The 288,358-nt window shown below is 36.8% G+C and overlaps 6 protein-coding genes and 1 pseudogene across 6 annotated transcripts in view; 3 read left to right on the top strand and 4 right to left on the bottom strand.

Moving 5' to 3' along the window:
* Positions 1–11,043, bottom strand: part of LOC108669508 (dystonin) — a 195,401-nt gene extending 184,358 nt beyond the window's left edge. The window contains exon 1 of the mRNA XM_047883232.1: positions 10,836–11,043. Coding sequence (XP_047739188.1) covers positions 10,836–11,028 — 193 coding nt within the window. The 5' untranslated portion in view covers positions 11,029–11,043. The remainder of the gene's footprint in view (positions 1–10,835) is intronic.
* Positions 11,044–35,434: 24,391 nt separating this feature from the next.
* On the bottom strand, positions 35,435–82,472 carry LOC108669507 (annotated as a pseudogene).
* Positions 82,473–116,941: 34,469 nt separating this feature from the next.
* LOC108669506 (gustatory receptor for sugar taste 64e-like) lies at positions 116,942–126,933 on the top strand. The gene is made up of 9 exons (XM_018156853.1): positions 116,942–117,022; positions 118,584–118,675; positions 119,054–119,422; positions 121,387–121,539; positions 123,767–123,972; positions 124,264–124,444; positions 125,815–125,970; positions 126,301–126,403; positions 126,859–126,933. Exons 1-9 carry the CDS (start codon positions 116,942–116,944, stop codon positions 126,931–126,933), a joined length of 1,416 nt encoding a protein of 471 aa, XP_018012342.1.
* Positions 126,934–132,751: 5,818 nt separating this feature from the next.
* LOC108669515 (RYamide receptor) lies at positions 132,752–140,996 on the bottom strand. Its single transcript, XM_018156863.2, has 7 exons — positions 139,864–140,996; positions 138,956–139,143; positions 138,160–138,270; positions 137,180–137,320; positions 136,720–136,815; positions 135,560–135,704; positions 132,752–133,750 (listed from the first exon to the last, which is right to left on the bottom strand). The coding sequence occupies exons 1-7, from the start codon at positions 140,321–140,323 to the stop codon at positions 133,455–133,457; spliced, it is 1,437 nt and encodes a 478-aa protein (XP_018012352.1). The 5' UTR covers positions 140,324–140,996; the 3' UTR covers positions 132,752–133,454.
* Positions 140,997–147,961: 6,965 nt separating this feature from the next.
* Positions 147,962–213,480, bottom strand: LOC108669505 (dynein axonemal heavy chain 7-like). The gene is made up of 77 exons (XM_047883230.1): positions 213,071–213,480; positions 212,726–212,858; positions 212,340–212,461; positions 211,233–211,434; positions 209,248–209,449; positions 208,840–209,006; positions 208,105–208,245; positions 207,837–207,965; positions 207,608–207,721; positions 207,178–207,326; positions 206,671–206,827; positions 206,113–206,259; positions 205,706–205,921; positions 205,319–205,522; positions 204,589–204,707; positions 203,928–204,057; positions 203,392–203,553; positions 203,021–203,157; positions 202,628–202,873; positions 201,970–202,168; positions 201,198–201,325; positions 200,875–200,878; positions 194,941–195,082; positions 193,352–193,488; positions 192,973–193,119; positions 192,475–192,558; positions 192,125–192,290; positions 191,445–191,532; positions 190,801–190,858; positions 190,352–190,429; positions 189,596–189,766; positions 188,579–188,736; positions 187,728–187,899; positions 186,919–187,266; positions 186,245–186,369; positions 184,357–184,450; positions 183,177–183,377; positions 181,754–181,877; positions 180,966–181,144; positions 180,712–180,837; positions 178,410–178,583; positions 177,885–178,097; positions 177,368–177,445; positions 176,707–176,801; positions 175,057–175,198; positions 174,653–174,766; positions 174,195–174,335; positions 172,864–173,022; positions 172,396–172,529; positions 171,893–171,988; positions 170,984–171,164; positions 170,479–170,706; positions 170,290–170,391; positions 169,880–170,006; positions 169,190–169,410; positions 168,779–168,899; positions 168,294–168,433; positions 167,681–167,769; positions 167,195–167,348; positions 166,505–166,638; positions 165,285–165,487; positions 164,565–164,650; positions 162,894–163,139; positions 160,553–160,750; positions 159,874–160,057; positions 157,705–157,850; positions 157,061–157,213; positions 156,722–156,873; positions 155,779–155,998; positions 155,355–155,511; positions 154,997–155,163; positions 154,170–154,413; positions 151,541–151,692; positions 150,804–150,941; positions 150,264–150,404; positions 149,368–149,511; positions 147,962–149,323 (listed from the first exon to the last, which is right to left on the bottom strand). Exons 1-77 carry the CDS (start codon positions 213,478–213,480, stop codon positions 149,117–149,119), a joined length of 11,997 nt encoding a protein of 3,998 aa, XP_047739186.1. The 3' UTR covers positions 147,962–149,116.
* A 5,443-nt stretch (positions 213,481–218,923) lies between these two features.
* Positions 218,924–252,395, top strand: LOC108669521 (myogenic-determination protein). The gene is made up of 4 exons (XM_018156872.2): positions 218,924–220,416; positions 223,994–224,185; positions 249,669–249,741; positions 250,468–252,395. Exons 1-4 carry the CDS (start codon positions 220,060–220,062, stop codon positions 251,052–251,054), a joined length of 1,209 nt encoding a protein of 402 aa, XP_018012361.1. The 5' UTR covers positions 218,924–220,059; the 3' UTR covers positions 251,055–252,395.
* Positions 252,396–286,949: 34,554 nt separating this feature from the next.
* Positions 286,950–288,358, top strand: part of LOC108669514 — a 7,966-nt gene continuing 6,557 nt past the window's right edge. Inside the window, exon 1 of the mRNA XM_018156862.2 lies at positions 286,950–287,057. Within this exon, the coding sequence (XP_018012351.2) occupies positions 286,950–287,057 (108 nt within the window). The remainder of the gene's footprint in view (positions 287,058–288,358) is intronic.

The following is a 288,358-nucleotide window of genomic DNA, read 5'->3' as shown; positions in this document are numbered from 1 at the left end:
TTTGTTTCATATAAGGAATTTAAATTGATGTAATTTTAAAAAATTTCACACAAGACTCCACTCGCCAAGCATAAGAGACACGGGAAGAAGCCAAAGCAGTGCTAGGGCTCCACACAGCCTCAAGGTGCAACAAATATAAGATAAGATAATGCAGTAACATTGCAGTTTTCACGTGATAATGCGCGGTAAAAAATTCACTTGGTTACTCAAAATCGACACGAACGCGCAACAGACAAAAGAAGTCCAGGGTTCTAACGTTTCCGCAATGAATAAGCTCTAAGACCCCCCATTAAATGCTTGGGAATAAATACATAATCAATACACGATAGAAATCAAGAGGAATGAAAAACGATTCAAAATTGTGCAACCGCGAAAAGGCAACCGGCACGTGGATCGACCACAGCGAGGTCGGTTTCAGTTATTGACCGCAACGAGCTGAACAAGCAAATAATTTCTAGCTAATTGGAGAGTAAACCTGAAGGTTTCTTCTCCAGCATCGGCTGCAAAGGATGAAATTCGCCGACAAATGTTAGTAACACACGCCACAGATGCAGGGATGGGCAAGGCAACCAATTTAGGCGCTGAAGAATCGGGTAGAAAACACAGAGGGAAATTACTAAGACGATGAAAGTATTACCAGTAGAACAGAATTGAAAGTAGACTCGGTTGCCTTACAACCGAATTATTATTATCTTATCTCTCAAGAAATAAAGCAAGTGTCCAGACAACAATTCATTCCTGAGACAGGACCGTCGCACTCGGACCTAAAATTTTGGAAAAAATCCTGCTCTGCAAACACAGCTGCGGCACGAGCCGCGGTCAGGAACGGCAAGTCATCGCTTGGCGCTATGAACAAGCCGAGAATTGCAAGTCAGATGATTTTAGCGTCTCAACGACGGCCAGGGCAACAGCTTCGACGACGTGGAGGAGCAAATCATGACGCATCTTGAATTGAAACGCTCAATGGAGTGTCATGTTTAGTCCTTAAAAGATCGACCCCGAGACGAGTATATTCTCTCATTATTATGAATATTTAAAAATTAAATACTTAGGGCAAAAAATAACACGAACATCCTGCCAGTCTTGCAACAAAGGTTGGTCAAGTTTTGTTCATATTGTAAAATAAATTACGTCTTTGGCATTCGTCCAAAAGGAGAAGTGCAATGGAAATATACTAACTAAAGAGTTGTGATTCAGGAACGAAAAATGGTTCTAGTTCTGGTGGCGGCAACTAGTGACGGAACGTCAAATTTCGACCTAAATTTATTAGTATGCATATTTTTCTGTGCTAGGGCGTACGATGAGTGGAACTAACGATGACCGTTGTAATGCATCACGAGGTGCATTGCAGAACGTCGTCATCGCTTCAATTATTGCGCTTTCAAAATATACAAGTGAATTGGGTTTTGAAGGTCCATACGCTTAGCCAAACATTGGCTGGCGGCAACATTAATTCTGATTCACCATGGCACAATTTCCAGTTAGATATAAAACGAAAATAAATTCTAAGCAGTCCGAACTGCAGGCGGTAGCTTGGACATAAAAACTTTCACCAAGAATTGGGAAATTGCATGACAATTCTGACGGGGATACTTTCAAAGCAAGTAAACTGTGTTCCCCTCTTTGGCAGTATAGGATCAGCGTTCGACGGCTCGGGCTGATGGCTTACCTACCTCCGGCCACCAAGAGGGCTTTAAAAGGGCATCACTACGGCAGGTATTAGCCGCTGATGGCATGGAGTGACACCTTGAAAGTGTAAGTCACATGGTGATAGAGGCCTCGATCGTGATGTTCGGTATCAGCACTCAACCTAAGAACGAATTACATGCGAGGCTTCAGCTATAGAGACTAAGTAGTTACCAAACATGCATTCAAGATTGGTCCCACCGCGAACATGGAGCTGCACTCTGGAAATTTGTTTGCACATAGCAAGCTCACATTGTACTTGTTCTCTTCGAAAGATTCGTTAAATCAACATGGTAGATGGTCTTAAGAAGTATTATTTCGAGCATATTATATTTGGACTGCATCTTAATACAACCATATAAAAATCTTCTAACCTTACCAAAATTATACATCTTGAAGACATTCAAGTCAAGATTACTAATATGTTGGTATTGTAAATATTTCAAGTAGAGCACAGAAAACCTTTAGATACAGTGTCATTGGTGAAGCTTGGGCCAGTTTAGCCTACGCATATGGCAATTTAAATTGCTAGAGCATTCTGCTGAATGTGGTAGCGGAACGAAAAGAAACTTAGCAGCACACTTGAGAGCTGAGACATTTAGGCGAGGCTAGCAGAGCGCAGTTCGTAACTGTATATCATAAACCGCAGCCAAGGCGTAAATATCAAGGTTAGCGTCACAGAACAAGAAGAAAGCAAGCACTTTATGGATGGACATTCAAGGTGTCAAGCAGTGCACACGTTTTCTCAGCAGTGTAATTTGCTCGATAGATTTATCGTCAGCTAAATTATTTGGCTGTCTTTTTTGAATCACATTCATACACTGCAAACAGATTTATTTTGAAGCTTACAGAAATCAAGTCGAAGTATTGGATGATCGTTTCCAAGACGTGAGATACATGAATATATTCAACCACGCAGCTAAGATGCAATATAAGTCAAGATTCACCTCAAAGTCGGGGACGAGTGGAAAATAACAGTTTAAATTTAATCCTGTACCGTATGTATTATAGAAAACACAACGATGAGCTCGGTCAAAATAAATGAGTTATCACTAAGGACAACTCATACCAACAAATTTTTTTAAATTTTTGATCGAAAAATATGCAACATTCCCGAGGCGTTACAACTATTGAAGGAGCTTTTTGTTCCATCTACCGATATCAAAACTCAAAAGTACGAAAAAATATTCCTGGATTCATTGACATAATAATAAGACCAAAAAATAAGGGAGTAAATTGAGTGTTCACCGAGTTTCTGTGATTTCATGCGCATGATTCGAAGCATTGATATAATTCTAGATTGTTGTGTGCCTCTTAGTTTCCACATTTAATTGTTCAGTGAGATACGGACAATATGCTAATGCCGACTATCTGCTCATTCATATGTAAAACTACACAACCACGAACCTGAATTCCTATCTCAGCGATGCAATTCCTATCAAATAGTACCTTTTTGCTTAAAATCAAATTCAGAATTTTGACAGTGGATTTTGCTACTACATGAATCAAAATCCTGCAGCCCAGTAAAAGTAAGAAAGTAACCAGGAAGCAGACAAGATTGAGGCCTTCCAGCTGACGGTCCCATCATGCACACTAATGATCTGTAATGCAGGTGTCGCAGAACGGCAGCGTGCATCGGTGTGAGGTAACACAGAGTCAACTGACGCGTAATTTCTGGCCTTAGCAACAAAATAAATGCTAATATCGCGAATCTATAAGCTAATCACCAACGGATTACCTCTTGCATTGTCGAGCGCAAGGGTATATGTGATGAATACTTTAGTCGATCCAAATACATCAGCTCACTGCCAGAGGTCAACTCCGGAGTGAGCCAGAGATTGCACAATAAAAATTATTGCAAAGTTTTTAATAATCAGTGACAAGAAAAAAAAATGTGTTAAATGTGTTAAAAAATCATCCTCAATGGAAATTTTTTCAACTTCTTGCATTTAATCTCACTTGGGGGATTACAAAAAGAATAATATTCTTAAATCTCCTATATAAATGGAGCCATTGGCGGTCTCAATAAGAGCCTGCAATGCCTGAGAACGACAAGAATGCAAGCAATGAAGGTGACAAGGCAGTATGCGAGAGGCACGAGCGAGAAAAGAAATCGGTTTTACTTTACTCTACGAGAAGCAAAGTGCAGCGCCAAGAGCCGACAATGCACGCTCACGATTTGGGAAAACCCAATGCTACACAATTAACAATTTCGAGATGTTCAAGCGATATTTTACTGATATTTTTGATCTGATAATTATGCACAATAAACACTCAACAAGTAATTGAATTTTATGCTTTGCGGTTTAACATCTCATATAGGTACGGTACTAATCTAGTGCATATCTAGTTGAACCATAAGTTCGATTCAGTTCGCTTTGACGCCATAAGGCGAAATGATTTTCAGGTTGATTGTCATAAACGCGATGATAAATTCTGAGTGCAAAACAATGATTCTTGTAGATATGAAATGTCCTCATGTAACTGGAACGTCAATAGTTTCAATTGGTTTAGTTAATCGTAAGGAATATCACCCAAGCAATATTAATGATTAAATTGTTAACAGTTGGAGTGAAGAGCTTCCCTGAACATATAACTACCGTGACCCATCCATCAGTCAGGGTACAGAGTACAGCCATAAGTTTGAAGGCAAATAAGCAGCAATGTAATTACATGTTATCTTTTCCATGACGCATAACTAATTGCGAACTTGAATGCTATCCTAAGATGAATTAAAAAAAAACAACAAAAAATGTTCGGTTCAAATTTTATACATTGATAATACAAATTTTATAGTGAAATTTGAATATTACTGCTGAAGATCTACGAGTGAATAAAACGGACCAATTAAGATCCATGAAACATAGAGTATAATTGTTATTTCCATTTGGAATCATAACCAACAATCTAAGGGCAGATGTGAATATTTTAGAAACGAGTTATTTAGGGTAATTTCGACAACACACCACAAAATGAACCTAGCCAAAAAATAAAATCGCTAAGAATTTCATTTTTTTTCTGCCAGAACCATATTATAAATTTCAAGATATCACTCTAAAATGATCACATTTTTTTAGGTAAATAACTTTTCGTGGAGGAAAGGTGCGTGATGAGGTGAAGCGGCTGACAACTGCGTGATGGATCCGTATCAGTGCTGCTCTTATCTTCGAGATAAGATGTCAAAGGATAAAATTTTATACTATTTTCAAGTTGCTATCGGGAGCAACTTCTGCGTACATTATTACATGCCCGAGCATAGAAATACGTGTTATAAATCGGAAATCGAACTTTCATATCTATTAAGATTTTATAACAATAATTTCAAATGACATTTCTATAACTCAGGAGAACAAAGCTTGGCGGTCGAGTTAAAATAAACTAGGATATATTGAACAAACATTTTAGCGTTTATTGAAAAAAAAATTGGGTACGTTTTAGGGCGATCGATGCATATTCACCAAAATTTTGTACAAGATTGCAGAAATTTTAGAGTATCTGTTACGAAAGTGTTGAGTATAATGGTTAGATATTCTCAAGAGAAGAATTTGATAGAAGCTGTCGTAAAATTTATGATAAGAACTCAAGATAAGGGTTTGAAGCAGAGCTCAGGAGCTGAAAAACTCTTATGATAAGCTGTAAAGAACAATGATATAGGTTCGTTAAAATGCGTTTAATTTTTGAAGCTTCTTTTTTTTAATATAATCAGATATGTGCATGTAAGTTAATAACAGATACGATAATAAAATTTTATGCATGAGAAGCGACTTTATAGGCGTAGGATCTATCGTTCTAGGATATCAATTGGTGCTTGCTTTGCTTTCTACCCTGACGCAACCAAAACGAAAGAATTTCGAGCATTAATTTCAAGAGTCAGCTTACGAAGTAACCTTAGATTAGAAGAACCGAAATCGTTCAGACACAAGAGGACCGGACATGTCGTAAAACCTCAAGTGATGTGCCATAATTTGAAGATAATGAACTACTTATCACTGCCAAACTTCGGTCGTATCTAAGTTGACATTCGCAAAAGATTATAAGTAAGACTGGACTTGTACAGGCGGGTGTCAACGCATGCACGATCTGGCACTCTTGCCAAGTGTCGGAGTGATTGTTGGCACAGAGGAAACGAACGCAAGCGAGTATTAATAGCAATGAAAAACCGAGTGTAAACTTCCGTTTCCTCTCTACAAATAATTAAAAAATGGATTGAGAGCATTTGACGATAAAAAGATTCAGATGCAGCTAATAGAACTGTTACAATTCGCTGGACATCGGTTTAAAAAAAATACAATACCATAGAAAACGGGCGACAATATAAAAAAGTTTGGCACGAGCTCGTCGCCGCCACACGTGATCATTAGCAGCAAAAAATTCTCACGAATTTAAGATGGTTGTGAAGTAAGACAACGGTGAAGAAATAACATAGAGGTTACGGATTATTGCACGCAACAATTCATTGTCTTCAATTTAGATTGATCGTGTGCAGTGTTAAATTGAAATTGTAGGTCCCTTACCAAAAAATTAAATTCTCTGAACAAACATAAGTTGTAAAAAATTTAAAGCATTAACCAGAAAAAAAGTCATAAAAAATGAACTCAATTCCATTTGAAAGTTAATAACAACAATAACAAGCGAAGAGAGAGCAAAGAAAGGATCTTTCCTGTCTCTCGTGTGCCACAAAAAAAAAAATAATCTTGATGACAGGAAAATTTGGCGAAAAATAACATTAGAGCTCTTTGAAGTTTAACGTACACGGCTTGATAATTGCAAATTGACCGAATTCCAAGTCATCGCCGAGAAATACAGAACGAGAAAAAATCTAAGTGTAACTTACCAAATTTGTTTATTCTATGCATGTCCGTGTACTCTTCGCCAGAAAAGGTTAGCTTCACTCGACTGTTCTTTCCGACGACAAAATTTCGGCTGTTATTTCTACCGTCCTCCGAAGAAATTCGGCGATTGAATTGTGTTACAGTAACTCTTCCAGGCCGAGTGTCAATATCCGCTGATAGCTTTCGAGAAGGAGCCTCGGTTTCATTTTTGTTTAGAGCATCTAGATCAGCGGACAGCTTTCGGAGGGCATTCATTTTTTCCTCTTTCCTTAAGACATCGACTTCAGCGGATAGCTTACGGCTTTCTTCATCTCTCTGCATGGTTTCGGAATCGAACGAGACTTTGCGGGGGTGCGAATGGACTTTAAAGTCTGATGAATGTTTTTTCATTGCTGATAGAAGAGCATGCGGTTTCTCATTCACTGCCTCCTCAACGAGCGGTGAGACTTCCATTGCAGTGCTATTCATAATTTTCTCGGAGGTAGCAAGGTCGGAATTATCAGGGGCTTTAGTGACAATAATTTTCCTCTGTCTTGAACCGGCAGCTACAGGAGCCGGAACTACCGGCGTTTCAAGGCCTCGATTCGTACAGAATTTTTCAAAAATGTCGTCGTCCGAAATATGCAACTCAGTTTTTAGAAGTGGGTCGTCGTGGTCTACAAGCAGATCAAATTCTGCTGAAATGTCTGAATATCTGATGCTGCCAGCACTAGAATATGATTGGGAAGAATCAGTGCGGACGCCAGTAGAACGAATCGTGTTAGTCGTTTCATTTTCATCGAAATTTGTATTAATCATGTCAACTCGTTCGGCTCCGCCCGGCATGGTCAAGATGTTTGAAGCTAATGCTTCATCATTCTGGACTGCGTCCTCTTCACTCACGGACTCGGTTTGCTGGAGTTGTTCCGTAAATTTATCTTCGCTGACCAAGATACTCCCGTCTTGTGAAACAGTAACGTGAAACGTCTCAGCTATGCAGTCCATTTCAGAAGCGAGTTTTTGATAACCGATTGAAGATAGAGAGTCAATAGCTTTGGTTGCGGAGTCAATACAGGATGAAATCTCAAGATTGGTTGAAGGTGTTTTTTCTTCAACTGAGCTGGTGATTTTTTTTGCTTCGGTAGACGCAGTTGGTTCGTGGGTGCCTATATGAACAGTTGTGCAGGTTTCGATATGATGTTTTGCTTTCTCATCGTTTAATGATGTGGTTACTTTCGATGCTTTTTCTTGTTTCGAGGACATTTCGTCACCCACCGTGATAAATGTGTCTGAAGATTCGAAAAATGTTGATAACTTCGCGTGGCTAGTAGAAGAGACACCATCCAACTGAGTGGACATTCCAGTGGCGCAGCATGTGTCTTTCATCTGATCGATTGTAACGTTTTTGTCGCTTGTATTGGAGCCACCGTTTTCTAAGTCCAGACACGGCGATTTGAAAATAGTTTTAGTTTCAACGGTCGGAGAATCGGATAATAATTTCCTGAAATCATCCTCCGACATCTCGAAATCAGAAATATCTAGTGAGTTCACTAGATCATCGAACACTCTAGATTCACGTGACTGATCACAAAGATTATCTGAAGTTTTGGCAAAATGCAAAGATTCATCGTCACTAGTCTTGTTATTGATGTCAGAGCAATTCTTCAATGATGCAGACGTCTCGATGTCGGGCGAGTAACTTGCTTCCAATTTGTTGCACGACGTCTCGTTTGCCTCAACTGCATTTTTGGATTCCAAGGAGCTCATGTTGCAGTCGGCTTCATTCTTGATTGCGGGATCTAGGCGTTCCATATGTACGGCACTAACTTCATCATTCTGAATTTTTGAAAATAATTTACTGAAATCATCTTCAGACGCATCTATGTCATTTTTACTCAGAGACTTCAACAACTCACCAAAAACTTCTGTTGCACGTGAACATTCAGTAGTATCCATCGAGCCTAATTGCTCATTTTTTTCTCCAATTTGGACACGTCGTGAGTTCGTTACTTTTTCCAGCTGTGTAAGGCTGGAAGTAGAAGATAGCTGGAATGTTGACTCAGTAGTCTTGCTCAAAGATTCGATTAGTTGATCAAAGTCCAGGGATTCTCGGGATTTTCCGTCACAAATTTTTGAGGATAATGCATCGTTCTTGGTTGTAGTGGCGTTAGAAGAGCCGCTTGCGGAGACCGTGACTGTTTTCTGAGTCTCTGACACGGAGTTTCCAAGGAACTGGGAAGGCAAAGTTTTTATTAATGAAGGTTTATCTTTCGACAAGGTAGTACCACTCGAGTGAATTGACGTAGATACCGAAGTTCGGTCGTTGGTTATTGAAAACGAGCCTCCAGATTCGAGAGAAGCTAATTTATGTACGAACTCGTCTTCTTTCACGGTAACATTACTCGAGTCTTGTGAAAATCTGAATTCTTGTTCCGTACTCGAGATGATTGTTTCGGAAACTACCGTTAGAACGCATGTGCTCACCTCTTCCGACTGCACTGACGTATAGGACGCAAACGATTCCGAGTTTGTTTGGTGGCTAGTTTTCGACTTGCCAGTCTTTTTGTCAATAACTCCAGCCTCGTAATGATCCGATAATTTCACAATTTCTGCGTCTAACTTTTCACATTCCTTTTCCATCATAGATGACGATGACTGCGACACAACCGACTGGTTGGACGAAATCTTCTGTGTACTGGTGGTCTCCGAGGTCCTTAGTTGGTCCCTATATGATGACTCACACGTACTTACTTCCTTCACTTGTAACTCGCTCGTTCTAATTGAAGTATGGTACGAGCAGCTTTCTTCGGCTGTGGGATAAATAATCTCGAGCACCTTGGCGTTTGGAGAGCTAAAAGAATTTTTGTCAACCTGTTCTTCGTTGCTTTTACAAATTCTCTCCGTTTCGTTGACCGACTGTATGGAACCCCTGGAACCACTCTCGAATAATTCAAATGCATCACCTTTAGGATCGTACTGGAAGTCCGCAAGAATTTGGCCCAAGTTGGTGGTCTCTGAAGAATACAAATCGAATCCTTCATCAGTCTTTGTTGTAAAATATGAGGCCTCATTCAAGGCTCTCTTGGAGTTTTTACCGTCAAGCTTACTTCCATGACAGTCATCAGAATCGGTGGTCTCTTGACTACCGTCGTCGGGTCGATCTTTCTGTTCTTTCAACGCACTCGATCCAACTGAACTCTCACCCGCACAGGAAGTTTCGAGATGAAAAACTTCGCACGTCTTCCCGAATAGATGACACCTATCGCATCTTCTGTTTGGAAACTCGGTAAGAAAATCGTCGAAAACACGGTACTCTTCATCAAGCTCGGCGTCATTCAAGAGCGAAGCAGGAGAAGAGGTTGACTTCTTTCTTCCCTTACTTCCTTCTGAATCCTCGTCCATGGCTCAAAACGACCAAGACCATCCAAAGAGCACAGTTCACCGCAATATATTGCACGTACTTCTCACCAGTAAACTCGCTGACGAAATGCAACGATCGGTAAGACAGCGAGCTTCCTTGTGATAAGATACCTAGATGATAAGCGAGATATCTCGAATCCAGATAAAGAGATACACGAATTTAATGCAGAAAGTCAATGTTTCAACATACAATTGGGAACCCAAGAAGGAAATGATTATTTGAAATTCTTCGCGTAAAATTCAACGCAGAGAAGGCAACTAATTACCTACTCTTTGAACATTGATATACCTACCTCGTAAATAATCAGTTCACACGTAGGTAAAATGATTATTGCAGCTACTGATAAATAATAATAATACATTATTTATAATGATAAATAATAAATAATGCACTCCATAAATCATGGCAATAATAATAAAAAAGAGTTCCTGAAAAACGGCCGAAATATTTGAAAAAGTATAATCGATCTTAAAATAAATTAAGGAAATATTCTCATTCGAGGAACAGCCAACAAAATCATAACAAGTAATCAGATCATATGAACCGCAGACTCAATTTAAAACATATTCAAACAATAAGAATACAAACATAAATAAAACAATACTTTTTATTTATGACATAAAAATATGCACGGAATAATTCTTATTCTTATCAAACAGACGAATACACAAATCTACAAAAAAAAAATAGAATACGCAATCCAAACCGGACCAAACGTTTATTCCGAGGGTAACACTGAATTATCATCAAAATTTGTGCAAATATTATTATGCAAGAATATAACCGCCAAAACGTGCTGAAAAAATAATATGAATACTTGTTTGGAATGAATAAGTATGAAAGTTATGAAAAACACACGTTAGTTCAAGCAGAGGCAAAGAAACATATGAGAGGAAATCACACGCCAAACGGCGTACCTATGAGATGGTAGATGTTGAGAGTGTAGACAATACCTTTGAATTTAGAGAGCGACTCTTCGTATCCTCCGTAGGTCTTGAAATCTGCTCCGGTAGTATGACCGTCGCGCATTATGTGGGTGCCACCGTTCTGCTGAGCTTCGTATGGATTTAGCCCCAAGCGGTCGCGATAAAACTGTTTAGACGAAGCCATAGTGATGATACAATCGCCTAGTTGCACGGAAGCAAATCAGATATTTGCTAACACTATGTTTCAAACAACAGTAATATCCGAGCCAGCAAGTTGGTTGTTACAACATAATTTGTCAACAGACCAGTCCCATGTTACTAGGAAATAATGTTTCGACACAGAATCAGTCAACTGGGACCTGTATTGACGATACTTCACATCGGTTTGAGGCTTACAAGCCTTCACACACCATGATGAGTCATCAGTAAACAATCAGATGCAAACTTTCAATTTCTAGAGCGCATAATGAGCTCGCGCATCGCACGCTTACACGAGGAGAGTCGCACGACAATGATTTGCGGCGGGAAATTGATGTTCCGCGAGATAATTTCAACAATTTGAAAAGCACACGTAAGTCATTGGTTTACCAAGCGACGCAAGTGTAGCAGTACAGCGGCAGCACCGGCACCACTAGAGTCTGGAGCAATAGATGTTACAGCTGAGACGGACCAGCAGAACTACTATACTCTGGACAATCCTACGCCAACCTACACTCTTGCCACCTACGTTAGTGCCCACCACACCTACACGGCATCCTCCACCTTGAGAACCACGAACCTATCAGCAACAACACTTCGTTGAGTCGGGGGGTAAGAAGCCCCAAGTTTAGGTGTACGTCGCACGACCCTCACAGCCGCACTAACCTCCGACCAAACCGCCGGCAGTCGGCACACTAGCAAGCGTCATGTTCAAGCCGCCGCCGTCACCGCTGCTGCTGGTTCTACTCGCCACCTGCCTCACACGCTACATGCGACGCCGCAACTCTCTCCTTCACTCTCTCTCTCTCTATTGCTCTCTCCATACCTACATTGTACAGTTTTATATTATGACCCCCAGCATAACGAAGGTTTTAGATATAGCTAAAGCGCAAAGCAAACTTCGTGATTTGACGAGCAGAGAAGACTTAATATTTGCATCCTAACACAACGGTTTGCCTAAAAATCACTTCGAAATTTACGATTCGGATGCGATTACACAATTTTAGAAATATTAAGTAGCACAAGGAATCTTTCAGTGCTCCATAACCTATACGTATGCACGTAAGATGCACGCGATTAAATTTCGGCTTCCATGGAGGGCATCACGCGGGTTAAATGCGTCGCTTACGTATATAGGCACTCCATTTATTAACAATAATACGTATTACGTACTCCATTTATTAAACAGTAAGAGTTCTGATCCACACTATGTAAAGATTGGTTAGCAGGGCGGATTTTTCTTCCCATGATCCGCATCCAGATCAGACTCCTGAGGACGGAGCAGCTTTCATCGGCTCTTGATCTCTTGTGTCGCTAGGCACGAGGCTGACGTCGCATCAACATCAATGCCCGCGGCCACGTTGGACCAACAACAACACCCGCGGCTACGTCGGACCAACAACAACACCCGCGGCCACGTTGGATGGCCACGTTGGATCAACAACAACACCCGCGGCCACGTCGGACCAACAACAACACCCGCGGCCACGTTGGATCAACAACAACACCCGCGGCCACGTCGGACCAACAACAACACCCGCGGCCACGTTGGACCAACAACAACACCCGCGGCCACGTTGGACCAACAACAACACCCGCGGCCACGTCGGACCAACACCAACACCCGTGGCCACGTCGGACCACCGCCAATGACCGCGGCTACGTCGGACCGACGCACCCGGCCCGGCTTGCCAAGCTCAAAATAATGCAAAAATAAACTGAAAAGTTCGGAAGGCAGTAATCTTGAACAAGAAGAATAAAAAATTGAAGTAAAAATTTCGGACGCTGTGAGAAAATAATAGACTCAAGAGATGCAATACCACAGTGAAAGAAGGGAAAATAGCAAGTTAAAACCGGAATTACTTTAGAAGCGAAAAAATTTGGATGAAGTAACGACAAATGATGAACCACGAGATAACCCTATAAGAATCTACGTAAGAAGTAGTTTTGAATGGAACGACCAGCAAATCGGAATACTATGTTCAAATATGTTCCATGCGGTTAATTTAATTCTTTCGACAGAATACTTGCTATGCAAATGCACTGTAATTAAAAACTCGTTGAATTCTTGATGGAGTCGAGAGCAGAGCTTAGACACCCTAATTTCCTAACCACCATTACCAACGCTACCTCAGCCAGAATTTCAAGTGAATCAATTACTTGGGTAATTAAGTTCATACAAACGAGGTAAATAGATTGGCTGATTTGATAAAAATCCGACTTTGGCTCAATCCGTCTTTGGTTCACTGTGGCTAGAGATAAATTTTACTTCAATTGCTGGCATATTCGAAGGACATCGAAAACGGAAGACAGGATAACCGGCAAACCACAAAATTTATTTCTTTATCTCTGCCCATTATTCATGATTATTTACATGCATTTAATTCCAAAAAATTCAGAGAACAACTGAAAGTTTACCGTGTTCAAAAAATCGACTACAAAAACTTGCGTATAATCAAAATTCATCAATATACAAAAACAAATGCACAAGTGAAGGAACACGAAGTTTAAACACTTTCACGAATATATAAACTTAGCTCATCAAAAAGACATTTCTGAGTAAATTTATCGAGGAATAAGAATTTAAGAAACGTACAAGCCGAAACGCCACGTCTCTTTCTTCCTAACTAAAAACACTGCATCAGACAACAAGCTTAATAAATTTGCATGGAGATATCTTCAGCTCCCGATACACTCATTCAACTTCCCCCACAGCACAACACTGGGTCAAGTGACCACGAAGAGACACCAAGGAGAACTGAAGAGTCACCGTTAAGAGGTACTCCCGCAAGGTAGATAAGAATGTTTTTCACTCGAGCATTTCCGTTCACATGCGGCACGCATCCTGCGCAGGAGGGCCAAGTACGCGGGAGGCAGGCAAATAGGTCGGCGGCCTTAGCTGCCCGTGCCACATTCTGATGTCTCTGAATCACGGCTGAGTCCTATTCGTCCGGAGATGTAATCATTGACTTGGGTAGTGAGCATTAGGCTTTCGACAATACGGAGAAATTATTCATCGAATCACACTTTTAGATTTATTTCGAGAAAATGATATCTAATAAATGAATAGATGCATAGATTGCATACAGTAAAGGTTAGTTAATGGATGTCTGTCCGAGCTGGGAATCTACTTAAGGTCCCGCCGTCTTGAAGAATGGCTTTAGTATCAGGGCCCATCATGAACTGCCTTCTAATGTGGGAAAGCTATTTCTCACTAATCGACTATGACTAATCCTGATGCGGATATCAATAGTTTTAAGCCATTCTCAACGAAAATTAATTACACGATTTATTCCACTTGTATCACTTCACGAACGCAATGCAATATTCACACATGCATCCCCCTGCAAGCACTTAATTGAACTGACCCGCATGCCCAAAGGCTCTCTTTCTTCGTGTTCAATCGTCAGAATTTTGTAATACTGAAATTCATGTGAAACTGGAGCCATGCACACTTGTTATGCTAAAATTCGTCGTTATGCTTTTTCAGAACCTAAATTTTAAATTAATTCTTCAGAGAAAGAAAAATCACAAGCGGTTAGGCGAGTAGGTATTAACGTAACATTCACATTAGCACATTTCGAGCTCAATTAAGCCTCGTGTTCATGACGAACGCATATTATTATTTGTGGCTTGGCCGAGTGCCTGAATTACAAGATCAATAAAAAGGTCTTACTAAGAGTTATTTTGTGTTTCAAGTTTTTTAGCTATAATTGAAATTTATATGGGTTTTTGCAGAATATAACAATTCGGACTCTTCAATGAACATTTAAAAAACATCAAATTGTACGAGCAAGACGTCACGCTAAAAAATTTCCAGGTGACGCAGTACCAAAATGGTTCCCTTATTTTTGATTTCAGTAATTTTTTTAAATAGCTATGGAAGAATCTAAGAACTTCATAAAAAATGGACATTGCCCATTTATACCGTACGATTCATTTTCGAATTTGTTATCCAGTTCATGAAAGTTATACCATTGGGAAACTCATAAAGAAATGAACTTCATTCCGTAAGCTGCCTCAATCGTTGGGGTTGGAGACTTTTTCACTTGCTGTAATATGAATGAGTACAATTGAAGGCCCCTCCACCCACCGTCACCTAGACTGATGCATGACTAAGACTTAGGAAACCATGACTCGATATAACATGTCTGGGCGCAACCACCATGCGTGTACGAATGTACTTAATACTTGTGCATAGACACGAGTACACCAGTCATATATGAAGTACGATATATTACTGCAATACTTCATCATCTATGAGGAAATCTTTTAATATAGTATCACTATTAATTTCCGCCCATTGACTATCAATTAGTTAAATTTAATTTTAGGCTGCATAAAACCTTTACCATTATTATTGGTTACGAAATATTCCCTTTAGATAGATGCCAAACTTGAGCCTTCTCTTTACTCCTAAGATGCTCAAGTATGACAAATTGCGAATAAATAAATTTAGAGAGAACATAATGAAGGTAACTTTACATGAAAGGTTTAGAGTCAAATTCACCCTTGACACGGGGAAAGGAGATTATTTCTAAAGGGGTCCAGACTTCGCTGCACGGAAGGAATTTCCAGGTAAGGCGCAGGAGTGACGCTGGAATGCGAGGCGCGGCGTCACAGACTCACGTCATTGATGACGTCGCGAGGGGAGGGCGTGTCGGAGCCTGGGAAATGACTCGAAATGATGACGTACAGTGAATGCGCCCATTTAGAAGCAACGTCGTAACGATGACGTACAGTAGAGAAATGAACGAAGCCTGGGAAATGACTCAAAATGATGACGTACAGTGAATGCGCCCATTTAAAAGCGACGTCGTAACGATGACGTACAGTAAAGAAGTAAACGAAGCCTGGGAAATGACTCAAAATGATGACGTACAGGACTCTGCGTATTTACGTCGGGACGTCGTAACGATGACGTAGAGTAAAAATATGAAAGGAGATGGGAAATGACAAAAAATGGTGACGCTCAGTGAATGCGCGCGTATGAATATGAGGTCATCAATATGAGGTAAAGTAAAAAAAATGAACAACGTGGATGCAAACAAATGACCGTGACATAGAACGAACGCGTAGGTACTCACAATTACGAAATAAAATGAATGATCGAAAGTCATCTTGAAAATCACAGATAAACACTCCTGCTTGATAATTAAATCAAAAGAGTCAATGAAAAAGGCGGTCATAACATTAAATTTCAAGTGCCGAAGAAATGTATACACGATAAAAGCACAGCCACAGAAACATACTCAACACAATGTATATTCGAAAAGTTATCATCACCGAAGTCGTGTTAGTAAGGGAACCTAGCAAAAGTTAACTTGAAGAGTAGTACGAGAAGTAATGCGAGAGCCAGCATATCATAGGTGCTCATTTGCGGTTTAAATGACGTAGAACAATATAAGTCATTATCATTTATCGCATTCGACAAATATTAGTTGAAGATAAGAAAAAAATTATTTCTTAATTTTAATTGACTTTTTCACATTAGAGAAATACGAACATTGTGAAGTCCTCCGGTACATATGCTAAAATAGAAACTAAAGACAGAATTATTTTATTTATTTATAAAAAGGTAGCAATAACAGAAGCAATATTTTTCTTGGCTTAGCTTGAAGGGATACAGGCCTGAGGCTCCGAGTACGTGTAGGAGGACTGCTACCATTATACAGCCTGAAAACTGGACAAGAATTTTGTACGGTGGTATAATAGATACGTGCAGGGAAATATGCCGATGCGCACACGGCAGTGGGCACGGGTACGCGAATGTAAACTTTCGCAGAAACTAACGGGAGAGGTTCAAATATGTAGTGGACATGCGATCCGACGTTGGAAGAAATACGCCTGTATTATATAGAAAATGGACACCTAGGTTCAAAAACATGCACAATGCACATTGCAGGTTTAAATCTGAAACACTTGCGTAGGAGGACACGTGTGGGCCGGTCCCTCACATGGCCATAGCAGCCGCCGCTCAACAGCTGGCCATGTGGGCATCGTAAGGAATGCTTGTGGTGGCGCTCAGACTGGAACACATCTGTGGTTCCCGCCCATGATCAGCTCTGACAGCCTAAACATAATACCCGCATGATTGTGCATGATATGCTATTCACATCTGCAATAGTACCAGCGTGAATGCTGGTTCGTTATTTATTTATATATAACATTTTAAGCTGTCCGTTTACAATATTAGTACAAACATTGGAATGTGTTCCAAATCGTCTATGTTCCAGGTGCGTTTATTAACAGGTGTTAATTTATTGCGTTGACAATGAATAATGCAGAGGTACAGACTTCGTATTTTTTATCATATTGCTAACTGCCCATAATTCCATTGAAGTTGTTGCCACCCGTTGTCCAAGTTTAAACTGCGCACAATCTCGACTATATTCTACGGACTTAATTTTACACGCTCATAAAAGGTAAATTATTTTCATGCAAGTTAAAAAAATTGAAGCAAATCAGTGCCACTCAATAAATATGTTTAAAAAATTGCTTACAATAAAATATTCAAAACCTGCTCAACGGTTACATTGATGGCAAAAAGTAACATCAGACATAAATTAACATTTATACGACGCAAAACATTTTAGGCATAAGCAGTTCGATTCTACACATAATAAAATTCCTAGCATGAAATACTTACGTTTTGTAATCAAGCATATATATGATGAAGATGCGTTTAAAAGTACAGGGAGGAAACACTTTTATAAATCTCACAAATTATCATCCAGTAATCAAATAAATACCATAAATTATTTTCCTTATTACTGTTGGTTAAAAAGGCTTTCTTTCATCGCCAAAAAATTGCATAACGAGGTGAAAAAATTATTCTTCACAAAGGTGTCTTCGTCCAGAAAAATAATGATTCTCACTCATTCAGAGTTATAATAAAAAAATTATTAGAGAAAAATGATCAACATTCGAATGAGCTGATTTAAAGAGAACAGAAGTTTACCACTACGTATATCAGAAAACTTGAAGAAGATTCACTCAAGCAGTCCTATACACTTTGATGGGCGAAATGTTACGTATTTTAAACACCTCGATTGACAATAATTTAAAAAAAAAGTTCCCTACTTGATAGGATATCCAAAGTTCATCTATAAATTCAGAATCGATTATTATCACTTTTTATGTTTTAAAATATTTGAAAGAGCTTTCAAACAGAATATATATAATAAAATAACGCGTAAGAAACTCCAATATCATTTCAATTCAATCATAAAATTGTTAACTCTGGGATATACATTAAGGACTAAGTGGTTCATCATTCAATTCCACGCCCTCAAGAGGCTAAAGCAGACACATTTTCTCCAACGGGCGTCTTTCCAACGCCGAGATCAACTTTCACTAAGCTGACATTCTTTTTTTCTTGTAAGATTATAAACCAGTTTTGAGATCTGCTCTATTCATTTCGACCCCCACGCGCAGGTAGTGGATTTCTAAGAGAGACGCATTTCTGTAAGATTATAGCAGGCTTATTCATAAAAAATCTGACGACAAATAATTAGTAATTAGGTAATTAGTTGAGTTTTATGAATCGAATGATGCATTCCGATGCGAATTATGTTACAGACGAAGAATTGTTTACTGAAAACTTATAAACTAACAGTAAAACAATAATTTTATCTGGATTAAAGCTCAATCATATACTAGCACTATTATAGGCATTTTGCTGGATAGATACTATGCGTTACACAACTTATTACAGAGTCGAAAAGAAGTTAAGGATATAAAAAGTGGAAAATAACCGAATTTAATTGAATAACTGAATACTGACAAGGTTGCTAGGAGATATGTTACACTCAACATATGTTACACTCAAGAGTGAAGAGTATAGACAGCTGGGGGAGGTCATACCGATCATCCTGTAGCAATCCAACCCTCAAGAGCAAGTAACCCGAATGACGAATTCTACACTTAAGAAGCTTCTCTAACCGCCAAAATTTCTAAGTCACCCGGAACGCGATTGTCCGCGTACGCGGATGCAAAAAAAATATTAATTAATCTACTCGGAGAATCAATGAATAATTTAATTTACAATTCTAGAGTTAGTCACATTTAACTATCAATATTATTTGATATTATATGCATACTATTGGAATGAAGGTGTTCTCTCTTTCTTTGGCTTCTTCATAAGATAAATTCAGAATTACTCCGTCTTTAGATTCTACCACCAATGAGGGCTCAACATTGAATTCCTTTCCACCGATCTTACGATTTTACTCAGGTTAAATGAAGAAATTGTTTAGATCTGCGTAAGGAGCGATAGCGACGCTTGTCTCACCTTTTGTGGAGACTTCAAAGTTTCTAAAAACACAGGCGAATCCTTATTTAGCTTCATGGTTCCTACACACTTCAGGGACGCACGCAGTAGATACGCAACTACCCACAACAAATACCAAGCGTGATTCATCCCCCACCGGATATTTATATTCGTAATTCTCGATTGGGTCAATAGGACTGCCTTGAATGGCTGATGCTGCTCCTCCTGATGCTGCCAGAATACACAAATATCATTTGGCCCAGAAGTAATCACATAGACGTGACTTTTGAAACTAGTCGCTATAGAATTTAGCACTTCAAATGCAGCGGTTTCAAGGCAGCCTACGAAGGGAAAAAAAATAATGATCGCATTCAAGGTTCATAATCAAGGTTAAATTAGATGATCATAATTGCCGCTTTCAACAGAGCCAGATGAAATTTTACTATTGCACAACAAAATTAACTGTAGAAACTAGTGCTAATATTATTTACATAAACAGTTCATTTGCGAAGCAATTCTATCTCAATAGAGCCATTAGTATAATTTCAAACAGAATTACATACAAGTTAAAATAAAGAATAGGTAGTAAACACCAGTTATACCAGTTATATTGTAGCCAATATGTTTTCAATACATCCCAGCCACCACAACACAAAGGCGCGTCGACGCTAAATCCGTTTGTGCAGATCTTATAAGAGTCACTCTGTGTGGGTAGATCGCAGCAGTACAAGAATGGTGTCATGCCTCGGTAATGACAGAGGGTAACTATAATAAGAGCATAACCCATGAGCAATACTGACACACACCCAAGGTGTGCACACATCCAAGACAAGCTTATTAGGGAAACGTGTTGCTTATATGGATGTCGACGGAAAAAAATAATAAAATGATTATTTACAAATGAAACATTATTTGCAGAATGAAACACTATTTGCATAATAAAACATTATTTGTAAAATGAAACATTATTTGGAAAATGAAGCAAATGTCGGGACAAATGTTGAAAGCTTTCGCTTTTTCCCTATAAGAAAAATTTATGAAAAATAATTAAGCGTGAACTAACATCAATGGATAGAGCATCATTGAAAATTATTATGAAACGAACATTAGTGAATTTCGAGTTTGAAATTCAAGCAGTCCTACAAATTTGGTCCACAATCAGCCAGGCGGCAGAAGTGGCTCAACCAACAGGACGGTTAATCCGTTCGCACTCAGATTGAGAAGTTGCTGTGATGCGCCGTGCAGAGTTATAATCAATTGTTCATCGACATTTGTGGGATGATCATAGCTCTAAGCAAGAATTTAAAAAGCCAAGTCAATATGGCAGCACAATTTATCCAGACGCATATCCACTGATATAGGACAAGTAAGGAGTCCGGCTAAAAGGTTCACTCGGGGGCGAATCAATTTACGTTGTTGACTTGGTACGAGTGTTCTGTATAAAGTTGCATCAATAAAGTAAACCTCTTATCGACGGTTGAGAGTCGGCGCCTTCTTATAAATGCGGCAAGTGATCCCGACGGCCGGAGCCTCAATTAGGCAGTTATTTACAATTGACTGTAATGGGCGGGGCAAATAGACCACAAATAAACCCGTATGCGTTGTTGAATGCCTCCGTGTACTTATGTTAATCGGCAGCTGCTTTATATCCATAAACTTTATATAGACCTATCATCCATGCATAAATCAAGTTGATTGAGTCGATCTAAAGCTGAAAGCTTATAAATTTATTAATCAGTAGGACATCGGTTATCATTTCAACAACGAAAATTGCATTCGGGATAATTCTGAAAACATGCGCAAAAATAACAATTCAAATAATGTCATGTTGAGGAGGACGTTTTTTGATAGACGTCCTGACATTTATGAGAGAAGAGGCTGACGCCTGTCTGGAGAATTACCATTAACTATGAAAAATACGACTAAAACATTGAGTTACCTATTCACTTGGTGCAATAAATGCCCGGCTTCTATTGAAATGCTATATTAAAAATGTTAACAGCTTTGATCTCAATAATAATCACTTCCCAGGCACCTGGCGTGCGCGCCTGCGCGTATGATCGCTGATAAGACGACAAAAATATATAATAATGAAATGTTTAGGATCGACAATTTTCATGATGAATTTATCGCGTAATAGCGATGGACACGATTCTTAGCCTAAAAAACACGAGCATTACTCTAGTGAATTATCTGATGCAAGGGCAGTTAGGAGGTTCGAAAAATAGTTGATCAATGAGGCTGGAAATAAAAAGTTATTATCTTTACAACTTATCTCATAATATCCGAGCAATGTGATCAGAGAAGCGTGTTAGAGTTAGCACAGCCGCACTCACAGCGATGGTTGATAGCGTACGTTTATTGACAGGCTGCTCATTTTCACCATATAAAGTATAAAGCGTTCAGCACGTTAGTGAGTAGCCATTATGGATCATCTGCAGAGTTCAAAATGGCTTAGCAAGAAATTTATAAAAACCCTATAGTTATTTTGGACAAAAATAACTCAGGCTGGTCTCGTTAACAATTTCAAAATTGAGCATGAATGACGAAAATCCCGCGACCAAAAACATAAATTTTCCTGAAATTGAAACTCTAAAAAATCTTACCTGATTTGTTATTTTACATCCCAAAGTAATTTTTCGCATTTTTTTACAACAAAGACTCGACTGTATAAAGCATTCGTTTCAAAACCTAAATTTTTCATATGACTAAACAAGTGTTGGTGCATCGCAATTCGTCAGGTTCGGCACATGCCCGGCTGGGGCGCTTGGCAGCGAAGGCAAACGCGTGTCCGACGCCGTGCAGGTCGCCGTCGTCTCATCACAGCGCCACTAAGCGCCGCCACTTGAGCCGAGTTATGCGCTCATAAATCTCAACATTCCGCAGTGTGACATTTGCGCATGTGTACCACGCGTGAGCCTCAAACTTGTTTAGTTTGAATAGAGTTACTCACACTACAAATTTATTCGTTATGGGATTCAACTTTAAAAGTGTGAAATTCTAAAATTAGACTAATGTTTGAGAAAGAAAACTTAAAAAAAAATCAAAAGATGCACTAGTGATATTATTACTTACTATCATAGATTTACTTTCTCAGTAGTATTTAAAAAAATTATACGAGAAAAAAATTAGAATTAACAAAACATCGCAAGTGAATCCAGAGAAGCCGGGATGGCACGAAACTATTTTGAAACATACTAATGAAAAAAATATACTTACAGTTTATTCAAAAGAAATATCATGGATAAGCTAATGAAAATATTCAGTTCCGAAGTTACACCAGCCGAACTGTCGATTTAAGAGGATAGCAGCTTCTGTAAACCAAAAGGAGTAATTCGATCGTAGGATGCATGATTACGTGAGTATTATTTTATTTATGTACACAAGGCGGAATAACACTTTCAAACTACAGTGTTATTCGGCTTGATAAACAATGAAAACGCAGATAAAATTGAAATTAATTTGCCTCTCAATGAATTGAAACATTGAAAGGAGGTTTGTTGGACTTTGGTGGAGTAATCATTTCAAATATTATGAAGCCTCTTAGAATTAATATGCAAGAAAAAGAAAGCGATTGCAAAGATTAGAGCAACGCGTGTCAGCAGCTGTTCATGAATTGTACGGTTGTACCTATTGTAACGTTGATGAAATGTTAGGTAAGTGCCGAATATAATCAATTTATTGTTTTTGTATGCAACGTCATGAAGATTATTCATTTCGTTGTTGGGGAACTTTATATGTTTTACGCCGTTACAGATCTACTGTTGCTCTGTCTCAAATGTGCTCAAATTTATTTACGTAATTTGCTTAGATCATTTTTGTCTGTAGTTCATGTTTATCATTCTTGAATATAACAGTTCCTCAAGAGTCACTAAATTAAACCTCGGCGTAACAGATCGTCACAAGGTTCAAGCAGCTCCTATCTCGATAGACAATTTTGGTTTGTCCGGAATCGTATTCTATTTAAATTATAGCACAATGATCGGATTAGTCTTAAGCATTTGAAAACCATGAGATTACTAAATTAATTTCAACAGCAGCAAGTGCCTCGAAACTATCGCCGGCGGCAGAATTATTAATTTTATGGAGTCACATGTCTTCAAGAAATAAGATTTGCTATAATGACTGGAATGACCTTCATAAATTATACTCAGCGCCACCTAAGATAAAAAATTGAAAAAATAACAGCATGGCTAGATTAACCAGTTACAACTTTTTTTGCTTAATGATTTTCGGCCAAACAACGCGGGAAAAAACTATAGGGCTTAACTTCAGACTATACATGAAGTGTTCATTGCGCTCCAAGTGCAGGGCTAGTACGTTACATTCTACAGATCTACACCATTCGTATGCGCTACGAATAAATACAGGTATGCGCACGTGGACTAATATAAAATATGCAAACATTAGATTAAATGTTCAATCTACGAAATTTGAGTTATTTCCTTCATTTTTGAACTGAATAAGTTTCGATAAGGACACGTGAAAAGACCATGACTGAAATTGCAAATAATTACTACATCGTTTAAGGATCACACGATCACCACTCGGGATTGCATTGAAATCATAAACAAGAGTAAAGTTTTATGTATAATGATACGATCCTCAAGAAAATATCATGAAAATATAAGCATTGATATTCAGGGGCTGCTCAAACAAACAACGTACATAAAAAAGCGCTGAGTGCGAACGGCGTGTCAGACAAATGTTCAATTGAGGAACATCAGTGTCACTTTGCGGTCGCTTTGCAGCCATTATGTCTCAGCGAAAATTCTCAGGACCGCACGTGCAGCCAAGCAAGTGAGAATGCAAGCAAGCAGTCAAGGCGATTCGGCGTAGACTGAACTTTTGGTGTAACGCTGAATGCTCGTGATAAAAGTTCGGGGTTATGCGCGTTAGTAAGAGAAAAGTTTTGACACAAACTTAGAATTTCGAGGTCATAGATCTCTGTGTTCACCGATAGCGTCACAATCCATACAACGTTTGACATGTGAACTTGAATATAAATTTATTGCAGTCTATGCTTGTGTCTTAAATGTTTGCAAAGAAGCTTAACATCATTATAAACTTAATTCCAAAGATTGTATTACGGGGATAGCTTCAAGGAATAAACCATATTTTATAAATGAAGAGAACACGCACAATGCGGGCAAGTTATATAAAGACTCAGAAGAACCTAAGATTTTCATTCTACAGCTAATCATTTTAAAACGCATCGTTCAAGATTCATTGCATTATTTTAAGTAAAAAACTATCAGTAAGTCTCTGAGAGACGCACGTACAAGAAAATATTTCGAGTTTTTATTACTGTTTTTCAGTTTTTATTATCGGAGCAAATACAATAACTGAAAATTTTATTCAACACGAAAAGTTGTAATGTTCAGAAAAAAACAATATGTGAGACTTCAACGCAGGTAAAGATCTCAGGCACAGATATACAATCTAGAGCCCCTAAGTTTAAAGGATCAGCAAATTGTACATTGCGTTCACCGTGAGGCGCTGGAAGAGAAGTAGCCACTTGATAGAATTAAGAGCAGCTATCTGTACCTGTCAGGACACCAACAATTTAAAACGCATCCTTCTCCCACCACCAACATCAATAAAAAACTAGATTAGCTTCACCTTTTCAGAAGCTATGAGCACGACAATAAATGATGGCTGAAGTGAAACTATGGCCTGCATGCTTCATAACTAAAGCAACAGATGTGTAGCTAACTCAATGTAGAAGCCCGGTCTTATTCACAATCACTAAATCAGACTGAAATGATTGATAAAATTATTCAAAATAAATTTAGATCATATTAAAAATACAAGATTACAAAATGAATATAAGTTCGCGTTTGATTGTTTTTTTAATGTTTTCATTCTAACAATAGATTAAATAGGACTTTTTATTTCAATTAAACTTTTAACTTCAATCAATGAAATGATCATAGCATGATCGACAACATAAATTTAGGTAAATGATTCATAGTTTTTGAACGTTTTTAATTTTACTGGATTCCTAACGAGATTTGCTCATTATTGTGCTTCAAACTATTTTCAATTTCAATCGACCAAAATTTCCCCAAAAGCAGTAGCGAATTTACAATTCATTTTATAGAACAACTTCAATGAAAACCAATCCAAATTCACATCCACCTTCTTCAAGACAAGTTACTCGTGCTGACAGATCGTAAAATGATCGTCAGAGGCCGAAAATAATTATTTTTCGAATTTACACACCCGTATTAACTTTAGGCTAATGACACGACTACAAGAGTAAATCAAATTAAAACAAACTTATAATAATCATAACAATAACTTGAATGATAGCAGATGAACTTAGGGACGCAAAATGTTTCATATAAAAAAATTGAAAGTGACTGAGCAAGCTTCAGATAATTTTCAATTTTCAAATACGACCTGCAGCAACACTTACGCCAGGCTTTGTTTGCAGAATATGATGGATGCTGCAAGAAGCTGTCTAGTTGCTGTCATATAGATAGTAGTAACTTGCTGTCAAAGATTAACTTAGAGTTGCGGGAATCGACATTGAAACAACTCTTCAAAAACTCCACTCATCAGCAATTAAGTTGAGCTGGTACAGATTGGATCTCTTAATAACGAAACTAAAATGAAGAGACGAAGCTGTCTTTAATTCATCTTTTACCAAGCCGAGTATGGCTCAATCATATGAGCGAGTCTTGCTTGTATATTAGGTGTCATAAGGGAAGACTATAGCACCGACAAATGGGCGCAGAATAGCATCAGCGAGCGAAGAGCTGTGTCAATAATCATACATACAATGATCATTTATCTGCTTGCGCAACTCTAATGATATTAAGTTATTATATTCGAATATCACGCCAGGATAAAAGCTATGTTGTATAAAAAAGACCAATGTCTTTCCGATAACTGTTTTTGATAGATTTCATACGTCAACCACAAATCTGTGGAGGTATAAACTGATCCTGAGAATCAATGAGCGCGTACACTTCTAACAAATTACATAGGTAAGTGCCTATACTTATTTCATAAATTTATCAAAAATAATACATATATCTCCACTACTTTGAGTTCCATTTTTTTCAGGAATATAGCGTTTCGAAGAATTAATAATCAATACAAATAATCCTACATTTGAATAATTGATCCTTGAAAATAGTAAGAACCAAACTTCTTAAATCGAGAGCAATTTCTTGCGACGTGAGCACAGGCAAACACATCTAACATCTAACATACCGGCTACAACAGCTTGGCAATGCCAATAAAATGGCTGCGAGATCTTCGTCTCAAATGAAAACAAGAGAGTTAACGTCTGACGAAAATGGAGAAATATGGCAACACCCAATAGTAAAGTTGATGGGAAAACTACTCTTACATCAAGTCAATAAATACTGTCGCGCCATGTTGTTAAAAAACACTACTTAAGTCAAAGGGAAAGCATCCATAGATATCATGTTAATATATAATGACAATAACTCAATTTTAGGCTTCAGGATTACAGAGAATAGACGCAAGATACATACCCAAAATTTCTCCCCATATTATAAAAATAATTTTACATTTGTATCTTATATCTCGAAGGAAAATATTAGAATTAATAAGACTGTTAGTGGATATATACATGAGTAAATAACAACCAGTAAGCAAAACTCGAAGAGACGAAAACAGTGACATGAATCATTGAATGCCAATGTATATAGAATATGCAGCAGCGAAGCTGCATGTGCATAAAGTTTTCATTGCCATAAGCGGCCAATAAGAGACTACACTGAGAAGTGCACAATAATTTGAACCTACAACGTGGCTGGCGAACAGGTTTGTGATAAAAATAATTAAAACTTAAAAATGCATACAAAATATCAGGGAATCATTTTAAAATCATTCAGATGAGTGTGTTTATAAAACTAACAAATTCAGTAAACACTTCAATATTTAGCGATCTGGAATTACAGGATAATTAATCGCGTTAATTTTTTATCGAAAGTCAAGGCAATTTTAGAAATGGCGAAGTTATAGAAGACATTCTATATAACTTCATAGAAAACGAAATTTTATTTTTAAAACTAAAAACTAGCACTCTTCTTAACTACACGGTAAATTTCGTTAAAGAAAATGATCTTTATTTTCTGGAATCGTCACGATTGCATTTTAGCTGTATAACAAAATACGGCTCATTTCAGTCGATGCTCTATTTTACCTCCATCACTATCGTTCCAAGCATAACTATTTCGATTAATATGTTATTTTATCTACACCAAGTCGAAGTGCCCCACACAAAAATTACAAAGTCGGTATTAAACCACTAATTGGTGAGTGCCACCAATCTCCTTGGTATCCTACATGTTCATTTGTCTTTCATCTTCTTCAATGAGAAAACTAGCTTCACCTAAAGCTCATAAAGTAGATAAACCCAAGTACAATACAAAAAATTACGTAATCGATATGAAATTAAGATTGTATTTGCTTATCAACTAATTTGATAATTAAATAGTAGGCGACTACGCAATATGCATATAAGGCAGATCAATGCGTTTAGACGCTCTGATTTATAGCTAATATTTTTGGTTTTCAATTTAAAATGGAACGAATTTGACAATAAAGGGATTATTTATTTATTGAACTTGCGGATGAATTCATCCATTAAACGATTCTCTTTTTACTTCCAAAACGCTGAATATAACCGCACAAGCAAGGGTATATCACCAGGAGCAAAAACGATTCGAATGCTTCTTTTCTTCGACACACGAGCTTCCAGTTTGTGATATTTGCTTATCATTCATTGCAAGTCACAGTCGCCAAACATGAAAATATAAAATTTCAAACTAAAATGCACCCACCCCATTAATGTGTACCATCATAAATTGCAACAGTGAATAGATTACACTTATTTTTCAGTATAATTTTGTGTACGACTGTACTTTTTATACTGATAAGTGTAAATAGAGCGTTTCACTGAACCTTGGTCGCCAGGCATGACGATCTCAGCCGCTGGTCTTGTAACAGAGAAAGTTCGTCTCAGCGATGCGTCAGCGACTGGTCCGCCCACACTCCATCAAAGCCAGCCCAATAAGTGCAGTTTCTCGCCTTGACTTACATGATCATATTATCAATAAAACAATTTCGATAAAAACATTTTAAAAGTACCTTTCACCGAGTTTTCTACCTGAGAAGAAAGCAACTGCTACAGGGAACAGGTTATTTGTATTTATAGCCCATTTGTAAATGCACATGTTCACATTTTTCTCATGAAATGAAGTCATTTCTTCAAAATTAAACTCAAAATTTGCGTAAATAAACTTCGAATGGCGACAGAGAAAATTTAAAATTCTTTTGTCAAACAAATACAACTAGTAATGAGGCAAAAACTTATGAGTTTCAAAGTTTCAAAAAAGTTTCATCCTCGCTTACAATAAGTAAGGCAAATATTTTTGACTTTCAACTGATTTAGCCTTTCAGACAGTCAATTTCATGGGTCAACAATGATCAGTCCAAGATATTTTAATGATACGGAACAGAATTCAAGGTCACATTTCACTTAGTTGAAATACCTTACAAACAAATATAATAATTCCAAATCCCCGCGTAATAATTGATATAAATCAAAATAGCATTGTGTCCAAGACAAGTCATCATAAGAACCATCAATTACCTCACGTGGACACATCGACAAGCCGCGTGGCACCAGCTTACAAATGCCAATTAATGACACGCGTCCAAAAGTCGATGACAATTGAACGTACAGATTTCGACATTGCGCACTTTAGTACGATGAAAAATTTAGTAGTGTACTGCCTTTGGGTGCTAGTCAAACAATTTGTACTAAAGCCCCTACATAATTACAAGTTAACAGTGCGCTTTAGGGGAGTTGGGTACAGAAATGAATGTAAGTGCTAAAATGATAGATCATTGCATTACAGGACGGAGTTCAACAGCAACTTAATGGAAAAAATTTGTACTACATTCTTAAAGAAAAAAATTTAAAAGATAATAATGTAGATCAAGATTGATAATTACAGATAAAACTAACATCATTCACAGCAGGGAGTGCGACAGAGCCAAACGATATAACAGCCAATTTCTGAACCCCAATATAAATAATGAGCGCCAGTCTCGAAACGATCACAATCGACGCACTTAAAAACCAAGGGACACGAAGACCTTGAGACTTCAAAAAAGTCCGAAAATAATTCCACAGCCACCAGGAATAGGATACAAGCAGGCACATATAAAATAATGAAGTCAATTGACGGTCCACGCAGGACCATCTGGACACGTCTGGAATAAATAAAATGGCTATGTATGGCCAAACAAGCCAATTCGAATGCTGCATCGGCAGCAAACAGAGACAATGTAAAAAATGTATTGGAACCAGACTGCAGTACAAGCTACAAAGCGATCGATTTAGCAACGCCAATATCTAAGAAATATATTTACGGTATATGGATAAAAAATATAAAAATATGAAATTATTGATTCCATTGAACAAAAAGTTGCGAAAAATTCAACCTTGCGTTGTGTGATCTGACCATAGATAGAGTTCGTTTTCTATGTGATGACTGGATTATTAATAGCGTTGCCTGGAGTAATATTGCAGAAATGTAATAAAAGCACCAATTTTGATAGACTGAACCTTCAGAGAATACGAAACACTGAACTAAAATGTTTATGTTATATATTACACAATCGTTTTGGAGATTTTCCAATAGAACATTGCAGAAACATTTAACGTATATTAATGCACGAAAAAATCGAATACCGATTAAAAATCAATCTAAAACTAAACAACAAAAACACAATAAGCGATGAAGTCAACCGATGAAACGTTGAAGATTCCTAGATTCTCATCTCAAGATTGCTTCAACGGCCTAGAATGCATTCAAACATCTTTTCTGTGTAACTCTGTCCAAAAAAAAAAAAAGACTTCAAGTCATGATTCGAACCTCGCCATTTCAGATAGGTACAAGTATAGTAGCAATTATATTGATAATAATAAAAAAATTATTCATGTGAATCAGTTGTAAGATTTGACCCTCATTAAGGAAAACGTTATTCAAATATCCAAAATGTAACACGAGGCTTCACTCATTTGCACAAAATCTCACACAGAAATTGACAAATTTCCTACAAATGACATGACAACCACTGAATTACAATACATGCGATGGGAGTTTGTCGAAAACTTGATAATCAAGTAACGCTGTGAGCCAAACAATTGATGCTTACAGGTCACCTGCTAACCTAAAGCTTATATTTGTCTTGGGAAACAGGCCACTGACATGATATAGACAACCAGAAGAGTCCCTCCTGGAATATGGTGAGGCTTTATGAAGGAACGAACGGGTTAGAAAGAAAACTAGAGTGTTTGAAGCTAACTTTGCTCAAGTTGGCTGATCAGACTGAATAATTTAAAACCATGTCATGGTTACTTCGAATGTTACCACATAAGACAGGCATCATAAAACCGAACTGAAAAAAGTAGAGAACAGTGAAAAACATTCCCAAGGGAACTTTTATTCCAAAAATGTGAAGATAACTCTAAAATTATCTTCTACGAGATGATAAAACAATTGTAAATAGGCGACTGACGAATCATTATTTCCGCCTATCGTGGCAAGAGATTCGCGATAGAAGAAACGGATTAAAATAAATTAATATCCATTCTAAACTGGCATCTGAACTTAATCAAATGAGCGAAAATAAAGGCAGAATGTAAGAGCATTCGTGAGAGACGAATAAATTAATCGAAGATAGGCAATATACATGTTTCCTAATGTGCCTATTCTTAGTATTCTAATTTGTCATTCGTCGAAGCAGAAAGGAATAGTTATATGATTAGGTAAACTTTGAAATCCTGATGGCTCCGAAAAATTCCCACAGATTTCCAACATAGAAAAACTATTATTTCAAAGAAAATAGATAAAATTAAATACATATCAGGAAAGAAAATTCAAATAATAATTTTATGTTTTTACCAGCGAATCAAGTAAATATATATAAAAAACAATGTTATACAGATGAGATTTTCATTTTTAAAGTATAAAAATGATAAAAATGATCTATATTTGTAATCTAAACTTAATAAGTACACTTAACAAGATAGAATGCGTTTAATGAAGAAAACTGCGTCGCGTGCAAGCAGTGAGGTTGACACAAGGCTTGGCAAGTGCTTGCTCTGGTCTCGTGATATATTATTTATAACTTATAAGTGTCTGCTTGGACGGCATGTGCAGGCAGCACACAAAATATAGAAATGCACTGTCTTAATATCAGACTGGAGGATATAAATATCTACACCTAATCCAAATATTCAATCACATCTTCTTAGTAGGGGAGCGGAAAGTGCGAACAAGAAGGGAATTTGAGGGAAGTTTCATTCAAATGAGGGGTGTAGGAGGAGAGCACAAATACGACGAGAGGGCACACATTAAAAGAGGTTAAGCCGATACGAATTGGAAAAGATGAAGGGAGTTTAGATGAAATCGCTTTTACTACTTGACGCTCATTTTTGTGATGTGGAAAGTAAATATTACAGGAAACAAGAGACACGCACAATAAAAAAGCTGGAAATTTTTAGCATCATATCTAGCTATTATCATTTTGTTTTGCTTCAATCATAAGTACCTATGTCGCATGATTTCAAGGTTCTTAAAAACACTATAGTAATACATGAATATAGATCGTGAGTTAAATGAAATGATTAAAATTAAAATAATACGATAGCTTGAAATTTATGCAGACTGTGGCAACCTACAAATTTTTCGCATCGATGCTTGCGCAAGACTCAAGAATTTTGTGCAAGGAAATGAACAACGGACGTCACTTACCGCGTCGTACGCGGACCCGCCCGACGGAACCGACCATACCTGCAAAAAATATCAAGGTTTAGTCAAGCCTTTTTAGCAATTTAAATCTCTCTGTTAGATCGCGAATTAGATAAATAAAGATTTGCAAAACAATTCCGACAGGAAATATAAGAGATTTGCCAAGACGAAGTTAGAAGTTCAGCGATATGCGCAAAAAAAAAACTAATTGTTGACTAACTACTGGACGAATTCAAACTTCAGAAATTTGAAATAAATAAAATATGCTTACGAAGTTACGAATAATTACACAATATCGCCGCGAAAGGTACCTACTGTGAAAGTAAAAAAAGTGACGAAATGTCTTATCTAAGCAAGCAAGCAGGCTCACTAGCATGCAAAAATTTGTTTCTTTAGGAATATAAACTAATTGAACACAGGAACACCTAAAGCCCCTTTAATTAGAGAATCGATTTCAAACGACAATTATTATCCAAAATAACAGGATTTCAAATTTACTAGTAACATATTAGCATGATGCGGATTATTTCAAAGGTGAAATATCAGTACTAACAGGTAATACAAAGAGGACATATAATGTAATGAGTGTGTGTAACATTCAGTAATTTATGAAAAAATCACTTAGAGATTCTGAAATGTGCTTCATAACTATAAAGCTTCATGATAAAGACAAGAGAACAATGATTAGATCTAGGAACAATTTATTTCAACCTCGGTATCAGAAAAAAACTAGAAGTGTTAATCATATCTCAACTGATTATTTCACCAACAAATAAAGTAAACTAGCTCAGTCAAAATCAGAAGACTCCCAATATGGCGCTAGGAAAACCAAGCACCTCAAGAACAAGAGATTGGGAGTACGCGTTGAGATTGGCTGGTAGGAAGCGCTCATTGCCAGCTCATTGGGGGCTTACAAAGAGTAATTTTCACGTCATTTATGAGACGGACGGCTTTAGTTTTTATCCACAGCAGAGACAGGAAAAAAACCACTAGGGATCTGGATTCAATCTGAGGCGAGTGATGGACTTGGCAATCTGCAAATTAAATTGCCATATATCGTTGCCAATAATTACATTTAGGTTCCCATTCCAAAGGGCAGCATTCAATCTTGGCAAAATACATCACAAGATATATTTTTCAATGTTATTTGAAGCATAGTGATAATGCAGCCAGATTCATAAAGAATAAGCAGATCAAGCTATGGTATTAAGAAAATTTACAACTGTCAGGCATGCAAAATCAAATAATTAAACTTGATTCAGGCATTGTTTATAATTTAAATTCATACCAATTTGAGTTTAATTCTTGAAGTTTTTTCATCATACTGCAAACTCACTGCAATAAATACATCACCAACATTAAAGTTACAAGCAGAAATTATGAATCCGTAGTTCAATCAAATAGATAAAGCGCTAAGATAAAAAGCCACATGGCAGCCTAAACCAATTATTATGGTGTTAGGTTGCAAATAATTAGATACGAGCTGTGAAGAATAATTAAGCCACAAAAAATTCATTAGCGGATGATGTCAATTACAATTAAAGCAAGCCAATGAGCTATATGGTGAGATTTAGACAACGATAAATGTAGGTTTTTAGTTCCTGAACACAATTTATCTATATCGAAGAAACCTTGAATGTACTGGAAACGAATGAGAGTCAACTGATCAACAATTTATTATTCTAAGTACGAAATCACGGATTGTAATAAGCAAAACAGGACACATCAGTTTAGCCCTGTACTCAATGCTAATTTCGAGTACGTTGGAAGTGTACTCAATGCTAATTTCAAGTATACGTTGGAGTACATTCGAGTACAATGCTAATTTCGAGTACGCTGGTGGATTTGCCCGTTTCGTTTGCATTTCAAACTCGAAATAAAACGGCACCACGAGGAAATAATAAAATAATGCAAATGATTATAGTAAAAATAAAGATTGCTTAAATAAAAAGCAGGAAAATGCTGAAGTTGGTGAAAGGAGACCACACTTGTTAATTTTAATGATAATTTTAATGATGATGGACAAAGATTTGATGATGGACACATCAAGATTTTACTAACAATCGTTTGCAGACTTGGGCCAAGATGACATAACTGAACCATATTGGTAGGTAGGCAACTCATCGCCAATTTTGGCGCAGTCGTCCAATTTGGAGGGCTGGGGCTCCGCAGAGGCACTTCTGCTTGTCAGCTTGGGTCTCCTCAAAGATACACTCCGTAGAGTAAATCGAAAATAATTCCTCGGAATCGTTCTCGTGAGATTCTCATCTTGGCGAGAACCAACAAGGGAAGCAACCAACGCTGAAGAAGATATCTTCGTATTTTGCTGTGATTTGGAAAAATTACTTAAGTGATCCTGCTTGGAGTCGCTGCCAACTCCAGACTTTTGACTTGTAGAAGACTTGAAAGGTGCTGGGAAAGATTGCTGTGTTATTCTTGGAGACAAGGTTTTAGAGAAAAAACTCATAGGAGAAAACTTCAAAATACTGCGGCTATTGCTTTTAGATTGAGATATTGGAGCAACACTCTCTTCTGTACTCATATTTTCAGTAGAAATCTCTCGTCTGTATATGGAGGCTGAAAATGTAGGTGACGGAGCGCTGTAACTATAATCCAGACTGAATCTCTTTCCTTGGGCTGATGTTCCTCTGTTTCTGTACGATGACATTCGATTCCCAAAGACTGAAGGAAAGCCAGTGACAAATCTACTTCTGTCACGCAAACTTTGGTAATACACGAGGTTACTTATTCCCGATTTAGGCGCTAGGTTTGACGAAAATTCTGAACTCCGCCGAAAAACTGAATTGATAACCACACCACTATGGGAGTGATCTCCTTGTTTTTCTAGTACTTTGCCAGTGAGTAGGTTGCCGGGACCGGAGGACTCTGTACTTTTCAACAGTGGAAATGGTTGACGATGAATAGTTTCGCCTGTAGCTTCTAGGGAGCTACTTCTCTCTTTGACGAAACTCCTGCTCCTGTTGATTTTCGATGACAGACTAGTAGCCAAGTGTCGGGAGGCCAAATCGACCGATGAGTGAGGAAGATTTCGCGCAGAGCTCCAAGATCGGCGAGAGTGGAAACCTTCCGATCTTACAAACGAGCGAGAAGCGACGGCATCGGTGCTACTGGATCTGGGCTTACGATCGTAAGATTTCAACGGAGGGGCATTCAATCGAGCAGTAGACAAATTTTCAAGCACTTTCCTGTTTGATGATGGACTCGGGATTTTAATTTGTGGACTTGAATCTTTGCCCTTAGGTGAAAGGCTTGTACTCCTTTTCTTGGGCAGTAAACTCCTAGCCCTTATTTCAGGTGTTCTGCTTAAAACCTTTCTCCGAGGTGATGGACTGGTAATTCTCCGCTTGGTATGTGGACTTGAAGCGTTTGATGCACTGGATTTTGGTTTCGGAATGGCACTGGGCCGAAAACCTCGCAAGCTCTTGGTTTTTCTCAACGGCGAGGTAGATGTTCCATTTGTAAACTCCGACTCTCGATATGATTTCTGGCCATTAGAATGAGATAATAAACTTTTAGGAAGAGACTTCGAATCGATTTTTGGGATAGTTTGATTTTCGATATTTTTATTCCGTTTACGATTTTGAACCATTTTTAGAGCCACTGTTGGGCAGTCAAACTTTCAAATTTGCTGCTATAACTATCGCATTCCTCCGAGGATAAAGAGCCCCGTGAAAATAGTAGTAACAAAAGATTCAAGGTTAGATCCAATTCAAGACTGCAGCAGGTATACCGAAATTGTAACAATTGGAAGAAATGTTTCTGAAGCAACTAAATTACGTGCGTATATCTTGAGTAACATCAACTCCTAACAGATTATGGCTACAAGTTTCAAGCTATCGACTTTGACTTTCACAAGTTGTTTGACCTCTGTTTTGTTGAGTTTTATGCAACTTAGTATGAGATAAAAGGAGAAACACGCGTATACACCACAGTGAAGTATTCTTGATTTGCACGAGCACGAAGCTACCATGAGGATAATGGCGACGTTGGTCCTCCACCCAAGACTTTTATACCATCGACCACCCGCCTTCGCCGTCGGCGCTGCCCTCGATCTGGACCCCAGACGACGGAAACGTCGCCAAGGTTCCTTGATGATCATAGGGGCATAGCACCGTACCCACAATTATGGGTCGGGCTAAAGTAAAATGAATCAGTTATGAACCATGGAAATCTTCTGGAACTTCAATGAATTACTCGGAGATTTAGCAACAACGAGAAAATGTAAAAATTAGCGAAGAAAATTGAAGGCACTCACTTCCCCTGAAATATTGCACAATAGACGTGTATGACAAAGTCGATGGTCACAACGTCTTGCATTAACGATGGCCAACAAGCAGTAGTCCGAAGCTATAAGACGTATATGCTTTTCCAAACTGGAAGTAAATCAGTGTACGCCAACATATTTACACTATCCTAATTCCTATACCACACGGGACTGCAAAATAGCCACTAAAATGATGTTAATAAAAATTTCTATAGAAGTACTATTCGAAAATTAGTAGAAAAATGCGCGCCAAGATTTAGGCAACTGTAGCTTTAGACAGAAATGTAGCAAAGCAAACCCAATGAATATGCAAAATGGAGATTCATATTCAACTATTTATGAAGTATATGCAATGTCGAGAGGGATTCTAAAACGAATCAATCACGTTTTAAGCGTCATCCCGTTGTTCAACGTACGTAATCATGCATTTAACTGAACGAGAACAAAATTTGTATTCATGCATATAAGTTAGTCCATGGGAAAAAGTTATACTTATAAAAAAATTAACTTTACAATAAGACCCTGATAAATTATAAAGTTGTTAGATTCAGTTATTTCAACAATTATTTTCCATCGGTACAGGTGTTATGAATAAATTACGAGTTTTAAATAATAATCTTGACGGGAAGTGCTTCGAAAGTAAGTTTTTTGTAACATGCCGGTAGCTAATAAAAATTTTGCCCTAAAAAGCATATTACTAGTCTAAGTTAAACAAATTATGCCATTGATATGTCTGGCACAAATAATATTATCAAGAATAAACCTTTAAAAACGGGGCGCACTGATCAAACTGCTATTTGTTTAATTTAAAAGATCAGCTCAGTCTCGAAAATATGATTTTATGAATGGCCCTATATACTTGGAACATGTGATTTTCATCAAATTCAGTGAATAGTTTGGGTGACAACGGTAGATGATGAGCAACGAAAATTTCGCAATAGTGAACCTTCGCTGTGAAGGCAACACTCGTAACTAAGCGATGCATTAACTGATAAAAAATATCACGTACGTTCAGCAGTTAAAATACTCATTGAACGAATAATAACGAAAGCATTCAATATATCTGATAATAAATTAACGAATTACCTAAATGTTATGAAATATTGAATCAACCATCTATATAAAACATGGATCGAAATAACAATAATACATATTTAAATGAACAACCTTTAATAATACTGAAGGCACAATTTGAAGCTAACGCAATCATGGTGACCTAAGAGAGCAAACAAGAACCTCACAATTATTTATATAGACAATGGCTATAGACCATGAGTATTAACTGCGCATCATTACGATCTCGTGAATGAATCAATCGCACAGAACGAGAAAAAACTTGTCATCACCGAATGCCAGCGAAAGAAGGCAGTAAATAAATAATTCAGCGATTGCAGCTGTAAGCCTGCATGGCAGATAAACTATAATTACCGCCCACATAATGACAGGATATGCTCTAAAATTTTGAGATAAAAACGATAGTTTGTGATAAGCGTACAACCAACTTCAGCAGAATTAGCTAACTCTGCCTGAAAATTCTTGATAAGTTTTGTTATAATGCTTCCTTCATGTTTGAAGTATGCGACTTTTTATTACACCTCATTCATAAATTCTCCTTTTAGTTTCCTCGACCGTTTACGTTTCGGAAGTAACAAAATATTATTTTTTAGTCCAAATAATAGGTAATGAGTATATCACGGGAAACCTAATATGGTTAAACGGAAGATATTCCATTAAATAAATGGCAAAACGTACTGTACAACCATTACTTCAATCAATTCTCAATACCATGCAGTTTGTTAGAAAAATTTAACAGGATAGCACGTAGAGATAAGATTAAATACCGAAGTATAGAAAGAAAGAAAAATGCACATGCTAGACTACCACTCATAACAAAATTCTCTGGTTGGTCCGAGTTTTCTAAATAAGTAGCAATTTAGAACGTATTAAGCAACATATAGCTAGCAAGCATCATCGTTCAAAAACTGAGAAAATATTTTTTTAGGTGACACAGGAAATTTCGAAGCGCGCATCCAAGAACGTGACTTCGAAAGTTTGCTACCTTTCAGGATGCACAAAATTGAGATAAACTGCCTTATATCACTGTAACCATATGATTTCCATCAATAATTTTATCACGAACTCAGAGGTCATGCAACTGTTGAGTTTCCACGAGAACAAATGAACATTTGTTCAAAGTTCGTCATGAAGATCACAGTAATTATCCATGGCCATCCGAGAACAAACGAAATCGTGTTTTGTCTCTATAATAAAAGCAAAGTATAGTTATTTTATCAGTTATATTGTGGTCCTATTTAAAATAAACGTAGAAGATTCTCAGTTATAAGCAATATGTACATACGATTCACATTCACCTATTGCGTTACAGAAAATTTTTCTTATGCCTCATATGGACACAGAATGTGATTCAGTTAATGCATTCAAATTTTAATTAATAGCCACAGCTGAGAATAATCAAGTCAGACTACGCAACCAATAATCTCTTGAGGCATGGAAAGCGCCATTAAAAATGACATGTATATTACATGTTGCAAATGAACTATCACGATTCAATGACACACTTAGAGAGTGATAGACCTGGACCGAAAAAAAAAGATGTTCCGAGTTTTTTTGAACGCATAGCGTTCAAAGCCAGACTAGGCTCTGTCTGGCTCCGGAAATCGTGACAGCGCGTCTTGAGATCAAAATAACGAAAATGCAACGCAATTAACCGGCCCGACGCCCCGCATGATCTGATCTTCGGCAGACGAAAAACGACCATTGAGTCGAGCGCTCGATAGGAGAACAAGAGAACAAAAACATCGAAGTAACGGAAATCTCGGACGATCTCAGCCCTCGATGTCTTCCTCGCCTACAGTGAAGAGGCTGAACAGTAGCTGAATAGTTTAATTGATGATTAGACAAAGTTATATTATACGGTAGTGTTAGAAGCTGGCTTAGAGTTAGCCACCAGTGAAAATAACTTATACGTACGTGTAATATTTATGTATCACCAGAAAATTTTGTAGCATAAATCTACTATGATGCCAATAATTTACTTCCAGTGAACAATTGGGGTTTCTCATATGGCAATCTATGGAGAGAAGGACAATGTGGGAAAAGTTCGCTTTCACTTTCTGGTTGAAGGCTCATCAACAAATAAAGAGTTGAAGTTAGATAATGACAAGGCCACTCGAGCAAGTTAACTTAACCTGAATTCTTTGCAAGTATAATAGCCTCATATTGTATAGAGCACAACTGCTTCCAAGTAAATAGCTCGGGATGGGAGCCATTAGGACATATTGACCTGAAAGCCAAAACTTTGCCCAAATATATTATATCAAATTGTTTGGATCACTTCTCAAAAAAGGTATAATTTCCTGCATATAAATGCATACATACATATTTATAGTGGAATTTTCGGAAAAAAGGCGCCGTGATATATAGGGTCGAACTCTCACTTTTAGGAAAAGTACGATGTTCAATGGTGAATGCCGTTGGTGCTATACCAATATCTTATGGCACTTATTCTATAGTCTTAGTGCTGTTAAAAACGATGTTCATCAAGCAAGCTTGTTGATTAATTGCACCGAGAAAAAACAAAACGCACAAGAAATAACAACGCTGCATCACAACTGAAATTATAGTTAAATCATGAACATCCAACAACACATCCGTGGCCCATAAACAGCAAGTAATTGTCAGCAGTGATGCTGAATCATGCGTTGCAGTGGTCACAGATCATCACGTCGCCAATCAATTTGTCTATTACCACTGCCTTTCAATACCAGACATGGAAAAATAGTTACTGTTTATAGTCTGCGACTGAGAATCCACAAGGAATTTGATGGTCGCCACGCCCTTGATATATTCTAAGTATTTTACAATTCCACAAAAAAAAAAAAATAATAAAAAGCACCACAGGAAATCCTTTCTTGCTCTCGTAAGTAACATTCGAGCTTCATATCAGATTTGATTGTCAAAACTACACTAAGCTTGAATCTTACTCGCCCCAATAGCACATGCATGTCGCCGCGCCCATGCACATGTTATGTGTCTCGTAAGTCACATTACAAGATCAGTGAGCCTAATCCAGAACTTGGATGGGATGCATGAATGAGTGCACTCACTACACACTACAACACAGCCCGTCTCAGCCCTCGTAACGCATTCACTAAAATATTCCATCCTGAATTAAAGTGCAACTCTTTCCGTTACACTCCGACATTCCCGTCTTACTGAAATACTCTTGGCAATATTATGCCTAAACTGTGAGGCAACATTTCAGAGCGCAATCGGACAATATAAGCTCTGAATTTATTACAGTGTTAGTACACGAATTGTGAGAATTAGCTGACCGTTAAATTATCGTCCAGATAAATAAATTTTATACGCACGTTCCATGGTACATACTTTTTGCATGAGAGTTATAGTAATGTGTGTACAGAGTAGATCAATTTCTTAATAATTTAATCATGACACAAATGTAGAGGAATTGAAGAGCATCGGTAAATTTGATCGATTATTGAGCCAATTAAGAGCACTCGAGGATTGCATTTGAATTTAATACGAATCATTTTGAATTTTGATTAAAATATAAATCTTAGGTAGCCAACAATAGTAATGAGAACGATCAACGCGGCTAAATAACGAACAAAATCTACAAAACAACACTGTAAAGTGATCAGTTTCAAATTATGGCAGTCACAGCACGCACCAACAGGTAGTTGCGCAAACGACTACGGCATACCTTGTATATAGGCTTGCTGTGGCATGCTAAACAAGTTTAAATGTTACTGGCCCAGTCGTAGTCTTACCTTTCGAATTCAACACAGAATTTCACTGCAAAAATCAAGACCAAAAAAATTTCAAATAAAGAAATGGCTACTAAATCTCACTTCGTATTCAAGACAGTAATTACAATTCGAAAATAATACTAAGCAGGATTATCAGGGGACGCACAATACCTGTTAATTATTAGCGACTCTAAACACCTGCCAAGCAGTGATGTACCGGTACACCTAGTAATATGATACAAAAGTGCAGAATTTATCAATAGACTCAAATGTCTGCCATATCGAGTGTAGTTGACAGTTTTTTTTTTTTGAAACAGAAGAGGTACAGGTTCTCTGATAAAAGGCAATCGTTATCAATGATTGAAGATTTCATATTTCACTCGTTGAACTGTCGTTAATTGGGCATTTAAACACTTTTGAATTGTGTACTAATAAAGTTCTGCGCATTATATTATGAATCGCCGATCTTTGTTCATCTTAGCGGCTCAGAGAAATAAATGGCAAAGTAAAGCAGCAAATAAATAAGTATACGGTCGAATAATTCAGAATAAGCTGGAAAGAATTAAGACTCGTTGCACTGGTTTGAATACTTAATACTACGCCTCACGCATTCCCTTCCCTTCTCACCTCCTACAGATTGGAGCGAAAAAATTCAAGTTTACAGCTCCAAAGGGTGAGATCAGGAGTATGTACATGAAGAAGCATCTTATTGCAAGAATGTCGTCAGCCAACGGGTCATAAAATCAAATAAAACTTGATTCCTCCAATTGAGGAAGAATTCTTGTCAATTCAATTGAATGAGAATTCTTTTCGATTCTTCTAGTGAGAACAAGTATTAACAATCAAGTTAGCGATAAATGCAAGCATGCTACAAGTCTACAGGTTCCAATGGGATCTTGATCGTATCATGTGATTTAACTTCATCTCGATACTACTCTCTTTTAAAACAGTTCAAAGGGAGATGAGCTTCAGCCAGCATGAGCTTCCAATGCAGCAGCAGCATCGAATGCAAGTCATTCAGTCGCTATCAAATTCATCCAAAGTATAAGAAATCTATAATTAAATATTTTCGATAGAGCTCTGTGTGGAAAAATTGCAATTTTCAGAAAAATAGGACTGGAGATCAGCACTTGAGCAGTCCAGTATTTGAGTGAAGATCAGCAATAATACCGCAGGTGACGTAAGCGGTCCATTGAGCACGCGCAGCAGAGACGGTTCAAGTGGCAGCGTCAGAGGAGTGGCCGGTTTCGGCAAATTTACATCTGTGCGATATGTAAATTAAACTCTTACCTTTAAATGAATTTAAAATCAAATAACGATAACTCCATTATTAACAGCAGCGCACAGGTTCGCTTTTAATTGTACGGTAAAATATTAGTAGGAGGTTCATCAGAAGGCAATAAGGCAATTTAGCAACAATGATGAATGCAAAACAAAAATCAGAAAAACATTGAACTTTGACTAGGAAAAGGATTACTTCGGAATGATTTTTAGCGCATTACTCAGAGAATATGGATTGATATTATTATCTGGTATTTTTTCAAATTATTTGAAAATCTGATCATATTTTCAGAGACCCAAAGAATTTGCAGATATTTGCGCGACGGTATTTTTAATGTTTAAATAAAATGACGAGAATTCATCCATGGCCGTGTCGAGAACAATATTTACTTCCCCAGTCAGCATCAAGGCCATAACCCTTCAATGACTTCATTTGTGGCATTACATTAACACAACCAGGCGGCTGTGGCGTACAAGCTTCAGAACAACAAACAAAGCTCGCTGTTAACAATGAGAATTGAACGCATTGAAGTTGCAATTCAATGTGACAGCAAACATTACCGGACCCATAGCGCCATACACCTCATATATGTCAAACCCTACAGTTTGTAATCGTAAATGTCGTCTACTGATGAGCATGCAAGTCAAGCCTCGCACTACGCAACTGAACACACGCGTACAAATGCAGTCATGACATCACCCACCTTCACACCACTCAACTATGATACGCTTGCTTATCATCTACTGGTATAGAGAGCAATAATACATGACGAACATTGCAAAGCTCTGCATTTTAATCAACCAAGGAGGAGATATGAACGGTCGGATACGATACGTACCTTAGAAGTCTATATTCATGTACAGGGATTTTTCTTCAAATGGAGAAATGATGACATGATGTGCTGCCGCCTATCGTGCTTATGATGTGTGATCGAATTATAACAGGAGCCACGATGAAAGACAATGCTGTGCAACGCGTGAGATTGATGCTGCTTACCGCCTCAATAGAGCGTCACAATGATGACAATGCTGTGCAACACGTATAAGATTGATGCTGCTTACCGACTCATGCAATATAGCGTCACAATGATGACAATGCTGTGTAACACGTAAAGGATTGATGCTGCTTGATACCGCCTCAATATAGCGCCACGATGATAGCAATGCTGTGCAACACGTATAAGATTGATGCCTATACCGCCGCAATATAGCGTCACGATGATGACAATGCTGTGCAACGCGTATAGGATTGATGGCTATACCGCCTCAATATAGCGCCACGATGATGAAAATGCTGTGCAACGCGTATAAGATTGATTCCTACATACCACCTCAATATAGCGCCACGATGATGAAAATGCTGTGCGACGCGTATAAGATTGATTCCTATATACCACCTCAATATAGCGCCACGATGATGACAATGCTGTCTAACACTTATAAGATTGATGCCTATACCGCCTCAATATAGCGCTGCAGCTCATGACCTCAACTGTCGTTCGTCATCGTCCTCGTGACGTTGGCATGAGAGCGCGAGCACGTGTCACACGTTATATTTAAACGTGATAATATCGTGAGGAAACAAAACAAGAAAGTTATGATAACAAATAACTGGATTCACTTGTAGACGAAATCTTTGAGTTAGATCCATATTTTTCAGGATGATGCATGAAAGCAGTCTGAATACATATATTGATTGACAACGCCTGTATGTATAGCATAGATGAGGGTAAGAAAAAATCTCGATTAGTTTCAGTAACTCTGAACTCTGACTAATGTAGATAAATTTGCTAATATTTGGCATCAATAAATCTGTGTGTATTTAGATATACAGATAATTTACTATGAAGAAGAGAATGATTTGTCCAAGTACAACAAATCTCTGAATGAAATTCAACAGAACATACAGCAAGGATGGTTTTCCTATCCTATAGAAACCAAAATTGTTTCATTCACGAGCTCGGACGCATTGAATAGAGCACTGCACCACCATTCTGTTGCTTAGTCAATAAATGCTTCAGTAACTAACTGCATGATTTCTGAAGTAACTGCATGATTTCTGAAGTAACTGCATGATTTCCGAAGTAACTGCATGATTTCTGAACTTCTTCTCATACAGATCCGCCAAAATTTATACTAAATCTTCACATTCCGGCAAACCAGTTGAGCGTGAGAGCAAAAAACTGCGCTTTTATTTAGCACGAAAAAGTAGCTCGATACTGCATATTTCAGCAACCATGTTGCGCCTGAGGACGCGACTCGCCTAACGTGGTCTTTTTGTCAGGTATTTTGTCAGTGGCCATGCAAGTTGGCACGCAACCGACGTAATTGAAAAAAGAACTGCAGAAATAATCGATTCCCAACGCTTATATATTTCCGTTTATAACTACAAAAGAAGCTATGACCATCATTTTCACTGACTAATTTCAATCTTAAAGTTGTAGCAATTTTCCATATATTTGTATTAAATGTTTTCAGACAAGAGTTTCATGAAAACACCGTTTATTGTAACGAAGAAGTTCAAGTAAAAATCAAAACAATACTATCACTTGTCTTGAAGAAGCCTGGAGTGTCGAAAGTCTACGGATTTATATGCCTATTTTCAAAGCTAGCACACCAATTGATTGCAGCGTCCATTTATCTGTTGCATGAATAGAAGAAACAACGGATTCAACAACGATATTAATGTAAATAGCGAACATTATCGAGCTTTTGATGCTTGTTTAATAACAGCTAACAGTAGAAATAAAGTAAAGTGAAAAAGTTAATAAATAAGGTTCTTAAAGGTACGACTTTGAATTATTCGCAAATCTTAACCTAAATGTCAAACAATGCCTCAGTCTAAATATGATGCTCTGCATGGTAGTCGTTATTCCTGCAATTTTGAACGTGTTTTGTTCAGAGATAAAATGCTGAACAAATTGTTAGTTTTGAATGGTCAACTTCTGTTAAATTATAGGCACAAAAAATGCGATAAAACCTTTTTAAGCAGTTCACCAAGAATATCTGCATGAAATTGGAGATCGATAGTATAGAATATTTATTGAATACGCGTCATATCTCGATACAGAATATCTTTGTATACTTTGTTAATCTCGCATCCAAAAGCTCTAGAACAATGAAAAAACCGGCTCACATGTCTGAGTTGTTTATTAATCTTGATTTATCCAATCTATCAGATATCTAGATGGATTCGTTTTTAAGGTTCATACGGGGAAAGTGATCAAACTAATCATACTAGAGAGAAATGTACATAGCCAAAACTAAGTGGAAGATTGATGTCGAAAAAAAACGTAGGAGACAAAACAAAACAGAATCTTTTATCCCAGTCTCAGAGAAAATGGCATTCCAAAATTTCATAATCTTTATGAATAGCATACAACCCATATGAGAGAACCCATAGTTGTATGGGTGTATTTTGCTATGTGAGTACATGTTGCTAATTATATACCCGAAAAAAAATCTTTGCTATGAAAAATAAATTGACGACCAACAGAAGATTGACTTTTCATTTTTCCCCCTTATTTTGTGCGATTTGAGCAAATAATTAAGAAATTGCTCTTCCAAAACATACCCTTTCTGAGAAACCCTAGAGATGTAAATCATTTAAACAATGTTTATTTATTATTATTCTGTACCAGTATCTAATTTAATATTTTTTATTTGATATTATTCTTTAACCATTATAACAAATCGTTTGGCAGTTCAAAAATATTAGGGAGCTCGGAGTTATAGAAAACACGAACAGCGTATATAGAATGGGCCCACAATCGCGACTTTATTCACAGCACACACATCGTTGAAATTCAGGGCCAGCTGAAGGTCGGCTTGTATATAAACATACATTTTAATTCTACTAGCGGATGGAACAGGTAAAAGCTTTAATCGAGATTTTGTGCAGCTTACTAAGGCTGAATTTTTCAATTCCCAAGCACAATGATTAGCTGAAACGCGTGTGTGCAGAGGGCGTCTCTCAGCTACCATCGTCTTGGTCAGCACGCACTCAACTTTTTTATCAGGTCTAAGGAATTCTTCAAAAATTGCACAAGCATAGAGGATTTAACAATAACAACAAGGCACTAATACAAAAAATCATGATTAAACATGGATAATTCTCATACTCATTGCAAGCGCCATGTAGGTAACCAAGTTTGATGATTGAATAAATTGTGTGGAAGCATGGCTGTTGATAAATGACCGGATTTTCTTTGAAAAGTAACGTCACGTCGGGGATATTAATTTTATGACAAAAACCACACAAAACGGTTCTCACGGAATTATCTGTAAAGGCGTATAAGATTTGAGTGAAACGGTAATATATGCCCCGTTGGTAAGAAAAAAGTCGAAATTCAAACTCCCGAGATCATTCAGTAATTCTATATAAACTCTAACAGATATTCGGGCATATATGCATAAAAAATTTCCGCTTACCAATTGAAGGTTTTTAGTTTAGTTTACCTCGAGTTTAGTATAAACGTGTACCGAGAAATTGTCATAACGCATCAAGACGCCACAGCTCCGACGATACAATGATTGCGACGTCCGTAAACCAAACCGTGATCAACAAATCCTAGCTGTTCATCAGGACAAAGTTATGAGCATGGCACAAGTCACCATCGCTGCCCAGTATGAGTTATGTATAATGCCACGTCCTCGGCCGGTAATCTGTCAAGATAACACGGAATTTTCCCAGCAACAACAATTAAGCGCGTCACCACAGTAGTAGATGTGCAAGTCAGACCGATACAATAAACGGTGCGTCATTAACAATAGAAGGCACTTTTAGGTGACTCTTGAAATTAAATAATGTGGGCTTGAGATGTTATTCAAGGACAGGTGTTTTGTCGTTAACTTTGCAATAAAATTTTACGCAAAATGCGCTAATAACAAAAATGAATGGTATAAAAACGAACTTCCATTAATATTCAAAGCAATTAAATTTTTAACTAATTTTTACTGGAATGAGCTTCAAATCAAGTACGGAAACGCGAAATATACATGTCCTATGAATAAAATAAATGAATTCACAAATGAATATACAAGTCTTATGAATGAATCTTGCAGAAAATTACCAAGAGTTGTCGAATTCGACCTTTCATATAAATAATTTGTAAAAGCTCAACAGTTCAATTGATGCCTTTTAATTAAATCCGAGTACGATAAGAGTTATTGTTTTGCAGCAACTCTCCGTCTGATCGTGCATCAACTACGCGAGCAGAGCAGCTCTCGACTAACGAGAGGCGTACGTTCAGGACCAGGAAGTGAGCTATCTCTAGAGAAACGTTAACCGAATACAAAGTGGCCAACTATTAGCCGGCGATAATTTTTGCTGAGAATGAGCAGAATCCGGGATGCGATTGCGCACACTTCAGATAAGCGGTACCGTAATTAGCTGCCGCAACACATGCGCAGCGCCCCGCCACTGCTTCTCTTACATTACCATTAAGAAGCCAGTGTACCTTAGCTGAGTGGTTCAGGTTTAAGAGCCCTGACAGTATATACGATTAAGGGATATACACAGAGGATATATGAGCTTGAAGAGATGAGAACTTTTTCATCCACCCATAAAACTTACATAACATTCCAGTGACTTGATCGGCAAATTCAAAATATAATTGATAGTTCAAAAGTTCGAAGCATTTCATCAGTGGAGTAGTTACCATGGTATCCGAGACACGCGCTACCGTACGTGCTTCTTCATTCACAACACTTTCCGGTTAACGCGGCTGCCATTGTAGTCCCTCATTCACGTGACGGAAATAACAGGAAGGCGGGAAACTGCTTCTCGACACGCACAGCATAGAACGCTCCTTGATATGAAAATTTCCACAGAAAAATCCTAGGAAAATGATTCTGAAAGAATATGATGGAGAAACAGTTATATATATATTCGTTACAAGTAGGTACTGTAAAAACACAACCGACTAAAATGCATTCAGTGTGTGTAGATTTGTATTAATCCTCGCTTTATCACACATAAAAATATTGATAAATCATCTGTCAGAGGTTATTACTCTCTAGGCAAATGAAATTGAAACGATGTCGATTATACAAGTTGATTTCGTTAAAACCACGATTATTCAACATTACTTCAACGTCAGATGCCTGGTGGGAGGTCCAAGATGTCATGTGAAATAGGCAGAGTGAAGAGTATAAACACAAGTATACACAGTATATTTTGCCTCTTAAACATCAAAACTTTTAGTAAAAGTACTAATAGACTATAAGTGCCAAAGATGTCACAAGAAGAAGTTTTAACCTCAAGCGCAGAGGTAAGTCAAATGAATAAATGCTTAGGCACTCAAAAATGTTCACACATTTGTCGACAAAGTGCAACAGAACTCGAGAAATATTTTGTAATGCACAGCAGCTGGTATCTCGGCGGTCCCCTTCCCTCGTTACGCGAGTTTAACGGCCTAGCCGAAAAGGGTAAGGCTGGGGGGTAGGCTAGGTAGGCTTCGTTCAAGGCCGGGAATATATTACGACCGCTGCACGTGAGGGTCGACGTCATTGTGGAGGACCGAGATGGACGGATAAATTTGCTCATCGTACTACTTCATTAAATCAAGAGGATATACATGTATGTATATTTTCGTACCGTATAACTGATGCCTAAATAAAAGTTTGCAGATTCACGTGGGAGCGTTTGCATATTAATCTACTAAATATTAAAATTGCGTATAAATCATTTTCATCTTTATTAAAAATATTCAAATTACTGATCAAAATCATAAATAATTTAAATCACATATAGTGTCACCAACAAATTTCAATTTGAGTGACTTTGTTCGATAAGTTGAAAGGGTGGCCCAGTAATTCGATTACAGGTCGAGATAGCTAAACATTACTTAATAGCCACGGAACTTGTGGTTCCTAATAAGAAACATCTGATAAACTTGCTTAGGCAAAAATTTATCAGCAGTAAAAGTTATCCCACATGAATGATGAAAATTTGTCGCAGACGAGTAGAAAATTGTTTATGGTGATATCTAAGTTTTAGGGAACGGTAAGGAATTCTGAGCACAACTCAACTACAAACATTCAACTAAAATTAAATTGAGATGAATGAATTAGATAACAAAATGTACAAAAATGAATGAATTTGGTAACAAAAATTCAATTTGGTAAAAAAAATTCAATTTGGTGGCGAAATTTTAACTTGGTGATAAAATTTTATTATGGTAAGAAAATTCTAATTAGTAATAAAATTTTAACATGGTAACAAAATTTTAACGTGGTAACAGAATTTTAACATGGTAACAAAATTTTAATATGGTAATAAAATTTATATTGATGGAGAATTGCATGACGAAGTAACAAATTTTAAGTTTCTATAATATTCAGCAGCGCACAACGAAGACAGTCTGGGTCCTGATCGATCCATTGGAGCAAGGCAAGTCTTCCACGCAAGCTGCCTTTGCTGCACAGACCATCATAAACATCAAACAGCATAAAACGTAAATTATCAGGAAATGGAGGTTAAACGCAGACTTCATTATAAAACAATAATTGGAGACAAGTGAATTTTTCTGATTTATAGGCCAGAGCAAAACGTTAAAATAATACGAATCACCTTGTGAAAGCATGCAGCTACGTTTAAAGAGAGATATTCTATAGAACGTTGCTTATGATCATGAAAGTTGCTTGATAAATTGAAAATAACAAGGAATGGTGCCGATATCATGGCGATATTTATAGCCACAGCGAAGAGAGATGTTTGGTGACCGTTGCTGCGGAAATAGACAACTGTCCATTTGTCTCGCCAACTTCAGCGAGGAAATCTTAGTTTGCGTTCAAACTAACGTGCCTAAACAGATTTTAGGTATGTTTGTAAAAAAAACCTGCCTGCACAGAGTATAGATAGGTACGCTTGTAAAATAAACAAAAGTGCCTAAACAGAGTTTAGGTACATTTGTAAAAAAAAATTTCCTCAACAGTTTAGATACATTTGTAAAAAACAACGTGACTAAACAGAGTTTATAGGTACCTTTGTGCCAAAACAAACGTGCCGAAACAGAGTATATATAGGTACAATTGTAAAAAAACAAACGTTGCCTGAAGAGAGTTTAGGTACTTTTGTGCCCAAACAAACGTGCCTAATAAACAGAGTTTAGGTACCTGTAGGTAAAACTTAAGGAGTTTTAGGGAACGGGTGTCAAACGCTGGGTATGTGAACACACCGGACCTTTTAAACCATTACAATGTACAATTATAATACATTAGTTTTGCCAAAACTTTAACTCCAAAAAGGGCAAAAAACTTGAGCATACATAAATTTAAACGTCTGGGAAACCGTAACATGATAATTTCAGTTTGATCAACTCGTGCATAAGAAATTTCGTAGTAAAATTGTATTAATTTTTCAGTACTACCGACGATAACGATGGGATCCAGGTATTTGCATTAAATTAGAGGAAACTTTTAGGAATTGGTTTTTAATCAAGTTGAATTAACTCGCGATTTTGACAATAGATCTCATAGATCAAGAAGAGATATAAAAACCACATATACTACAAAATTATAAAACTGAACAGAATAAATCACGGGGCAACATTAATAGTTCGAGATATCGTTTTTTATGCCACGGATTGCGAAAAGGCAACTCCGAGCTTCGTTTGAGCAGCTGACTTGTGGCATCGATCGGAGGCTTCTTGCACCGGCGGAAGCAGCCGCGCCTAAAGGGACTCATTCCCGTCACCACAAATATGCATGTGCTCCCTGTTTTCTCAAAGCCGACAAATAATTGTGAATGCGACGGATCATTAAACTTGAAAATTCTGGGCGTTAAAGAAATGATCGAAGCGATCCAGAAATGTTTCAAGCGGATTCGAAGAGATGAAATAACTCAAAAAACTCAATAATACTCAATAAAAGCTCATATTTTAATACTCAATTATATCATATCTAACACGGAATTTCTTCTCAACAAGGTCAGACCGATGGTTTTAAAGAAGGTATGCACACAAATGCTGTCCATTTGCTGCCGCCAGAGCATCATGTGAACTGTAATTTAAAAATGGAGGGTTACCTGGCAATGAAAGAGCAGAAATATAAGGCGTGCAGGAAAAATAATGGAACATTACTGCGACTTTTAAAGGAAAATGCTCGCGGCTTCTCGCGAATAGTTTTCTTCCATTCTTAATAACACTAAACAAATGAACAGGCCCAAGAAAACAAAGTAAGAATTCAAGATCAGACTATAAAAGCCGATTGTATGTAAAACAAATAACATTCATATTCACGCAATTCATATTCAAGCAAAGAGTTTTCTTGGTTCCAACAATATTGCCCGAATTTTGTATGATAAGTCGAGCAAAGATGACCCAAAATACACGGAGATATTGCCCCAAATTAAATGGCGACCTGTTTTGATAGGTAACCCAAATCAAGTTCATTTCATTTAGTTCGGTAATCTAAGAATGATTTATACCTGTTGGATCTTTTTTTCGGATGAGCTCGATAGTAAAATAGTGTGCAAAGGGAAAAGAATCGAAAAATTTTTCGATTTCGACTTATATTTGCGGACAGAAAATTTCAGTCGGGATGCCATGACTCATAAGATTGTCATTTCCCATAAACGCAAGCTTATTTCACACGGCTTAATTAAAAAACTTACAACGATTTCAAAATTATTTATGTGCATTAATTCCGAAACTAAGCTTATGAGGTAGAAGGAGGCACCGACGACAAGTTCGAGCATGACCATAGAGGCCGCATAATAAAGCTGCTTTAATTATTGCTATGACAACGCATGACTAAGCCATCACCCTCAGCCGCGCTGGTCAATAGGATAGGACGATCCATACTTATGTAATTTATAACATATAAATATCTTAAACAATTATAAATATCTTGAAAATTACAAATCTCATATCTGATATTTTAAATATCTGATATTTCCATTTTTTGGCGTTATTTTTAATATTACGTTTACTTACAGAAAAACACCCAAAATATCTTTGAAGGCGTATATAAATTACATAAATAAGTAAAAAAATTCAAACTGTGCCGCATGATTAACAAGAAAATTGAGGAAAATCTCCCATCATTGACAATATTCACAAGTTAAATTTCTGTTGAATTCTGTTAAAACACTTCTAAGGCCTGCCAATTAAGTGAGGCAGCAAGTTGCAGCGAGAGAGCTGGGGTTGGTAAGTGCCTACATTGGTTGACAGCACGCACCAGGCCAAGCAAGGAGACCATGCATCAATACCCAGCACGGCACAGCAGACCTGTTGCTAAGCGACACATGTGCAAGCAACACAACCTTGTGTAGTGATGACAACTGAGGAGCAGTACCGTGAGTGCGTGCACATGCCTTTCCGTTTCACCAGTAAAATGGCAGAGCTAGATTATCAGATAAAACTTAAATTAGAAAATTGTTTGGCGGCTAGGACTAATGTAATCGAAGTACAAATTAGTGGCACTATTATATTTGGTTAATTATTAGCAAAAAATATCAGATATTATTTTGTACAAGAAGTTTAATCTACAAAGTCAAATTTAGAGCCTATTAACAACGTTTATACGCAAACTATTTATTTATCTGAAAAATTGTTTATGATTAAAATCTTCAAACCATTCAAAACTGTTCAATTGCTGCTCCACTAATAAATCCTAATTTACATGTACATTAGCTTGCTAGTTGTTTCAGTGTTTTACACTATTTACATCAACGCCTTGCAAGTTGAGAGTTGAGATGATTTACGTTATAGCCTCTCAGAAATTCATTCAAAAGAATAAAACGCGGATAAAACTGCGCTTATAACGGCATGATAAGAAAAACGTTCAATAATGAACACATGAAAACGTGAAATCATGGACAATAACAAAAATTCTCTTTAAAATAACTCAATGCACGACAGGAGCGCGTTCTCGAAGCGAGTTTTCTTTGACACGATGAATATCCAAGAAGAGGAGCGGCAGCGCCGATCTAATACAAGTTTTTCAGTCACCAAGCGTCATGGGAACAACTGCGTGAGAAGACAACATTCGGAAATCGATGTAAGAGAAGACGCCGAGAGCAGTTATTCCTGCTCACCATTGAAAGTTCGTCGTTACAGTATAAAGTGAAGTATGAATAGTTACTGAATGAGACGTTCACATTCATTACAACAATAAAAAGTTGTTCAAGTTTTTAAAACAACTTAAAGAACATGGAATTGTCTAGAAAGTTTTTAGCCTTAGACGTTGTTTTGATAAGTTTCCATAGCTCGTAAGTCATGAGTAGAGGTGGATAAAACTGGCCTTTAATTACGATTTGAAGCGATAATCTTTGGGAGCGAGCGCCATAATGAGCAACGTGGGATGGAGCAGGTGTCGCTGAGTGTAACACAGACAAATGTCTGATCAGTTGTGTGGGAGAACTGAAAAATAAAATAAGCAGGTGGTATTATTATGAGAGACATAATTGATTTATCAGTCGAAATAATGGTTTTGTCCGTTATCATACTTGTTCTGTTAGTAGGACAAAAGTTTTATTTTAGTAGTAGTTAGTAGTTTAGTATAGTAGTTAGTAGGACAAAAGTTGATTTAACATGAAGGTAATTCCATGATCATTTTCACTCAATATATATAAAAAGTTTTATTTTTCAGAGTTATTTTAACCAGACATGAAGGTAATTTCATAATCATTTTCACTCAATTTATATACATATACATGTATAGATGCGAAGTGGCACATCGCAGAGCGGACAACACAGCGGGGCAGGGGTGCGTTCAAGACTCAAATGAGGCTGCAGAGAAAAGGCGGGTAAAAAAGGCGCCGTGACACGTCTGAGCTCGGTGCAGATTAACCGGCAAATGAGAAGCGACCGAAAATAAAGATTCAAGTTAGAAAAAACAGGAATGGTATGATACGTAGTGAATTACTAAAGAATGGAAGTAAACTATTGTTTAAAATTTAACTCCGCCAATTGCGTATGACCATCAGGCGTTAATTCCGCAGAAAGGCTAAACTTTGGCATCTATGAGAATCTTTGAAAGTTTAGGTTAAGTGTAGTTGAGGTTGAAAATTTAATTCTGGTTCAATTCGATTTTAAAACGTTTCTTCAGTCTAAAAATGAGATTGAAGCGACACTAACTTTTCGCACACCACATCAGCTGTAAATAATTTCAATGTTAGCTTCAAACCTTCAGAAATCACTCAATGATTAAAGTCATTAAACTAAGCTCTCCTTAGCAAAAAATTAATCTGTTCTAAGGTCAGGATATTCCATGAGCTCTATGATTTTTTAAATAATTCGATATTTTTAAATTATTATAACACTACATTTGATATTATAACGATAAATGCGTTCGTTTCCACCTTTAAATAAAAAATAGTTTAAAAGTTTAAAAAGGGTCATTAAGCGGGACTCAAGCTAGGCTGTCTAACTCGGCAGAGAAGTAGGAACGATTTTTTTATAAGATGATCTAAGGTACATCATAATCATGAATTAGTAAATTAAATAACTAAAGTTTAAAAGGGATCTAACTGAAAACTAAAGAAAATTTGCTCGCAACCCAGTACATCTATACTTTCAACCTTCTGAAATATAGACAGTCAAATAAATACGAAGAAAATCCGTTGAGTCGCACCCAGTTTTCATTGCTATAACATGACAAGCTAAATAAATAGGGCGCTGATACTCCCAAAGCAACTCCATGATGACTTAAAATTTGCTCACGTACAGGCGTTGACACCATAGCAAAGCTCAATGGCCTCACAAGTATTCTTCTCATAATATTGTTCTTTTCAATTCCATACCAGGATTTCGAAGAGTTGGCACAAGTTGATTTTTTCAGCAATACCAATCATTTTCGACGATCGCAGTAAATATTAATGTTGAATATGGCTCGCTGAATTTGGCTCGCTGACGACAGATGGTAAATTTTGCAAGGCACGTTTCATTGTACGATCTTTTGAAATTAGAATCGCAAATTCAATTTCTTGCCATATCAAGCGATTTGTCGCTCTCAACTGATCAGCTTCATCATTTTTTTTCGTAAAATCAATGCAGGTTTTCATGCTCAATTGTTTTAGACTCTCAGTGAACTCATTTACAATTCTGAAAATAGCATCCCTATTTCAAATTCTAACGATGACTACATGAGTGCATGCGGAAAACAAGCACCTTGTGACACACGTTAACAACGGTCACAGTTACTAGTCTTATATAGTCGTAACTCTAGTCTAAACCTTAGATCGCAAAATTACGCATCATTATTCCCATCTACAACTGTGCACTTCTTCGCAGGTGGCGAGAATGTTTGTGCGACCCGAAGTGTTTGCACGAAACACAACATGGCACTTGAAAGCCTGAACACACGTCCAAACTTGAGTGCAGTTATGGTCGCAAATACAATGATTCAGATCTGGCCGCTGTATTTAGGGTCGTTATAGAGAAGCTCAAGCTCATGGTTGCGTAAGAAAAATATGAAGCTTGAGGGCATCAAGCATAGATAAATTATTAAGTCTAAAATTTCGGAGGATAAACCAGTCTAAAAACTTATAATCAATTTAGATTATCTCTTTTTATTCTCAATCACAAATTAGGCTTCTTATTTCAGATAGAAATAATATACAAAACAAATCAACGATGCACTGAAAGTGAAGTCTCCCATCACCTAATTGGAACGATCTGTTAATTTTTGGGAGTGCTATCTAGGCAGAGAATGAGTTTAGCACACTCATTCTCAGCAGAAGTTTCTTTGTGTTTCACCCATATCGCATAATCTGATTCTAACAAGAAAAATGAATATCACTCGGGCTAAAACCCGAGTGATATGATCAAATGCAGACAGTCAAGCATGCTGAAACCGCATTGAACATTCACTTATAAATGAATACATAATAAGTCTTCTCAATGAAAAAAATTTAACGGAAGTAAAATATTTTGGCCCCAAAAAGTTTAATCACAAAATTGGGGAACGCAAATATTCAGGGTAATAATGGGATATCAATTAACGCGAATTACTATAACCTTATCATGGTAACGCGAATTACCATGACCATGAGCACATGCTTGTACGACGCACCAAATTCAATACCTATTACTACACACTTTTTATAGCAATGAACACCCAGTATCAGTATCAAAACAACGATGGATAAAACTTTATACATTAAGTATTTTCGAGAAATTGAATTAGATATTAATTTTAATATCTAATTTATAATATTTAGATATTAATAAGTGGAAGCACGGAAATGAATCACGTTCTGAGTACACACACATTCTATTTACCGAGACAAATAAATACCAGCATGTAGCGGCATCTCTGAGCTAATAAAGGAATAAGAAAAAAGATGGCATGTTGACGCTCAAACATAAAGGCGGCAAGTTCATACGCTCTCAAAGTTGATCATTCTTGTTTGACTGCCGCCAGTAGAATGCAGGTGACGAAATCAAAGCAAATGCACTAACACGGATTTCTAATTCAAAGTAAAACCTAATATTTGCAACACGAGTGATCGACCGATCAGTTGCCGGTTTTAAAATCCTTGGCTTTCCCCATTTTCTAGGAGTTCATTGATGAAAACGTGTACAAAAACAATATCTCTTATATATACATACTTGACGGCATCACAGGAGTTCATGATCCTCGACTAGCCCCAGGTGACACCAATAACAGGAGAATTTACAATAGGTAAAGAGGCCCACCTGCCATTTCAATAAATTAAATAAGCATCATCTTGGTAGTGATGATACGATGGACGGTGGCGACATTACTTGGGACGGGATGAAATTGAAATTTGAGAGCATTTTGTACAGGGAATCTGAGTGATTATTCACAGAACAGAAAAATCCTTCATAGGCAAGGACCAACCAAAAAGGAAGCTAAGTAACACATTCGTAAATAAAATGACACACATTATAATCAAATAATTAATTTGAATTACACGATGTGAACCAGCAACAACGCATGCCTGTGATCTAAATTTAATACCACACGCAAATCCCCTCATGAAATGAAAGTAAGACGAGGAACATGGAATGGCCGATGCCAGAACAGGATTTAAGTGATAAACTTATACAATTGTTTTTCTCAGAATACATTTATTCCACGTACTAAAAAATCTTTTAAAAAATATGAGATAAAAATACGCATGCACGCCAGATTTAAATGATCTATACTAACCACAACAACTCTTTATTCTCCGTTAGCCTCGTAAGAAACCAAAGAAAAACGCAGCATGAACAAGAGTAAGGACAGAAGTGCATGATTGACACCCAAGGATATCCCCTGGTCCTAGTGGAAGTCACGTTGCGGACTTGAAATACGCATTTGTACACGCTGTGCACCAGCAGGTGCCACGACAACCCATGCACTATGATTTGGTAGCCTTGCGCTGACATGCCACGCACCTGTACACACATGCCACGGCAACACAAGCGCGACGACAATCCGTGATGTCCGGTAGCCATGCACCAGACATGCCACGCACCCGTACACACATGCCACTGCATCACAGGCGCCACCACAACCCATGATGTTGTCCGGTAGCATGCACCAGACATGCCACGCACCCGTACACACATGCCACTGCAACACAGGCGCCACCACAACCCGTGATCGCATGGCAGTCACCCACGGGCCCGGCGGTGGAGGGTCGCAACCACAAGCACCGCTAGCGACGTCACCGCCTCAGGGTTTCCGGGGACTCGGCGATGCCCCAACGCGACACCTCCTACATACAACGCAGCCGCTACAATAAAATACCTTTTGATATCATGAATTGCAATGATTTTGTGATTAAACAGGACCTAATGCGAAGACAAACAAAATATTTAGAGAAGCCAATTACCGAAAAACAACAAAAAATGCATAAAGACGAATTATGTAGCGGAAGCAAAATACGAAGAGACTAAATATACGTAGAGGGATGAACTGAGAAATAAATTTAATCTGAGAAGGACCAACTCAAAGTGGATCAAATAAATAATTAATGTAAATATCAAGAGGAACTAACTAGATGGGAGCAAAATTAGAGAAAAAACAGATTTCAACAACAGGGACTAAACAGGTCAAGGGATCAAATGAATAGATGGTTCAGACAGATAGTGAACGAAAATATATAGAGGGACTAAATACGTAGCTGAACAATAATTGAAGGAATACGAGATCAAATCAGTACAAGGAGCACATCCAAATAGGGATCGAATACAATGAGAAATCACGTAGAAAAATGCCGTCAAATCCGTTAAAATAACAAATGCATAAAAGAGTTATATGTGTGCAGAGATCGGACTCTTAATACAATAATTGATTATTCCTGGGATAAAAATCATGATGAGATGAAATGTCTTCAGGTATCACATCAGTTATAGGATTAATGTTACTTACATAATTGACGTACCGCAAATCTTTACTAGAGATCCGAAGGATGAATCACGGACGGTAATTAACAAATTGGATTAATAACGAGTTTACGGTACCGTAAACACTAAACAGGTGTCCTATATCAGAGAAGCAATGATTGTGCGGCAGTGAATAATCCTCCCAGTTAACCAATAGCTAAATCTAAAATTAATCCAGGACGCACACGTACGTAACAATCAGGGCCTATACTTTCAAAAAAAGTTAAGAGATCGTAAGTTCATCAGCCAATCATTGACGGCCTTTCAAGCAAAATCCAACAATCATTGACAAGAAAATAGAGCGTAAGTACTTACGTTCACTTAGCGGGTTTTGAAAGTATGGCCCCAGAGGGCTGCATTCCCAAATGTAGTCACTATACCGTAAAACGCGTCATATTCATTCGTAAATTTATATCCGTTGGAATTTTAAATTCGAACATAAGATCATACATGATGAAGTAACGATCGTGGTAGGAACATTTTATTATCTGACCAAGAACACCCATTGGCATATTCAACTATTTTTACTATGTGCCAAATAAAAAATAAAAATATAACTCAGTACTCACTACAGTGAGTGACGGAGAGCGAATTTTCTCGTCGACGACAACGTGAAGTCACGGACATACGGACGGACGGACGGACATGACGAGCACAAAAGGGCATTTTTTCCATAAATAAGAAAATGTGTTAAAACAAAGAGCGTCGTTAGACTGCGATGTCTGACAGGCTATAATGGCGCAAATTATGAATAAAATACATCCGATGTAGGTATATAAAGAAGAAAATTTGATAAATACTAGAACTTATTAAAGTGAAGAAAGAATACTAATCTCCACAAACAATGTAAAATACCGCCGGTGAAAACACGATATGATTAGCATAGTTGAAATTTTCGAAACCCAACCTGAGAGTGTTTTAAAAATAATGAAAATCGTTGAAAAAATGATGTGAGCCATTTGAAAAATAAATGCACATTCATGTAGGGACGAGTCAGACGAAGAATGCAAATCGTCTACATCATATGACCGAACACAATGCACCACCGATTGAAATGTATCGAGGGGTGTTGAATAATGAGGCTACATACGATTTTAGAAAAGAATATGACTAATTAACCTAAAACAAAGAGCGTCGTTAGACTGCGATGTCTGACAGGCTATAATGGCGCAAATTATGAATAAAATACATCCGATGTAGGTATATAAAGAAGAAAATTTGATAAATACTAGAACTTATTAAAGTGAAGAAAGAATACTAATCTCCACAAACAATGTAAAATACCGCCGGTGAAAACACGATATGATTAGCATAGTTGAAATTTTCGAAACCCAACCTGAGTGTTTTAAAAATAATGAAAATCGTTGAAAAAATGATGTGAGCCATTTGAAAAATAAATGCACATTCATGTAGGGACGAGTCAGACGAAGAATGCAAATCGTCTACATCATATGACCGAACACAATGCACCACCGATTGAAATGTATCGAGGGGTGTTGAATAATGAGGCTACATACGATTTTAGAAAAGAATATGACTAATTAACCTTGTACCGCCGTATGACACTCTCCGGGAACATAACTTTCAACTTAAATTATACGTATATATATTATATTAAACTATTTAGAGTAGCAACCTGAAGACGTTTGTACGCAACAGAGATTTCAAAGTTTCCGTACGTGGCGGCAACCATCAGTGCAGGTCATTTTGCGCTCACTGGAACGTATCTTTTTTGGGAAGTAGGCTTGTGATACCATTGCTCCGGTTACTCGTGTCAGGCGGTAGAGGGTTAAGGAAGGTATTACTATGTAATAAAACGACTGCAATTCAACGCAACTACGTACAAATTATTGATCTTCTATCCCTCCAAAAACCACTAATCCAAATATCGGTTCAAACGGGAAAGGAAACGAAGCCCTGCCGGTGAAGACAGACCAGTCCTGGAGAGGCACCGGACACAGCCTGCCACCCACCCAGCCCCGCACCCAGCCCCACCGACCAGGCCTGCTTTTGTCCAGCTTCCGGTGGTGGAGGGACACGCCGACAGATGGTGTAGGAGGTGGAACCCAAGGAATTAACATTACGTAGGATGACGCTATTGCTAATGAACAGGAAATGTTTCTCGGTTAGCTCAAACAATTTCATACGACAGAAGAGTGTTTCGATAGTCGGCTCACTTAGAACAGTAGCTGCAGTTCAATTGAGTGGAATTCATGTCTCACTGCTTGCATGGGAGGAAATACGTAAAAATGTTCTCATCGTGAATATAGTTTTGATTAATTATCTCAAAATCTCACGAACATAAAGTAGATTCACAAAATTCTCTTCAAATGAGTTCGACAGCAGATTAAGTGACAGACAGTTCATTGATAAACTTTCCCATGCAGCGTACAATGTATGACGTGCAATTGAAACCAAAAAATGTTACTTGTAATTGTGTTCCCAGACAAAATTGTAGCCAAGCGAAACTGAATCCATAATTTTGGTTCATGATGAAAAAGAGAATCGAACTGAAAGGCTTTCACTTTCATGGCATAGAACACACAAGTGAGAAACAGGACACCAGGACGTGGTCGTATCCTGCTCCACTATCAGAAAATATTCTACATAAAACATGGAAACATGATCAGCTTTTCCTGACTGGAAGACCCTTATCGGGAAATATATGCTTTAAAAGTGCACAACTGAAAGACTAAAATAAAACATGACATTATTCGTTTCGTAGAGGCAATCAGGACAATAATAAATAATATCAATATACTACCAAAGATGAATGTCCAGTACAAAGTAAATAGATGTACATTCAACTGAATAGCGCAGTTATCACTGCGCTATTACAAACGTTCCGAGAATTGTAAACCAAAGAAGAAAAAGAAGACAGAGAAATAGCAAATAGCCAAGATTTGAAACGTAACAAAAGTAATAGCGCCGAAAACAATAATTGAAAGCTGTAGGCAAAAAAGATGTCACACGAAAGACAAGTGTAAAGAAGTGCAGGCGCGGATGATGAGGAAGCCATGGGCGTAGTGCGGATGGCCCGAGCAGAGCGGGACGTAGGTTAGCAGCGCCTGGTCGCCCAAGTGTGAACGCTGACGATAAGAAGACTGGGGGCGCACGCTCCTGGAACAACCTTCACTGTAAGCGCTTCTCGTCCACATTCACGGGACGGTTAAATGGATTCACGGTACGGTAAGATAGACTCACGGTACGGTTAAATAGATTCACGGTACGGTAAGATAGATTCACGGTATGGTTAGATAGATTCACGGTANACGGTTAGCTAGACTCACGGTAGGTTTAGATAGATTCACGGTACGGTTAGATGGACTCATGGCGGTGCAGTGGTTCACAAGATGTACGTATAGTGACGCGGTCATCTACTCATGATGAGGTTTCATCAAAATTTGGAAGGAAGCAATCACGTAAACATTCATTCTTTCATTGGGGAGCATAACAACTTCAAAATACTTCTATTACAAGCTGCGTGTACTAAGAAGTGAATGAAGTAAGCAATCGTTTAAATTTTAGAGTAATGAAACAACCATAAGTTTTGCACAACAAACAATTGAACGTTTCAATTTATCTACGCGAGCAGAATAATAATGATGGTGGTGTGTTTACATAACGCAAGGCTAAGAAACGTGCTAATATAAAAAGTAACTTGAGAAAGAAGCTCTACGAACGGCACCCTGACACATCTGCATACAATTCAAGGACAGGGAGCCTATTCCACACATGCTGGAACATGTGACAGCCACAAGAGATGCGAGAGCCAACGAAGCGTGAACTTACACTATAAACAAATAATCACCAATCAATTTTCGCAATATTAAAAAATACACTCGTAACTCATCACATCACAAACGAAACAATTGAAATACATTCGAAAATAAAATATCAAAGCGAAATTCGAAAGTTTTACATTGAATTTCGTATAGTTTGGAAAAAAACACGCCCATTGAATACTCCTCAGAAGTTTCAACAACTTTTAACGTTTAAAAACATAGAAAATCTTCTTCCCATTTGAATTTTAACTGAATAAAATCAATATTTAACGAAATAATTAATTCCTCTGTACCAATAAACGACGTCGAAGAAGATAGAGAATAGGTAGAGGCAGAAAAAACGTACTATTGACACCGACAAACAAAATCCAAACGAAGCCAGCACCTACTAAGACGCCGGATATACAAATTTACTACTTGCTTCATCAGAATTGCCCTAACGTTTCATGGCGAACAACCCAATAATACGAGGTGGATTTACAAATGAAGATAGCAAACAGTAAATAAGCGCCGAGTGATATAAACTATTTCAAAAGTGAGCGGGATTTCAAAGTGAGCGGGATTTCAAAGTGCGCGTGACTTATTCTATAGTTGATTGTTAATCAGACCAAAGTCCCAGAATATTTGCACAAAGAAATATATATTTTTTCCAGTTAAATTTTGTATTAGAAAAGCTTTTAGTAAACATTAAGGAAACTATACAAGAAAACGAAAAAAAACATGGGCTAATCGACATAGATGAATTTTAATTGAAGAATATAATTTATGTGTTATAATTATTAATATAGATGAATTTTATAGATGAACTGACTCAACTCTAATTCTAAAAAGCCCGTCTGCCGAGTACACTAGTTATACGGACTTATTTGAACATCTACATCATATATAGGAATTAACGATCAATACAATAAGGCGGAAAGAAGCGACTCAGGCTATGCTCACAGGCTGCTGACCAACAGAGATCTGTTGTGTTCTAGACTCGTCGTTACGTCGACAGAGATAAGACTTAAAGACTCCAACGCTAATATGCGCGCTCAAATGCAGCAACTTTCCTCATGTTATTAGCTCTGATATTCTGTTTTATAATCTAAACATAATTCATTTATTAGATATGCTGCTTACCATTTCAGAATAAATATTTATGTATCCTTTTACGCAATTGAATATTTTTTCTGTTTGCGGATGTTAACCACCAAAATAGTCAACACTGGAAAAAAATCCATAATGTCTAAATTTATGTTGTGATTACATGCTTTGATTTAAGTAATGTAATTTATGTTGAGATTACATATATCTAGTTGTAGGTAACGAAAACATTTATGTTGTTCGAATGTTCGAAAATTCATGCCAGCAAGTGAAATCATATACAATGAGGGAAAAAAACATTTGGCGATTCAAAAAGTGTCTGAAAAATGTCTATAAATGAATATTTTTTAAATACTCACCAATTAAATACTAGTCAGTAATGACCCTCCGATAGTTTACCTTCAAATGACATCTAATCTTATCGTGACATATCAGTTATTGTCTTGCTTTCATACAAGTTAAAGGAAAAGCGGCCCGAGTGATAAAAAAATGACGAATTTCTAAAAAAATATAGACAAATAAGATCTCTGAATAGTACGAAGAAGTTCATAGAAGCAGCCGCACTTCAAATGTCGTGACGGCAGAACATTTTCAGTTGAGCACATCCTTTATGTATCTTCAATTGAAAATAATGCGATTACAATACGAACACATACAGCTTTGGTAATAAGCAAACGCCATTACGAGAGATCGACCCGTCTAATATCAACCGTTACTCCATGTTTTAAGACAAATCAATCACGTTTCCTAAACTTCTACAATGAGTTAGAATTGCAAACACACAAATGTTTTTAGAGATTCGTAAAACCATGCTAATCCATGCGCAAAGACATACTATACGAAAATAGGAAACACACAGGCCGTCTTTATTTTAAACAGAAACGGTTCCAATTGCACAAATATAATGATCACATGAAGTGCATTATTACACGCCGTTTCAAATTCTCGTAGCTTATAACCTGAATAAAAAAAGAATGAAAACAAGAAGTTTCGTCTGATTTCGTCCTATAATTCCAGAGTCAAAGAAAGACGGGCCACATTATCTCGAACGTGCATCGAACGGCAGACGACTGAGAGATCGTGTCGGGTATTTTTTAAGGAAACAAAAATATTTTAATGGAATATCTACGGTTTTTTATCAACTCTAAGAGAGATGTTCTCGTCACACACAACGAGCCGAGACAATTACGTACGTTCACCACGTACAACCCTAATTCTGATTTCATAATTTCAAAATTTAGATTTATCACGATTATAAAGGGTCCGAAACAATTTTATAAAAAACTACTTCAATGAAATTCCTAGTATTTAATTTTTTTACAATGTAAAATGGATATTCGGTCGTTCTACATTGATTTCATCAAGTTATACTTGAAAAAAAACACACCTTCCAACTGTTGATCCAAGTAGCCATTGGTACAGCTTGAATGGGTGATAATTATCATAAATATTTTGCGGAGTGAAAAGCCATTCCGTCGATTATACGCCGGAAGACGCCGTCAATATTGCTTCAAAATTACGACTCACAATCGCGTTATAATTTAAAGACACAGTATCTATCCCTAAATTTAATTGCCCCAGGAAATTAATGATGCTATCAAAATTGGTGCATGATCTAACTCCCCATACACTGCAGTTAAAAAGGCTTGATTAAGGCGAAAAGTATAACGTTGACGATAAATTGACCAGTTGTCATTTTATTGTGGTCATTGACCACACAAAAACTAAAGTAGCCCCAAATCTTTCAAAAAATTTAGAGCTAGAGATAACATTAGAAAAAACTTCACAACCTTAATGTCATAATAAACTACCACAAAGCCTCAATAAATCGGCGAACTCATTCAACATAAGCGCGCAAACGGAGGCTCCGCCCCTCGCTGCTGTGGTCGGCCGGTTGTGCACAATTCGCTTCAATTGCACACGAGTGACTCCGCAGTCATCGACCTTATACTGCGCCCTCAAGCGCTGCTACTTCTTCCATGCGCGTTCTGACGACAGCGAGAGAACAACAGGCGATGCAGCGATGTAATTATTCATACAAACTCGTAATAGAAGCTGGATGTTAGAAAACGACGGTATAAATGCTGGATAAAGTAAAACGAACATATAAACGGGTGTAACTGGTTGTCAATTGAACTACATAACAATAGTGACGCTTAGTGACGAAAGAATACGCGGTCCAAGCCCGAAAATTCGCACACAATAAGCTTAGTGGAGAAAATGCGACTTGATTGATAGTCGATAGTAATACGTTAAATCGAACGCTAATAATCACTAATCGCCAAAAGTTCAAGAGCGTCCTTAAGTAATACTAACCGCAGACACTAAGAACATTCAAGTTCATAGATCCATGAGAAATATAGCCGTCCTTTGAGCAAAAAAATTATACAAACGAGGGTGAGCAAATAAATTAAGCAGGTTGTTTTAAATTCACAATACATTTGGAAAAAATACTGAGATATACGGCCAAAAAAAGTAACCGGCATTATAATCATGAGTTTGACAATAAAATAAAAAGAAGATATAAAATAAAAGGGACATATTGGTCAAGCCCTATAACTGCAACTATGCGGCATGCGTAGCGCGATACCGTAACAGATAGCGCAGATAACGCGGACTTCCTTTATCAATCGTCAACTGCATATCCAGATTTAAAATGTCCATTTGCACACAATTCAGAGGCGCTATGATGACAAATTTAGTAGGAATTCCCTTCGTGTGAGTAACACATAAAAAAAATATTCGTTTTATTTTATTTGCGCAACAACTGAAAGCCATATTATTATTAGACGAATTATATAATTAATTTATAGTTATAAAAAAGGTTAAATCTTGTCTTACAGAGCTAGCTTCTGGGAATGAATTTAACTGACAATACTAAACTCATGATCGGATACATGACAAGTATTTATTATTCACATAAATATATTGAAGTAAACTGCAAACTAACCCCATAAAATGCATCGGAAACAGACTGTTTTGGAAAGGAGTAAATTCTGTAGGAAATTTTGCTCACAATATTTAGTGAAGAACAATAATCCGTTAATAATGAAGATACAGCAGTAACGGAAACAGGAACGCCAGACCACACGTACAGGACGGGACCCAAAGCAATTCCCTAAGAGGTCCGACCACGCCTTCATCACCGCATTCTCACGCACACCAGAAGCTGTAAAGCCTACAATACAACCTGAAATGTCTCGATGATTACTGATTACCTTACTCGTTATGTCTTAACAACGACTTATTGTTTACCTACACAGAATTTCAATATTAAGGGATGAGATAAAAGAGTTGATTCGGGATTACGTTTTTTTCGTATAGATTTTACTGTGAGTAACGCATGACAAAGTGGGAAATGAGAATGAATTTTCAAATGCGAAGCATAATATTCATATTGTGAATGGAGTCAGTTCAAATCAGTATGAAATGCCCATATTCTATAGAAAGCAACGAGAAAAAGAGGAAATTTGAACCGAAAATGTAACTCATAATTCAAACCTTCCAAGAAAATAATATTCCTCGGCAAACAAACAATTAAGCCAGAATTACAGCTTTCTTTATCATATCAAATTCAGATTAAGGTACAGAAGAAAAATACCAGTGAAATCATTACGTTATCAAAAATTTCACCGATGATTTCTTTTTTAGTAGTCATCGAATACGTGAAGCAGATACAGTTGCAGTCGGAGCGTATACGCGGTCGATGTTAATAAGTTCGATATAAATTAAAGAAATATCATAAAAAATAACGATATTGCATAGAAACATAAATCATCAAAGGAAAAACAACGGCAGTTGATGTAGAAATTGAGTTGATTTTCTCATTCCGAATAAAATTAGAAGAACGACTAGCAGCAAAAAAAAAGTTTCTATACAATTCTACACTGTATGACCCTACCAGCCGAAAAAACTTTCCTTAATATGTATACATTCTACACTGTGTGACCCTTTCGCCAACAGCAACAAAGTGGAAAGACAGAGTGAGCCATTAGCATGAGAACGAGCGTGGCCATGTTAGGTCATGATGTCGGAATATAAAATACCGTCATGCCGATAATCGCATGCCGTACTAGGAACGATGCTGACGAGATTGCGACACAGCCCAGATGCCAAAGAACACTGTATTTAGTCCGTAAATGTTTGTGCAAGACTGAAAATATCGTTCTCGATTATTTGTTTGCAATATTTAATACTGGATGCAAGTTGATCGATCAAGAGGCAAGTAACTACATACCAAATACAATGAATATTTAATAATTAAATTCCACCATACCTGTTTGCGGTAAGAATTGTGAAAATAAATCTTAATTTTCATGGTATCAACATTAAATGGACACGTCCGAAGCAAGCAAAAGATTTCAACACTTACCAAGATGCTTGACATGATTGAGAAATCTTTAAGTGCACTAGGACCGTTGCAATCCTAATCATCAACTGCAGCGCGAAGTTATTTTTTTGGTGGTTCTTATGTCTATATAAATGTCGCATACAATGAACTCCGTATAAATTTAGACGAGCATCCATGACGTGCTCCTGTAGAGCTTTGTGTGAACATTGAGTCAAATACGAACAACTCGATCATGCAAACATGATGGAAACAACCAAGGGCACTGTCATGCTTTAAAACATGTTCAATTGGTAATACTTATGTTTGAACTACGTTAGCTGTGTTATGAAATAAGTTCCATTCATCAAACCTGTTGACTACTTGGACGCCAGTTCCTTATCGTGAGATCATTTGGTTCACAACCGCGGTGCGATGAGTTTAGAGGTCACGATCAAGTTCAATGTCATGGGAGTAGCAGTGTGCTGTAAGGCGGCGCGCTGCTAGAGCGTTCAAATCACGTCCACGCTACAGTGCCTGCTCATTGCTGGGGCGAGGGCGGTAGAGCATACGAGGGAGAAAGGGATAAGGAAGATGGGGCAAGGGGGATTTTGAGCAAGATGAAAATATATATGTTTTAAGAGAAAATAAACGGGAGTTTAATTTTGAAGAAAAACTATCTAATCATCATAAAACGTCTGAGAAGTAGATTTGAATGCTGTGATAAATGTAGCAATGCCTATGCTTATCTGGTAAATTTTCCCCAAATTTATCTAAAACAATTAAAAAATAGGGCCAGTATGCAGCAGGGATCCGTTCACTTAATTTCATTTCTTAATGTAACGCAATCATGAACGTAATGAATGCATAAAAAATGTATCAGCAAGCTCACGGTGGCCAGTAACAATAGCACCTCAAGGACGGCATGCAGTGCATAGTAGTTCACGTATAGATATCCCTTCATGGTATCGGATATCCCGCGCGCGAAGCCTCGCAAGCGACATTCTCGCTGAGACTTTCCCTAGTTGTAGGACTCCGAGCATATAGGCAGCGTACCGAACACAGTATTCTTCACAAATGCGTGAATGCCTCATTGGACGAATGTCTCGATGCACGAATGTCTCAAATTCACGAATGAATATGAGACATTAGCATTTAATCAGACAGTTTTAGGCACGATTAACCCAAGAATGGACTCTTAGATTGTGATGTCGATAATGTAATGCACGCTTTCATTGCCTCCCTTACCCCTTAAAAAACTCTTGTCGGTGCTCTTATCTTCAGGTCTGTAGTCGTAGAGACAATTTTCCTAATGTGACGGTGAGATAACGAACCTCTATACTCCCTATCATTCTACCTAAGATAAGCTCGCACTCAACACACTTCACCATACCATAGGCAGCTCGTGCAATAGGGCAAGTGTATCATAAAATTATCCATCAACCTACTCAATCTTTGTAAATTCTGGCAGAATAATTATCCGACTATTGACTTCAACACCTCATCGTTAATCAAAGCCAAGGAAATAATTTAATATTTGTAACATGTTTTGTAATATGTAGGAAACTGTCGTTAAATTTTCTCAAAAAAATTGACCAGATCGGAGCAAGTTGCGCGTAGAAGCTCATCCAGTCTATGCGATTCCAATCCTTGCAGTAGCAAGCGTCATGACATCAATTGTTGAGCGGAACATTAATTTCGCTATCACGTTTTTGCCTTCACGTTCATCATACGACAGAATATCATTATTAGTGCAGGCTTCTATCATTGCTTGGAACTGGAATAAGCCTTTCTCTGGGAAATGGCACTGATATAAATTTGAATAGATAATGTGTTTAAAACAGAAGCAAACCCAAATAAGTGAATACAATGAAATCGATGAAATGAAGAAATTAATACATAGACAGCTCAACTCAGACAGATATGTGTACGCAGACAGCTATGTGTACTTAAAGTTAGCTTTATAAAAAACTGAAGATAAGCCGAACATGCAGCGAGATTAATTTCAAAATGTAAACTATTGCAGACAACATGAAGAGAAGTTGGGCTACAGAACGCATACAAAATGACGAGATCTGACGTAATGATTTCGATTAGAGCATTAATTTCAAAAGATACACATGACACTATGTGGTCGGTTGCCAACAGATTCTATAATAAACGGTTGTCAAAATTTATTGAAGCTGAGAAATAATCGGCAAACTATTTTTTAAAGCCGGGAGTTGACTATGACAGTTCATCATCCATGTACCATTGTTCGATCAGCGAACTGTGTAAAGTCAGCGAGTAGCTTCAACGCTATATTCAACTCAGAACGAAAGAGCATAATAAGACAATGCAAAGGCCAATGTACTGTTCAACGATCATTGAGATCGATGGAAAATAAGCAGCTTTGGTGCCACTGCATGGCGAATGCCACGCCCCGCTTCTGCCCGGAGTGCCACGCAAGCATGCGATGGCTAAGTGCCATCGCCCAGGAGTGACTGCAGGCACAGCACTCAATTGGGGGTAAGCACTGTACAGCCACTTGCTCATTTGCCGGAAAATATTAAGTCAGACAAAGCATTAGTAGTAAAATTTAGTTCCTTAATAAATCGAAAAGTAAAATGAATAGGATCATTTGGGGGTAATTTTATAATCACTGCATAGCCGTATGCTCGGCATTCACCGGCAAGCACGCAACGAAGTGCCACGAACATCTTGGCACCTCCTAGCGCGCGACACGTGACACGTCCGGGTGCCGTGTGCACTGTGCAGTTGGCACGTACAAGGTGGCATGTACATACCCAATTATCATTTTGTACAATCGGCAAGCACACACCCAATCATTTTGTACAGACGGTATTCACACACACAATCATTTCGTATAGTTAGCTTGGCACCACGGCAACATAGCTCCGGCAACGTGCATAACGGAAATAAGAACGTTAAAATGATTACCAAAATGTCACATGGATAAAATAATATTGGTGTGTTTGGTAGTCGCAGTCAGTTACTTTTCGACGCAATTTCCATGAAATTACCGATTATTTTCTTTCGAAAAAAGGAAATCTAATAACAAAATAAAAAAATTCCAGCATAGTTTTTCGAAACACGAAACGGATACTATCTATAAATTTTAAATAGCTGGTCAGTAAGCTAAAAATTTATGAATGGAGTTGCAACTTTACTCAAAATTCAAACTCAGTTCGTTAACTGAATTTTAATCAAGATTTCATCTTCCATCTCCCCTGCATGAGCCCCAGAAAAAGCATAAGTCCTAGCAAGGAATGCATGCACATCTGTAAGCTGGCAGCACTATCAACAACTGCATCCGCCGTTAACAGCTGCCGTTAGCAGCTGTGTACGGAAAGAGGCTCCAATGCAGAGCTGCCGACATGGCGGCTGTCATTGATGCGGCGGCATGAGCAGCAGCTGCACAAGCAGATGTAAGCAGCTCATGATGAAAACAGCAATGAAGATCAATTTCAAGGCTTCAAGTTGCCTGAGCTGAAGATGCTGCAAACGGGACTAAGGACGGAAGATTTAAAATGAAAAGAATGTTGCGGACTTTGAATAGGCATTCGTTCGCTTATAATTAATAGCAAAGTATAAAAATGTTTCGCAAATGAAGACATTGTTACAACCATGCAAGTACCCAAATGGAAATTTAGTTTAAATAGCCACCAGTATTTAAGAGTGAGGATGGCAACAAGAACAGAATTGAAACTGCAGGCTTCAAGTAAAACGTAACACATAAGCTCTCTTCCCATTAGTTTCTTTCACTTTAAAGTTCGATCAAAATTTACCTATACAGGCAAAGGTTGAATATTTTACCTGCAATTTTGAGGACAGCTCGGTCTGCAGGATCCAGCTGAAGGATACTGAGCGGTTTATCCTTCGCCCATTCATCCAGTGCTCGACGGTCGAGCTCCATCGTGTCAGGAGCTCAACAGCTCTCCCGTGTGCCGCCGTTATTCTCCTAGCATGCTTGAAGCCAAGTCACGTCTCGATACTTCAAATATCTTAACCAATTTTCAAAGTTTCAAGTAGGCATCGAACGTCTAATCGATTATTTATTCATGAGCGTCATGCACTAATGAAGCTGGTCTATTGACAAGCTTACCGATGTTCAGGAACTGGAAGAATACAATTGAATATTCATTTCATACAGCTAACAAAGCATTACTATAAACACCATAGCATAGGTAGTATGCGAGACAACAATCTTAGCACGCTCTTGCATCTACGTTAACGATTTTTACTAGATTTATACTATCGATAAAAACTTCACAATTTACTAGGATAAGTCAGCAGTTCATTAGCAAGTGTATCAATTTCACAAGACACCAGGATCTACGACGAACCAAACAATCACAATAATGCCGGGGTGGTGTTTAGGTAGCACGTGAAAAAATGGAGCACGTTCACGATTCCGACGTCCTGATCACGTTGGGCCACACAAAGGGTAGAAATATTTTCCTTCTAGATTGGTTGAATGATTCTGTTTGATGAACAAATCGTGCACTTCTAATATGCTTAGTGACAGAAAATGTTTACAAGTTTTAAATATATCTCGTGAGCACAAGCGCCGTAGCCAGCCGACACTAATCGATACCAACGCAAACTCTTCAAAAAATCTCCCTAACAGATTCACTAACGATGCAACATCTCACGGCACTTGTTAGAATCGATAAGGAATTATTTAGTTACAGCAGTTTTTCATAATTCGTCCTTTGCTTCGAAAATGAACTGGATTAAAGGCGTCAACTGCAGCTTGCGGCTGAAACCGAAACACCGAGCGAGACGTCACACCCTCACGACGTCTGTCAGCAAACTGGTGATTCACTCGGTGTCTCGACTCTCGGTCACTGCAGAGAAAACGAGATCGAAGTGCAAGTTGACAGGGCGCGGAATCAAATGCCTTCCGCTTTTTCAAAATAGAAGTTTGAAACATTTCGAGAAATTGAGAGGCAATACCGATCGTAGCAAACAAATAACCACATTCTACTTTGATTTTTCATCAGGATTCTTATAATAGTTCGGATAATTCCTATATATCAGGATAGTTCGGACTAAAATACTATTAAACCCAAGCTTTATATATATTGGTCAAAAACTCTTAAACTTGATTTGCAAAAAAATACGAATTAGCTCCACAGTATTCCTAAATATTTCAATCTAACTTGCATAAACGCTATACCAAATCATACAAATTTTTCCTTGTAAATTAAATATAGATCTAATCGTCCAAATTTAAATTAACATAGTTGTTTATCGTCACGGTAATTTATGAATACATACCATTTTCCATTGACACCGCTGTCACCACAAAATGCAGAAGCGAATACGCTTCTAATCTAATGTTTCAAGTACACTTGATACGTTTGATACGTACGGGTTCTCATTAGCATCCCCATGACCACGATTCTGGAAATGGTCTTCTCATAATTAATTTAATAATTTGAATCAATACCAATATTCATGATAGCCAGGCTCTCAATGCTGAAATAGTGTAGCCTACCAATAAAAATAAACTTTCTTTTCAAACGGATTAAAGAAAGATTTATCGGAGACTACAACATTACAAACTCTAAATGACCGTCCTGCAATCAAGTCCTCGAAAAGCTGCCACTGTAGTAGTAAAAAATTTAATTGTTTCATAACTACCACTTATCCAATAAGCAATTCATGACTTCATAATATATCAGAGAGGAGGAATATTCGGCATTTACCGACCGTCATCGCATTTGGTGTCAAATTACTCTCCATACATTAAAAATGTTAAAAGCTTTATAGTAAAAAATTATTCATTTTAAAGTCAAAGAGAGAGTCTGAAGCATATTGGAATGTCAGCCATCGTTAATCTTTCACGTTTTACAAGTGGGGTATCGTATGCACCAAATTATGAACGAAGCTGAATTTTGGGTTAGATTTGTAGAGGGGTAAAAACAAGAAGCTGCTACTGTAATACATGAGCACCCACAATATTGCAATGCCTTCTAATAGTTTATGTACCACGCTACTGTTTTATTATTATCCAACAAGCTTATTATTAAAAATTTTTAAGAAAATTAGTTGAATCTGCTTGTGGCTTATAAACCTAAATGAGAATGAACGCGACATGAACCCTTATAAAATGAATGACTCCCAATTTGGGATCACTGGGATCACTAAAATATCATTGGACAATAAGTTTTAATCAGTAAGTCATGGAGCTTTCGGATGTGAACTCAAAAGTTAATATAAGAATGAGGCTTAAAATTCATGCATGGTTCTGACAATCAGATTACTATTAATTTCTATTTGATGGTACATCGGAGATGGAAAATGGTTAATTTATTAATTTAATTATTTAAATTAATTAAATTAATCAATTTTTAAACTTTACATAATTTTAGTGTAATTTCGAATTAATTTTTTAATTTCAAGGTTTTACTATGGTAAAACATTAAGATCTACTTGAAGTCCAATCAATCAGGCGGTCTCACGCTCTCCGTCTGTTAAAAGTCGATTATAAGATTTGAAGCAGACAAAATTGTTTTTACTTTTTAATATTAAAATAATTATATTCTAAAAATTATTTATTCTTTCAATTGATTCATGCATTGTCTCCATCATTACGCAAGTGTGCAAAATTTCAGATCGATTTGAGAGGTAGAAGTGTGTTAAATATTGATTATAAGTTTTGTGGCAGACAAAGAAACAAACAAACAACAAGAAGTGAAGTTAAAGGGAATTGTTGTAATAAAAGAAATATAACTCAGTACTCACTGCAGTGAGTGACAGAGAGCCCATTTTCTCGTTGACGAAAACGTGAAGTCACGGACAGACGGACGGACAAGCGGACAGACTGACGGACATAACGAGCACAATAGCGCCTTTGTTTCCATTAATGAGAAAATGAGCTAAAAAGTGATTGGCTCTTAAAATAGAAAACATGACAAACCCGTGTAGAAGAACGTGACGGAAAACAGAAGCATGTCTTTGGTAACAAAAAACTTGACGCTTTCATAAACTTTTTAGCAGGGGAACTCGATGGCATCTGATCTGCCGGATTGTGATCCCGGCTTGGGCAGGAGAAGCAGCACGAGCGTCCCTGCCACAGACACGGCCGTCAGGGAAATGAAGACCACGAAGCCGGTGCCGGGGTGTCTGCGTTTAAAACTTCTTGGCCTCGGCACTATACGAACACGAAGATGTTGCCGAACACCTGTGACACAGTTTTGGTTAGAACACCATGCTGCGTGAGTCGTGACACAGTTTTGGTTAGAACACCATGCTGCGTGACACAGTTTTGGTTAGAATTCCATGCTGCATGATACAGTATTTGCAAGAACGCTATGCTGCACGATACGGGATTTGTAAGAACACCGTACTGCACTACATATTTTTGGTAGGAACACCTAAGGGCTCATGGCCCAAGCAGATTTAAAGTTTTTTATGGTGAGGTTGGTCGCGTCGCTAAGCCAATTAATATTCTCAGCTCGGAGGCTGTAGGTAGATATACATACGTAGGATGGGGTTGCACTCCATTAGTAACAACTCTTGTCGACCTGCGTAGGCTAAACTATACATGCACACAGCATATGATAACAAAGTTGTACAAATTATGCAGTCTTTAAGGGTTAAGGTTAAATTTGTGGCCCAGTGAAGAGATTCATAATAAATAACTACATACTTCTGAAAATGTATAAATGATATATTATTTCTAATTCATGGGTACAACCTATCGCGGACATGCAAATTAATATATTGTAATTTATTCTATGGAAGAAAATCTGTCCAGGAAACAAAATGATGTGAACTTTCACATGTCAAGAATTTCAGAGCCAACTACGGCTCATAAGTAATTATTTATTTTGCCGCAGCAACTTCTGGTGGGATTAATGTTTTATTCTTTTCACTGCAGCACATCACTCGCCTGTACGACAACACATCACTCGCCTGCACGGCAACACATCACTCGCCTGCACGGCAACATGGCCCAAAAGATGCCAGAGTTCCTTGTTATCGTGGCGTCCTCGGACATGAGGGTGAGGTAGTTGCCCTGGCCGGTCCAGATGAGGGCAGCTCCGAGACCCGCGACCACCGACACCAGGTACAGCAGCCACGTGTGCGGCCACAGGAACGACGCGATGAACAAACTAGCCATGAACAAACCGAACGACATGACAAATAAAATTTTGATCAATTTTTACTCATATATTATATGTCGGGGTGATAAGTCCCAACACAAGACCCAAGAGCCAGGGTGTTGGGACTTCGTACAGTTTGCGGGGACCATGCCTGCATGCTCCTGTGACAGTTCTGGTCAAAATCGGCGAGGTGGCCGGGTGATCGAGAACGGACAGATTGGAGGAGTGAGCTGCGGGTTCGAAACCACAGCAAAGCTATAAGAATTATGCGATGTCTAAAATTGGTGACCGGCCTTGTCTTTCCGATTTAACGCAGATGCCAGTCATAGTCATACAACTATTACTTTTATTTAATTTATAACCAACGCATGCGCATACTGCATGTATGACCTTCCTCTAATATGCATCACTATTATTATACGAAATTTATTAACGGACGATGCTTTGAACAGCGATTATTGACTGTGCTATTTATTTATTTCGAAGTGGGTAATCAATAAATATTAGTTCTTGTATATTGGCTTAGTACATTGATGTGTACCAATTATCAACTCACGGTTAGAAATTGCTGCTCGAAATTATTTTAAATGTAACAGCCTAGCAAAATCCAAAAATTTGAATTCCTTATTTGTAAGCACTCAAGACTTTCTTAAATTCGAATGGAGATCGCTAGGAACAGTGATGGAGATATAGCAGGCCATTTTATGCCACTCTGGCATTTTATGCCACACTCTTACGTTTTAGTGGCATTAGGGCGAAATGCACTTGAAGAAAAAAAAATAAATTTATTGGTGCATGGTATTTGATCGGGTAGTTTTCGAAATGATATAGTTAGACCACGTTTAAGAGAATAGCAATTGAAGGGTTTGCCTTGACATTTTTTAATTACTACACCTACGTACATCACGTGTACCAACGGACGGATACGAGGCACCGCGGAGGAAGTATACCTACAAGGATTGGTTAAGCGTGCGAGTACAAAAAGAGTAAACTCCTAATAGGACAGGTACACACGTGTAAGGGATGGCCCCAGCCACCATGGTAAGTTTAGGCCTCAGGATGGCAATGAAGGATGGAGCAAACCAGTTGGCGATGGCAACCACGGTGTAGATGATGGCCAGGGACACGTAGCCTGAAGCTCGGGTACTCCTTGTGGATGCTGTCGATCACCACTTGCTGAAAGGGTTGACAGTTGTTAACAAGGCTCAATCCCATTATTCCCATAACATTTACCGATGCAATAACAGTAAAACGTTTCAAAATCAGGACTTATTCAAGTTGTTTTACGATTGAAAAATTAATTACAATGGAGAGGACAAAAATTGTAAACATTGAAAACAGTTCAGAGGCCAGCTAAATTATTAATTCAGAATCTTCAAACAAGATTTGGAAGATTTTTCTTTTCTGGCAAGATACATGACAAAACCGAAAAGAGCCACTAGACGATGAAAATCGTGACCTGTTAGGCCTGGCAACCACAACACGACTCTGACAACGGCAAAGAATAACACACTGGGAGATGGAAGCAATGACCAGTGAGGTCTGGAAACAAAGGGCAGCTGCTGGACCTGCATGTATCCCTGGGTCTGGAAGGACGTGAAGATAGATCAGCATGAAGGCGAAGCCGAGCACCACCAGCCCCAGCGTGCGTCGCTCCAATCCATGGCTGCGGCGTCGAGTACTCTGCTAACTCGAAATTCCTTTTATTTTTTGTGTTCGGAGCATAAATTAGAAACCAAACTAGCAGGTAAAGAATTAGTTGTAAATTTTCAAAATCTAGCAAATGCTATAATAATGCGGACAAGGGGCAAATAATATTTTCCTCTAACTGTACCCGAAGATTTAGAAATAAATAAGCTAGTATTAGATGACTGAACAAACTTGTTTAAACACAGGTGGTTAATGGCCAGAGAATTCATTGATTTAAGAATATTTTCTATCCTAAAAATAAAGAAAACATATATTTCTATGTAATTTTTGGGCTGAACTGTATAACCTGAATATTTTGGGAAAATTGAATCAACTCTTTGAAAAAGACTAGATAAAGTTTGGGCGGAAGTGAAAATTTCCAATATTTCAATGCATATTATGCTTCAACGATAAAAGAAGGCTGTTGTAAATGAATCAACCTCCTGAAAAATATTGTTTATTGATTGATTTATTGATCACTATTGATTGATTTGAACTGATTGATGTTATAATGCCTCTGTGTTGCAATGCACGTTACTTTAAAACCCTACGTATATATAAATTTAGATAAGTTGTCACCTTTAACCAAGTAAATTAACAATTTTCTATACATTATGAAGTATAGTTACGAAGCCAATGATGGAGCAGTAATTTTATCGCGCAATTTAAAAGTAAATTTCTGAGCATATTACTTTGGTCACCTACTGAACACATGCGATGTTTACGTCTGGAAAAATCTAAACTCTAGAGGACCCAAGAAATATATCGCACCTTAGAATTTAAAAAAGATTACTGAGCATATACTAATATAGTCGCAAATTAAATAAAGCGATATCTACGTCTGAAGACGAATAAACGATGTGGGGCTCAAGTAAATATTTCACAATAGAATATTGAAATATTTACTGAGCATACAGCTATGATCACACGCTAATCAAAAGCGATGTATACGTCTGAAGACTACCAATCCATAAGGGCTCAAAATATAGACTAGTACATCACATCTAAGAATACAAAGTAAATATGATTATCGTTCTATGTTAATCATAAATTTAACACAAGCGATATTTAAGTCTGAAGACGAACATACAATGAGGGCTCAAGTATTTTACATTTTAGAATATAGAAAGATTTGCTGCACATACAACTATAGTCGCAAACTGAATGCAGGCGATGTCTGTCTGGAGACCACCAAACAATTGTGGACTTGAGTGATCTGTCACACAATTTAGAACAGAAATATGTCTTAAGTAATCTGAAGATATATGTCTTAAGTGAGAAATGTGTCGTAAGTACTTGGGTGATATGTCACACTATTTATTGCAGAAACTATTATCACGGCGATACCATCACCCGTGCCACATTGGAGGCCTGCACCAGCATCGTCTCTCAGTGCCCCGACGCTACGACTCAGTCGATAGCGGAGGCTCTCATCAGCAAGGACGAGTCTCCTGCTATCAATTTGCAAACCGCAAGATTCGTGAGAATGTTGAAATTATGCTCGGATTAATTTGATTTTCGATTTTAAACCGTATCTACGAAACTTTCTGTATGAACTTGTGTCATGTCCAAATTTCAATTTTAATCGTTGTAATAACTCTTCACTTGCTTGATAATGAATATCGAGATATTCGAAACATCGCATTCCAGTAAAATGTCATTTGGTAATCTGCTTTTTCATCTCCAAGCACCTGCACGAAATTTCGTTCGGCTTATCGAAAAAAACAATAAGAAAATTGTTAATGAAAAGTACGTTCTGGTCTTCAATCAAACCTGCATAAATGAAGAACTTCTGCCTAACTATACTAATACTTACATGAATTTATGTATTTTTCCAGAAACCGGTATATAAGTACTAAATCTCGAAACCGTTTTTTTCAAGACTTTACCTCACGAACCTCGAACCTAAGGAATCAACCCAGGATTATTTACATAGAATAATGAATAAGTTACTGAGCATATTATTATAATCTTAAACTTAACACAAGCTATACCTGCTTGTGAACGCGATCATACGATAGGAGACTTTCACATATTATACCTTAGAATATACATAAATTTACTGAGCATATTACTATAAGCCTGAACTGACCACAAGCGATATCTTTTTGTTAAGGCGATTAAACGATAAGAGACTTCAATATATTATCACTTAGACTATATAAAAAGTTACTGAACATATTAATATAATCTTAAACTGAACACAAGCGACATTTGCTTGTGAGCCCGATCAAACGATAGAAAACTTAAATATAATATGCCTCTGAATATTCGAAAAATTAATGAGCATATTACTGTGATCTTAAACTGAACACAAGCGATATCTGCTGGAGAATAAGATCAAACGATCGGAGACTTAAATGTATTTTACCATAGAATTTACAACAAGTTTCTAAGCATATTACTATAATTATAAACTGAACACAAGCGATATCTGCTTGTGAAAATGATCAAACGATTGGAGACTTAAATATGTCATAGCCTATAAGAAACAAAAAATTACTGGGCATATTACTACAATCTCAAACTGAACACATGCAATATCTGCTTCTGAACGCGATCATAAGAAAGGAAACCTAAATTTAATACACCTTAGAATTAACAAAAAGTTCCTGAGCATATTACTATAATCTTAAACTGAACACAAACGATATCTGCTCGTGCACATGATCAAACGAGAGGAGACTTAAATATATTACACTTTAGAATATACAAATATTTACGAAGCATATTACTATGATCTTAAACTGAACACAAGCGATATTTGCTTGTGAACATGATCGAATGATAAGAGACCTAAATATATTATACCATAGAAAAAAATATTTACTGAGCATATTACTATAATTATGAACTGAACACAAGCGATATCTGATTTTGAACACGACCTGACGATTGGAGACATATATATTATACCTTAGAATATACAAATATTCACTGAGAATATTACTATGAACGTAAACTGAACACAAGAAATGCCTGCTTGTGAACACGATCAAACGATGAGGAACTTAAATATACGTATTACACCTTAGAATATACCGAAATTTACTGAGCATCATCGAACGTAGGCTCGACCCTACGTCCGACGATGGACCTACATCATACCATGTAGGGTCGCGTCGGACGAGACCCTACAGAACAACTTCAAAGAAAAGCCTACAAATTAATGAATACAGCTAACTCAGTTGTCGGCGCAAGAAAGCTAACCCCGATCGTTGGGAGCTATTCGCCTGGTTACATCTACAGAAATGTTAAAAATCACAAGGATAACAATCCGCTCCGGTCTATAATCGCTCAAGTTACCTCTCCAATCTACCTGACAGCCAAAGAATTGGATGCTATAATAAAACCGTACATACCTATCATAAAACCGTACATTTTCACTCAGATCTAAAGGAGACTTCTTGGAGATCTTTCGCAATCGGCGCCCATATGGTCAGCTCGCTTCACTTGACGTCAATTGCCTATTCATCAACGTCCCAACCGAACAAACTTTAGAAATTATAGTCAAATATTTCTACTCTAATGAAGCTTTGCCGGCCCCATCAATCCCTAAAAATATTCTACTTGATCTCCTCCGCCTTTGTACTTCAGAGTCGCTTTTTCGGACTCCAGATAACAAAACATAACAGCAAATTAACGGTGTAGTAATTGGCAGTCATCTTGGTCCAACATTTGCCAAATTCTACATGTGCGAACTTGAAAACCGTGTATTGTTGAACGCACAAATAAAACTTGACCTTTACTGTCGATATGTCGACGACATCTTCGTTATCGTTCGAGACGAAGTTCACATGATGAAGCTGCACGTGGCTTTAGAACGCAATTCCGTTTTGACGTTCAATTACGAATTCTGACAAAATCACACGTTGCCTTTTCTGGACATACTGGTGCAAGACGATAATAATTCGTTCGTCAATAAAGTTTATCGGAAACCTACAGACGTCGGAAAGTTCCTGAACCAAGGAAGCGAATGTCCCCAGCGCTACAAAATCAGCACCATGCGCGCCCTCATACATTGAGCGTTCAAGACCTGTACATGAGCGTTCAAGACCTCGTGACATGAAAACTGAAATCCGGACCTGCAAATAAATTTTTGTCAACAACGGTTATGCAAACAAAACTATTGACAAAAAATTACAAATATCAGAATATGTCAAAACCGAACGATGAATCCACATCAAGAGGTTGCGTCACCAGAATTTACTATAAAAATCAAATAAACAGCGGTCATAGGACTGACGAACGAGGCCTCAATTCAAGTGTGAAAAATAAAATCAGCTGCACAACAGTAACTGACCGAATACAGTTTTTGATTTACTATAGAAACAAAAAAATAAAGAATTTAATCATGAAGAACAATCCATGTAAAAAGTCCGGACCGCTGCAAGAAACCAATGTCATTTACAAATTTTCCTGCTTGAAAGAAGGTTGTAAACTTCTCCAAAATGTAAATTACATCAGTTTGACCGGCGCGACATTGAGCCGCAGACTCACATGCCATCTGCAAGCTGGAGGACCAAAGAATCATATGCGGGAGGCCCACGACATACCATCACCCGCGCCACGTTGGAGGCCTGCACCAGCATCGTCTTGCAGTGCCCCGACGCTACGGCTCTGTCGATAGAAGAGGCTCTCATCAGCAAGGACGAGTCTCCTGCTATCAATTTGCAAACCGCCGGATTCTTCAGGACGTTGAAATTATTCTCGGATTAATTTGATTTTCGATTTTAAACCGTATCAACGATACTTTCTGTATGAACTTGTGTCCAGGGTTGGTGATTTTTTTGATTTAAAAAAAAAATAAAACAAAATAAAAAATCAATGATTTTTTTTTTTTTACATGATTTTTTTGATTAATTTTTTTTTTTATTTTTTCAGCTTTTTTGTCTTTTTGAAGTGTTATTTTTTATGTTGCAATTAGCCTACTAACAATAACAGTATATGGATCATAATGGATGGCTAAAAAGGGCACTTATTGCCTTCAATATTGGCCAACAGGCCAAGGTGGTGTTTACCACTTAGGGTTTTTTGGGTAAACAATTATTGATAAGTCTATTCATTAGCTTTGTAAAGTTTGTATGGTGCAAGGTAATGAGCTAAATATTAACCATTTAACTGGCTTCTATATACAAAAACACTTCAGGAATGCAGATCTTCTAAACATTGAAGAGTCACAGAACAGATAGGTAGCTGATAGCACAGTGCACAGCAATATCAATAGATCTACTAGTTTTATGTCCTATAAATCTACTAGACTCTACCCTCTATACACACCGACTAGTAGTCACTGAGTGACTGACTGCACTGTTCCCATTTAATTCAGTCCAATAAACCAATACTAACCATAAACTGAACGATAACCAAACAAACCTCATACAACTTGAAACGAGACTTAAGTTATGAGGAAAGCTAACACTTTGAAATAAACATGTGCACAATTCAAATATTTTATATCCATTCTCTGCATTTAATTAGTTTATATATAGTCTTATAATTGTAATTGTTTTGTTTCTAGTTTTAAATTCACATATTTAAAGATTGAAATTAAATATTTTAATTAGAATACTCTGCCTGTTTCTTGATATTTAGTACGCTGCAATTTTAAAAGAGGAAGGTTAAACACAAATGTGTATTTCACAAATAGAACCCCATTTAGTAAACCAATATATTTTTTACAGTTTCAACTGTTTCAGCACTAGAAATTCAAGATGGCTCGAACAAATATACGGCCGGACTCGTGGCCGGTCTCGCAGCCGGTCTCACGGCCAATCTCCAAATTCAGTGACCAAGGAATATCTCACAAACTTATGAACGCAGCTCGATAAAACTTGAAACGCGTATTCATTAGGACCTATCGTTGATGTTTAGATCGTGAAATAAATTTTAAATTTCACTTTCATTCGGGAGTTATATGGCGATATGGGCCGAACTTCGAGGTGATCAAACAATTTCGTCCAAACTACTGAACAGATTCGATTGAAATTTTGAATATAAATCGTGGGCAAAGCGATATCCCCCAGTTTTGGAACCACTGCTTTAGAATATAAAAAAAAGTTCCAGAACATACGATTATGATCTTAAACTGAACACAAAGGATATCTGCTTGTGAACATGATCAAACGAGAGGAGACTTAAATATATTATACCTTAGAATATACAAATATTTGCTGAGCATATTACTATGATCTTAAACTGTACACAAGCGATATCTGCTTGTGAAAATGATCAAATGATAAGAGACTTAAATATATTATACCTTGGAAAATGCAAAATTACTGATCATGTTACTATAACTATGCACTGAACACAAGCGATATCTGATTGTGAACACGACCAGACGATTGGAGACTTGAATATATTATATCTTAGAATATACAAAAAGTAACCAAGCATATTACTATAATCTTAAACTGAATACCAGCGATATTTACGTCTGCGGACGATCAAACGATGAGGGACAACCCGCAAATTAAAATGATATAAACATAATAAATAGTAAATAGATTAATATAAATCGAATATGATATAAACATTTTTTTACTATATACGGCCGTGGTAATCGGGCTACTTGCCTGCAGCACTCCCTGTATCATGTGTGTCCCAAGCACATTACTGAGAACCCAAGTTAAATGAGAACGAAACGTGTTACATCGGAGTAATGTGGCGCGGCAAACGTAAAATCCAGTGACAGACGAGGCGTTTTTTCTATAAAAATGCGAACAATTAACTTTCAAATAATATAATAGCTTGAATTCTTCTATAATAAGCTGGGCATACTACTATAGCTACAAACTGAATACAAACGACGTCTATGTCTGATGACGATCTAACGATGAGGGACTTGAATAATTCGTCATATTTTTTTTTAAATATAAAAATTGTCGAATTTAAAAATTACATCTGTAGAAGACCGAACGATGAGGACTTCAACATTATATTGCACCATATAGTAGAGAAAGATACTACTGATATTACTATCACGCACAGAACACAAACGATGTACTGTGACGAAGAAACAATCGGCGACTGAAGCAATATATCAAATAGTATGGAAAAAATTGAACATCCCAGCATCAAAAACTGAGCACAAACGATCGCTAGGCAAACAAATGATGGGAGAATCAAGTAATAATCATATATCATTTATAAAAAAAATTGAAAATAATATCGTCACAAACTGAACGCGAGCACTGGCTACGTCTGTATAGAAGAACAAACAATGGAGGACTCATGTAACATATCACAACACATAATACGAAGGAAAATTGACATCACATCACCTTTACGAAATGAATATAAAAAATAACAACGTCCGAAGGTACGAAGAGGACTCGAGTATCATATCTATGATCACAATGCAGATACTTCGCACATCTGCAGCAGAACGGATAATACTACAAATTTTCACCGATGACAACTTTACAACAGACAGCGAAAACAATGTCAATTACAAATAATTTAAAGACATAAGTTCCTATAATAATAACAGCCTCAAATAAAACATTAAAATGCGTAGAAGCAGCGGCAAAAACACCAGCTGTGAAAATTGAACGTTAATTGCAGTAAAAAAATCAGGGCCTGCAGAGTTTAATTTAGACATCGTCAAACGATTAATATCAACATGAAGATCAAAGACACGACACTTCTGTCTCACAATCATACACGACGTTACTGGGTCTCTGCCTACGGGCCCTAGCGTACGAGGATTAATCAAAGTTGTTCAGCGAATCTTCAAAGGACACAAGGTATATTTACATTTCACGGAGAACTCGCAGCCACGATATAGGACTATTAACTTGTTTCATTAAGATCTACAATTTACAGACATTAAAAAGTGTAGTGGCTCTGGTAAAAGTCGGCTGCCTACTCCTATCAGCTGCTTCTCGAGAACACTATCTACTCGTACTTTTTCTCCCTAGTCTTTGTCAGAGAGGTGCGGCGGCTGAATAAAACTAACAGCGTTTTAAGCGAGGCCAAGGCTGGCCCGCTACATCATGAGGTTGGAGGCACGACACTTCTGTCTCATAATGTTGGAGGCACGGCACTTCTGTCTCATACGGTTGGAGATACGACATATTGTCTCATGAATGGAAAGACAGGTGGTCTTGTAATTGCATGGGTAATAGACTGAACATTCTGAACAACATTCTGCTTACAGTGATCAATTTACTTGCTGTTTTTCATGACCGAAAAAAAAATTGTTAACTAGATTGATAAGGTATTGGAATTTATAAACAGCAATATCCAATGATAGTACACTGGAGTTAGCGCAGCCAACCTGCCAAGACGGTAGCTCGATAAGATAAGGATTAAAGGTCAAATAGTAGCAAAGGTTGAGCGCAATAGAAAAAGTTTTCCGGGGTTCCAACTTGCGTTGGTTGCCGGAAGGGGCTTTTTTTGTTGGGGGAAACGTTGAGTTCCGGACCAACGTGCCGGCCGGCGGGCCTTGCCAGGCCCATTGGGGCCTTTTTCCGTAAATGAGAAAATGCGCTAAAAAATCAGCTACTTTGTTAACTGAAGCTTTATTTTTGATTATTTGTCTTATAATATGCTCACAATTAATTATTTGAAATAAACAGTAACTTGGTTCATTAATATTGAAATGACGGCCAAATGATTTTAAATTGTTAGTTTAGGATACCTACAATGAGACAGGTAGGATCCACGTACTAGGATCTTCCTATTCTTCAAGCCAGGACCTTCTAATATGAAAAAGAAATTTATCGTTCGTCCTCAAGTATTCATTGGAAAATTTACTGGTCTCTTCGTCATCTTCATCAGAAGAAGAATTCCCTATTTTAAATACTTAATTTGAAGCAATTGGCAAATAATTACTGCTTGGGAAACATTAAAAAGTCTTTTAAACCAATGCAGAGAAAAACATAGCTCAATGATTACGTTCTATTAGAAATTGGTTTTCATGAGCCAAAAGCTCATTATGTAGGCTTAAAAAAGCCAAAAGACGAAAATGACGAATATGAATATCTTACTTGCGTCGTAGAGAAAAATCGGAACATTTTTAATTCCTGATGCTGCTGATCTTATATGTGGGAAAAAATACTGCTCTTCTTGGCAACTCTACAAAATGCTTTACAAGAAAAAGATGAAATTCAAACGTGAAATTTGGCTATAACATTGATAATTTCATAATTAGGCAAAGTGTTCCTTTGTACCCAATGCGACTGACTGCCCCACAGTACCCTCGACTGTGGGGCATTTTATTTTATTTAGTATTTTTGTTATTTCTAGGCTATGGGACAGCTCTAATCATCGCTTAAGATAAATAGCAACTCGGTTCATTAACATTCATTGGTTCCGAATGATTTCAAAATGTTGGTTTTGGGTATCCAAGGTTGTGATGCTTAATTTTATTTAGCATTTCGTATTTTAAGAAGAAAAATAATCGTGTTATATATATATTTGATCTTTTTTGTTCCATTGTACCCCACTGTCCCCTATGTATTCAGTAGAATACCAAACGCCATCATTCATGAACTTCATGCTAATCTCAATCTGATTCAGTCAGGAATCTTTCCTTTCATTAAGTAAAAAAAGCAGGACGACTTTTTCGCTGGTCACAAGACGAAATTTCAGCTGGTCATTGTAAAATAGAAATAAAATTTCCATTTACATGCGGCATCAGCACGCAAACTACAGGATTGGCCACGTCAACACTTTGAAGTCATTTTTCAAGTCATTTCAAGGATGTACGAGTATTACGGAGAAGTGAAAAATTCAAATTGAATTCAGCTACAGCAATTCAACTCGAAAATTGCTGATAATTCTCGAAATATGTTAGTTAGTAAAGTATGGGACTTTACTACTATTTAAACTATTTAACTTCTTGACAGATACTATCACAGAAACTTCTAGTACGTTGAGAGCGGGTTTTCCTGCCTGTGTACGATACGTACGGGTTCTCAATACCGATTGTAGCAAACGAACAGTCAGGTTCTACTTTAATTTTGCGCGCACCATTAGAGGTACGTGAGACTTTTTTGCATTGCGTAAACATTTTCGGGCTTCATGGAGGATTTTTCGAATGAATATTTTCTTCTCTAAAATGTTTGCTGACGTATGCGAGATAATGTAGAAACAATTCGCTACAGGTGCTCTGTAACTCAGTGAGTGAGTTTACTGCTTGGATTTTACGGTCCGCAGCTCGAGCTGCGAGCTGCGGACCGTAAAATCCGAGCAGTAAATTCACTCACTGAACTAATTATTCGTTGAATTGATTATTGAATGTGCAACTTTTATTACATATTAACGGCTAATAACATTGTACTATAGTGCCGTTACCTAGTGATACGCGATCCCTTGAAAGTTTTGGAAGAAAACTGGGAACCTTTGGGAACCTTTATTGCTAAGCTTACGCGAAGTTCATAGTCAACGGGTTCGGTGAAGGGTGAAGAGAAAGTTTCATTAGAAATATTAGAACTTGTATTTGATTTGACGACACTAATTGTGTTTGTTGCATATCTTCGATTATTTATGAAAGAGAGCGGTGAAGCACAATTTGAACGCAATTTTTTAAAAGTTCGTCTAATCTTGAAAGGAGTTGTTGTTGAATAATTGTTTTACAGTTATTCCGAGCACCAATCTGCATGGCTGTGCATCTGTAAAAGGTGTTCCGTGTATGAGCCTCGAAGTCTGAGGGCGTGAAGGTATCAGCTGCATGTGCGCCATCACTCGAGAGTCTCCGCTCGTCACGACAACAACGATCTGGTCGCATGTTTCTGCCGAACATCAGCTGAATCATCAAATTTCCAGGTAGACTGCGTTTTTTTTTTGCGATAAGAAAACATTGCTTATGAGAATTGCGAATATCGTGTGAGATTGCTGATCTGTTGGCGCATGGCGTTTTAGCTGCATGTTAATGATGATTACTTGGAATTTGCAGATGTAACAAGCAAAATTTTGATTCAGTCTAGATTTTGTGATGAAAGTGGTATTTAGAGAAGGATCATTGTTAAATGTAAGAGCGATCAACAGATGATGTGTCGATTTGAGAATGATTGTTGAAATTTTGTTCTCGCTTGCCACTGTGTTCTTAACTGTCTTGTTGGTCAAATGACTATTAAGTCAAATAGTCTGTAGACCTGTTGTCTAATGTAAATGATATACTGTACATCTTCGAAATAACTAAAATTTGATCTCGTGAAAAAGCAAATGCAAGGAGATAAATATTTATCGTAACAAATTCAAACAACGGTACTGTAATTGCGATAAGAAAATTAAAGCCTGAGTTACACATAGAGCATTAATAGAAAAAACATTTTCTCACTAAGCCGCCACTAAAATCAAAAGTGAGCTGGAGAGACTTTGAAAAAGGCCTGTAATCGTCGCGAGTCACATGCATGAATTTATTGAATTTTACCAGATTTACCTTTGTTGAACAGCTTATCAATTACTATTCCTTAGTTTCCTATTTTAGCCGTAGCCAAATTTACATTTGAAAGCAAAGTGATAGTGAAAAGCTTAATTTTTAAATATCAGACATATAGCTGGATGGGAACTAATAATAAAATAGTAAATTTGACATTAATTGAAGCAATATAATACATATATTAATGGCTCTGTACGTAAATCATTTAATTTTCAAATACATTTTTTTATTTCATGAAATATAATCTAAATGTTATATTTGTTCACATTTCAACAATGATGAAAGAAATAATGATTTTGATGGAAATTCTGGAGAACAGACAGATTGCTACGTGGCTCGCTGTTATTCTTTTCGAATTCTCCTGCTCTCATTTGTAGAAATCATGTTCTGGGCGAAATCTAATATACTTTGGGGATTTCTTACTTGGGAAGAACAAGCCAACGAAAACTCAGTCCTAATAAGAAGATGACTCGGTTACCAGCGAGGAGATTTACTTGTCCTTCAATTGATGCTCTTAACTTTTCAAATATATACTCGATGTAACGTTTTGGATGAAGGACGCTTCTTCATTCTTAATGCAATTGGTACGCTCGCTACATATTTATATTTAAATAGTTAAAGAATTCTGAAATCGAAATCCGAAATATTCCCACCTGGAACAATTGAACGCACGCGAAAAGAACTCTGTTCTTAACTCGTGATATGTAATTCCACACCGAAGCCGAATAAATTGTGAGTATTAAGTGATCAGCAAGTTGGGAACGCCATTAGATGAATGTAAAAAGATTTAATTTAAAACACTACAAAAGTCAGCAAAATAAGTGCATCAAGGCCGTATGAGCTTTTACATCCTCGTGGAAAAAGGAAATTATTAAGCTTTTAAAGCAATTAATCACACGAACTTAATAGTCAAGCGCATACATAATGCGCTAGATTTATTGGACTTCAAGTAGATCTCAAAAACCGCGTTATGTCTCGCATTGCCGAGCAAATTATATTATTCGAGAGCCTTGGAATCATGGGGCCTGAACATTGAGAAAATTGAAACATTTTGTCATTCGTATACTTGAGATTGTTCGTATTCTGATAAAGTTTTATTTGTCTCCCGAACCAAAGGTTTATGATCCATTCCACTTGTATTGTTCTGAATTTCTTTTAACGATATTCTTCTCGATAGTAGGTGTTTAAATGACTTCTTCATATCCCGTCCATTCTTTTTTTTGTTCTTCGTTTGATTTTCACCTCTACTACATGTGTTTAAGAAAACATGTATAATACAGAAAAATTTGATATCGCCAATCATTTTAGGCGTGATAGTTTACCGAAGCTCGAATATGGTTTTTTCCCTATTAGCACGCGCAGTGCACAGCGTTTTCTGGCATCGTATGAATTAAAAAACAAGTTTAGTTTTCAGAACTATTAAAAATATGCAGCCTAAACAAGCTCTCCCCTCTTAGCATGCGTATCGAGCGGCCCGTGGCACAGCCATCGAAGTGGGAAGTCGTCACCCCGTGGGTGTGTGGACCGTCGCAAGCAACTCTACGTGATGGGAAGGTGAGCATGCGGTGTACTTATGATGCGCAGAGACACTAAATTAAATGTCACTAAAATAATAAATTAATAAATTAAATATGACACTAAATTTATTATGCATTGGCATATTATATTAATTATGGAAAATTACGAATGACACTAAATTCATTATGCATTGACACATTATTTTAATTAATGAAAATTAAAAATTACATTAAATTCAAATTCTCAACAAATGGCTCTAAAAGCGGATGGAACACATTTTGTTTTATTCTTTTCAGGTCAAGAGATTGTGAGAGGAAAAGACGAATGATTAGCTCATGAATAAACGTAAAAAAGGGACAATTTAATATCTAAATTGTAACTTTGTCACATTGACATTCCCCGTTACTGTTTGTGATAAAATCTATAATCTTTTAATTACATCAGATCAGTGTGATAATTTGGACTTGTCTTGCTATCACTGTTCTGAGGAAAATCATAGAAACCTTCGTCATAAGTAATGGTAATTGAAACTAAAAAATCGGCCTGATATACGGGCTTGGAACTGATTTTGGTAGAAAAACATGCAGACGATAAAAATACAAACAATTATTCTGTAGGGTGTTGTAAATTAGACAACCCGTTAAATCCCTTGAGAATCTATTCATGTTGTTCATCCACAATAAAACAGATATTTAAAAAAGTCTTACAAGATTTTTGACCGAGACTGGCCTCGAGATGTTCCTTGTCCGCTGAGTGGCAATATTTGTAATGGAAAAAATCCGTCTGAAGCTCCACTTTCTTTGCGTGCATTACATGATGTTATATTAGTCTTGTAACAATCGTGATGGTGGGGGCAGTCAATAAAACTATTTATTACAATATTTAGAGGGCAGTAACTGAATTTTAGTCGAACTTCACTAGCTTATAAAACTAATCTAAGGGCACTGAAAATAAATATTGCTAAGCGATGCTATAATGCCCGTATACTTTTGCAGTTATACATGATATAATCATTCTGTCCCTGACGGTTTGAAGAAATGATTCACTTTCCCTGAATACAATAGTCTAGTCCCTGATGTCAAAAGCGATAAAAGGAGCTGCTGAGACGCAAGCTAACTGCACTTTACTGTAAGCTTATTTACTGACAAGACGCAGCATAAAAAAACGATTCTAGTTTGTTTGAACACTTCGAAAATTTTCACTCTGTTATATCAATTATGAACGTAAAACAAATCATTATCTTCCAGTGTCTCATTTGGAACATACAGAGAAAAATTTACCAGCTTATAGCTGTAAAAATTGAGCACTCAACGATGGGAGCGGTAAATTCTGACACATATTAGGACGGAAAAGCATAGACGGATGGATGTACTGCATGAGCGATATGCGAGTTGCTGGCTGGTTTAAACGAATGATTAGTCGGCTTCTTTGCTGCCACATTTGAATTCATTGAAATCATACTCATTGGAAAGAGAGTGCAGCAATGTTGTACTATTTTGTTACACAGGATATATGTCTTTGAACTTTTATACTGGTATAAAAATAAATGTTATATATTCAATGTGTTATTTTACATAAACACATTCAGGATATGCTTGGATATTGAATAATTCTAACCGTTATTTATTTATTTTTATAAGTGTCAAGTAAAAAAGCATTTTCTATTTAAACTATTACAACTAGATTTTTGTGGAACCAAATGTCACAACTTTAAGGTTACACGTTTTTCATCTAGAATTAATTCTTTTAGGTTATCAGTCTCCATAACAAGAGAATTTCAGGTTTGAATATCGACCTATAGCAATATGCTCGAGGAAACTTGTGGCAAGCTCAACAATGGATAGAATTCCTGAATTTAATAGAAAAAATCAACATTGATATTGGAAAGTCATGAATAATCTGTGTAACTTATGTGTGAATTAATAAATTATCGAGTTACCCGCAGGGCAGTGACTGCATGGCTGTCTTGAAGCCTCTGGTGAAAGTGGCCAGGATTTTCGGCGTGCTGCCCTTAACTTTCCATGGGGCACAAATGCGGTGAGTTGCTGCGCTGTTATTTCCAACGTGTTGGGATTTGGTTTACTCCATTATTTATATTTTTTAGATTTATAGCGCTATTTTTAATCCATTTATGCTAGAGGAATATACGAACTGGTATTTAGAATGGCATTCTCTTATATTAAGTCTTATGTTTATGCGAGTCTTCTTTCGGTTTCAACATGGTTGAGTTATGAGGGCATTGGTGCATTAAAAGTGGTGAGGTTCAATTTAAATTCATTACCTCATTAAAATATACCTAACAATCAAGTCAGTAATTACTCATACATTTGAGTGCTTTTTTGTGTGCGTTCCTTCGACACAATAGAATTGGGGCTGTGCGAGCGCGTTACTTATCATATAGGGATATTATCAGGGAATAAAATTTTATTTTTTCGTGTTGGAATCAGAAAACATTGAACAACAGAGTAGGAAGACAATGTAAAAAGTAAATATAATTTTTAATTAGGCTAGTTTCAATTGTACTGAGTCAATTAACAATTCAAATTACCGTTAAATTTCTAATTGGGAATTAAATAGTAGTTTCGTGTGGAACGTAATTTAGACCGGGAATTACAGATTCCATCAAAAATTAGTTAAAAATTATGCGCTGGATTTGGAATAACATGATTCTCAAATTATAAGGAAAATCTATCCGGAGCTTTGTCAGGATAATCTCGTTTATACTCATAAAAAACATGAGACGACCGCGAAAAATTCCGTGACCAAAGTTTGATTCATCTATACGAAATACGTACTAGAAAGAAGTTTCATATAATCGAACTTAATTCTATGTTAATTTTAAACAACTGTTTGAGCCTTATTTGACAAAAAAATCAAATCAAGGAACCAAACTATCATATTTTATGATCACATGCAAGTTTAACTAGAATTTATGACTAAAGAAGCCATTGAAAATGCTCGATTAATATACGTTTATAAATAAATATAAATATTAATATCTTATAAATATAAATACAAATGAATACATTCGTCATCAATCAATTTCTGATAGTGATACATCAAACCTGATATGATTATAACTGTGATTTTGTTTTGAAGCTAATTTATAACATTTATTATGGTCGTGAAGAAATAATCGATTTTCAAATTTCAGTTTCAGGTGGCGGTGTTTTCTGACCGCCTACGCGGTCATCGTGGCTTCCGTCTTAACGCTCTATTCAACGTTCAAAATTGTCCCATTTATCAGGGAATTCTGTTCCAGCGACACAAACTTTCCGGGACTTTTTGGGAAAAGTGTTATTCAAGAACATGTCCCTGCCTTCGAAGGAACAGATCCTGCAAGTTTGTCACATCAACAAGGACGTAAACTAGAGGCAGAAAATCTTCAATTGGTGAAACATAGTAATTTGACAGAAGCTCCGTCGTCCTTAAATAAACAACCCAAAAATTTACAAAAGGGAAAAGACGCCGTCGAGGTCATCCAAACGGGCATTTTTTACATATTTGGAGCTTCTGGATCTCTTATGCTTCTCAGGGCAGCTACGAAGTTTGTCAGCCTTTCCGACATGTGAGAATTACTGCCGGACGGCCTTAAAATACAAAATGTACATCCATGTCTTGACCTCCGTCGTGATAAATATACCCAAGCTTAAACCTTAAAAGTAATATACGACAGATATTACAATTTTTCGATGTTCCTTTTATCAGTAGAATGAGATAAGCAAAAATTAAGTTAGTATGGGACAAATGGTAATTATTTGAAAATCTACAAACTGGATGTACGATTTAAAATTTAAACAATTAAAAAACCAAGTCTTAAAATATAAATTTTGGATCGATTTAAAATATCAACTCAAGCAGAAAAATTGCTGAATATTTGTTGCGCAATGGCACTGCAGTACAAAATTTCTTTAAGATCAAGGCTTAATTGTAGTTATAATTTTCGAGTAGAGAGTATAATTCTGATGCTGCTAATTCTAGGTTTCAGGTTATTGGATGGAATTTTGCTGCGTGTCAAAACTTAAAAGAGTTATTTAAAAGCTCAACGTTTGCATATAGTAAAATATAATCTCGAGTTACCGAAAAGCGCGATCCCATCCCCTCGCAGGTGGCGAGCGGTAGAGAGGGGCCTGCATCATGATGAGGGATGCTATTTGAAAATCTACAAACTGGATGTACGATTTAAAATTTAAAGAATACAAAAACCAAGTCCTAAAATATAAATTTAGGAACGATTTAAAATATCTACTCAAGCAGAGAAATTACTGAATATTCGTTGCACAATAGCACTGCAGTACAAGAATTTGTTAAAAGATCAAAGCTGAATTGTATGTATAATTTTTGAGCAGAAAGTAGAAGTGAGAACTGCTAATTCTAGGTTTCATCTTATTGGATGGAATCTTGCTGCACGTCAATACTTTGCGGAAAAGTTGTTTAAAAACTCTGCGTTTGCATATTATAAAATATAATCTCCAGTTACCGTAGAGCACGACCTTTCCCCTCGCAGGTGGCGTGAGGTTGAGAGGGGCCTACATCATGATGAGGGATGCGGCCGGCGCTGGCCTTTAGTTTTGTGTCTCGCCCTCCTGACGATTTCAGCCGTGGGGGAAACCACGGCATCCATGCTCTACAGGGTTGGCCAATACCTGCCTTTCTGGACGTAAGGAGGGGTTGAAAAGCTTATTTATACCTTTAAGTTAAAGTTTTGTATTGAGGAAGTTAAGATTTGTTTCATCATGGGCTCACATGAGCGCTGTTGAAGACTGTACCCCGCAAAATTATCTTGCGTAGCAAATAGTTAAAAACTTCCTAAGCCATATATTCTTTTGTTTCGAATAGGTAGAGTAAAATTGTAATTTTTAAATTTTTGGATGTTTATGAGCAATCATCCAATTTAGAGCAAACAAGAAATGGTTTGTTTGTTCAACTAATTTTCAGGTTCCTGGAGGTCTACATACGAAATGGACACCTGGAAGCAATACATTTGTTCGGATACTCTCGACCGCTGGGCATCACCTTGTTGATCATCAATAAATATGCGACATTCATTTGGAATTTTGTGGACATCTTCGTTGCAACTATCGCCTTCGTACTGACAAGGCACTTCAAGGCCTTCAACTGCAAATTACGTAAACAAATTAAATGTGAGTGAGCAATATGCCTTTAATGGTAGCATAAGCCTCTAATGGTAGCATATGCCTTTAATGGTAGCATATGACTTTAATGGTACCATTTGCCTCTAATGGTAGCATATGCCTTTAATGGTAGCATATGCCTATAAGAAGCATTTCTACTGCCACCAGACCAAGCGACAATAGTTTTATAGCTGTAGAATTGATGGACTGTTTAGTCATAAGTTTCCACGCCATTAATGAACAAGTCAAAAAGCAGGAGAATTTACAAATACCTGCCAACTATTTGTCATTGAAGTATTTTTCAGCTAGTAAAAAATGTAGAGTTATTAGCTATTAAAAAAATTTCAAGGTTTTAATTTGTATGTAGTATCTGGCAATGAAAATAAATTGGGTGCTATTCGTGCTCATATCACCAATACCAGTGGAGTTGGGATATGAACTGGATTTGAAGTTTATTTTTGGTGGTAATCATGAAACCTCGTAGTCGGGAGAATTTGTGCAGCTTTCAACTCCTCCTCTTTGTTTTTTTTCTGGCACTCATTCTGACATGGAGAATCGCACTGGCTCCCATCTAGTTCTCACTGGCCTCAATTTTTTCTTTATCACTTTCAGAATCACTGATTAGTCACTTATGGCACTATGTTCGGGCGCCAAATGTACGATGTTGATGTCGTATGTACGCCGTGCTTTTCTATGCACGTTTTAGGCGTATCTAATTAGTTATTAACTGCATGAGGCAGGTTCTGGTGCCTTGACTTAGATGAGGATAAATGAAGCACGAGTTAAGTACAGATTATATATTTATACTTAGTGAGAATATATCGGCTTACAGTTTGGGATAATCAGATTATAAGTTGGAGCTTTACCACTGATGTCTTCGGCGTCCAGTTGAAGTATGGATAAGTCTAGAGTGTATCTTCTACTCTGACATTAATTTAGTGTTACTGTCCTATTGGATACGGACAAGAGTAAGGGCTTACTCACGACTGTTCTCGGCCCAAGACTGATTTTCCTGGTCTGGGCAGAGCTCATATAGCTTCGCTATTTGATGTCACCAAGGGCGTGACTTGATAAACAGGGAAGGTTAATACAAGGAAATGCTTATGAACATATCGCATGTGAAGGATCTTATCTTTCGACAAGGAAGACATCAATCAGGAAATATCCAGGGACGAATGGTATCAACATTGTCACCTGACAAAGTTACAATTTTATTTTTAGTTCGTAGGCTTGCCCGTCGTTGCCTGGGGTAGAAAATTCTTTATTTTTAGAATCGCATTTCGTGAATTCTGTTGAAAATAATGAAACTGATTGTGCTAGTTAATGAATGACCAGTTCAAACCTACATTTCACATGGAACATGATGTGTCCCATTTAACACCCGTTACAAAATGCGAAAAAAATTATTTATATTCTAAAGTAAATGTAAACTGACAGTTGCAGGACCAAATTTCAATTTTTATCCAATCTTTTATAATTCCCTCGATTATAATGACATTTCAGATCCAGGCAATAGCCCAGCACGATAAGTATCCTGGATACGAGTGCAACAGCTCATAAAAATTAACAGCACCAGGATTCAAACAAGCACACCCAAAGACGTGAACAAACTTGGCCAGATATTTATAAGGTTCAGTAAATTGAAATTTTGTATATGACTGAACATTTGAAGTTTTTCTCAAATCTTAAGACTAGTAATTAATGTAAGTTTGGTAGAAAATTCTTTATTTTTAGAATCCCATTTCGTGAATTCTGTTGAAAATAATGAAACTGATTGTGCTAGTTAATGAATGACCAGTTCAAACCTACATTTCACATGGAACATGATGTGTCCCATTTAACACCCGTTACAAAATGCGAAAAAAATTATTTATATTCTAAAGTAAATGTAAACTGACAGTTGCAGGACCAAATTTCAATTTTTATCCAATCTTTTATAATTCCCTCGATTATAATGACATTTCAGATCCAGGCAATAGCCCAGCACGATAAGTATCCTGGATACGAGTGCAACAGCTCATAAAAATTAACAGCACCAGGATTCAAACAAGCACACCCAAAGACGTGAACAAACTTGGCCAGATATTTATAAGGTTCAGTAAATTGAAATTTTGTATATGACTGAACATTTGAAGTTTTTCTCAAATCTTAAGACTAGTAATTAATGTAAGTTCCATGGTAAATGTGGATTCGAATGCGTCCTTTTCATATCAACTTAACCTGAGTTTGAGAACTACATATCTTAAAGGTAAGAATCCCATTTTCATGATTTTATGGAAGAATATCTAATAAAAGGGTTCTCAACTATCAGATATTAATAATCCAAATCGAGCAGCGCTTGATTAAACTACTATGTTAGGGTAATTGAAGGAATAAATTATTATTAAAGTAAAAAATTTTTTCCTACTTGAGCCTAATTGTCGCGATTTAACATCGCGATTATTGCGAAACAAAATATAAATATAGAAACAAAATATTATCTTGTTTCTAGTTAAGGGCCACTAAAAGCTCCCAACGGGTTATGTTACATGAAATTGATCCTAAGCAATAAGCACTCTAATTATGTGATTAATGTGCTAATTAATTAGGTCGGGCTTCGAGAGGTTAATCAGTTAAACACGGGCTAATTGGATGGGACTTTGAGCGTTTCTTTTTCATCGGCTAGGAAATAGAGATGGAGTCACGACTTTCACAGAAAGGTTGCAAAAATTTCATTAGATAGAATTTACAGATAAAAACTAATAGCGATTTTAAGCACAATAATAGCATTATGTAACAAAGCTTATAGGAACTGTGTAATTGTTTCGACATTTACGTAGATTTGTGTACATTTTGGTGCAAGAACATATGTGACGGGAGACTGGTGGACTTGGAGGTACGACATGAGTTATGTTAGATCGCTTCATGGCATTCGTGTTCCTACTTCAACAACAATGGTCTTAGCGCTAAATTGAGAAAATAAAACGTGGCAGGCATTGAGGAACGAAGTAGCAGAAAGAAGCGAATGAACGAAGGAAAAATAATATTAATTCATGCAAAATTTTTCATTATTCATAAACCAGATGTAAATACTGAATTTTGACTCAGGCGAGGAAAGCTCTTTTCTTTTGAGTTGTGTCAAAATAAAGTTTGCATTGTGACTCAGGTGGAGGAAGCGTATCAGGGGCGGATGTGCTCGGGGAGCGGTGGTGGAGGGGCGCGCGGGAGCAGCACCTCGCTCTGCAGGGGCTCGTGTTTTCCTTCCTTGACCAGGTCGATTGCATGTTTCACCAGTTTCCTTGAATTTTTTTACCACCTATATACCACACAGTTTCACGACGAATCTGGAGCTTTTTTGTAATGACTGAATTATTCTGGCCCTTTTCATGAAGGGTTACAATTGCATTCCTATCTACTGCCTTAAGTAATAGTAAATTTAGACACCTTAGACTTCTGCAATATAAATAGACGAATTAATAGATGATATTAAGCTTCATTATAAAAGAAATGCATCCTAGAAACCAATTTATTTTTATATCGCAAACATCCGTTGCCATAAATATGGCAGACCCTGTAAAGCTAAGGTTTTATAGCAATCTAAGGATGCTTCTGTGACTACATGTCAGCATTTTAGTCCCGAAGAAATTCCATCAGTGTTAAATTTCGTGTTTTTTCCAAATATGGTCGGCTCCCGTCCTAGGCATCCTATTGGAATAAATATTTTTCGACTTGTAAGCGGCGATTACATAAAAGTTTGAAGATTGCGCTTTTAGGCAGTATGCGAACTTCTTTGTCAATAAAATTAAATGTCATTGGACATATTACCTTTTTGAGTTTGGAGTAAAGACGAGCCATTATTATATTCTATTTAATTGAAGCCAAATACGCATGGAGTAAAACCAGTTCAATTAGAGTATTCGATTTCAATAAAGACAAATTACTTTTAAACTAACTTGCCAGGATGCCATACAGATTTTTGATATTTGGATTATTCATATATGACCGAATTCAAGCTCTTGCGAAAAACAATTTTTGTTTAAATCAATTAGCTAATATGTGTTATATATTGATGCACGATTCAACCTATAAAGTAGATCCAAATTAAATTGGTATGGAGAATTTTTAAATCATCACTTCGCTACAATTTCAGTCTGGTTGGCTTTTAAATTGAATATACTAGATCGCGTAAATCTCTTTATCCAAATAAAATAAGTTTTTTTTTGCGTTCAATTAGCTTTCAAAATTGATAGATCAACTCAGCCCTATGAGGAACTACCTTAATTACATATAAACTGAATTTGCAAAACAATTTAGATAAATCCGCAGTTGGGCTGATAAATTTTAGTACATTTAAATCCGAGATTTAGTTAGAGTAAAACTATTTATTTTTTATTTGCGTATTTTGTATGGAGTCACAAAATTCAGTTTAATATCGCAAATCACACGTGATGCTGTCGCAAGATTATTCCATATCTTCTGAGTAAATTAGCTAATGAGCGCTTCAGGTGTATAAACATTTTTGAGAGCCTCGCAAAATATTTAAGGAAGGCCGTTAAGTGTTGCTCCGATGAAGGCCGTCGTTAGTACAGGATACTTTGATGGAGGAGGGCAAACTTCCATGATATATCCTGTCTAGAAAAAGCGCCTCTTAGACTCGTTACCGTTGAACACACGGACACGAAGGACCACAACTTCCTTGAACCCTCGGAATCAGGATAAACTTGTAATATTTTTCAATGGAAAAAGGTCTCAATAGCTACATCGAACATTTTGTCATTACAAAAACCTTCACGGGAGAAATATATCAAAAATATAATTTCGAGATGCAATGATACATTTCATAGACGACTAAAAATACACTTCTTCCGTATCAAAACAAATTTGGTTTAAATTAAATCTATTTTAGAGGAAATCTATAATTTTTTGAATTTAACCGCAGCCCGAAAATGCAAGGCACAATCTCTATCACAACTCGCCTTAGCTTCAACGACTAGAAACAGTGAAGGAATTTTGCGCAAATAAAATAAGCTTCAATTTCATTATCAGCACAGCATATTTACCATGCTAAGTTTATCTATTATTATTCAGTAAAGATGTCGATGTAGCGTATAAATAGTGCACAAGTTATCAGGATGTTCGAATAACAATTGGCATCGTTGCTCGCCGCAAAATTATTAGATCAATAAAAGAATCTATATGGGATAAATATTGTTAATCTTTGTCGTTTAGTACCAATTGCTGAATAATTATCCGATCGCTGATTAATCGATTTTAATAGTAATCGCAGAGCATGAAGTTATAAAATTATTTTCATTTACAAAAAAAATATGTTAAATTTGTACTTAAAAATATCCATTAAAAAAAGATATTTAGAAATGGAAAACTTTGATAGAAACATTAATTATTAGTTTAATTTCAAAACAATTGCTACAAAAAGTTTCTCATTTAATTCTCCCAATTTTCAACTTTTCAAGTAAGCGCCCTCAATTTTCGAGATTTTTCCTTCACTTTTTATTAAAAAAATCAAAACATTTTCCTTCATCTCCCACAAACAATTTCCTTCGATTTTCAGAGAATTATGAACGAATAACATTGACTAGTACTCAGCATATACATTTTTTTTTCAAATTCTCATCCTTCAAAATGTACGAACTAAGACAAATTCAAAAATCCTTTTCAGCATGATAATAAATGAAAACTATTTGAAACAGTACAAATAAAGTATAATTAAAAAAACTTAGAACTATTTTTTTATTAGTTAGTATCCAACCCACCACAGACGGGTCATAAAAATTGGAACCTCAGCACAAAACAACAAAATTGGCAATCTACAAATTTGTAGATACTGTAATTTTCCAATCGCAAATCTTTTTATATAAATGATATTTCCAGAATTTCCGATTTATTTATCTAGAACGTATCAGTCTAGCGAAAATCCGTTTAGAAAATATTCACTCAAATATTGTCTCAATAAAAGATATACCAGCATAGATGTTCACTTCAGGAGATTTTCATGCAAAGGATGTCTCTATTAATAATATACCTGCATAGATAATTCCACCGAAAGATTTTATCCATGAATAAATCGAAAGAAAATTTCTATCCTGCCACCTCTCTTTCCCAATCAGTCCCCACTCGCCGAAGTCTGGCATCGGTAAGCTGTACCTGGCGTGGTCGTTTGTGCACCTGTTGTGCCGTCTGCTGTTTGTGTCGCTCACTTGCGCCTCACTGCACGCACAAACCCTCCAGCCCACCGCGCTCCTGCTCTCCCTGCCCACCGAGAGGTAGTTCAAGTAGAAGAAATGCAGCTATGTTATACTTTTATCGTCAAAGGGTTTAAAGTTTCAGTTAAGATTAAACTGTAATCTAGTAGTCTAGGGTAAGAGGGACTTTTTAGTGAAGATTAAAGTATAATCTTGTAGTCTAGGGTGAGATGGACTTTTACTTAGAAAAGTGATACCAAGACGATTTTAGCGTAGCAAAATCGTCTGGGACGTCTTGATAGTTTGTTGTACGATATAAATCTTTGCTTAATAATTCAATTGAATATAGAAAGATTTTTAATAGCTTTGACAGCAGCTTCATGGAATATCCCATGACACTGCATTATTTACTCCGAAAAGCCCAATCTATTTAAAAATATTTGAATTCATCGAAAGTAATTTACAATTGCAAATTTAGTTACATTTATGCACGCATAACAATAATATTTGTTGCTTAAATTCCTGATGTCTCTTTAAAATCAGCGGTAAATAATTAATCGCGAACGTAAAATTTTGGGTATCATATTTCTTCAGCATGAACGTCGAAGCGAAGCGCTTCCTGCTTCAGCTTCAGGCGAGAAGCGTCGGACTCACGGGCTGCGGCTTCTTCTTCGTTAATAAAAACTTCATACTTGCGGTAAGATTACTCATAGCATTGCATAGTAATCTTTTAAGCGAGCGGAATTACCATGAACGATTTGTAGTCAATCGATGTAAGCAAGAGAAAATAGAATTTCCATGCTCAAATTATTAATTAGAAACAGAATTATTAAATTTGAATTGTAATTCAATGCATTATTTTATTAGATGATTAAGATGACATGGGTGGAGTGGTTCTCATATAAATTTTATATTACTTATATATATGATTATTTCGTGTCAAAATTATTCGCCAATACTCGCTGGTGATAAATTTATAGCTTCGCTATTGAAAACTTTCTTTAAAATAAAATAAAGAGTTTGCGTTCCTCATATTTCATTTTGATTCAAATAATTCAAGTTAAAGTGTGTTTGTAAAATTAAAATTGTTCAAATCCTGGGGGTAACATCCGTGGAATATTTTATGTCCTTCCAGGTAGATTTGAACATTTTTAAATGCCATGTCAGAAGTTACTCCAAGTAAATTATTTATAGGTTATTTCTGGAGTTCAAATATCAATTATTTGAAAAAGCGAATATTATTAATAATTATTTTGAAAAAACGAATAAAATTTTATTGGGTGGCCATATTCTTACCGTATAATTTGTGTTACAGACGACCAGCGCCCTCATCACCTACGAGGTGATTTTGCTGCAGTTGAGCCCAGCTTAAATCGAGACGGAGACGATAAAGCAACGAATAAAAATATATTCCATGTACTAGACATTTTTTAGTGTCTATTAGCAATGTATTCGTGAATTCATTTATAAGTAATAAATTTCTTTTTATTTTAATTTAATTTATTTATTCCGCATTCATCATTTCCTATAAGCACGAACTTCTTATATGTCTTTTACCTGAAATACTACTGTAATCATTGAATCTTATTGTTTAGATAATAAAATGGAATTCAGATACAACGTAGCTAAAATATGGGATTTAGATTATATAATGTATTTCATTTAAATACTTTAATCACAACGATATTTAAATTGCAAACCAAACAGTTTAGCGATAGCGTGGAGTAACATGCATATACGCACATAGTTTAGATCATCTGGGTTATTCCATTTCAAATAACGATAGGATTTACTTATTGCAGATTGAATGTCGATCAGTGTTTAACCTTTTCAACGCTAGGAACATGTAGGAATGAGTATATTAAAAATAAATAATCGACTACATTTTTTAAGTATATTTCGTTTAATAAATTCTAAATTAAGGTGGAAGAATCATTATGTTTTCCCTTGACATAAGTATTATCTCTGTAAAATATGAAGAATAGAAAATTTTCTCGGAGATCTTTCTTACCTTGAAACAAATTTCGTTCACTTTAGACAACATGAATGGCTTAGAATTCAATCATCCATTGATAAAATAACCAACGTTATTAGGAGAGATGTGCCATGACTTTGATAAGAGGATCGAAGATTAGCGCAGTGCTTCCGTATTGCAATGAAGCTATTATCTGTTCGATCAACCTAATGGTCTCTTGAAAGAAAAAAAACAATGTAAACAAAAATGTCAACAAAGCAGTTGTTCACTTTGTAAACTAATTTTCTTCGATAAAATGCAAGCATGACAAGCTTCGGAATTTATCTAACATGAATACAACTCACCCTCATAAGACGAAGGTGTTAGACACGTGGAAGAAATTATTTCCCACTATCGAATTAGACGAGATATCTATTATTCATATCCAAGAGCAGTAAATTAAAATGTCATAATGTCAGGATATTACAAGACACAACTAAATACTTAAGTCGATTTCGATAGGAAAATGTTCAGTAGAAAACAAGAGCCTCATGAAATGAAAAAAATGGAACTTTTTTTCGAACATGAAATAAAAAGTCCAGTATAAACAAGATGATAAATTTAGTTTTCTTTCGGATAATTTCAAAAAGTTAAAGTTATTTAAATCAAAACAAATTGGAATGCCATTTCATGCCCCCCACCAAATTCTGCTGGAGTTGAAAGCTTTGCGTTGTTAATATGGTAAAATACGGTTAAAATTGCATCGTTTTAGAGAAGTTTTACAAAATATAAAGCACACATTAGATTAAAATCCTGATTCAAATTAATTCAATAGATAAATATATGCCACCTGATCTGACAATAAATATATTCGTACAATCGAAGACAAAATTTTTTAGCCAACAATTGGAATAAAATAAAAATATTATTGTTCTGACTGCATGTTCCAAGTCTCAGAGTATAATGGTTCACAAATCACTGTTTAAAACGCAGCGGAAAAATTAATAGTAAAATCTAGTCTTAGTTATTGTACTTGTGCCAAAAGATAGATCCAACCTCAGGTAACTTGTAAGTCAACACAAAGGTTTTTACATACACTAGGGTTGACAGAGGACATTAGGTTCTTGGTCATCGTTCGGAAAGGGAACTTAAGTAAGTAAAAATTTCAGAGCTCAGTTTTCACAAAAAAAATAATACAACAGAATAAATATTTGTGATGCTAGGTTAAGGAGCGTTAGTTGGGCAGGCACTGCACGGCAGCGCAGCGAGGCACGCGGGAGCGGGAAAAGCTCATGGTAGTTGTAAACACTTTTTTTATTTTTAATAGCATCTCATTTATTAACACTTCAGTGAATGGGTTTATGGCAAATTCACAGAACTTGCATTTTCAAATTCAGATATGTAACAGAATTTCAGCTATGATGCTGCATACAACTTGCATTGACTTGCGAAGACTTCGTAAGACTTGCGACATCGAAGAGACTCTTGCGTTGCAATTAGCTGGCAAAAAAAAAACAAAATAGAAAAAATAATAAAAAATTAGCTGGCTGCATGAGGATGAGCTTGTTTCAAGTGACAAATTAAGCGTTCTGTAGAGTACAGAACGTTGTGCATCATTTGAATTTATTGTATGTGTAAAGAAATACTGCGAAATAAGACATTGATAAGATATTTTTCAACTTTAAAGCAGGAACACAAACTTGAAGAAGCAGGAACACAAACTTGAAGGCATTGTTAAACGTATAATTTGATTACTATCAATTAAAAATTGGGTCTGCCTCTTTGAGTATCGGCTCTGCAATTTAAAAATTCAATGACTTCTCAAAGGAAGGCAAGCATGAAAATGTTTGGAGATGCTCCATACGCGGGCGAGCAGGACGAGGATCGCTGTATGAAGGTGATGAAAGTAGTACTCCCAAGCACCACAGAACTGTGCCACTAAAATATCATCCAAATATTACCTAAGCCTATATCTATGTATCACCACTACTCATGGCGTTATCCGGGTATGCTACCGTGCAATTAAAAATGCAGTCTACGCCAGTTTTGACAAAAATTCATACCACAGTGCATGAATTAATTTTTATGTGTCGCACGATGTCTGGGCTCATCGCCTCGCAACTGTTGGATAAAAACCGAAATTATTCACAGTGTTATAAAAATTAGTTTTACATCTTGGAATATTGTACTATTTCCGAGCAGGAATGATTTATTTTTGATGATGCTCATCAAACAATAAGGTATAGTATAAAGAATATTATTTTTAACGGTCGAAATGAATATCAACATTGCATGTATCCTGCTTCAGTAATAGTATAGAGGTTGTTGAATGCATGTAAAATGAGTCATCTAACAATTATAATGCCAAATCAAATCTAGCAAGAAAATCAGTTGCAACGACAATATGCATCAGCTTGAAAAAATATGACTGAAATCTTCCACTAATTAATTTTATGTCCCTAAAGTTGATTTTAATAAGGATTAAGGATTTAAGAATAGCAATTAAGTACGTCTGGAATCGAATATTTTCTAAAACTGTTTAAAACAATGAAGATAATGACTTCAGAGACGGGCAAAACTAACAGGTAACAATTATACACAATAACAGATAATGCTCCCAAGAAATGATTAAAACTCGCCTTTAATTAGACTTGGACTGAGGTTATAATATTTGAAGAAATCTGCAATGACTAATTGATTATTCTTTATTCATTATTTAAATGAATGTTATAACTCTAGTTTATTAAAAAACACGTTTTGGTTCTTTTCTCGTTACCTGAGATTGTTATTACCAGCGAAATGGTATATATACAATGTCGCATGACTAAAAATTCCTTACAACAGTGGCAATTTGTTGCGCAATTGAGACTTGTTATATTCATGTTTAATGTGATATGATCAAGAGGAAACAATGAATTTCCTAAATTAAATTTCATATCATCATAAATTTAAAACATTAAATTGAGAAGTTAAAGAAAACAGCGTGCCACGAGTTGAGATATTAACAAGCAAACGGTGGAAACAAACCGTGCCATGAATATTTCTATCTATGCGTTAAAAAAATTCTACTGTGTGAATTTTTGAGGCAGACGAGGCACCATGAGCTCGCTAAGCCTAAGAGAGCCTAAGCTCCTCAGGAAATGGGTCCTCGAGAATTATGGCTTTTTTAAAAATAACTGCGACCATAAAAAAGATAAGTGACTTCTATGAATATTCTAAATATTGATGAATATAAATAATAGTTTACCCAATATAATTTTCATGAATGCTATGCACTTTCCTGCTATGTTTTTTTTTATTTTTGTCTACTAATGATGGGTTCTGATTCATTAGTACTCACAAACTTTATTTTTTTCTGAAAAATGGTAAAGTGAAGATGTGAATTATTTGAATCACTCAAGGGAATAAAATTAATTTTCCTATATTATGCACAATGAAAGTAATATGGTTTTTAAAAATACAGGAATCCGTATTTTATTGATATATAATGTATATAGTTCCGAAATTAACCTTAACAAATAGAACTGAATTGAATTCTAAAAAATTCAATAACGCATCGCCTACTTTTTTAGCTCAAAAACCCCAGTAAAATTATTATTTTATAGGGCCTAAAATTCGTTCTGCCGGTTTCGAATACAGAATTGAACTTCCTGATTTTATGAATTATTTTAACTGTAATATTTATAGTTAGGTGTAGGTAATTATCGAATAGCAATGATTCACGTTTCGAACACAGCAAGACGCAACAGAAAGCTACACGGAGACTACGAAACTAGCATGAATATATGACTTCAGTAACAAAAGAAACTTGAAGAGAGCGTCATTTTCTTCGTCGTTAATAAAAAATCATTGCTATTTGTATCATTGGAGCTGTTGAATATTCTTTTGCTTAATGCATGCAGTTTTGAGCATTTGAACACATCGTAGTTTGCGAAATCGCCCATTTTTACGAGTGAAATTTTATTTAATACTGAACATTATCACCTTAAATTTCTAATTATACGATTCAATAAAGTTTTTGTTTATACTCAGGAAGGATATATGATTGTGACAGCTGAATTTAGAAAACTGATGCACATTGTTGCTGATGAAATAACTGTTGCTAAATGCTTTCTTTAGCAATTAATTAATTTTGAGTGAATACAAAGATTTTTAGAGTTTTACGACCTTAAAATTTGTACAATTTAGCCAGACTCGAGAGCTGTCTTGATATCATAGTCTTGTATAGTAGGTACTCGACAAAACTTGGCATAAAAAATAAACGCAGATCTACAATGTTCAATTAAGAGGGATTTTCCTAATCCAAATTATGAAATTTATGCCCGAGCATTATAGCTATTGACAATATTGATAAAATTAATTTGATATTCCAGGTAGAAAAAATTTGTAACGATTGCGATCATATTAATAAGATGAGAATATTCCTGGGAGAACTATCACAGTATATCGCATTTCATTGCTTTTTAATATAAAGTTTCCGCTTTAAAATGAAAGGAAAATCATTTATTATCATTCATCTAAACCGGAAACTGACGCGAAATGTTTAAAACTTCCGGATTAAAACGTTTACTTAAATGAACACTGAACAGTTATTTCGCGAGAATTGATTTCAGAGCGGGCAAGCCTTGACTCAAGGCCCTCGAGCCGGCTATCAATCGGCTGAAATTTAGGTTAGGTAATTTATTAACGTGTTCTATAAATTGGCCCTTCAAATGGAGTGTTTGTTTTCGTCCGCATGTTGGAGAAATGGGAGCTGTCAAATTTGACCCAAATATATGTACGGGGCAAGGATTCGAATATATAACGATTAATATCAAGTTGGATCCCTTAATACTGGGAATAAATTAAGTCTGTTACACAAACGCTGGGTAATTACAGTCAAAATTACTTATAATATGTTTGTGGTCATCATGGTTAGAAGCGGCACAAAATGTCATTACGAGTCTTAAATCGACCCGAGGTTCTCATGAAACCCAGTTCTGGTTATATAACGATGGTTATGACTTCAGCGGGTAATGACGCTGGGGATCGGCTTTTTTCGAATTCCAATAAAAAAATAAAGTTTTTGAATTCATTTTTTTTTTCGAATTCAAATAAATGAAATTAGAATATTTGCTTACAGCGTCGAGCGCATACCATTTATGAACTCTAAAATGAATTTAAATTTTCCTGTGAGGTTTTAAGTTTCCTGGAACGAGAAGTTTAGCTTCAAATAAATTATTTTCAACAAGATAAATTCCTGTGATTTTTGTGAGTTTTCAATACCTACGACAGAATAGAATTAGTCGTAATTCATTAAGCATTATTAACTAATTCATATTCATTAAAAAAGGGAATAAAGAGAATGAAAGACCTTTGGTTATTATACTATTTCATTTAACGACTTTCTTAAATATTTATCTCAAGTTTACCGGTTAAGGAAGTCATCAGACGGCTGCAAGTGAGTAGATTCAGTCACGCAATGTACAATTAATATTTAAACACATAAAATACTGAGAATTATTCAACTACATCTTAAGCAAATTTTTTATGATTTGCTTACAAATTCCGGAAGAGTATCTTCTATTCTATCTATTATCGTCTATACCTATTCTTGCACTTACCAAATTATGGTAATTTTTCTTAGTAAACAATACATGTTTGCAACCGCTATGAAAAGTTTCCTGTCTTATGACTAGAATATTTAATGGACTCGCCAGTAACTAATTAGTCTCTCTGAACTGTAGACGAAAATTCAGTAAATGAACTTGCAGCAACAGCATAAAAAATTAAATATATACGAGATCATTCTGAAAAAATATATGTACGAGTATGATAATATTTGAAGGAATCAGCAATGACTAATTGATTATTGATTAACTTTTCAACTGATACTTAGATGCGCCGATTGATATATATATCTTCCTATATTATACACGTTTCATAAATTTTCGCAAAGCATCAAGCTTCAATCTTAGCTAGTGCCAGGTATGAAAAATCAGTTATTGCTGACATCCTCAGTGAGCGTTCAGTTTATGCCTTCTTGACTAGACTATTAGCAAAGTAACCTCTAAAATACTCCCGTGTTGCAACACGCGGTTGCAGTCATTTTGTTCATATCGATGAGAAAGGCGACAATTCAAAATTTTGTGGCACGTTCCGTCATATATTTTTCGTTCGTAAACGGATTTTAATTACTGATTATAATTTAATATTGTGAAATATTTTATTTGGTGCAATTGATATCGTATTAAAATGTTGGATTTCATTCAATTTTTTTTTTGAAATTTTACAAAATGTTTTCATGTTTTCTGGGTACAGGTGCACTTAAGTGCGTGCGTAAAGTTGCCTGGATTGTCAGTAAGCTACCCATCACTTCTAAGGAAGGGAACATGCGGTCAGTTTGTGCTTTCATTGCAATATTTTAGTCTTTATTCGAATAACAAGTTTAAAAGAATTTATAGACTTCGATCAATCATATTGAATTCTGTAAATGATTAATTACAGTACGCCACAGGATTTTTTGTAACATTATGCATTATTATTTAGAAAATTCTTTCAAAAAACTCTTGAATACGATCAAAATTATTTGAACTTAATTTAAATTCTATTTGGTTCGCTAAATTGCGTTAAGGCTTCTTTAAAGTGGTACGAATGCATCAGGGCTTTAAGAAAACTCAAACTGAATTATCTAGAAATATCAGATCATATTACCAGAGCTGGGCAGCGCTACTTTGAAATGTAGCGGCGCTACCGCTTCCGCTACATGCTCTAAATGTAGCGGGCGCTACCGCTACCGCTACACCCACTAGATTGTAACGGGCGCTACCGCGGGAATTTACTCGATCATAAATATTTAATGATAATAAAACATTTTCAAAACATATTCATTGCAACTTTATTGCAATTAACCTAACCAAACTAGTACGGGTTAGATACAGTAAATAAAAAAAGTTAGTTATTTTAATGTTTTACCTTCCCTCCGTGGATGTTTACTTTAAATCTACCAATCTCAAAAATTATCCACATATACATATAAAAAATCAGTCTTTTAGTGGAAAAAATTTGGATTATTTTTGAGATTGGTAGATTAAAGTAGACATCCATATAGGGAAGGTGAAACATAAAAATAACTGTGTAAAAATAACTGTAAGCAAACTGAAGTTAGGTGCCTGATGTCCGTGTCCAAAAACCTTGGATAGGAATCCTGACGACGGGACTGATAAAAAGAAGGCACTTGCAAGAGTCTGTGATAAAATAATAGTAGTAATATAGTAAAGAGTAAAGTAAGTAAGGATAGTAAACTATAAAACTGTATACCTGTGACGTGCGTTACTGTTTTATGACCTCAGCTGAATATGGCTGCTATTCATGACGCTGTTAACTTGCTCGACGAAGCAACATGCTTGGCCCGCGGTCAGCTGCTGCAGACCTTGATCCATCCATTTGCGAGAGAGTAGATTTACTTATCGTGACGTTTCTCCTCCACTCCTCGCATGTCTTATCGTGGATGCCGTGCAGGCCGAAATAGGCGTCATGCTGCCACTTATCGAGCAGTGCGCGACAACGGTGTGATCGTCATCACTGGCAACAGGCCGTTGCCACGGAGCAATCATTTGCGCAGAACTCTACATCTGCGAATGCTGCTGTTGAGCATCTTCTGCATCTGCATTGGCCTGTGTCGACCCGTAGCATTGGCCTGGCGCGTCAGCTGTCTACTTTTGGTATGATTTGTCACGAGCTCCAGATCAATGCATCAAAAACCATGTTTTATTTGGTTTGCGACTGCTCAGCGCCAGCATTATAACTTCCAACAACCCTGTTCGGGTGGGCAACGAGTTCGTCATGTCTGCGCCTTCGGCTCGCAACCTGGGCATTCTGCTGGACTCGGAACTTTCTATGAACACTCTCATTGCCATAGTCACCACCGCTTTTTTAGGCGCTCTGCGGCGAATACGTAGCGAATCCTTAAGACTGAACTATTTTGTAAAGTCTACGAATCAAGTGTTTGATAATTTTTATTCGTTATCCTCATTTCTCGTGTCTATTTCTTTTCGCTTGCTAATAAACTTGAATGCAACGTGCCCTAGAAATTCGTTTGAACCAGACGAAACAAAAACGGCTTTTTAAAATAATAAACACAAGTCAAGTGTTCTTGGTATGCAAAAAAAAGTGGATAATTCAAAATTCAATAGAAATAAAGATAGTAATTAAGAGGAGCATGAAGAGCATGAAGACAGAGTTCAAGCAATCCACAACTTTGTAAATCCATTACAAGTGATTTTTTAAATGTATTCTTAGATTTTTAAAAAGTCAACTACCTTGGAGCCTAAGATTTCACCTCTTCGAGTTTTTGCCTTGCCCGTCAAGCTTTGTGAAAAGTTGAGAGAGGTAAATTCATTTCAAACCATTTCCCGCGCGAACTGTGTGGAGAAAAAACCTTGAGTAAAAGTAGGACAACAGCAACGGTGAAAGTAGTTTTGCAAGTAAGTCATTGATACCCTTTTAATTTAGATTCATTTCTTTATTATCACCGAGTTTAATGTTAATTAGAATCAAATTTCGACTTCTGATATCGATCATTGACGATGGCATCATTGATTGATGCCATCGAAAAGCCTTTAGTGCGATTATATAGGTATGTAATATGGTGTTCATGTCCTCAGTTCTAAAGAGATTCAGAAACAATATGACATATGATTATATTGAAGAATCATTATTCGATGATGCTGGTTGTTAGTTACCAATAACTCCTGATGATAGGTTTTTTCACACCGACCTCATTGTAAAAAAATATTCATACCATGAATTTAATAATCAACCACATCGGAAGTCACAACCCTTGCAATACATCAGAACGATTTCCTTTCTCGTTCGATCTTACTTAACACACATTGGGAATGATTTCGGACGAAAATCATTAATATAAATTTCAAAATTTTGGAGCATAATTCTCTAAACTTAAAACTGATAATAAACATCATAATTTTCTAAACATAAATACCATAAACTCACAATGCATAGGCAGTAATGGAGTACACATGAATGATAGTCGGTGCGTGGTGAAGGAATTATGAGGCTCTGAGGTAGGCTCCCACGCGCGACGCCGTTTGTGGGGCTAGCAGTCGGTGAAACTTTGCTGGCGATGCTTCACAGAGATAAAGATCTGCATCGCTTCTGCCAGGCACTCCGACTGAGTAGTTCGAGGAGCGACCTTGTAACTTTAACATTTTATGAGCCTGAGGTAATTCAGTATTTATTTCAATGTTCCATCCAAATAATGAAAATATTAAAAATTTAATATGAATAGGGTCATTTACAAAAAGCAATTTAGTGTAAATGTAATTTCCGCAATAAAACCAATTTGAATTCAATATTTAGGAATAGACAGCCCACAGCTCTAATCGACTTGTTTTGTTAAATAAATAGAAGGTAAGTAAAATTAAAATTATATTGTGCAAATAATAATTAAAATGGATTAAAATTATTGTCATGGATACCAGCCATCAGCAAGACCATTCATAAATTAAAAAATAATAGTATAATGGTATCATATTATCAAATATGATCTGATTAAGTATAACAGTTAATCAAAGTTTCACTATATATTTCATGTCAATGTAATCACATGATAGTGGCTCTATTTTCCCAGTCTACTTAATATTATTAGAATGTAAATTAAGCAAAAACGCACATTTATGCAACTAACAATATAAAATAAAATTACACACTAAAAGGATTGTAATTAGTATCTTAAATTTTTTAAGTATTGGTAGGGTTAATTGCACCGAAATTACTTTCATTTGTTACAAAAAACGGAAGTAAACATTTCAATTTTCATTCGTGTCTGATTCCAAAACTTTCATGCGGAATTTCGTTATTAATTTATTTATCATGAGCATATTTTGTGACGTGGAAAGCGATTCAAATTATCTGAGATGCATGTATTTGGTTCGTGACTATCAGCAGGTATTAGGTGATCCTTTTAAAATATCAGTTTTTATTGTTAACTTTATTTGATACTAGTCTAATATATTGCTTTGGTTTCCAAATAATTGATTATATATATATATAAAATACAGTTTTTTAAAAGTATATGAATTATAAGAAGATAGCGTTGTGAGCCAGATGCCATACAATAATTCCTAAGTAAGTATTCATCGAACATTTATGCAGTTTTTGAATGAGAAAGATTGGAACACAATCGTCAGAAAATTTATAGATCTCTTTGAATAGAATATTTCTCTGTAATGTAGAATAAAGTCACTGTAATGTAACACATAAAACAAAACGGACTAAAAATCTAAACAATAAAGCATAAAAAATCTAACTGCTCAGAGAAAGAAGACCATCCTCATTTGTGACATCTTGTCTATTTATCTCGACACGTCAATTAACAATGAAGTTAAATGACACTTGGAATGACTGCTTGGCGATGACAATTACAGAGAAGCTAAGTCTCCAATTATGTCTATTATAGAGAAGCCAAGTCTCCAGTGATGTCAATTATAGCGAAGCTAAGTCTTCAAGGTGTCTCGTTAGTGAAGCAGCTTGTGTAATTTCAGATCGTGTTCCATGTGTTGAAATCAATCAATTGAATTATCGGTAGAATTATTGCCAAATGGAAATGTAGTCGTGTGTGTTAAAATGCCAAAAGCATTTAAAAATTTCACGTGCTGCTTAAGATTGAATCGTGCTTTATCCACCCCAAAAAGCGTTCACCAATTTGGTTAGAAAGATAATTCTAAATTGTTTCACGAGCAGTCTCGAACGAAAATATGAAGCGTTGAATTTGTTTCCAAAAAGTGATAAAAATGGAATCTGTATAGGTTGAATGAAGTCGGGCGGTTGACTGGAGGATGTAGCTCGACGTGAATGCGATGATGCCGAGGCAGTGTATATAAATAGTAAAATTTATATGGCAGCACGAATAATTCAACTCACAGCAACAATATAACCCTGGATATACATCCTAATTTCGATAATTGGTACAATTAAACACAAAGAACTATGATGCACTAGGTTTGAGCAGTGATTACCTGTTGTCGTCGTATAATCTCACTCTCAAATATGTGCCCAATTTCAAAGCAGTTTAATCAAAATTGGGTAATTATTTCGCATTTAAGCAACTATGAATCACAGAATTCGCTTTGAATTGATTTTATTGAATATTAATGACTCCATGTGTACGGCCACGTACATGTTAAAAATTTTCCGACCAAATCGCACCAATGTTTTTGGCTGCCTTAATCACTACCACTGAGTAGCTGATGATGGGCATTCTTTTTATGACATGGAATTTTAATTGGGTTCTGTAAAGGTCTTGCAACAAACAAGAGGCAGTGACAGAATAGGGCGGAAGTCTTTGTTTGGACGCTTGGTTGTAATACTGGACCAAGGACTCCTGTACTGCCGAGCCTGAGGCTATCCGTAACGCTTTATCTAACGATGACGGATTGAAGGCGAGTGAAATGAAAGCATTGCAGCACGAGGGACTTTATCAACAAGTACGAGTACAAAAATTCCGAATAACACGTGCGCCTCGGTGGTATAATTTTAGCATATCATTCCGATGAAAAATCCAGAACCCGAAAAAAGAAGTTTCTAATTTGCATAATTTATATGTGCTGCATAAAAAAAGAATTTCTCCCGAAACATAGATTAGAAAGCCTAAGCAATAGGAATGATTTCATCGTTAGATTGAAGACTGGGTTAAAAATTGCATAATTGATAGCGTAATTTCGAATCGCATTTGATGTTGAACATAATATGTTCCAGGTCATATCTTGTGTGTATGAAGTCGATGATAACGTCAGTGAGAAAAATTCTATAACAATTTATAAATAAAACATCAGCTACTAAATTCAATAAAACTGTCTTTTTTAACAAACTTATGAGCGTAATAAAAATATATCACTATTAATCTTCTTCGGAATAAATATATTTAATTTTTAGACGACAAATTATACTTTGATTTGCGGATAATTCCAAACATATCTAACAGTTTTTCTTAATTTTTAATTTGAGTTGAAATTGAACACTACTGAGACAACGTATTCAAATACCGGCATTGTGCTGCAAACAGAGTTAAATCTGTTAGGCTTTCCCATGTTCCTATTGAATCCAATCTGAAGTTAAACTTAAGCGGCAGCAATAAATGTCAATATTGCCGGGATAACGACTTGAAAATTGACGTGGACACTTGAGAGAACTTAATGACCGTCGCTTGTACGAAGCTATAATTAATTACCCAGTGGATGGAGGGCATTAGGGCTGTCTGTAGGGCTTGCTCTTGCTCACAACTCATACCGCCCAGACTGCGCTGGGAAGCGTCTTCGCTAACACCAAGGAAGATTGTTCAGGAACATTCACAGCAAAAGATAAAATTTTCATTGTCATTTTTAAATGTAAGTCTTAACTATAATTAAGATCACTGTAGCATAAAGAAGAGTATGAGATGCACTAAAAAACTATAGCTGCAGTGAGAAAAAGAACGATCGCTTCATATAAATGGTCTTTCTTTATGGTACTTCAATATTTGTAATAATGTCACTCGTTTGCCTGAATCGCAAATACATTAGAAACTTAAAAGCAAAGCAAATTCCACAGAAATTTATGCGATATTTATAGAAAACGTTTTGAGTACAGCTCCATCGAAACGTTTTCTATAAAGATAGCATTAATTTTCGTGGAATTTTCTTTGGTTCTAAGTTTCAATATTTGTTTTCGTAAAACCCGCTTGTCCAAGTAACTCGATTAGAAAAATACGTTCGTCAAATTTAATTTTAGCCTTCGCAAAGATGTTGATAAATGCAAATTGTGTTGAATAATATGACTGATCGTAAAATTTATAAAATTCAATTATACTAGGTTTTAAACACTCGCAAATATAAAATGATAATTTGCATTATCCAAAACGTGAGTAATTTCTTTGCATTCGGTCGTCCTCAGCATGCGCGTCGTTGCGAGCGTGAATGTGGCTGCATCCTTCAAGAATTGTGAATCCTGGGGACCTCCCGCAGGATCTCAGGAGGTGAGAATGTCGGGTAACAGGATAAAGCCGAGTAGAATTTTATTTACAAATTTCTACCATATTTGCATCGTATTATAATGACTGTGAATTAAATTGAATAGATATTTCTCATAGCTGAATAATATAACCGATAGAAACTTCACATTTTTCCAAACTAATAGATGGCAGCTCGTCTAGATTAGCTGCTTCACGAATGAGTGTCCAACGATCGGAATCTGTGCGTGTAAGATGTTGTCCATATTTAGAAGTGATATTAAATTCAAAAGATTTCATACAGAAGCAGATTGAACAATGATACTGAATTAGGAATTTATGATCCAAAGTGCTTTTTTGCCTTCAATTTTACTCTTTCAAAATCTACAGTGCAAATGAAAAAAAATTTAAAAAAATTAACAATTTTGATAATTTTGGATGCAATGTATCGCATGAAAGTCATTCAAGGTTTGTTGTTCAACTTAACAGCGATAGTGTAATTTTACACGGGTAATTGAACGGACAGTGAATTAAGGATTTTATAGCCCAAAAGACTTTAAGTGCAGGCTTGTTCATTATTTCTCTCATCAAACGTGAATTATTATAAATCAAGTAAATTTTATCTGAGCGTCAATGGGCCTTAAATCTTTTAAATGTTCTTTGTAGCAGTGCCTATTGAAGATTCTTAAGATATATAACAGAATCGAATGTGGACATATACGATACCTCGACTTCTTTTATTAACTTCGAGAGTCCTTCATCAATGAGTAATTTTGACGCTCTAGACCATTGAAATTGTGCTATAAAAAGGTTGTCGTCTAGCATTAATTGCTAATTATGTTGTTGATGAGCCAGCCGTCTCTGGCGTTTGTTGCGCGCTCTGAGACGAGGCAAGAACTTTCTTGCTTGACCTTTAAAAGAAAGAAATTTGATTTTTTTTGATAGAAAGTATGTCGTGCCAAAGTAATTAGTTCCAAACACGATTGGCACTAATTGTTTATATGTCAGTATTAGTTTGATTTCGTCATGAAAAAAGAGCAATTGACAATTAACTGATGATTATTTTACAGAAAAAGTGGCCCATCTTGGCTTAGGTTACGACGAACTATAGAATTTTTATTCAATATTGATTTTTTGCCATTTCAATAAATGTTGGCTTAAGTTACTTGTGAATTATGTCTCTAAGTATATAATATAGCATTAAGTAGAACAATCAGCGCTAAATATTACAAACAAAACTTACATGAAATTTTAAATTCTCCATTATTTGGGTCCACTATCATTAGAGGATGAATCAATCCTTCCACGTATTTCATTTAATCGGTAATTTAATCGTTCTTCAAATAATTTTTAACTACTCAAATTTTATAGATTTTTCTTTACTCTAAATTTTCACCGTAGGAATGCAATCAAACATTAAGCTTTTAATTTGAATATTATGTTTCTAAATTCAATAACGATGGGCATAAAATGAGCTAATGGTCTATTATTTAGAAGCTGATTAAGTTAACAAATGAGTAGAAATCTGCTAGGGTCTAATGTTACACTATTGATCTTCTAACAAATATTCTCGAGTATTCCGGATAAGGTGCACGACTGCGTGGCATGCTTGCGGCCGCTGGTGATGGTGGCTAGGATTTTCGGCGTGCTGCCCATTTCTTTCCAAGGCGCTAATATGCGGTGAGTTTTGTCTTCACATTAATTATTTTCCATACTCGATTAATGAGTTTAACCTGAGCGCCTGTCGAGAGCATGGATTACTATTTCAGCTCACGTTTCGATTAAAGTTTACTTCCACACTAGAATATTTATGAATAAATCTTTCAAAATAAAATAATGTTTGAAAAAATTTTAAATGTAAATTCTTCAAATAGAGTTAAGCATTTCGAGTACATCTTTCCTGGCCGAATACTTATAACAGGAATTTAAATGCTTAAAATAGATGCAGTACATTTGATTTCGCAATCGTTGTTTCCCTGAAATGAAGGGATGATTGATTGATTAATCCCCTCTTGATTGTGATACCCGCGCACTTAAATGGAATATTATATACGACAGGTTTCGCTGGAGGTCATTTCTGACAGCATACGCGCTAATCGTGCTGATCGTACTATCCGCGTACGTGGTATTCAAACTCACCACTTACTTTGCCCATCTTTGCGCCTACAACGGTGTGTGTGGAGTGGAATTCAACAATGAAACTGAGAGGACGTTCAATGCAAGCCAAGACGGACGCAGTGAATCTATTGCGATGAAGCAAAATGCGGCAGGCAAATCAGAGAAAGACGAGCCAATCCTGAACGGAAACTGGAGGGAGAAGCTGGATATGATTGGCGTCGTGCAAAATATTATATTCTATTGCTTTGGAGCTACGGGAGCATTTCTGCTACTCAGGGCTGCTCCCATGTTCGTCAGTCTGTGCGAAAGGTGAGTTGCACCAACCTAAATAGTGTAGCTATTAGAGTTGTTTGTTTTTCAGACCATACTTCAGTTTTATTCAATTCAGTTTTATTATCATTCAGTTTTGTTTCATTGCTGCGGAAATGAACGACTGAACTGATGTGGTTCTTTGAATGGTGCATAATTTTTTAAATAAAGAAAGGGCCTTTTGAAATATGTAGCACTATTATTTATTGAGGCGGGAAGAGTAAGTTATTAATTAAATTTTTGGTTTGGCTTGCCATTTTTCTATGTGATTATTTCAAATAACATTAAAACGACTATGCAGTACAATGATGCAGTTTGATTTCAAAGTACAATTTTAGAATAAGAAATAAAATTTAGGCAAAATGAATTAAGGAAAGCTTGCATCTTAACTTGTGCTTTGAGTACATAAATAAGGTGCACTTCGAAGTCACATATTAGTTAGATCAAAATACATTCCAGTTCAAAATACAATTTGACGAATAGCTTGAATTAAAGAAATTTTTTCATAGCTACTTTTCTTGAAAAAGTTTTTCAATCCAGTATTTTTCCCATCTACTCATGGATAGCTTATAAAGTCCATAGTAGTCCAGTTAATCTACATGAATGTCAGAGTGGGAAATGTTATGTAAAGGAGTTGTTATTTAAAAGTGAGACAAAGTCAAGCGCAATGATGCAATGAAAAATAAAAAATATGTTTATTATAGTTCTGTATAGTATGAACAATTGCAAGTTAAATTCTGCCCCAGAATTATTGTCGGGTACAGCCTTAATTTGGTAATTTACGCTCTGAAAGTAAAACTATATCTGGAGCATCGATTAACATTTCCGCGGCTACAAATTGGGCAAGTGAAATAATATGACTGCATAAAATAAATAATATGACCGCTACTGGATTGCAAATTTGGTAGTGCGTATAGGATTAGAAGGCTTCAAGCTTTCTTCAGAGCTTAATGGGTCCTCAAAAATTAAAAAATATAGTCTAAATCACTTGAATTACTAATTAATAATATTTTCGTGATAGATCACGTAAAAAGAAAAAACATTTTTCTTTCATTCCCTTTATCTCCACTATCTGAATAAGACAATAAATCGAACTTATACTTGATACATCCAAAATGAATTCTCCACATAAAATGATTTCGAAATGTATTATCTAATAATTTAAAGTCATATAAATGCACAGAAAATGCGTTTCAAAATAAAAAATAGATGTGACGTCATCGTGCGCGGTACGGCGAGACTCGCGTAGTATCAGGAAAGCTAACTGGAGCTGAATGATGCGTAGCGGCGGATGACAGGGGAAAATCACGTCTTTATTGTAAGTCATAATATAATGAACATAAGCGTCATCATCGCATCACACAAGTGTTATCATCGCATCACACAAGTGTCATCATCGCATCACACAAGTGTCATCATCGCATCACACAAGTGTCATGATCGCATCACACAAGTGTCATTATCGCATCATACAAGTGTCATCATCGCATCAGCTGTGAGGTTTACTCACGCCGACAGTCACAAAATGAACATGACGATCAAACTACACAACTGTGACCCGAAGTCAGACAAAGCGAGCTCTGTGTACTGCTCAGGAATGATGCCCTTAGGATCGCAAAAAAGCATCGATCTTCTGCCAATTATTAAAGTCGTTCGATTGCTTGAATCGTCGATTCTCATGAAATTTAAAGGCAAGGGAAATTGCACAAAAAAAAAACAGAAGTACAAACATAAATTTGCAACTAGAATGCAGAGAGAAAAAACAGGATAAAACCTATAGGCATTTCTAAATTTTGACTCCACTTACAACTGACGGGTAAAATTGCTAACAAGTCAGCAAAAAAAATTAAAAGGGTGAAATAGTGTATAAGTAGAACCAATTAATCCTAAAGCAGTCACAATAAAGAGACTGACGTAGTAGCGTTATGACTCGTCACAATAAAGAGACTCGCGTTCACCTGCAGATGGTGCGAGGTGGAGGATGGCCTGGCCTCCGAGGCGCCGCTGGGCCGCCGCTGGCCGCTGTTCGCGGGACTGTCGCTGCTGGGGCTCTCGGCTGTCGGCGAGACCGCGGCGTCCATGATTGACGACGAAGAGCATCTGCCTTCGTTCTGGCCGTCAGTCCAATGAATAATTATTTACTTCTAAATTTGAATACAGCCTTCTGCTCTCCAATTAAAATTATTAATTTACTATCCTGAATTCTCGCAAGACTTTATTATTATAATCCAGAATCAAATTATCAAAATATCCTGAAAACGATATAAGATAAAATTTTTTCCAGTTTAGCATCATGATACCTATTTTATTGACATAAAGGCGTTCAAGACCCAAATAACCAATTGTTGCACAGAGTAGGAAGAATGAAAATGAATATCAGGCTTTCAAAATTGTAACGATTCGAGATAATTTGTTTTTTTGAATTCAGGATTACATATTTTAATTTCCTGGGATAAACGTATCGCAAGTCTGCGACGATACGGATGTGTGTCCCTGAGCATAATCATTAAAAAAATTTCCATATTGTTCAGTGAAAATATTCTGCATGCAGATGATTTAATTGTTTTCGAGAAGTCAAGTGGCTTTTAACGGGAACCACTCAGCTGATCGACTAGACGCCGGAATGAGTTTTACTATTGAAATCTAGAGCATTTAATCAGTTAAAAGCTAAGTAATAGAAGGAGAAAGTGTAATCTTACTTGAGCAAGTATCTCCATAGTTTTTGCATTACGATAGCGTCGAGCATCTGCTAGTGCAGGGCTAAGGCTGCGCAATGCAAAATTTGCTGGATCTGTCGTACATGCTCCGGTTTACGTGATGATGTTTCTTTATTAGTCTGTAAATTTTGTAAGAATGGTATCTGTCCTGTATGATATTGATTACGTAGGGCACTAAGACCAGTATTAGAAGGCACTAAGACTAGTAGGACCAGTATTAGTAGGACCAGTACAGCGATAAAATGAATTTTTAAGTTCCAAAATGCGAAAATAAATTTCGCATCACACAAGTGTCATCATTGCATCATACAAGTGTCATCATCGCATCATACAAGTGGCATCATTGCATCATACAAGTGTCATCATCGCATCATACAAGTGTCATCATCGCATCATACAAGTGTCATCATCGCATCATATAAGTGTCATCATCGCATCACACAAGTGTTATCATCGCATCAGCTGTGAGGCTTACTCACGCTGTCACAAAATGAACACCGCAGAGAGGAGGGAGTTCTCGATCGTCGGAAATGGCCTGAATATAAAAATTGCTTATCACCTACACGGGACATAAGGTCGTAAATGGCCAGCATGCAGAATCTCTCGAGATAAGAATTGCAAGAGCATCTCATCGAGACGACGAGCAAAAGAACAGGAGAATAAACAACAAAAACGAAGACGTAACGAGAGATTGCTTTCACGGGTGTCCTAGCTGACACCTCATCATAGTAGACATTTCTTCATCGGCACATTTCATCACTAAGGCAATTCATCATTGGGAATTTTCTGTTTTGGAAATTCATCATTATAGCCATTTTTTATTACCATTATATTCATGATAAATTAATAAATATCCATGAATGAATATATATAAATGAATGAATGAATATCCATTACCATAATATTTCATCAGTGCATGAAGGGAATTTTGCACACATAAGTACCTGTAGGTGTAAACTAACTTAACCTTGTATTGGTCACCAAATGAACTTTTTCCTGACTTGAACTTAACCCTAGGATGGTATACGTGCATCACGCCATATATGTTTTTCAGTATTTGTTATCTAATTGATCAGTATGTTAATTATTAAATTACACTTACGTGTAATTATGTTTGCAAATGCACTTCATGCAATGATTAAATGTTATATAGATTGAATGTGTAAATGACGAAATGCGTCAATGGTGCAATGGTGAACACTTTCACCATACGTCTGTCACTTGCGCGAGAAAGAGACTAGAAGAAATCTAGAAGCCGCTCTACATGACGACATAATCACACAACTGCTACTCAAAGTCATACAAACTGAGCTCTGTGTGGTGCTCTGGAATGATGCCCTTAGGATCGCAAAAAAGTATCGATCTTCTGCCAATTATAAATGTCGTTCGATTGCTTGAATCGTCGATTCTCATGAAATTAAAACGCAAGGGAAATTGCACAAAGAAAAACAGAAGTAAAAACATAAATTTATTATTAGAAGGCACTAAGACTAGTAGGACCAGTATTAGTAGGACCAGTACAGCGATAAAATGAATTTTTAAGTTCCAAAATGCGAAAATAAATTCAAGTTTTTATTCAGCTCAAAGGCAAAGATGGTCATTAATATCTCAATAATGACATGCCCAGGTTCCTGGAGACCTACATCACACTAGGGCATCCAGACATCGTTGAAGTGCTCGGGTACACCCGCGTGTTGGGTATCGTGATGCTCATCGTCAACAAATACGCAACGTTCTTGTGGAACTTTGTGGACATTTTCATAGCCAACATTGCGTTCGTCTTGACGAGGCATTTCAAGGCTTTCAATAAAAAGTTACTGAAATATACACAAGGCAAGTTAAATTTTGATGCAAGAATGCAACTAATAAATATATGAGGCATAAAATGAAAGGATATAAATTAATGCATCCGACATTAAATGATCCTCAATGCTGTTGGAATGTAAATTTTTGTGCGTCACAATTCAATTGAATTTAATACCGAATTTCCATTTCAGAACATGCGCCGTTGTTTTGTAGAACTCAATTTATGAGACACTAGTCAATAGTTTAGAATATAATTTGCCAATAGAATCTTTTATCCTTACTAATGTAATATAAAGAAGATACGCTTCCTTCACTCAGGTGGAGGAAGCGTATCAGGGGCGGATGTGCTCGGGGAGCGGTGGTGGAGAGGCGCGCGGGAGCAGCACCTCGCTCTGCAGGGGCTCGTGGAGGCTGCAGACGGCGTCACGGGGCCCCTCGTCCTGCAGTCCTTCGTCTGCAACCTCTTCTTCATGCTCATGCAGCTCTACAACGGACTCAAGTACGAGCTCGTTCTCATTATCTGAAAAAAATAGGTACTGATGATATTCCGGTAAATCAATTGCATGCAGAGTTTCTGTTCAGCAGAAAATTGAACGTGTGATGACTTGATTTCTTGAGATCTTTTATCTGTATTTGCTTCTAGATATTTTAATCGCAGCAATCTATCAGCGAACGACTTGGGAGTTCTCAATAGAGCAAAGCTAATGGTAGCAAAAAAAAACACATTTCCTAAATTGACGTTTTTATTTATAAGAATACTACGAAAATACGCATTTTACTTTTTCAAAACGTGGTATAAAATGAGCTAAATCCAAGCTATGATTCTGAAAGTGAATTAATTGTGATTAATTAATTTGAATTATTAGACAGATCAAAGGCAGAATTTGTTTGGTGATCACTCATTTTCAGTGAAAAAGATGAGACATTGCCTGACCTGTTTAAAAATTGGTGTGATGCTTTGATTTAAGATTAATAATGCACGAAATCCAAACCGCAAGTCAGAGAGTTGCCAGACCTATTTTGTTGGAGAATTTTATTGATGTTTTAGCGAGTTTCAGTTATTGCATTTTTCATTCCGTTCATATCTATGAGTGAATGAAAGCCATAGGCTTAGCGGTAGTTCCAATCTGTGCGAATAGTGTTCCAATTATGAAATACTTACTCTGTATATTACAATGCACTGAAATCATCTGGAATTAATAGTTTCAAGTGATATTTATGCTAGAACGGTAAATTGTAGTATTAAGAAGAATAAATAATCTCCACATTACTGACAATGAAGCAACTCACGACGGCAAATAATTCATTTTAAAGGATAATGGTTCCGTGTTTTCGTTACCCAGGATTGTTTAGCAACTGCAAACGACCCTTGGAATTGTTTTGTTTGGCAGCGACTCGAAGCAGGGAAGTTTTGTCGTGTATTTCACAGGAAGTTCCAAGAACGGCGACATTTGAATTTTCTTCTTGAAAGAAATCAGCACAGGAAATCCTTAAGAGAGAGCTTAGAGCTTTTCTCCCAGCTTACGGTGACATATACGAGACCGTTTGATGATGCAAATAGAACAAAAATTAGGGAAGAAAATAGCTAGCTACCAAATTGTCTATTAAGGGAGAGCAATTAGCACCTTGCTAATTCAAACGAAAGTTTTTCATTGTATGGATGACACATGAACAATAATTCAAACCGAAGTTGTTCTCCCGATAGCTAGCACAAATGGTACTGTATTTTGGACACACACATGACCATGGAATAGGAGGATGTTGTGACCGCCATGAACATGATAGAATCTTTATTTACCTACATTAGTTAGTTAGTTTAGTGGCCAACTGCAGTAATCATTGTTTTCATTCTGCTTGCATTTCCAATAGACCCAGCATTTCCTCGACAATGGTGCACCGGCTGTACCTGGCGTGGTCGTTTGTGCACCTGTTGTGCCGTCTGCTGTTTGTGTCGCTCACTTGCGCCTCACTGCACGCACAAACCCTCCAGCCCACCGCGCTCCTGCTCTCCCTGCCTGCTGAAAAGTAACAATATTTGATTACATTGACAACACCGACACACATGCTTTTAGTTTGAACATTGTATTTGGATATTAGTGATAATTTAACATGTAAGAAAAACTAATAAATTTTCTGAATAAATGAGCACAACCTAACAATTGCATAAATTTCTTCTATGGTTGATTCATCCAATATTTTGTCAGCGCTTTTTGCATCGTTTCCAAAGGTCGATTCACGAAAAAAAACATTTTACCGATATACAGTCACTCCATTTCACTCGTATTCTGAATGAATTCTATCCCTTCAATACGTATTGGGTACAGGGTTAATAATACTGAACTCCAATATCCTTAGATGGAACTCTGAAGCAGAACGTTTCCTACAACAACTCCAGTCCAGGAGCGTAGGCCTGACGGGTTGTGGCTTCTTCTTCGTTAACAAGAGCTTCATTCTGGCAGTGAGTTTGGCTTGCCGTCTTCTCAATGAAGCTATTACTGTCCATCTCATCAATTGATGATAATATTAGCACGGGTTCAAAATGAAATCGAACAATGTAATGGTTAGTTTGAAGACAGTAGCGCGTATGATGGGTGTGAAATTGCCTTATCACTTAATCTTGAATTATATTGTCATCAATTTGAATTAATTAAAAGAGAACATAACTATTTAAATATTTAGAAAAATATGAATATGAATTACATTTGATTAAATGAGAGAAATGTTGAAGGGTGAAATTGAGAAGAATTCGTAAACAGGATTAAAATTCTTCATCGATACATCAACTTTTTAATGGACTGATTCGTCATTCACAAGAAAATAATGTAGTAATCTTTGTTACTCTGTACTACTAATCTAAAAAATGTAGTTGTAATTGATGCAAGAATCTATCTGTTTATAGAATGCATTTTACAGACAACCGGCGCCCTCATCACGTACGAGGTTATCCTGCTGCAGCTCAATCCTTCGAGACCTGCTGACGCTGCATAACTCCGAGAAGTTATTTCCCTGAAATATATCCATTATTCTCAATTAAATTTAATCTGTTATAACCTAATAATTATTGTTATTGCAGTGAATTAAATTATTAGCTTCCACTCTTCCCGGACTAGCAAATGCAAAGTTTGAATTGAACATAGCAGACGAACGAATTCACTGTTTATTACAATTAGAATTACTTAAGTATACAAGGCCTCAATAAAGTGTAACTTCAGTTCGAGTTACCGTTTTATCACTTCAATAAATTGGCCTAGTAGGACGTATTTTTTGTATTTATCGGACACAATTCCTGAAATTCGAATTGAAAGGCCGGCTGACGATAATAAGCCCTTAAGCGTCAAGGCTCGAGTCATTCATAAAATCTCTACACTTATCTGTCTAATCTTCTTAGAAATATAATAGTCAATCATCAGTTTAAGTATTTACGCTATCAATAAAAATTAATACTCGCGCCGTGATTGATCGTTTGGTAAAGTCTTCTGAGAAACTTAAGGCTTACGGTGCAGGATTGATGCGGTGTTGGGGAACAGAAACAAAATGTCATATATTGATGAGATATCTGGCTTTTGTCGATGAAATTCACCACACCGTTTAAAGTAAACGTCCATATTCATTGATCTTTGTTGAGATTTGAGAGCCATTATTCCGTATTAAACATATCATAAAGTTGATCTAATGGATGGAGACAATCTGTGTGTATCCGTACAGTGAGGAATGAGACTGAACGCAGACTTAAGTAATAATAAAGTAAGTAACAATGTTGCATAGGTGAAAAAAACTTTTAAAAGGCTATTAACACCACGAACAATATGAATGGTAATAATATTATTAATCACACACGATTTGCAAGTTACATCATAAGTTTGATGTATTGTTCAAATGGAAAATATACCACCCACGAATAAACAGAAGCCAGCTAGAGGCTTTTAACTCTCAATTACTTTTATTACAAGCCATCAATTCAATTACTGGGATGAATATTACATAACTGGTTTTAAAACTTTCATTCAGGGATCCTAAAAGCGAGTTATTTACGCTTATTCTTTACACTGTGCAGAGATGAAAAAATCGGGCTTTTATGTGACATTTAAATTACCATGGGTTGGTTTTAGTTTCCGAATGAATTTCCCCGAGACTCTCGCTTTAAACATACCTTCTTTATTTGAGACAGTTACATTTGATACATCTAATACGAAGCCTATATAGCAATTCGGCTTCACACGGGCTCTCAGAGAGACAAAATATCATCATTAGAAATGAAATTCTAGGCTTAGTTGCAGATTCTGAACTTCAAGGAGAATCTAAGATGCTCTCATTTCATTTTTTGAGAATATAATGCGGCAAAACTAGCGGAAGATTCAATTTCTCAGGATACACGTAGAACCTGTTTCATCCTGTGATTTAGACAGCAAAAAATGAACATATTAATGTTCCAGACTTTTCCAAGATTAGCAGAATATACAGGTAGTTTATTTTCGAAGAGAAAAGTAGGTAAAAGCTTTTACATCCAATTTACAATCTATGATTTTGTCGTCACATCTCAAATTAGTCGTAGGTGCTATGCTGATTTTATATTTGTACTTTTCTTTGGTGGGCAAGTTCAGCTTACACGTTGAAGCTCGTCGGTTATTGGCTGATGAGGATCCGATATTGTTAGAATGTTTTATAATTCAGCCTCACTTTTACTGCATATCAGGCTTTTTCCTGAGCTTTAGAACGTGTTTCTGATATTAATAATACTCAAAGAAAGAAAGTTATATAATAGTAATATAAAGCATTATACTGTAATCTCACATGCAACTTTGCAAGACATGTCAGACACATCTTTTGCCCCTCGTTTAGACATGACTTGAAGTTCGGTGAAGGATACTCGCTCTCTTCTCTAAGGAAAAAAAACACGTGTAGACGAGCTTCACCATTGCCATTTTAAAGTAAATACGTTAAGTTTTTTTGGGGAAATCGTTCGTTATTTTTATGACCGGTAATATAGTTTGCTGGCTTTGCAGACAATATAAAAAGTTATCACTGATATAGCTATCTTAATTACGTCTAGCTCCGATATCGCATGCATAATTGCTAACTAAAATAATTCTACGTTTCATGACATTCTGAATGAAAAATTGTCAATAATACTTCGAGTCTGTAATAGGTGCCAGCTCCGAAGCCTAAATTTCATTACACTTTTTTCAACTAATAACGAACGTCATTGTTATTGAATGAAGGAGGAACGTGACCGTCGTATATTATGGCACACCGCGATTGAGCCAAAAACTGCAAGCACATGACAAGTTCAATATTAATAAATTACTGTCATATAGACTCACAGTAGGTAAATTATAACTTAAGATAACAGAGCATCGGCTTTACATTACTACAGCGAAGCCGGGCTGAAAGTTTTCCATACATGATTAAGGCACACAGTAAGGATGAGTGCCTGAAACGTCATCATTTAAGTGCCCCAAAGATCTAAATTTAATTGCATAATTTTTTACCACGCATATTAACCACCCGTGTACTAAATTTGAGTTGATATTGAGGCAAGACATAATTTTTAGCATTTCCCATGATAATATGTGATCGTTTTAATTAATTATTCATATATAACATGTAGTAATTTATTTTACTTTAAGTGACAGCATTAATTGAAGTAGCCAAACCTACGTCTTCATTTTTATAACGTATTGTTGTCATTTGTGTGACTGTATTGTGATCTTAAGAATGAACTGAACTATGCAGCGAAAAAAATGTAAATGTAAAAAAACGCATTCATGGTCTTAATCACGATGTATTCTTCAACTTTGTAGTCATGAAGCACAGTTTATTTCAGTGTGGCAATTGGCTGCTTTGATGAACTCATCACAACCTGAATAATCAAAATCAATCATTCCAACAGACTGCTAAGATGCAGTATCACTAATTTAAAAAGGGTAGTCTTACCATGAAAGAAGTTTGCCATAGCAGGGAAGCCGAAGAGTTACTTCGGCTTGGTAAGGAAGTCCTTGGGACGAAATATTGCTCCAAAAATTTAAATCTTAGGCGACATTCCGAGAAGAGATGCACAGGCGGACGCGCAATGAAACATAGATTTGGTTGGGTCGTAAAGTTACTAAGCAAACTTCAAAATGTGGTTTGATCTCTTGAATTTCCTGAACCCCTTTCGCAGAATATGAAGTTCTTTATTTCTTCCCACGAAACTTGAAATCAAATGAGTTTAAATAAATAAGTTGGTGTCCGCATAATTTCGCTGCATCAAACAACGGTTAATTATATAAACATAAACAATGAAACCATCAATAAAGCTTCTGTTGCAACCTGCTCCAACCAACCAATGCTTCGTGATCAGCAGATCAATCATAAGCAGCCATACCTAACACCTTAGCTGTAATTTTGCGTGTCGCGTTTTCACTACCCCAGAAAGTGGATATAACGACATTTACAATAAAATTAATGCTCAGCAGATGGTTGCGACACTTATCAGATATTTCTGCCATGTTTTTTCACTTATTAAAATTTAAATTATCTATGCTCAGTTAGGAATAAATGGATATCTTGAATTAAATTAACAAAAAATAAGACCACAATCACAAAGTTTAATGATCATAAAAAAGGGCTTCGTCAGATTAGCAAAAACGGTATCATGCAGCGATTGGTTTCTGTGTTTACGGCATCACATTTATGAGTGCATGAGCAGCCTTCCACAAAAGCAATAACTTGCGGACACGATCTCAAGAAACTTGTAGTCCAGATTAAAAATTACAGCGGATGAGGGGGAGAGTTCTGGAAGTTAGGAGATATTTTTAGCTGTGCCAAAATACGACGCTAAAGATATTTCCGTCCTTCATCGCAGGCCGGCGTTATTGAATTTGCGACGCTTATATTACAGGAAAGTAATAGAGATATCTTGTGTTTCGGCCTAAAATTCTCAACAATTTTATCTATTTAATATCATGGCAGAAGTAACAAGAGTTTTGAAAAATTGGAAAAACTCCGTCGATCATTTCTAACAAGATGATAAACTCTAGGATTTGATTTTCTGACAAAGGCGGGAGTTGAATTCATCAAGTGGACACTCATTTTTCAAAATGAGAGCTTTAAGGTTAAAACAGCTGAAAAAATACATTTGTAAGAGAGAAAGGAGTTTCACATTCTTGAGCAAATTAATGAGCAATCTTGAGCAATTATATATTGAAGCAATTTACTGGAACGCAGATTACAAACACTCTTCATGCTTTCTTCCACTCTTCCTGCTAGCCGGCGATTTAAGAAAATTTATGAAGAACAAAATCGAAAATAAACAAATTATTCGGATCCATTTACGGAGAAATTGCGTCAATTCGCTGATCATGAAGCTGGAGTGATAGCTATAATGCGAGGAAAGTAAACAACGCCGACATTAATAACTTTACTAATTAGAAAGTTATAGATAAATTTTACAAAATGAGTACAAGTAAATAGAAGGTTAATTGAGACATGAATGGCACATAGGCATCAAGTTTCAAGATTTACATGATTATTTTCCTAAATATTCAAAAGTGAGAGAAACGGCGATAATCAAGCCAAGTCACATTTTAGACAACGATGTTGGAAATTGGGGAAAATTCTTCCCAATTGCATCGTCGGCGATTTGGTCAGATATCTTTTACTATTTTTACTATTCTACTTCTACTACAGATCTACGGCCATCTTCCACTATTTTTACTACTTCAAATTCTACCATAGGTCTACGGCAATCTTCTGCTATTTTTTAGAAATCCATTTAACTATTTTTAGCGCATTTTCTCATTTATGGAAAAAATGCACTATTGTGCTCGCCATGTCCGTCTGTCTGTCCGTCCGTCTGTCCGTGACCTCAAGTTTTCGTTGACGAGAAAATGCGCTCTCTGTCACTCACTGCAGTGAGTGCTGAGTTATATTTTTTTATTCTTCTTGTCTCTTCTTGTCATGGCAATCTTCAATACTTTTACTCGACGGCTACTGCTAGATATTGAAGAAATGATCTCGGTCTAAATTACAATTGAAGAAATTATTACCTGCACTGCAGCATGTCGAAATGTTACTGTCAGAACCAAGCATGTTCAACCTGGATCTTTACTAATATGTAAACTTGATAAAACCTAATGGAGCGTCAGTCCAAATCTCATTCAAACTGCACACGTAAATTTTGGCTTAGCACCGAAATAAGAATTACCTTCGAAGCTGGATGCTTAGTATGCTATGCTGCATTAAGTAACATCCAAGAAAATGTTTTCCATGTGTGCAATTCCCAGTCTTTTAAACAACGTAGAAAATGATTCAGTAATTTAGAGAGACACGGCACGGATATTCCAACAATTGTTTAATCTGAACTTTGAGTTGTAGGAATTTTACTAGTTTTTGGGCTCCAATCGAACATTTTATTAGTGTTTTACCTGCTATAATTACAAAATTACCTACGCTTGTTCACACGAACAATAGCAGCAATATCTGGAATTATTTACTTTCTAGATGGTTCAGAATAGTGATTTATTTCATCTTTATGCCTGTCTTACGCGTTGACTTCGCCATATTGCCTTAAAAGGGTTTCAATGAAGATCGAATGAATTGTGAAATTTTTTTCCAAGATGAATATATATCTCATAATATTGTTTAAACAGTCTTAAAAAAAATGTTCAAATATTTTTTAACTTTAGGCCAGGTCTAAATTCGACGCCCATTTCATTCCGGACTTTTATCACTAATTTCAAATTTGAAATTAATTTAGAACATATACAAATTAAATTTTGAACATTTACATTTGCACATTTTGACCTAAGCTTGTTTGTCGCGCAAATTTATAAAAAAATAATTCTTTGTTTTTTAATTAAGGAATTGGTTGATGCAACATCCTATTTCATTTCGCATTCCGCGGCAAAGGTATGGTGTTCAATCATGTTCTGTAAACTTTTAGAATGAAAAGTCATTTGCGTCATTCTATGAAAAATGTCATCAATGGGCAGTTCTTGGAACACTCTCAAACATACAGATTTTGAACACGATGTGAAAACTGTGTACCTCTTGTTTTACACTCAACGTTTCTTTGTACTCAAATAAAATGTAGAAGCCAAGTTATTTGAGTTAATGCTCAATCTTGAAATAATAAAAAATTGCTCATACATAGAGCGGATGAATTAAAACATGAAAAAATTTTCGATCAAGCGACACATACCGTCATTAATTGCGTATCACTCACACAGTAGAGCAAGATGAGTTGCAATTGAGAAGGATTATTGTTTACAGTTTAAAAGTGAATGTAAAAACAAGACTTTACTTAAATTCTCCATATTTTGTTGAGTTTTATGCAATACATTTATTGAACATTGTTGTTATGATATTTACTATTCCTATTAGCTATATCGATCACCTTAACATCGAATTCCCAGACAAAGAACGGAGTAAGATAGCAACAATCGAAAGAGAAAAGTGAAATCGCTCATTTCTCTTGTCTTGAAGTGCTTTGTCTTCACATCACTCCATGTTCATGCGCCTGCTACTCTCTACACAACACTGGTAGGAGACGAGGATGTTTTCTCAGCGAGCATATGAACGGCAATGATGCAGAGCTCAGGGTTGTTTAAACCATTTGCTGTTGGGACTGAGTTGCGTCCGCTTAGGATATTCTTGTCCCTCCAGCTGTTCCTGGACCACTCGGCTGCAGGCACAGGCTTCAGTTGTAGTGGATCCTCGCGGGACGGTTTGGCTGCCACGCGCGGCCGCGGTGCACTGTTGCTGCTGGCACCCGACGATGTGCGGGTAGCTTGTGTCAGCGAGCTGGAGGCGTAACTGCCCCAGCCTGGAGATGTCACACACCACAAAACCGTAAATATGTCAGAAGTTTGAAGTGTTCGTTTTATTTCATTATTTCTTTAGTTGTGTTAAAGTTCGAGGAAATTTCTTTACTTGAGTATAACTTTAATAAATCTTCGTTAACTGTACCTAAAATAATTATATTATTAATAATTCATGTATGGGATCTTTTTAACTGTTCAACATTGTTACTCTTAGTGCCGCAATTTGGTTTGAGGTCTAGATGTATAAATTTTGTAAGTATAAATGTCCACCGCATATTTTTGCAGGTGAATTTTATTGAAAATATTATATGTATCTTAATTTTACATACACATAATAATTACAACGACTCACTTGTTGCTCATTGAGTGAATGAATTCGCCTTATTTTAAAATTTGAGCCTCCAAAATAAAATGAGGAATGAAATAAAATATGCTTGAACATAAAAAAAATTTCTTGATAGTGCGAAGATGTCGTATTATTAAACAACGCTTTTGTAATTTCAACGTGATTCAATACTATCCGACGAAACCTAACCGCGTGCTAGGATTGGACAGTGAATAAAGAACATTTTAATTACTGGGGAGCAGGAATGCTGTGGAAGATCGTATCTACAATATGCGAAACGGCAATGATAAGAAGCTCGCCGTATTAAAAATATTTCAACTAAACCTCACATTTATTAAATTTTGCGAAAAAATTCGAAAATTTTGAAATTTGCAAGAACGAGCAATTGTCATCAAATTCGCTTCTTGCACAATGCGTGTGATCTTGTGGCCTAGGTCATCACTTTCCTCATTAATTTGTATGAGATAATTTGGTAAGTGCTCTACTTTGAATTCTTAAAAGAATTAGCATTATATTTTACGATATTTGAGTAAACAAATTAGCCAGGCTGTAAACGCCTCAGCTTAGATTGAATAAAATGCTAGCCAAAAATTGTTTTATAAAACATGTTTTTTCATGAGTATTTATTTAAATCAGGCGAGGGGTTAAAGTAATGTTATTCAACCCCGCTTGAAATCTAAAGTAAATTATTTATGGCAAATTTGGCAGTCAGCGTCGCCTCAGCCTTACTGGCAGGAGAGTCAGTAGCATGTTAAAGGATGGCAATGAAAGGAATGAGAATTTTATAAATCATAAAATCTAAACTTTTCGGATAAATTCCCTGTATTCCATAAAGTTTAAATAAAATTTTATAAATCATATAATCTAAACTTTTTTGATAAATTCCCTGTATTCCACAAAGTTTAAATAAAATGATTGAATGATAAAAAAAGGCTATGAAATGCCAATGAAAACAGTCAAGGGTTTCAGGTTGAATATTAATGTTAAACTACTACAACCGAACGCTTCGTTTCGTCTGATATTTCTCACTGAACTGAATGACGTAGCGCATAAACTGAGACAATTGACTTTCTTCCGTCATCTACTATTGAGAGTGCAAGTGAATTTACACACTTTCCTGAAAAAGGCATGAACAGATGTAAACATAATAATCACCATAATTAAGAATTTAGTAGGGAAATTTATGCCAACAAAATTATGAAAACGTGGCATTTTCGATTTTGAAACACGGTAAATTTTCTGATATAAAAATTTTTCAGTTAGTTATTTCGTACAGATAATTTTTCTTTAATATTCGTCAATGTTGGAGTGGAGTTTGAGCTGAATTCTGTGTGGAGCGCGGCCAAAGAATGTAACGTCCTTTGTTGGACAAAGGGCGTTTCAACGCGCAAATGTCAACACGCATAAGTCAGCGCCACTGAATAGCGTATGCAGATTAATAAAATGAATATTCTATTTCTCTTACTTCTTTGTCTGAAGCCTTTTCTTATCATAGAGAGCAGCTCGTGCCTGAAGCTGCTGCTGAACCAAACGTAGATGATAGGATTAAGAGCAGAGTTACTGTAGCCAAGAAACGTCAACCAGAATTGAAGTTCGGCGTTAGCTTCTTCCTGAGAAACGAATTATAAACACTTCTTGTTAATCATGGATTAGTCAGAAGGCTGGGAGTCAATTGATTATTTTTAATTCTGAAGAAATGAAATCTGAAGCAAAATTTAAGTAAAAATAATTGCAAATACACAGATTAACAGTACATGGTATTTTTTATTCCATTTTGATATAAAATTCAAACTACTATGAACGGAAAATTTGTATAATCATCGCAGATGTTATTTGAGAGAATTTATTATTATCGCAAAAGGTATTAAAAGTTAAGGATTCGCGGACTTCAAGCTCAGCCGTTCAGCAGTTTATGAAGATTCGATATTGTAAAGAAAAAATTCTCAAATAAGCAGCCTTGATTTGAGCCATAATCGTGGCAGTTAGAGGCCCTATCTAAATCAGCCAAATTCAAGAAATAATTCATAATAAATTTAGCTCATGTGTTAACAATGTGGATATCTAAAAATTTTGACCAAGAATTAAATCACAATTACTTTGAATAACTATATATTAACAAATTTAAATTTACAATATAATTCACAACACATTTTTTGCAAATTAAAAGAAATCAGCAGAAATAGTAATAATATGACACAATTTAAGACGTATTAGGTAAACTTTACCATGAATAGAGATAAGACAATTCAGGCATATACTCTGTAATTATATCAACCTTAAATACAAACTAAATACATTCACAAAAGCCTTAAATACGATAATAAACGTTAGCCATTTTAATACGTGTAATTCAAATCAAATAAGCGTGGTATCTACCGCCTACAGTGACAGCTACAATGACCAATAAAATGCGCAAGTACAGGTAATATATACGTATTAATAACGTTTAAGAAGTATTAATAAACTTCAAGACGTTGCTAGGATTTTTCCCGAAAATTTAAAAACTTCATGATACTATAGAAAATTCTGAGAGCCTTAAGCTACGAGTATTTCGTATCAGTAATCATTTTTCAAAGTTTTTGTGAATTCGCTGGCTTAATTAATTAACACTAAAATGCAACTCACGTTCATGTCGTTCATGAGGGAGAAAATTACAAGGACTTGCAAAGGTCCCCAGCACAGGGTGAAGACCAACAATAAAGTGCATGATAAAGCCACCACCTGCCGGGTATAATGTCCAGTCTAGGTTATACCTGAGTTATTAATGAAGTAAATATACTCTATATTTTAACTCCGAGAATGAATTGAGCTGGTATTAAAGTTTAAACTCCTAACTTTAAATTTAAAGCTCTTAAACTTAAAATTTTGGATCTTAAAAATATCCCGCAAAAAAAGTTTGAAAGTCCTCTACTCAATGGTAATTATTTTCTTGTTTTAATGTTCGGACAAGCTGGGCGTTAAATGGTTCCTCCTTAAGAAATTACTTGTATATAAACAATTAACAATAAACCTAAAGAAAAATAGATTTCTGACGTAAGTTTAACGCGATAAATAAAAAATATTTGATAAGAAAACATCAATGTACTTTTTTGCGAGCGGAGTTCTGAGCCCTGTTGGAGCAGGCCGACTGCTCGCCGACGACTCTGATGCTCCAAAGCTTGGCGACGATGCGGGAGTAGCCGAGAGTCATCACCGTCACCGGCAAGAAGAAGAGCAGCGTCGAGAACTGCGCACAAGTGATGCAAAACTTTGATTATTACTTAAGAAAAGTCGACCGCAATAAGAGGATATAATACTTTGATTATTGCTCACAAAATAGCAATAACAATCATACTTTCAAACAGCACAGCAGTTCGAACATTCAAAAGTTTAATTTTTGTTTTGGATTTGAGTGGATAGCAGCAATAAGATGGCCTTTGAAAACACATCAACTACTATAACCAGCGTCTAGAACTGCCATCTGAGAAACCAAGAGAATTAAGTGTGGGGTTGATTAGTTTCGAGAATAGAAACTTCAGAACCAAGGTTATTTTGCAGATATCATCTGAACTCTCCAGGCATATTATGTAAGTGACTTCAATATCTACGCAGGAATTTTTGCCCAAAATAGATTCACATAATATGGTCTAATTTTAAGCTAGTAAATGATCCTATAATGGAAACAAAAAAAGTTAAGGTTATATTCATCGATTAGAAGAAACACATGAATCATTTACAGTATTGTTCGTGGCCAAAAAAATAACGTAAAACACTGATCTTTGTTTTTGCGTTTGAACAAAAGCGAATTTTTGGTGTTGACGAACTATAGATGAGGAGCCATAAATCTTAAGGAAGGCCACATACTCCACGTGCAGAGGCTCTAGTCTCACAACCGCAAAGCGCAAATTCCAGCATGAGACTCGGCATCAGGTTGGGCCAGTGAGACTCAGCATCAGGCTGGGTATAAGAAACTCGAAAGGAGCACATACACTAGGAGCACAAACTCGAAATTTTAAGTAGTATGTTAGTTAAGATATCACTTCAGGGTTCCAATTCAATATGTGGGGTATGATTGAGGTTACTCACTGTAATGTGGTAGTAATGGACGAAGTTGTGACGAGGCCGTACGCAGGTGTTGTTGATAACGACCCCGGGAGGTTGGGTATATCGGCACTGGTGGTCGACGTAGTTCGCAAACTGGGCAAACGAGGGAGTAGAGTGTATACTGTATAGAGTGATCTTTTTCACACTTGCTGCAAATAGGAGGACTAACACAAGTTCCTATATTCTGAACTATATATATAGAGAGAGAGTGGGCCAAATTATGCGTAATATTTAACGTTACTTAAGCTCAGAATAAAAACTAACTGGTCCACAAGAACATTCCAACTTCTAGTGAATTACAAATTAGTATCAACCATCATCGAAAATCCATAGGTATTGGCATTCTCTTTACATTCATTAATGTCGCACAGTAACATTAGTAAAGCAAACTAACACCACACGTCAACTGAAGACCGCTTTCGTACTAAAAATCTGGAATCCAACCAAATCTGAAATTTAAAGGTAAATAATCGTATTTTGCGGTAATATAAGGGTGCAAGGTGGTATTAAAGGTCGTGCAAAATTTTACTACATAACGTGCGCAATAATTGCCTTTGAGAAGAATAAATAAATCCGACTTGCTTGGGTGAAGATCGTGTGTGAAACGCACTCGTTATAATCAAAAGCAGTTGAACAATACTTCATTGACATAAGTGAATGGACACCCATGCCCATAATATCTCACCATAAAATGAACAACATCTATTCCCGCAAAACATAGCGAATATGTATAGCATGTAATAATTCGTATCAAGTATACCATAAGTTCAAAACTCACCAAGTCTTCCTGGTAAGTCTTGAGAGCAAAGAAAGGCGATGCTCCCGCGGCAGCGATGAGCCACAAGCACATCACTGTCAGGAGATGCTGGCGGGGTACGCGTCGGGCACGCAGAGGCAGCAGCACGGCGTGTACGCGCTCCAGAGACACTACCGCCATCGTCAGCACGGAGCCCAGTACACACGTCGCTGTCCACGAATAGAGTGTGCAATATTTATGGGAGAAAGAATTATGGGATTAATTATGAATATGGCAATAATTATGGACCATATGTCTTGCATTAATAAGTAGGAAAAAGAGTGACTCATTAGCGTTGAAAACAAACTGCGCTATTTCACTAGAAGTGTGTGCAAAAGCATTGAACAAATACGTGGGGAATAAGGCAATTCTATAGTGTTGAAAACAGAACACAATATTTTGCTGCTAAAATAGAGTAACATGGCACTGTTCGCATCGAGCTCAGGACGCTCGTTGCTGCTCATGACCCTGAAGATATCATAGATGAGTCATCGTGCTTTTTACCATCTCGTTATACTTTTAACTATTTAGCAACGAAGCGTATAAAACACGTCCTATGCAAAATAACTAAACCTAGCTGAAATGCGTTGAAAATTAAACGAAGCAAGATCGAGCATAAACCAACTCAGTCATGCTACAATAAGTCGTGGCACAATAAAAAGTCGTTTTTAGCAATGTTAAAAAGTGAAGAAAGTACAATACTGAATAATGAGAATAACGGGAAATGAAATGTACTCGTACTTGATTTTGAATTGCTTCATATTAATTCATTTTAGGAGGAATAAGGACACATATATTGCGTTTGGAAAACTGACAATAACACACATTTGTTAGTAGAGAAATTATTGACGGAAAATCACTGAGCGCAATTTCGCACAGTTCACACTGACCTTGGATTACTGATGCCGATTCACAGACCCAGCGTCCAAAAGGATAAGATTCTTTTACGTCCACAATCGTGTGTGTCCATATGCACGTGAAGGTGATAAGCAGGTCAGCCACAGCCAGATTCAGCAAATAACAGTTTATGGCCGAATGAAAGCTTGGGTTTAGCCATATCAAAAATATGACCAGGCTGTTGCCGATGGTAGCGGTGCTGAATATGATGCTGGTGAGTGTAAGTTTTAGGGGTAAGAAGTCCTTGGGAGTCGGATTCGTGTAATTCATGAATGATAAATTGTATCCAGAGCTTTGTGCTCCGCATGTACTGTTCTCTATCGCAGCATTCAGAGCTGTTATTGCACTGTTCAAGAATGTACTGTTCAAGCTTTCGTAGCTGTCAAGGCTGTAGTTGGGTCCAGCGTATACAGTATATGCCTCGGACATTGAATAGTTGCTTATTCGCTGCATTTTTGGATTGTGGCAGATTAAATTTACGGATTACATGTAAATAGTTTAATTTGATCCATTTTGTTCAATGGAGAGACAAAATTTACTCAACCGCTAGGCTGGGCCGACTTCGAGGAGTTTGTAGATATATTTTCGTAGATAGATTTTGATCCATCGCATTCGCGTGGTTTCTGTAATTAGTTCATGTAGATGAGCATTAAAAGCTTCATATAATCAATCAAGTCCCAGAATTCGATCAATCGCGCCGCAATCTCGCGGTGCTCCGAGGTTGTTGAGTTTGGCAGTCCAAATGGGGATTTGGTTCCGCGCGTTTGCCAGAGGAAGCCGGCACAATGATCAAGCAATATCACGCTGTAGAGACGCTCGTAAATCGGTCATTAAAGTTCCTTTTAAAACGAAGAAACAAAAGCAGGCTGGTCATCTATGCGAACGCGTCACAGACAGCTGGCATCACACACCTCTTAGCCAGGCAATGAACAAACAACCTCAGCACCTTTCAACACAAGCCTACGTTGCACTGCAGAGGAATAGCATCAGTCACTGGGACTCTTATATAGCGTGCACTGAGTCGAGCAAGCTTATCGCGTGCCTTGAAACGATGCATTTTATTGCCCTCAAGATAAGAATCTAATGAATGCGGGCATTCTGTGAATTTCGAGAAATGATTGAACCTGTAAAAACATATAAATGGCCAACACAAGCAAGTTATTACTGAAAAAATTATAACTCAGTACTCACGTCGACGAAAACTTGAGGTCACGGACGGACGGACAGACAGACAGACAGATAGACAGACAGACGGGCATGGCGAGCACAATAGTGCATTTTTTCCATAAATGAGAAAATGCGCTAAAAAGGGCTAATTAGAAATAATTCTACTGTCCCTGCTCTTCAAACATTTAACGGGCCATTGTCCTCAACGTTCAATCAAATTCAAAACGAGTTAGACAAACAAGGCTTGAGATCGAAATGTTGTTGGGAATTAATTAAAAAAAATCATGATGGATTATTTAAAAAATGTTTATATTAATCAATGAATGATTTCACAAAATACGTTATAACTTTTTCCCAACAAGGGGATGGAGTATTGTTTTAAAGAAACAGGGTGGAATTATCCACGCGAGTTATCTGATCGGAAATTTTTCTCAGGACAAGAAGTCTTTCTGTTCCCAATTGCATGCTAACAAACCGGGTGACAATGTTTGCACCTCCAGTAAACATTCTGCCGTCAAGCCCTAGCCTGTTGACTTCAATGCCTTGATCGGGAGAGTTTGGCACTGAGGTAAATCCTCAGCCACCGATAGTTTGAATCTCGGGTTTTTTTAATTTTTCCACTTAAAAGAAAGACGGCAGATTGTAGCTGACTTCCCTTGAAATTGATGGGCATATTTTGGCGCAGTACCTTTGATAAGGACGCGAGAGACATTTCGTTTTTTCGCATGGCTGAGTGTTTCAACGAAAACAACAGAAGAATACAGGCATCATAATAAAATTCCTATTTATTTACCATATGTCTTTCTTAAAATTTTCAGCAAAAATATCACAGATTTTCATGTTTATTGAGTTATAAACCTATTGAAGAAAAGCAAAATGTTTAATAAATGAATATTTTAATGAAGAGAATTCCGACATCGTATTTTCTCTTGGAGTACCGGCAGGCAAGTTTATCTGTTTGGTGGTCGTCCTAGTTTCCTGTGAATGTGAAGGCAATGAGGAGCAATCAAGAGGTCAACAGACGTGTGTCCACCCATTTCACATTACGTGTGTCCACCATTTCACATTACGTGTGTCCACCCATTTCACACGTATGGGCCTCCCAATGCTCCATCTTGCACTCGAGACCAAGAAACCAGAGCAATCCAGACAAGTAGAGTACCTCACACATTTACTATACCTACTACCAGATTATCAACAACGATAAAAATTCTGAGATGAAACTGAGCAGGTACTTTTACCGCTTTGATTGTCAAATGGAATTGAAAACCGAGCATAAATTAGTAATAATTAGTAGAAGGAGCTCATAAAAGGTTGAATAGTTTCAAAGTAATTGTAACTAGATTTTTAACGATCGATAGCTGCATTCAAGAAGTTTATGGTGAGGATTTTATCCACAACTAATAGAACTGTCTATGGTTAGGGGGATCCAAAATAATATCCACCCATGACTGAGAAATTCCAACTCCAATGCAGTTAGGTAATTCAGGTGTTAGAATCCAATTTTCCCAAATCACGTCGTGCAAGTAATCCCTAAACCGGTTAATATCAATGAGGCTTCTTTATTCTAATTGAATAAAGATCCTTTCAATCACACATTTTGTAAAGAAAATTAGCTAGATCTCCATTTCACTCCCGTTTTAAAATATTGAAAACTATTTTACGGCTTTCAAAATATATTCATATGAACCAATTGCAAACAAAATTTAATTTTTGATCCAATTTTTTCTTCCTATTCAACGATCCTTTCATATTCCCACATAAAGAATAAAATTTCAGGTAAAGTTTATATCCCGACACGAAAAGTATTATGGATACGCACCCGAACAGCCCCTTTATATATAAGATGCTAGACTTTAAATACACTAAAAAACTCACACATAAACTTAAATAAATATGTATAAGATAAAAATAGAACTTCGAAAATAACATCAGTTTGAGGAAATATGTTCACAGTTGAAACATTTATTTGTTGCACTACAGGACACTCGTATATTCTCTCATCAGCAGCACCAAAAAATCTGAATAAAACTTGCAACCTGTTCAAGTTCCGACACGCTCAGACATAGGACCTGGCATGCTTGCAAATTTTAATGCGGATAAAAAGAATTACATGGCAAATAATGAACTACAAACAATAAAGTTAGGCAGTAGTGAAACTGCTTAACTAGCAAATGAAGTAAACACAGTGAGTGGTGGAGATCGAATCGCTGGGCATATATATAATCGCTGTCTAATAATCATAGCGCATAATCTAAAAGAAGATATACTTTACACTAGAGGGAGGGCTGGGTTTAAACGTATCCTATAATCTAAAAGATGATATACTTTCCATTAGAGGTAGGGATGGGTTTGAACGGATCGTGTAATGAAAAATAAGATATGCGTTACATTAGAAGTAGGGCTGGGTTTGAACGTATCCTATAATCTAAAAGATGATATACTTTCCACTAGAGGTAGGGATGGGTTTGAACGGATCGTGTAATGAAAAATAAGATATGCGTTACATTAGAAGTAGGGATGGGTTTGAACGTATCATATAATCTGAAAGAAGATTTACTTTATATTAGAGGTAAGGCTGGGATTAAACGTATAGTCTATTCTGAAATTAAACGAAGGACATTGTTCAATTCAAGTTAACAAAATTTATTTAGTCTAATTAATTCGTTAATTTATGATCGAAAAGAAGATATTCGTTACACTAGAGTTAGGGTTAGTAGCAACCGCATAACATAATCTAAGCGATTAACGTTACTCTGGAGGTACATGACTGCTTATAATCGCATCGTACAATCTAAATGAATATTCTCCCTATTCAACAATCTTGGCCGCAATCAACAACATTCAGTGCAGCATAGGTATGTATATATATAGATAGAACGTAAGTTACACTGTTAATGGAGTTATGTAAGGATCGTGTCGTATAAACTTACGTTAAATAAATATATAAGTATGACTTCCATTACTAAAAATGGCTCAGGGTGGGCTAAATAACCTGGGATAAAATGCCCATCATACTGAAAATGAGAATTAGTTTACATATGTTTGCAGCATCTTATGATATATTTGTCAAAGTTTGAGTGTTTGTGTGGTGGAAGTCAGGCGTAGCAAATATATACTAGCAAGTGGCTGTTCGGGCGTGTATCCACGATACTTATCGTGTCGTGATTTTAACTGCTTACTTGAAAACATTTTCTTAGTGGGAGAATAGTTGGGCCTTGCAAAAGAGTGAGGCAATGATTGGGCCAAAAATTTTAAATTAATTTTTTTATTTGTGTACATAAATTTAATAACTAAATATTTTTTATATATTTTCAAGCGAGAGCCTTATAAGAGTTTTATGTTCGATATTAAATTTGGAGTTTAACGTGTCTTTTTAGCGCATTTTCTCATTTATGGAAAAAATGCACTATTGTGCTCGTCATGTCCGTCCGTCTGTCTGCCCGTCCGTGACTTCACGTTTCATCGACGAGAAAATGCGCTCTCTGCCACTCACTGCAGTGAGTACTAAGTTATATTTTTTCAATCAGTATGCATTAGCCTTAAACCCCGAATTTCCTTTAATTAACCGCTGGCCTATCTCACCCATGACCAGGTCACTGGCCTCAAAAATGCCCCATACTCGGAATTAGAGCCAAGCAACAAATGCCTTCATTTGGTCCTGAGTGCAAAGCAGTAAATTGGTTTATACTTCTCACTCAGAGCCTCAATAAAGCTGTCCATGATGCTTCAAGCTGAGCTCTGAGGGCACCTAGGCGAGCTTTTCTAAGGCGGAACGATGAGCTGGCAAAAATATCTATGGTTTATTCGAGAGTATGTTCGTGAACAGGTTTTCCTGGTAGAAAAGCTTAGAAAACAAACACTTGGGTACTTTTTATAGCATGATTGTGAAGAAATACGTGAGTAACGATGCAGCAATTTGCTATAAAACTTTGGTTTAAACTCTTCGCTCGCTCGTGAGATTTTAAAGCATGTTTCTTGAATAATCAGAAATAGAAGTTCGACGTGAACAGTAAGATCGTCTCTAAACCTAAAATTTCAAAAAATGTCTTCAATTAAAACCCTAACAGTATATACAATATTGGAATGGTATCATGTAAAGTGGAAAAATCCTGCGAAGATGACAGTGTGAGAAGCATTAGCGGATATAGTGACTAGTGCGGAGCGAAGAATTATTTCGCGCGACGACGAAGTTTTGAAATTTTTGGAAAACGTTAAAGTAAAAAATATTACTTACTTTTGCTATAGACTTCGATCAATGGTAGCAGCAGTATATATATAAGAAATCAGATTTAGAAGTGAATTTATCCAGTATATGGCAATAAAACATAATAACGCATAAAAAATAACTGTAGGCTCCGTGGTTTCATAACTGTCCACAGTACAATGCTAAAAAAGTTATGAATATTCAAAGCAATTGAATATCACCAGGTAAAACAGTAATTCTCCCATGAAACAATTTTGCGGATTTAACTATCCATGCATGTAGATTTGGGCAATTTACAGAGACTCATATATTAAAATAAAAAAAAAACACATGAAGAAGCATTTCTGTTACTATTAGTTCCACGTAAAAATTTCTCCAGATTGAATTTGCACGTCAGTCTTTCGCATCTCGCAAGTCATGGAGCTCCAGAACTCGCGCATGCACAACCTTCTCACTCTACGGTCAGAGACCGTCTGCAGCCACGGCTACGCAGCTGCTGGCAAGGTAAACAAGCTGTCTCTGACGCAAGCGTCTCACCCACGCAAGCCTCGAATAAAAAACATAATATAAACTTATCTTGCAATTTGAGGGATGATTAAAAAAGAAATTAACTTTGGGCAGTGTAGCCAGTGCTCTTTTTTTTATTCCACGAGTATCCGAATTGATGTTTCTGCATTCTTCATCATTGAACGCTGTCTTTCCACCATATATTAAGGATTGGGGAAGAGCAGCTGCATCCAAAAACTCTTTAAAGCAAATTAAAAAAGAGAGCTTCAGAGATTGTCTAAAATTCGGAACATATTTTATTATTCTAGCGACATCTTTGATGACTTCATGCGATTGTGGTAAATACATGCATCCTATAAGGCCGATTCTGTTCCAACTGTTCTGATAATGATTGTATTTGGCTCGTGGAAGCTGACTCAATAGTATGATTAGCACTGCCATGAATTATTATTGGGCAATTCAATATTTGCCGCTTTTATTTTGACTGCAGACCGAGTTAATTCTGAATATTTTCACTCGAATTACCTACACTCAAAATGAAAAACGGGTTTCTTGGCCGGAAGCAAAAGAATGGCGTTTCTACAAGTTTTGATGTTGTGACCTCATATATAGCTAATAATCTTCACCTAGTATTTCGCTGATATGTTCTTATTCAGACGGAATTTAATGTTAACATTCAGATGCAAATGAATCTGTCCTCAACAAACTGCTTCGTTTGAGTTAATTTACCAAATGCATTAACGATTTTAGCATTTCGACAAAAAACGTTATTTCAAGATCATTCAAATGAATAGGACTTGCATTCCAATGAAAAGTACGTAATTTAAATCTGCTGTACTATGGAAAATCTACTGTCTGATTTAACCCTCTGATTACGAATACATTAACCCTCGACGAAGTTTTTCTTATATAAAGGATGAGTAATTCCGGTCACAGGTTCAAATGATTAACTTAAAAATTCGTTCAACTCCAGCAGAGAATAAATGAAAAATATTGCATAATTTCTGATACATTTGAGTGTATGACTTCTCCTGTCATTCCTATGGTGTGAACTGGTCAAGTATCAATTCACGTGAGATTTTATCGCAGCGATGACATGTGATGCGATGCGAGAACTTCACATTGGATGCTTGAAGGCAAAACTGGGAAATTGGGACAACTTCGGCCCTGCGATTTACTGTCCATGCTCGGTTGATTGCACCAGTTTCATTTTATTTTGCTGAAATTCATGTGCAATTCTATAAAGGTTTTCAAATCAATTCATGTTGTCGTGTGATTAACATGTTGAGATAGGAAATGAATTTCTATTATTATTTTCCGGATCTAGCGAAAATTTCAAAATCCATACATGCTTTTTCAGTCAAATTCGTTAAGCGGCAATTTTTAGACGACTAAATTCTTGACGAATTCCTTGGGCGTGATCCATTCCAAAAAATTTCGAATACTCGTAATTTACTTTTATGTAAACTCACAAAAACCAAGTAAATAAAGTTAATTTCAACTATGCATATGGTAGTTCAACGAGAGAACAGACAATCTTATACAAAGCGAATAAAGCGTCAATAATAAAGACTATTATTTTGAATTAAATAAAAGGACCTTGCTTTCTAGGCCACATCTCGGCCGCTGTGATGCATCACCACACCGCATGCTTAGTTTGAAAGCAATCAATAAACTCGAGTTTTGTCAACTTTGCCAAGGGCTTCATTACATGTAACCATGACTCCCGTTTACGCGAAGACAGAATGGTAACAAAGTGGCCGTTTATAGCCGATCGCGACTTACAAGTTCGAGCAGAATGATGACAATAGGAGCAGCTTTCGTTTACAGAGGGCAGGCGTCACCGCGCTCTGAGTAAACATTCGTGCTAGGGAGACCAAGTGAGTATTGTTAGATTCTCACATTCGAGGAAGATTTCGAGTAAGGTGAAGAAGTAACAATTCTTACTTCAGGGTCTAAAGTATTTATGTTACAATGCACTTGCAGCTGATGCAACAATTACAGCATCGTTCAATGCTAAGCTACAGACGCAGCCACAGCAAGGTGATTATTCTTCATCATTGTAGGTGTTCCAGCCGAATTTTGGGCGACTTGAGCATTTTTTCTTTCCCATTGGATTCACAAGTCCAAACTAAGCATTCCTATGATATAACATCGTATCAAAAACTATGAAAAAAAAAGTTTTACTGTCAACATAGGCGTGTGTCGTCAATAAGTATTGAATTAATCGCAACTGCGAAAAGTCTCATTATTACAGGTTATATTATTTTTGAAAGATAACTCGCATAGATGATTTTGTCATTTGGTTTACTTATGAAACAAATTTGTTTGGAGGCGGTCCAAGAAAACTCATTAATCATTTGTAGTGATATTCTCAAATAAAATACAAATTATTCAGTTGGTAAATAGCTTACTTCAACTTTAAACACTTTAAGGTTTAAATCACAATAATAAAGATAATTAATTCAAAAGTCAAGCATTTAATTCTGAAAACATTCAGCGCTTTCGTTTCGAACATAAAACTTTGAAAGGTAGGAATAGCGAATTTGCATTACCTCATCGCCAATTTGAGACATATTCAATTCCACAACAATCTACGTATTACTTCTCATATTATTTTGCAGACTATAACGTAATTATAAAGCATTTTTATAACATTTTTTTGCGGGAGCCATTGCAGATGATCATTCATCACAACGAGATGGTAATTCATTATCCTTCTTGCTCGCGAACAAAACTAATTTCCTGATGAATTACGTTGTAAATAATTTTTTAGACATTTCTCTCGCTGCAAAAATTTTTTCCATGCAAAGCCATTAGCCCGACCTTCTTTTTCTCTATCGTAAACTCTCAGTCGAGAGACCATCGTGATCGACGAGGTCCCAACCACACACGCGCCAAAGACGCTAAGGAACAATGGGAACAAACCATGAAGATAAATACATACATAAGCATAGCAGCGGAGAGGGAATAGGGAAAGAGAACCTAATTATACTGACAAACTAAACCGAAAAGTAATTTAAAGGTTACATTGAAGAGATTAAAGTATAGAGGCAAATGAAAGTAAAGTAGTTGTTAAAGCAGCGCATAACGTTTGAAACAACTCAGTTAATTTAGTGAAAGTATTAAAATCATTGTAATCATTTTAATCATTTTTTAATTTGTCAATTAGTATGAGAATATATAGGCAGTTGCCTACGCTTGTTTTAAATATAGTTCCTGCAGTCCTTTATATAATAATAATTTTATATTGAGACATTGTAAATCAAAAGAGAGCACACATTCAGACAGCGGATCAGTTAGCCTCGCAGTCATCAATTGTTATTTATTTAAAGTTAATTTTTCGCAGTCAGTATTAGTGACAGCTAGTCTGCAAGGGAGCAAAGTAAAGCAACACCCCGCAGCACCCAGTGCTCGGGTGGGAGGGCGGTGGGAAGGTCTACACTCAGGATGTAGTTGGTAGAGTGACCGGTGGTGGTGAGCTCGCCACGCCGCCCGCTGGTCTTGTACACGGGACAAGAGTACGTAGCTGAGGTGCTGGTGCTGGCGCGCTCGACGGGCTGCAGCCAAACCTGTGGTGTACAACGCTACTCGTAATAATAATAATATATAGGGCGGTGGGAAGGTCTACACTCAGGATGTAGTTGGTAGAGTGACCGGTGGTGGTGAGCTCGCCACGCCGCCCGCTGGTCTTGTACACGGGACACGAGTACGTAGCTGAGGTGCTGGTGCTGGCGCGCTCGACGGGCTGCAGCCAAACCTGTGGTGTACAACGCTACTCGTAATAATAATAATATAAATAATAATAATAATATAATATTATTATTAATAAATATGTTATAATAATATTATTATTATAACATATAAAATAATATTAAATAATATAAATAAAAATATAATAATAAACGCTACTAGTAATATTTGCTCCTTGTCCACCTGGAGGCACCGGTGGCCACTAATATAGATCTTAAATTATCCTTGCTTTAGACATCATAATTAAAGCTGAGACTTGCTGGTGATTTTGCTGTAGATCTACGGCGCCGTGGCTTGAAACATTAACTTCGCAGACTACTATGCCTTCTAGCGTGCTCGACCACGGAAAGAATACGAACTTAAGTGTGAAATAGGGACTTGCCGGATTCTAGCTCGCATCCAGTCCAAATCACTCGAGTAATCAAAGGTCTTTTTAACAACCTGGGCAATGTATAGGTTATTTTGTATTTGTGAAGTGCAAAACAAAACATTGGGAATCCACTTTTGAAAAAAAAATTCCCAAGAAAAGTTTGGGAAATCTTTGTAAAAGCTGTTAGATAAAGGACAATTTCGAGAAATTGGAGGAACTGCGCTGGCAGTAGAGATTAAATTCACTTACATATTATCATGGATAAAATCATTCAAACGGGACAGTTTAATAAAATAAAATAGAATACGCGCTACTTATACTAATACAAATAGAAGTGCTATGGTCTGTTATTTGAGGTATTTTTTAATGATAATGATATAATAGCTGACGGGGGGCAAGGTGTCGTGCAGCTTCCTGGGCAGCGCCTCTTCAAGACGCTGCAGCTCAGGGCACCAGCGGGCGCCCTCCAGGAAGAGTCCATTAATAACGGCGCCTGTTGACACGTCCGCCTGCGGGGCCTCCTTCAGAATCTGATGATATATCATTTAGGTATTTTTTAGTATCAATTTGCAAAGTTTAAGCAAAAGTTTATTGAGCGCAAAGATGAGTTTTGGGAAGGTAGATATTCGTGTGATTTCGTGGTAGATGATTCGTGGTAGATGATACAAGTGCTGCTTTGAAAAATTGAGTGACCTAATTAAGGTTTACAAAGATGAAGACAAGAGGTTTTTGAATAATTATAAGATTGATTCAAATTATTCGGTTAAATAGGAACGGAAAACAGAAATATTATTTATTTTTGTGGAGAAGGAGTAAAGCAGAAATATTAACGTATTGATTGCAAACAATTTAAAAACAGATAAATCAGAATATTTAAATATTACGCTATAATATCCGACAATAGAAGTCATTAAAATTATTGATCTCACAGTGAAGCTGAACTCGAGCTGGTCTATCGAGACGCCATGGGTGCGGGCGTGGTTCTGCAGCACCGCAGTCAGGAAGGATTGAGTGAAGAAAAATCCTGACAGCCAGAACACTCTTGGCATGCCGTCAGTGAACCAACTCTAGTGTTGAAATGTAAGATATTATTCTGTTAGTAAAACTATATAACTAGAACTAATTTGTACAGCTATAAAATGTGATCCGATTATCTCATTGTTGATGATGACGAATACTGAACATCGAAATAGAAATTGAACTTAGCAACAGGCGAAACTATTTAAAGAATAATATTGAACACTTCGGAATTTAGGTAATGGAGAGCTTTAAAACAAGGTGGTTTTCTACTATCTCTAACAGAAATAAATCAGAGGTGGCTCTAAAATTCGCTCTTAGTTAATGGGAGTGGAAGAATTTATAATTTCGATACATAATTATAATTCCGATGGGTTCCACCTAAATGGGGGAAAAGATATGAATCATTAAAATATTAAGAACGATTGTAAAACCCTAACCAAATAGTAAAAGCGGGCAGCATTAAAAGAAAGAAATTATTAACTGCATTCGTTGAAGTTGAGACAGTACGGCTCCCAAAAATGTCCATTTCTCACAAAATAAAAGTTTCAAATTCATGAGTCGCTGCGCATGAGTTAAAAAAAAAACTGAGCCCCGAGAACCTCTAATCTCAAAATAACAACTAGAAAGAATTTGTTGCTTGACGCACCTGTAAGAAACTGAGCCTCTCACACAAATCTTCAATGTAGAAGCCAAGACTTTTTAGCGTGGGATAAGACTTGGCCAGCCACAGCTGCGGCACCCGACCTGTACGGATGCTTCTCAGGACCTCTTCGGTTTCTTCGGTTAAGCTCTCACTTCCTGGAGTTGAAATGATTCGAAGATAATTACTTTACAGCAGTGGTTCCCAAACTTTTTCAGGCTGGCGCCCCCTTTGGCTCCCTAGTGAATTTCTAGCGCCCCTCACAGACACATATAAAAACATACGCCTCTTTCTTGAGATTTAGTACGCTGCAGTTTCAAAAGATAAAGGTCAAACACAAATGTATATTTCGCAAATAGAACCCCATTTAGTGAACCAATATGTTTTTCAGCTGTTTTAACCGTTTCAGCACTAGAAACCTAGCACGTCTCGCGCAAATTTACGGCCGGACTCGTGGCCGGTCTCACGACTAATCTCCAAATTCAATTATCAAGTAATATCTCCCAAACTAATGAATGCAGCTCAATGAAACTTGGAACATGTATTCATCAAAACCTAACGGTGATGTTTAGCATGGGAAAAATTGTAAATTTTACCTTCATTCGTTAGTTATATTGCGATACAGGCCGAAATTCGCAGTGATCAAAGAATTTCTCCCAAAAATACTGAAAAGGGCCTATACTTTCAAAAAAAGTTATGAGATCGTAAGTTCATCAGCCAGTCAATGACGGCCTTTCAAGCAAAATCCACCAATAATAGACGAGAAAATAGAGCGTAAGTACTTACGTTCACTTAGCGAGTTTTGAAAGTATGGCCCCAGATTTGAACGAAATTTTGAATATACATTCCTAACTACCAAACGGTGATTTTTTAGCTTCTAAATTTTTTCTTATTTACCTTCGTTTGTGTTTTTTTTTTACATTTCACTGTCATTCTTGATTTCACACTTCTTTATATTCGGCCCGTATCGCCGGGTAATTTGTCGCTTAAATTTGTGGCGATCAAAAAATTTCTTCTAAACTACTGAACAGATTTCAACGAAACTTTGTATATAAATACCTAACCTCCCAACAGTGATGTTTAACTTGTGACAATTTTTCAATTTGGCTTTCGTTCGCGAGTTATTCAGATACAGGAGAAACGACCTGCTTTTCTACCGGCCGGTTCATCCAAGAGCCGTTTACGTATAGCCGTATAACCCGAAAACGAAGGCAAAACCGAAAAAAATTGTAACGAGCTAAACATCACCGTTGCTGAGGTCAGGTAACTAACATAACTATGGCAAAAGCAAATGAAGGCAAATTAAAAAATTTTCACGTGCTAAACATTACCGTTAGGCTCTAATGAATACGTGTACCAAGTTTCAGCGAGTTAAGCTCATTAGTTAGAGAGATATCACTTGATCATTGAATTTGGAAATTGGCTGTGAGACCGGCCGCGAGTCCGGCCGTTAATTTGTCTGAGACGTAAACCCAGGAGAGGTTAAAAAACATATCTGGGTGAAAAAACCATCGCTGGGAGTCATGTGCTGCTCGTGTTGTGTACAAATCGTCAAACAAACGTTCGAACTTCTGTTCTGACTTCGACTTCGGACTGCCGCCCCCCTACCGCCCCCCTTTCGCCCTTTTCTTTCTTACCGCCACCCAAAATCTTTCCACCGCCCCTATGGAGGGCGATATCGCCCACTTAGTGAACCACTGCTTTACAGTAAAGCTACTGTTAAAGCAGTGCATTAAAGCTATTGTTAAATTACCGTAAGCTACTGTTAAATTAAAGCTACTGTAAGAAGAATTCGAAGTCGTTCGAAAGATGTAAAAGAGAGATATGTTTAACATGAGCTTTACCATGAAAAATGAATTTCAAAATACTTTGAAATGGCCAGAATTATTACTCAAATTTATTCCGCCTGCATCAAAACGCAAATATAATTGCAATGCAGGTCCATTTTATATAATGAACGGGAACGTTGCAATAAAGTTATAATTATTCAATTATAAATCAAACCTGATTAACAAGGACAATTATTTTAGTAAGAAAATCAAGCTGATGGAAATATTCCATACTTTCGTGAAATTGAGAGCAATTTGGGTCGAAATTGGTCGAATTTAAAAGTTATGGGTCAGAAAACGTTTCTAGAAACAACTAAATGATCACCGGCATGTGGAACAGCCTCCCCAATGACATCGTTGGCGCTCCAAGTATGAACGCGTTCAAGAACAGACTAGAATAACTAGATAAAGCTATGGAAAAATATATGTTCAGATTTGAAATGCCTAGCTCCTTATCGAACCCGGTGTAATTTAGATCTATGAACAAGGCACGAAAAGGAAAAGAATCGGCGACAGGCCACATCAGGCCTACACTTTAGCGCCGACTTCACTATGTTATGTTATGTAATGCATTTATCTAAATCTAAAAATAAAGTAAATTTAAGTCTAATATAAAGTGAATAAATTTCAGATGAATGGGTTTAGTTTCTCAAAAGAAACCCTACACCATAATTCAACTGCAGTCCCTCACCTTTATACACCCTTCATTGAGTTTTGTACCGTTGAATTTTGTAAATATTTTGTGATTAGAAAATCCTCAGGGCCTGTCAATGTGTCATTAATTCATGTGAAATTTTCAGTCGTACCAGCAAGAGCCTTTGTGACCGAGTCCAGACTAGATACGATGATATCGAGGAGGTTGTTGTAGCGGCACATCTCCTGGACAAGCACCGTGTTGAGGCTCTGCTCGTGACGGGGCGGGAACTTCACAAGAGCGGCGTCGATGTTGAACAGCGCTGGCAGTCGCTTGATGATGTCACTGCATGTCTTCGAGAGCACCTCACTCTCACCTCCACCCGAGCTCTCCGCTCCCGCCGACAACGATGACGACTGACCCGATAAAACACATAAATACAGAAAGGAATTACCACGAATGAGCCTGTCAAATTTTGAGTAAATTTCAATTTTTTAGCGAGAGATGACGTAATTACAGTTGATTCAAATAATTTGTTCGGTTAATACACAACCCCACATAATATGCGGTTAACTTTATCTCTCGCGGTTAACTTTATCTTTATCCAAGTCTGAGGACTTAGTTCTTCAGCAAAATAAATTTTAAAAGGGACCTGAGCCTGCAATTTCGATTCAGTAAACGAATTTCCATTAAACGAATTCCTAATCTTTATATGGTATTCGACTGCTGATTGGTACTTAGTAACTTCCAATAAATTGTAATCCACATTTTTTAGATCTTTTTTAACTGATCAAGTAACTTGAAATTAATCGAGCATGCAAGATTGACTAATCAACAGGACAGGAAGGAGTCAGAGGACTGGGTGATATAGACAACGGTTAAAACCATACATTATTAACAAAGCAAAAGGACAGGAAGGAGTCTAGGGGCCGGGTCCCTAGCAAGCAGTAAAAACCACGCAGTATGAAATGAGGTAGTGGATAGGAAGGAGAGGAGGACCTGGGTGACGAGGACGGCGGCGAATAGTTTGCAGGTTTCGTTTTGGTCCTTTGCGATGCTGGCGTTGGTGTTCATACCGAAGACGTCGGGCGGCGCGTCACGAGGCAACCCGTCAATGTGGCGCAGGTAATCGTCGTAGTCACCGTCAGAGGGTACGCGGTATGCCCCTGAAAACGATAAAATTATTTATATCATTTGGGCTGCATGCGATTAACTTATGAGAATACAGCTCGATGAACAGTTCGCGTAAAATCGGTTTCCCTCTAATTGACTGCCAAACAAAAAAATCTACAGTCTTAGCATCATTAAACCAATGGTTGAACATATAATCTTTCCGCCACAGTATGGCGGGGATCACCTTGATCATCGAAGTAGTAGTCGGTGCTAAGCAGCACTTTAGGGCAGCAGAACCTCTGCAGCAACATGGCGAGAGTTCGTCGGTCTCTCTCATCCGTAACCTTCCCTCCGTAGTTGCATTCCGCCGTCAAGTACTGAAGAGCTTGCCATGGAACGCCCTGACAATTAAAATGAATGAAAATTCTCGGCGACAGGCCAAGCGTGGCCTATTCTTCAGCGACGACACTAAAAGTCTACACTAATGAATATATGAAACGAATAAATATTACAAAATTCATGTCTTCGTGAAATCGTAGTTAAATTTGAAGGAAGAAAAATGTAGCATAGCATTAAATAATTTTTATTTTGAGTTATAAAAAAGTTGTGAATAACATTAATATCGATCATAACGTCAGCACATAAGAACATGCATCAATAGGACTGACAGAATAAGCAGCAATAAGATTCCTGAGTTGCTGAGCAGATATGCGCAGGTCGGTGTCGGAGAAGGAGTAAGGGATGTTCCAGCCCAGCGGACCAAAGAGCCGTCGTTCTTGAACCACGGCATGGAAGAAGCACAGGGAGAACACCAGGCGTCGAAAGTCGGAATCTGTTCCGCTTCCACTGAAGAATTCTTGGTCACAGAGCGGGTCGGACAGGTAAAGCCTGCCAAGAACAAACAAATGGTGGTTTCATACTGTCGCCATACATTGTTTTTCTGGTCGTTCTTTGATAATACACAAGTTTCGTCTTTGGCAGTACACAATTCACAAGTTAATGGGAACAGAACAATTTTCTTCAAAAATTTCTGTAACAGTGGTAATCAGGAGTTCTACGTCAATTCTTCACGGGAAGAGCGTCTGTTTCTTAACCATTCGATTTCCGAATTAGTTTATCCCGCAAGAAATAATGGAAAACCGATTAAGTCATTCTGAGCATGCAATTTCTATAGATACAACATCTTTCTTGGAAATTGCTTTCAAGTGAGCATTAGGATGAAAAATAGACAAATAAGAACAGAAAAATGATATAATAATATAAAAGGATAATAATAAACGAATGAAGTGCGCTCATGCAAAAAAATCCCATTTGCGGTGGATAAACGAAATAGATCGGACGTTGTTTATAAAATTCATGTTAGTTGCGTTGCAATTGCGTAGCATTGCAGTGTTTTTAGATAGTCATAATTAATTTTCAAGTTTATTGATTCGTTTATGATCAATTTCTTTCTGCGCATACTTTCTGAGGACTTGGTTGTTCACCAAGCGCCTCACGTCTAGACGAAAAAGTGATCAACTCCGAATCTTCAGGAAACTATTATAGACGAGAGGTGATAGGAATAGCAAAACTACATTCAGATTTCCGGAGCATCAATGAATAGGAAACCACCTCTTAAGGTTGGCCTTAAGTCCCTCCGGAGGCTCAGTGACCATTTTGATCCCGTTCTGCAGCACCGACACCGGGAAATGGGCAGCTGGATAACTCGTGAGCCACAACCGAAAGTCCGGATGCGTTGTTTCTGGGTTTAGATCGTCGCACAACTGCAGAATTTAATAATTCGTAAAATATATTTCACTTTTAGTAACGCAAACACAAAAGTATTGTTTAGACTACTATTGTGAAATGAATTACACCCAATTCTCATGTCAATGTTCAAGGGAAAACATACCTGAATAAATATCGTAAGATAGGAACAATAAGTATAAAAAATTTGGTAGATGAGCGTACTTTTTCGAGTGCGGGCATGAAGGACTTGGCGAGGTGACAGTTCTGCAGCAGCACCCACGTGCCGAGCCTCACGCCCTCTTCTATGAGGCGAGCAGCGAAGGGGCCTTGGCCCTGTCCAAGGGAAACTCCTTGTAGACGCTCGCCCCCCATACCCTGGTGAACAGTTTGTATTGCACAGTAAAATAAACGAGTGGTCACTCTGGCAAACGATTACTGAGATTTTTTCTATCGTAAAATAACTGAACTTTCCAACAGAATTAACTAGACACAATAGCATTTTTTAACCCTGATTTCCTTTCCCCCGATTCCAAGTTTTTCGACTCCGGTAATTCAACAAGTCATCTTCATGTTTAGGTCGATTTATAACATATCTTCATCCTTTAGATATTTCCTGTTGACATTACGCACACATGCAGAATGAATCACTCGGCGACACGCATCAGCAATGTAGAAGTTTCTGAGTTCTGTCAAATGTCAACAATTTTTACTTTCTCTACATCGTACTTAGATGACAACATTGCGATACAAACTTCTCATTTTACTTGGTATAACAATGAGGTAAAGTAGCGGAATTTAAAAGGAATCTACGGTTTTACATTAATTTACATAACCAAATGAGTGAACTTGCATACACGATTTTCTACCTGGTCTTCTGCAAACTTGAGGATAAGGCTGGTGGGGTCGGCGCCTGGGGTGAGCAGGAAGATGAGGGGAATGGTGCAGCTGGAGTCCACGAAGGCTCGGCCGAGGTCGAAAGGTGGGGGCTCGATGTACGTCTTGCCGAGTACATCTGTTGAACGTTTTTTTCAAATGCTGGTGCTATATTAAATGTTTGAAATAAAGGTAATTTTTTATCCGTTTGAAGCTTGAAATGTTGACTATGTTCTTCGTAAAATGAGGTAGAATGTTCTTGTTAGTACAGACATGTTACGTAAATCTTACTCTCAATTATAGAGCAATCGGCATTGCTCGATTCAAGAATTTCATTGAATCATTATAAAATTGTGATATGGTGAGATTATCCAATATAAAATACTTAAAAAAACTTAAAAAAACACGTTTTTCTTGTGGACTAAATAGTAGAAAATAAATTATGGCTCGCCCCAAAAAACGTGTGTCGGGCAGATCTATGATTAAAGCGAAAAGCACACAACACACTCTGGTGGGGTCGGCGCCTGGGGTGAGCAGGAAGATGAGGGGAATGGTGCAGCTGGAGTCCACGAAGGCTCGGCCGAGGTCGAAAGGTGGGGGCTCAATGTACGTCTTGCCTAGCACATCTGTTGAACGTTGTTTTTACATATGCTTGTGCTATAATAAATGCTTTAAATAAAAGTAATTTTATATACGTTTGAAGCTAGAAATGTTGACTGTATTCTTCGTAAAATGAGGTAGAATATTCTTGTTAGTACAGACATGTTACATAAATCTAACTCTCAATTATAGAGCAATCGGCATTGTGTTAGAAATTTCCACATTCCTTAGGATCTAAATTTGTTCTTTTTCTCCATGCCTATCGTTAGGCATGGGTGTGTAAATAGCAGAGTTGGCTGAAAGACTTGTTGATGGAAACATCCGTTTAATTTTGATCCGTAGGAGTGTATTAAGCCATTCCTTCCTATTTTCTGTATTTAAGTTTGAGTGATCACTCTTTGTTTTTCGTTTTGTTTATTTACGTTGATAATGCATGTTCGCGCTTTCTGTGATTAGGAAAGGGCGGACTCCAGTGCTAACTTTGGGCTTGGCCTATTTATGTGGCTCGACCACCTTAACTTTGAGCTTCGGCTTTTTACTGTAATAACTTTGATATTTGTTCGCAACCTATTGGGAAAGCTTGGTGCTTTCCTAAGCTTAAATTACTTGTTTATTTTGGAGTCTGCCCTCTCTTTCTTCTACTTTCATTATTTCCCTTTACATGGCCTCACAAGCCTCTTAAAGTTACAGCTTAACCGCTTGGTGGCTAAAGATTTTAAGGTGGGTCCGAGGCTGATATAGTGACATATTGCGTCTTATTTATGCTCATAAAACTTATGATTTGATTACCTATTATCTAACAGCTATTTATTCCTTTCATTTGATAGAATAACTGCGTATCCGGTGGAAAACAACCTTCGTTCTATCTTTTTTTGAGGACTTTCAGCGAGACTGTTTGCTATAGAAAGAACCTTCAGTATGTCATGGTGTGTAAAACGTGTAAAGATTTTCTTCTATGAATGTATTTGATTGAAAGTTATTGCAATATTGGAATACTACTACTGGAATGCAGAATTGTTAAATTTATGAGATATTTCTTGCTTCAACAGTTATGTTGGGCCGGGTTTATTCGTCGGCATAACGGCGATAAACTGTAATGGAACCGCTGCCAAGCGTAATTTTTCGTGACTTGGTTCAATCCTAGATTTTTGTGAATACGTCTGCTTTCTCAAGATTTGGACCAGTCATCTCTGAAATAAAAGTTCCTTTTGTTTACTGTTTTTTGTATCAAGCCTAACAATTGCTCGATTCAAGAATTTCATTGAATCATTATAAAACTGTGATATGGTGAGATTATCTGCTACAAGAAGCATCACTTCCAAAGCGGCTTATCAATATGTCTACAAGCTCTTAGTAAAAGCAATCTTATGCGTTTGACTACAAATACCGTCTCACCAGCGACATAGTCGAGTACGGTGGCTACCATCTTGTCTCACCAGCGACATAGTCGAGTACAGTGGCTACCATCTTGTCTCACCAGCAACATAGTCGAGTACGGTGGCTACCATCTTAACGCCTCACCAGCAACATAGTCGAGTACGGTGGCTACCATCTTGTCTCACCAGCAACATAGTCGAGTACGGTGGCTACCATCTTGTCGGGGCGCAGCGTGCGCAGGACGCACAGCTTCTGCAGGCGTGTTAGGTGCGCTTCGGGGGGCTCAGGTAACGCTTCCCTGTGGGGAGTGGACGATTCTCCCACCACCCGCCAGGCTTCCTCGTTCGAGGGGAAATCTTCGACTACGTTCTATAGGTGTTCATGTGAAAGGGATTGAAAAACTAAGTAAAACGCGGTGTGAAAATTTTAAAATTAATCGGACAAAAGTTATCTTGAATTTCCTATATAATAATATTTGCTTGCATTTATTTCCTTTACCCATTATGTAATGTCATTCATGTCGGCTACAATGTAGAGAAAAATTTTGCGATTCCATTCCTTTGGGGGGAGAAAAATTCGACAAATCCAGAACTACGTAGGAATTCTGATCAATTTTCATTTTATTTCTGGGACGCTCATTGTTATTTTCATCGTAGCTAGTTCGTATTGATCTTTTCTGCTAAGATAGTTTAAATTTTATATTTAAGATCCCGTTTCAAATAAACCAGGATAGCTCCAGTTTTAGTTCAGCAGTACCTCATTAATATTTATTACTTATTAAAGCGTAGATTCTCGTGCTCAATGAGCAACGACCTGCTGTTAGTTGGATTTGTTTCTTGCTGGTATAGGCTAAATCGTACTAACCTTGAAGGCAGGTAGTGTGGCCAGCGACTGGAACTGCTTCCATGCGCTGTTGTGCAGCCACTGTGGGGCAGGGTTGGGAGCGTCGCCCCCTGTCATGGCGGCGCCCCCCGTCACCAGGAACAGCCACTCCTGCTCACTCACGCGGCCCTTAGCGCGCTCCAGGTTCACGCTCATCAGGAACGAAAAGACGAGCTTGTCCTGCGAGGACGAGGATCATGAGATAGTAACATTTATTATCGGTAAAATTAATTATTATTAATTATGCTGAATTGTGTTAAGATGTGAATACAATTAAAGATCACTATTTAGGTAAAATAACAAATATTTTATACTATGATATAGATTTAAAAGAATTCCATTTTTATTTAAAACATCTTTGGAGTTTGGATTCTCCGATTTCACCAGGAAGAAACGAACACATAACAGATGAATTTTACGTCACGAACAGGTTACAAATAATGGAAATAAGTCGAAATCAACGATATAATTCACTCAGAAACGACCAATTAACTGGAACTCAACGTAATTTCAAACTGCACAGCTAGATCAACTGTAACCTGGACTAAACAAGATCTTTCCCCGTTCTTTACTTGCTACTTTAATCTAGTCTCTTTCTATAACAGAAGCTATAATACCTTCGTGGGCGCTACGCCATATCTTAATCAAGTAATCAAGACTCTCTCCTGCAGCCATCCATGCATGAAGCAACTCGTCTATTCATCTGCTTCATTTTAAAACCCTGGAGAGGCTTTGTGATGAGCGAAGCAAAGTGGCCAAATTTTATAAGCCTCTCATTTGGAGAAATTTTAAGACTTGTTGACTCTACTATTATATATCAATTATTAGACAACAGTAGAAACTAATTTAGAAGAAGATATGAATAAAACTGGCATTCTCTTCCAACAAACATATCATGAAAAAGGGCTCTACGAGAAATAATAACTATGATTAAGAACTTCTTTGTTAGAAGTCGAAGTCCAACTTCGTTTCCAATGATTCTTAACAATTAAATTGCTGAGGTTCAAAATTTAGAATGAACACTTCATAGTGGAGCAAATTCATTAATGTAATTAATTTGTCTTCTTCTTGTCAATGCAGGAAACTACGCATCAACTATGGAGCTGTTGCCGTTTTATTGCATGTTAAGGAGCGCTGGGGAAAGTTCAATTCACCCTAGTATACTGCATCGCTATAACCTAATATCCTACAGTTACGTTTTAAAATGAGAGTTGACCACAGGCACAGGGTTTGCTAGTTGGAAGTCTCGTAATGAGGCAAGCAGGGACTTAATTGTGGCTGTGAGAACTGTAATCATTTTTCCTTAGCTAGATGCAGCGGTGCAGCTTTTTGTTTGTATTTGTGCTGAGAACTTTTAAAATATTTGAGGCGGAAGGTGTCGTTATAAACTTTTAAAATGGACTATTTTGCTTTCGAAACGCGACTATGTTTTAAGAGAATGCGAAACTCCTCGACCAGGCAACGGACAGCATAACTTTCTTGTCTTCACACAGCCGGAGGCAAGTGAGCGAAGTTTGTGCCTCGAGCTGCCAGCACGACTTTTACGACAAGTTTCAGCTTCCGAAGATGCATAGAACGTTTATAGCCAGAAAAATGAGCATGTAGAAACCAACCGACTCAGCTTCAACGCTGTTTCTTTTGAAGGCTTCTCTTGCTACGCTCTTGACTTGATATGGGGAACAATATCATGCATGCAGCTTTAAATTATGACATCAAGCGAATTAATACGACAAGCCGTTACGTTTTCAAACCAGTTAAGATGTTACTATGCATTCGCCAGTGGTTCTAGATTTTTAAAAGACAGACAATAACAAGGGTTCACAAATCTCTAATTGGTGGATGGCGCTGTTAATTGGATGTCGGAACGGTTACGTTTTTAACCCGGGTTGGATTGATTCTATAAGCAGAGCGAATTATAAGAATAGCAGTGTGAAAACATGAAAACAAGGTGGCATTGCTTGGGTGTAACGAGGCAGGTTTTGTGAATTTAGGGGTTAAAATGTCTACCTATATAGCTACGCCAAAGTTCAGGTATGAGCGTAGAAGTGAGAATACGTCTTAAAAATTAATTAGTCAAGTAGAATATCGATACATAAAATTATCCACTCAAGTACAGTTATTGAGTATCTATAAATTTTTACCAAAAATCTATGCTTAAAAGTGTTAAGGAGTAAGGGATTATTTGTTCGTCCTATGAATTTCACAGGGTTAAGTTCAAAGTTTTTTAAACGAACGAAGTTAAGCAGAGGTAATGATTGAAGGGCAAAATTTTCAAGACCAATATTAAATCTAAACATTAATGAGTCAAATCCAGGGCACTCACTTTTTCAAAGAGTCCCATGCAGACGCAGCGGTAAAGACTGAGGGTGAAGTGGGTTGTGAGGGCCAGCAGTCTCCCCTCCAAGTGCGAGGAACGCTCCGAGTTGTCGATGGAGTTAGAGAAGAGGTTGACGAACCAAGACAGCGCGAATTGGTACATTGGGTCCAGGGTTGACAGGTCGCGTAGGGTGAAGAATAGGATTGACGCGTGCTCCGCGATGCTGCGGTATCCTTGTCGGGTTACGTTGATCTTAGGAGTAACAAATTTTTTATTTTATATTTAGTTAGGATTATAAATTGTAAGCTGCCTGTGCTATGATATATCCGTCGGGTCTTATACAAATAAGACGAATTCAGATATTGTTTCATAGTTCAAAGCTTTCTTAATGTAGAAAAATCGAAACTTATGTTGAGTAAACATCAATTAAAAGTCATGACTAAATAATAATAGGATTAAAACTACAGTAGATATGAACTGTCTTAGATGAAGTATATGGAGAACAGTATTGGGATCCTATATTGTACGTAGATAAAAATTTTGATATTTTCAATCTGATACGTTCAAAAGAGAAAACTTATTAAGGATTCAGGAAGCATAATGTAATTGTATCAGGTTGTATAGACTCCGATTATAAAGTATTCATTTAACGAAAATTGTTGAAGTAAAAATTAAAATTTTTTCATACTAAACTATTCTGATTATTTTGTTTATAGCAAATTGTTTGTTTGATTCATAATTATTAGGTTCATATTTTGAAGAATGTTAACTCAGGAGTTTTATGGTGTTCTGCGCCTATACTGCGTAGGGGCTAGCGACATTAATTGTTTTGAAAAAGCACAGAGCATCGAGAAAGATGACAAATGGCACCGGAAAAGTGACGAAGTAGCGTCCTAGAACAGACTCAAGGCGTAAATTCTAAGATATAAAAATGGGTGGGTGGGGGGTGGCACTGGAGGACCTGTGTAATATTACGTCAAGTTTGTTGAACTAAGAAGAACGGAGAATGGACCCGATTGTTTACACTGAGACAAAAACCACTGCCAAAGATTGGGTCTCAGTCGAGTTTCTTGAGAGATTTAAACAATTTTGAATAAACAATAGAAGAGCAATTGGACTCAAGATTTTCTGCTGATCAACACGGGTATTGAAGGAGAAGTTTTGAGAAAGCAATGGCTCTTTTACCAGCCCTGTTTTTCTTTGCCTTCGGCCTCTGTAGTGAAAATACAAGGTCTGTTAATGATCAAATGTAGATCACTCATCTTCATATCTCCAATTCATAAAACTTGATAACTTACTCCGTGACTTTCAGCTGTGCCTTCAGCCGTGCTGAATATTCGGTTTTTCTAGCCAACGCAACGTGCAGCTATAGACTTTATATTGAGGTCAGTACGTGTTAGTGATTCCCTGCTACAATACATCCCAACAGAAGATTTTAAATCGATTATTCTGCAAAAAAAATTCGGATTGCGCCTATCTCGCGATCCTAACAGGAATTATTTGGTCGAACCAAACCGTTCGCTGTCTCCAACTATCATGAAGTCAGCACCCATGATATGCACTCCAACTATCAGCACTCCAACTATAAGTCAGCACTCCAATTATCATGAAGTCAGCACCCATGAACACAAAACTCTGTTAAGTCACTGTAAACACAACCTTGTTTTTTGGGCTCACCTTCTTCTCTGTTTCGTCGGCGACGGCTTGCTTGTCTTGCGTCTCAGTGACGAGGCGCTTTGCGTCACTCAGGACGATGATGGTCACTCAATACAATTTAACGTATTCCAAATTCGGAGATGGGGTTTCAATGGAGGTCGTTCTTAAAAATCCTCAATGAGTTTATTTGCAATTTTCCTCACTTTTGTTTTGCAATTAAGAGTTGATCTAAATACATGACTTTGGGGATTATCACATTCCAGTTTTCATACACCCTTTGCAGCGTTGGTGGATACAATTCGTTTCATTTAGAGCAGCGTTGATTTAATATGAAAATTCAAACACACTGTTATCATTTATACAGATGAAGATCCCTAAAAAACTAAAAAATTATTCCAAACTTGTATGATATGATGAGAGAAAAAGAATTATAAAGAGTCTACACGATTTCCAGACGCCTTGGCTTTTAGCTTCTTTACTTGTTTCTCGGCTCTATTTTCAAACTTTGTTCATATAACTTCTCTTATCGTAAAAATTAATAAATTTTCAAAATGAATTCTTTCAATCTTTTGTTTGCAGTATTTTCTTTCATTCATTATCCATTTAGGCCATAGAATGTGTTATTATAGTTTAAATATTAAATGGTTTTGTTGCTAAATGGGTATGGGCACGTACATAATGCATTATAAATAATGGTCTGTACAACAGTTAAGAAATAATCCCGTATAAACCATTAGGAACAGCAGACGGACTTTTTATTGGCTGCCGTCTGAAGCATGAGTGTGACCCTCTCCTCCTCGAGCTCAGGCTTCTCATGCGCGACGACGAGGGCCAGAAGTTGGTCCTCCAGCCCCGCGGCCGTGAGGGCGAAATTGACGAGGGTAACCTTCACCGAGACCTCAGGTACATAGTTCGGGTTGCTCAGCTTCGTGGTCAGGTACATCCTGCATTTGAGGGAAGGATGAGGGAAGGGTGAGTGAAGGGCGAGGGAAGGGTGAGGGAAGGGTGAGGGAAGGGTGAGGGAAGGGTGAGGGAAGGGTGAGCGAAGGGTGAGGGAAGGATGAGGAAAGGTGAGGACCGCTGACAGGTTTAGGAAGAGGTTACGAGCTAGGGTGAAATCATGGGACGAGGTCAGATGTAGGGATTCGTAAGTGGTGTTGGGCTAGGTTAATTCAATTTGTTCATATGAGGTCACACGACGAGGTCAAGTGTGAGTATGGAGAACAAGGCTGAGATAATTATAGGTGAGCGCATCACAATAACGTCAGGGAATGGGCATAGATTAAAGTTTCTATAATTCCTGGTTAATATCGGTTTAGCCACGAATTTAATCTAGGCCCCAGTTTTAGGGTGACGTTGTATTTTCCCTACTGTCTATTTAGTCACATCCTAACCAGTCTACTCCATGGATGTTTACGCCCTGGCACAGAGGCGACTGTAACAGCTGCTGACCAAGTACGTCGCATCCTAACAGATAATTGACGATGAAAAACGTAATTAAAATTTTTTTCCATCGAATCATTCTGTAATTAACCCTGTTTTAACGTTATTTGCTGGAGATAATTAATTCAACGTACCCTGACTGGCTAGCCTGACGCCGTCATCTCATACGTTACACTAACATATGCTCTATAGAATTCCTTTTTTATTCTCTCACTCATTAGGTCTAATTCAACCTAATCTTGAGCTCGAACTCAAGTTGAGTAGAGCACGCATGCGTATGTTTACAATACGCGTAAAATTATATAAACTTCAACCATTCAAATCCAGAGCAAGAATTTTGAAGTGAAGTAGGGAACAACTTCGTATGCTAAGCAAATTTATAATATTATTCGTCCAAAAATAATTTGAATGTTAGAGGCTTATTATCGCAAGAGGCTTAGCAACACGCAAGAAAAAGTTCAAAGCTCTTCTAAATTGAAATTAATCCCATTAGTTATTTGTTCTGCAAATATTCTGACCGGAATTCAGGCGAGTATTCAATGGTGGCGTCGCCGAGCTTGATGCACGTGGAGCCGCTCTGCTTGAACGTCTGCTTCAGCAGCAGCGGCTCGAGGATGGGATCCAGCTCCTCGCCTACGTTCTCGAGTAGCACCTTCGAGCATATAAGTGTCAGGATTGATGAATGTGCTTCAGAGTTATTCGTCTGTGAGCATAACTTATTAAATCTTTATATATGTAACAGTGTTATATATATGTATATATAAAACAGTATATATTCTGAAGACGTTTTACTGCTTAATATGCAAATCAAATTTAAATAATATTATCACTCTACCACCGTATGTCACTCTCCGGGAACATAACTTTCAAATTAAATTATGCGTAAACTATTGAGTGCAGCAATCTGAGGACGTCTGTACGCAACAGAAAACATATTAAAGTTGCCGTACGTGGCGGAAACCATCAGTAGAAGTCATTTTGCGCTCACTAGAATGTATCCTTTTTGGGAAGCAGACTTGTGACAATATTGCTCCGGTTACTCGTGTCGTATCAGGCGGTAGAGGGTTAACACATAAATAATAAGCACAAATAGATTATATCAACTCTTTTAAGACGAAACTTTTACTTCTACTTTTAAGCTGTAAAATGCTGATAACGATTATGTATTATGGGACTTGAAATATTAATAAGGTCAGAGGCGATCTCACTGGCTGCCCGAACTGGACGCAGTTCTCGAGTGTCCTGATGAAGTCAGGGTCTGACAGCTTCAGCACTTGAAGGCTGTTGTCCTTCTCCATGTTTCTGATCCATTTGTTGGCTTGGCCTTGCGGGTCAATGAGAAGCGGCCACCGTGTTGTGTTGCTGTGAGTTTGTATGGTTATTTTTGGTGTTTAAAAGGTTCGACATTGAGAATTTCGTATTTGTAATTATTTGATTATTAGTATTTGATCAATTTGAATATTATTGTATTTTTGTTATATTTGGAAGACTTTGTAGGTTGAATTTTCAGAATTACGAATTTTCGACCATAATCAGTTTCGTTAATAGAATTTTTTGACAACTCAATAAATAGTGACAAAATTTTTCTTCTTATTCCCATTAACTGTTATGATTAGGGAAGTAAATAAAGAAATTACGCAAAAATGGAAAAAGATTCCGCGCTGCCTTGAACAAACGTGTCTTGTGGAGCTCACCTGATGATAACGCCGTTATCGATGCTGAACGCGTCGGTCGGCAGGCCGTTGAGAGTCCAGTCCCTTATGGTGAGCGGGTCGCCCAGGATCTGGCCAATACAAGAGAACATTTGGTGAAGTTCAACCATAGAAAACGATTGAATTGAAAACAATTCATGTATTTGATTTCCTTCGATTGAGAGGCAAATGAGGGAAAAATTGAGTGTCTTTAAAAAATTTATTTAACGCAAGGTTTGAAATAGTCATTAAATTACAGCTACGATCTGAACGTTTTCTAATGTACCGCAAAAAAAAGACAATAAGATATACTGTCATTTGAAACGCTAATTAGCTATCGCTTCTTCGCGTGCGAAAAATGCGTTATTAAGGCAAAAAAGATGCAAAATTATAGCTTCATCAAATATTTTCGTTAATGTTGGAATTTAATTAATGACCTCGAAAAGAGGCATTGAATCGCCCAGAGATCAACTGAAAGATACAAGTTATAATGCAATCTAATGAGGAAATTCATTTCTATGAAAATCTAACAACTTCATTTCCTGAAAAATAAACTTGAAATTAGCATCTCTGAAGGTCATTTTCCTTTGTTCAATGCAGTGCTATTGAGACTGACGGAGGCAAGGTCGAAGGTGGAGGAGCAAGGCACTTGACGGCTCCTGCAGGCGGTGACCCAAGAGGCGGTCTGGCAGGTGCGGAACTCGGGGGTGAAGGCACCTAGGTAGGCGATGCTGCCGGAAGCCAGCAACACATCCCCTGGGCGACGCAGTGTTAGAAAGTTATAGGCAAGATAACCCGAAAGTTTATCCCGTTGGGTGTGAATACGAAGTGCGGAAATAAACGATGAGACCCTATCACGTTTTATGGAAGTAAATACTTTTTGAAAGAAATAAGTTCTTGGTCGGAGTTGCGATGCATGAAAAGCCGAAAATTAACTGCAAAAAAAAATAATAATTAAAATTTTGCAACTAATTGATGAACGCTGAAGAGAATTTATGAGGGGTGACAATTTGCTGTTAGAATTTGATTCAAATTCGATCTCCAAATAACAATATTACATATAGAAATCACTGTTTCGCATAGATTTTAATGCCAGATCACCAGTGAGTTTGATGTAGATCTCCGCGAGTTGACGAGCGTTTTCCGTCCAGCGACTCCTCTCTCCTCCGAGAGCCGACAGCAGCTGTTCCGCGCGCTCTTTCTTGATATTGCACAACTCCACCTACGGAAATAGAGAACAGGCCTGGAAGTACATCTATTTTCGGAATGACGTTACGATGTAAACCAGAACAATATTTTGGACATGATATATTTCACTGATAGTCTACTTCATGACAAGGAACATTGCCGTATAAAGCTATAATATTCCCGGCCGAATATAATACCGAAATGCCAACAAAGTTGTCCAACCTGCTTTCTCTAGCAGAGAAACATGAAACATTAGTGTACCAAAAACATGCAAAAAGAGCACATAACACAATCGTAAGTTACAACACGTCATGCTTCACTGACTGTCTGCTCGAGCTCCGTCTTCTCCTTCTTGACGGTGTCGAGCTCGGCCTGCAGTCCAGCCAGCTCCTCCTGCACTCCTCGCAGAGCTTCCTGCTTCTTGCGCAGCTCTGCCATGAGGCTCTGGTAGTCCTTGTCTGCCTTGCGCAGCGCCTCTCGCTTGGGTGCGACTTTGCGGTCCACTTCTTCGAAGCGCTCCATAGCAAGAACCCACTTGCACAGACCTACAGTCCGCAAAATGTGAGGTTAATATGGCGGCAATTAACGTTGATTAATGCATATAGCGGCCAGTCACTCTTAGAAATACACTTGATGTTACCAGGTAGACATTGATACCGCTCACTGATATTGTGCAAGAGAACGGACATAGAATTTTACATTTTAAAATTAAGAATGATGAAAAAATGTATAGATTGAAAATGTTGTCTAGGGCTTGAGCAAATTAAAAGTCAATTTGAGCAAATTAAAAGTCAATTCTTGCTACATGATGATTTTCAAAATATATTCACTGCTGCAGACGTCACTGCCGGATAAGTAAGTAATATTGCTATTGCTATTGATTTTGATATATCGTCCATTATAGATCCATGCCATTTAAATGCCATCGATACGTTTCTTCAGTAATTACAGGAATATAATTCAAGCTTAAACAATAGAATAAATACAATATCAACTATATTATTTATAGCTCACTTTCAGATGCCTTGGAAGCGACTTTAATTTTTTCTGGCTTGAACTCGTCGTTGTCTCGGTACTTAGAACGGATCACTTGGATAGCTTTCGGCGAAATGTTTTCCTTGTCGAAATTTAGTAAATTTTCCTGGCAGAAAAAGGCATGATATTAATATTTCATTGGGATTAAATTTCCTGTTCAATTAACTTCTACTACGTAGACAATTTTCAATTCATCGATTTACACTCACTAATCAGATGGGATATTTTTTAACCCATGAATTTTTCGTTTCAACATCCTTGTCCAATAAAATGACAATTCGATGTGCAGATTACAAAGCTCGAATAACGTTGTATCTGAAAATTATTTGAAAATTCAAAAATCTTTTCAACATAACTGTTCGTATTTTTAGCGAATGGAAAATAATAACCTTGAACTTGATATCTCCGAGCAGCCTCTTGCTGACAGACCAGTAGTCCTCCACCATCTTGCCTGTACCCAGTGGATCAGGGATGCGATCAGGCTTTTCTCCCTGCAATCACATATATTAAATATGCAATTAAATATTCAGCGAACATTTTGCGTAAACTTTCGTCGATAATAAAAATATTCAACGTACCAGCAAGACACAAATGGCTTCCATGACGAGCTTAACGCCTGAGGGAGGATTTTTCATGGCTTTGATGAAGACGATGTCGTCCTGCTTGATGGTGTTGAGGGCAGCCGTGGCATCCTCCAGCAGCGGCAGCGCCAGGTTGAGTTCAGCCTCGCATTCCAGCCTGATGTTGTTGGCCTCTCCGGCCGCTTGGTTGGCAACTTCTTCGTCTTGTCGCACAACACGCTCGACCTTGATGACAGTCAAATGATCAATGATACACAGTTTTAAGACCTTAAATAAATTTAATTCAACTATTAATAATCAATTGCTTTTTCACTTAGTTACACTTAGCGTATGACACAAAGAGCGCACAATACGGATAATATAATGTATATATAATAATATTATCCATATATAATATAAAACAATGTTCATATATTATTATTATTATCCATAATATTGCTTTAAAATATAATGGATAATAAAAATTATTATAATCTTTAAATATCTCTTAAGCTGAAACTACCTCGGCCACTTCCCCACGCCGTTTCTCAACCATGGCCATCTTTTCCTCGACCTCGCGCGTCTTGGTGAGCAGGATGGGCTGCAGGTTGATAAGCTCTTGCTGCATCGCCCCCACCGACGACGCAGCCTCTTCCAGGCGCTCCAGCCCCGTCGTGTAGCGGCTCTCCTGGCACTTCACTTCCCTGAGGGAGCAGGCAAATTTAGGGACGTTGCGGTTTTCTATGAAAGCAATTGCGTGCAGCGGTGTTACACAGGTGGCTTAAAATGCACTGAGATAATCTTCTATGTGCTTTTGTTTTTCTTCTTAAATGGTAAATAAATTTGGGAAGAATTGATTTAAATTAAAGCGCAAATTTCTTGTTGAGGAAAGTGGCGCAAAGGGGAAACACAATTTTATTAGATTATTACTTTCTCATCATACCTGATTAGCCAATTTAACTTTTATTTAATTGTAATAATTATATTTGAAGTACAATAAGAAAAAATTGATATGACATTAAAAATTAAAATATACTCATTTCTAGCTTTAATAAAACCATCGCAGAAATGAAGCGTTTCTATTTCGCAGAGAAATTTTTTCGCAAAAAAAGGACGATGGCTCGCACTCATTTTTATGCACGCTGTGAATGAAAGAGATACCACTCGGTTCCACTCAAATAGAGAAAGTAATTTTGGTAATATTCTTGTTTAAATAAGGTGTCATGAAGGAAATATGATTTACAACGTTGATTTCGTAAGAACAGCTAAATAGTATTAAATTGCCATAGTATTTTATCAGCAGATCAACAATGAATTGGTAGAAAATAATACGAATCGGCTTTTACATGCAGAGACCAAATTGTGAAATTAATAAAAATTCTGAAATTTATTCGACAATTTAGAGTTCACAGAGAATTGCTATAGAACTCACTCTCTTTTTTTCTGCAAGATGACCATGTAGGTGTGCAGGAGTTGCAGGTATGATGTCGGAGTGACGTAGTTGTAGCGGCCCAACTCCTCAAAATATCTGCGAGGGAGTCGTAAAATACGCATAAGCCGTCGTGACAATATTGAGACTCTTTGAAAACGACCTCATATCATTCAATCAACGATACGGCAGCTTAACTACGCAGAATAAAAAATACTACAGCGGTGGATTTTATAACTGTAAAACCCAGATATTATGTTATAAATCTTGAGCAAAAAAAGATGTATGATTTCTATGTTGTCGAGAAGGTCATTTATTAGTTATCTCGATCATAGGATCATAAGTCGTGCCTGATATTTTTCCACGAATTTGCTTCAGGATCAATCTGCCGCTGTGAAAAATGAACTCAACGGAATGAGACAGCATGTTGTGTTTAATATAAACATGCAATAAAAGCAATAAAAGAGCAAAATTTGTGCGAATTTCCAACAGATGTAAGAAGATACCTCTGGGACAGCGTCTGGGTGGAGGTGTGGAAGAGCTGGCAGAGCGCCACGCACCCGTCGCGCGTGTCGTCGGGAAGCTCGACCTCCTTCAGCAGCCGTACTGCCACCGCCTGTAGGGCGTCCTCCGGCCACGGCTGGTCAAAGGTTCAGGTAAATAAGTACGTTTTATAGAAATTCGTGTGTGTTATTCCTTATGACGTAAGGATTTCAGATTATTCCTTATTTATTATTTATATGAAGTGATGCATATACATCAATATTGCCCATACATGCTTCACTTCATTGATATCAAATATAATATAGCTTTCAAACAACTAGGAATGGAAAAAAAGAGTCAAAAACGTTCGCATAAAACAAAAAATATTCTGGTACAATTTTTCATTGGCATGAGTAATGAAACCCAGTCATGAATATGACACGTAAGAAAATTAAAAAAATGTAACTCGTAATTTCGAGTGAAGGCAATACCTGGAACCAGTCGATGGTGCAGCAGGAGAGGAGGGCGGGGAAGCGACGCAGGCGGTTCCTGAAGGTGTCGCCGCAGGGGCTCATGGCGATGACGACGTGCAGCTGCTCGCGTACGCGCTCCACGAACAGCTGCCACAGAGCCGTCGTGCTGCCGTCCGTCTAGCGTGCGTCATTTATACCAGCATTTAGTTGCTTATTTTCGGGAATTCAATCAGATTTATTGATTAAATTCGAGTAAATATTATGAAAGCAATTTAGAACATCGCAAGAATTCGGAATGCTGATTGTTGTATTAATTTCTAATGCTGACGTCAATCTGGATGAATACAAATATTTTTTCAGTGACTATCCATTTCACTATTAATAGAAAGAAAAATATAATTTTTAACATATATAGTAACTTACATCGGATAAACGGAATTAATGATATGTAATTAGTTTGTGGCTCCAGTGAATAACAAAATACATAGAAAATGAATTAATGAAAACTAAATTGATCGACACTAATTCGTCATGTGCTGAAGCTGAGGAATTGAAGCTCCATGGAGCGTCAAGAATAATTTTAGGTTCAAAGCAAGGCGAAGAGTCATTATAAGCAAGAAATCACTCGATCAATATCGCTCATACTGTGATCTACGGAACTCCCAAAAACTCTTTAAACTTAGAATAAAATTATTTCCATAAAAAAATTTTCAGGGTTACGAAAAAATTAAGGGTATGTATCGTTCATACTCATTTGCGTCCTAGACGCAATTTAAACGTAACTAAAAATTTTTTTTAAATTTAAATGCAATTTAAACGCAAAAAAGTGCTCGAATTCCTGTGCGTTGTATCAATTTCGTATCGGTGCAAATTAACTAAATTTCATGATATGAGCACTAGAATGAGCATGGTCACAAGAACACTAGAATGAGATCACTCACTAGAATGAGCATGGTTAGTGCTTTACTCCAAAGAGGCAACTTACCTACAATGATGTCTATTGATTCTCATATACCTCTAGATAAGAATTTTTATCGAATGTACGCTCGGATTACAACTATAGTTTTGACAATTCTTATCTATGCCGCACGGCAATCGTGTACAAATAATCGAATTAAAGATGAATGAACTAAGTTAAAGCAAGAAAGGTGAAATCAAATGAAATTTAAAACACGAATTATTATTTTCCTCCTAATTGCTATTACAGTTCTAATTTATCATTCAGATTAATGTATAAACGAATTCAAACGGTCGGTAATCGTTTCACTAGAAACTTTGAATTTCGAATCTTGGTCGCATTACTTGGTTTTAAACTCAAGCAGTTGAGAACAAATTTACTACGTTATCACCTGCTTGCTTTTGTCTCTCTGTCTGTCGACGTTCCTCATTTTGTCGCAGATTGTGTGCTTCTCATCGGACGGGAAGAGTCCTGGAACTTCTCCGCTGCTCAACAGGCTGCAAACTCCTTCTAAAAATACCTCCTGCTTGATCTGATGGAATTAATATGCACGTTGGACTCATAATAATTCAACAGCAGGAAAGCCTGGCTAAAATGACAGGTATTAAATTTATTAATAATAAATCAGTAGGAGATTAGTTTTTTGGAATGTATCAAGAGCATGAAAATGCGTTGCGGTAAAGCGATTAGACCACGAATACAACATATTTGAAGTACCAAAATGGTTCGCTATATATTCCCCTGTAAACAGCGAGAACTTAGACCTCTGTAATAAGTGAACGTATTATTGACTGGACTATTTAAATTAAAAATCGGTGAACAAGACCCCAATAAGGTGGACATACAGACCTGAGTGTCGCTGAAGAGGAACACCACAGGCTGCTCCCCGAAGCCCGCCTTCTTCACCAGCAGCTTGAGGTCCTCCCGCCACTCGGTGAGGCCGTACGTGCGGCTCATCTCAATCTGTGGGATTTGTGTGCAATCGCAGTCAAGTCTTGGAGGCTGAAGAATGGACTTGACCTTCGCATACTTAACATCTCGAGCATGAAAACTATAGTTATTTGCATAGTTTCTAAAAATTGATTGAGAACTACTCCGATTAAAACACCTCAAGCATTGTCAATAATATTAAGTTTATTAGCAGTAATTACAGTGCGTATTTGAGAATCAGTGTATCCAGGAATTTCAGGGGTTACTGTTGTTATTGTTGCTGTAATTAATAATTATTACAGTTGCTCTAATTATTAAGCGACCTCGACGAGTTCGTAGTCAGCGATGTGAGCAGCGAGACGCGTCAGAGAGTGGCGGCCGCTGCCGCCGACGCCCGCAAGCAGCGCGTGGCCGCGACTCTGGCGCAGCACGCGACTTACGCGCCCCAGGTGCTCCAGGGCAAACCTTTGGGGAGGTCGGACAGATATTGGGGCAGGAGGAGGAAGAGAATATGGGGCCAAGATTGGGGGACATGGTGGGGTTGAAATTTGGGTAGGAGCAGGGGAATATGGGGCCAAGGATGGGGGACAGGGTCGGGCAGACATTGAGGCAGGAGTCTGGGAAAAGGGGCAAGGGGTGGGGACAGGGTTGAGCAGATATTGGACTGGGGAGGGGACCTTGAGGTAAGGAAAAGAGACATGGAGGCGGGAGGGTAATTCTGGAAATGCTTCACTCTATATTTATGCTGTAAGAGGCAATTCAGAAGTGTATTCTCTGCTGTTGGTTTATCTTTTCCCATTCAAAAAATCATCCCACTTTATGTGAATGCACTTTCTTCCGATGCACAATAGAAGTATAATTTTTTCAACATAATTTCATTTTAATCTAATCGAAATTCCTGATAGTAACTGTGTATCATTCTGTACATTTGCCGAGATAATTTAATCCAGATTGTCAGAAAACTCAGAAGACTAACCAAATGAAGTCTCTCTAAATACAGTGGTCACAAAAATCATACTAAATAAGTTAGATAATGTCCTAAATAAAATATTTGCATTCTGAAGGAAAACTTGAACGAGGATCATATAAATACAGTAAAGGCAGCCGGGAAAAGTTTGCATGACAAACAAAGAAGAAAGCATTACGAGAATTGCGTGCTCGCAAGTTCATGATATAAGAAAGATTTGTAGTCTTTGGCCCGAGGTTACAAAGTGTGCTAAAGTTAGTAAAAATATTCCGGTCGTTTATTGGAGGATATGAATTTATGAAGGTTGTCTTATCGTGCATGGTCAGAAAATAGAAGACCCTGCAATATTTTTAATTGTTTAAAAAAAGACCCAATTTTAAATCGGGTTGCACATTTGCTCTAGATTCAAAGCTTAGTTTTGCGAGGTCATGCCAAACCTCTCTTTCATTCTTCGTCCGTCACTTGTTGAGTCGATAACCAAGATAGGACCAGGAATAAACTATTGTGAGCGTTTTAGCTATCGTGATTGAAGATTTGAATGCATCTACAAATGTCCGTTGGAATCATTTGAAAAGATTACTTTTTTCATGAATATTGCTGAATCTTGGTATACAGAGAAGAAAGAACTCCAGCATACTGTAAGCGCGTATTCAATTATTATTTTAGAAATAAAAGTTGCGCTTGGAAGTCTTCAATATTCCACAACAACTCATATGGGGAAATGATTAACTTCAACTATTCATAAATAGTTTTTTTTCTGGCCATAATCGAGGAATCAATTTGATGAAAGCGAAAAATTTTCTTTTATGATATCTAGTGATTGAGATTATCGCAGCTATCGTCACTCATGCAACGTAATGTAAATTTGACTAACAGTCTGATTTGTTCTTCGCGAACAGAAATATCAAGTGCCAATTCATGGACTAAGTAATTATTCATATCTGTAAAGGATAATAAAGTTAACAAGGATGCAAAGGTAAAAAAAACATATATAAGAGACGCTTACTTGAACATGACGAGGCTCATGGGCTTCTTGCTCATGTTGTTGAATTCTGAAAGGTAGCCCTCGACGACGCCTCTCAGCGCCTCCAGATCTGTTACCTAAATTAAATAAGTTTATTTCACAGTTAAACTCATGACATAAAAGACAACCTTCATTACTAACACAAATTGCAATATTTCAGTTAGTTTGCGCGTCTTTATTTCTATTCAGTGTGAATTTAGTCGTCGTATAAGAAGATGAAATAATTATGTCTTCTCCGAGTGATTTCCATTTTAAAATTGTTACTATAGAGTATTTCAAGGCTCTGAGACTATATATTGAATTAAATTTGACTTCAGCCTCTTTTTTCGGCAAAATTAAATAAGTACATGATATTAGTTACATTGTTTATAACACTAAATACATGTTCATATAAATCTGGAAGATAATCGGTTAAAATTTAATTGATGACATTCAGAACAAATTTATTTTAATAATTTCAGGAAAGAACGTTGTTTCTTATATGAAATTGCTCCTACCCAATTAACAACTCCATAATTACCTATGTATTTGATAAATTTGCGGTAGCTACAACTTCGTAAAGTTATTATCTCTTGGATATATTGTAATTTATCAGGTCTTGAAGTCTCACAAAAAATATTTGTTAGCTTGAACGAAGACTTACAGGAACGTACTGCCGCGTCTCGCACTTGGGATCAGCAAAATCGCAGTAAAGCAAACTCCTCATGTCGTCTTCCGAGACCTGCGTAAAAATGCAAAATATCATTTGCATGCGGTCCTCAACATTTGTAGGCGAGAATTAAAATTTAGCCACTCAACTGATATTGCACGGAGTCACGGCTCCATCGTCATTCTGACCGACGTGTTGCAAGAACTCACGATTCCGTCGTCTTTCTGACCGATGTGTTGCAAGAACTCACGATTCCGTCGTCTTTCTGGCCGATGTGTTGCATGGACTCACGATTCCGTCGTCATTCTGATCGAGGTGTTGCAAGGACTCACGATTCCGTCGTCATTCTGACCGATGTGTTGCATGGACTCACGATTCCGTCGTCATTCTGATCGAGGTGTTGCATGGACTCACGATTCCGTCGTCATTCTGATCGAGGTGTTGCAAGGACTCACGATTCCGTCGTCAATGACTCACGATTCCGTCTGACCGATGAGTTGCAAGGACTCACGATTCCATCGTTATTCTGATCGAGGTGTTGCAGGAGCTGATGGAAGTCCTGATGGAGGTGCTCTGAGCAAACGGTAGCCACAGTGCCCAGCAGCCACTGACGGTCAGTGGAGTCCACGAGGCGGTCGCAGAAGACGCGCGTCACCTCGTGTACCCAGAGGGTCTTCATGCACGACACTTCTTCCATCGTCTCCGGAACTGACAGCAACACGCCCTGCATGCAATAACTTTTAACTGTGTCATAGCTTAAGTTATAATCATTCATTAATATAAGTAAACTGAAGGGAAAACATTGAATTGACGTTCATCTATTTGATAAGAACCCTATCAGGGATAATATTCATCCTGAATAATGAAAAGCGAGATTTCTCCACTAAAAATATCGATTGAAAAAGTGAAATTACCAAAACTAGCAAGTTTTTTACGTACACTTTTAATCTTGAATAATAATTACTGCCAAATTGATCGAAAACATCCTTGGAACTGTAGAAATAAAATAAAAAATTATGTATAGGAGGATATTTGCCTGTATGACGCGGTAGTAGTCTCGCAGGTTGAAGATATAGTGCGACCGTGAAGGCGTTGGAAGAAGATGGGCAGCGGCAGCACGGTACACGGCCAGGGTCCCTGATACCATTTCCTCGATGCACGGGTCGAACATTTTGCTGAACCCGCGAGTGTCCAGGTGCCACAACAGGATCTTGGTAGAAGAGTTTTGATATAACCTATAGTGCCGGAAATGGCTATACGACCACCCAGTTTTCTCCAAATATTTTTTCTTGCACAAAAAAACTATGGGAAATAATTATACGAGGTTAAACTACGTTTAAAAACGGTTCCAACGCTATGCGAAAAAAATAATTTTCTCAAAATATATGAGAACAAATTATGAAAATTAGAAAAACCTAGGTGGAAATGGTTAAAAGACCAGCTGGATACGTTTTTCTCCATTTTGGTATCTTTCTGTAATAATTTCACTTTAAAAAGTACTGCAATATAAAGAATATCTTGATTTTCCTCATTTAGGGCCTTTCTGGTGTACTTCTGGTGTAGTTCAGTGTCCCCACGTATATTTTTTCAAAGCAAAAAATATACCAAATGGGACAAGACTCACTGAGGCCGAGAAGGCGCAGATTTTCGGTTTTGTGAAATGCAGTAGAAGCCAACGGGACATCGCAATGGGAATAAAACGCTCAAAACCCATTGCACAATAATTTTTTGCTAATCCGGACGGCTACGGGTGAAAAAAGCACACTGGACAAACCCCAAAATTAACCGACAGGGATCTTAGGAGACTGTTTTCTGAGGCTTCTTAAACTTGCGCTACCTAGCTCTACCTCTATAAAATTGGCCACTGGAGTTGATGTGACAGCACGACGCATCCGTTAGACATTGCATGACTCGAAGAAATTCAAATACATGACGAGGGAAAATGACCCTGTGCTCCAATAAATGCATATTATCAACCGACAAAAATTTGCTTATTGGTAAAGGGATGGCACAAGATTATCTTCAGTGATGTAAAAAGTTCAATCTTTATGGTCCAGATAGATTGCAATGCTGTTGGCACCACTGGACCGTGGTGCGGCATTTTTTTCAAGCGGCAATCTTGTGGTGGTTCGGTCATGTTTTGGAAGGCGTTTAGCCGAAAGGGAAAATCAACTCTAGCTATTTTACATGGGAGACAAGATTCCAAGGCTTACAAGAACACGCTTTTTTACCAACTTCTCCCTTTTGCCGATGATAAACATGAGGGATCATATGTTTTCCAACAAGACAATGCTTCGATTCACATCTCAAAATCACAAACATATGGTTCCTAGAGCAGAATATTACTCTGTTTGCCGTGGCCGGTGCTTAGTCCTGACCTCAAACCCATTGAAAACTTATGGGGCATCATGGCGAGGGATGTTTACCAAAATGAGCGCCAGTTCCTATCTGTGAGTGACCTGAGCACGGCTATCCTTCGTTCTTGGGACAAAATTTCTCAAAAGACACTGGATTATATTGTAAATAGCAAGGGGAGAAGATTCATTGAGGTAATTATGACGAAAGGAGGTGAGATTGCCTATTAAAATGAGTGTGTGTGATCCACAAACGGAAAAACATATTTTGGCCTTATAACCATTTCCACATAGGTTTTTCTAATTTTCATAATTTCTTCTCATATATTTTGAGAAAATTACTTTTATCGCATAGCGTTGGAACCATTTTTAAACGTAATTTAACCTCGTGTAATTAGAATCTCATAATTTTTTGTGCAAGAAAAAAGATTTGTAGAAAACTGGGTGGTCGTATAGCCATTTCCGGCTCTGTATACAGAATCCGTGTATCTGTAATCATAATTCGCACGTTTCCAAACGGGAAGCATGGAAAATCATGCAAGATTTTATCTTTTAGCTCCCTTACGACTGTAAACAGAACCTCATCTGTCCGGTGTACATTTAAAAAAATAAATCGAGAGTCTCATTTTGACATTTAGGCACATTTGTTATACAAATAATAGAAACTCTAACTTTTTATGATTTCGACAAGATCCACTGGTTTGTTACGCAAAATTTGTGAGATGCCGAACGAAGAAAAGCTGAATTCTATGATATATTTCAAAATTAGTTTTCTTAGTACGAAATTCCAAATCGGAAATTTCATACAGCTACAGTTTATATTACTCAATTTTAATCTGTTTCTCTTAACACTTACAATGCAAAATTAGAACAGGAGAAACCGCTACAAAAAATACTACTTCCATGCCTACACATTTACAATTAAATCTGTCAGCTTTACCTGCTAAGTTATATCATTGATTAGATGTCAGGACAAGGTACAACCTTGGTAAAAATGGTCCTGATGCTGTGGTCACTGAACTCGCTGATGGAGATGACGTTGAAGTGCCGCAGGAGGCGTGGAGGAACACCAAGTTTGGCACTCTCTCGGATAGTCATGGCCGACACCAACTGCAGCACATTTTTACTTTACTCAACTTTGTGCACAGATTAACAACCATGTCTTCTTCGATCCACTTCCATTAGTTAGAAAAGAAAATAGTACAAAATATATCTAAAGACCGTTAGACTAACGTAACCTGAATGTCTTCGAGGTGTAGCGTGTTGACTTCCTTCTTGACGTCGTACCAGGTGGCGTGGTCCAGCATCTGCCGCAGCAACTCAAGTGGAGGGAACGCGCCGTGAGGGTCGGCTTGAGGAAGACTTAAGTCGTCCACAAACATCACGCACTTCTTGCCGATGGGAGGACCAAACACGCCTGAATATATAATTAATAGAAGGCTTTAATTAATATGAAATTTTATATTAATAAAATTAAATGTCTTACTGATACTGGAAAAAGAAAGAAAATAATTATCACTATTGATTAAATAACAAAGTCTATAGCTAATTTGAAACAAATAAATTTTCAAGCAAAAAATTCAATAACATTATAAGCGTCAATGCAGGACAAGAAACTAACTACTTCAATGCATAATGAAATAAACTAAATTTTTGATATGGAAGCACGTAATATGTCCATAATTAACTGTAACAAACCGATAATATTTGCAGACACGCTTTGAGAACATTTTGAGAATCATCGGGACTAGAAATTATTCTTGGAATGACGCAATTATTAATATAAAATGAATGGAAGGGAAGGTCGGATAACTCACTGAATCAAATTTATATCAATATAATTTCTAATAGAAAACGAACTCATAAGATAGGCAAGACGTTACCTTACATTCTCTGGTCAAGAATTGTTGTTATTGTCAGGAAATGAACTAATCAATTGACCAGACGCGACCTTTGAACCTCTTTTCGAGATTTGTTTTTTTTTTATCAGAAAAACAACAAATTAAGGAGATAGACAAGACATGACCTTTCTTCCTCTTATCAAGCGCGGCCATAACGAGCTCCTGTACGTGTGTTGTGGTCGAGTGAGCCGAGAAGCTCAGCTGCAGAGGCTTGTAGGACTCGCTCTTGAGACGCGTCATCAGGAAATCCTGGATGGTGTTAATAAAAAATATATACTAAAAAGTAAATAAGAGTATATGGAGAGCTTTCTGATGACATTCAAAATGTTTACTATAATTATTTCTCCAGCATTGAGTATGTTATGCTTGGAGAAAAGTTTTAGCTCATTTATTGACTGAAATGCTGGAAAATTCGATGCCACGTTTACCGTAGGAAGATGAAACGTTTACCGTACGGAGATATCCTGTATTATTTCAAGATAAAACTTTTCAGCCGATAATTTCACTCATAAATTAATCATTTACTGACAAGCATGATACTTGAGAGCCTAGACTATTCACTGTAAACAAGCAATTGGGCGAAAATTATCACTTACATAAGAGAGGCAGGAAATCCTGAGACACGATGAAAACAAGGGAAACCATCCTACGGCCTTCTAAAAACCTTTTGTGTTTATTAGAGAACGAAATTATTATATGTAAACACGATCAATATCTGTATCACATAACAATGCCCTCACGCGAAAAGAGGAAAACAATGAGGTCTGACGTTGGTTTTGAGGAATTCGGGAACAATTTCTTCGAAAATAACAATCCATTTCTCTTGTAAATTCCATCACATTTTCAATGAGCATGCGTACTGTTTCCGAATATTCCGCTGAGATTTGCGAACGAAGTTTTATCGTACAAATTTCTTGAAGCCACAAATCCATATCACAATATATTCTCAAAATTGTATTTCATCTGTTTGCCAAAACTGAAAATTGCTCAAAAATTCGTAAGCAAAGAAAACGTAAAATAAATCCAAATGTAAATTGAAAACTTTTTCAATAAATTTCTTATTAGGAGCGTCGACACGTCTGTGAATGTCATCTGCCTCAGGTCTTCGGCAAAGTCTTGATCTTTAAGCTCTTAACTTCCTCTTAATTATGGACTGCTGTTCAAGAAGAGGTTCACTCCTCCTTAAGAGAACTAATTATCTCAATTATAAGTTATAAGTGGAGCGCATGTTTGCAGAGTAGTACAAACAACACTGCAATAAAATTTCTAAAACTAAAGGCCAATTTCTCGGAATATCAACTCTGAGTGGCCGAGAAGTACCAGGCCTCTTTCTCCTCCATTTAAATCGCAAAATTCTTAGTGATAGTGTTTTTGTCCTTACAGTTGGCATACCATTATGATGATGAGAGCCTTAAAAGTAGCCTACCATGATGATGACGGCCCTACAAGTGCCTTACCATGATGTAGGCACCCCTCATATGGCAAACCATGATGTAGGCGGCCATGCAAATGGCTTACCATGATGTATGCGCCCCACAGGTAACCTACCATGATGTATGTGGTCTTCCCAGTGGCGGGAGGCCCCACAAGCAGCAGTGGCACGGAGGACTTGGTGACGAGGAGGTCGAGCAGCGCCATGATGCGCACGGTCTCGACGGTGGGCACGAGGATCTGGTGGGGGGCGACGTCGCGGGGGATGGACGAGGCGTTCGCCAGGTCCTCGCTCCACTTCTGCCAGAAGCCGCGGCCCTAGCGGCAATGAAACGCGGTATTTAAAAGTAGCCAATTGCTTGCATTTATTTTCGACACATTTTATTTAGATAATGCAGAAAACATTGCCGTATAATTTCTCTAAGGACTACCAGTTAAGGTTAAACTAATCATGATGAGGTTTAAGTTAACACGCGCTAATAAAAACTTTTCTTTCTAAATTGGAGAGGGAGAGGGCTTTAGCCCCCAAAAATATTAAGCACCCTTAAATAATTTTATGTTACATCTTTTTTAGCTTTTTTCTTTATACAAAAAACGATGAGAAACTAATCATTATGTATGCATAATATAATTTTGTTAATTTGATCATAAAAATGTGATTTTAATTTAAACATGATATATTTTGGAGAACTTAGCCACCTTTGTCCTATAAGTCACGTGACGCTCAGTAAAATATAATAGTATGAAGATGAGCTACTAGTTCTCGTTGGCATTAGGATATCTTGTGAACTAACATAAGATAACTAAGTTTTTAAGCCTTCAGCAGAATTGTATTAATTTATTTTCTCAGTATCATCATTCATGATTGAGCCACACACAAAAACGCTGTACCGTATCGCAAGAATGACGTTTAAATTGGCACAGAATACATTTCTTCCATACGGAACCCTTAAGCCGCACAATGAAAAATGGTTGAGAGTTTGTTACTCCATTTGCCAATTACTGATGGCTTTTCAAGCTTAACCTCTAATTACAGACGAGAAATTGGTCTATACGTGTATTTCGGCCTCTACGTTTACTTGGCTGCTACGTGTACTTCAGCCGTTACGTGTACTTCGGCCGCTACGTGTATTTCAGCCGCTATACGTGTGCTTCGGCCGCTACGTGTACTTCGGCATCTACCTATACATCGGCAGCTACCTGTATTTCAGCCACTATACATGTACTTAGGCCGATAAATGTACTGTTTTTTTATATTCGTGGCTCCTGAAGGGAAATAATTCCTACGCTGGTTCACCTCCTTGACAAATTTGTAGTCGAACACAGAGCCGTCGTCGGGGATGGGGAGCTGGTAGTCGTGCGGAGGTGCGGGCACCGCAGCCAGGCCGTACCTGTCCATCGGGTAGCGTTGAAACAACGTTTAATTAACGGTAATTGAAAGTTGAAACAACGTTTAATTAACGTCGATTGAAAGTTGAAACAACGTTTAATTAACGTTAATTCGTAGAAAAAAAGATATTTAATTCAACACAGATGCAACGTTAGAAGTCTGGGAGGCACAGTGACCTCGTTGTTGGGATACAATGCAAAGTGTTATTGTACTTTATATTATTTTGCGCAGTATTGGTACTATTTTGCTTGTATTAGTGATAATGTGCTAATGTTGTATTACTGCATGTTGTATAGCCTTACTCTAAAGTATTCCCAACTGAATGTTACTTTGAAGAATCGTGAGGATCAGCAACAATTTGCAGTGGTCAAGCCTATTATGATATTGGAAAAGTTTCGTCGAAATTACGATAAAAATTCCGTCATAGATGCCCAAGAAAACCTAAAGATAGTGATGAAAATAAATATTAATTAAGATGAATTATATTATAATTATGAAGTTAGAATGCGTTAAATTCACACAGAGAACGTGGAGAGGAAGCTGCGCACTCCGTAGCTCAATACCCTCAGGTCTGATGGCAACGACATTGCGAGTCGTCGAGCACGAATAAATGGAGTGAAAGCAATTTTATAGTTACGAGAATGATAAAAAATCATCCATAAAAACACCTAATAATGAAGAGGTAGATTTCCGCAACTTTCTGCATCGTATAGCGGTGCGAGGGTCGTCATAGAGAACGGAAAAAAATGCAAGGATAAAAATTCACGGCATTTCAATTGCGGGGATTTTTTTCACACAACTTATTGAGACTTTGTTTAAAGTTGACAAAAAATATGATCAAGGCCTACAGACAGGTAAACAAACGTAGACTGAAAGCACAAAACTGAAACATGGCGCCCATTTCATTGCATTGACATGGTTCCATATACATTTATATGGCTCTATAGCATTGAGAAACTTAAGAAGAAGAAGGCTTAGCCGTATGCTGGAGAGGAGCATATGAAAATACAGAGAAGAAACGTTCTGTTTATATGGAAAAAAATAAACTTGATATCGAAAAAAAATAAACTTGAAGTTAGGAATAAATTGACAATATGGAAATGGAAAAACTGCACAACAAGCTAATAAAATTACAGAAATTATAGAAATGAAATGGCCGGGATTGGACAGTAGAAAATTGTTAATATGAACAAGAAATAACATGGAAATGAGGGAAAAGAGCAACGCGAAACCACTGGATATGAATGCCAATTCATGACGAATTTAATGGCGAAAAGGAGAAACTTGACAATATACGAATGGAGCATCAAGGCACAAAGGAAATAATCATTTCACACAATATATCTAGGGAACACCGCGTCGTCAATGGAGGGGGATCCACACGTCAATACGGGATTCGAAGAACACGTCAACATAAGAAGGAAAAAACACGTAAAAAGAACGAGGGAACAACACGTCAACACAAAAAGAGAACAGCACGTGTCAATACAAAGAGGGATCAACACGTCAACAAAGGAAAGACATAACACGTCATCATAATTAAGGAAGGATCAACAAGTCAACATAGGCATGGAACAACACGTCAACAAACGAAAGATACAACACGTCAACATAATTAGTAAAGGAATAACACGTCAACAAAGGAAAGATATAACACGTCAACATAATTAATAAAGGAACAACACGTCAACACAGGCATGGAACAACACGTCCACAAACGAAAGATATAACACGTCAAAACATCAAGGCAACACGTAGTGCGTCGTTACCACACAGCTCTAGATTGGTTCTTTACTTTCTCGTGGCCTCGTCAGACGGCGGTCCACGGAAGAGCTCCCTGACGAGGACGTCGAACTGCGCTCGGTGGGCCTCGTTGAGCGGCCCGCCGAGCGACCAGATCGCCGAGAACAGGAAGATGCTCTGCCCGCCAGTCAGGCCATTGAAGTTAATGGTAATTGTGGTCAAGGCAAATGTTGTAATCATAAGGGCAGTAATGGCAGGTGATGTCTTGCATAGGACAATGGCAGTTGCACTTCTACAGCTTAAATTTTGAACATATTTTATAATCATATTGAAATAAATTGATGAATTTCTTGCGAGGAGTGACCGAATAAAATTTTTATCTTAAAGTTGTTATGAGTTAAATGCGTTATGAAGATGATATGAGCTTGAATCGTGAATCATAAATTGATGAATTTCAGTTTCTTTAGTGCAATCCTGAAAGAATAAAGATTTCATGGAAAATAAAGTATTTTACAAAATAATTTTAAAAATTACATTTTAAACGCTCCCACGGGGAAGAAGCAAACGTTTCTCCCAACGATTTATGAACGATTACAATTAACTTATGTGAAGTCTTCTAAATCATACATGAAAAAGCGTCTATTCAACATAGCGATAGCTAAACGACAATAAGCAATACACATAATTAGGTCTTTAAAATGCAAACAATGTTGGTGCACGTGTCACCTCGAGGTGTGCCCTGATGTCCGTCTCGGGATGGTGTTTGGTGTACGCGGGATCTTCGAACTCTCCTTTGAAGCAGTCAAAGAGATTCATGAGAGACCGTACCAGATTCAGATCAGTTGTAGGCGAGACGTCCTTCTGGATATAAGATTCACTTCGCTCCAGCTTAAACCAGGGCAGATGTCGTCGCACAAAAGCCAGCAAGGGCGGCACAAAACGGTGGAACAAGGCAGTCAAGACGGCTTTATGCGTACGAGTGAGCGTTTGAGGAAGGTTAGAAAGCCACGACTCCACTAGAGGCTTCCACCCCAACGCCATGGGCTCCATATACACCATGCCGCAGCGGGATACCTAGTTTCAGGAAGCAAAATATGAATGCGATCACAATTAGATTAATGTCAGTTTTTGTGGAGGGAAAGAATGTACAGGCAGGAAAATTATTCATGAATATTTAAAGTTGTAAACGCTTAATTACAAATTGAACGTATTATAGGAAGTTTAATTATTAAATCGTTTTGGCATCATAATTATACGTTATTATATTTTGGCACTTTACATATATTTTTAGCTAATAAAAAATTCTAGACTATGTCCTTGTGAAATAGTTTATGACAAAACGACAAACACTCGTTGCATTTTTCAAACGATTCGTCGACGTATACTTGGGTAAGAAATAAGTTTTCTGTTGTTTATACATGTAAACGACGATTGTAATGATAGAACTATTTTAGTGTAACGTAACTGATATTCGAACAAAACGGAAACGAAAGCGGGAAGCAACATGACGGTGAGAATTATATCGAAAAACGCACCGTTGCTGGTGAGGCGTTCTCTAAGTGGCCGACTTCAAAGACGATGTTGGTTGAGGCAGAGAGGCAGATGATCTCGCCTGACATGAGGCAAAGCTTCTTGTTGTCGTCTAGAACAGAGTTAATGTTCTCAATCCAGACGCTGTCCACTGGACCGTCTAGCACAAGCCATTTTCTGCACTCGAAGAAGTTTGAAGATACATTCGATGAGAAAATGGCGGGCAAACAATAGAAATAGCTTTCAATTAAATGTGTTTGAACAGCTAATACTTTCTGAAGCACAAATCATCAATTTATTATAGATACAAAATGTAATGAAGTAAAATTTTCAGCTCGGGTTCTTCTATGGAAATTAAGAAGATAAGTGACAAATAAGACATGAAGACAGATTACTGATCTTAACCTAAAATTTACAATGAGTGCAGTACTAAAGTTGTGATTGGCTATGAGATCAGGATTCGATGTCATCTTTGGGCACCAATCTTTTTATTATTAGTGTGTAGAAAATTCATGACTGCCGGGTATGGCATAATGTCGATGAATAATGTTCCATTGTGACTTAAATTATCATGTTCAAAGGAATGTTTTATGTTGAACAATAATTATGTTGAAACTATGCCGATACTCCATCCATAAAGATACAGCTATTTTAGACATGAATGAAAATTACTGAATTTCGTGTAAAAAACCACGAGTTATTGAATTTCATGCTACATTCTAATGTTGGGCCGCTGAAAGTCAACAGTAACAGTATACATAATAGCACGCAAAACCATAAACAAAAGAATAATAAAAAAATCTGCAATTAATGAAAGCAAAAACAATTATTTATTTTGATGAGACAAACAATATACCTGTCAGGAGACGCTGACATGGCGTATTTCCTGAAGAGAACTGCGAGGACGCCATCAGTCCACTCGTGCGAGACGGGGTCGAACTGTCCGTACAGCTGCCCCAGCGTCACCGACTTAGGGTTGATCACAGCCATCTGCACCTTCTCTTCTTCCTCGCCCTGACCTCAGTAATAGTGACAAGTTGGAGCTTGTAAATAATCAAAATTCGCAAAAAAATAAACCGAAAAGTAGGACACGTCTTCAAGGGTTCAAAATGGTATTCATGCATATTCACACAGTACATAATGAAGTAGAACTTATCTAATTTAGAGTAAACATAGAAGAAAATATTCATACCTTATATTGCAGTAATAATAAAGCTTACATATTTTTTATCAACTCGCACTCAAAGCAAGTAATGGTTTCTATCAGAAGTGAACTCGGCCATGTTGCACCATGCTTTTTTTCTACAGAAGTCGGCAAATTAAATAAATGACTATAATTTTTTCTATGCTTGGCTATATATTGGAAATTGTCAGTAAAAGTTATTTAAATGAGTCCACGAAAAAAAATGTTTAATTTTCAATATGCATCATTTGCTGTAGAACCGCAAACCCTTTCTTCACTCGTCTTTGCATGTGATTGTTTCCATCACGCTAATCTGCATCTCTCAATGTATGTAGCTCTGTCAATTACCTAGTACGGTAAGCTGAGATACTATAATGAGACTGGTGAACTCGTGCCGAGGTTAATGAAATCGTCTTTATTTATGTCGTGCTAGAGATGTACGTCTCTGGGCACTTTCCCGGCCATATATCATTAGCAGCTTATTAATCAATGCACGATAACACGATTATTCTCTGCCTAAAGCGACAGAGTTGTGATCATTCAGCGAGACTCGATTCGCCCGACCATTCAGCGACAGAGTTGTGGTCCTCACCCGATCATTCAGCGACAGAGTTGCGGTCTCACCCGATCATTCAGCGACAGAGTTGTGGTCCTCACCCGATCATTCAGCGACAGAGTTGCGGTACTCACCCGATCATTCATGGCAGCCAGGGCCCTGGCGAGGACTCGAAGTCCACAGGACTTGCCGCCGATTGGGTTGCCCACGACCATGAAGCCGTGACGGACCTTCATCGTCTCGTAGATTTGCTGGATCTTACCCACGAAATAATCGTTCGTTCGCAAACCCATCTCGGCGCACGACTGAAAAAAAAAAGTTTTGCGACTCGTTGATATCACACACACAATATTACAATATTATTACGCAAACAACAGGAACACTTTATTCAGTTTTTCAATCAATAAATTTGGTTTGGTACCAGCTCGCATGACACTTAGTACAAACATTAACGTGCAACGAAGGATTTTACGGTAGCATGGAATGCTCAAATAAGAACACTTTTTGGGTCGATTGTAAATTTTTTACAACAATAACCTCAATGTCAGTTGGTGATTTTTGATTTACCTTACATATTTGCTCAGAAAATCTGTTATCTTCACTTAAGCTTAGAGCGTTAGACATGAAAACTATATCCACGAACCCTCCCCTATAAACAAAGTAATAGCCAGACAGCTCCTAGTAGTCTCAGTTGCTTCAAATTTTTATCCTCAATATATAATTCAAATGTTAAAACATTTTGCATGTCCAGTAGCGTCAGCATATGAAAAAGTTTAGAATAACTGATGCACAGTTTTCTTGTCTAAGAAGTTTCAAGAATTTATGTTTGATATATACATGGGTTTCAGAGTTGCCAGCGGAAACCCAATTTGGTTGCCACGTCAACGGACCTCTTTGATGGCGAGATGCAAGCCGCTGTAGTCAGGCTCAGGCAGCACCACGTCCCGGAACAAATCTCTGATGATGCCCTGCGTATAGCAGCCAAAGTATTTTATTATTTCCGGCATCTAAGCCACAGTTATGCTCATATAACTACAGGGCACTGCAACCACACAGGGCATGGCGTTGCAGAGCATATTTTCAAACATGAAGAGGGAACCAAGGAATTCTGCGACATTCTATGTTATGTATATTTTGGCAGGATGTCAATAATATTTTACTGATTTTTAGAAGATTCTACAAATATCAGGACTTCAGGATGCCTTGTGATACTGCACATAAAATGGTTGCACATGCAGTCATTTTACAAAAAAAAAACAACTGTTATATTTGGATTTTGCTGAGTTTCAAGAATTATTTATTAGAATTAATAGAATTGCTTTTTAAAAATTTAAATTACCTCAAAAAGTGGCAAGTCGTGGGCTAAGAACTTCGGTTGATTAACATCCTTTATCGACCTGCGATTTAGACAATGGAAGGATCAAGAGGATTTTTAAAAAAATCAAATTTCCTTCTGAGTAAGCAACTTTCCTTAGAAATAATGGAAGGTAAAAATACAAATTAAATTAAAATTAAAGGTAAGGGAAAATTAAGGGAGGGTAAAAATTAAATCAAATTAAAATTTAAGAAAATGTTTGTTCCCAAGTTTGCTAAACATTTTCTATTCGTTTCCTTTGGTCATAACATGAGAAATAGTCTAATAATTTGACATTCATGTTAGCTACTGTGGCAATTCAATTCATTCTAAATTAAACTTTTTGCCATAGTTGATAAATTAACTGAGTATTGTTGATTCTGTTAAAGCAATTACGACAGTATGCAAATTAAAAAGTAGGTTAAACATATGCAATGCAATCAGCTTAAGCAGCAATGCTAACCTTAAGCACATTCATATTACGAGGAATATGCACAAGAAACATAAAAAAAATTAGAAATATAATTTATAATTCCTGCAAACATAAAATGTGTGTTCGGTCTTCAATAGAATATTACTTCATTTCAAGTAAAATTGAAGTATTTTGAAGCATTCGAAATGATGCCGACCTGAGGACGAGAACGGCCTCCTGAGTATCAGGGTAGCGGAGCTTGAGGGAGCCCGCTGCCATCAACACAGCCTTCACCGTGCGCATGCCTGCATACCAATTAGCTCTTCATTTTTTTATCATTCAACGTGAGGCACATTGATAGTTAATTTACATGTTAAAATAACCGGATAAATTAAAAATGTAGGGACATATATAAAAATTAGTAGTAAACAGTTTAGTCAACTAAAGATTCAAGTTACACATTACTACCTCCATGGCTATGAAGGGGGACTGACTGCCTTCACTATGACACAAAGTCGAGAATCGCACTCACTGTACACTCCTGATGTTCATTGAAATGAACTTCAGTGCAGGGGAAAATGAAGAAGGGCATTGATTGAAACATCAATATACATTTATGTTCCCTACAATAAACGAAGTCCTTCATTAAGGAGTAAATCTTGATTTTGTTTGGTCGATGCTGGAAAGAATGCCAGTTGATGTCAGTCCACATAAGATTATAAAACAACATAACTGGATTCTAGAATTTGACGTTTGTTACCTGTGAAATTTTATTCCTCTTTAGTCATTATACGTATTTATTTTATTTCTTCGTTTTTCTCCTTATAAATATATTTATTTTGTGATATTTATTTTTAGTGGCGCTGTGAGGATTTTTACTATAGACGTGGCAAATACCGTAGTCGTAGTGAGGCTGGGCAGAAAGCTGTTCGGAGCAGAGGCGGTACGTGGCAGTGATTTTACGAGCCATCGCGCGGGCGTCGACGAAGCCGAACGCGTACAAGGAAATTTCGGCGATGAGACCGTAATCCGGCACCATCATCGCGACTGAGCGGAACAGCGCCTAGGAGAGAGACTTGCTCTAGAAGTCTAGAAGACACTCAGATGAGATAAAAAAGAATATACTTGCAGGTCAAGCTATATTCTTCCTGAATGGCCAAATGAATGATGAGAATGAATATTTAGGGACAAACAAAATCTGTGATGATTCTTCAATCATGAAATATGAAACAAGATTGATGTCGCACCTTCAAGTTATCAGGAAGTTCAGAGCGTCCCGCGTATCCAGGATTCATGGTAATAAAGATTGCGCACGTTGGGTCTAGTTTTACCTGCAACAGAAAATATAAAGGAATAATAATGTTTTGTTCATATTTTCATAATACTACTTGACATTGGCAAGTATTGGTCGTTGAAAAATTACCCTAAATTTATTTTTTTTAATAAAAAATACGCTAGCCAAAAGAAAATGTAAAAAGTCACCTCCAGTTTTACTAGTATACAAATTACATGAATATAACAAAAGTCTTTGGATTTCAAAACAAAGATTTAAAAACATATGAAATGGAACATAATTGTTCGGCAATTTGCAAAAAAAAAACTTTAAAATCACAATAAATAAGCTACCGAGATGAGTTGTTAGAGCAACTACCTATTCCACTGAGCACCGAATTTGTTAAATACATTTGACGATTTTTTACGCTTGAAAATTCTATGGATATCTTAAAACGGAGCATTATTTGTACCTCAGTGCCGTGCAGAACGAGGGTTGGCATGGCAGATTGGATTGCTCGCTGTAAGCTCAAGATCTGTTGAGCAACTACGGACAGAACCTCGAGTTCAATTCTGTTGAACTCATCAAAGCATGTCCACGCTCCGCAGGAAGCGAGTCCCTGGCAACAGGAACAATCGATATTAAAGTTAATGACTTTTTTTACTACTGCATGATTAATCGGAAACTTCGGTCAATTTAGCTTTAATTACAATCTTAGTTGGTAGATTTAGTAACGTCAATAAGCCGAAAACATCCGAAATTTTAATGAAATAAAATTTATTAACACTCAAGGCAATAAAAACTCATAACTTCACTGACGTCAGCGAAATATTTCTACAAACTGTACTGACTTTGAAGAACTTGGCAAGAGAAATGTAGTCGAGGCCATCGGAGCAGTTGAAGACGACGCACTGTTTCGCCACGGCTTTGGCCAGATCCTTCGATGTCTCAGTTTTACCGGTGCCAGCAGGTCCCTCAGGCGCTCCACCTGCAAAGTACATCTTACATAACACCTATACATGCTTATCATAGATACCTACATATGTACAGCATACATATCACCCAGCTTATTCAGATGAAGCTTCAGTTTATAGACAAATTAACCTTCGTAATAAAACTGCGGCGTATTCTAGTTCAGACATAGCAGTGATTCTTAGAATTTTTGGATCTTCTAACTGAGGATTAAATTGGGAATTGCATTCCCACGTGCCAACAGTAACTTGCCATTTTTCACATAAACTTTATAGAAGCAAGCAGGTTATGCCAGCGATGCTCGGATGGTTTCGAGGAGTAAAAGGAAGCATTCCAAGTCATTACATCAGGATACAGTTGCTCACTGAAGGATCAGCGAATAATTTAGGAAAAACATTCGCAGGATGCATGCATGAATATAGACTAAAAAATATATGCACCTTGCTAATTTAATAGATCCTACTGAACGTTAAAACTGAGATCTGGATTTAGTTTTCTGAAGTACCACAAATGAAGAGCCCCGCAACTAAGACACGATAAAATATGTTATGGGAGAAGAGTGCATACACTCTTTCTTCTTAACCTACTATCCCGAGTATGAATTTTAAACTATATCCCCAAGTTATGGATGTCAATAAGATATCATCTAAACATATTTTCGGTACTCTGCAAGGAAAAAATTAATAAGAAATTCAGGCGGGAGGAATTAAAGAACCTCGTTTACAGAGCAACACCTGCTAATAGAGTTACAGCCTTAACGAAGAACGGAGGTTTTCCAATTTCATAAAAAAAAATCCTGCGAAATTGGGTAGACAGCGACCAAGACGAGACAGCGACTGAACCTCATATTTGGGTGCAAAAATACAATACAGATTAAAAGAAGTATTAAAAATGTAAAATAAATTTTAGTTCATCGTCATCCTCAACAGCTTATTCAAATTTTTAAAATGACGTTAGGATATAATTGAGGCCTTCTTGCAAAGCCACAGAGGAGAATAATTTCTTAGATTTTCATAAATCTCCCAAGCCTACATTTTGAATTTCTTTGAATGTACAAATTACTGTCACGGCAAAAAAATGAAATTATTATTGTGAAGCTATTCATGTATGGCACAATAAAAAAATATGTTAATTATCGAGATTAACAGACTCGTACTATTGATGGTCGAGCTTTTTCACACTCGCAGCGAGTACAAGTTCATAAGTTAAGAAGGGTCTCGCTACGCATTAAGATCAAGGTATAGGTATTTTATATGTGCGTTCGTATCCAAAACTAAGTTTGTAAACAGTACTCAGGTAATCTAGTTGATATGAAAGTTAAGTACGCGCCTGTTAGTCTAATATCCAAAGCTACAATCATCATATAACAATTCACAGTTTTTCTTTTAAAGTCTCAAATTATTAGCTTGAAGTTTACTACCTGAAGTTAACAACAGGAAATTCAGTGCGTTTAAATCATTCGACTGACCGAGATGCAGGTTTAGTGCTTGTGTAAGCGTCCGGTAGCACCTGTCGGTGAGAGCTGTGATGACCAGACGTCCTGTGTTGCCGAGATATTCGTAGCCGTACGCCAGCTCAGCGTTGATCATACGCACTTTCAACATTTCATCCTGCGAGCAAATGTTACAATTGAGGGATCGCACGCTAATATTCATATATTACAGTTGAAATGTTGTTAATTTTGCCTAAAAATAAAATATACTTCATTTGTTCATTACGAATTTTAGATTTTGCGTGTTAAAAAAAATATATTCGTGAAGATTTTCGAAGACTAATAAAAATAAACTCTTTATTTAGAGCGTGTCATAACGGTATATAAGCATTAAGCTCTATATCAAGCTTGCGGCATCTTCCATCCGTCTGTCTTTAGGTTTTTTTCTGTAAAAATATTTGTTCATTTTACTTCAACCTATCGTCAAACCTGCCAGTCCAACAATATGAATCGCCTAAACAAATATAGCCATGTGCAGCCCATGTTTATAATACGAACTATGTGAGATTCAATCCATAAGGTGAACATTTACGCTACTCCGTGCTTGAGTCTCGCTCTACCTGAAGTCCCTGAAATCATTGGGGAAAAAGTTTCAACAGATTCCTTTTGCAGGAGCGAGATGTGTAAAGTCCTTTAGACTACATGCGGGATAGCTGTTTTTAGAATTTTTTAACGTTTTGTTCCATCTCGTCACGATTTTCAGTTACAGAAATGATTGTTTGCCAAGAAGTCATAATTTTTGTAGTATCACAAGAAAATTAAAAAAATTGTGCCGGGTTGAAATCACGAAGAGAGTGTCGCCCCTTATAAATTAGTTACAAAAAACTCTGTGAAGCCCATTTTTGCAGCTGTGACATGGCAAAAAAATGACAAAAATAACTAAAATTTAGACGAAATTGGTAAAAATCGCACAGTGGACCTTCGTATGAAGGATATACCTTATCTGGCCCTTGCTTATTTTGTTTTCATGTCATTGCGACACGTTCTGAATGACTTTAGAGCTAGTCAGCGTACCTAGCAATATCTAAAACACGGATTAATGGGTGGGGGGTTTCATTCCAAAACTCGACGTAAGTTTATCTATATAAATTTCCACCATCATTACCTAATGTTTAAATGGCTGATTTCAAAAATCTGAAATTTTAACGGCCACTGCGCAGGCGTAAAATTAACCTACTCGTCAAGTTTACTGGCTAATAATTATTAATTATGCTGTAATATTTACAGAAAGTAATTTAGCTAATTCAGAAACGTCTGAACCAACACATTTGAAATGGATGCAGTTTCTGCGCAAGCTTAAAATAACCTTATTTGATCCGTGTTCAATTGGGGGCAATTATCGCCCATTTGCACTATTTACAAACTACTTGATCCATATAGCAGAAATGATAACAGGCACAGCGCAGGTACGAAATTATCATTTTTATCGACTTAAATTGAGATCCGAGTAAATTTGAAGCAGGTATCGGTTATGGCCCACTTTTTTAACCGCTTTACTCACATGCCCTGAAATTTAACATTTCTGAAGGCGTAAAATTAATTTATTTCTCAAGCTTGTTGGAAATTCAACTACATTTGGAGGAGTTGTCGGTACAGACTTTTTTCATTACACACTTTTCAACTCATTACACACTTTTTTCCTCATAACTTTTGGAGAAATTGTTTTAGCAGTTTGAGATTTCATAAAAAGTAAGTCTTTTATTTTTTGCACATGCACAATAATTTTTAGGGCAGTATTGCAAGCTGTTTTAACAAGGAAGTAGAATTATGCAAAATTGAAAGAACCAACGTTTTCGCAAAATCAACCCATTTTGTTACCAAAAACAAAATATTCTCTGATTCCTTTATTTGTTTAAAAATCATTATACCTATAGTATTTTTTTTATTACAAGCCTTCCTCAAGTACGTTAAAAAGAATCTATGTTAAGATCTTAGTATAGTTTAGGAGCCAAAATATCGTCAGGTTTTAAGACATAAGTCTTAGGACTTTGCTCCCTTTATTTCATTGCAGCCCTCCTTCATTTCATAGACTTGACTTTGTGTTTATAGTAATGATTTATTTTTTTCGAATCTTCTTCCGCACTCCTGATCGCTTAAACAAAAAATAACATCTATAATGAAGATATAGACTCCTAAAGCCGAATGGATTCATATATCATAGATAAATTTTCTAGACTAACGTGTTTTAGCGCATTCTCTCATATACGGAAAAAAATGCACTATTGATCTCGCCATGTCCGTCCGTTCGTACGTCCATCTGTCTGTCCGTCTGTGACTTAGCGTTTTCGTCGACGAGAAAATGCGCTCTCTGTCACTCACTGCAGTGAGTACTGAGTTATATTTTTTCATATCCCACTTTGATGAACTACAGTTCGCGAATCAGATAAAGACTAAAGCTGAAAATGATGTTAGACTAACACTTCAGGTAGGACTAATATAAAATATTTTAAAAATCTCTGTTGAGCTTATCAATGCAGCAATGATGTGGTTAAAATGGCAAAGAAACTGAAATTAAGACGAAAATGCTTTAAATCGCACTGTGAACCTTCTAATGACGGATATATCTGGCGGTCGCTTATTTTGTTGTCATGTCATTTTGATATGTCCTGAATTGCTGTAGAGCAGATCAGCCTAAATGATTACAGTCGCAGCGCAAGTGTGAAATTATCATATTTTCGATTTTGATTGAGATCTAGGTAAATTTGCATCAGTTATCGGTTAATCGCCAAATCTTAGAATCCCAGTACTGACATAACTGGAATTTTAACATTTTCTGTGCAAGACTGCAGGAGTAAATATATTTTTCGAGTTTAGTGGAGATCCAAGTTCATTTGCGGGAGTGGTCGTTAATAGTGTAATCTCCAAATAATTTTCCCCCATAATTTTTCTAGAAATAGACTAAGCACTTTGTGTTTCATGTCAAAACGTGAGTCTTCTACTAATGCATATTTCTAATAATTTTCACGTTTGTATTGCTAGCTGTTTTAACAAGGAAAGAAAAGTAGGGAAATTGAGAGAGCCTGCGTATTCGCAAAAAAAACCCATTTGATTAAAAAAATTGAATTCATTATATGTTAAAAACATATCTAGAGTATATTAATTATTACTTATTTTTGTATTACCAGTCGTTGTTATATGTGTTAAGAGGGTCCTTATTAATATCGTAATTTAATTTAGGAGCCAAAATATTATCAGATAACACGACAGAAGTCTAAGGACTTTGCTCCCTTTATTTTATTGCAACCCTCCTTCATTTCCTAGACTTGACTTGTGCTTTTAGTTATGAAGTATTTTTTCATACTCGGTTTATCGTTGTCGACCCAACCAAGATTTTTCTTCAACCGATCCACATAAACATCGGTACGACGAAAAATCCCGTAATGACAAAGGTTCAGTAGGTCGTTGGCTCATATACCTGAAAGAGAAGTTTGGCAATATCTTGTCGGAGGCCAAAATCTAGGCTGATGTCTTTTTTGGACCGCAAATCCGACATATAATGAAGGACGAGACTTTTCTGACACCTCTAAACGCGAAAGTATTGGTAGCGTGGAGGAGCTTGAAACCTGTGACGGTCACGATCATAGGGCACGATCTCGCGGACAAATATAAAGAAATATGAGTAGGGGAGCAGCCTCCGGAGTCTTTGGGTGAATTTGCCCCCAATATATTCCTGATTCCTATACCAGCACCAGAATTTCTTCCCTAGCAACTTAGTGGCTGTCTATAGGACGAAGAAGGCGACTGATTCCCCAAAGATATTTCACTGATGGAGACCCATTGTATACCAAATGTGGCACAACACGAAGATGATGGGTTGCTTCTGCTGGTTCCTGCATCACGAAACTGACACAGAGCGGGACAAACCCAAAATGCTTGAAGCTTTTTTAAAAACGTTCTATTATAAATTTTCTGTAATTTTTATAATTTCGAAGCATTCATAAAAAATAATTTAATTGTTTTAATTTTCATTAAAATCCTGACTTCTAGGCAATAGCTGTGTATTTGTAACTAAAAATCTAAACATATAAAAATAAAAAGGGTATGATTTTTGAAATCAGTAATCAAATTAGTACAAGCACTTCACACATCTTCAGGTATAATTTTTTGTTGTTCGGTGTATTCAAAGCACTCACGCCCAATACATTATTTGGTACATATACTATATGGCACATTTCTACACCATGCTGCAACAAACAAATTCTAGACATTAGGTATGGAATATGCAGTTTCCTGCGTTCTTTGTGCTTTCATTAAGTTCAATTGATGTTCCTGTTACTTGTGCTGGTTATTCAAGTTTACTCATCGAATGTAAAGGTCAGATGAATCGCCAAACTGATTTACCGCCTTTAAACTAACCCCAAAAATGAATTCACTAGGCTACAGCAAATATGAGTTATGGAATTTTGGAGTGACAGCCAATAGTTTCTAAATTAGCTTCTTGGTTAAAATCTCTTATAATTACAGTCGAAACTTCTATAGGCGCTGCAGTAGAAAATCCTCTGACAGCAACAAAGGGCTGTATGAATTTAACAAGAGCATGTCAGCGCAGCCAAAATGAGATTTCCGGTCAAAAATTGGTTTAATTAAACTTGAGATTTTCACTAAACTCAAAAAATATATTCACTCGACCAGTTTAAAAGCGCTGTATCAAAGTTACGAGTATCAGATCAGTTGTTTTGAAATTAGCTTTCCGGTCAATTACTGTGGTAATTCTACAAAATATTTCCCTCCCCCCAATGCACGAAATGCAATCCCCTGACGTAAGAAAAAGTGCTGTATGAAATCCGCTGGTGCCAGTTCAATCGTTTTTAAATATTTCTACTCTCAATAATTGTGGTAATTCGCCTCGAGATTTCATGAAAGTTAGATCACACGTTTCCACATTAGTTTTACTTGCAATAAATGTGGAAATTCAGCTCAAAATTTCCCCTATACCATGAAATCCATCTATGTGTACGGGACGCAATACTATATTTAGGATTCATGGAATTCCTTGTTTTGATTTTAGGTCGCCTCTGGGTTGACCTCGATGAGGAATGTGTTTACTTATATTGTGCTCCGTGATCCCCGGACAAAGGAAGACTCCGAAGTTAGGAAAAAAAGTTTCATTTGTGATACGACTTTTGTGAACACTTGGTGTAAATTCTTATATTTATAGCTTGTTCATTATTATGGTTTTAATTTATCATTTATATCCATTCTTCAATTCAATTCAATTAGTCTAAAATATGGTGGACAGTAAAGTCTCTGATTTAAAATTTATTTATTGAATGGGCCCTAAAAACTGTAACACGGGAAAAATTCTGTATGAATTTCTTCACGAGTGTCAGTTTACACGTTTCTGAATGCTTTTTATTAACGATTACATTTTTTGAATCAACTCTAAATTTTCGCCAAAACCATGGAATTCATTCACTTGACAGCGGAAACAATTCAGTATGAATTCCACGAATGTCAGTTCAGTGATTTAAATTATTTTTACTTCCAATGACTATACTAATTAAACTCAAAAATTTTACCCTAACGATAACATGCATTCAATTGAAACCGTCAAAATATTGTTTCAATTTCATATGTGTGAGTTCAGTCGTTCCTGAATTTCACGATTCTCTCAGTAACTGTGGTAATTCAACTTGAAAATTTTCCTTAATCAAAAAATGCATTCACTCGAAAACGGCAAAAAGCTGCTTGAATTTCAGTAGTATCGGTTCAGTCGCATTTGAATTCATTTTAGTTCCAATAGCTGTGATGATTCAACTGAAAATCTCTCCTAACCCAATGAGTTAACTTGACAACAGCAAAAATGAAATTCAGGCGTGTAGCTCCTGTTCAGACCAAAAACTGTTAGGGCGACGTAAACGGTTCGATCGAAACGGTCTCCTATCTTCATTTACTTTTAATCAAGCTAACACAGCTGCAAAAAAAATCGAAATTTATTATTAACTATTATGCAGTCTTTTTCGGGTGATAATGTTGCTCTTCTTACTAGTGACGCCAAGCCAACTTGAAAACACCCCACGTGTTTATCGGGAAAAGAAGATAAAACGATTAAAATTTCTCGTTACTCGAAATTATTTATTCAATATAAATTAAAATAAAAATAAAACTTGAAAAAATGTTAAATACCAGCTATCTATAGACAATTAACGTAATTTTAATCCTGAACTTCGTTTTTGAAAATTTATTTCTGACCCCCATGTTAAAAAATTTGAGTTAAATGCTAATGTACGCACCTCATGGCCTCGGACACCTGCGTGGTCCAGTAGGTCTGGGAGACGCAGAGGATGGCTTGGCCGGGCCACTGGAGAGCCCAGCGCTCGCGGTCCTTGCCTGGGTACGCCTCCAGACAACTCTGAACCACCTGCTCCAGGGTACAATGGTAGCTCTAATTTCTGGGAGTTTTTTACCTTTTTGACTCTCAGCAAAAGCGCACATTTATATAAAAATATAATAAATATGCCATAATTATTTTTCATGAAAGGAGTTTCGTTGAAAAAATAGCTTACCATATATACAACAAATTGACCAGTTTTCAGTTCTATTTTTATGTAATAGTTTATGTCATTCAATATTGTCAAAGTTTATTTGTTATTTTGTTTCTTGGCTCGCCGGTCGATTTCTACGTTAAAGTGAGAAAGTCTTATCACTTTATTATTTTTTTTCATTCTTTCGAACTTTCATCGAGATATTTGTATTTTCTGAGCTAAATTCCGTAGTAAAATTTGGGATCACCTTGAAATAAATCTAATATAACATAGCAAAATAAAAATTGAATAGAGTTGTACTTCAATGCACGTTAAAGTGTTACCTATTTATACTATTGCTAGTCAAACAACCTGAATGTATAATAGAAATATCAAGCATTTGTAATCGCGTAGTTAAACTTATTTTCTTGAAAAACGATGAAATGCTACCATGAATGTCTTCAAATTCATGTTTTTAAAGTTTTCACTTAGTGTGAGTTTAATTTTAGGTTTATTTGTATATACACATAGATTCTCTGACCATCTTGATGCTCTCCTTGACGCTCGTCTCGAGCTCGACCAGCCACTTCTCGACCTGTCCTCTAGCGCTGGATGTGCTGATAGCCTGGCACAGAGAGATGGCTTCGCCCTCACTTGACTGCACGGCGGTCACGTCAAACTCGCCGTTAAACTCCAGCGAGTTGACGCCTTCAAAACACTTCTTCAGGTGCGGCTGAACCCTGCAAACATACAGACTCTTTTTTTTACATTTTAATTCATTGATGAAAAATATTATTAAAATTTTACCTCGGTCATCGTCAGGAAGAAAATTTAAATTTATTTATCAAAAGGACATATACAATTAATTTTTGCATGAAGTTTGAGTCTCAGTAAATTCTTTTTAATAGTTTTAATAGTTTATTCTTCTTCAAAATTAATAATTAAAATCGCTTGATTGCCATGTATCGCAAATTTACCAGGAATTTGTAATGGATTTTACGATTAAATATTATTGTAAATTCAACGATATCTTTGGCAAAATTTCATTCACTTTTGCTTGAAGTCAGAGTTTCAATAGAAACTGTTGAGGAAAGATTATTCGCTGTGTAATAAAAAGAAAATAAAACTACAACTTTACCCCAACATTAAAAAAACACCACGACATCATTGATAAACAATGCAAAGCGTTAATCGCGAACCTGCTTGGATCTTTAGTTTCGCTGAGAATTTCAAGAAGTTCTTCATTTGAGAGAAAGAAAAATCGCGGGAAGTAGAGTCTCTTTTTTTCAAGGTACTCATTAAGCCCTCTTTGGATGAGTTCCAGCAGTTCAGAAGACTTCCTCAGGCGCTCGAGGATCTTGTCGACCTCCAACACGGCGAGCACTTTGGTGTTGTGGTGCACGCTCTTCATGATGTCCTTCCAGGTCTTGTCTACTGTGTTGAACCTGCGTCATATACCGCGTAAGGATTATCTCTCAGCTGATTATTAACTTCGTTTACGTCCATCATAATTGTTTAACATGAATCAACATTCAATTTGACCATGAAGATTGAAATTATATATTGATATTGATTTTTATTTAAAAGTTTACCTGCGTCCTTCTTCAGGCATTTGCGCCATGATGTCTGGCGAACCGAAAATTGGTTCGAGGTACATCCAGGTCGCCTGCACCCTCAGCCACTCGTCCAGCACCTCCTGCAGCTGCGAAAGCGTCGTCTCCCAAGAACCCTAAATTTCAACAATGAAAATTACAGTTGGGGAAGCAACTGCCGTAGTTAAATTACTTAGCTATATAGATCAGAATTTACTGGAAGAACAAAATAAGAACGAAAACGGATGCGTAAAGTGTAATTAGTCATCAAAAAAACTGTTCAGATAATTTTTAAAACATATACATTTGGTTTAGTTTCATTTCCAGGGCCTTCAGATATAACTATGCGACAACTAAAAGTTTGAACTCACGACTTCGTATTCGATGGGCTTGATGAACGGCGATGACCTCATGGACTGGGTCTTGACGATGTGGTCGTCGAGCAGCAGCTGGATGTCCTCGACAGCCATGAGCACCCACGTGTCCGTGTCACGGTGGGGCTTCAGGCCTAACTCCATGTCTTGCCACATCCCCTGAGACATGAATAAATAAATATATATCATAGGAATACATTGAACATTTACGCATACTAATATTCCTCTAAAATTGTGATAAAACATTTTATAGACTCCCGATACGTTAGAATTTCAAGCCAACTTCACGTCCAAGACCTCTGGGTGCAATTTATAATTATATATAAAATGCAACAACGAACAAAAGTTTGGTAACCGTGCGCAGCTTCACACATAGGCTGCCGATCGCAATAAATAAAAAAAACTAGTAACAAAGATGCCTTACACGGCTGGAAGAAACGAAATCGAGGTTGAAAGAACGTAACCAAACATAAGCTTATAAATCTATCTTGGCACATTCGATTAATCAGAATTTAGCATCTAACACGGCTAACCTTCATCTTCTCCAGGTTGCGTTCAAACACATGCTCCTTGGAAGCCGCCTCAGACACTGTCTCGAATTTTGATAGATATTCCTCTAGATTGCTGTCAATTATGCGCTGAAGAGTCGTGGAGGGGTCGGATCTGTTGATATCATTATGGAATGATGAATTTTATCTAAAAAAAATACAGAGGAACATAACCTACTTGCTTTGGTAATCTTAGGTGAATTATGCATCTTAAAGGGTCGGTAAACAGATCATTCGTTAACATTTTTCGTGTCAGGTGTCATTTTTTCAGCAAAGTACACTATGTAGTTTATTTATGCCGAAATCAATGCCGGTTAAACCAGTCCACGTATACACAACAGAGGAGCAAGAGAAATATCACAAATAATCCTGAACATACAGTATCTCTGGTACAAAAGCTAGCTGGTTACTGCACTTTTTCAGCACAAACTAGCGTTGTACGTAAAGGGACAGTTTTAGCTAGAAGCTCGTGAATTTATAGGTGCAACTTTGAGGATTGCACTTGCATTTCCAAGGATAGCAAGTGATGCGGTATGAGGGAGAGACAAGATTACAAACAAAATTTTCTCGCGCCTGTCTCTTAACTCTCATGAGCAAATATTGCTGGTCAATGAGACGAGGGTCGAGACAAGTAAGACGACCTCACCGTAGCGGGTAGCCAACAACCTCTGAGATTTTCTCCCAGTGTCGCTCCTTCAGTCCAGGGTTGCCGAGCGTGAGCACTAGTGGCAGGTGCTCACGAAACTGTTCGATGCGCTGACGGACCTATCACGGAAATTCGGTTTATAAATAAAATAATTAAAATCAATCTCAAGCATATATTATACTTAATTTGCTGGAAACACAAATGAACCAATAATTTATAGATAAAGTAAATGAATTGAAAATTTCCTTATTTTCATTGAAAGTGTTCCGTAGACCAGGTCCATCAACGGCATAAAAATGTCAAGGTTATCCGCATAACGTTCTGATTTATGAATCAAAAATCTATTAAAACCAGTTCCAAAACCAGACGCCGTTGTATAAAATTGCTTCTGAACCGAAAGTATATTTTTTCTTTAATATTTTATTGCAGAAAGATTAGGCTGACCGTAAAAATATTGGTTAAATATACGTATATTTAAAGCACACTTAACGGTTAACTAGCATTGGGTGAATTATTATTTCACACTAATGAAGTTTTTACTTAAATTTCAAACGAATTTAAACGTCAATCAGCAGAAGTCACACACCTGGTAATAATATATCTTTTATAACTACTGGAACTACATTGAACCTTGCTGCAAACCATACAATTTGATTTCACCAGTGGCTATAGAGTTTTTTTGCAATTTTTAGAGTTTCACAGGCTTAAGTAAACTGAATCATTTACTCACAGCGACGACGAGAGTTTTAGCGGCTGGCACTTCAGCGAAGACTTTTTCGAGTTTGTAAACGTTGCGCCAGGTGGCTGCTACGTCCTGCGCGATGGCGTCAGGATCGTGAGTGCCCACTTGGGAGTTGAGCCACAACTCCAGCCTCTCCCACCACGACACTCCCGTCTCGTAAAGTTTAAGGAACGGGGAAAGTTTATCCGCCACCTAGGAGAGAGAAAGAAACGCTATAAACTTCAAAGTTAAGTTATCGAAATGAGGGCAAACTTAAAACCTTCTGACAAATAAGCTATAACCTAGGCAAATTTCAAGCTTTCTAGCTTGGAAAGAAATACTTTATCAAGCTTATAGGTTTTCAGGACTTGACGAACAGGAAGGATTAGCGTTCACCTGCTTCCTGAGGGGGTACAAGGTGGTATTCCAGCCGAACGCCTCCTCCTCCCTGTTGATGTGGTCCGTGTACTGAGCGGCATCATCCAACTTGGCCTCGAGGGACTTGGCCTTCTTCTGGTACTCGTGCAGCTCGGCCACGTCACCAAACTCCTGGAACTCCTCCAACAGCCGGGCGTACTCTGCGAGCTCTTCCTGGAAGCGCTCTCTGCGCTCCTAGGTTACAAGTTTTCTAGTATTTAGCACGATATCGTCACACATTTTACAGATATAGATCGCACCAGAAATAACCAGTAGCAAGTAACCTTCAAATGATTTGAGTTGGACTTGAACTGCATAAAACGGTATAGTCAATAGCAAAATGCAAAATATGCATTTTCATAAAGAATTTCTGATTTATCGCATACCTTTAGATGAGCTTCATATTCTGTTCTCTTCTCAGTGATGATTTGGAGATGCAGACGGAAGACCTCGGGAAGCCTGATGAAGCACACTAAGGGCCTGATAGACTCTTCGCACTCTTCTGAGCTCAAGGACATGTTTTCTGTGAGGAACTGTGACAGAAGTTGTAAGGGAATCTAACAACACAATTTGTTGACCTATCCTGTTCACTTATCACTCACTAATAAAACTAAAGAGCTGCTAATTAATATACCTTCATGGAGATGTGTATGGTAATAGCTCAAAATGATATTTTCAGCAAAAGATTTCACATTAAATCTGCATTTTCAGAGATTTTCATCAAAGTTCTTATAATTTTTTAATAAATTTGTAGAGTCTCTGATGCAATATAATGTGTATAATACCTTAACAACTACTTTTAGGCGTAAGGATGCGAAAATTAGTTTCTTCGGTTATTGAAACTATCAGGCAATTTGGTTGCTGGAACAAATTTTCGACCCTTTTCTTTAGATGCAAGTTATATATGCCTAAAAAATATAGCACGTGGTCAACCGCTGTAATACCTGGAGCTGCTTATGGAGACTCCAGACCCTGTGCTCCAGCACGGCCCTCTGGTTCTCCATGACATCCTCCATGTAGAGTTTGTGCGACATCAGCTCCAGAGTGTCCCCCGGCGTGCTCAGGGCGCGCTCGGTGATGCTTTGAAGCTCGCAGTTCAAACTATCGTAATTCAAACAATAATTTCAGTAACTACTTGTAAATTAATATTCATGAATTTATGATTTATGATGCATGTATTTCGCAATTGTGGCCAATGTTTCCTTCGTTTAGCTATTGCATTAATTATTAGCACTTTAAAATTACCTCAAATCACTGTCGATGTCCAGGCAGTACACCATTTCATTTTAAGTTCTCAGGAATAATTTAATCTTAGAAATGATTTTTCAAGTATAACTGAATTCTTTATAATTAAATAATTATAATTATTCCTTATGGTGTAGCAAATATTTTCTCTCATATATAACATGGACGAAATAAATAGTTTAAAAATTGCAACAAAATTTGTGGACCTATTGGCCGTTTGCGAGTGTCGGGAGTACAAGTGCGCCAGCAGGTCACGCTTCAGACTCGCTACCCTACACACGAGCGAGTCGATGAGTCCCTCGCAGTGTACGGTGTAGCAGCCCAACTCCACTACCTGTCTTAAAATAATGAGAGGCTGACAAATAAACGTGAACAGAATCAGCCGGGAATTTCAAATCAATATTCACATAGTTACTTTCATGCCAATCTAAGTTTAATTTGTCGTATCTGCTTATAAGAAAGAATTCAAACCTCTTCTTCCGATATATCGTGAATTACTCAGAAAACTTTATCCGTAAGTAAAACTCACATGCTTATTGTAATGTACTACGTTGACATTGGCCATGTATGCAAAAAGTTGAGCCTCCCTTATCACATTTACCTTCTAAATGTTATTCGTACTGCCACTGCACTTGCCTTCCTGGAGCTGGTGAGGATATCGACTTTGAGGTCGGAGAGCTGCGCTACTTTTTTCGTGTAGCTGTCGAAGTCAGTGTCCTCAGACTTGAATCTCGTCACTTCCTCTTCAGCCTTGGCAACATCATTAAGGAAATTTATTAATGCAATGTTGAACTATTAATAATAAATTTAGATGACATTCATTAATTATTTATGCACTGTTTGTGCGAAATACCCACCGACTTACCTCACCAGTGATGATGGTCTTGTATTTATCAAAGTGTAGAGCGAAGCGTCGAGGCAGGACACTACTGGCACGCACCTCCTTCTGCACCTGAGCTCGCAGCCTCTCCACCACGCTCTCGTGAACTATTGGCTGCAAAAGAGTACTTGGATAAATCTGCACCAATATCGCTTTTTTATAACCCGTATTTTAAATTAACAATCGACGTAATGTGAAAAATATAATTTTATGATTCAACTAGAACCTGATGAAGGCTTGAGCTTTGACTAACCTGCATTTTGCCGTCTACTCCGTCCCATTCAGCAAAAAGTTGGCATTCGAGGCGCGGCAGAGAACTGCACATCGCCAAGATTTTGTGGAACACGCCTAGCATTTCTTCCTCAATCTCTTCGAAACTTGGGCGAAACTCAATCTGAAACCAATCGCAGACTTTTCATTCCCATATGGCAAGCAAATTTTTTCAGTATAAAATCATAATTTGATGAACAAGAAAAAATGCATTCACTGGCTTAATAAAAATAGCTGTTAGATTATGAGGTAATGTTGTATTACGTCATCCCAAGTAAGCTTTTCAGGCACTCGCGAACTTAAATCTACGTACTTCTATCGATAATGCGTGTCACATACGGAATCAAATTAACAATTCTTCTAATTCTTCCTCCTTGTGATTACGATTCTGCGATTCTTGAAATAGTTTTTAAGAGTTAGTTTGATCATGATCAGCGAACAGTAGTTTACTTAAGTGATCATCAGTAGTCATGTGTTGTCGATAGATTCCAGAATAATTTCAGAATATTTTCGATGAATCTACAAGCCAAGTTCTGTTGAATAATCGTGATGTCGTAAATTATTCCGGCATTCAAGTGCTGGATCCATTATCAACACCATATCTTAACTACACTTGGCATGAGTATAGAGTATACGATCAAATTGCAAGAGCATACGGTTTTCCCTCTGACTACTTGGATCTGCGCGACAACTTTAGATTTATACGCATGGCTCCCACCTCCTTCTCGTTCAAAATGAGATTCAGTTTAAGCCGTAGAGGCTTGTTGGGATTCTGACACATCGCAGACGTCGGGCCGCACTCCTCTTCTTTTTCAAAGATGTCATTCATGGTATCCTTGTCTCTTAAGTCACTGTGACAATCTCCTTCGATTGCTTCCGGTAATTCTGAAATTGGAAGTATTCTTTCATAAGTTACAGAGTTTATCAAAAATTTAATTCTTCGGGCCAAAGTAACATGACAAACTCATTAAAAATCTAAGTCTTAGTAATAACATTTAATTCATCAGTTCCTTCAATTACCCATCGTGCCGTCACATTGTGACTCGAATTTTCACATTTCAAGCTGGATTAAATTCAATTAAAAATGTGTACGCCATATTAAAGTGGGCAATTAAACGCGAGCAACCTTTTGGTTTGGGGCTCCATAGGGCGTCGCATGAACCGTCCCTCAGGTCTGGTTGCTGGCCACATATGGCGGCGGTGAAGCTGGAGAGTGAGAGTACACAGAGGGAGCGCAGGCAGTGAGTCATCACAGTCACCGCGGCTTCGCACACGCAAGACAGGCGAGCTGGTTGAGAAAACCCAGGCATCTTGCCATCGTGGAAACCCTAGAAAAAATTACTTATAATTTTTGAAAGAAGTGGGTGAAGGAGTAGAGGCAACTTCCAATGGCGGAATTGAAAAAATTAATAATTATCGATGTACATATCGAGATGTGAAATAAGTTGATCTAGAAAAATTATTGAATTCGATACCCGTACAATGTTAGAAAATTATAATGACAGTACGAATGGAAACAATTATAATCAGGCTCACTTGATTTACAGCATCTTCAGTGGGTGGTCTTGATAGCAGTAACATGAATTTTTTCAATGTTATGTTTAAATCAACTTTAAACGCGCCATAACGCGCCAGGTACGTAAAAATTATAATACGGTAACTATACATATTGTTAGGGAATTAGAATTTAGTATTTTCATAATTTTATTTTATTTTTTTTTTAATTTTAGTTTTCAGTTTAGAAATGCGGAAGTTAGATTTGTAGGTTTTAGTCCGTCCTAGTCAGTCCCGCATTTGAACCCACAGTTTCAAAGTGAGTTATAACTTGGTTATTTGTTTGTTCCTATGTTTTAAATTTAGTGCTTATTCCGAGATGTTCTTTATTCTGTTATACTCTGTAAAGTTAGATTAGTTTATTCATGAGAAGGTTTGTTCATACTTTGTCTTTTGTTCGTTTATATGTTAGTTCAGGTTATTTATTCTTTGTCCTTTTTTCTTTAGGAGAGTTTTGGAACTACATATTCAAGAGAGTGATTTCTGAAGTGTCTTTTATTGCAAGCCTTTGTTGAGATTTACGTTAAAGTACTATAAATACGGCGGGCCGAAACTGGGTGACCCCAGCAATATAATTAATTGACGTCTTCTGCGGCACTGCAAGATCAGGTGATTTGTTCACAGATTATGATAGTTAGTTTGTCAATAAAATGATTTAAGTTAATTCAAAGACACAGAGAACGACTCAAAATTGAATTGATCCCTGTCGGGTTTTGTAAAATTTACAGTTAAGGAAGTACTTTCTTGATTTAACCGAGAAATTCGTCGTCTACAAATTGCGGGAATGCGTTCGGTAGTTATAATGCTTACGATGTTCAACTGAGAAAAATATTAAAATTTTCCTATGACAGGAATAATTTACTTTTTTTTCACGAGGAATGATAGCAAGATTCACCAGGAATGATAATGCCTTAATTAACTTCTTAACAATAATAAAAGGATTAAAATTACTAACCATAATTTTAAGATCGGAAAGGTGACATTTACCTAGAGTCCTTCCATGGGAATATCATGGTTAGCAGATTAATTTTAAATTGCAGGCAAATTTCTCTAAAATGATCCGTTTAAACATTTAAAACATTGAACCGATATAAGGCAGCTAGGAATCCTTTCTAATAAATTTGATCGAGTGTTTGTGTGTGCAATTTATGAAACTTTACTTTCATCTAAGAATGTACAATGTAGTCAATCATATGATGAGCTTCATAATTTTTTTTAACTTCGAATTAACAAGGGCTCAGCTAATTTGTCGTATCACTTATGTGTCTTCGGTCAAGATGAGTGAATATTGTGCTCTCGGATAAGCTCATATTCTGTCCACAATTAAGATCAACCCAGCCTTGTAGTAGACGAGCTTCTATTGCTCTCGTAAGAATAAACAAGAAGAAGAACTGAACCTTGTAGAAAACGGTCTGTACTTTGGTGAATAATTCTTCCAGCTCTCGTATGAATAAACCAAAAAGAAGAAGAACCAAACCTTGTAGAAAATTGTCAGTACTTTGGTGAACCATTCTTCCAGCTCCCATATGAATAAGCCAAAAAGAAGAAGAACCAAACCTTGTAGAAGATAGTCTGTACTTTGGTGAACCATTCCTCCAGCGTGAGCTGTCCTTCGTGGAACTGAGAAGCGATGGCCGCCACAAACTCTTCCAGCGCTACACTGTCGACGCTTCTGGCTTTCCATCCTGAACTTTTTCGTTTACTTTTAGCAGCGCTGCCAGACCGGCGAATGTTGTCTATCCGCACCAGTCGGAAGTTGCTGTCATAGGTGGAAAATTTAAATGCGTTCATCATTGCACGAAAAGAAGTTATCAATTAGGAAGAAGGGCTAACACTTTTGAATACACGTGAGAACTTTCTGACATACTAAGCGGCACATTCCATAAATTTACTGATGATAAATACAAGCCCTACATTAATTGATTTTTCTAAGCGTTAAAGAAATAAATGACCTACCAATTGAACGGTAATTAGGGAAGAAAAATTCCATACAGTTGTATATACTATTCTGAATACAAATGATAAAATTCGTTTACTAATTTTAAGATTTGAAACAGAAATTAATACTGTGCCATGCTTAGGAAAATTAAATCATGAATTTAGACGTAGAGGTATTTTGGCAAGTGTCCTCTATTTTCACTTCTTATTTTCTTAAGAAGTAAAGTTTCCACTCAGTTGATCGTTAACATGCCAGTCAAACAAGAACGGTTGTAGATGTGAGATAATATATTTCTCAATAGCTTAATCGTGTTATCACATTTGAAGCCAATTCATTTTATAATAAAAACTTCAATTCGCTTTCCAATACCTCCAGGACAGGTTTTTAATTCATAAATTTTCCAGTTTACCATTCAAAGTTCATCTTTTTTAATAGATCTTAACAAATTTTGCTTCTCGTACATAACAGCGTAATGACCTGTGTTAGGAACTACAGAGTTAATTTACAGTATACTTTGTACTCACATATTAACATGAAATAACGTAAATATGTACTAACATATTAACCTGGAAAACAGAAATATGTACTAACATATTAACCTGAAATAACAGAAATATGTACTAACATATTAACCTGAAATAATAGAAATATGTACTAACATATTAACCTGAAATAACAGAAATATGTACTACCATTTAACCTGTACAATATGCCACTGTATTTACCTGTATTCTCGGTGCCAGAGCGACAATGTGCTTGCAATGCACGAGTTTAGAAGGTGCAGGTTTCGTCTGATGAAGGATGAACTTGTCCCAAAACTCACCAGTTTGCAGCGAGAGTTTTTCTTCTATAAGAAAAAATATTGAATATGCATAAACAGAAACACGCATTCCATTTCCTTGAAACTCTTCTTTGATAGCCGAAATATTTAAATACTATGTGTCAGATTATTTTGGTTATAGTTTATCAATTTATTTCTAACAAAAAATACTTATGACTTACTCAAGGCAATTCAATTGAGATTGTTCAGCATTTCTTAGCATTGTTTACTCGGGCAATTCCAATTCACCATGTGATTTATTTATGACTTTATAATACTGAAATATTTCACCTGCTTGTAATCGTCCTCTTTAGTTCGGGGCTTCCCTGAATTGAGGACAAAGTCTACAGCTACACTCCTCATCTTTAGCTCGTACTCCTTCTGCAGCTGCACCAACAACGCGTTGTTCGTCCCACACTTAGCTCTGTTTCAAATGAAAACCTCGTGCGCTTAATTCAGTTGTTCATGTAAAAATCTATATCGCTATATGAATTACGGTAATTTTGCACTTAGCAGAGCTCAGCATTTTATACCAGTAATGAATCTTAAATGTAGCTATCCAAACGGAAAAATTTTCCACTTGAAAAACATAACACAAACTACATGCACGTGAAAAATTTGCCAAATTTTTCTAACCTCAGTCGCTTGGGTACGAGAGATAATATCCGAGATATCCACTGCTGCTGCAGAGGACAAGTTTTCATGGACAAGCCTCGGCTCACAAAGTAATGGTAGCGAATCTCAAGCTTCGCTTTACCTTCCGGAGTTTTTGCTTCGTCTTTGTGGAGGAGATTAACAAGAGCTTTCCGAAACTCTTGCCGTTGTTCCAGTAAGTCTAAGTAACTGGACCGCGCTCGGACCCTTGGTTTGGTGGAGCCTGTCAACAAACGACGTCTCTCTTGTATAATTTTCTTGTGGTCGCTCTTGAGTTTCTTTCGTAAGTTCCTGCATCCTGAAAGAACGCTAGAACTTTCATCTAAAGAAACTTTTTCCTTTGCAGGTTGCTGAGATTTGGTGGGGAGGTCATTGATATCTGGAGCCGTCATCTTGGACGACGATGGCCGCGGTATAGGGCCAACGGTCGTTATGTTTCTAACTGCAGCCTTGGAAGTCCCACTGCTTGGTGACCGAAAGTCAGAGCCAAGCCGGTTTTCTAAAATGAAAGGCGTTCATTCAATTTTGCTTCTCAAATGACCATTGTAATTACAAAACTATGAGACTGGAAAATAAACGAGTAAGTTAAAATATGTACCGGTACGCTAGTATGCATATAAAACTAATGGTAAAAAATTCTATGAAACGGTGTATGTAATTGTATGCTAATTTCATTAGTTCAAGTAAATTCGAAAGAAAAGAAGCATAGAGAGTTCAAATTCAAACGTAAACGTAGTTTACGTTTGAACTCAGTTGCACGAGTCCGGCGAATTTTGTGAAATGTTTAGAATACTTGGACCTGGTTATTCATAACAAAATTAAACTCCTGCGCTAATAAAATAAATTACAAGTCCAATCGATTTAGATTATCGTAGAAAAATATACTCCATCTCACTCAATAATCGGTTGGCATTGACCCTGAGTGGGAGGTGGTCACTGGCGGTGCTCATGCGCAGTTGTGATAGCGTAGCTAAGTTCTGACGGTAGACGCGCTTTTGTCTTGCTTTCTCGTCGAAGCTTTCGTCGAGCACGACGATGTTGGGGCGAAGACGAGGTCGTGCGCCTCCTTTCGTCTCCGACGTCCGCACGTCTGGAAGACGAGTTCCAGCCTCGACATCCAGAGAGTGATGAGATAATTATAAACAATTGATGAATTTTCTTACTAAGCAGATAAATATAGTCTATTGTTAATTTTACTTAACGTTATTAATCATCTAAACGAGAGTTGAACACCCGCTGAACAGTTCAGACGAAGAATATATTATAATGTGGAGACCGGCGTGTTTTTAATAAACATAATGCTATTACAAAATATACATAAGTAATACCTAGCCACAATGAGACGAGATACTCCAATTCGTAATTCAGGCAAGACCAATAAAAACGTCATAAATTTTCATTTTAGATTATTTTACACTCTTTCATTGTTAAATATTTTGCCGTCGGGACCTCCACATTTTTAAAGTGGAGGGTCCAAAAAGCATTTGAATTTTTAACATATTAGTGAATTCAACTAAAAAATTTCCGTTAACTAATAAATAAATATAATTTCCAAATGATTTTTGCCCTAAAGTATTTTTTTACAAAATCTTTTGATGTAAATACTTTCAATAAATTACCTATATTCTTTTCAAAATTAAGTCTAAATTTAACGGCAATTCTTATTACTTATTTATTCTAAAAAAAAGTTTTTTAATTATCGCAGGTTCGCAAATTATTCGTGCTCTGCAAAATATTGTTAACGACTTGCTGTTAGGGATATTATTCGAAGTTAAGTACAAGAATATGAACGAATCCAAATTATTTTGAACAATATTAAGAGTTCACCCGATGGCAGATTCAGATGCTTTGATGTAGGACTCACCATGTCAGTTCAAATGAGTAACTTTTTAATATCCAGGCGGCTTTCGTGAGTTTCGTTCACATGTCATCAGTTTTCTCTGCAACTTAAAAGATGAAACATATATTTATCAGGAATCTGAAAAGAAAAAATGCCGAAAAATATCACTGTAATATAGTTGAAAACTTTCAATATTATTCAGTTCAAAACTCCGAAAAATGACGATGAAGCTTGTCTCCGAAACGTTTTCAACAGTATTTACTTGGCATTTTCCTCGCTGTTAAATTCTTGGTTAATTAATATGCGATGAAACTGAACTGCTGATGCGAAACATGTTCACATGAAATGTAACAGAAACCTGGGCATAAATGCACAGAAATACAATTCTGCGACCAAGCATTCCGAGTACGTTTATTAGTACATTTATTCCGAGCCCTTGTTCTAAGTTTATGTAAATTCCCAATAACTATTTAACTTAAATGAAGTGTTTCCTCGTGAAGCAAATCATCTTTGAATGTGAGAGCAAAGTTTTATTCATGTACAATAATTAATTTTTTTCTCATTGTTACAAAATCGATAAAACCATGCTATATCCCAAATATGTAGCTTCACTACGGTTTTTATTGCTACATGATATTTTTTCTCAATAAATCGCAAGATAAATATTTAGCTGAATTTTTTGGCTCTACAGGAGCTTCCGTATCAGGACCAACGCGAAATGTGCGCTCTTATATTACCAAGCTACAGTTATAATTTTGAAGTGAAATACCCATCAATCGTACCTTTTCACATCAATTAACTTTAAATAAACTATAATACTTGTGCACGATACCTAAGACACAACAACATGAAGAAAAAATCTTTAATGGAAACAGAGACAGGAGGCAGGAGCGACCACACAGTCATTATGAGAATTTCCAGTTGACGTCGACGTTGCTTAGCAACGGCGTCGGTGACCTGCATAAACCATCAGGCAATCAGGAGGATAAAGAACACAATGACTTCCAGGCACAATTTTGCACTGTATGAGCGGGCGTTTTGGTATGCTGCAATAATGCATTTTGAAATGTATGAACGTTGAAAGATCAAGAATTGCTCATCAAAATAATATGCTCGAATTGATTTAAAAATACAATGAAGTGGAAGAGACAGCGATGAGATTAAGGCGCAAATTCGGAAGATACTTCAATTCAAAACGACAAAGAATGTAGCAAATAAACAGCTATAATCTAATGTCGGGTACAGTGATGAAAAATACTGCAAAAAATTCATTGTTTCAATAGACTACAATAACTACATCATTCATTTCTTCAAGGAACTGCTAGATAATGCTGACAATACTAAACGATGCGAAATATTTCTAGATTTTAAGTGGTTAACTTTGATGCGCAAATTCTGTTTTCACAGCATAAATTTTGATAACTATTTTCATAAATTGTTTGCACATCTGTATCGGCGGGGGTAAAAAGACCACTTCTCTTGATATGATCAGGGTATTGGATAAATATCGCCATGGAAAGTGTGACCCAATTTATGTGCGCGGCCAACATTTTCCTGACAATTTTTGTAATGCTTAGAGTGACCGGCGGGAAAAATGCAAAGCATCAAAGCGAAACTGTCATAGATGTGCGATTACTGCACTGACCAAATTTATGTACATTTTCGCTCTTATTGAAGTTGAACTCGTGACGGGCTAACGGCCTTCAAGTATAATCTCATCCGTGTTAACATAACCGAAGAAAATAAACTTATGAATAAAAGAAAGTAGCTAACTAATGTGTCCAACTTGATTAGTCCGCGAACATCGACAATAATTTTCTTAGTAAGATGAAGAAGAAAATATGTTGCCTCGAGAGGGCAAATTATTTTAGTATCCCCATAGAATATTAATTTTTTACGATGCTCATCTATGAAAACCACCTTATTTGAAGGTAAGCTAAACCACATTGCCCATGTCTCCATATTCAGCTAATTGTAGGTCCGGCAAAATAGGAAAACATAATATTTTTTTGGCTGAGGCCCGAGGATAGTGTTGCGTTTGAAGATCATGTGAAGTGCTACACGTCCTGTATTAAAATAAAAATGTAAGGCCAATTTTTCAAGGTTTTAGTATCGAAACATAATAGGAATTGGTTTCCAAATTGATCTCAATGATTGACGAGAGTACAATTGATTGATAACTGTTAACTGATTACTGATAGATTAAATGTATTCCCAAATAGATCTCTAAGTGATGGTAAACTCGCCCTTATATCAACTGATATGAAACTGATTTTGCTTTATTTAATTAACTCGTTTTTTCGCCTTTATGTTGTAGGCGCCCCATGATGACGTCTACATGACGTCATCCACCTCATATGCTTCCATTTGGCCTTGCATTGACTGGATTCACGCAAAACTCGATTTGATCCACCAATGTTCGCACCGCCAATGCAATAAATTCCTTTCGTGTTCCAGATGTTCAGTTTTTCCGCCATGACTTTCGTCAATTTATTCATATTAACATAAAGAACGGCAGATAATACTGATAATAATTCATCAATTATTGTCGATTGGAGGACTATTTTCAATATTAGTTTCGAAACCAATCGAGATTTTCCGAGAGGAGAATTAGAGTAGCATCAAATACATTATCAGAAACGTAGGCCCCTGTCTTGTACCATCATCATTCAGATAAAAGGACATAAATTTGATATTATGACAAGAAGTAAATCCTATATTAACTACATACAAAGGAATTTCTTTTCAAGGGGTAGTTTACTCTTTAACTGAATAATCGATTAACTTTTATAATCGATTTTTGGCTGTCTCAAGACCTTCATTTAAGAAATCATCACTAATTTTTCATATTTTTACAACATTACACAAAACATAACTCTCGATGTAATAAACAAATTTAAGGGAATTTGCTACGATTATCCTGCCTAAGCAGCCCACCTTAAATTGATGCTGACATATGCACAGAATCTACAAACCATTGTGTGAATACAGTAATGCCGGGACAACACTTGGCTGCTACTTACTCGCCGTTAATATGAAATTCTCGTAATATAAATGTAACAACTTTATATATTTAGACCAGCCCAAAAGAATCAAAATATAGTTTGTTAAGTTCAGACAAATTCGTCCGCCTCATTCGACAATATGAAGCTTGCAATTTAGATTAGATTTGAAGCCTTTATAATCAGAAGATTTGGGTCAAGAGTTTCTCATTCCTGTTGAACATGAGTTCGATGCAAACTGTTGGGGAATACCGTTGCTCAGTATATATAAATTTAAATACATAATAATTAGCCGATATACCGCATAATATGGGAGACAAATTGAAACGAGCATAGAAAAAATATTAAAAATTACAGTACCCGATTTGGCTCCGCCGCGCTGGCGTTGAGAGCTCAACGCTTCTGTTACTTCTAAACAAATCATGAAAATGTCGTTGACAAATCCCCGAAGACTCTTCACTTCTGTTTACACAGCCTTTTAGCTTAACTTACTACTGTCCCTATTGGCTGAAACATAATCACTGGCCACTCCTAATTGGTTGACACACTCAGATGAGAGCTTGAAGTTCGCTTCTTGTGATTGGTTGAGTTTTCTGAAGATGGGTATGGGCGGAGTGGATTTAAATTATTTATTTAGAATTAATTATATTTTTATAATAATTTACGGTTATTCGAAGAAGTAATTATACTTTTGCTGACTATATATAATGCACGTGCTTATTACCATTGGATTAACTGATTTATAGCATTCCAGACATGACATGCACGTTCTTTCTTATATTTTGGAATAGAATACAGGGTAATAATAGAAATATTTCTTTGCACTACCCAACCTTCATGTTACGAAGACTTTTTTTCTTAATTTTTATGACTTTATCTACTTGGGGTATAGCAGAGAAGGAAATTTTAGGCAAATAATAAACTTTTTCGTGCAAAGGCGGAGCTTGAAATTAGAGGGTATACTTGGTACCCTCATCAGTGCCCGTCCAACATTCATAGGGTGAGGTGTGCTCAGACTTTGCCCGTAAACAAGGAAGCGAAAGAAAACTTCATGATAAACTGAAAACTGTGGACTTGTAATCGATAAAAATATTCCTATGTTCAGGGCATAGAAAGAAGAACTGAACTATGCAAAAATATAATTTGCTGTGAGAAAGATTACGCCGTTGAATATTCGATTTCACTCCCAGAACGTTGCTCGTGACATTTGAATTTTATGGGGTGCTTAACGCCCTCAACGTGGGCCATTTTCGAAGGAATTTAGCCAGACCGACGTGATCGCGGATGTTTACTCCAATGCCAATATGAGACAGACGCTCGATCAATGAGTGAAAGTTCCTGCAGATAGATTGTGGTCAGAGTTTTGTTTAAAAATTTTATCAAAATCATTCATTTAACACGTGTGAAAAATGTTTGAAAGTTATTCGTTTATTTCTAACCGGGCTAAGACTCTAAAGAATAAGATAAGGGACAAATGTTATTTATAAATCATATTTTGAAACTAATGATCGGAGAGCCTTTTACAGCCACCGTTTTCCGCCATATGATCACAGTTTTATTAGTATTCAAGTATATTTTGGAATACACTGTTTTCAAAATACCACACTCAAGAAAACACCATGAAATCAAAGCTTAACTGAATTCAAAATAAAAATGCAATTCGAAATATTAAAAGGAATCTCTAAGTTATCCGAATCAAATTGAAATATTCTCGTCATATGTAAGATCGTGATTGTATTTAGAGCCTATCGCACTACTGCCAGCATTACTGAACGTTTCAATTGCCTTGTAAGCTTTGATTTTATGTACAAGTGATTCTTCTTGCCATGGAGATTAGTCTTCCACTAGTTCACGTATTCACTACTTACAAAAATTAACTTTTCACTAAAATAGTTGCAGGAAAGAAGTAAATGAAAATATAAAAGTTAGGAAGCGATGGTAATCTTGCTATTCAAAAAATAATATCACCAGGTAGCGGTGTTCAAGGAAGAAAATGAAAACGTTTCAGACAATTTCAGGATTTCAAGTTTTATCTTTTCACCAAAAAACAATCCTTTGAGATCGTTCCGGCGATAGGAATCTGGCGCCTTGTATCTTTACGAGGAATATTACCGTGGTCACGTCACACAATGAGATCGTGCAAGTATGACTCACTATACACAGACTCACCGTCTCCTCTGGACGATGACAAGCAGAGGGCATCGTCGTCACCGACGTACCGCGACGTTTCTCACTCGGACGTCGGCAGACCGTACTCAGCCTCGCCCTCAGACCTGACCAAGTCAGAGACAGACTTAAGCGACGAGTCTGACCAGGACCACGTGCCTCACATCCTAGCTCCGTGTTCAAGTCAGGAGTCGAGTCCAGCAAGCTTGAGCCACACAAGAGCTTGTCTCCTGTGGGCCTGTAAAGCCTGCAAAAGAAAAAACGTAACAGTCGACCGACGAAAAGCTGCCACCATGAGGGAGAGAAGACGATTGCGTAGAGTAAGTTATTTTTTTTCCTTTCTTGTTTAAGTAATAACGTTATCTCGCTGGAAATATATATAAATCAGTTATTGAAAAAAGCTCTTCTTGTGAGTGAAAGTTCATCAAGTTTGTTGATAGTTTGAAGCAAAGTTTTAAAAATCTATAAATACCTGGTGACACTTAATTTAATCCATCACCAAATAATATAAAAATCGAAAATGAAAAATGTTATTAAGAAATTTCTTTAAAATGTGTAGGATGCATAAAAAAATTAGTATGTAAAATTAGTAAAAAAATAGTATGTATAACTAAATGAAACAGAAGTTGATTTAATAAGAAAATAACTTCCGAATTTTACGTATATACGTATGTATATATGTTCGCAATATTTTTTTTAATTCACATTAAATTTGTTTTCATCTCAACGTACAGGTCATTAATTAATATATATATATATATGATTTCATAATACTTATTTAGCTTTCAATTATACATTGTTTTCTGTGGGACTTGGGATTTCCATTTCCATTTTCCAATCAATCTTAATCCATTTGGGATTAAGAATGATTCTTTAAAAGAATCTTTAAGAATGATTCTTTAAAAATTTTCATCTAATGATCAACAGATAAAAAAAAATAAATTAAGCACTCGAGTGCTTGTTTCAATAAAAATGGAAAAGTTGTTATCGAAAAACAAGTAGCCTTTTGCCACAGTTATCTCACAATATTGCCACAGTTATCTTCCGTAATATGATATATGGTATATATGCGACACAATATATGTGCTCAATGTATGCCAATATGAGTTTGGTCATAAAAGGTAATGAAAAGAATCTATGTAGAATGTATAGAAACAGATTTGCATGAGGTGTCAGTATTATTCAATTCCTATACTCAGTTTCACAGCAATACTATTGATTGGAAGAAGCTAGGCGTTTCGGTGACAAACAAACAATCTGGGCCGATTTGAGTGTAAATCTTGAATTATTACTCGAAATTAAACTACTACAATGGAAGCCTTCAAAGGAACTTTAATAAATAAATATAAAAAATATAACTCAGTACTCACTGCAGTGAGTGACATCTATGTAGAATGTATAGAAACAGATTTGCATGAGGTGTCAGTAGAATTCAATTCCTACTCAGTTTCACAGCGATACTATTGATTGGAAGAAGCTAGGCGTTTCGGTGACAAACAAACAATCTGGGCCGATTTGAGTGTAAACCTTGAATTATTACTCGAAATTAAAACTACTACAATGGAAGCCTTCAAAGGAACTTTAATAAATAAATATAAAAAATATAACTCAGTACTCACTACAGTGAGTGACAGAGAGCGCATTTTCTTGTCGACGAAAACGTGAAGTCACGGACGGACAGACGGACGGACGGACGGACAGACGGACGGACGGACATGACGAGCACAATAGCGTATTTTTTCCATAAATGAGAAAATACGCTAAAAATAATAATTAAACGCATATATATTTTATTCGTGAACGAGTTTTGCACTAATGTAGGCATGCACCTGCAAATCAAATTCAAAATTATTTAATGTTAGTTTTGGTCTTTTACATGTTTAACGTTTGATTTCATACACAAAATCGCGAGCAGACAAGCAATTTTGTTATATATACTTCTCAAATAATTCCCAAATGTTTGAAGTGAATGTCAAGACTACAGCGATAGATAAAATCGAGAGTACATAATCTTGATCGCCATGAATCGGGCACGAAATTTGGTCTGTAAAAACGTGGTTTTTATTCTCTGATTAATCTAATCTAATAGCGTAGCTTATTTACTTATGTTGAGACTACGGCCATCAAAGCCAAATCCTTATGACTGATTTAATTAGGAAATTAAAGATTGCATACCGCTTTTTCTAAGCTGTCTACCCTTGTAAAGTTCACGACGTCGCACACCCGTACGTTGCCTTCATTAAACGCTACATCCGTTCACACTAATGAAGGAAAAACACTGAACTGCTGTCTCAAAACTTCATAAGAAATATTCAGATAAAAAGATCGTCACGGATCAGACCGTTACACGAGATGTTCATATCGCTTATTCTGTAGCTTGCAAGTCTCTAAGTTGTGGTTGCACGGAGTGATGCAAACGAGCGTAACGTATTGCTCGCGTACCTCTGATGTTTGGTAAAGGATGAATTTAAAGTATATGCTTTAATGTGAATGAAATGGATTAAGCTGAAATGTCTCGATTCACATTCAGATTAAATATTTGGCAGGTTTCGAAAAAATGCGAGATAAAATTTTTCATAAGAAAATATTACTTGTCTTATGATTTTGGCGCAATATTCTCATCTACATGCACTATTAAGGCAATTATAATAAACTAGAATTATTGGGCATAATACTGTCTTATCACTGAGGATAAACGCAATTTTTAATGTGTAATTCGTTCACTTGACCCAAACTTTAAAGTTAATAAGAAATAAAGATGATCACAGTAAATAATCTCTTCGATTCAGATTCCATCGGGCCATCAGCTATCTTTTTTATACCCGTGTGAAATCTAAATAATATCATTAAGGCGCACGGGTTTGATTGCAAGCCAATCGTGAAGAATAATGAGGCAAGCGTTCTTATATTCATTCCGCAACCCTGAAATATTATTCACATTGTGTGCACCTGCAGCCATTACACCGCGCCTTCCCGACACCAGCATCAACACATAGCATCTCACAGATCAAATATTAATGTGTAATGAACCTCTCAGTGGGCTTTATAAACTCTTCCTATTTGTGTTCACGCTTATCTCAAGGGAGGGAGAAGAAATTATCGAGTTTCAAAGCGGTACTGGGGCTCTCATTAGCAGCAAGACGGCGCTAGGGCTTGTCACCGATTGCATCAAATATATAAGCGACCGGCACAGAGATGCGCTCGTTAGATCTGCTCCACTTACTGGCCCGACCTCAACACCGCCATGCCAACTTAACAGGAATATTCTCAAAAAGGATCATAGATATTGTTGAGAATAAAAATTATTTGGATATAAAATGAAATAATAAACGGATGCATTAAGAACGTGAATGCATCTAGAAAAATATAAACGAAGATAATGGCAGTTTGATATATAAGAAATTCATTTCGATGAAAAAGAATCCGTGAAAATGGCAGTTGGGAGCGTTTTAAACGTTAATGCAAACGGTAGGATAATAATGAGGAAATGAATACTTTTCAAAACTATGAACACGGCAAGGTTTTTCGAATAACATGTTTAAATATTTATTTGTGAATTTGATTATAGAGGCGGCGAAAAAAGGCAATAAGAACATTTATAAAATGTACTTAACCTTAGACAACACAAAATTGACGATTGAAATCAGAAGCGCTGTGTCGTAGACAAACTGCAGGATTACAAGAATAAACTGTAATGAATCATTGGCGAGCAAAGTAACTAAAAATACACATTTATATAATAAACCCTGAGGCACGCCAAACGTATATGGCATTTGATATACCTAAATTTTCAAAAGAAATTTAAATTATAGTATTGAGCACCAGGAATATATTTTTTAACATATTCGCTGGAAAAATCTGAATTAGTTGAAATTATATTCACTCTTCCCACCACAGGTAAACGAGGCATTTGAAATTTTGAAGAAAAGGACATGCAGTAACCCGACTCAGAGGATGCCAAAAGTTGAAATTCTGCGCAACGCCATCGAATACATCGAGTCGCTGGACTACATACTTCAGAGCGCGGCGACCACGGAGGCCGACTCAGACAGTTTGTCGGAGACCAGGGCTTCGACAGCGTCTTGTACGGTGAGTTTACGAGTATCCTGTACAGTGTAAAATTAAGTTTAAAGCAGTATTAAATTCACTGATAAAAATAAAATAAAGCTGTTGAATCTGGAGCTGATAATTTTGATAAATTAGGTATAATTTTCAAATGAGGATACATACGTACAGGATTAAGTAATATTATTAACCGGAAAACTATCTGATTCATTACGACTAAAATATACTTGAATTCACCTTAGTGAAATGTCTCTCTGATTAATGTCATGAAATGAGAGAAAGATACCAAGAACTGGATAAGATTTTTAAACTCTGAGTTGCGTTGTTTCTTATATATATATACATCTTTGGGTCGTCGCAATTATTAAGTACAGCGTTTTTTGCGTTCAGTATCGTCGAAGACAAGGAGGGCCACTTATAATAATTAAATTGCAGGAGTGCCCTGTATGACGTCAACTGCTCCATTATAAACCAGTGAAATCTTGCTGTATAAAGTCGTTCATCACTACCGTACACTTGTATTTATTTTAATATTTTCTTACGTAGCTGACGGTGACCTGAATTCATTCCCAGGCCTCAGTTATACACAAAAGCTTGGGTTGTTTACTTCGCAGTAATATTCCGAATGTTAAATGATGCGCAATGTGAAAAGATTATATAAAGCTGTACCCCTAAACTTGTTGAGAGTTTGATGTCGCTACAAGCTTTAAAAGGCAAAACAAATTAACGATCAATTTCAACTGTTTTATTTCGTTGCTGTTTCATTTTCTTTGTGCCTTATTCTTCTAGAAAATTAGACTGACCGGGAGGAAGCCTCCGTATGTCAGGCGATCAATACTGAGTTTAGTTTAGAATTTTTGATACGCCTTTCAATCGCATTTAAGGTCAGTGTTCAGTGACGTCAATCTTTCCTTTCTGATTCACGATAAGTTCCTTATACTTTTTATACTTGGGGTATCAAAGTTTTTTTCCAGATTATTTTTACTACCTAGTCTTTTGAAGTTTTGAACAGAATACAGGTATTGATTTTAACGGTTTTAACCATTTCTTCTTGCAACCCAATAAAGCAAGAATTATCCGTTTTCACTGGCTTAAGTCTCGTGTATTATTAAATTATTGTGCATCTTTAAAAACGTCACACGGAAAAATCACCATCATCTTCCGTATGCCGGCGTTTGAAACAATGTATAGTTTGAATCTTTATGAACTACTAACAATCTACGAACTCTTCTTAGTCTCAACCATTGCTGATAAGAGTATTAACATTTTTTGATGGATGAAGTAGAAAGGTACTTATAATCATTCCAAGCCGTAACCATTACTGACTAGAGGAACATGTTTTATTGACCTTCAAGTAGAGTTGGCTCGCTCAAAACCCAAAAATCCTCAAATATTTAACTATACATGTCTCAGTTTTACCTCAAATCAAGTAATCAGTTTTTAAACAGAATGAAACACAAATTTCCCCTGCTCAATATAAGTCACTGGAGGAGCATGTTTTATTGACCTTCATGTGAGTTTGTGGGAGCTGAAAACACGTTAGCGTTGTAAAGGAGCGAGTTCACTACCACACCGGGAGAGTTCATTTGGCAGCGGGTGCAAAACATACTCGGCTTGATTGTTGACAGCGGGGGCGCGTTTAGAGCTCCTGAGCACTCAAGAGTCTTATGGGGCTTTGTACTTTTAAAGCATCGCATAACAAAACGTCCTTCTTGGACACCTTGTCCATGTACTTGGAGCTACAACCACGCATGTCGTATTTTTCAACGCTGGCCACTATATCTGCTTGCACAGAAGCAAGTTATTGCTATGCGACTCGGTTTACAGTCGCTGCAGTCGTAGTCTTTGCACTAGTCACCACCTAATAGTATGTTAATACATATGTTACTAGGTAGTCAGGAGGATTTTCTATCATATTCTCTTTGCATACAGATAATAGGTTTTTATTATATCCATGCAATTCATTTTGAACGGATATGTTCGAATGTTAGCTTCAACAATTTTTGAAAAGGCTTATCAGCAAATTTGAAAATAGTGATAGTCCGAGTGTTATATTCATATGAAATATTACATCGTCTTTTGTTTTTAGTCACCTATGCTAGGGTGGAACGTAGAATCATGGTTGAAATAATATGATTTTTCTTTACAAAATGCATTGAATTAATGGAAAATTCATATTTTTTACAGAACACTAATATTGTAGTAAACCGGGTTCCAAACACTATATAATTAAAAATGCTTAAATAAGATTATAGTGACACCCGTTTGTTATGGACACGAAATGAAAACCTAGGGAACGATCTCCAATTATTTCACTACCTGTATGCTAAAGGTAGGAAATAAATCCCTAATTCTATTAGCTTTATTACTTATTACTTCAATAAGTAATAACTTCATTAATAAGAAATAAATAATTACTTCAATGAGTAATTCAATTGGCTTTATTACTTTGTTTTAATGCAGCCCTTTACTAGTTATTTACAATGAGAATCATATTTTGTGAATGTCAGAACCATTGGGGGCGTTAATTGCTGGCTTCATCGACTATTGTATTCATCTCCGATGAAGGTAAACCGAAGCAATATCTTTTACTAGAGCTTCATCATCTTTTCACTGGAAATATTATACATTAATAAAAGCATACCTGCAGAAAGAACAATATCAAAAAGTGTTACAATGAATTAAAATTGAAGTTGCGTGTTCAGTAGAAGATTGTACTTTAAAACTTGATAAATAACACCGCAGTCATTTGAAATAACTTTTCGCGGAAAGTTACACGCCAATTTCGACAAATCAAAGCGCCATCCATGTTGAAACAAAAACAAATAATGGTGTCATTTTATATGTCAAATTCAATTATTTTCTATGATTCGAACTAAAAAAAAACTTCGCAGGCAAAATTATCTGGTAATATTTTGGTTATCCCTGAGATCTGAGGATGAGCGCAAAGACCTGCATGCAGCCAAGCACTTAAGTGGCTTTAGGCAATAGCTTGGCGAGAGGCGAGGCTTCATTGCCTAATTGTCGAGATTGTCTGACTCTCTGAGAACCTAATGACTCTAACCAACTCAACCAATTTGCACCCAAATCGCTCTTTGCTGATGCCCCGCACAAACGGCACCGTTTCAACTGCACTCAGCTGTAAGATTCTGTTCAGGAATTATTGAAGCTCTGCTTCCGGCAGTAAATGTAAAGGCTTTCTAACGAAATGATAGAATGATGCTTTTCATATTGCAACAATACATCATGATAAGGCACGATGCTATTCACTGGCGTAAAAATGTGTGAATTCCTACAGAAGTGGCAAGGAAATTTGAGAACCACAAATTTGTTTTATAAAAGTTGAATGGTTATTTTGTTTTTAGAATTTTATGACGTCACTTTCGCTGATGGTCGACGAAAATTTCATATTCGTTAGCAAACAACAATTAAAGTGGTTTTAAATAAAAAATCAAAAAAACGTTGCCAGCAAGAAAAGAAAATTATTTCTCCGCATATCAAATGTGTTGTCTGCATTATGCTGTTGGTGTACTTTTTGGTGGTCCACAGATAAGGTGTAGCGGTCAATAACAATTGAGCTAAGTTGTATCGTAAAATATTATATTGTTTACACTGAAATCCAAATTGGGCTTTTTAGTAGAAAGACTTGGACATACTTTAAAATAATTTAAATTCTTCAAGCTGCCAACTCAGAAGTAAACTTTATTCGAAAAAATTGAAAATTTTCAAATGAATATTAATAATAAAATGTACATAAGATTCATTTCATTTTCATTCATTCAAACACAATTGAATTTATTATTCATTTATGTTTTTAATGCATTAAATTTGACTCGAAAGTGTAATTGAAAAATTTATTGTTATGTTCGGCTTATGAGATATTTCATGAAAATATTAATAATAAAATTTCGGTAAGCTCCATAAAAAAAGGAAAAACTGCAGGCGACTCTCTGAAGGTGCATTGTGCTTACTTATAATTCTGTGCGAGGGCTGAGCTGCACGTCGCTGTACCGCCTTATCAATAATGCCCTGCGCTCGGAAGTGTAAAAGAAGACCAGCACTAAAAAGAGTTCTAATGACAAATTTATTGGCCCAGGAGCTTCACGGCATCAGGTAACTTAAGCCACCGTTTTTTTAGCGTTTTCTTGCCTCGTCAATGCAACACATGGCCGTGGGTACCCACATACTAGTCTTCGTATAGCACGTCGTAGAGTCTTGAGGGCTATACGACCAGCGGCATTTGCTTAAAAGACACGACGCTCTTACGGCAAGTACATGCCATGCCTGATAAGAACATACTAGGGAGAAACGGATCTCTTGCTAACACCGCTGTAGAAAAAATGCAAGACGTCGTTGTTGTCGCTTCACCAAGGGACGGCCCATCGAGGTGATCTCCTCTCGAGTTTCGTGAACTTGTTTGAAATTTTCTCGTCCTCGGGATTAACATTTTCCGAGCAATGAAAATGCTATGGCAATGTTAATTCCTTCTGTAAGTTCTCGTTCGCATAAGCCGACTGGGCCAATTGATATACAGAAAGGACTTTATTCGTATTCACTTCTGACACATCAATAAAACTCGAACTTATTTGCGGTTAGAGTTTATTACTCCATCGCAAATATTCGATGCGTTAATTCCTTATTTCGTGAAATTTATTGCCTGTCCCATTATTTAAACTGAGTGATTACTAAATAACGTAAATCGCATTGTAGTGTTTTCCTACTCAGAAAAATGTTACATTTGTTTAAGGAAACATCTGAAAGTAGCCTAATTTTCCTTCTCGCTTCTTTTTTAGTAACGAAGTCTCAATTGATTCAGGGTTACAGCTAGTCAGCCTCAGAAACGATCGACGTCCTGTAATTACCAAGTGTGAACAGCCTTTGGCAATTATATTCATCGTCTATGTAAATTAATTATGTTGACACAGAATTCGAGTAAAAGGAAATTTACAGCGACTAACTATTTTTGATATATTGATTGAAATGATAACAATTTTTGAAATATTTATGCTCCCATTGAAATGTGAAACTACACGCAAATTTTTTGCTTGGAATTAAGAAAAGATGCATCCATTCAATTTTTAAATTGCGCGCAACGTTTTAATCTGCGTTGATTCTCGCAAGTTGTAATAAAAGTTTCAATAAAATAATTTCCTCTGACTTTTATGCAAGAAATTGCAGAGAAAAAATGTTTTGAGAAGGGTCAAGTGTCTGCTAACGAGGTGCAAAAACCTTTGAAGATGCTATCGTGGCATGCGTAACGATCATTTCTAGCAACAACCTATGTAAAAAACAACTTTACTGTTCCAGCCTGTCCCGTGACTTTTAACTATCAAATAAGACGCATGTAAATAATTCGGATTTGTAACAGTTTCTCGTATATCACAACGAAAATTTAGTCAATACAATCAATGAATCTCGTAATGGTACCATATTTGCAAATCCTTTAGAATATTACAACTTTTAAATATTCTAAGAAATTGAGAGTTGTATTCAGCGAATTATTTCTTTTCAGATCAATAATATCAAATTTGAATGAAGCCAAATCATTGAATCCTGATTGGCAGGCTTCTAAACTCAAATTAAAATCGTATTTATTCTTAAAACACAAAAAGTAGCTTTGATTTTTGTCAAATTAAATCCGACTGAAGGAATAAAAACGTCGACTCAACAACCCAATGACTAATTTAAAATCTATTTTATTCAAGTGCACATAGCCTTGAGCCTTGAGAAGATTAGTGACTTCGTTGAAATAAAAGAAATAGTTTGTCGAAATACTCACTCCATAACAATAATAGCTGCGTGATTACACGATTTAGCAAAGTGAAACGGGAGCACCTATATGACGCAGTTAACATCAAAACAAATGCATTGGTATCACTATGCGCTTATCAAAATTAAGGCCAGTAATGACACTCGTTGCACAGTTATGCATTGCTAAAAGATTCCGATCAAAACGAAAGACTCTTGAAAGACTCACCTTGAGAGTTTTGTTTTGAAGATAAAAGGCTTTTTAAAGACACTCGTATGTAATACAAGCATTTGACACTCGCATCACATCAGAAAATCATTACAAAGAAACTCTTATCAAAAAATGATGAAAAAGAATGAAAGTATCTAATCATTTATATTGTAGTTTAAGGGTCGTCTATTCTTTTACCCTCCTTTCAAATTAAAATCAAATCACTGTTGTTCGTATATATAAACTTATAAGCACTGCCATGAAAATTTTTGTATCAAATAGCAGCTGAGCAATGAAACTTCAGGAATTAAATGGGAATTATTCGATATGATATGTCGAGCATCTGCACAAAAACACTACACAAACATTTTCCATTGATATAAAAGCGCTGCCATAATACCCCCAGTGCGTGTCAAGTAATGCACCAATTCACGCAGTCACACTCTGGTTATTTGCGACAGAGGCGGCCAAGCTTCGTGGCTGCGGTAAGTCGCTTGCCTCGCTCATGTCTCACTTTTTAGACTTTCTGATGCATCAAGAGCAAGTCAGTCTTGAAATAGATCTCAAGGAACCGAGGCAATTTATGCTTTCTCAATATGACATTAAAGTCGTCACAAATCTTAAAGCTGGGCGTAGTTTATAGTTGACTTAGACAACCTTGTGGTCCACTATAAGAGTTTTTCTTACCGCGTCTAGTTCATCCCGCTGCTCTCATGACACCTTATTTTGTGTCGCTCTGCATCTCATTATCTCTTTAATGGCTTCTGCCGTACGGTAGCACCCATTCAGCAGAATATGCTTACATTTTCCAGGACTATTGCTTTATACCTTAAAGATATAATACCTCGGGGATGATAGCGTACAAATTTTCATCGAATTAACGGAATTATATATGAAGTGAATTGATACGCTATAAAGAAGGTATAATTCGCAATTTCATTGTGAATTTAAATGTGTCGGTCTCCTCTTTTTTGCCAAGAGCGTTTGTCGTAGTTTGTTAACCGTATTATTTCCTTCATACAATTCATACTATTTTCGTATTCTCTTAATAAATTCTATTTACTATTATTACCTGTAGGTTTACCATCATATTAAATTTATTTCTTACGCGGGCTTATAATTTTTATTATGACTTTGGTCGTAGATTAACACGCGATGTAAATTATAACGGGAAGATCGCCTCTCCCGAGCGCCTGAATGCACCATGCACAGACTCAATGAAGGAAGACTTGACGGGGCAAAGAGAGACTATTATTTGCAAGGTCACCTATAGCTCTGGCACTCTTAATATAGTGGCAACGTGAATAAAAACAAGCGCATGTAAGCTGTAGGTTCCGAAAGCACGATGCCCGGGGACTGTTGCGTGGCATCGCTACTTTTGTTCAATGCTCCCAGAAATTGGTAATTAATATATGAGCGTTTGTTCCTATTACGGGTAATATTTATTTAATGTTTCGTGTAACTACAGTTTATTAACGGTTAAATATATAATCATCGAAGAAGATAACTGGAAATTACCTTCGTTAAATAATATATGATTAATAATTAATTCAATGTAAAATAAATTTTAAAAAGTAAAATCAATTTAGAATTTGAATAGGTGTATTCGAATTCAACTTGAAAATCTCACGTGCCGTGCACTTTATATCGTTCGACGTTGGACGTTGGCCGACAACGCTAAGCTTGCGTTAATTGTTCACAGACAAACACTTACTCGTTGCTCAGTCTGCACGTCATCGGACATTGTCTGCAGGTTTACGTAGCTTAGCACACATTATGGATGTAAATTCTTAATTTATGATAAGTAATTAGATATACTCGTATTTATGTGCTATACCACGTATGGGATTGTACTGCTGTACAGAAAATTGGTCGCGCACGAAATTGTTGCAATTTAACCTTTGAACCTTTGTAGTAGTGAAAAAGTACAACTGTACCTAAATTCTTCATGAAGATAAAATACTTCATGAAGATAACATTTTTCGTTCAGATAAAATTCTCCACGAAGATAATATTCATCATGAAAATTAAATTATTCATTAAGATAAAATTTTTCGTGAGGATAAAATTCTTCATGAAGATAAAATTCTTCGTGAGGATAAAATTCTTCATGAAGATAATATTCTTTATGAAAACAAAATTATTCATGAAGATAAAATTCTTCGTTATTATAAAATTTATCATGAAGATAAGATTCTTAATGCAAATAAGATTCTTCATGAAATTAAAATTCTTTGAAGTTAAAATTCTTCACGAAATTAAAATTCTTCACGAAATTAAAATTCTTCATGAAATTAAAATTCTTCACGAAATTAAAATTCTCCATGAAGATAAAATTCTTCGTTGAAACGATTACAGTTTATCATTAATAAGTACGTGCGATGAATTGTGCACGAAATCATAAATAAGTACGTGCAATGAATTGTGCCTTAACAGATCGCACCGAAAAAGTTAAATTTACGGTCTTGAATATTTCCCAACCTCATAATTATTTATTTATACATACATTAATGGTAATGTGTATAAGTGTGCTTTAGAAAATAATTAGGGGCAATAAAAACAACTTAGTAAGGATTGAATGGTTTGTTTAAAGTAGACAGGAGGCATGAAGTAGGTGCAACATTTACAGTATGATTTGTAATGGCAAGGCGGGCGCGGTGACGAGTTTCCCCTCACGCTTGAGTGGTGTCAAAACAAGCCTCCTCGCTACATCAAATACAGCCTCGCTCCCTCACTCGCAGCTGGCGCTTCGTAAGAGTCCTGCGTACTCTGCGCACTCAGTTTGTCGGGAAATTTCTGTTTATTGATGAAATGTACATGGCATTCCGTTCAATAGATTATACCAGTGTATTAATTCGTACAAGACGTAATGACTATTATCAGAACTGGCTCGATCGGCTCTCGTACGTTTAACACCCGAAACCTCAGTTCTGTTTCCCTTGATAGTATCTTGTAATTAGTTTCTTTATCTGTACGCCGTTTCACATTTGAACATGCTCCCTTTATGTTAACGTTTTGTATGTTTGTATAGTAGTGCTATTTTGTTTCTGAAGGTTGCGTTGTTGAATGTGTGAGTACGTATATAGGAGCCTGTATGGGTCACTTCGGCTATCGCTTAGGACAGTGTCTTATTCTAGTCTTATTTGCATTTACTACACGTTCAGGTGCATTGCGTGATAGTAACACGTTCTCGTATTTCTTCCCATATAGCGTGCCGCAACTATAATTATTTCACAGGTTCGCGACGTAAAAGGACCGAGTCACTAATGTAAATTTAAGGCAAAACTTCATCTGGTAGGAAGTAAGTTGAGTGCCTCCATATAACAATGCTTTTTACAGGCAAACGTATATACTCTACGATATTTCAAATTAACCTTCAAAATTTTAGTTTTATTCCACTGCATATTGATTGGAACAATTACGACGACTTTTCTCGTTCAACAAATAAAATTAAACATTTCCTCGTTGAAGGCATAAGGGTTCCGCTAAACGATATAATTTCTAATCAAGTTACAGTTACGTTGGTTTTTTTATAACTTAAATGCGTACCCTTGGTTTACGCTGATCGAAATTATATTGAGCGTGTGACAAAAGCCTGTTTATCGCAGTAGCATTGAAGGAAATACTGTCGTTCACGCTTCATATTTTCTAAAGTTCTGTTACGGGAGACAACATACGAGGCAGTTCACGAATATGTGAAGCCGGCAAAAGCTTTACTATTATATGAATTATTCTAACACTGCAGAGCTAAAATTAAATTATTAATGAAAATAGCATTCTTTTGCTTCACCCATTGAAAAGCTCACATCAACTACTTTCACTTTACGATGCTGTATTCTTGCCAGATGTAATTTGTGTTCTTAAATTTAGTTTGCAACAACTTAATACTACATGAAATTAGGGCGGCTAAAATAATGATTCTTATAACTCCCTACCATGACACCTGACTTGCTACTTGAAATAATTTGATGACTATTAAAATAAAAAATCTTTCCCTTGAAAAAATTCAGTGAACAGCAAAGTTTTTATTGATGTTGTCAGGACACACAAATAAATATTTTTACAATTTTAATTTAAATTGAGTTTTTGAAGAACTTTTTAACACAGACAGCAAATGTTTGCAAAATTTTATTTTACTTCAGATAAAATTAATAATAATGAATCTGTCTTGTATTATAGTGTCGCCGAATATCATAGACAAATTCCTGAAATTGTGAGTTTAATTAATGGATTTTCTTCAAAGAAATTTTTCCTTCGTTTAGATGTCTTTCTGATGACTCCAGATAAAAATTGTATTGCATATACCAGAAAACTTTATATATCTATAATTGTAGTGCCAAAATTACGATAATACTACTTCCAGCAGGATTATGTAAGAACTTATGCATGACTCCTATACCAATTTACTTGCAGCAACAAAATGTACTCTGAATACTGTTTTGTTAGTGTTTCGTGAATTTATTTTCTGCGTGAGTGTTCTGGAAACTGCCTTCGGAAAAGCTTAAATGTGATAAATCTCACTAATCTTAATCGGAGATGAGCAGACCCGCCCATTACGTTAAGATAAAATAAATTAATCTTAAACATTCCTTGCACTCGCCACATAGATAATCATTGACCCAATAAGATATATTCCTGAAGAATTTAGCAAATCATGTCCGCATTTTTTTACTTTTTTCTTTGGATGCTCCAGCTTACTGTTCATTTTTCTACTTTAGGAAGCCATTTATCAACAATTTCCTTTATGTAAATTTATTTAATATCGCAATATTGTTTCGTTAAATACAGTACACATTTTAACAGCCGTACTGCAGATTTTGCCTCACAAGCCTACAAGAGCATTGCTTATGTTGATTTGTTTAGCAACTTTAAATTTCCCGATTTATTTTCCTTGTTTCACTACTCCCTCTTGGTTCTCTGATGTAGTGTGGCAAAACATTAACATTTAACAGTGGGAGCTGACAATTTTTTTTACTAATGCAGGCTGTTATGCCTATATACTGGTTCTTAAGTCAAGCTAGTGCGTCTAAATTTAAACTAATAACCCCCTTCAGTGGTGGAACTCTTGTAGATTTTTAAAATACTATATTAACCTAAACTTTGAAATTCATCTACTAAGGAAACTGAATTCAGCGTTACAAGTCAGAAAGATGAGTTGTTTTTTACTTAAAGTCTTGCATCTGAAGAAAGTCTCATTATGCAGAGCGCGTAACATCGACGTGGGTCCGGCGCGAGCTGTCTGAGGCTCAGGGCTTATCGACGATATATTGACTTGTAGAACACAGCCAGCCTTGAACGCTAAAATGTCTCCATGCGCTCCTTCTTTTTGATATGGTGTCGTAAACTGCTCGACCTGCCTGAATATTGCGACGATCTGCAGCGTGCCAGGTAACTTGGTAAGAATTGCGCGAGTTAGCTAGCTTTTGCGTCAATAAAAAACTCTATGAAGTTATTCACGAAGAGAAGTCTTTAATTCTCGGGTGGAACTCGGCCTCAATGATTTACTTTTATATCTTTGCGTAAACTCCATAACGACCAATAAAATATCTTAAATAAGTTAAAATGTTTCGTTTTTGGTTTCGATAAAGTTTAACCTATTTGTTATATTTTTGTGAACGTTAGACAACAAAAAATGATAACTTTCTCAACGCGGCAATAGCTAAAAATCCAACTAAACATACATTATTTATTATTGCAAAATAAAATGAATTGTAGAGATTTGAACCAGTCACGCCAGTCTTTAGGTACGTGGAACGCTGCTAATTTAACGTAAATTTCAATTGTGAATTTAATGGCCCAAAGCATTGTTGGGGCTCTCTGAACCACCAACTAGCCTACATAATCGTATAGGTTTATTCATTAATGCACGATAATCAAAACACTTTATTACACAACACTTTTAAGTGAACAAATAAATAATAAAGAATAACATCGGCATATCAACACTAACACTTCATCATGGATTCTTTGCTTGCGAGTCTAACTCTCCATTTTGGGTGTAACTCTCCGATATGCGGCTAAATATTCATTTTGAGGCTTTCCTATAAAAGAACCAAATAAAATAAATCAATAACTGATAGTAAACAAACATTAAAATACATATAAACTCTAAATATTCACAAATCTATTCCGCATCAAATCTATTCACATATATATTTACATATTCACAATCTAACACAGCACATACCTCCGCTCCGGCTTTCCACGACAGAATAATCTTATCACCTCCTCCTTCCGCACTTAGCCTCCCGTAAACTCTAAACTAAAATGACAATTTAAAATTTCGGACTATAAACAAATTATACAATCAATACTCCGATATATAAATAGCAATCATTTCTATCCCTTACAGCATCAAGTTTTATATGTAATGAAGTTTTTAGTGAAATGCCCAAGTCTTAAAGAAGACAAGAAGTATTTAGTGAAACGCCCAACTCATTTTACATTTTTCAGCACATGTAACATTTAAGTGAAAGTGGAATGGACCGCGTGTACACGAAACGGTGAAAGCACAAGAGATTTATTGTGAGGAAAGTTATCGAGGTAAAGTCACTTAGCTATTTCCATCAGGATTTCCTTTGAACTGTTTTGATCTCCAAATCTGGCCGAAAAAGTTTCACGTAACAATTTTTCTCCGGAAACTTCTTTTGAAATCGTTGATCAATGAAAGCTTCTGTGAAGTTGAAGCAATTTTTGTTTCTGTTTGTTGCTCGCTCAAGAATCTGGCCGACGGAACTTTGATCATGAGGATCGATTTCTCCATTTGAAGAAATAATTTCGCGTGTTTGCAATGAAGTATGCAAACCCTGAAATAATCTCAAAGAATACCTGTCTGCAAAACTTCCAATACAAACCATTCTTGTCATATGTATTAGAAGAACATACTTAATTTCCAGGTCATTGTAATAAACCATAGGGTAAACTATCTCAATTACACGCAATATTCGAAATAAAAACCTGATGAAAATCACTTTGCAGGTTTCAGGCGTCAAAAAATATAATGATCGAGATAAAAACAGTTGATTATTTTATAGTAAATAAATATATATGAAAATTGTCCGTGCAAATCAAATTAAAAGCCTGACATGAATCTAGCTGAAAAGTTTTTCGAAAATTCATAACAAATTTTATACAAGAGCCCTGCGCCCTGCCAGAGCGCAGCCTTATTAAGGTTTGATGAGCTCGAAATTAATATCCGTCGCAAACTTTTTACCGTTATTATTGCTGAGTTTATGAATTCTAAAATTAGGATTTCCGCGTGTCAGTAAAAGTCAGTGAAACATGAATGAAAACTTTGCGGCTAAAAATATTTCGTGCTGGTGGTGCCGTTTAACCGAATTTTTCAATAGAAATCCATTACCTTCACGAGGAAAACAATTTAATTATTTTGTTAGGATTTGACGAAAAGGTTTATTTTCTTCCAGGAATTACCATGATATAATTTTATTCCTCTTTTATGATAGCCAAGGACACTTAAATTACTTTGCTCTTTACAAGTCATTTCTTTTCTACGTACGTCGCTATGCTATAACACAATTTTCTTACTCCTGTATCATACCCCAAGACAATCTAATTTCTGTCAAATGAGTCAATTAAATATATTTACTATCAGAGCTCTATTGAATTTGTTTTTGATTATACCGTAACACAATTAAGTTTATTTTCGGTAGCAACTCCAATTAATTTAATTTATTTCCAATGCTGACGTTACTCAAGGTAAATTATTTTCCGTAATACCAAAAACTTACGGAATTTTCAATTTAAAAGATGAAACTGCTTAATTATTTCCTATTTTACAATAAAATTATTTATGTTTGCTATTAAATGAAATTTCTCTTGTTAGCTGTCGCCATAAAGCCTTTAATGGCTCTCCTTGGATGACATACGCTAGAAAACTACCACTCATGCACGTGTTTCTAATCAGAATGCTTCACTTCGCGTATTAACTGCCATATAAGATTTTTGTTAAGCAGATTAATGGTAGTGTTTGGCAAAGCATATTATATTGGAAGCCGGTGACTAGTTACGCCGGCTCCTAATCAAGCCACAAGCGACGTTTATTAGTCGGTAAAATGAATGAATCATACTAGGACAAACAAACGGTAGAGTGCAAAGACAGTTTTCTGTTTAAAAATCTTTTTGCACTTTTATGCTTTCTTTACGATCATTTAAAGTCAGTCGGAGTTCGTTCTTGTGTGCCTAGCCGGCCACGCTGCACAGCATTACTTGTGTAACCATGAATAATAGCGTGGATACCTCAAGACGGTCGTTCAGTATCGAGGAGAGACGGCCAAGCCAGACTCGTGCGCGATTATCAAAACAAACAATTATCAAAAGCGACTGGCAAGAAACTCATGGGTATAAGTTTTCTCACTTAATTCTTTGCTTCATTTTGTTCAAGTGCCAAAGATGCGATCGTTAGCGAAAGAAGTAGCTACAATCGTTCATCATTGTGTGAGTGTTATTGATATGTATTTTTTCATAGCCAGAATTTTTAAAGGAATTCGTTAATATATACTTTCGCATACGGCCAACCCAGTTATTACTCAATTTCTTATTTTCTGTCCGACCAAAACGCTACTGAGAATAAATTCTAGTCGTAAACTTTGATGTCACTAAGCGGTCGTGCACAGGAAGAAGTTTCGTCCACATCCACGGTAATAAACTTTGAGTTTATTTGCACTATTATTTCATATGCTCAATTATATAACTTCGTGATTCTTGATATATGATGGGAATGTTTGATGTAATTTTTGCATTCGTCTCGGTCATTTGATCTTACTTCAATTTATCTTGTATGTAGCTTGCAGCACATTTAAATTTATTTAGATTCGTTTCAACGCGATGCGTTTCAAAATTTTGTACGTGGAGATCGAGGTTGCACCTTAAGAACATCAATCTTCGTTCACCTGAAAGCCGAGATCGGAGTTTACGATTTCCTTGCGATGGTCAAAGTTTTTTCCCACAACCTTACCATAAGTAAAAGTAAATTGAAAAGTAATAGATAAGGTTATAAGTAAAGTAAATCTACTGAATATTTGTAAAGATAATTGCTCTACACTTGTATTAACACACAAAAAGAAATTCTTCCCCTTCCCCCAGGCTGGTGGAAATGCTCTCACGAATTTTTAGTTTAATAACAGGTTTTCATTTCTTCTAGAAAGATGAAAAAGAGACATGCGTCTGTTCATCTGCCTCGTTTGGCACAAGCGTATGTATAGGTAATTCCGCCCAGGCTGTTAACAGTCCACGAGGAAATAATGTTGAGTTTCAATGCCGTAGATCAAGCGGTGGAAAATAAATTGGCAAGATTAACATTAGAGTATATCTAGAATCATATGCTAAATTAATTTATAACTAAACTAAAACCGCACCAATATTCGCAATGACATCGCGAGCAAAACTATCTTGGTAATATATTTTTAAATAGGCAGAATCAGCAAATTACTAACATGTTCTTTTACTTCTGATAATTCTTATTATTTACTCAGGAAACTAATTCTTCATGAGTAAATACGAGGAACGTTTAGCTCGGGCATTTATATTGCAAAGATTAAGCGCGAGTACTTATTAAATTCGTTGAGTTCATTATGTGTAGTCCCGTGTTTTTGTGATCACGCAATGCGTGGGTAAAGCGCTTGGGAAGCTAGCTAGCTCTTTACGCATCTCATCCATTAGTTCGTGAGTCACAGCCTGACTTAATTCATCACAGCAAGTCAGGCTTAATTTTTTCCACCCTGAAGACTTAATAAATCTGCCATTGGACTGCGATTGACTCCGATTGTTTCTTTTTCGTTGACTGGGGCAATAATTAATGTCTACGTCTAAATCACTTGTTGTAATCAGGTGGAATACAATTGTAGCTAGTAAATGAATTTGCGCACTCAGTTGGTAAATGACGAATTAAATCATTTCGCAACTCATGTACTTGAAAAAGGTGTAGACAGATCGTATGCTTTACGATTCGAATAGTAAATTTCATCTACCGTAGAGAAGATGAATAGCAACTATTAATTCTAATCATAAATCAGCCTGAGCTTACAGTCGCATTGTGTTAACGACAGAAGCACGACGGACCGAAAGAGAAATGTTTAGAGAAAACTTATCGTCTACTATGCCCCTCAAAGAACTTATTCAAATAAGCTAGTTTAAACGCGGAATATATTCAATGCGTGATTCTATCACACAAATACACAGTTACTACAAATATGTTTTAGCAGCTCTTCAATAATATAGCTGATTTATTAAATTGCTTAACAATTTTGAATAACATTTAAGATTGTTAAGAAAGAATGATCGAGAGCAATCACTTAAGCCGCGAATCGTAAATCACGTGAGAAATTACGTAACTTAAAATATACTTTTATATTCCATGTTACAGCTTATTCTCACTATGTGTTTCAGATCGATTTAAAAGTCTTGAGGCCCGACGGTTGAAGTTTATCATGTCAGGGTCGTCTTATAATTCACGATAAGTCAATTAAATCGAACCCCTCCGTCTTTGTCTTACAACGCAGCCGCGTCTTTCAGCGGCGAGCGCCATACGGTTGCCATGAACGCCGTATGTATGCACATAAGGTAAAGGGGCTCAAATGATTCACGTGTAGGCGCAGAATTCAACGCAAAACCATGGTTACTCATGGAAGTTATGTAAAAACACAAAGCATTCAATATTCATTTAAAGTTTGTATATTCTATGAAGTGGAAATGTCTGTGAAAATGCATTTGAAAGCTCAAGATTTTGGGGTGTTCGGTTTTAACATGAGTTTCGTGCATGTTATACTTTAAAGTATAAAAATGCACCGAAGAAGGACATATTGTTATTGTTTATATTTCGATGTCTCTTGAGACTACTTAATCATGGTTGCTTGAGGAGATAATAATATCTATTAATATTAATAATTACTCCACTAATATTCCTAACACCGACTTCTCACATCCCTGCAACCACGTGCATCCAATCGCGGGAAGTAAGTGCGACACGATGAAAAATCCGCCGTCTGAACATCGCGTCTCATTTCGGAAGTCATGAACTGCAGCAGCATCGCCATGGGCGGTCTACAACCAAGGGTCAAGGAATATTTAGCTTGATGGCACATCAGTGAAGTGAATCACTCGTGTAACTACATCCAAGCTCTTTAAAAAAGCCCTCATGTAATGCAACAATACAGTGTTATGACTACAAGAAACGGGCGACTCGTGTCGTCTACAATGATTCTAGAACTCTGTAGAAGAGTTAGGAGAAGTAGGCAAGCTTTTAGTAAAAGAGTAAATCAACAGCCAGATCGTTGGCTGTTATTGGGAGGACCGAAATTAAAGTCTGTGAGCTGTTATGGATTTCATTTCTTCATGCGTGGCATTTACTGAAATGTCAAAATTAGCATGGATTTGGATGCCTATACTGATATATGACTGCGTGACTTTTCTTCAAGTAATATCCTGGTAATTTCGAAAAATGGAAAATATCAATTATTATAATAAAATTTGTTGATTGCCTCTTATCATATGAGGTTTCAAGAACTTCGATAAAGGTTTTTGATTATGCACTATAAATATATGCATTGATTTCTCAATTAAGGCAAGGAGTACCATTTGGTTTTCCTTTATTGAAGTATTTATGAATGAGTTTATTTACTATACGTATTAAAAGGCAAAGTTTGTTATCCTAAAACATTTCGATAAGGATGAGCTTGTCACAATTTTTCTTAAAAAAGAAATTGAAGGCGGCGAGCTTCATTTGCTTAAAAAATTTAAACCAGACTAAATGAAGACGATTGTACCGCATGCGTTCTTTATGTATAATGTTGCTCATATTTACGTGAATGCAGAACATTAAATCATGATGGTCACAAAAGAAACTAGATTACTGACGCTGAAATTGATTCTTGATATAGTATTATATACTTTTGTTTGTTCTTATATGACCTAATTATTGAGGCTGCCGAGTACATCATGGATGACCCAGGCCGAGCTTTACGAGATAGCAAGGCCGCTTCAAATTAACTCGCTCGTAAACTTGCCGCAACGACAACTTTAGAGCCCCACTGGTCGCCGCCATCGAACAGATTCTCTGGCAAGTTTCTTTTTAAGACATTGAAAGATATTTTAGGTCCACATTGATAACACATTTAATACGATTAGATCATTAGCAAATGTTACGCGTTAGAAACAAAATTCCGTGAAATTGCCAATTCAAGTTTAATCTTCACAAATGCTAAAAATTCAAATTTTCCATGCAAGGATTTGAGAACGGTCAAGTCCATCCTAAATTATTAGATTTCATTCAAATAATATTATTCTAATAATAATTCAAATTATTTGTGCCCGTAACCTTGGGATGCAAATCACCAAACACTGCACAGGTAACACGTCTCCCTGGCAAGGCCACAACACAATTTTTGAACTCGATTTACTATCAGAAGAAAGCACCTAACAAGAATTCTTGAGGTTTCAAAGTATAGCACAGCTCATGAGGGCTCATTAAGATCAGTGTCAGTAGATCTTTTTGGCCTTCTGGTGCGACTTAAAACTTCTCATTAGAGTCTTGCTCGAATATAGGAGGACATTTAAGCATTTGATGCATGGTACTGTTATTATGGGTGCAAGTCGCTGGCTTCACATGCAGCTCTGATGAAGAGCAGATGCCGGCCACGCTTATATGGCGCCTGCATCTAAGCAATCTCGTTGTAGATTTTTTCAATTGAAGACTGATTTAGTTCACATGTAATTACTTCAACAGTAGTCATTTCACTTGATAAACTCTGTCATATCTGTCGGCGTGAATATGACATCAATCTAAGCTAAAAAACTGCGCTCTACACAAGAATCTTGCATCATCGAATCTGAAAGCGCCAACGTTTGAAGCAAAAACGTGTTCTGCAATAATGGCTGTACTTTACTCATCTTATCTTTAATAATTAGGGCAAATTATGAGTGATCAGCAGTGCGGTTGGCACCGTTCGTAGTATGATGAGGCTTTGCCCCTATTTAAAACAAATCTATATTAAAGGCTGTTATTATATATTTTTTTTGCAGGCAGAACGTTCAAAATTTTGAAAATCGTTATTGTCATTGAACTTTAAACTACGTGGAGGATATTTTGTATTAAAATCAATCGTTTTGAATTCACATTAAATAATTAAATTTATTTAGTTTAATATCCTAATGAAATGTTTCATTAAATAGACGTTTAAATGGGCAAACAAAAACCTCCGAAAAAATGTCCAAAATAATTGATGTTCAGAAATATATCTTAATACTGAAAAAAACTAAGGAATTAATGAGAAATAATTGTTCTGGAATAAAAGTCATAGAGAGCCACGATTAAATGAACAGAGACAAGATAAATTTTTACAATGGTTAGGAAGTAAGTGGGATCAAAGAATTATTTTACTGAGCTGACACGTTACTTCATGATATAACACGATTAAAATTTTTCAAACACATCAGAAATATATACGTGAATGTGGAGATTGCGAGACGATGTATTTAACCTCCTGTGAAATACCGTTGTTGGGGCTCATCCTTTACACCGTTAAATGATATGAGAATTCCCTCAGAAATCATAAATCTATTGAAGTGATGCCAAGTGTGTTACATGGGGAAGCTTGGGCGATTTGTTCCCACGCGGCCAGACCGCAACTTCCGACCTATTCCGCGAGGGCCAGGAGTTCTGTGTGCATTGTGCTCATCTCTTCCAGGTGCTGAAGATTTCTTGAACGTTCGCTGGGAAACAAAGTTAATTTATTGCCATCGAAAGAGAGGGAACAGGAAAGCTTATCTAGCCGTTGTAAGTGAAGACAGCGCTCCAGCAATGTAAATCGTGGTCTTATTATATAGCGCACAAAAACTCAATGAAAAGTAGTACCCCTTATTGAAGATTGAATGCAGGAAAAACATCGTCCAGATAACTCTAATCATAATAACTTCGTATCGAAATAATGATAATAACAGATTAAGGTTGAACTCTGTAATTTTGATTCCGTAATAACACTACGTACATATGTATGTGGAACGACATTTTTATAGGCATTAAAAATGGCATGAAATATTTGAACATCGCCGCAAAGGCCATTTTCCAAAGAAATTCGTAATTCTTTGTCCTTATTACGGTAGACAATATGAAAATTCAGGCATAATTGGATTGTTACTATGATTATAAACTAATTAATCCTATATGCTTCTGTGTTCTTTTAATCATTTATCGACAAGATCTTTGAAACACTATCAATCTTTTTAACTCTAGTCTCGTTTTTATTTTAATTTTTTCCCTTCCCGAATTCCATGATTCGAATCCCACAAGCATAAAAATGATTGAACATATATTAGTTTGAAAGCCCCGCAATTCGTAAAAAATAACCGGCTAATTTGATGACACTTTTTTTAAATTAATTGGCATAGAGGTTCCCCCAATTTTTAGAACCATTCAATTTGAAAAATTTTCCCGGACGCAGGACAGACAATCTTTGCATGGAATATATCGGAAATTATAATGAATTTAGCTGGTTTCTCTAGATTTTTTCTCATTTCGATGCAAATAACGAAACAAATCTCATATCAATGCAAATAACGAAATAACTTAAAATCATAAATTTCGATACAAAATAGGATTTCAAAAAAGCATGAAGTATTGTACTCACCTACATAACCTAATATAAAATATGAAAGAGGAAATTCTAAACGGAACATATAGAAATTCACCAAAAAGTTTTATGACGAATATAAGCTCTAAACTAAGAAAGACTATATAAATATCACCGTCGACAGAAAATCAAATGAGAATGCCGATTATTGTACATTCATATGAAAACAGAAAAAAGATTCTGTTTTGCTAAAAACTGGAAATTAATAAGGTTAATTATTTCAAATTGAAGTGATCCTATCAAGCGTGCAAATAATTGAAGTTTAGTAGCTTTGAAGTAAAGTTTCTGTGACTTTATTTGGAAGAAAAATTAGACACAGCAATGAAATGCTTATCTAAAGACACTAAATTGCCTTAAATCTTCATCCGTGCTAAAAATAATTTAATGATCTGCTGAAACATAGTCGAGCAATTCCTCGCTAGAAATATGACGCTAGAGCGCATCGGTGATAGCAGAGGGCGAGAAATAAGCAAGGGGACGCCAAGAGTTGCGGTTCATCTCGCGTTTGTGTTTATAAACACAAGCGAAATTCAGGAAGACTGTGGGGGTCCATCGAATTCGCAGTCGCCGTTCGGCTACACTTGAAAGAGTCGTAAAAAGCTAACCCACGACAGTCAACGAGCTACATCTTTTAGCGTCAATTAGTCCGTGAATTCTACATGGCACAGAATGCCGTGTGCCGATTAAAATCCATTAAAAACTCGAGAGGAGTTAAATCAAGTTAGCGTCAGTAATAATTGCTTCATCTCCTTGAAAGCTCCATCTCAGTCTATTGATATCCAATTGCAACTCATGCTGATATAAAATTCGTTGGCTGTGAAATGTATTGGGGTCCTCGAACACTGAACGCCAGTTAAAAGCAAATAACTTGTGTTGGCTCGACAAAAGGTTTTGAGAACACATTTTATCGTCGGCACGTGTATTGGAAATAAGAACAATAAAAAGACAGTTTCCAAGGGGTATTATTTCATCGGAATTTAAACTTCATTGGGAATTCGAACACACTAGAGGGAGCCAAAGATTCGAATTGAAAACAAATTCAAAATTGATGCTCGCTTCAAACTTGGATTCGATTTTCTCCACTCGTGAGCTCATAAACTCATAGATATACGTCTTCCGTGACACAGGCTTAATAAAATAATAGAAAATTACTTTATTTTCCTAGCATTATGGAGATAAAATATTGTGTTGTATTGGGTTTCATTTTGGTAGTTGCTGTGAGGCTGGACAAAACGTAGTGGAGCCCGAGGCTGCCTCGTCTCAAGTTCCCTCAGTCCGTGACTTTCAGCAACTTCTGAACCCTCCCGACGTTGTTGAGTGGAATGTGGATACTTGCAGAAACTGGCGCAAATGAATTTCAAAGCCACGCGGATAGGACAACGGGATAAGAAATATGTAATAAATTATTATAGAATAACGAACTACCATTGCAGCTCGAAGCCTAATAGAAATTGCTAAAAACGATAAGCATTGCTTTCAATGATATTATTTGCCAAAGATAAGCCGGTAATTGACATTTTTTAGCTGACCCAATTCAGCTAATTACTAAAATTTCCCAATCATAGACTTGTCCCGGATGCTATATTAAGCGTCACCTGAGGACCGGGATACTCGACTAAGCTCGTGAGGGATAAGTAAGACACCATCTGTCTAGTGAACTTATTTTTATTCGGGGTGGTAATATAAGCGAGTTGTAATACAGGTCTAGGCTTGAACGTCGACCGTTAGTTTGGGGTTGGTTTACGTTGTTTACACTACTCTTCAGCTTCTGCGGGGTCTTTTCTACGGTTCCCAGCCCTTTTATAGAATAACGTCTCAATTACAGATGATCATATCGTATAACATAATTATAATGAATACGATGAAGCCCCAGACTGACACCGGACAGACTCTATGTTGACTTAAGAAATTCCTTTCGCTGCAAAAATTCAGAAAGTCATTGAAGATTTGCATGTAGACTGTCAATATTGAACTTCCTGATCTGTCAGACTGTCCTGAGTCTCAGATCAGACAGTCTTGCTGACTGTCCTGATCTGTCTTGCAGACTGTCCTGAGCTTCCTGATCTCACTAAAATTGTAGGTATTGGAATCCTAGAAGCAGTTCAACAATGCCCATTAATTGTGCTTGAGTATAGTGATATTTTCGGTTCCTCTGGCATTGTTTTGGTCACGATCTCGGAGCAGCCATATATGAAGTTCCCTCTGGTCTCCCCTTCACGGCTCGGCGGAAGAAGGGTTCTGGATTTGCCAGCGCCCATTTCCGGAGGTGCTTTGCGATGGAACTTTCATCTTTCTTTCACGGCTCTTTCTTCAATTACTGCATGGGTCTTGCTCTCAATCAGCAATTACAATTGCTCTCTAATCTGCAATAAATTTTGTTTTTAAGTTCAATTCAGATTATATTCGATAATCACGCTAAATCCGGAAAAGTTGCTCACGGAAAAGAAAAATAATTTGTTCACATTTTTTATGTCTCATTTTCTTTCCCAACAATCGGAATCGGAGTCCATGCTCTTTTTTGCACACTGAACATGAAAGTTTTATTTTATGTGTGGTAATTTTTGTCCAAGCTTTTTGCCAAATCAACACATGACACGACAGGTTTTTAGAAATTAATCGCATGGGCCAAAAAAGTCAATTTATCTTCAGAACGACAGTGCCAACCGCTTCGCGAAAATTCAATCTAAGAGCCACAATATATCCATTCTATTTTTTGTGCGATAAACAGAGAAAAAGCACAGTAATTATTGTGTTATCCGGTCAACAAACAACACCCGAATATTTATTGAAATAAAATAGCAGTGACGAACCAGATCTCAAAGGAGTGCAAGAACTTCTCGGTTGGATTGAGTGAAGTTAGCGTGCCCATTTAGTTCAGTGTTCAGGTGCAGCGATGTACCAGAAGTTATGCTACAGAACCGGCAGGTATTCCGAGCAACTTCTCTATCGATTTCCGATGTTCCGTCAAACGTTGCGATTGACGCATGCAACTCGATTTGGATCGCTTTCACGCGCCCCTATTCTGTGAAAGTACGAGGATTTGATCTTATTTGAGAAGAGCAGTTTGCCTTCAATACAAACGTAATCAATTTTTGAAATAACCCATTCTGTAATTGGAGACCATGAAATTGGGTATTTATGGATTTCAATTTTGATCTACATTCATGGTTTGAAATAAAAAAAATTGAATTTTAGCAGGACCACTATCATGTTTATGAAATGAAGGTGAGCACGATTAATAGCATGACCTGAGCTGCTAGATTATAGGTTCTTGCTTGAGAGAAGACTATAATAGAATTTGTGGCTTAATTTTTAAAGGTTAGTATGAATATTTGCGTCAAGCTATAAAACCTGTCCAAACGCAGAGAATGTTCCTTACAAACGACACATTGTATTCTTAGTCATTCATCATTGATACGTACATATATAGTAAATAACAATATTCGTATGAAAATGCTCATGATTGTTTGAGGAAATAAATCTAATTAAAAATATCATAAATTAGCCCCATGTCAAACTGTCGATTGTTAACTATAAATTTAGTCGCTTGTACTTTGATCAAATACAAGTGCTCCCAACCAGTGACTCAGCGGCCACATAAGCATGGGAGGCTCACGATGCTTCTTAAAATGTAAGAGTTCTGCCATCCGCCTTACAAACAACGACAAAGTTTCCTGAAACATTTCTTGGGCGAGTTGGTGATTTGAAGCACATTTCTTCAGTGCTTCACGCTCCAAATTAGAAGGGAGAAGCGAACTAAAAAGTTTCAAAGACGATCTTTTGAAATATTGACGGCAAGTTAGCGTCAGAGTTACGCGGTTAAACTTGAAATTACTTGCAATAAGTTGTAGCTTATTTAAAATTTGCTTCACATTTTGCCACCCTAACAATAAATTCTTTGTGTACCGTAAACCAACTTGATTAAAAAATATAGACCCATACCACGGACATAAAAATTATTAATTTCACAAAAAATTTACGAATATTGGAGCCCGATGAGTAATGCATGGGTAGAATTATTCCTCACATCGATCCAAATATATTAATCAATTTTCTTTGTTCCGTAAGAGTTATAAATCGAGGTAGATTATACTAATTAAGGAAGATTTTTCCGAGAAAATAAAAATACAAATATTACCCTACACTAACATAACGACATTGAAACTTACATAAATCACCGATACAGTTGCTTGAGAATACAATTGCTTGAGAATGAGTCGAAGAGTAGACCAAGAATGCCGGGGTTGCATTCCAGGACTGAGTTTCACGTCAGGATAGATTATGAGTTATGACACACTAGCGACTGCTGGCAAATGTACTTCCGTGCTAATGTCATTTCGTAGAGTTATGGTTTGGCTGAGTACCTATTGTTTCTCTGAACAAGTCTTTCATTCTATGCAATTATAGCCTGTGTTCTATGCTGGATGTGTAAGAAAATTGTTTGGGGGTTATCAGAAATAAGATCATAACAAATTTCTTTGAGCGTTCTTATAGAAAAATTAGAGTGATAAGCTAGAATTATTTTTAATTTGCAACATCCTAATATTCACAATATTTTCACTCCCTGAGGGTGCACACTAGGAACTCTAATCATATTACGACACATAAAACCTGAAAGTGAACCTACACCTGCACGATTACACCACACAGGCGTACCTGTACTGGTACACCACACAAGTGTACCTGTACTGGTACACCACACAAGCGTACCTGTACTGGTACACCACACAAGAGTACCTGTACTGGTACACCACACAAGAGTACCTGCAATAACACTTATCATACTAGCATACCAAGTATTAAAGAATATGTATAGGTATTAAAGGAACATTAAGATTTTTATGTAAGCTATTAATATTATTCCTATATCCTCAACCAGAGTATTAAACGCAGTTTTTTATTACAGGACGTGCCAGGCAGCGGCCACACTGATAACCTCATCAACGATCCCAACTCAGCCAGCTACACTCAGCCTATGGGTAAATCAATTCATTTATTCAGTATAAACTGTCGGTAGTGGCAAAACTAATATCGTGAAAAATAATTGAAACAGTCCCATTACAAATGTTTTTAGCGTGTTTTTACAACCACAGTTCGGTTCCTTTTAAAACCTAAAGGAGAATGAAAAATAGCTGCACAAATTCCTAGCGGTCACAAAACTTAGACTTATGAAACCGAATAAATTATGAATATATCCAGTTTTCAATTAATTAAATTCGTGTGTTCCTCTTTACCAATTTAAGTTATTAATAATTAGATAAAATGATATTAAGGATACCTCGAACTATTACATATTCGTTGTATAAGTTTTCCTGTGTATATCATAAATCCTTAAACATATACGACCGAAAATAAATTATACAGTGATTATATAAGTTAAAGTGAAAATATTACCAGCAAAAGTCAAGTGGTATTTCATTTGCTTTATATTATTCATCTTTTTGAGCGGAAATGAATATTCCGACCAAGATATCATCCAACTGTGTTGCTGACTGTCATTTATATCATAATGTAAAGTGTATAGTTGGATTCGAAATTACTCAAATTCGGATATTATGGTCACAAATTAAAATCTCTGATATTAATTATTGTATATTAATGACAACTCGTAAACGAAACTTAATTGCAACTGGGCTATAAATTATTTTATCTTTATTTATCAGTAAATACGATATTTTCACACTAAATAATAAAATTGTTTTTAGATGGAGGAGCCTGCGCAAGTCGTCTCCCTCGAGTGGCAGGCGACCTGCTGCAGGGTAGCGGCCTGGTGACGTCGAGCCTGGACTGCCTCTCCCTCATCGTCGAGTCCATAAACCCTGTCACTTCATCGTCTTGTAAAAACGATAGTCTGCTTCAAAATCAAGTTCATAAAACAAGACAGAAAACCATTACTATCTCAAAAATTTCAGAAGACGATTCCAAGCATAAAGTAAAGCGCGATCCTAAACGTAACATAGAAATTGAATCGCCCTTAAAACAGAGCACTGCTTGCAAAATGTCTATCGCAAGTTCTTGCGCAAATATGGCCATGAGATCAGAAGGAATTGATGAAACAAGGTTTGCTAATAACTTTCCAGATCAATACACGGTTCAGTTCCAACAATACCAAGGATGTAATGACGATTCAGGCTGCTTGCATTCTCAGTATAATGCCAGTGTAGAGTTTAGTCAAGAAAATTCTTTGTATGATCAGAGTGACAATTTTTCTGTGAGTGAGACTTCCTTATTGATGGAACAACACCAAAATAAAATGAATCTCATGACAATAACTGCTAACGATCAAACATGAAACAAAATTTTATTTTTTTTGGATCGTTACGAAGTAATTTCAGAAAATTTAAAATAACTCATCGATGAATACAAGAGCTACTTTTTTGTGTTATTCATGCGTAGTTTTGACCTAAAGGAGCTGAAGTAAAATATTGTGTTACAATTTCACGAAAGGAAATTTTACGTTCGAGACGTTTAAATAGTTATTGTTCCTATTTAAACGGCTGTGAACCGGATGCACTAAGAGAGAAAAAAACTGACGAAGTACTTACGTCAGTTTGAAGATTGTAACAATCAAGAGTTAAATAATCATTAAGGAAGAATAATAATTGTGATCATATAATTTAATTCGAAATTATGTGCTATGACATAGGCAGAAACGAAAAATTAAATTAGACTTAAATTTAATTCATTGGTTTGATTGTTACACCACTTCAAATGATGCGCATTAGACATTGGTTTAAGTTCTGTGGTACCATTGATAATCAATAATGAACCATTGAAAATCAATGGAAAGCCGTTGAAAATCAATGGTAAATCAAAACCATTAATCAGCCAATGATTCAACATGATATATCATTGATATAAGTCATAAACTTAAATAATTAGTTCCAGTGTTCAGACCTAACCACTAGTGCAAGAATAAAGTAAACAAGATTTACTGTCATGTGAATTTTCAACGGTGTAAAAAAATCTTCATATATTGCAAGAAAAAGGCGCGATTCGAACTCATTAGCATGGCTGATCGAGTCAGCAGGGAGATGGTTATTCAATTGGCAACATTGATTATTTTACTTATTGTTTACGACTTTTAAAAATATTTTAATGATGATTCGTCAGAAGTAATTCAGTGAGCGCAATTCATAAAATGCAGCAAAAATGAAATGCTAATCCAGACTTTCTGAGAAAAACCTGCCATAAGTTCATGAAACGAAATACTGTAAGTTGAACTTTTCGAAGAACCCCCACGGAAGACTTGCTCAACTACCCTGTTTTTATTCAACGATAAAGCTGGATTGTATCAACTCTGAGTTTGATTTGGCTTAATTGTTATAAAACAACTGAAATTGCAGTCTGTTCCTAAGAATTCACTGACGTTTACGAAGCCTAATTTTTTCTTATGACCGGATTTTTCAGCTAGTGACATCTTTTCTTTCAAGACCCGAGAGTGAAGGTCTTTTTTCGTTAATATTTTACTGTCTTGCTTCAGGTTGTGGTGTACCTTAGGAGAAATGCCTAAATATATAGATAAATAAATAAATGAGTACATCTAAAATGTAAATACAAATAGGAGTACATTAGCATTACTATTTGCAGTAATTCAAATGATCCACATGTGTAATATATTGAACCAATGTTTGAAAGTGATTCTCTCTTGACATGAAACTCTTTCATTCGGAGATCTATTAACGCTGTGAATCTTGAAAATTAAAATGTCTTAGTGCAGCAAAATAACGAATCTTTATTCGGAGAAACGTTTCTGAAAAATTTGATTCATAGAAAGTCTTTAAGATAGCGAATATAGTACCTGAGAATCGAAGGCATAAAACGATTAGTGGCCTCAAAAAGAAATTATTCCGAGTATATATCACGTAAATTGTTTAAATTATTTTCTGCTTCAATTATCAACCGGTTTATAAAAACTTCGCAGTCCGAGGTAGCAAACCAATAATAAAATTACTGGATGAATTTGTTTCAATTATCATCCTTTCTGACGCAGAATAAAATCGTGTAGTATTTGTTTTCTACGACTTGAATTATGTTACAAGGGTTTTGCAAGATTAAAAAACTTTAGACATTCCGTTTCATAGCTTCGTAAAAATTTTGTAATTCATAATAAAACATCCACAGGTTTTTCTCAATTCTGTCACTAAAGTTAACAGAAAAATTACATAATCTTTACTATCCGACTCAAAAATATGCATGAATCCCGAGACTTAATAAATGGAAATAATTTAATGTTCCACAAAATCGTTTTTCCATGAGCGTCAATTATTGTTTATTTCGTAATCCCCAACGATACAAAAAAAAATCTTCATAATTCGAGCTCTCAGTACTGGTATCTTATTAACCAAACCTTTTTGTAGTGTAATTTACTAATATGGTATATGCAAATTCAACTGAAATTCGAGTAAAATTTTAAAACATCATAGTACCATCATTAATCATAGTACCATTTTTATTCACATATCACTTTACACGAAGCAATAACTTCTGTCAAACGCATTCGTCTTCTTTTTCCAACGCTTGTCTGTAGTTTCTAATCTACGAGCTCGGAGAGACATAAATGCATTCGCTGATTGGGCCAGTGGCCTTGTTGCACTCCGGAGGAAGCTTTCGGCAAAACTGAATACGGTAAAATCAGTGCCAGATTGAGCCTCTCTTAATCAACCGGTCCGGAGCATGTCATTAGAGACGCCATTAAACACAGTGTCTCCAACAAGCCATGCCAATTAGATTGCCTCTACGGGAGTAGCATCAGAAATTGCCGCGGAATTTTCGCAGTGTGGAAACAAAAATAGTCCACATATTTTTCCACGCGACGTGCGTTCGCCTCAATGGGTATACTGACGAGCGGAATTGATGAATGACTGATACATAAAACGAAATCTCAACTTATAATTCAATTTGGGTTTAGTCGATCCTAGAATTTCGTCACAGTACTTTGAGTGACTGTAAGCAACATTTTTAATCGAACTGGAGCTGAAGCAAGGAAATTGCGTCAATTTAAAACAATGTTGAATTACAGTAGTTTTATAATGGAACAGAATGACGCATGATTCGTTATCCGCTGTCATAAGATTAGGCAAACAAATGTGCGCCAAAAAGCTTGGTTGCTAAGCAATCGTATTCGATTAATTTTTTTCTCTTTATATTTTTCATGAAACTATCTCAATATGCGATTAAGCAACGTTTTAAAACTTCGCTTATATACATGTCACAATTGTTTGCATAATTTTAAACGGTTTATTTCAAGAGCAACTTAAATTTAAAGTGTGTAAAAATGAAGCTGTGATTTATTCGTAACCGTGGACTTGTAAATCTAAAAATGGGATAAGACCGAGTATTTGAGCATTTATTTTATTAGATATATTTCTTCTTCATTCCCATCCATTTATTTATCCTTATAATTTTTTATATCTTTATCCTTATAATTTTTATACGTTTAAAGAGGCAATGACTATTAGTGACCGTAAATTTGAGTTACATTCAATATTTTTCAATAATCATAAAGCCAGAGCTCCTAATTTGATGACCTTCTTTTCCATGTTAAGTTCGTAAACATTTGTTTGAAGGTGGGTCTTCATACGATTCTTTATGAATTCTAATTATGTTATTATTATATGAGGTAGTAATAATGTTACTCTTATAAATTAAAGTATTTTATTGCCGTATAAAGCAAGATATGTAAATAAAGTCAATGACTGAATCCACGGCTGATAATCCGGAATTGAACAAATTAATCATGATGGGATTACATCGACTTAATTCGTTGGTTCTTTTTGCTTGATATCCTGAATTCTATCCTGAAGAAATTTTGTTTATTTTTTCTTTCTAAATTATAATAGCATTGATTAGTATGAGGACTTATCTTCAAATAAACGTTGATAGGGACAATAATCTTCAAGTTAAACCTGACTTTTTCATTCATGTATGCAGAGCGCAAATTACCAGCTGTCTTATGATTTTAACCTTAATACTGCTTTTAAAGCTGGATTCAATTTATTTATAATCAGCCAACTTACAGTATATATCAACAGAGTATATCAATAACGTTTTAAAATTAGTTGTTATAATGAAGACATGATGTTCTGCCATAAACTTACCGCAGAGCCGCGGGCAGAAATCCTGCACCAAATAGATGAGGTTTGTACTCACGCCAAAATATAACATCAGTTTAATTTCCTTACGTATACTATCCTTAGGATTAAGCCTAATTTTAGAGTTATTTTTAAATGCAAGCAGATAACTAAATGCTGGGATGAAAGCCCGTAGACTTTATACAACGCTGAACGCTATGCTTCAATCTAAATCATAGTACGGGTTTGGTCTACGAACTTCGGGTGAGTACCTTGCTGCAATTGCATTGTTTATAGAAAGTATCTGTATGAGCTCGATTGAAAAATATTTAGAATACATCATAAGAAGTCAACACAGAAATGGATTTGATCTCCTCCGTTTGCCGGTTTAACGATCCATTTTGAACTACGTCGTGAATATTATCCCTTGCTGTTCGAATAAGATGAAGTAATTGGGATCTGCCGCAGCCGCTTAACATGGATTCTAAATATTTGATTCAAAAAATGTGAGATATTTGGCCTCAAGTTCTAACTAGCAACCTTGAAATTGTCACTCTGACTTGTTTACGCTGAAGCACATTGGACGGAGGGAGATGCTTGGCTCACTATCACGTGTGATCAATCAGGAGCGAAGCCCTGCCTTACCAGAGATTGATCCTATGAGAGTTCTTGCCAATCACGAGTAGCAGCAGCAGTCGCAGCAGCCGCCTGTTGCAGGCAGGATCTTACTTCTGCTGTCGGATATCGATTTGGGGCCGACCGAGGACGTCGGTCGGACGACAGGAGAACCTAGCCACCGACACCAGAGTCGTGCTCACGAAGCTTCAGTCGGCGTGAAACCGCCGCCCTGAACCTACGTTGGCAGCGGTCGTGGTGCGATTTAAGTGTTGCGTCCTGTGAAGTAGCAACAGTGCTACTAGTAATGGCATCTAATATCACTCCTGATGATCATCTTCTCTGAAATCAAATTTCCCTCCCAGTTGACGAAACGAAACAATGTTCATCGCCTTACCTAAGTAATACTATATTTTTAGTTCAAACTAAATGACAATTTAGCATGTGAATTTCACCTTTGGTAATATCACCGTATTCATGAAAATCATACGAGAACTGTAAACATTGTAGATCAGTGTACTCGATAAACTTGAAAAAGAATTGCGAAGGATTAATAGGAGATTACGGCATATTTAACGCTGCAAAATAATAGAAGAAGAAGACCACAATAAATCACATACCGAATGTGGTTTGTGAAAATGTTCTTGCAAACCATATTGCACACTCAGCACTTCATTATTACACCAACGTTTCGGATAAATATAAAATTGTTACTCATACGAACCCCCATGAGTGTAAAAAGTTTCAGTTCGATACTTTGAATGTTGCATTAGAAGCTGGTGGCATGGGCAACTTTCGGGTTTTCAATCACATGTAGCATAACAACTAGTGAATATTTTGACCAATTTTAATTGGTGCAGAAAATATACATATTTGAATATCACTAAGGAGTCCTGGCGGTGGAATTCATGCCCTGGAACCAGAAAAGTCACGTCGCAAAATCCACGTTAATGAATTTTGGCGCACAAGTTTAATCCACACAGTTCGAAGGAAAGAACGTTTTTTGTTGTATTTTCAATTTAGGAAGCAGCACAGTTTCTGGCGCTCTACGCCAATTCTTACTGAACATTACTTTATGATGAAAATCATCACATTTTTCAGCTTCAATAACATTTTGAGGCATGACATTTTCCAAAGGTTGTGCGCAGGAAGCTTCCGACACTGAGACATTTCACCATAATATAAATAATACGTTTTCACTGAAGTATTAATTCCGTACACTGAAATTTTACGTTTCAAATGGTGATTGACATGTTTTACATGCAAAAAACGCGCAAGCTCGGGCGAGAGAATAATTTAGAACTTGAATTATTTAGAAGCATCGAACGAAATGACATTAGAGACATCGATATTTAACAAAAGACAGCTTTCGTTAAGTCCTGTGAAGATCACCACCTATCGGACTCACGGTTGAGTTCCGCCTAGTATTTATATGAAAATCATGCCGGTAAAATTTTTGGTTTGTCTCATTCCCTATAATTATATAGGTAATACACAATTATAAAATCGTGATTAATTCGTTGATTAAATCTTTGCTTTTAATGCCTAAAATAAACATAACGTAGATAAATTAATGTAAATGATGACAATTTTTTCAACGCCGAACAGTATATATTGTATTCAGTATAAATCTTTACATCCTGCAGGCCTATACATGAATAGTTCGTTTTTCGGTTCCATCCAACTACTTCTTGTCAAATTACCATGCCGAGCCACGACAAAAACAAAAGTCGTTTTAAAATAAGTCTTCTGAGGAATTCTTGGCGTTCAAGGACCAGGTTTTTTATGCAAGTTATTGCCTTCACCGAACTACTTACAAAACGGCCAAGAAATCTTTCCGGTTTATTGGTCGTAAAAGTTCCGGGAAAGAACCGGGCTCTTAAATCGGCTTAACGAAACATGTCGGGGACGATCATCAGGGGCGGGAAAATGAAGCAAAGAATGGCAATGAGTGTTGCTCCGTGCTTCTGATATTCTTTTTAAACAATTATTATTTAAATATCAACAAATTTTGTTTCCAGTTTACTTTATTACGTGATCTACATTGATCTCTTCTGAACTGAATTTGTTATTGATTTCGCTCTAATAACGTCTTTATTTCACTACAAATTCAACGTTCATTCACATTGTAGTCGAATGAACAGTCAAACATCTGAGGAAAACCGATCGCAAAATTTAAAAATGTACATTACCTTGTTCTCCTTATAATTTTTACCTCTTGCAGATCACGGTTGTCCTAAATGCTTCTTGATTTTTTTTCCGAAGCTGAATTGAAACTGCAGGCACATCCGTATTCGTGAATGATGATAATTATACCCTCCCAATTTCAATCAACATTTGCTGCTGTGAGTTCATAAATAATAAAAAATATGTTAAAATCAAATGAAAAACTAAAAATGTATCAGTATATGCTTCAAATTTTTCAATAGAGATTTACTGTTTTTGCAAATGATGAACTCTAATTTTACCGATCGCATATGGGATATTACCTTCGTTCGCTAGTTTACGTTGTGTTTTCGCTTCTCAGCGCGTAAGCAATGGACGCTTTATCGAGTTAGCCTGCGTATCTGATAAAAATGATCAATAATTTAGGCTGTGTACGAGCCAGGGCTGATTAAAAACCATTAGGTAATCAATCGTGACCTAATAAAGAAGTATGGATCCTATAATTATGATGACATTACAAACCTCAAATAGTTATGTATTTCCAGATACCTCTGTTGAATATAGAAAACGCATCATATTTAGATACTATGCCAAGTAGGTAGCGTATTTTCGACACAAAATATATCGCAGTGTTTCTACTTATCAAACTTTTCCCTCCAGGGTTTTTGAATGACTTTTCTGAACATCGGATATTCTGATGCGGATTTTATAGAAATTTTGACGGTAGAAATAAATTTCCACACTTTTTAACTTCAGCAAGAAATGGAAACCTATTCAAATACAAAAAATTAAAGTTCTCCCAATTAAATACCATTATTATCATCGTTTTAAATGATATCTGACCCGTTATATTTTCCCCCCAATCTTCTGCTAAACTTTCGTTAGAGTTTTCCTACGCCGAATTGATTTATGTGTCAAACGGTCAATTTACACAATAACTGTAAACCCTAAGTATCTTTAGTCAAATACGACACACGTTCTGCTTGTTCACATACGGGGAGTTTCTTTTCAGTAATAGAATCTTGTTCTTAGAATCTTGTTCTTGCACTGATGGTGCAGAATTCCACGGTCAAATTATTTCATGCTCATCTTTGTGATTAAGTGAACAGAAGTCATAACCAGCTGTAGCTTTGTCAGAATCCTGTCTGAAAAAACATTACTGCAACTGTTATTCTCCTTCACTTTTGAAATGTACAAATATTTTAAACAAATTTTAGGCCATTATTTAACCCGCAAAATTGATCAGGAATATCAATTTGCTCCTGCACTTCTGTCATGTAATGCTTAATTAAGGTATATTTAACCTTGATGCAAAATTTATTCACAAAAACTATTGTTTTGTAAGCTTTCAAGCCAGTACCTTTGCAAACAATGAAAATGAGGGCAAAATATTGTCAAAATATGTTGATGTGCATTGAGATTTCAGGGAAATAATGCAAAAAGTTTTTTTACGTAAATTGGCAATTACTATTACCTTCATGCCGTTTCTCTTTCAGACCGAGTGGAAATGGTCTCAAAATTTCTGCACGTTATTTTAAATGCAATTATAATTATTAAACATCTTTCCGGACGATTTTCGAGCCAATTAAATGTTTTGAACTCATAAGTAGAGAAATTTTTTATACACATTTTTAAAATTTTCCTTCTTGCAAGCTGTAAATCAGGAATTGTGATACAATCTCCAAATAAAGAATCAAATCATCATCCAGAAAAATTGATCCAAACAAGAATATTTCACAAGATCTGTATTGAACGTGTAGTGATCACTAAAACCAAGCGTAATGCCAACTTTGAACATTCAGCGAAGTCGATAATGAAGGACTAAAATTTTGAATCATCTAAACGCTCATTCGATAAAATTTTATGGACGTCATTATGTAAATGAACGTCGATTTTTGCAACAAATTAGGTCAGACATGAAGAATTCTATAATATTAGTGGTACATGAAGTAGAAATGAGCAGAAAATAAAACGATTTGTTAACTGTGTTTAAACGTAAAATTATGAAAGTGTCAGTGAAAACAAACTGACTTGGACCAGAAGACACGAATTGAAAAATCTAAGCAGGACAATCAGTAGCAGGTGAGTGAGGATGTTGTGAGAATAATAAATGTCACTTGAATCCCACCATCAGTTTGTGGAGGACCGATTATTACGGAAATACTCTGTAATAAGTTCAATGATTATAATAATAATTAATTATTTTAATTTTTTTTATTTCAATGGTCATCGATTTATCTTGTTGCATCGAGCATGAAAAGCTCGATCGTAGTTTACGGTAAATTAATCGGGCAAATTATTAACACTTTTGTATGTGTTGAGTTTATATTATCCAATATATGCTATATCTCATTAAGCAGCAATGAATCCATGAGTCTAAATACTTTCTATTGGAATAAACAGTAAATTATCTGAAGTATTTTAAACTAAATCTCAAAAACTGAAGTGCAGAGTAAATGACATCGATTTTAGGAAATCGATCTTAGATTTAATTGTATCTAAGGACAAAAGACGTTGAGGGGTTTAGCTTTCATCCAGGTGCTGTATATACAATGGCTATTGTTTAATTTAATAATCCCATATTGTCCTTTCTCTGCTAAGGATCAACGCCACCTGTGCTGTCTTTAATATTTTTCCATATAATATATAAATATCATTATTTTCATTATTGCTTCGATACAGTTTCGAAATGAGTTTGTGTTGGTTATTGTTACGACGTGCTCATACCATAAACTTCAAATCAAAATAGCATGTAACTTCATGACCGATATGATATTCAGCTGGCTCTTTATAATCGTAATTCAAATCTCAGAATGGGAGAAAATCTTATTCTTCTCCAATTACAAAAAATTAGAATCATATATTGCCTACAATTGCTAAGCAGATCATCAAGTATTTCGTACGCGACCAGAAAAGTTGCAGTTTCATAGCTTTCACGTACTTTTTTAGGCAAAGTTTTGCCATGCAGTACATGGATCTCTTCCAATATCTAAATATTTTAAAAGAACTTTGCAAGTAACTACAATAAATTGCAAAAATCATATAATAATGGTGAAAGATTTGTTCAGTTCAGCAAGACGCTTGCAAAAGCGGCAGATGATTCATAATAAAAGTCGATCTAATCAACTATACTTTCACAGCGGTGCCCCGAAACGGCCGAATGCGGGATTGCGAATATAATCATCAGTGACTTCAATAGATAAATGCACTTTTAATTTAATTACTTGACTGCGACGACAAGTGGCTCATTATCTAAGATATATACCTTCAAGAGTCATTTTAATTGTCATATGACTTGTAAATGTGGCGTTCTCATTTAAATTTTCATGTGTAAAAAGTTTGCTTGTCTTCACACTACATCATATAAGTGCTCGAAGTAAGATATTAGTGTTAGTTTTCAGTAAATGCTCTCAGTGAGCTTACAAGAACGCAGGCTTAACTAACCTTCTTGAATTTCATGGAGTCGTGTCATCGAAGTCTATATGATGTAAAAAAATGTTCGGACTTGTGAAAGATTATTATTCTTCATCACAGCACGTATTTTAAAGAGTGTTTTTATTTTTTCAAATTGTATATAATCCCGTTGATGTTACCTATTGTAACGAACTCCAAATATTTAGGATAATATCATGAGAGTGTTCAATTAGGACAACCGCATTCTTGGTGTTTGTGAAATAATAGAGATTATTATTTATTGAAAAATCACATTCTGATCGCAGAGGCCACGCAGAGGCCCTTTGCTCTGAGCCCAATCATCAGAACGGGGACCTCAGATCAAAAATGCTTGCATGAAAATTGCGTTCCATGTTGTTGCTGAGAGTAACGCAAGGCCTGCGCTGCTCATACGGCTTTTTTAGAGGTCATTCGTGTTCAGTATTCTCTTGACCCCATAATAATATACATGTTCATCTTCGAATGTTGAGGGTGTCTAAATTCCTATTCAATAAGTTAACAGGCAGTCGTATACAACATAAATATTTATCGGAAATATTTGATTGAAATTAATTTTAGTAATTAATTAAGACAAGCGCATTTCTAAATTCTATTTATATTCGATGCATATAAATTTTGAAAATCAATCAACACGGAGGAATTCACTTTTATTACTCACTCTGAATAACAACAGTGATTCTTGTCTAGTTCTGAATTCACTCATGCGAATTCAATAATAAATTGAGAATAAAGAAATATTTGATAAGTTTTGATTAAGTAATGAGCAATATTTCGTATAAATTTAATTATATATACGCTTTATTTTTTCAGTTGACTGCTCAATTAGGCGCATTTTTATTCAATTGTTTAATTTTTAAAACGTATTTCTGATCTATAATTATGATTCCAAGTTCTAGGTTTAAACCTCTTTGAAATAATCGAGTTATATATATTGCAATGAAATTAAATATTTATGGGAGGGCAGTTCCCTAAAATAAAAGCATTACCAGCTCTCATGGCTGAAACTGTTATGCTTCTTAGCATGCTTCTATTTGAGATCTACATTGTATTGAAGTCTACATTCTCTGCAAACATTGACTGTTAGGCATGACACCTTTTCCAGTCACCAGGTTTTTACCAGGAATTGCATTCTATTCTCTGTCTTTGACTGGCGCGAAAGAAAAGAATAAGGCAGGCAGCGAGCCAAGCTTTTGAGTGTGGAGCGTCAACAGAGTTTTGTGTGACGTGTTGACTGAAGACTTCATTGCTGGTCTTGTGTTTGGCCAAGTTGCTGGGCTACTGTACGCTGGACTCCCACACTCTGTTGAGAAAACTCAGCATGGGCAATAATTTTATGAATGAAGGATGTTACTACGTATTGTCTTCTTAAATCTAGAAATTGGTGCTCAACCATGCAACTGACATGACAAGGAGCATCATTTAAAATTATGCATGCAATGACGACGAGACAATGACTCATAACTTACCCGTTATTCAATGACTGTACTAAGAAGTTATTATGTTCAGGAAGTGCCTTTGCAAATACTGTATACTCAACAAACGTATTCCTGAATCTACCGCAGTTGTAGCATGGATGTTTAATTTAATTACTAGACTAACGAATCTTAGTGGGCAAAAAACAACATTTTGCACAAAATTTGAAAAATAATATTTTTTATTAATCAGATATCTCATATTATTCAATTTTACCTTGCGCGTGTCATCTTAAACATTTATTAAGCTAGGTTTCAAGGTTCAAGCGCGCACTTCTTAAACGCATATCTGGTGATTACTCGTATACTTTTTATTTGGTATCGGTAACAAATTACACACACGCATGGATCTAAGAAAATTTCACAGTTTATATTGATAAACCAGACTACTGAGTGAATTATCAAAATAATTTTAGGAACCAACGTTTGCGTCGATCGCTAGCCGAAGGAGCTCAGTTGACGAAAATACGTAAAATTCAGTTAAGGTTAAGAAGAATAGTTGAAAGACACTTTTAATAACATAGGAATAAAATTCCATTAATCTAAACACTTTCCGAAGAAAAAAACAATAAACTTATGCTGTTTTTTTCTGATTGCACTACTGGTTAACGCACAAAATATTATATATTTTTCACACAAGGTTGACTGAATTTTGTACAGTTTTTTAAAAATTATTTAGGTAATATTATTTCTACCTAATAATTCTCCCTAACATCAATGAAAACTGAAAATATGCATATATATATGTCCAACCAGGAACATAATATTCCTATCTGGATCGAAGCATTCGAAAAGCATAATATTCCTGTATGGATAGAGTTTTTATTCAGGAGTGAAATGAGACATTTTCAGAGATAGATTCCGGGAAGAAGAGATGCTTGGTTTGCTTGTTTAAGTGACAAGGGTCGAGTTGTCTCTTGTATACAAGCAAGTACGCAGTACGCCTACGCCGCTACACCGAGGCATTTCTTTTGTTTACATTCGACGAGTTGAAGCACGGGCGTGAATGTGCTGTGAAAAATATGGGCCCCTTAAACTTCCCGCAAATAAATTTTAATTTAAATCTGCAGATAAATGTATGTCTTTGAGGTGCATTGCAACGAACTATTCTCTTGAATGGACTGGGAGTCATTTGTTGCAGAAATTAAGTCTGTGAAAATGAGATGTGATCGCGCAACACAAAAAATTTGATTGACGCAGAAGCAGAGTTTGTATTAGTACATCAATTATATTGATGTGCTTGAATCCTTGTTTCGTTTCTTTATCACCGTAACGGCAACAAAAAGTTAATTTTTGATTGAAGTTCATTTTTTTGAAGCCCTAAAAATTAGAACTCATTGACTTAAGATTGTCCGTCAGCCATGAGTTCTTAATTATCATATTGAATCATGCGTATAGGTAAAAAATGCTTCTCCTCTAAACTTGTGGTCAATTCTCCTGCAAACTGCTGATTATGAACACTGAAAAACGCGAAATAGTTCTAGGAACATCACCAACATGTGTTTAATTCATTCTTGTATGCTATATTCCTGTAGTCAAAATAAAATCTCGATACTAAGTTTATGCAGAACTGTGAAAAATAAACTAAGGGCGCAATAATGACCGCGTGCAGATGTTGACACCACGTGCAGCTTTATTGCTCTGCACCTCGCGACGCTAAACAACACTAAACGCGACCATCAAGCAGAGCCATCATCACCTTGGGTGGCTCTACATGAACTGTAACTCACGGTCCTCATTAATTGACATCGCCCTCCAGACAAATGATGTTGAAACAATGTTGATTTCGTTGATTACGAGTAGATTTCGTTAGAACCACGTTGATTACCAATTGTTTTTGTTGGAATAATGTTGATTACGAGTTTATCTTGTTGAAACAACGTTGATAACGAGTTTATTTCGTTGAAGCAACTTTCATTCAACCTTATTTCGGCGTTAGATGCCTCTTGGGTAGTTCCAGGTTCATAATGAGTTCATTACTCAGATCGGGATCATAATTTTTTAAACTTTGCTGGTAATAAAAGTAAATTTGTATTTTCGTTTGTAGTGATGTCAGGTTCAATAATAGTTCATTAAGTTTCCATATCTATTCAGGATAGCCCTAGCAGGTTGGAATCGTAAACTTGACTCATATAAACAACCCCAGAGAGGAGAGAGACTCCGCTCTGTCATGCTGAGATAACAAATGACACAATAAACACACGTAGAAATGAACAAGACAGGAAGATATTACAATAATGCATAATACAATAATCCATATAGACACTAATTAAAGCTTATTACAGCTTATAATAGCTCATTCAGCATCGCATGAATACCAGAGATAAAGCGCCGTTACATGACTGGCTAGTCAAGTACTAATCCGCACAGTAGTGTAGTGCGGATAACAATCTTACATAAACGAATAATTAATAACTCAGCTACAAAATTTGTTGTAGCTAACTAGGTAAAATTGAAGCATACATACAAGTTTTTTAATATCAGTCTTACTATAATTATTAATTCTCATAACGTGTAAGATGAACAATGAATTTATCCCCGCTAGGAATAGTGAAGGTTTATGTCGTCGCTAATGAGCTTCGAAGTCTTGTAAGCTTCACCTGTTTAGACATGGACTTGGAGCAGAGTGAAGGACTTGGGCAGAGCGAAGGACTTGGAGCAGAGTGAAGGACTTGGGCAGAGCGAAGGACTTGGAGCAGAGTGAAGGACTTGGAGCAGAGTGAAGGACTTGGGCAGAGTGAAGGACTTGGGGCAGAGTGAAGGACTTGGGGCAGAGTGAAGGACTTGGGGCAGAGTGAAGGACTTGGGCAGAGTGAAGGACTTGGGGCAGAGTGAAGGACTTGAGGCAGAGAGAAGGACTTGGGGCAGAGTGAAGGACTTGGGGCAGAGTGAAGGACTTGGGCAGAGTGAAGGACTTGGGGCAGAGTGAAGGACTTGAGGCAGAGTGAAGGACTTGGAGCAGAGTGAAGGACTTGGAGCAGAGTGAAGGACTTGGAGCAGAGCGAAGGACTTGGAGCAGAGTGAAGGACTTGGAGCAGAGTGAAGGACTTGGGCAGAGTGAAGGACTTGGGGCAGAGTGAAGGACTTGGGGCAGAGCGAAGGACTTGGGGCAGAGTGAAGAACTTGGGGCAGAGCGAAGGACTCGAACATTTTGATCATCAATTAGCTGCGCTTTTAAGGCCATGACATTGAAACGACTTGTAGAATTACTGAAAAATCTCTCAGACCCCTGAAACTCCACCTATAGATGCTAACTCCGTTTATATGTTGTAAAACATGATTTATTATGTTCGGAACACATCTGAATATATCGTTCATTTCTATTTATATCGCTTGCTCCACCCATTACCTAATTATTGGGCATAAAGAACTAATCATCTGGAATCGAATGGGAGTAGATATTGGTTGATTTCTTCGAACAGGTGCTTTATTGACTAAATTAATCATAGAGCGAAAATTTGCTTGTGTATAACCAATACAGAAAAGCTGTGTATAGTTTTTATCTAGATTCCAACTTCCCAATGTTTTGGTCCGTCTGTAGCTAATCATTTCCAATGATTGAAAATGCATCACAGATTTCATCACTCATAGACAGTATAATGTTTCAATGCAGTATGTATGCATTTTTATTTGCGAATTATTAAAGAAATGGATTTTAACTGAGAGAACTCATGCACAACAAAGTTTTTAGGATACTGCACCCATCAATACCGGGTCGCTAGACAGAGTGTATCGGTAATCTATAAAGGCAAACTCTTTATTGCTTCATTTCATTGCTGGGTAGTAGCGTTTGCATGGTGCAGTCCCCTCCTTCTATCGAGAACAACAGTCCACAAGATTTCATGCCAATACCAAACCCTATTTAAGCAAAAAAATTTCAAGGAAACTGTCTTATGTTTACTCTCTATTTGAGTTTACCAAATACATGAGAAACTTGATTAAAAATAAAATATCCCCCCAAAATTGGTGATTTAATGATGGAAAAAGACAGATGCATTTCAATTTCTTCAAGATCAGGTAACTCATATCTACATGATGGCTTGAACGACTATACCGGAATAGGTTATCTCAACATGGTCATGAATGAAGGTTTCTTGCAAATCTTTATGCAATTTGATAGTTTATCAGTTATTAGAACATTTGTATATAAAATTTCGGAAATAATCTCCGATGCCCACTCCAAATTTAAACAACATAACTTTTGCATTTCTTGCATAACATATTTTGAAAAATTATGTATTTTCTCTGTTAGCAAGCTGGCAAGGCAACAAACGAATTTTGTTTATAATATGCAGCAGTAACATTATATATTTTTTATAAATTTCGATTCAGTTCAAATAATAATAATAATAACAAATAATTTTCAAAATATTCAATAATATTTTGTTTCAATATTATTGCCGAGAAACCCATTGGCCTGTTTATCTCACGCGTCGTCATTACTTACCATAAGACTATTTTATAACGGTAATATAAAAACTATGCTATTCTGTAACATCTACCATGATATTTTGAGCTATGAGTTAGTAACCATGCAGACTCGCTTCAGAAACGCCACCTCGTGTTCAGGTCTTGGACTTCCGCAATGAGCGACTCATATTTGCTCTTCTTTGATGCCAGGTTAGCGGTTTCGCTTGCTGATTTGAACGATGCAAAAGCTGTTGGCTTTAACAGACGGAGATAAGCTGGCGTCTGTGATGCCTACCTTTAAATATGCTTAAGACTAAGGCAACACTCACATCCCCCGTCCAGGTTTTATCGAAAGTTATTTGAGGATCAGAAAATTTTACGATTAACAGTCATGATAGGCATGAACAGTTCTTACGTCTTTGCGTGGATATTTCCTAATTAAGCGTGAGTTATCGAGTGTATAAACATAGTTAAAGGTTCAAGAAGTTCCATTTGGGCAATCAATGTTCTAGAGGACTAAGCGCATGGAAATTTGAAGCTTAAAACGGAACTGGCTATCACTACACCTTTCGAGATAGCGTTTCCCGCACCGTCGCAGTGGTGGCATCCAGTAAGCTACATTTTCATCAACTAAATTCTCTTGATTTTCATCTTACTCAGGTTAGTGGAGAATGATGATTATTTATGGGTGAAGAAACTTACAAAGTGCACGTTGGAAATTTTCGGATTAAATTAAAACCAGAAAGGTGATTTTGTAAGAAAGTTTTGGTTTTTATTTCTATTTTTAAAATATGTTCCGAGATGAGTTCGTTCAAATCGTGAATGAGTTCGATTCTCCAAGTTAATTCTTGTATACATGCAAGAACATTCTTAAGTCGCATCGAGATTCTTGTAACGCAAAGCAAATTGAACAAAAAACTAAAACTGTGCTTGGAGTAACACTGGAAGAAATTATCTAGATTCGTTTGATTTCATACTGCATCAATTCGAGAGAAACTTTTAATAAATGCCGGAGGATGCGGCCTATAATGAAACCTTATAATGGCGCATGATAATGGAGATGAAGACGTATAGGAAGTCTGCATGATTCTCGACTGATATTTTGGCTTTACCATGCATCTCTTCAAACGTTCACCGGCTCACGAGCATCAGCGCTCGAACGCCTCCTACTCGCAGGTTCTAAGACGCTCGGTAATCCAGATTCCAAATACGCTCGCAGATTCCAAGACGCCCGGTAATCCATGTTCCAAGTACGCTTGCAGGTCTCAAGACGCCCGGTAATCCAGGTTCCAAATACGCTCGCAGATTCCAAGACGCCCGGTAATCCATGTTCCAAGTACGCTCGCAGGTCTCAAGACGCCCGGTAATCCAGGTTCCAAATACGCTTGCAGGTTCCAAGACGCCCGGTAATCCAGGTTCCACATAAGCTCGCAGATTCCAAGACGCTCGCTAATCCAGGTTCCAAATACGCTCGCAGGTTCCGAGACGCTTCACGCCTGCTATTGGCAGGTTACAACAGATGCCTGGATGGGGATCAGCTCGTAGATTTACAGCGCCGCAGGTGCGAGTGTGTCGCATACTCTGGGTAAAGTTGAAGCTGATTTAGCGTCGGCCAACCTTCGACCACCTTTATTGGAGTTTCCCCCTCCTAGAAAGATTATTTATTAAGAAGTAAATCCATCCTCGCACCATTTGACGCCAAACGCCTCAATTGAAACTTATTGTTCGGTTCAGGAAACCAATATTATTTGAAGCCATTCTTCTACAAACAATCACTTTAATGGTAATTCAACATCTAAAAATAAGTAATTATCGCTAAATTATGCCAATATAGCACAGCCAATCCTAAACTAATGGTATAGAATAATTATCAATTGAGAGATGTTTCTAAACATTCTTACTTTGACGCCACATGCGAAAAACGTTATCGGGATTCACGTATTAAGCCATCCAGTTGTGTAAATCCCGAAGGCAAATTAACCCGGCAATTCAGATTTTGTATTTTAAAGTGATACGTTTTTACGCGCACAAATTTTCAAGGTAATGATTGAGTATTTTCAAGCACGGGAACTAGTATCGAATTAATCATTAACTAAATTCTTAACTAAATTCTTTACATTAATAATCTTCGCGTTTGTTAAATGAAACTAAGTAACAGCGAACTCGCCCATTCCAGAACGTTCGTATGCGGAATGTCAACAATCAAATTAAAAATAAAACCCAGAATATGCGAAAGGTAATATTTCATATGCTACATCTCCAGTTATGAGTGGCGTCAGGCTTGGGACTCAAAAATTCTAAGAGCTGGCAGCGCAAAAAAAAAGGGTTTTTAGATTTGACGTTGACCTCGCGTAAGAGACTTGAAAAATCGGTCAAAAATTCAAATTTGGGGCGCTAGACGAAAGATTCTTTTTCACGCTCCAGTCAATATGTTTTTTGTTTGCATGTTCACTTTCCATTCCATGCAGAATAAGTATTATAGTTATGTTTTTACTTGACCACATTCCTTTTGCCATGCTCGTGCTAGCAAGCAATACACTATGATACAGTGTCCGTTGCTGTCAGCCAGTCATTCTTCGATTTGGTTGGGGTTTACCCTCCCTTCTTCGTTTTTTTGTCTCTCCACAATTCAACCTTTAGTCTGTTTCATCGCGTGGGTCAAACGAGGCTTTTAGACCCGCGAGCTAAACTTGATTGTTGTGGATGAATAATTTTAAGATAGATGCAAGCTTGTGGCATGGGAACTGATAAGAAATCTTCACTTTATGTATTGTATATGATTCGAGCAAAGCCTAATTACAGTTATCTTTCAAGTGCCTATCTTAAATTATTTATCTGTACCCTGCAAGTGCTGTGATGTTGCTGCAACAAAAGACAACACCTTTAAAGGTTGCAACAATTTTAATTTTCTTATAATAAGGTATGCAGTTTACTTTGTTATGATCTATAGGACACCTAAAATCAGCTTCAAGTTGGCCTAATTTAGTGTTTATTAGAATTTTTTAAAGATTTCAACATTTATCTTCGTACAAAATTCATTTGCTGCACCATAATCTTAATTTGGCAAAATGTTTTTTAAATGTACTTATAGCTAAATTTAAAAAAGAAATCTAAACAAGTAAAATAAACTTGGTGATCCGCCGACCGACCGCTTATTTGCAAACAACCCGGCAAGTTATTTTGATCAAACTGAGAAACTGCAACAAAGCAAAAGGCTCAACAAAGAAAGTTATTGCGTCGGAACGAATGCACTAAAAAATTCCTTGGCTGATTTGTTCGTGATGGAATGGTGAAAAAAATATACTGAGGCTAACAAAGGAACATGAGCTATAATTTTAACAGCAGTTACATGGTAAAAAAAAATTAATTGCCATATTAACCAAACGACGTTATATTAAATCTATAACTTATCTTATACTAAATGTTCGTTAATTACGAGGAAACAATATGATGATAGATGTAGTTATTTTTCGTGGGTGACTCATTTTAAGAAATTAGGAGATAACTTATACAGGCTATACGAAAAGCCTATTACAAAACATGTATTTTCATACACATACGGTATAATTGCTTAATTTGTGGTGCTATAAATAGCATTACCTGAATAATGTACTTGACATATGATCATCCAAATTAATATTTATATTATGGACTAGATTCATGGTAAGGTTTCAAAGCAAATGTTACATGACTTTTCAGTCCTAAAGAAACTTTATATCGATTCTCTTGAGATCTACAATGCGCCAGAATTTCCAGACGAATTCCATACCATCAAACTGATCAAATTATCCTATTTAATTGAATTCCTCTCATTATTAGACCCGTCGAATTGCTCCAATGCAGACAGAAGCTTACGAATTCTTTAGGACAGATTTTTCAAGTGCAAGAAAAGCTGATTCGGCTCTCACAAGGTCAAATTACACGGATGGAATTCACTTCAATCTGATTAGTGAACAATTGAGTGGAGAAGAATATATATCATCGATTTACTCCTGTTTAGTTCGTGAAGAGTTTAAACTTCAGTGTAGAATAACAATAACTTACGAACAATATCTAATTAGTGGATATCTCCCCGTAAAATTACTCTAATAGTTGTCAACTTAATTTACTGTTCATCTCCACTTACTATGACATTAGCGCACGTCTTAACGTATAAAAACCAAATATAACTTATAATTTAACAACTGCTATAATTCCTATGGATCAAATATTGCTTCGATACCAAGCCACGGCCTCTTGTTACCCACCACTGATATTTCTTTGCAGTCCAGCAGAGCTTTAACGTAGAGCCTCTGGATCTATCCACCGAGCGCATCATCATTCACTCGACTCTCTGACTTGGATCACATCAATCGCATGTCTCTTATGGCGTCTCGATCACGATTCAGGTGACCGAGCCACCTGATCTCACGCCATCTCCCGGGCCGTTGCAAGAAGTGCTCATTTGATGCCATTGTGACCACGACGGCGTCATGAGACGAAAAAGTCACCCTGCAGCTTCTGTCAAATACGCGTGACGTTTTATTATTATGAGGATATTTTGACCGATGATTGCTTTCGCATTAGCGTTGTGCCTACCTATATCGGTTATTTCTTGCTCGGTGATAGGTAATTAAAATGAACAAACAATTCTTTTAGCATTAAGATCGTGGATTAATTTCCGTACGGCAGATTAGCCATGAACAGTTTCGTTGTTTGCGGTTTCGTAATTGAGTCTGACTGAAAAGTCACTCAGGTCTGAGCCTGACTGAAAATGAAGTTTTAGCATCTTTTCTAACACATTTCTTCAACAATTAATGCACAGTAAATTCACACAAACTTACAGTATTATAACGCTTAAATTTTAGCACTATAGAGTAAAAGATTTATGTCAACTGTCTTTAACCAAAACAAGGTCTTCATTAAAAATAAACCTACTCTCAGTAAAAAAAAATATTTCACTGGATATAAATTTATATCAATTTTTTTGTAAAGACTATTATTTGTAAGTTTCATCAATTTTTAGTTATTAAAATATAGCGGATTCAGTTGGAACAAAGAGAGGTTAAAGTTTGGCTCGATCATAAGCTAAATGATCAAGACAAAGATTATTAATTGTCTTGTTCAAAGCAGTGCTTTGACTTGATCAGCATTCGATTTTCTACACCATAAACGGTTATGATTTCTTCGACATACTGTTTTTAAATGAAAAAGATAAAAAAAATTAATTGGCTCAATGGCTTTCTTTGAAATGGTCCATAGATTTGATTTAGTGGGACACACGGACCATAGATATCTTCTGCGGATCAAAGATAGAGCAAATGCACGCGCCTACATCGGCGGTCAAAGCCCAGGCGGTGTAAGGAAGCCGATAGAAGCGGCGTGACTTCCATGAGAAGCATCTGGGGATGCGAGCCAAATAAATAATGAAGCTTATCGATGCCAAAGCTGGCGTATGGAGGCCAAATTCTGACAGAAATTTCATTTCTGTCTCGCTTTGAGGTCGCATGTGGTCGTGCAAGAGCTTCCGAGCTCACGACTAACGCAGAATTTTTGCTAACGGGATAAATAAGATTTTTTTTTCTTTCAGTTGCATCAATTGTTATGTAGCAAATTTTGATACAAAAAATTGCGTGATTCTTCCAAATATAGAAATTCAATCAAGTTGCTCATTCGCACAAAGTGATGGTATGAATTTTGGTTTCTTGCGAAGCTTGGTACTATGTAACCTCTCAAAGTTCTAGAGACTGAAACAAAATATTCACAGTTGATAACATCTAAACCTTAATAAGCTTTAGATGTGATCTTTCGACAACAGGGAAATTCTCGGTAATGCTTTTACGTTGGCGGTCTACCTCAATTGCATGAACTGAGTCTACAAGCTACAGAAAGCAATAACTGGCATCACAATAAGCGTAGATTGTGATATATATATATATATATATAATATTGGTAAGGTGATTGATATCAGCTGAAAAAATTATATTGCATGCACACGTTACGCATAAGAAATATTTCAAATTAAATCTAATGCAAAGATGACACGTGTGCACCCAACAGATTACCATATATTTAATGCAAATAGCACAGCACTCAGCAGTGCAAGGAAGTTAATACAAAAAATATTCTGCATTAAATCCTTTATAATCGACTTGAGGAATGACAGCGGCGGTGGCTGAGGCACTTACATCGATTACGACGCTGACTGCGTCTGTCGTCATCAAGATATGACCAGCCGTCGTAGCGAGCGATGCAATCATCCCATCCAGTGATGCAGCTTTATAGGTCGCGACCAAAGTGCGTCGTATGGAGATGAGTTGAGTACAGCGTCACTGCAATGTCATTTATAAGGTCCGATGCTTTAAAACAAATCTTGTTAAATTTCGCTTGGAGTAAATGATCGGTTGGATGCATGATGATCCTACAAGACCCTGCACAAATTATTGTATTCCATTTAGGTAGATTTATATCGCTAACCCTGAAGGATGCCATTTCCTGCCGACACATGACTTTCTGAGTAAATTTTTATTATAAAATGAAGGTCACGCGTAGAAATTATTACTTAATTTGTATCGCTTAACTCATTACCGCGCATTGAACTTATCTGAATCAAAATCAGGCTCTTGGTTGGCGGAATAACGCAAGTAATTAACGAGGTCCGATAGTTTGTTGCAAGAAAAATGTTAAAAAAAGAAAGAAAATGTTAAAGAAAATCCGCCACTGCATGTCTTTGTTCCAAGAAGCCTGCTAGTAATTATATAGATACATCAAAGCCAATATTGAGAGAAGAAGAAGAAAAGGTCTTCACGAATGCAGTGGTCAGTGGCATGCGAGTGCATAATGAATGAGCAAATCGAAAGCCCGTCCTTCATAAACTGTTCTTAATCACTGGACTGCTCTCCTGGCTGAAATATAAGTTGGTATAAATCAGTAGCAGTAAGTCACGATATCAGTTAGTATAAATAGCTCAGCCACGTGCCTCTTCATGCAAGCCAATTTAATGTTAAATTATGCTAATCACTTATTTGGATTTAAAGTGTTATGCGGAAATCAAAAGGTTAAGTAAGGATAGACAGTGCCACATTTCAGTCAATGTAGAAAATTCCAAGGCCCAAGCAAGAAAGAAATAGATCGGCACCAACTGCAGTGAGTGACAGAGAGCGCATTTCCTCGTCCGTCCGTCCGTCCGTGAAGTCAAGGACGGACGGACATGATGAGAACAATAGAGTTTTTGCCCATACATGAGAAAATGCACTAAAAATGCAAAAATTCACATCATTAGCATTGTGGGTGTTACGAAATTTCCTGAATCTTCTTCGTATTCGAGTGTTAATAGAGGGTGACGCCAACGATTAAATATTATTTATTTAAGGCTGTTGTGTTATTAATAATTGTTCAGAGTTTACTCGAAAAATTCAATTGGTTCTAAACTTGAGCGTGAGCACTCAAAACGAGAATAAATTTCTCTACTAATGTTGCTAAAATCTCATCTGAACTGAAGTTGGGAATCGCTAAAGAATATGAAATAAATTTAGGTTGAGCCTCTCATGTATGCCTTAGGGATTTATTTTCAAAAAAGCACTTACTATTTTTGATATTTTTTCGACGGAAAACCCTTGTTTTCTGATAATTCAACGAAAATGCGACATAATATAGCACATAATAGTTGTTATTGCAGCGATTCTCTGCTTAAATAAAGAAATATCACTTAGTAAGTCATTCCAGACTTACCTTAGCCTAGTCTTTCCTACTCACATCAAACACCAGAACATTCTCATCACATTGCAATTTATCTGAATGATGAAAGAAGTCAGGCAATCAAGTTAAACTTGAAGCCTTTACCAGCTTCAGCTTTAGACTTAGGAGACAATCTTCAAACCGTAGTCGAGAACACGTTCAAGCGCTCGTCTTCTCACATGCAGCATCGCTGATTAAGAAAATCGATCAAAATTTCTCATGGCAAGAACAAGTGCCGGGATGGAAGGAGCCATGACTATTCATGGTGCCTTCGACCTTCTATTTCTGGCGCCCTCGAGACCCTCGTATTGCCGGGGCCATTCTGACACTGGCCCAAGGGCTCACCTATGGCGACCTCGTCACCTCTACTTGCCGCCCTCAAGGTCTCTATGGGTCAGAGACTCACCGAAGTGGCGTGAGCCCATGATATTGTGAAGCTCACCTATCACAGCCAAGAACTCGACTCTTCTACTTGACGCCCTCAAGGCCTCTATGGGTCAGAGACTCACCGAGGTGGCGTGAGCCCATGATGTTGTGAAGCTCACCTATCACAGCCAAGAACTCGACCGTCTACTTGACGCACTCAGGGTCTCCATGAGTTAGGATACTCAACAAGGTTCCGCGAGCCCATGAATGATATTCTAACACCGGTGCGTAAATTTTAATCGAAAGTTCTCCATAGCAAATGAAGTCCGCACATCTTTGAACATGAATACGAACTTTTAGCTGAGGCGACCTCGGCACCATCTATGCAGGGTCAAAGTAAAATCGCGAAATAGAAAATGCAACCAGAACATTCGTCATTTCACTATTGAAAACGTTTTGGAGTTAATTGGACATTAAGTGTTCATCTGTTTTCGTTGTTTTTCTAATCAATGTGCCTGATTATCAATTGTGGTCTTGAACAGCACTTGATGGTGGTTGATTCTAATTTATGACAGCATTGATTAATAATTTGGCATCTATAAACATTTTTTGACAACATATTAAATAATCCTCTCATGCACGATAAGGATACAATACGAAAATTACGAGTAGATAACTTTTCTTAGTGTTTAGGAACTTGTTTGTATAAATAAAAAATGTATTCCCAGAGGGATTTAACTACCAAATGAAGAGAAGCAAAGTTAGTTATAAACTGAACGATTCGAATGAATAAAATGTCTGAAGACTGCACATTAAGAGAAAGAGACACTAATTTTTTCATTGATATAAATTAAGAAGAAAATAACAGAAGTTTACCGACCTACTGAGAATTTGTACTTTTTCTAAATGTAAAAGGAATTCCCGAAATTTCCATAACATTTATTATACCTAACATAAGTGTAATGATTAATTTTATTCAATCTACCCATTCCATCTCCAGAATATATACACCTCATTACCGAGCTCTGCCTTAAATGTTATCACTTGTAGTTTGAAATTCACCATAGAAAATATTCTAAGTGGTATTGTGATACGCGGACGCGGTGAACGTCACTTCTGGGCCATCCAGCCTGGTGCTGCGATGTCTTTTTTCGAGAGATCCGCCATGAAGCTCATGTTGCACTTCGACGGCCCTACAAACTGAATGAACCTAACTAAATATACAATACCGAGATAATTCGAGTGATCAATTAGAGTAATATCGCATAAAAATTACAATATTAAGCTGTGGCAAATTTAATGCTATCATCTCAATCGAGTATTTAAACAGCTATGAAATGTGCATGGCGAAGGACACGAGATTTATACACCGGGAAAACAACTACTTTCACATCTTCCGCTCAAATAACTTGAGAGTAAAAATTCCAGGTTTTTAAGCTATGAAATTTTTGCGTTTCCTTAATGTGCGATACAAATTTGTAAACGTCAATCTTGAAGATTAACCATTAATCTGAGAGTACTTCAAGGACTGAAAATTTATCCAGTATTAATTCAATTTCAACATTGAACGCATTGATTTATATAACGGAAATAATCACTACGCATTTTCAATCTAAGTATTATTTAATATGAATTCCGCTTCTTTTCCCAAAACACAATATAGTCCTAAAGGAGTTGGAGGCCAATACAATAATCATTAATAATTAAGTCATTAATTAAGTCATCAATTAAGTCATTTACAATAATCATTAATAATTAAGTCATTAATTAATCAAGAATAAGTCAGAAATGAAGCTGATTCTCTGGAAGTGTAAATGGCAGCAAGCCATACAAAATTGACCCAATTTACCATGTAACTCGAGTAAGATGACCTAAGATTGGGTAACAAGGACAAGTTATTGTGTGACAGATTGAGCATCAGTCGAGTGAAATAAAATCTGTTGTGACTAACGATGAAATTCGCTAATGATTCACGGTGTTTCCGGTTTATGGCTGTTCCGTCAGGAATTAATTTTTTTGCTCTAGTTTGTTTTGCATAACATCAATCAGTTGTTTAATTTTGCATCGTAATACATGTGACTGCAATCAATGCATTAGCTGGACAATGAATTAATTCAAGTTCTCATCTACCAATTCAACCTGCTTGCAATGACCTAACAAAAAAATTTGCAATGGTCTTCCAATTTAGTCTCTGTCCGTGAATCTTTATTCACGATCTCGTTTTCTCAAAGGTTTTGAAAACGTATTCAATAATGAATCAAATTAAATCTTTTCAATTGAGAAATTCCAGCCCTAATTTGTTATTCAGCATTAGCAATAACCTCAAGAAAAATTTATGTACAATGTGCACTTTTTTCAATAAAATAATAATATTGTATAAATAATAATATTTCAATAAATAATAATATTGTTTACAACATATAATTGCCCGGGGATTGTGGAATCTATTCCCTTTACATGACATGCATAGTGCAGTCGTGTAGAAATAAAAAACGCGACATTAATCCTAGTTACTTGTATGTATGCTCTTGTTTAAAAATTATCACAGATCGTAGCGAGATGTCCCGCCATTCACCTCGTCATGACTTGACATTAACGGTTCGAGAACTCAGCTCTGAATTGAATACTAAATCACACACAATGCTAAAAAAATATTTATGTGCAAAAGAAACATGTAAAAAAAATCAAAATGGTTCATTAATAAAAATTAAATGAGCAAAATAGCTAAAATGTCCTATAATGGTTCATTAATAAAAATTAAATGAGCAAAATAGCTAAAATGTCCTATACAATTATCTGAGTCCGAGACTATAAACTCTATATTCAGAATATGCTAAAGGGAAAAATATATTTGCCAACTGATGTTGATTTTTAATATTGAAAAGTCCACATTTATCGAAGATCGTTCTTATTATTTATTTGGCATTTACATTATTTAACTTTTTTAAATGAGCATTTTCTCCGATTGAATGCAGCGCGTGCACTTCCCATAATGGAAAACCGAAATTTGTAACATTTTTCATGTAGCTAACCAAAAATTACTCCTGAAATTCTTTTGTTGAATACTAAGGCCAACATTTTATGTATTGCGCGGGATGATTAAATGATAAAACTTGAGTTCAACAGACTCTAAAGAACTTATTCAAATAAGAATTTACCTGAATTCGTTTCGTGAAACAATATCAATAATTAATAACCTAAAGGAAGAAATCACATCAACTATAGTATATTCATTAAAAATAATTACAAAGAAATCAAATTAATCGACTCATTTTAATTCAACAAGAATTGTATTATATTCCTCCAACAATGTTATTGATTAACAGGCCGTTTTAGCATGTTTTAAATAATAAATTCGAAGCTCCCACGATCAATACGACAGGTTCAATGAACAACATGTCGGCATCCCCAAACATGCCACTGTTTGCCACGTAGGGAGTTATGATGCGTCATGAATAGGCAAATGTCAATGCATGTCGTGCCTTGGCATTCCGAAGCCGCCTCGGAAGCCAGGCTACCCAAAAGCCATGTTGAAAATTTTGAGAATAGACTAAAATAACATTAACCTCAGAAGTAAGATTATAATGCTGCCTAAAACTGAAAAAATATTATTTCTACAATCACTCGGATCACTGGCGATTCCTATGAATGTCTGAGATCATTTCCCGATTAGAAAGAAAAATAAAGAACTGGTATCGATGCACTATGAGTTCAGCAAGCTGTCACAATTTACCGATTTTTGAAGTAAAGTCACTCGAACGTGATCAGTTTTTCGAACAATATTCGTCAGACTAGCATTTTGAATTTTGGTTCTAGGATTAATTAGTCTCTGCCATCGGAGCATTTAAAATTAAAAGAAATTATTTTTCGAACAATGATCGTTCAGCATCGCGATTTGTTATATTCAGGTTTTAAGCATAATTGAATGAGGAAATAAGCAATAGAAACAATTATAAATTGGTCTTGCAGATGTAGAGGTTTATTTAAGGCAAGAACGCAATAATCGCTAGATTTTAAATCAGATTCCAGTTTACATCATTCAGCATCGTTGTTCATGTGTTTATTACGCATATTAATCAGGAAAATTAATAACTATTGCTTCAGGTCTTGACCACTGAAGAGTTTCTTCAAGTTTTTACGATATACCAAGCTAAAGACGACGTATTTTGAAAAACTCTCTCATGATTTTCCAAACCTCTTCAGATCTTCAATTCTCTTTAGTCTTGACAAAATATTTCGCCCATTTGATTGCATCATTCGGTTTGTGAGATTTTTTAACAAATGATGTAGAGTAGGCGTTTATTAGTTCCAGTTTATGTCATTTTAGTGTTTTTTTTTTTGGTCTTGGGTAGACAACTCACATAAAATTGCTGCGAACTGTATAAATATTTTTCATAGTTCGTACGGTCTGTTCCGTAGCTCGTGAGTTAAGTGTAATTTCACAGTGTGCTTGGAATATGTTCATTAAAATGTCCTTATTCGTTTATATTTCTTCCATTATTCTCGCCCTGAGTAAATGATGTGTATTTTATCTAGCAATACGGTTCATTTTATAGTTTTAACGCGTTCAATTTTGTGTATTTAGTACAGAATTTTGGTGCTGGCTCAGTTACTTGGATGATAAACAAAATGTAATTATTCCTGGCTTTTTTGTATTTTTTTCTGCAGTATTCCTTTGAAACCGAACGACCGTTGATAAATAGAATTATTTTTTTTTGAAAAATCACCACTGCATAACTGCAAAACCACTATCTCTTATAAAAATATGACCTATAACTAGCATGAAGATTCTTCGTGAATCTTTGATGCAACATGGAACTCCAAAGCCAACTAGCTGGACCTCGGTCGTGCATGCTTTATTTTTATTATAAGAACTCATTAGCAATGAGCAATTGCATATCGAACTGCGCGTTCACCAGCAATAACATGAGTTATCTGTAACTGTTGACGCTTTATTACGAATTTCGAACAGTTATAGCGATTGTATGTTTTTCTTTTAAGATAATTTTTAATTATTAATTAATTAATTTTTAGCAGCGCGTAATTACGTGAGCAACCACGAGAGCTCCCGGACGTGACCGCCGCAATGCCTGCTAGACTTGAGCACTGCCGTCATTAAATTTATGCAAAATGTTGCATGAAAGAAATGAAACGAAAATTTATATTCTAGGAGCCCGAGGCATATCAAAAACGTGCCGTTCATTGCAAGCCTCTCCTGAGGATGCAGCACGAGGAGGTTTTGAGCACAGGCAATTTTAATGAGCAAGAACGATGAACATCGAGGAAGTATAGCAAGTAAATGCTGCACGCAGTTTCAATTACATCCTGATTTGTCAGAATCTTATTAAATTGATATTAATTTAATATCAATTAAATCAACCTCCTCAGCCCTGATGGCAAGGCTGAAGAGGTAGTTGAGTGCTTATGCAAGAAATTGGGCGCCTCTCATATCTTGATGTTATTCCAGAAGTAGGACTTTGGTTTCAGCGTGGACGTGGCTGGATGGTGTGGTTTGAGTTCTGCCAAGTGCGATTCTGAGTGCTGTGTTTCGTATGGTTTGCAAGTGGTCGTGAAATGTGGGTGAAATTACAGTGCCCTGGCTAGACCAGCGTAGTCCAGCACTGAACGCGTATCTATTGCTTGTAAACTAGTGTGAGGGTTTCTTTGTATTATTTGAACAAAATGACTAGCTCTGCATTTTATTTTGAGATTCTGTATGTGTGACCCGAAAGGCATGGAAGTGTTGTAAGTGACACCTCGAATCTAGGTTTCGTGTGTGAGTGATGTGATGGTGTTGTTTAGTGTGACTGCGGGTCTGTGTTGATGCCCCTTTGTGTGGTTTGTTAGTAGCGTGCTTGCTGATTTTAATGGGGGCTACTTTGAGTCTGTTGCGTGCTAGCTAGCCCTCTAGTAGTGTGATGTAAGGTTGTACCTGTGCAGAGCATGTGTTGGCACTGGTGTGTGTTGATGTAATTTTGATGTCGTCTGCGTAAGATGATATGCGAATGTTGTCTGATGGGGCAGGAATGTCATGCATGTAAAGATTGAAAAGGGTTGGTGAAAGGACTGGCTCTTGGGATACTCCGCTCGGTATGTTCATTGCGTGTGATGACTTGCAATAATGTAGTATACGAATGACTGTCTGCCTGTTAAGTAGTTGGCAAGCCAACGTTTGGTGGTGTTATGTAGCCTTGTATTGTAGATTTTCTATGTGAGCAGGAAACGCGGGATGGCATCAAAGGCTATGCTATTGTAGATTGTAATCACGAGTGTACGGTGCGCGGGGCGCTTGGAATTAATGCCATCGTGTGTACGTTGTGTGAGGTTGGTGAGGAGTGTGGTGGTGGAGTGATGGTCTCTGTAACCGTGTTGTGTGGGTGAGAGGGGAATGTGGGGCTTGGTTATAGTTTGAGGCGCTCCACAGCTAGTAGGGGTGTTTTTCGGTTTCAGGAAGGTAATGATTTTGCCAGTTTTTCAGATTGATGGTATAATGCAGTGCATGGGAGTATGAAAGTTAGCTATATTTGTGTGAGTGGTGATACCGTGCTGGCCTATGTGCTTAAGATGAATGTTGGAGATGTTGTCTTGCCCCAGGGCTGAATAATTTTTGAGTTGTTTTGACGCCTCATGAGGTGTCGGGCCCTCATCAGACACCTCATATGTTAGGCGTCTGATGATGTGGCTATAGGATGTAATTGTTGTCTGGTGGAAATTTGCGCTGGCGCCTGAGAATTTGTCTGTCTGCCATATGCTTGGGTAGGTGACTGATACGTTAATAATAATTTATCAATATGTTAGACTGTTTCTTGCATGAAGGGAAGGTATCAGAGGTGGTAGTAGCTGCGAGGGATCGGGTAAGGACACTGTTGTAGTTGGAGTGGCAGCGGATTATATTGTTTTGAGGAGTCGGTGCTGTGGTCGAGTGTCACCACTCGCCACAAACTCTACCCTGCAGCGTTGCTTTGTTTATTCATTATAGAGGTTTTGATTCGTTCATTTCGTCTATAGTTGCCTAGCTGTGAGTGTAGGGTTGGTGTGCGTCTTAGGTTGTTGCGTGTTGTAATGAGACGCGAGATGTCAGGCGTGACATTAGAGTTGTAATTTTTCCTAATGCATTTGGGGACACCTATCTTGTATGCCTCGGTGATGATGGTGTTAAAGTGGGTGAGGGTATAATCAAGTTTGGTGATGGGTTGTGTGTTCAGCCCCCGGAAGTGAGCATTCGTTTCCCTGATGAAGTCGTCACAGGAGCTTTTCTTGTATTTGTGAATGGTTTGTGAAGTGTGCAAGTAAGTGTCTTTGGTGGAAAACAGTGTGGTCATACTGGGTAAGTGGTTGGATGAGAGATCCGTTTCCAATCTCCTGGAAATCCTGTGTGAGAGTGATGGAGAGCAGAATGGTAGGGGAGGTAGGGGAGGTAGGTCCACATATAGAGCTTGATGTGGTATGTTAGTGGGAGTGAGTGTATTGTTAATTTAGGATGAAGAGCTGGTCTTAGTTGGTTGCAGATCTCCACCCCTCGAGCAGTGGTGTCTTGTGAGTTATAGCTACCAGTCTGGATGCTTTGCGTTGAAGTCACCTACAAGCATCAGGTCTGGTAGTGTGTTTAATGATTGAATTATAGGATCGTAGTGGGCCGGTAGACCCGGTGAGTGTTCTGGTGGAAAGTACATGTTCATGAGGATAATGTGTTTTTTGCCTGGATATGAAATGACTGTAGTTATGTGTGCCTTGTCTACTTGTGTTAGGGTTCTGATGTGCTGAGTTTTCTCCAAGTAGGTTGCATTATGGTGGATATGTGATTAATCCACCACCTTCCTCGTGTTGCCTATCCTGTCTGATGGCAGTGTAGTTTGGGAAGGATATGGTGTCGTGTGCGATAGCCTGAGGCTTGTCTCTAGTATGATGGCGACGTGAATTTTTTGGAGTGCATGTATTGTTTGAGTTTAACGTGTGCTGGCTTGTGGTCGAGCGGAAGAGCCGGGGGGCGCACTGGCGATTGGGGGACCGGCGTACGCGGGTGAATTTGCGGCACGAATATGTTGGCCAATAGAAGGCACAACGAGCAGAATTAGTCGCTGGTATTATGCCTAAGGGTTGGAAGCGAGGTGCACTTGAGGTGGAACCAGCGCCTGCAATTGTTGCACAAGACAGATCCCCCACCCACGCGATAAGATGTTATACGCGTGGTGCAGATGTGGCACAAGGTGATAGTGCCCGGGTTTCGCATGATGTCACCACCGAGCTGGAGGAAAAGGTACAGGGGCCTGGCAGCCGGGCTCCAAGTCCTCCATAAGAAAAAAACGTTGGTCCAAGCCAAACGGGTAGCGCCTCTCAGGACAAAACACTGTAGAGCCATCTCCCCACGGCTCCCCAGTGAGGTTGAGGTGGGGGCAATTTGTCCCTCCCAGAGGGGTGTTGCCATGACGTAGACGCCCCCCCCCCAATAGCGAGTATCAGTAGGTGTAGGCAAGTATGGCTGACATTTCATGACTCAGAGAATATATTAAAATTTCAATATTATTAAAAATTTATCAATATACAAATTACTTTCATGATTTTCTAAACTGGAGCATTTCTCATTCATCCTAAACACTAAACAGAATATAAAGACTCTGCATATTTCAATCACATATGATGTGAATTTTTCAATTGAAATTTAAAAATCCATATTTAAGATTCTTTGTAATCTTCTTGAAGAGCAGGATTTGAAGATTGGATTTTTCGATATCCAAGGTGACCAAATGTTTACTGAGGAAATTATCTCGACCATTGAGACACCTAGCCTCAAGACTAATGCAATAAAATATATATGGCCGTAGAAGACAAATGTAATTAAATATTCTAGGTTCAGGGTATAAAATAATTCAAGGCCCAGCTAGAATTTTTGTTCATGTTTGATCGACGCTCAATAAATTCTATAGTTCATTATGAAATAAATTTGTTTAAAAAATTATTCCTATACAATTGGTCTAACAATATATGAGTGATAGATTCGGTATCATACAAGCAGTAGTGCACGACTAATCGCTAAAAAATTCTAATAATTTCATCTGTAAGGCAGTAAGATAACTTATGAACTTAAGAAAACTTAAGATCTTTGAGAATAATTTACAAAAAAATTAAGCCTTAGAAAAATAAAGCCTCATGACATCCATTAATTTGTCCATCCGATTGTTGAGTCACCAATTGAGAGGCTTTAGTTGGGAAATCTCTAATCATTGATAATCTTCCTAACTCCAATCATCGATAAGCTAACATACGCCGATTTTACTCAGCAAAACAGAAAAAACGTAAACTCTATAAAGTGAAACTCATATTCATGATATTGTAACGTTTTCTTGTGGTGTATCTAAGCCGTCTTTACGTGCCGTCTTTGTATAGCATTGTTTGGGCCGCTCGATGCCGAAGCTTGTTCTGACATTTGCCTTCAACGTCCTTTAAAAATGCCTGGGTAACCTTCGACACGAATGTTAAATGAAGCTCCGAGTACCGACCACTGCCAGCAAGTTATTGATTGGCTATTGAGCGGACAAGTTCTCGAATTTTACGCTGAACTGTACCATTCCTGAAGCTAGCTCGGCAATTCGATCCCATAGAAATATTATACAGTTAGGGTATTCACATTATGATCTTCATGCTAAAACAGGCTATAAGTACCAACAATACATACGTTATTTACCGTAATGAAGATGTATAGGGCCACATTCTTGCTTCTTGAAACCTTGATCTAATATCACAAAAGTTGCATAATTGAAATCAAACCATCGCACTCAGATTAAATGAAGCCATTACAGATTGTTTTCTAGAAACTAGTACCAGCGTTTTCAGTTGCAATGGGAACGTTCAGATTTATATGATGAAATTTACTTTCAATTGCTACGATTCAACATTTCATTTTCAGATTTAGAACCCGGAGGCAAATTTTTAAGCCATAATTTAATTTGCAGTACAGGTTTAAAATTCGCATATTCATTTAAGTTCACACCAGCATTTCCAATAGCAATAATATATAGTGTTTTTTCCAATACTCCAACAGTTTTGAGATAAATGTAATGCTTATTTCGTTTACAAAATGCACATAATTTCCTAATTGTAGCTTGTTTTTTCCGATCCTCAGGTCACGATCATCAGCGACTTCTAGGGGAGACCAATTACCGATGAACAAACTTATTTTAAAAACTTGGACAACTTTATGAAGTTTTGACCGCGTACGACTTTCCTCCGACCTAACTTGTTATTACATAAAATTTCAAGACTTTTAATTCAATATTTGGAAGGAGTTGGGATCTTCTATATTCCTGTACATATGAAGCAGCCGAGTGCGAATGGCGCCTGTTATTTTGGGGTTTAATTCATTGCCCAGAAACCTCCCGGAATTTTTTTAACAGCGGTCACAAATCTTATACGATATTTAACTGAGATATTTTTTGTAGGAGGATGAATCCCGAGAGCTTTACAAATATTCATCTAGTAATACTTAGGGCAAAAAGAGGGCAATATTACAAACAAGCTTATGAGAATAAAACTTGCCCATGTCTTCCACCAAAATATCAGTAAAGTTTTCGGCCGTCAAAATGGAACCTTCACACATGAAAGAAACACTGTAATTACTGAAAAGTACGAGCAGACTTTTTTATACATCACACCATAAATTCGAATGATTTCAAGACCGAGTTTTCAATTGCAGACACCGAGTAATTTTCTGTGTAATTTGATTTTTGTTTTGAATTAAATTATTGGAGCAGTTATGAGTCATTGGCAAGCAATTGAAGGTCGCTCTTAATAAAACAACGCAATCAATTTATTTATATCTTTTGATGACTAATTTACCAGTTTAGCGTAGTTAATTTTTCATTAATATTTTAATGCCGTAACTATTAACTTCAGGTAATCTAATTTGCATTATTTAAGAAAAAATCGTCCTCTATTAGCACAGGTACTGGAATATGATTTTAAAATGGTACATATAAATTTTTAGAGTAATAATTTTTACATTTGAAACAGGATGTAATTGATCGCATCCAATCGTATTTCCATGCCATTTTCCTAGATTCTTTTGGTTTCCTGTTATTGCCGTTTCAATTAATATACAAAATAATTTTCATGGCGCAGTTTTCTTTAACACAAAATGTGCTTAAAATATTCGGTTACACGAGTAACATCCTGCTCTAAAAATTATGTCTGACCTCTCTCATATTTCACATTGAGGTCTAACAAGCTCTCATTTTATCAAGCCCTTTTTAGTCTGACCAAATTTTGGGGTTGAAATGTTCTGAGCTTCTCTCCCTCCACAACCTTTACTCTGAATTGAATAATACTGAAACAAATGTAGTCCTTAATTCTAATTTTCTTGGAAGTTTTTTCTTGTAATTTGACTAACGATGAACATACAGACCAGTTAGAAGAGTTTTAGACCTCGCAATGATTTTGATTAGCATTTCTGACTTAAAAACAATTACTTTCAAGTTACAGAAATTCCTACCATTTATTTGTGGTATCCAAATCGAGCGTGCAAAGTAGAAGAAGAAATGGAACTGTTTACACAACTACGTCATCGACATGAGTAAATGAAATACCTTGTAACATTTAAAATAATCTTATATCATCATTATCTATCGATCAAAGAGGCCGTAAACTGAAAAGTATCCAGACATTTCCGGAGCTACCAGCACGAGACAATTAAAAATTCAAAATCCATCAGTGAGACCCCGGAACTGACAGACGACAATCTAGATGTCCTTGCACTGACCTGTGTAACACTCTCTATCAGCGAAAAAGTTTACTACCTAGAGACCTGCGAATCAAATCGTGACAGTATTCATGGACTCTAGAGGCCTTCAGAGCAAGTTGTGACTGCCTCTAGAGAGGATACAAGACTCGTGGCCAGAATCCTAGAAAGAAGCTGCGGCGGCGATGGTGCGGCTTGTGATGCTGGCCGTTGGGGCGGTGTTGACGCTCGCGCTCTTCATGGGCTTCTTGCTGAGCAGCTTCGTCGTGGCCGTGATCGTCACGAGTCGGCAGGTCAGATTAATTATAATTATCAATAATAAATTAGTTTTAAGATGTGGAAATAACACTTGTCTAGATAAAGTTTTATGAACTTTTTTTATGTGATAAATTAAGGTCAGTTACAGAATGATTGGAGAACTCGTTAGGTTTTTGTTATTTCCGTTTACTAGACCACTACCATATTCAACAAGACATTCTTTATTTTTACTGACAATAAGTGTTTCGGAACATGCTTTATTCACAACTCCCGACAAATATATACAACCCCAGATTTCGTCATACTACGGAAATAGGAAGCTGGAAGATCAAAGATACTCTTATCTTCCCAGACTTGCTTTAGGTTTATGAGTCGTCGGGAAAAATTATTCGCCTAAACTTTGCGCGCCTATCGGAGAATTTTCATAAAAAAATTTATTTTGATTTCTTTTCAATGACATTTTTCAGGTTACAAAATCTCAACACTACTATTAACTATAAATTTATAGGTTCTCTGTTGCCAAAATGATCTTTCCACAATAATGTTTACTGTTCATACAATTGGAAAAATAAATTTTTTATTTATGCAGGACGGAAGAGTTTCGAAAGAAAAATCACATTCCTCAAGTAAATATTTACAGCTTAATTTTGAAAACTGAATACCACATATTTTTACCTACAAAAATGACAAGGCTGGAAAAATTATGTTTTAATGCTGGAGAAAAATAATTCGGGTTTGTATCCTTTATTCTAACTGCACGGAAAAACGAACGAAAATGTTGTAGAGGTTTTGTTGCTTAAGTTACATTAATTAATTTATTTATATATTTCTGAAAAACTGTTCATCATAATATCATTCGTCTACCTGCAAGTTATGTTGAGCAAACATTTTTCGTCGACAGACAATCGTACGTTTAATATTGATTTAGTAACCTTTCAAACCATTTAAGTATTATATAATTATTATATATCGGATTATTTAAATCAAGGTTAAACGATACCAAAATGTTAATGTTTCTAATATTCTCTCTGAATTCCAAGATTTATTCGCAAGTATGAAATGAATACTGTGACTTATCCTATGACATGACAATCAGTGAGGATGAACCTACTAACACAATTCTTTATAATATTTTAGTCTGTGGAACTGATCAATGAAATCGACGTATGCGCTCATGTTTAAAATTAACATTATATTTTACACACTTTATATGTATGCAACGAATGGACCGCACTCTCAGGAGCTTTAACATGCAAACAACAAGTACTCAGGAACTACCTTAATTAGTTTCGTGACACAGAGGCAGCCGTATCATCTGATGGCTTATCTCCAGACT

This window comes from Hyalella azteca, unplaced genomic scaffold (genome assembly GCF_000764305.2).
Source record: "Hyalella azteca isolate HAZT.00-mixed unplaced genomic scaffold, Hazt_2.0.2 contig12328, whole genome shotgun sequence".
Classification (NCBI taxonomy): Eukaryota; Metazoa; Arthropoda; class Malacostraca; order Amphipoda; family Hyalellidae; genus Hyalella; species Hyalella azteca.
Note: the sequence above shows the minus strand (reverse complement) of the source record. Positions and strands in the feature narration are given on the sequence as shown.

What these genes read in the sequence shown, in the direction of transcription:
- LOC108669505 (XM_047883230.1), bottom strand. Translation starts at nt 213,480, where the DNA reads ATGACGGCTCCAGATATCAATGACCTCCCCACCAAATCTCAGCAACCT. An exon ending in ATGGAGCCCCAAACCAAAAG is followed by an intron (nt 209,007 to 209,247) that starts GTTGCTCGCGTT and finishes TTCCAATTTCAG; the next exon opens with AATTACCGGAAGCAATCGAA. An exon ending in GCATGGGACTCTTTGAAAAA is followed by an intron (nt 160,751 to 162,893) that starts GTGAGTGCCCTG and finishes TCGTCCTCGCAG; the next exon opens with GACAAGCTCGTCTTTTCGTT.
- LOC108669521 (XM_018156872.2), top strand. Translation starts at nt 220,060, where the DNA reads ATGAGATCGTGCAAGTATGACTCACTATACACAGACTCACCGTCTCCT. An exon ending in AGAGAAGACGATTGCGTAGA is followed by an intron (nt 220,417 to 223,993) that starts GTAAGTTATTTT and finishes TTCCCACCACAG; the next exon opens with GTAAACGAGGCATTTGAAAT. An exon ending in CTTCGACAGCGTCTTGTACG is followed by an intron (nt 224,186 to 249,668) that starts GTGAGTTTACGA and finishes TTTTTATTACAG; the next exon opens with GACGTGCCAGGCAGCGGCCA.
- LOC108669506 (XM_018156853.1), top strand. Translation starts at nt 116,942, where the DNA reads ATGCGCGTCGTTGCGAGCGTGAATGTGGCTGCATCCTTCAAGAATTGT. An exon ending in CTCTCCCTGCCTGCTGAAAA is followed by an intron (nt 125,971 to 126,300) that starts GTAACAATATTT and finishes CAATATCCTTAG; the next exon opens with ATGGAACTCTGAAGCAGAAC. An exon ending in ACAAGAGCTTCATTCTGGCA is followed by an intron (nt 126,404 to 126,858) that starts GTGAGTTTGGCT and finishes TGCATTTTACAG; the next exon opens with ACAACCGGCGCCCTCATCAC.
- LOC108669515 (XM_018156863.2), bottom strand. Translation starts at nt 140,323, where the DNA reads ATGCAGCGAATAAGCAACTATTCAATGTCCGAGGCATATACTGTATAC. An exon ending in TCCATTACTACCACATTACA is followed by an intron (nt 137,321 to 138,159) that starts GTGAGTAACCTC and finishes ACTTGTGCGCAG; the next exon opens with TTCTCGACGCTGCTCTTCTT. An exon ending in AGAACTCCGCTCGCAAAAAA is followed by an intron (nt 136,816 to 137,179) that starts GTACATTGATGT and finishes TATACCCGGCAG; the next exon opens with GTGGTGGCTTTATCATGCAC.